The sequence below is a fragment of the Meriones unguiculatus genome, chromosome 10 (genome assembly GCF_030254825.1).
Source record: "Meriones unguiculatus strain TT.TT164.6M chromosome 10, Bangor_MerUng_6.1, whole genome shotgun sequence".
Classification (NCBI taxonomy): domain Eukaryota; kingdom Metazoa; phylum Chordata; class Mammalia; order Rodentia; family Muridae; genus Meriones; species Meriones unguiculatus.
In genome coordinates this window covers 108,896,548-109,112,555 of record NC_083358.1, presented here as the reverse complement: position 1 = coordinate 109,112,555, position 216,008 = coordinate 108,896,548, and the positions used below count along the sequence as shown (strand labels likewise).

The 216,008-nt window shown below is 47.1% G+C and overlaps 15 protein-coding genes, 3 long non-coding RNA genes, 1 other non-coding gene and 1 pseudogene across 26 annotated transcripts in view; 10 read left to right on the top strand and 10 right to left on the bottom strand.

Moving 5' to 3' along the window:
• Positions 1–35,701: 35,701 nt before the first annotated feature.
• On the bottom strand, positions 35,702–66,447 carry LOC132657121 (glutathione S-transferase alpha-4-like; annotated as a pseudogene).
• On the top strand, positions 35,967–95,622 carry Otud7b (OTU deubiquitinase 7B). Of its 2 annotated transcripts, XM_021650537.2 has the most exons (13): positions 35,967–36,308; positions 40,201–40,258; positions 69,306–69,456; positions 73,954–74,142; positions 75,039–75,266; positions 77,461–77,562; positions 78,163–78,290; positions 84,379–84,491; positions 85,559–85,686; positions 86,119–86,268; positions 86,747–86,861; positions 87,634–87,718; positions 89,374–95,622. In XM_021650537.2, exons 3-13 carry the CDS (start codon positions 69,372–69,374, stop codon positions 90,565–90,567), a joined length of 2,517 nt encoding a protein of 838 aa, XP_021506212.1. In that variant the 5' UTR covers positions 35,967–36,308; positions 40,201–40,258; positions 69,306–69,371; the 3' UTR covers positions 90,568–95,622. The 2 variants fall into 2 exon arrangements, with proteins under 2 accessions (XP_021506212.1, XP_021506213.1); XM_021650538.2 differs by lacking the exon at positions 40,201–40,258.
• A 758-nt stretch (positions 95,623–96,380) lies between these two features.
• Mtmr11 (myotubularin related protein 11) lies at positions 96,381–105,352 on the top strand. 5 transcript variants are annotated; one of them, XM_021650545.2, is made up of 17 exons: positions 96,382–96,684; positions 97,048–97,138; positions 97,488–97,609; positions 97,923–97,983; positions 98,118–98,260; positions 98,864–98,942; positions 99,154–99,289; positions 99,497–99,584; positions 99,707–99,795; positions 99,879–100,003; positions 101,178–101,244; positions 101,427–101,497; positions 101,959–102,125; positions 102,373–102,546; positions 103,125–103,307; positions 103,396–103,588; positions 103,674–103,870. In XM_021650545.2, the coding sequence occupies exons 1-17, from the start codon at positions 96,619–96,621 to the stop codon at positions 103,721–103,723; spliced, it is 1,905 nt and encodes a 634-aa protein (XP_021506220.1). In that variant the 5' UTR covers positions 96,382–96,618; the 3' UTR covers positions 103,724–103,870. The 5 variants fall into 5 exon arrangements, with proteins under 5 accessions (XP_021506219.1, XP_021506220.1, XP_021506217.1 ...); XM_021650542.2 differs by lacking the exon at positions 103,396–103,588 and adding an exon at positions 104,699–105,352 and having other exon boundaries at positions 96,395–96,684; positions 103,674–103,967; XM_060393071.1 differs by lacking the exons at positions 96,382–96,684; positions 103,396–103,588 and adding exons at positions 96,758–96,776; positions 104,699–105,352 and having other exon boundaries at positions 103,674–103,967.
• Positions 100,642–106,284, bottom strand: LOC132656982 (uncharacterized). The gene is made up of 2 exons (XR_009594824.1): positions 105,767–106,284; positions 100,642–105,040 (listed from the first exon to the last, which is right to left on the bottom strand). It is a non-coding gene; the product is annotated as an uncharacterized LOC132656982 (long non-coding RNA).
• Positions 106,285–106,323: 39 nt separating this feature from the next.
• Sf3b4 (splicing factor 3b subunit 4) lies at positions 106,324–111,012 on the top strand. The gene is made up of 6 exons (XM_021650555.2): positions 106,324–106,445; positions 106,829–106,957; positions 107,350–107,892; positions 108,083–108,289; positions 110,116–110,289; positions 110,599–111,012. The coding sequence occupies exons 1-6, from the start codon at positions 106,412–106,414 to the stop codon at positions 110,784–110,786; spliced, it is 1,275 nt and encodes a 424-aa protein (XP_021506230.1). The 5' UTR covers positions 106,324–106,411; the 3' UTR covers positions 110,787–111,012.
• LOC132646166 (small nucleolar RNA SNORA19) lies at positions 109,797–109,924 on the top strand. Its single transcript, XR_009584291.1, has one exon. It is a non-coding gene; the product is annotated as a small nucleolar RNA SNORA19 (small nucleolar RNA).
• A 3,827-nt stretch (positions 111,013–114,839) lies between the features above and the next one.
• Sv2a (synaptic vesicle glycoprotein 2A) lies at positions 114,840–128,777 on the top strand. Its single transcript, XM_021650554.2, has 13 exons — positions 114,840–114,989; positions 118,313–119,234; positions 120,553–120,733; positions 121,742–121,893; positions 121,978–122,111; positions 122,680–122,769; positions 122,988–123,098; positions 123,273–123,361; positions 123,914–124,078; positions 124,241–124,374; positions 125,817–126,023; positions 126,538–126,697; positions 127,160–128,777. The coding sequence occupies exons 2-13, from the start codon at positions 118,613–118,615 to the stop codon at positions 127,341–127,343; spliced, it is 2,229 nt and encodes a 742-aa protein (XP_021506229.1). The 5' UTR covers positions 114,840–114,989; positions 118,313–118,612; the 3' UTR covers positions 127,344–128,777.
• A 1,573-nt stretch (positions 128,778–130,350) lies between these two features.
• On the bottom strand, positions 130,351–131,247 carry Bola1 (bolA family member 1). Its single transcript, XM_021650553.2, has 2 exons — positions 131,098–131,247; positions 130,351–130,829 (listed from the first exon to the last, which is right to left on the bottom strand). The coding sequence occupies exon 2, from the start codon at positions 130,824–130,826 to the stop codon at positions 130,413–130,415; it is 414 nt and encodes a 137-aa protein (XP_021506228.1). The 5' UTR covers positions 130,827–130,829; positions 131,098–131,247; the 3' UTR covers positions 130,351–130,412.
• A 6,408-nt stretch (positions 131,248–137,655) lies between these two features.
• Positions 137,656–140,391, bottom strand: LOC132657076 (uncharacterized). Its single transcript, XR_009594921.1, has 3 exons — positions 140,152–140,391; positions 139,606–139,995; positions 137,656–138,902 (listed from the first exon to the last, which is right to left on the bottom strand). It is a non-coding gene; the product is annotated as an uncharacterized LOC132657076 (long non-coding RNA).
• Positions 140,392–145,426: 5,035 nt separating this feature from the next.
• LOC110556656 (histone H2A type 2-A) lies at positions 145,427–145,819 on the bottom strand. The gene has a single exon (XM_060393068.1). The coding sequence runs from the start codon at positions 145,817–145,819 to the stop codon at positions 145,427–145,429; it is 393 nt and encodes a 130-aa protein (XP_060249051.1).
• Positions 145,820–146,153: 334 nt separating this feature from the next.
• Positions 146,154–147,717, top strand: LOC110556657 (histone H2B type 1-K). Its single transcript, XM_021650530.2, has one exon. It carries the CDS (start codon positions 146,154–146,156, stop codon positions 146,532–146,534), a length of 381 nt encoding a protein of 126 aa, XP_021506205.1. The 3' UTR covers positions 146,535–147,717.
• Positions 147,718–161,429: 13,712 nt separating this feature from the next.
• LOC110556669 (histone H3) lies at positions 161,430–165,828 on the bottom strand. Its single transcript, XM_060393065.1, has one exon. It carries the CDS (start codon positions 165,674–165,676, stop codon positions 165,266–165,268), a length of 411 nt encoding a protein of 136 aa, XP_060249048.1. The 5' UTR covers positions 165,677–165,828; the 3' UTR covers positions 161,430–165,265.
• Positions 165,829–166,314: 486 nt separating this feature from the next.
• LOC132656981 (histone H2A type 2-A) lies at positions 166,315–166,857 on the bottom strand. The gene has a single exon (XM_060393067.1). The coding sequence runs from the start codon at positions 166,792–166,794 to the stop codon at positions 166,402–166,404; it is 393 nt and encodes a 130-aa protein (XP_060249050.1). The 5' UTR covers positions 166,795–166,857; the 3' UTR covers positions 166,315–166,401.
• A 6,403-nt stretch (positions 166,858–173,260) lies between these two features.
• LOC132656980 (histone H2A type 2-A) lies at positions 173,261–173,797 on the top strand. Its single transcript, XM_060393064.1, has one exon. It carries the CDS (start codon positions 173,318–173,320, stop codon positions 173,708–173,710), a length of 393 nt encoding a protein of 130 aa, XP_060249047.1. The 5' UTR covers positions 173,261–173,317; the 3' UTR covers positions 173,711–173,797.
• A 417-nt stretch (positions 173,798–174,214) lies between these two features.
• Positions 174,215–180,889, top strand: LOC110556668 (histone H3). Its single transcript, XM_060393063.1, has 2 exons — positions 174,215–175,132; positions 178,969–180,889. Exon 1 carries the CDS (start codon positions 174,331–174,333, stop codon positions 174,739–174,741), a length of 411 nt encoding a protein of 136 aa, XP_060249046.1. The 5' UTR covers positions 174,215–174,330; the 3' UTR covers positions 174,742–175,132; positions 178,969–180,889.
• Positions 180,890–180,929: 40 nt separating this feature from the next.
• On the bottom strand, positions 180,930–184,347 carry LOC110556672 (histone H4). Its single transcript, XM_021650552.2, has one exon. It carries the CDS (start codon positions 184,340–184,342, stop codon positions 184,031–184,033), a length of 312 nt encoding a protein of 103 aa, XP_021506227.1. The 5' UTR covers positions 184,343–184,347; the 3' UTR covers positions 180,930–184,030.
• Positions 184,348–188,614: 4,267 nt separating this feature from the next.
• Positions 188,615–189,495, top strand: LOC110543865 (histone H3). The gene has a single exon (XM_021630069.2). The coding sequence runs from the start codon at positions 188,783–188,785 to the stop codon at positions 189,191–189,193; it is 411 nt and encodes a 136-aa protein (XP_021485744.2). The 5' UTR covers positions 188,615–188,782; the 3' UTR covers positions 189,194–189,495.
• A 318-nt stretch (positions 189,496–189,813) lies between these two features.
• LOC110543866 (histone H2B type 2-F) lies at positions 189,814–197,858 on the top strand. 2 transcript variants are annotated; one of them, XM_060393061.1, is made up of 3 exons: positions 190,325–190,964; positions 191,105–191,318; positions 194,907–197,858. In XM_060393061.1, the coding sequence occupies exons 2-3, from the start codon at positions 191,248–191,250 to the stop codon at positions 195,496–195,498; spliced, it is 663 nt and encodes a 220-aa protein (XP_060249044.1). In that variant the 5' UTR covers positions 190,325–190,964; positions 191,105–191,247; the 3' UTR covers positions 195,499–197,858. The 2 variants fall into 2 exon arrangements, with proteins under 2 accessions (XP_060249045.1, XP_060249044.1); XM_060393062.1 differs by lacking the exon at positions 194,907–197,858 and having other exon boundaries at positions 189,814–190,337; positions 191,105–191,382.
• A 2,018-nt stretch (positions 197,859–199,876) lies between these two features.
• Positions 199,877–205,790, bottom strand: Fcgr1a (Fc gamma receptor Ia). The gene is made up of 6 exons (XM_060393059.1): positions 205,699–205,790; positions 205,326–205,346; positions 203,960–204,217; positions 202,584–202,832; positions 201,284–201,556; positions 199,877–200,278 (listed from the first exon to the last, which is right to left on the bottom strand). Exons 1-6 carry the CDS (start codon positions 205,727–205,729, stop codon positions 199,986–199,988), a joined length of 1,125 nt encoding a protein of 374 aa, XP_060249042.1. The 5' UTR covers positions 205,730–205,790; the 3' UTR covers positions 199,877–199,985.
• An 8,010-nt stretch (positions 205,791–213,800) lies between these two features.
• LOC132657075 (uncharacterized) overlaps positions 213,801–216,008 on the bottom strand; it is a 4,366-nt gene continuing 2,158 nt past the window's right edge. The window contains exons 2-4 of one of the 2 annotated variants that reach the window (XR_009594920.1): positions 215,972–216,008; positions 214,498–214,823; positions 213,801–214,308 (exon numbers count right to left, since the gene is read on the bottom strand). The exon at positions 215,972–216,008 is cut by the window's right edge and continues 70 nt beyond it. This is a non-coding gene — a long non-coding RNA (uncharacterized LOC132657075). Of the gene's footprint in view, positions 214,824–215,971 lie in introns of both variants that reach the window. The other variant, XR_009594919.1, reaches the window with a different exon arrangement.

Sequence of the window (216,008 nt, the reverse complement as noted above, 5' to 3'; positions counted from 1 at the left end):
ATTTTTGCTTCTCTCTGGTTGCAATGGCTGCCAGTGCATCTCTCAGTGTATACATATGCTAGATAGTTTTTTGTTATCCTGACACAAACTAGAGACCTCTGGGAAGAGGGGCTCTCCGTTTAGAAAATGTTTTCATCAGATTGGCTTCTGGGCAAGTCTGTGGGGTATTTTCTTGATTGATGGTTTCTACAGGAAGAGCTCATTTTACCGTGGGCAGGGCCATTCTCTCGCAGGTAGTCCTAGGTTATACAAGTAAGCAAAGGAGCAAGCCAGTAAGCAACTTTCCTCCATGGCATCTGTTTCAGTTCCTGCCTCCAGGTTCCTCACTAACTTTCCTTCGTGAGGGACTGGTAGCTGTAAGATGAAAAGAACTCTTCCCCTTGGTCACGGTGTGTCTCACGGTGATAGAGGCAAACAAGAAGAAACCTTTGTTTGGCTCTTTTCTGAGCATCTGGTCCTGGAACTCGATTTGTAGACCAGGCTGGCCTCAAACTCACATAGACTGCCTCTGCCTCCCAAGGGCTGGGACTAAAGGCATATGCTACCACCACCAGGCTTTACTTACTTTTAATTGACAAAATTGTATCTGTTTATTGCATACAGTATGTTGTTTTAAAATATAGAGTATTCTCTTTTTAAAAAATGAAAAAAAAAACCAGGAGAGGGGGAATGTGATCAAATTATACTATATGAAAATTTCAAGCAATTAATAAAAAGTTGTTATTAAAAATGAGAATAGATGCTAATATCAGTTAAGATTACTTCTACTAAGGGATAAAACTGGATTTTAAGCCTGGAGGTGAATAACACAATCCTTGGTAGTACCTGAGAAATCTGACCGTAAATGGCAGTTTCCTCTGTTACTGCAAATGGCACAAAATGCACAAATAATGAATTTGAGTTTCTTTCCTTTCAAACTTTCAGTTACTGTTGAAAGTTCAGAGCAGCTTAGGAATGCTGTTGAGGAATCAGAAATTCCCTGGCGATGCAAGCCTGGGTGTTGGGTGTAGAATGCCTCCAGCTCTGGTTGGGAGAACACTCACATTTATCATTGACAGAGTGAAAGGAACAATGAACTGGGAACAGGGAACCTGACGGATGGTACCGTCTGCTGCCAGTATCTGTATGCTCCTGAGGAGTAATTTATCTGATAGGCCTTTGTCATCGTTTGTTTTAAAGTTTGCGTGTGAGAGAGAGAGGTGTGTGTGCATGCATGGTGTGTGTTTGTGTGTGTGTGTCCCTGTGGATTCCAGAAGAAGCCAGAAGGCTTTAGGTTCCCTAATGAGCTGCAGTTAAAAGGGATTTTGAGCTGCTCAGGGTGGGTGCTGGGATCAAATGTCTGTCCGGAAGAGCAAGCAGTACTCTTAACCACCGAGCGACTCTCCAGACCCGGGAGTTACCTTTTAACTGAATGGGAGGGGAATGCCTTGATTTCTAAGATCTTCAAGTTATAGGGTTTTCGCATGGACTTTTTCCTAAGAAATGACAGCTTTCCCATCATAGTCAACTCCCGTACATTGCTCTCCATTTCTTGGAGCAGAGCATCGAGAAAGGTTTAACAATGTCACACACCTGCTTTAGTGAAATCCTCAAAGTGGTGTGAGGGACAGAGTTACTGTCTTTGGCATTTCTCAGGACGTTTCTTTCTTCTGTCTGTGCACAGTAGGTAGCTTATTTATTCCTTCTTTCATCTTTATTAAAACATTCCCTTAGATGGGAGATTAAGGGAACATTTTCCTTCTCTTTAAAAATATTGTTAATTTTTTTTATCTGTATAAATATTCAGCCTACATGTATGTCTGTATAATATGTGCATTGCCTGGTGTTCACGGAGGCCAGCAGACTCCCTAGAATTGGAGTTACAGGTGGCTGTGAGCTGCTACCATGTGGGTGCTGGGAATTGAACCCTGTCCTCTGCAAAAGCAACCAATGCTCTCAACCACCAAGCCATCCCATATTCCCGTCTCTAAATCCTAGTAGGATTCATTATCTTTGTGGGTTTTTTGGGGGGGCCTCATGCAGCCCAGGTTGGCCTCAGACTCACTAGCTGAGGAGGACCTTGAACTCAGGATATTCCTGCTTCTAGCTTTTGACTACCTGGCCTGTAAGCATGTGCCACCATGCCTGGTCTTTATGTGCTGCTGGGGATGGCACCTGGGCCCTTGTGCGTGGTAGGCTAGCATTGCCCCAGCTGCTCCCCAGCCCGGATGGGTGGATTGCACGGATGTAGGGCAGTCATCTCCATTTCTCCGCTCTCTTCCGTAGAGGTAGAGGCATGCGGGGGCAGAAGGCTTCAGAGAATAAGGAAGTAAAGAACATGGTTTGCTGATCCTTACATGAATGCTTAGTTTCATGCTGCTGCTTTCGTTGGAATGAAGATCCATAAATTGAATGTTTTTTTTCTCTTTAAGTGTTTGTGTTACCTGTATCTAGCTCTTGACGCTGGTTACCAGATTTGTAGAGAGTGTTCATTGATTCAGTAAGCATTGTTGAATGCTGGGTATGTGCTAGCAGCCATGGAAATACCACTGTGAGCAAAATATAGAAATGCCTAACCCCATACAGCTCAGTCTTGTGGGGGAAGCAGACTATAAATAAAATATATAGTAATTATATGGGGATAAATTCTACGGAGAAAAACAGGTTAATGGAGGGAGATGGGGAGTATTGGAGTACACAGTCCCCAGGTATAAACAGGACATTCGGGGCTCTCAGGGAGATGCAGCTGCAGACTCCTCTTAGGAACCTGAAGCAGGAAGATGGCTTGAAACCAAGAATTCCAGACTGGCTAGCAGCAACTTAAGGAGGCCCTGTCTTGAAAAAAAAAAAAAAAAAAGTGAATTAAGCAAGTATTCACAAAATCACTCAGACCTATATGGGCAAAATCCTGAAGGAAGTGCAAGACGCAGCCACGAGCTCAGTGGTTATGAGCCCCTGCTGCTCTTGAAGAAGACCCAGGTTGTTCCCCAGCACCTCCACAGTGGCTCACAACCATCCATAATGCCAGTTTCCGGGTGTCCTGTACCCTGACCAACAGGCAATGCATGCACATAAATGCAGGCAAAACAGTAATGCAGGAGAAGGAGGAGGAGGAGGAGGAGGAGGAGAAAGCGTTCTGGGTGATGGGATAGCCACTGAAAAATCCCCAAGGTGAGCATGTGGGGTTCACAGGCCAGGGAAGCAGTGAGGGCAGCAGGAAGAGGGGTTCACAGGCCAGGGAAGCAGTGAGGGCAGCAGGAAGAGGGGTTCACAGGCCAGGGAAGCAGTCAGGGCAGCAGGAAGAGGGGTTCACAGGCCAGGGAAGCAGTCAGGGCAGCTGGAAGAGAGACACGATGGGCTGGGTGAGGCTTTACTGTGAGTCTGTTAATGGTCAGAGAAATGACACCGGAAGCTGTAAAGTTTGTCCAGCGGCTGGGTGGAGCAGATCGCCAGGGAAAGGCAGTTGGTGTTCCAGCAGTCTGGGTGGGAGGTGGGAGGTTTTAGCAGGGCACCGAGAGGCCGAGGCCGGGGGCAGTCAGATTCCAGAGCCTGTGACAGCTGGCAGAAAGGCAAGTTTTCTGGGGGAGACTCCATTTCCACTTCAGCATTACTGTGCGCTATTAATAGATCACCCAGTTGCCACCTGGCTTCAGCTTTGAAAAGGCCAATTTTCTGATGAATGATTTTTATCTTATAAAATTAAAATATAATTACATCATTTCTTTCTTTCCTTTCTTCCCTCCAACGACTTTCATGTACCCTCCCTTGTTCTGTCTCAAATTCATGGCCTCTTCCTTTTATTGTTGTTTTACACACACACACACACACACACACACACACACACTTCTAATTCATAAGTACAATGTTACTTGCATGAATGTTTTCGGGGCTGACAACCTGATATTGGATGGGACATTTGGGAGCACTTCTGGAGGGAGATTGTTTCTCCTGCTCCTAGCATTCCCTAGCTGCCTGTAGTTCTTAGTCTAGGAACACAGCTCACGCACCTAAGGCTCAGAGAACATTGGGGTGCAGGTGTGCCCAGAAGAATGTAAGATCCAAAGGAACAGGAAGTGGCTGTGAGATTATGTCAGGCAAGCTACATCCTTGACGTCTCAACAACATGGCTGCCTAAATGAGACCTGAACAAGGTGAAGCCAACAGATTGCTGACTTTTAATTGGTTCCTTTTCTCACTGGTTCAGACCAGACTGTTTAGAGAGGGGTGGGGGAGGAGTGGAAAGCAGAGCAATCCAAATTGACTTGGACAATCTGCTTTTGTAGTTTATTGTTTGTGAGATAACACTCTCGTGTGGCCCAAACTGTCCTTGAACTCCTGACCCTCTTGCCTTTCTCTTCTAAGTGCCAGGATTCCAGGCTTGCGCCACCATTTAAAAAATTTATATGGTTTTTGAAGAGTTTTGGAGTGAAGGGATTGAGACAGAATCTCACTATGTAGCCCAGACGAGCCTTGAACCCCCGTTCCTCTTGCCTCAGCCTCCCCGACTATTAGGATTACAGGCATGTTCATTGGGCCCAGCTTAAAATTTTAGTTCAAGGACAAATAAATGTTATCTTTAAAAAAAAAGAATTTTGATATCTGAACCCAGTAATTATTGATTTTGTATTAATCAGTTTTCCATTTCTGTAACAAAAACCCCTGAGAGGATAAACTTTACAATAAGAAAGGTTGCCCACATGGCCGGAAGTCACCCTGGCGCCAGGTCAGTGGCCTGGGGTGGGCGAGAGCCAGGACAGTGGAGAGGTGGGTGAGCGAGAGAGAGAGAGAGAGGCGGAACTGACCTGCCGACGGTGACAAATGAGAGAGCGAGCTGAGGTCCCCCTGCTGCCATTGCCCAGTAGCTAGCTGGGAAGGTGTACAAGAGCCTGGAGTTTAAGCAGACTCAGATGGCCCCCGGCCCTCCCCCTCCCCGCTCTTCCCCTTACCCCCAACTTGGAGCCTGGCTCTAAGCAGCAGAGATAGGAAAGGTTCACGTTCTGGATTGGACCTCCTCGGAGGATCACCGGGGTCCTTCGCACCGGTGGAGACCACGTGGGTGTTGGTGGTCCATGCTGCTGCCACAGACCTCTATGGAACCTGAGGTCCCTGTGGATGAATGCAGTCTGAGCTGCTGCTAGACGCCTTGGGGATGGCTGCTGCCTGAGGGGCGGGGCCTGGCATGCTAAGGAGAGCAGCCTTTGCAGCCACCTGAGTCCTCCTGAGCCTGATGCTCCTGCTCCATGCAGGCACTGAGGGCCATGGGTGGGCCAACGGTCCTGAGACTGGAGAGGGCTATGCTGACATCTGTGGGCTTCCACAGAAGCCCATGTGGATGCCGGTGGTTAGGACCGCTGCCTGAAGTCACGTTCAAGTCCAGGGATGAGGGAGAGCTGGCCTCACCCCTTGCCCGCTGACAAGGGCTCTGGCAGGGCTGTTTGGGATAGATGCAGGCAGAGAAGGGCTCATCCTCCCTGGGGCTGGCCACTAGGAATCTGATCAGTGAGTGTAGGGGCAACCCAAAATGGACTTGGTGTTTTGGAGGGGAGGGAGGTGGCGACGGGGGCAGGAAGGCGGCCAATAAGAAGACTGGGAGGTGAGTGCGAGATTCCCATATAATCAATAGAAAGAAAGGAAGAAGGAAGGAAGAAGGAAGGAAGGGTGGGTTTATGTTGGCCCACAATTCTGTACAACTCAGTCAAGGTTGTGACCATATCAGCAATCTTCCTGCCTCTATTCCTCTCAAACGCGGGGGTTACAGGCCTGCCTTAGCAGCTGCCTTACCTCTGCTTTCTATTTTAAACTCATTTCTTACCTTGGTGAGACTGGGAGAAGTACATGAACTACAGTATGGAGGGCGTATGTTAGATGTCACTTTCTTTGCCCACGCGTTCTTGAGCTACGCATAAGCAGTAGATGGAGTTACTTTGCCACTGCACGCCTGGCTTTGGTAAGACTTCTGTGCTTTCAGCTCTTAGAAAGAGATTAAGCCGTCTAGATGCAGCCATGTTAGCTAAGCAAACCTTAGCAAAGCTTAAGCTTGAAAAAAAATAAGCGATTTACTCAGACCGATTTTTGTGTAGGTTCTCCTAAGTCATGAACTATGTCTGCATCCTTGGCAATCCTACTGTTAATATTCATAACTGTCTTTGGGCTCATGCGCCTAAAATGACAACATTCTAGGAGTCCTGAGGATGGAGGATACGATGGAGTCCATCTGGCCTCATGAGTGCATCCCTTCTCAACACATCTGGCAAAGGTCCCCCGGCGTTTGCTGGGCTGTGTCGTGATAGCGCCGACTTCAGTAAGCGACAGGAAGCACGCGTTGACGTGGAAGACCTCGAGTTGAAGGAAACTGATTTACTTCAGAGCCAAAGTTGACCTCTCATTCTGTTAACATTTTGACCACACCCTTTAGGAACTTTATGGAAAAAATTGGAGGAATGTTTCACAAGAGGAGTGCTCCCATGCTCTGGCCACCAAGTCCTGGTCTCTGCTTGTGCACGCGCTCACTAAGGATCGAATCCAGGAACTGAAGCATAAAGAGTACTGGAGAGATGGCTCAGGGGTCAGGAGCACCATTGGCCCTCACAGGGGACCTGGGTTTGATTACCAGCACCTATCGGCAGCTTACAGCAACCCATAACTTCAGTTCCAGGGGATCTGGCACGCTTTCCTGGCCTTTACAGGCACCTGGCTTACGTGCAGGCACATTAAATGAAAACAGGACACTCATACATACACATAAAACAACCAAAAAACCTTTAAAAGAAAAAAAAGTAAGTTTTATCATTGAGCTACACCTCTATCCTCAATACAGAATTCTTTTTTATCTTAAATTTTAAAAATATTAATTGAGGATTTTGTAGAATGTATTTTGGTCATAATAACCCCTCATCCATCCCCTCCTGGGACGACTCCTCTCTTTACCCAGTTTTGTGTCCTTTCTCTTTTGTTCTTTCTGTTCTTTCTTCTTTCTTTCTTTCTTTCTTTCTTTCTTTCTTTCTTTCTTTCTTTCTTTCTTTCTTCTCCTCCTCCTCCTCCTCCTCCTCCTCCTCTTTTTCTTTCTCTCTCACACACACCACACACATTCACTCAAGGAAACCATTAAGCGCAGTTCCTGCTGCCCACACACTCTTGGAGGCGTGGTCATAAGAGACGGTTGGAGGCTGAGCTCTAAGTGGGACATCTGACATGCTCCCACGGCTTAAGGCTCGAGGATCATGGCAGGAGGGGTGGCAAAGAACGGGAGGGCAGGAGTTGGTGGGTGACTAACAGGGAAGCCCAGGCAGACTCACGCTGGACCAAACCACACAGGGCTCATTGTTAGTATTTAGGCAGCCTGCTTCTGGGTTGCCTAGCAACCTATGCTGTCATCAGGTGTGATCCGACAGGTGTCGCACCTGGCAGGCGTGGTTAAATTGCTCCATAAAAGGACCAACTAGTCACTTTGTCTCTCTTGCTTTCTTGCTCTTTTGCTCTTCCCTTCTCTTGTTTTCTCTCCTCTCTCTCTGTCGGGGCACCCCCAGCATGTCTCCCTCTCTCCCTCTCTCTCTTTCCTTTTTTCTCTCCATCTCCATCCAATAAGCCTCATTGGATTTAAGGTTGGCTGTGTGCGTGGCATTTTTACCTAAATCCTAACACTCATTACATGAGTCCTACACCCTTTCCATGTAGCTGACTCGCTCTGAACTGAACCAAAGCTTATCAGCGTGTCATTTGGAGCACAGCTGTTATGTCATGGTTCTGTAATAGACTTATCTGGTGGGTGCTGGTTAAAAACAGATATCCCTGACCCCTGCAGCTAAACGTTCCAGCATGATAGGTTTTAGATGGCTCTCAGGAAGCATTATTTTAATTAATACCATTAAGGTCACTGACCCTCCCTTGGAGAGCTGCTGTTTCAAATGCCAGGATAACAGGCCTCAGAATTGTCTTCCAAGGTGTTCGCCGAGCAGGAAGGGCAAGTAGTAAAATGACCTTTACGAGGCCCAGCAGCGTGAAATGAGTATCCAGGGACCAGTAACTGGGGAGGGGATGCTGTTTCTTAGCACAGGGGATGGAGGCCGGCCTGAGAGTGTCTGCCCTAAAAGGAGTGGGAGGGCAGTGGGTGGGGATACGTACCACCAACCCATAGCTAGAGGTGCAAATGAAGCCACTGTGACGAGCAAGCAAACAAGCGTGTGGTGGAGAGGTGGGAGAGAACAGGACATCCTAGAGGAGACCCGATGAGGATCCAGTACTGATGTAACAGAAGCCAGAGGCCTCCAGCCAGACCAGACACTCATTGCAAGGAACGTTGGCAAGTAAAGATGTGTGGGCAAGAGGGTGGACTGTGACACACTACAGCTTCTGTGGCGAAACATTTTTTTTTTTTTTCTTTTAGGGGAGGTTGCACAGAGGGCAGAGGGGAGATGAGCGTGGAGCGCATGATGTTAAAATTACAAAGAATAAGAAGTGAGAGTGAGAACAAGCGAAACCAAGCTAAACAAGAGCGAGCGAGATGGTTCTGCCGGTAAAGGTGTTTGCCACCGAGCCTGGCCAGCTGGGTTCGGTCGCCGCCACCCCCGGTGGAGGGAGAGAGCCAGCTTCCAAAAGTTGCCCTCTGACTTCTCCAGGCTGGCGCTGTCCTGTATCTACCCCTTCACCATACAGTAAATAAGTGTAATAAAAAATAAATAAAAAGCCAAGTGAACCGGAAGCTCTGCAACTGTGGACATATACGTGGAAACGTGAAAGACTGAAAAAAAAAAAAAAACCAATAAAACAAACTTTAAGTCTAGTAAGCTAGGCAAGAACATACAAACCAGCCAACCAAACAGAAGACCCTACCAGTATTTTTGAAAAAGAAAGGGAGGTACAAGCCTTATAATTTCAGCACTTGGGGCTGAGGGCTGAGGCGGGAAGTTGTTGAGTTTGACGACAACCTTGGTTACAAGCCAGACTCAGTCTCAAAAATAAAATAAAACGAAATAAATCAAACAACAAAACAAAATAAATAGAAATCCCACTACCCAAACCCAGGAAGTGTGTGTGTGTTGGCGGGTGCGCGCACACATGCGCACTTTACTACTTAATGGTAATAAATTTAAAATCTAGGTGAAACAGGAATTTATAGAGAAGTATAAACCAAACTGAAAAAGTGGTAGGGACTGTAGCGATCCAATAATTACTGAAGCAGCTGGAAAGTTAGTACAAAATGTTTAGTTAAAGAGGAAGATTACCACTTGTGCGATAATGTTAGTAAGCTGTGCACCTAGGACTGATTAAGGGTCCGGGCGTGAAGCCTGCTGCATGGGATGCTCGGTGCGCAGCCGCGATGCGCAATTCAGTATCTCTGCCTGCAAAAATGGCAAATTTGATTTTTTTTTTCTTAAACCACTCTTATCTTTCTTAAACCACACTTATTTTATTTGATTGTCAGCTATATGTATATGTGTGTATGTGTGTGTGTGTGTGTCTGTGTATGGCTATGTGTGTGTGTGAGAGCAGGTGCCCACAGAGTCCAGAAGAGGGTGTTGATTTCCTTGGGGCCAGAGTTACAGGCGATTTTGAGCCTCAAACATGGGTGCTGAGAACTAAACCCAAGTCCTTCATGAGGACGGGAAGAAACTGCCAAGCTGTCTCTCCAGCCCCTATTTTAAAACTTCTTAAAGACAAGATTTTATACAGCCCAAGCTGGCCTCAAACTTACTATTTAGTTGTGGATGACCTTGAATCTGATTCTCCTGCCTTTACCTCCCAAGTGCTAAGATAACAGGAATGTGCCACAAAAGATAGCTAAACTTTTACTACTACTATTGATAACAATAATAGTATTATTTTAAAAATTTAAGTAAGGACAGGAAGGGTTCCAGGGTCTAAGCAACTTTATGGATGCAGTACAGAAACTCTAAGGATAAATTTCTCTGTGGGTGTAGCTCAGTTTGTAGAGCACTGGCCCTATATGTGGAAGCCCTGGGTTTGATCCCTGGCATTGTATAAAATTGGTGTGGTGTCACATGTCTTCAATCCCAGCCCTTAGGAGGTGGAGGCACAAAGTTCAAGATTGTATTTGGCTATATCGTGTGTTTGTTGGAGGCTAGCCTGTGCTACATGACACCCTATCTCAAAAAAAGAAAAACAAAAAAGATAAACTCATTTGTTATGTATACATGTGTATAGCCCAGAAAGTAATTAAACAGTTGTGTTTATTTAAGGTTAAACTAACATTGAAAAGAAGGCAAGCAAGTACAGCACAAAAGAGGAAAAAAAAGTCAACCTCATTTATGAAGGTAAATATTCTGCAATGAATAAAAGAAGAATAGGCCAAAACTTATCTTCTGAACCACTGCCAGCTTCCTGGTACATGACAGTGCCCAGCAGATGTCAGCTACAAACATGTTTGTTGTTAGTCAAGCAGAGATAATCCCAGGCTGATGTCTGGTTGAAATTGGGGAATATGTTCAGCAAACAGAGGAAAAAAAAAAAAAAAAAAAAAAGGAAGGAAGAAACCAAGAATATATTGTAAGGCAATTTAAAAAAGATAAAATTTAGCTTCTATCCCAATGAAAACTATTGTAGCAGAATAAGAATCTTTCCTCAACTTAATGAATCCACTTACTAAAAACTTTTTTTTCTTTTCTTTTCTTTTGGGGGGGGGTCGGTTATTGAGACAGGGTTTCTCTGTGTAGCCTTGGCTGCCCTGGACTCACTTTGTAGACCAGGCTGGCCTTGAACTCAAAGAGATCCACCTGCTTCTGCCTCCCAAGTGTTGGGATCAAAGGTATGGGGTCACCACCAAAGCCCTAAAAACTTTTCTTGCCAGGTTTGGTGGCACATGCCTTTGATCCCAGTACTCAGAAGGCAGAGGCAGGCAAATCTTTATGAGTTTGAGGCCGCCCTGGTCTACATAGGAACTTCCAGGACAGTCAGGGATACAGAGTGAAATCCTTCTGTCACAAAACAACAAAAGAACAACAAAAAACCCCAAACCAACCAACCAACCAACCAACCAACCAAAAAAAAAAAAAAAAAAAATTAAAAAAGAGACAAAAAACAGTAACAAAACTTTCCTTAAATTTTTTTTTAATTGTGTCTGTTTGCACATGTGTGTGCATGAGTACGCACACAGGTATCCACAAAGGCTGGAAGAGGGCGTTGGATCTCCTAGAGCTGGGGTTACAGGCAGCTGTGCCCCATGTGAGGTGGGTACCGAGAACCAAACTCAGCTCCTCTGGAAGAGCAGCATGTACATTTAACCTCTGAGCCATCTCTCAGCCCTGTTTATTTAAAAATGTAAACTTCGTGTTTGATTTTCAAGCATCAGAAGGCCAGGCCATGACAGGAGTGCCTGCTGTTACTACTGTGGGCAATTCAAAGGAAGCAAAGCAGAGGCCATTCCAGCCATAGTAAGAGGAGGAATTATTACAACTGTCCTGTGTAGATGGCCATGACCATCCTGCTTTTTATAATTAGTAATTTCTGCAGTGTAATCTTTTGTGTCTTAATAATAATAATAATAATAAACCAGTATGATGAGGCCGGAATCTGCACGGTAAGGTATTCTGTATTCAGAAAGAGTTCGTGGGGGCTGGAGAGATAGCTCAGCAGCCAAGAGCACTGGCTGATCTTCTAGAGGATCCTGGTTGGGCTCCTAGCACACACCTGTAGCTCCAGGTCAAGGGGACCTGAGGCCCTCCACAGGCCTCTCTGGGCTCCAAACAATAGTTGCAGACAAAACACTCACACACACTCAAAATAAATAAATATAAAATAAATCTAAGAGAAAAAGAGCTTGATATGAAGGCTCAGGAGGCCATGGAGGCACACAATGAAGAATGAGGCACACACTCTCGGGATGGGGTATCATCCTGTCTTTCTCTCTTCTAGAGACTGGCGATTCTATGCTGGAGGGCATTAAGTGTGGTAAATGTCCTTGTGTTGCTGGGGGATTGATGGGCTCCCCCACCCCCATCCTGTGTTCACTCTCTGTTCTCTGGACTCATTTAGGCTGTCCACTCCCTCCTTATGCTCAGTTTACATTGCACATTAGAAAATTGTGAAGTCCCGGGAGGCCATCAAGAGTGTAATTGATGAAGAAAGCTGCTCAAATTAATTATGCAGTGAATTTTAGTGTTACAAAGTACACTGGCATTTTTAAAAAAATCCATTATTAATTATAAAATAAAACCCTGCAGTATCCAAATTACCTTATTTTGGACAAATCAAGGCCCACTGATATATTTATATTTTACTAGCACAACCACTCAAAAAAACTGAGTAAAAACCCAGGCACTTCTATTTTAGCACTGCAAAAAAAGAGATTTCTAGATTATTCTGACAGAGTCCTAGCTGCCAACAGCCAGAGAGGGATGAGCTTGCTTCAAATGGGTTTGCAGAAATGACTTCCTTTTTTAAAGTAGCTCTGTCAGCTGTGAGCAACGGCGGAAAAAGGACAGGCTTGCTGAGTGAGGCTGTGCTGGAGTCGGCCGGAGCGCCTGTCACAGCTCTGATTGGCATTCCTGCTGCAGCCAGAGAAAGCCTAAGCGAGCGGAAAATCTATAGTACTGTCATCCATATCTAGCTCAAAGTGCTTACGGGAGCAGTTCTGAGTGCCAGCGGGGTGCTGGTTCTGACCACGGCAGGGCACAGCGGGCCCCTGAGCTCTGTCTTGCCTCTATCTACATTGTGGGATGAGCATTGTTGTTGTGGCCTAACCTATGAACTGGTTACAGTACATCTTCATTATAGCCACACCCTTGTTGGTCTATACGGAAGCCTTTCTGAGAAACTAAAATGCTAAACAAGGGCTGGAGGGCCCTCAGCTGTTAAAAACTCCGGCTGCTCTTGCAGAAGGCCCAGGTTTGGTTCCCAGCACCCACATGGCAGCTCACAGCCATCTGCAACTCCATTTCTATGGCATCCAATGCCCTCTTCTGGGCTCCATGAGCACCAGGCACAGCTGTGATGCACATACACACACGCAGACAAAATACTTGCACACACATAAAATTTGTTTTAGAAATCTTGAAAAAAAAAAAAAAACCAAAACATTAAATTGCAGGGCTAATAGCCAGGCATGGTGGCGCACATCTTTAATCCCAGCACTCAGGAGGCAGAGGCAGGTGGATCTCTGTGAGTTCGAGGCCAGCCTGGTCTATTAATTGGGCCCAGGAAGCTAGGACTGCACAGAGAAACCCCGTCTCGGGAAACCAAAGGGCAGGGGGAGCGCTAAACAACAGCAAAAGGTAGTAGAGGTGTCTGGTTCTGTGCTTCTACGTCTAAATCAGCCTGGGCTTCGGTTTTGGCTCTTCTGCTTATCGTTGTGTATCTTCATGCAATGTTTTCCTCTTCCTCCCTCTTCTTTTTCTCTCCCTCCTCTTCCTCCTTCCCTTCCTTCTTTCCTTCCTATGGTGTGGCCTCACCATTTTTCCTGGGCCAGCCTCAAATTCACAAGCATCCTAACCCTGCCTCCTCACGTGCTGGGATTATGCGTGCACACTGTCATCCAGTTTCACACACGTTTCTGGGATCCCTCTGACCCTCAGGGTTGTTCAGTGTAATTCTGGGCAGTGCTGACCCTGTGAGGGCAGCTGAAGGTGCAGCAAGTGGCAGGCAGTACCCACCGTCACAACTACAAAAGCAATTGCCAGCTTTGTGTTTTAATGACAGAGGTTAGCAGAGACTGAAAACATTCCCTTTCTTACTCTTGTCATTCACCATCAACGGTCTCTTTGAAGCATGGAGAAACTTGGGTAATCCTGGATGTCACCGAAGAATAGGGTTAAGATTCTTGGCTGGAGAGATGACTCTTGCAGAAGACCTGGGTTCAATTTCAGGTACTCATATATCAACTCAGAACCATGTGTAACTCCAGTTCCAGGGGATCGGATCCCCTCTTCTTGACTCCCTGGGCGCCAGGCACGCAGCATGCGTTGTAATACATGCAGACAAAACACCATATACAGAAAGTAAAACTTTAAGAATGTTCTTCCATGCATGATAGTGGATTAGATCATTTAAATATCTAACAATAGAGCCTGGCTAAGAATAAGGGCTGAGGGAGAACTGGGGAGATGGCTCAGCAGTAATTCCGGTATTAATCTTTCAAAGGACAGTTTGGTTCCCAGCACCCACACTGGGTGACTCACAACTGCCAAAGACTCCAGCCCCAGAGGACCCAATGCTCTCTTCTGGTCTCTGAGGGCACCTGTGTTCACGTGCGCATACTCACATGTAGGTGCACGGGCATACGTACAGTTAAAAATAAAGATAAATCTTTAAAAAGAAGAGAAAAAGGACTAGGGATGTATTTATTAGTCAAGCGGTAGAAGGCTTGCTTCACACGGTTAAGTCTCTGGGTTGAATTCCTCATAACACACAAATATACAGGGGGAGGGAGAGAGGGAGAGAAAGAGAGAAAGAAGGGGAAGGAGAGAATGGTTATAGCATAAAGGAAGTAATACACAGTTACTGAAACTCACGATGGCGAAGAAAGGTACCTCAAATGCCTGCAGATGGTTATCAAGTAAACTAAGCGTGTGAGGGCATGAGGGAGTTGTGTGCACTGTTGTCAGCTGGAGAGCATTCAAATTCAAACTCTAAAATCACAAAAACAAACACAAAAACAAAAGCTAGGATGTTTCCCAAAGAAGTCATAGACTTTTGCCTACAACTGCACGGTTGAAGATTAAACTGTGGAGTGATTCTAGTGTTTTTGTGTTTTAAGTATTTTATGTGTGTTTGAGTGTTCTGCCTACATACTGTTTGTGCACCATGAGCCTGGGGTGTGTGGAGGCCAGCAGAGGGTACTGGACACCCTGGAACTGGACTTACAGGTAGTCATAAGCCAGCATGAGAGTGTCAGGAATCAAACCTGGGTCCTCTGGAAGAGCAGTCAGTGCTCTTAACTGTTGAGCCATCTCTCCAGCCTTCAAAAGGAGTCCTTTTTATACACAGAAAGTGAAATGTACATGGATGAAATAATAACCTTCTGACTAGTCTCGTTGGCAATATTTTTTAAAGGTATGTTTATAGGTAGACCCCTTCTCTGCCCACGTATAGATTTGTCTTAAGTATTTGGAAGACTACGGGTCAAAATAATAATAGAAAATACATAGGCCTTACCATGGTCAGGGGTTACTTTAAGCATGTATACTAACTAAATCTACGTAGAAAGAATGGCTGTTATCACTATCAGTGTTACAGCCGAGACATAGAGAGATTAAATACGTTTCCAAGGCCAAACCACTAGGCAGTGAAGAGGTGGGATCAGGCTTGGGCAGTGGGGCCTGGCTCTTGACTGCTACGCCACGTTAAAATAGAAATATTACAACTTACAGCTTATCTGGGGATTGCATGTGCTTTTTATTTTCCTTGTGAATTCTTGCGCTTCATTTTTTTTTTTTCTGTGATAAGTATGTAGCTTATAACCAGAAAAAGCACAATATTTTGTTTTTTTAAATCCTGGGCACGTGCTGCTTAGGGCTCCTCTAATTGATGCTCTCTGTTAATGAGAGTTAGTTTGTGTTGATTTGCTGGCTGAAAGCTTAGGCCCTGAAAGTGTGAAAAATAGGACAGGTGAATTTTACAGAGGTAGAGGGAGATGGACAGGGGTGACCAGGCCTGCAGGCCGGCACAATTTAGTTGATCTGGAATCAGCAAGCAGAAGTTAATGAGCATAGTGCGGGGCCTGTCACTGAGAAAAGCCTGGTGTAGGCCTGGCCCTGTTCACCGAAAATATGGTTGCTCTTTCAGGTCACTTGAAATTTTCTTTAGCTGATTTAATAACTATGCTTTCAATTCCTCCTGGCAAGGCACATTGAAGCATACAATAATTTAGTAATAGAGACAATAAAGAAATGTAATTACCAATAAAAAGCTTTAAAAGGCTGAAGACGAGAGAGCCCTATTTATGTAATTGATGATGAGAGATGTGGCAGAGGTGCGGTGAGGTAGAGTCTCGTTAGGCCTGGCCGCCCTGAACTTCTCAGTGTCTGTCCACACGGCATCTACCCGCCTTTGACTTCCGGGATTCCAGCATGGACACGGCCCCCGGGGACCCTACATTCTTTACTCCCTGCCAAGCCTTACAGGAGGAGAGCAAGTGATGGGTCAGGCACAGCTCCTAGAGTTCACACAGTTTATATTCAAGAACGGAGACAGGGAACTAATGACAACTTAGCCCAGAAAAGGAAAATAATGGTCCAGGTCAGTTTACAACCTGAGGAAGCCGGTATACTCAAACCACATAAAACAACACCCCAAAAGAATATTACAGGCCATTTTTTCTTGTGTATGCAATCACAGTGTCTTAAATATTACTAGTATGTACTCCTTCACAGCAATTCAGTGAAAGAATGACCCATTGAGAACAAATAGCATTTATTATGGGCTTGTAGAAATGGTTTAATACTAGTATTAGCAAGTCTATAAACAAAATTCACTGGATTCTTTAGCTAGTAGAGGAGTTAAGCTACACGAGCATTTCAACAGGCGATTTGCATCTGGTTGTGAGGGCCATGCCTGTAACCCGGAACTGAGGAGGTGAATATGGGGTCCCGACACGCACCATGGCTGGCAGGGAAACTTACCTGCATGAGGCAAGAAGGGTGCTCGGCTCAGTTCGAGTTAGCTAAATGCTGCTGGTTGAAACCTCTGGAGCCCAACACCGGGCAGTTTATTTTAGACTTATTTAAGTACAGTACAATTTTGGAAAGAAGTTTCCTGGTAACAATTATGTCAATCCTGTGTGCACAGTAAAGCTTGAGGTTTGACTACTCTTTTGCAAAGTATATGCGACCTCTACCATGTTGTTAATGACCTGGTGACCTTTGCTCTCTGAAGGGCCGGAGCTCACCCAAATCCCCAGAATGTTGTCTCAGACTCTCCTTCCGTAGACCTTTACTTTTAGTTTTGTTTCTCAGTCCTTTGGACCCATCCACAGGGGTGCTGTATGAGTTTATGTAGTTTAAGGGCCCAGGATTTGGTGTGGTCTCTGACCAAGTCAGAATAAAGGTCAGCAGGCTATAAAGCATCTATGACCTCTCCCCTGTGGATGGGTCCGGAGGACTGAGAAACAAAACTAAAAGTAAAGGTCTACGGAGGGGCATCTGAGCTAAACATTCTGGGGGATTGGGGTGAGCTCTGGCCCTACAGAGAGCAAAGGTCACCAGGTCAGTAACACCGTTTACTCCCGGCCTTCCCGTGGGGAACCAGGCGTGCATCCCTTCCACTGGGGAGACAGCCCTGCTTGTGCAAGGTTCCTGGCTTCTCCGGTGTCTGTCCACACGGCATCTAACCGCCTTTGACTTCTGGGATTCCAGCATGGACACGGCCCCATGCCCTGCGGCCATGCCCTCCACAGGTGAAGGGGACTCAGGAGCCAGAGTTCAGGGCCAGCATCCACTAAGTAGCAAGCTGGGCATGGTAGCACATGCTGAGGAGGCAATGTGACAACATGAGAGTGTACACACCGGAAACCAGAATGTCTCCTTGAAAACGGTATAATGATCTGTAGAAAAGGAACACGGATGAGCAAACAACTGAAGCCAGTCAGTCGACTGACACGCCAAAAATTTAAGGTTATTTTTCTTTAATATTCATGTATGTCTGGATCAAATCGACTCCCTGTTCCTGTCCCTTCCATTCCTCCCCATCTGCTACCACTTTCCCCTCCCACCTTCATGTTTTCTCCCTCTCCTCTCCCTCTCCCCGACTAAGTTCATTCAGTGTTGCCTGTATATGCATGAATATGGGAGAGAGGGGGAGAGAGAGAGAGAGAGAGAGAGAGAGAGAGAGAGAGAGAGCTTGCAGGAGCCAGTCCTCTTTCTCCACCACATGGGTCCCCTCAGGTTTGACCGATGAACATCTTGCTTTGCTATACAGCAACTACCATGAGCATGAACTCACTCTTTGCCTTAGGTGCCCCTCAGCCAGACTGAAGAACATCTGGAAACTTCGGGCCACATAAGCTACAGCTGGGGCAGCCTTGCTGAGTACTAGGTGCTCCCAGGAGGCTGCCTGTCATGCTGGTTGCATGCTCCACCCCAGGGTCAAGTTCAGCAAAAACATTGCCCAGGTTACGTTGGAAAAGGTGGTACCACCTAACTGCCAACCTGGATAAACTGAGGACACTGGACAGTGAGTAGACACTGGTAAGTGCTGCCCAAGAAGGGGGCCGAGGCACCAACAGTTTGCCAGTGGGATGTGATGCCAAATGACAGATGTGGAGAATGTGAGGGTCAAGATGGCAGCAGATGCAGGAGATTGTTACCGATTATAGATCTCAGGATTTTAGGATCTCAGAGATGACAAGGTGCTGAGACAAAACTTTGATTTCAGAGAGCACATTGCAGTTTCCCTGCAGCAGGATTCCAGGTGAGTTACCCAAATCTCTCTGTCTGGTGACCATGGAACCTTGAAGCAATGAATAATATCTAACAGAGGCAGCTGCAGATGGAGCTTAGATTTTGGTCGTCTACTGACTGTGTTAAGTTCGTTCTTGCTCCGTTGGTAGCGCACATCTAAAGCACTCTGAAGCAGCAGGGTCATAATTACAGTTCCTTACAAGAGTTACTTATCTGCTGAGCCTAAATCTTTCAAGTACCAAGATCAGACTTGAGACGCAATTCAAATAATAGATAAAATTCCTGCACAGAGCAAGCTGCTGGCGTCAGACTTCGAGCAGTGGGTTAAGTAGTTTTTGCTTGTATGCTTCTGTTGGAAATTCCCCCTCCCCTACTTCCTTCTTCTCTTCTTTCTCCTTCTCTTCTTCCTCCTCCTCTCCCTTATCTTCCTTTGTGGCGGTGGGGGTAGTTGCTGAGCGTGGAATCCAGAGACCTGTGCATGTAAGGCGAGTGCTCTGCCCTGTGATGCAACCCTTGCCCATTAAAAGCTTTTCATTAAACTCATGATAATGAGCTAATCATCTGCATAAGCAAATATAATTCTTTCTGGTGTGTGTGTGTGTGTGTGTGCAGGACAGAGGCCAACCTCAATGTGTTCCTAAGAATGGCTGTCTAGCTTGTTTTGTGACTTTTGTTTGTTTGTGTGCAGTGTGTGGGGGTTGCTCTTATTTTTAAAAGTCTTTCTTAAATTTTTTTTAAATTTTATATGTGCCGTGTGTTTGCCTGCATGTATGTATGTGCACCACATGCATGCCTGGGGCCTGCGACAGTCAGAAGAGGGCATCAGATCCCCTGGAATTGGAGTTACAGAGAATTGTAAGCTGTTCCATGCGTTCTAGGACTCAAACCTGGGTCCTCTGCATGAGCAGCAAACACTCTTAACTGTGGAGCCATGGTGGATCCAGCCATGCTTTTGAGACAGGATGGCTCACTGGTTTGGAGTTTGATGGTTCATCTGTGCTGACTGAGCATGAGCCCTAGAGATCTTCCTATCTCGCCGCCTCCCCGGCGCTAGGATTCAGGTGACAACAGCAGGTCCAACCTTTTTAGGTGGAAGCAAACTTGGGTCCTCATACTTACCCAGCAAACAGCTTACAGACTGAACTTCCTTCATGAGACTTAGAACGACGACCATCAGTGCAGCCATTTATCCAGTGTCATCACAGAAACAGCTGATGCTAGAGGCTAAAATATGCAATTTACGTCATAGGATAGTACAGTCCCCTGAGTGTGCCTGGGCAGACGAATGGATAAACACAGACAGTACCTACATGCCACCTATTATTGCTGTCATTCAGCCTTAAAGAGGGAGGATACGTGTCACTGGCTGACATATGCCACTGGTTGTGTTGGCGTGCTTTAAAAAAACAAGAACCCAAACCCCCCTCTTTTATTTACATTTCTGATATCTCTTTCTCCCTTCTCTACCCCAATCCCTTTCAACACCCCAACACCAGGTAGAAGAGAGAAAGGGTTAGTGGGAGAGGGGCACAGTTCTCTTATCTGCTTCCTGCTGGTTAGGGTCATCGGGTTCCTTGGAGCCAGTCCAGTCCTTGTTTCAGGAGACCCTCAACTTCTTGTCTCACAACAGCAACCAGAGGCAGCAATGGGGAAGCAGGAGCAGCACTGTTCTTTCTCATATCTCCACACTCTCTGTGCTCTGGCATTTATTCTCTCTCCAGAGGCCTCAGACTTAAACTATTTGCAGCTGGCAAAAAGCGGCCATGTGAGGCACATTGTCCACTCCTGTGGACCATATGAATCAGTCCCACATCCCACACCTGGGACCAAAACAAAAACATGCTTATATCCACAACATGTTGAACACCTGAGGGCATTCTGCTACGTGACATAGTATAGTCACAAAAAAGGCAAATACTGTATGGCTTTATTCATGTGAGGAGCTCAAGCTGTAAAGACCGAAAAGACAAAAAGAGAATGAATGAAAACTGCAGAGAATCCTGAGAATATGTGAGTCATTGGTTGCATCCTTTTCTGAGATCCTTCCTGAGTTTTGCCTTTTTTTAATTCACCAAAGACCAGGTTGTGGGGTTTATAAAACTCCACTAAAGACTAAAAGAAGAACTGCTGAAGCTTTTCAAGTGAAAGAAAATCTATCCACCCTTCTTTTCGTATAGCCTGTAGCATATCCTGTTATAACACAACTTGTAGCTGTTGGCTTTTATTTGTATTTAATTTTTTGTTTTACATGTATGTGTGAGTGTCTGCATGTATGTTAGGTCACCAACCACAAGCATGCAATGTCTACATAGGCCAGAAGAGGGCACTGAACTCTTGGAACTGGGGTTACAGACCGTTTTAAGTTGCCATGTAGGAGCTGGGAATTGAACTCCAGTCCTCTGGAAGAGCAACAAGTGTTCTTGGCCAGCTTCTATTCCTATGTGATTGTTTCTGTGCTCTCAAATGTCTATATTTACATTCATTATTCCTGTCACATGTCTTAGGCTCAGCTAAAGAAATAAAATAAAATAAAATAAAATAAAACAAAACAAAAAACAAGACTATTTCAGTAATTTCTGTAGTCTTTGAGAACGCTGACGGCTGAGGCCTGAGTAACAGTGTTCAGCCTTGCTTAGCATTCTCCTTTGAGCCATCTGTTCCCAGTCTTTATCACCTCATCTCTAAACCCTTTATCCTCTTTACTGTCCTCTTCCTATTTACGATAATGTTGCCTCGTAAGCCTGTGGGATCTCTTATTCCCTAGAATGCAGAGGCAGTAAACAGGGTCACACTCCTGCCAGGAATAAATGGTTGCTGTGGATTTTTCTTCTTGCTCTTTGTTTTGCTCTGGCCTCAGAAAAAAGTAAAAATAGCTCTACTGGAGAAGATCCGGAGTTTGTAATGTGTAATGAACGCAGATTCTCAGAAAAGTGAGGCAGGGAATAGGTTTAACGCACTCCATTCTAACCCAGAATGTGTAGCAAAGTACTTGCAATCCAGCGAGAAATACTGTCTATTCATTCTTAGCATCACCACGAGCTGGTATGTCACAGCGAGGGAGGAAATAAAGCTGTGCTCTGCTGAGGTAGTTAAATCCTGTCATCATTCATTAACATGTATGAGAGGAAACAAGAAATGTTGCTGTCACTATTAGACCCCTACACCTTTAAAAAATTTTTAGTTGACAGATAGTAATTGTATGTATGTATGGGAACCATGTGATATTTTGACATATGTGTGCACTGTATAGAAAGATTGAATCAAACTGTTACCACATAGGTAGGTCATCTCGTGTGTTTGCCACAGCTTTGTGGCAAGAACGTCCAACATCGGTCTTAGTGCAGGAGCAGCAAACATGGCTGCCGTGCTGTGTAGCTCTCTGAAACCAGTCCCTCTCATGTAAACGTGCCTTTCACCAAGAGTTGCCAATCTTCCCTTAGTTTCTATGGACTCAGCTTTTCCAGACTTCAGTGAGTGGGGTCCTACATCTTTCTGTCTGACTTATTTCACTTAGCACAACATGAGGCAACTTCATCCATGCTATTCCAAGTGAAAGAATTCCCTCCTTTGAAAGCGTATATAAAGATAAGCTTTATATAAAGAGCAGGGTCTGTGTTATTAAAAATAATTGAAGAATTTTAAACGCTGTCTAGAGCAGATGGCCAGCAATCCCAGCACTCAGGAATCTAAGGTAGGGGAATTGTGAGTTAGAGGTCAGCCTGCCTATATCCTGAGATTCTGCCTCAAAACAAAAACAAGCAAATGGTCGGGAGAGCTGGCTCAGGTTGAGAGCAAACTTAACAAAAAAAACCAAACAAACCAAAAAAAAGGATTTCCCCTAACTTTCTAGTGCCCTGTTCTCCACTGCCAGCCATCATCTCATTGTGATCAATTTCTTGCCACAATGTTGGCATGTTAGCATGGTGGATGCTAATTCTGTTTGGTGCTGCTGGGCAGAGACTCTCTAGACTCTTGAAGATTGCTTGAGCCAGGAATTCAAGTCTAATCTGGATAACGTAGTGAGACTCCCAGCTCAAAAACAAGCAGAGGCTGGAGTCCCCTGAACTCTTCATCAACACTGTACTTTGAGACTTTTCTCTTTTTTCCTCTCTCAATTTCTTAAATATATATGCACCACTGGACAGGAAATAAGACGAAAGTTGGTGGGCTTTTTTTTGGGGGGGGGGGCGGGTGTTGTTGGTTTGTTTTTCTACGAAGGTTTTCTCTGCGTAGCCCTGGCTGGGCTGGAACTTGCTCTGTAGACCAGCTTGGCCTCAAACTCGGACGTCCACGTGCCTCCACCTCCGGGGTGCTGGGAATAAAGATGTGCACACCGCTGCTGCCAGCCTATAGGCTTCTTTAGCTTAATGAAGTCAAGGTGGATGGAGAATGACTCCAGAGCAATTTGCCCAGAGAGCAAACTCCCATCCGCAGCCATCAGTTTGCCGAATACTGTTCAGAGACACTGAGCTGTGTTTCTGGGCCTCGTGTCTGTGCCCGCACACCTGCTGTCTGTTGCTCCAGTGGATTTCCGGTGCTGTGTGGCTGAAATCCATGAAGTGTGAGCTCTGAGCATTTGGTTACTTCTGCGTGTTCCCTCAACCAGATCAGAGACTCTGGCCCCTGAGGCAAGAGACGGATAGTATTTGTCACAGGTGAGGACTGAGGACCGTGACTCATTACTTCTATTATGAGTTTCATATTCAGGGAGAAAGAGACAGAGACAGACAGAGAGACACAGAGATAGACACAGACACAGAGACACAGAGACAACAGAGAGCAAGAGAGAGTGACAGAGACAAAGAGCAACAGAGACAAGGAGACAGATGTAGAAAGAAACAGATGCAGGGAGAGACACACAGAGAGGCAGAAAGAGTGAATGAGTGGACAGCCTAGATTTTTCTTTTGAATGAAAGACTATTTGTGTTTCTAAATGACTGGGTTGGATATAGTATTTTGTGGCTTGAGAAAGTCTACAGTAACCTAACCTAACCACGGTGTCTGTAATTTTAGTAGATTTTAAATGTCCGCCTTCACACCTTTTACTCCCTCTCTTTAGAAAAGCTGCCGAAGAGGCTGGTCATATGCACCTTTTAGGAAATCTTTAATGGTCTCCATAAATCCTGCCGATTAAAGAATTAAACACATCTTATCACGGAGCACCTGGGCTCTCCTGAGCTGCTGCTGCCTGGTCCTCCACGTTACGTCTTTTCTTGGTAACTCGGCTGGGTTTCCTACCACTGCTCACCCAGAACACGAGCCGTGAGACTCTGCCCACTGCACAGGGCAGCTCAGATCTCTTTCACCTCGTACCTGCCTTAACCACTGCACTGAAATGACTTGAGTTCCTGATCTGTGATGTCATCTCCTATTTCGGGCTCTGGACTTGACCCTTAGACTTGCTTTTCTAGATTAATTCTTAACCCCTGCCATACCTCCCCAGACAGAGCTTCAACTCCTCCCAGATCAAGGACCAGAACCAGCACTTGCCTTCCTCTTCACCCAACTATGAAAAAAAAAAATCAGACATTTAAAGCCTTAACAATGTAGTATTTGATACAGCCAACAGATCACGTTCCTACAGAGAGGATATGACCTCCACAAGGGAGAAATGAGTCATTAAAATCCTTTGTTTTTATTTATTTTGAGAGAAAGGGGAAAAACTTTGCTATTAAACTTAATACCCAATAATAGAGAAATCTTGTAAAACTGTGTACTTGAAAAACACATTGCTTTTGGGGACTGGGGAGATGGCTTGCTTGGAAAGTGTTTGCTGTGTAAGCCTGAAGACATGAGTTCAGATTCCCAGCACTCTTATAAAAGCTGGGGCACTGGACCTCCATCCGTGCTTGGAGGGCAGACACCAAAAGCTGCTGGGGGCCTGACAGCCAGGTAGTCTAGCCACTGGACCTCCATCCGTGCTTGGAGGGCACACCGGAAGCTGCTGGGGGCCTCCAGCCAGGTAGTCTAGTCATACGTGTGCTCCCCCAACTCAAGAAATAAAGTAATCGGGCCAGCCACACGGCAAGGATGCTTGCGACTGCGCGTGATGACAGACACGGGCTTGATCCCTGAGAGCCACTTAGTGGAAGGAGATTGCCTCTGATTTCCACACTCATGTTGCGGTACATGCATACACACACTGCAAGTCAATGTAAAAGAAACAATGTGGAGAGAAAGATACAAGGTGGACGTCTGGCATCCACACATCCACACACACACACACACGTGAACATGTAGACACACACACGCACACACACGCACGCACACACGTTTTGTCTTAGTCTGGCTAATGTAAGTGGTGGGGAGGGAGAGAGAAGCCACGCGGAGAAGAGGCTGAGGTTGCCTCAGCACCGGTCAGAACGGGCTAGAGAGCATACTGTGGAGGGGTAGGGGAGTTTGCTTACTTCAAGAAAAATTTCAAGATAAATCAACAACTTTAAATAAATATTTAAGTTTTGACAAGCCTTTAATAAATTATAGGGAAATGCTTTACTGTTAAATATGTATTTAAGCACCTTTCTTTTGGTTTTAAATAAGCCTACCCCAACCTTTGTGAGGCCTGGGACAAGACTAGAGGCCCGTATATTTTATATCTAAATATTTGAAAGTTATAGATGAAGTTAGTTTTGTCAAATAAAGTAAGTCCTATCCTCTTACCTTCACAACAATGTGTGAAGTCAGATTCAAATGTAGAATTACTGGAGCCTCCAGATGTGACAGTGCAGAGCGCACTATTTTATCAGTGGTGTGTTCATCCCCGGCAGTTTGGGCCTAGAGACAAGGCTTGAACAGCCTCTCCGAGTAGGCTCAGGCCTTTCAGGATGGGTTCTCCAGACTCCCGGGAACTTATGGGGTGGTCTTGGGCTTCTGCATCAACGAGGAAGTATGTAGCCAGGGAAAACTAGAGTGAGGCCTTTCAAATTTAGGGCTCAGGGCAGGGAGGACCATTACCTAGGGCCTCAGGGGCACCAGTTTGTCCCTTTCAGTATCCTAAGTCTATCAATAATCTGCCCTTATTCTTGGCCTTTTTTCTGCTTTCCCTCAGACCTCAGGAAGGCCACCCATTGTTCTCCTCAGATACTGGTTTTAAGAAATAGGACATCATGATCGTGTCTTCCATTATTTCTCTCTCTCTTTGGATCCAATTACTTCCACTAATTATGTGGAATCTTATTAACAAAGTTTTCTCGTGGGAGGCCTGTCAGTGAGGCACTAGAGGCAGGAAGTGTGGGAACTGAAAGGTGTTTTTCTTCAGTGAGAAAGAAGCTGTTCAAAGGTTCATCCTAATGCCACTCTGTGGACAGACTTCAAGGAGCGTTTATGCTGGGAATGAAGAAACACTGGTAACTGGTCACATTTGGAGAGGGGCAGAAAGCCCAATGGCCTCTGGCAGGACCACTGAAATGGAAAATGAATGGCACTCCCTCTAGGTAAGCATTTGCCTTCTTGGGAAATGGACACAACACAGGGCTCCCATGGTGTGCCTAGGACAAGTTAGTAAAGTAAATACCCCCCCCCCACTCCTCACCTAGCTGGAACCCGTTCCTGAGAAGGTACTCAATACTCAACTCAAATGAAGTTGCCTCAAGCCTGCTACCTTGCCTGAGGTAGGACTGTGCCAGGGTCCCCAGGGATGGAGGGACTCAGGAAGAGCTGGGCACGTTGCCTGGTTGCCAATGCACTGTACTGCGGTGAGATGTGATGCCGCTTTGCAGAAGATAATTGTGTGTACGTGTTCGCTCTGCTCAGGGTTCGGAGGGCAATGATGACACCTCACGCCGCTATTTTGTTTGGCCCAATCTCTTCCTTTAAAGCCTCCTTATCTTCCCATGTGGCTATTTAAAAAAAATAATTGATTTCATTTTATTTTATGTGCATTAGTGTGAAGGTATCAGATCCCTCGGAACTGGCATTCTATAGAGACAGTTGTGAGCTGTCATGTGAGTGCTGGGAATTGAACCCAGGTCCTTTGGAAGAGCAGACAGTGCTCTTAACCACTGATCCATCTTTCCAGCCCCCATTACTCCCATTTTTTAAAAAAATGTGCTTTGTTATAATAGTCAGGGATTCTTTTTTGCTTTGTTTTCTCAAGACATGGTTTCTCCTTGTGGCCTTGGCTGTCCTGGAACTCACTCTGTAGACCAGACTGGCTTCAAACTCAGAGATCCACCTGCCTCTGCCCGCTGAGTGCTGGGCCTAAAGGTACATGCCACTGCCCCTGGCCAAGTCAGGGAATCTTTCATGTGTCCTGCTTGGTAATGAGAAGCAGCAGTAGAAGCCGGCCAGTGGCCCCCTTTCCTTCCAGTTCTGTTAGCTAACAGGAAGTGTGGAGAATCATTTTATTGTTGAAGTGGGTCACATACTGTCTCCCTCATGGGTCAGTATCGATGCTGCTTTTCTTCGTTCTACCACATTGTAGCTTATGCTGGTCTCCAGCTGGAATCCTTCTGTCTCAGCCTTCTGAAGATTTAGACAGCAGATCTAAGATGCCATGCCTGGTGGCTTTGGTTTTAAACATCTTCTTTTCCAGTTACGCAGTGATTCAAAAACAGTCTATCAGTCCTCTGAATTCTTTTCACCCCCTGAGACTGACAATGTCAGTCACAATAACTGTAACATGGTATTATTAGTATTATTGTTACTACTGGCCATAGACAAATGACTCTTAAGCACAACTGAAGACTTTTGAACAGAGGAAATATGACCAAATCAGAGTTCCCATCTGAGCAGATGAGAAAAGACCATATCAGAGCAAGAGACTACTGGAAGAGGAAGGTGGGGTTGTGAGCTAGGACTGTGACAGTGAGAACCGAGAGAAAGGAACTGACGAGAGGGCTCGGTGCAGAGGTACTGAAAATAAACAGAGCTAAAGCAGGAACACAGGTGCCAACTGTGTGCGGTGTTACCTAGCTGTAGGTGTGCACAGTGCTGGGGACCCTGCCGGAGTGGTAGGCCATAGCAAAATCAACCTGTCTGGCTGTTTATCACTTAAAATTTACCACCATACTCCCTTGGTTTAAGTATTAGAAGCTGTGTGAGGGTATGAGGGCAGACAATAGCTGTCGTTCTCTGTTCCTCGGGGGGCCTACACCTCTGCTGGGGTCCTGGAACTCTGGATGGAGAAAGGGGGCGTTCCGTTTCTCTCAGGGTCAGCTAGAGCACCTTAGAGCGAGGCCCACATGCTAGGCCAGGGTGTGAAAAAGGTTTTCCAGAGTGTTTCAGTTTGGCTCTTTCAGCATGAGATCCCTGCTGGCAAGGGAAGGTTGGGCATTCCAAAGCCCATGGTGATACCAAAGTGGTACAGCTCTTGCTCAAGCTTCTGTGCTGAGCACAGCAGAGGTGCGGGCAGAAGCCCATGCCTGGTTGGCTGGCAGCTGAGACACAGGCCTGGTGAAGGCAAGGGCCATTGAAGTCCAGGCCCAACAGGCCGGAGGGCAGGCCTGGTGTGAGGCCTGGTGACTTGGCCGGTAGGAGGCTGATGGCACCACAAATCCAGGCAGCATGGTTATTTGAAATCAGGGATTTATAAACCTTTGGGCAGTGGGAGGGATTTCCAGGGTGAATGTGTTTGATTTGCCAGGTTCAGGGAGTCAGGGATACTTGATTTGCATGTAGTGGTGCAGTGCCTCATTTTCCATGCAGTAGCATGGTCCTATCACAAGAAGGAGAACACAGTACTTAATTATCCTAAGTACAATTGAAGGTCACTGCTTAAAACTACGACCCTTAGCAGGGTGGGGCATTTCTAGGAATAGGTAGCAAGCTGAACTAGTTTCCTTATCAGGAAACAGTCTGGCCTGAGGGCTATTCGACCCTCCTAGTAAGACCTGGAGTCACCCAGGTCAGGGGAGACTTTTAGCACCCCACTGAGAAAAGGGAGTCTGTTATCATAGCGCAATAAATGGCTATCGGGAGGCATCAGACTTTATTCAACCTTATCCAGGAGAGCCCCACAAACAGGTACCAGCTGTCTAAATAAAGAGAAGAAGAGTTTTAAGACCAAATGGACAGTCTCTTGGGCAGCAGAAAGTCAAGTACAAAGGAGTGGGTGGGCAGCAAAGGCAGTACCTTCTGTGTCTTTCATGAACAAACATCTACAGTCAAAGGCTGCATTTTCCTTGTACAGTCCACTTCCTCTGACAATTCACTCCCCTGCACGCAGATGTGAAGAAGCATGTACGTCAAGCAGAAAAGAATTTGGACTTCCAACTCCTGGTTTGCTCATGACAGCTCCTTAAGAGCAGTAACCAAGTCTTTGCCTGGCAGACACATGGCAGGCACGAGAAATGGCAGTAAGATTCACATATTTGTTGAGTAATTTTTGTTCACGGAGAAGGCCAAGGGGTAAACAGACCGATGCTTGATTCAGCATCTTTTATTGGCAGTAAAAGTGACACTGCCACTCTTGTATGACCTGTGGCTCAGGGAAGATGGGGAAGGGCCCTTTTTAGGGACACCAAGCCTACAGGTGTAGGGCTGGCACTCCTGATTAGCACTCCGGTCCTTCTGCCAGTTACCACTGTTCAGCTGAGTTTTCCTTCTTCTCATTCATGATAGTACTTTCTCGCCAAATGGTCCTTAGACCTTATACTCGCTCCCCCGTGTCCTCCTATTTGTGGAACTTTTGAGAGGACCATTCCTGACCTCCCTCCCCCCAAAAGAGTCATCAGTCTCAGGAACTAGGACATAGGTCACCAGTAATTCCAGGAATAAGAAAACCGTAAAATTCCCTACCCAAGGAATAGCCTGGAGGTAACCACAAGAATGGGAAGGTGCCTCATCTCAGGGTAGGGCATCTGTGCTGGGCAGCCCACTGACCTACCATTCCTGAGGTCTATGGGTAGCTCATTCAATGTTAACTATGTTAGTCAGCCAATCACTCTGTAACAAGCTTGCCCTTGCTGAATGTCATCCAATCGCGTAACTGCTAAACTGGGAATTCCCCGGTGCTTGCTCAAACTCCAATAAAAACCCTGCTGTGCAGCTGCTCAGGGCTCTCTCTGAGCTGCTGCGCTGCTGACAGCGCAGAGACCAAGCTTAAGCCCGAATAAAGCTCTTTGCTCTTGCATACATAGTCTGGCTTCTGGTGGTCTTTGGGGACCCTAAGATCTGGACATAACACCTTCTCTAGCTTTTGGTTTTATTCCATCAGTTTCTTCCAACTTCAGGGTTTTATTTTTTCTTAAACTAAACAATTACATATTATCATATATATTACCTAAATAATAATACTTTCCATGTTCAGATGCATATCTTTTTTTTTCCAGCTAAGAAGCAACTTCCATTTATTACTGCTGAGTATTGGTAATGATCTACAGTCATCTCCACCAACCATCAGCAGCATGGGAACAGCCATGATGCTTCATTACATCAGCCTGGAAAGCAACCATCAACAACGCGTCACTGAAAAAGCCTAGTGAATGCCAACTAGATATAGTTCCTGTGCAGAAAATAAGCACACATTTATAATGTGGGAAAGCATTCTTAGCATACAGTACTTTAACATCAGCCATTAATCACATTTTTGAAAATAGGAGCATTAATAAGGGGGTCAGAGCCTGATGCAGTCACTTCTCTTTATACCCCTGAATGGGCTTGAGTTTGGCTTGCTTCCCAGTGCTGACCTAGTCGGGGGCAGTGACTTAGTCCTTGCATTCCTGGGCCTCTCCTCATTGTCTTGGCTATTGTGTTGGCAGACTTAATCATTTGTTTCCTTCAGGCCTGGGGGCGTGTCATCTGCAAAGTGGAGACCCACCTGGTAGGCCTTCCAGTCAGGTAAGGGAGCACTCATTCTCCTCACAGCCCAAGGAGCTGGCTTCTCTCTACCATCCTGTTGGCCTCTTCTGGCCTTAAGGAGCCATTCTAATGTCCTCAGGGGATTTGTCAGGACCTGGCTAAGAACATACCCAACCTGCCAAAGGCTCTTCAGTTAATGTCCTATCACATCTCACCCAGGGATTGTGCTTTCAGTGATTGGCAGCTGATAAGTCTTACTTGCAATAAAGCACCTCCGTTGATCTCAGGCCCTCCAAGGGCAGAGATACTCTTCTTAAGGTTTCCTCTAATGCCTAATCCCGAGGAAGCTGCACAAAGGTAGTCTAGTACCACTCACTGACTCACTGGCAAACTCTCCTTTTGGTATATTCATTACTCCTCATTTAAAAAAAAAATCAATTAAGTAGTCAACTATGAACAAACACTTGTGGAAACAAACAACTCAAGGCAATCGCCAAATAGCAATTGATTGGTGAAGACCTTCATATTTTGAAGCTTTGCATACAGCCCTTTTAAGGGAGTGATAGAGTTTACTTCTTCAGCTCCACTTAGAACACTCACCGGTAGAGGAGGAAGTTGCTAGTTTCACAGTGGTGTGCTGAGGTCACATCAAACTGTCTCTTTCCCCAACTCCTTATTCAGTTAATCGCACTACGGTAGGAAATTGTCAGTGTGTTCAGGCACCATGGAAACTGGCAAGCGTCACCAACCACAGCTTTTTCCCTTCTGGAGAGCTAATTGTTAATACTCAATAGCACACCATGGGTGGTGAAGGAAGTAGAACACAGAGGTAGAGGTGGAGATTAATAAGCTTCTGTATAAAGAAGCTAGAACCAGAGCGAGGTCAGCTGCATAGGAGCTTATAATGGAGACTAAATAATTTTGCATTTCTTTGTAATACCAAGGATCTAATGTCATCTTATCAGTTGAGATGCTTTGGGTTATAAGTCATAGAACATTTCAAATGGCTTAGACAATAAGTAAGATGTATTAGCTTATGTAACAAGGACTTCCAGTAGGGCCACACCAGTGTTGGTTAAATCAGTCATTTACCAAAGGCCCAGATTCTTTTGTTTTTCCTCTTCTACTTCTGAGTATCTAGCTAGTCTTCCAACCAGCACAACAGTTCAAAAGACAACATTCAAATAGCAGGGGAAAAAAAAAACCCAAACACCTTCTTCTTTCTTATCTCTTTGTAAGAACAAACACTCCCACACACAATACTCCCCATAAGCCTCCAGGGATTTTCTTTGCATTTCATATTGGTCAAAATTCTACTACCTGTCTAAACAAAGCCAAATGAAGGGTGAGATAGGATGTCATGATCATCAGTGTTTCACCTGTATCCCCCCCCCCCCCACTTCTTTGGAACCAGCCCTCTCTGAAGTTCAGAGCTCTACAGAGAAGCATTGCTATTGAATGCAAACAATGCTCTACAAGCAAAGAGGAAGGAGATGGACGTCGGTCAAGAGTCCTAGTTTGTTCCTAGTTTCTTTGTGTTGCCATGATAAACACTATGACCAAAAGCAACTTGGAAGGAAAGAGTTTGTTTTATCCTCCAGGCTACAGTCTACCATCAAGAGAAGTCAGGGCAGGAACTCAAGCAGGAACCAAGAGGCAGGAACTGAAACAGAGACTATGGACAACTGCTGCTTCGTGGCTTGCTCCTTGTCTCTGCTCAGCTAGCTTCCTTACGCAATCCAGGCCCATCTGCAGGAAGATGGCTTACCTACCGTGGGCTAGCCCTTCCTCTATCAACCAGCAGTAACAGATGGACATAACATCCATCCGACAGACATGCTCATAGCCCAATCTGATGGAGACAAACACCCATTCGAGGTTCCCATTTCCCCAGGTGTGTCCAGTGGACAACCAAAAATAGCTATCTGGACATATGTGGGTACCACTTTGGTGAAGAGAGATCACTGGAGTACATCAGGAGCTATGATCTAAGCAGACAGAGAGTCTGTGAGTAAAGAGAACAATTTTATGTTATTAATAATTATTTTTATGACAGGGGCTTACTTTGTAGTTCAGGCTAGCTTGAAGTTGAAATCATTCCACCGTGCCTCCTGAGTACCGGGATTTCACTATGAGCCACGATACTTGGCTCCACTTACATATTTATAATGACAAACTACCAAAGCCATGGCTCTAAATGTCAATTAGCTACTAAATCCAAATAATACTGAGTGAATGCCTACCATAAGCCAAATAACATAGCAGTTATTATACATAAAAATGATGAGTTTACCTTATGGAGATTTAGAATCTAATGGGTAAAGCAAATATCAATCAGATGATTTACAAGTAAATATAAAGTTATAACCAGTTTAAGTGTTATGAAGAAATAAATGCTGGATTTTCTCTTCTTTTTTTTTTCTTTTTGAATAGTAACAATATACATCTACAGCAATCTCGCGTATACAATGTGACATCCACGGAGCTGGATTGATGGCTCAGCACTTAAGGGCACTGGCTGCTCTTCCAGAGGACCCGGGGTCAGCTCCCAGCACCCACAATGTCTCACAACCATTTGTAACTCCAGTTCCAGAGGATCTAACGCCCTCTTCTAGCCTCCATGGACACCAGGCACATGGTGCACAGATACACACACAGGAAATACAGCCATATACGTAAAATATGAAACAACTTAAAATTAAGATAAAATCCCCAATATGAAATACACGTGTAACAACTACTTTTATTAAGATACACTACATCTCATCATTAAAAAAAAATCTCTCCTGTCCCTTTGTACTGAAGTTTTCTTCTTCCTTAATAGGTGGTCATGGCTGATACCTGGTATTGTGTTATGTTTTCCTGTTCTGGAATTTGAGTTTCATAAAAATGCTTTTTTTTTTCTTAATGAATATGTGTGTGTGTGTTAGTGTGGGGTATCAAACCCAGGGCCTTATGTCTCCTAGATAAGGGTTCTAGAGTTGAAAATCAATAGTTAAGTTTTTGAAGGGCGACAGAGATGGCTCAGTGGTTAACAGCACTAGCTGCTCCTGCAGGAGACCCGGTCCCGTTCCTGGCGCTAGGTGACTCAGCCATCGGTAGCTCCACTTGCAGGGGACCTGACACCCTCTATCTGGTGTCTGTGAGCACTGTACAAACACAGTATACATATATGTAGCAAAAATACTCGGATGCACAAAATAACTCTAAAAAAGATGATGTTGAGATTAACTGATAATGCTGTGCTTAATGGTAGCTTATCTGTGTTTCTAATAAAAATTCAGTGGTAGAGACAACATATATGTCTTTTTATTGTGGTCATGTGAAAGGTTTCCATTGACTGGATATTACAAATAAAGTTGTTATTGCAACTATCTATAAGCTTTCTGTAGACATATTTTCTTTTCTGTTGGGTAAATACCTCGGAGTAGAATTTCCGGGTCACAGGGCAGGAATGGATTTAACTTAGAAAAAGACCTGGATTTTTCTTTTTTTAAACTATATGGATTTATGATCGTCAGCCCCAAGATTTCTGAGTTAGCCGACATTCCTGAGCATGTACAGTACAGTTTTAAAAGAACCCTAGAACCACTGGCCTAAATTATAGCCATAGTGGCAGAAAGGAAGTTATTTTGATTTGGTTTTCTTTTCTACCACAAAAACATATAAATGCAAATAATTTCTCCTTTTTCCTTCCTGAGTAGTTGCACAACAGCTTTCTCTGAATCTTTCTCCTGAGCTGTACCCGTCAGCCTAGAGTCTCTTTGGAGGAGCTTTGGCGAAATGCAAGCTAAAGCTCAGAGAGCTCCTTGAAGCTTAGAAACACACAGATAAGGAAACAAAAAACAGTTGTTAGGGTGGAAAAGAACACTGAGCTGAGTGGCAGATGAGGGTGTGACCTTGTGTACACTGGTGGGGTTTTCTTTGATGCCTTTCCATCCTCTCTTTACTAGTAGCAAAAAAAAAAAAAAAAAAAAGTGTGCAGGCCACTGTGACTGCCCACTCTTATTAGATGGTCGATTTCTGAGCATTGGACACGGTGACAGCAGAGACAAAGAAACTGAGGGCTTAGGAATGGGAAGGGAGTCACTTAATGGATCAGGGACTGGCTGAGCCGGGACCAGAACCCAGGTGGTCTGGCTCCCAGCCCAGCTGACCACACTGCTACCCACACAGACAGAGCTGGCCAAAGACAAGCCGCCCATTGAGCAACTGCACAAACAACAAAGACTGACGGATGCTCAGAGTAAGAAACAAGCACAAAGCAACTGCAACCCCATCACTTCCTGATCCCCAAATTTCCAGACAGGCCAACAACATGTGGCCACCTAAATGGCTCTGAACAGCAAGTTGGTTCAGCTTTTGAATCTGGACCACTTTTTGTGGTCACCGCCAAAAGAAAAAGTCTGCCTTGTGCTCAAGGTGGAGAGAGCCTTTGAGCTCCACACCTGGTCCGAAAGAGTCATCTGTGAGAGTGTGTAAGCATTACAGACACAGTGAACTGATGAGCATGAATTGGTCTGGGAGGCCTTGGTGAAAACAGCTTTCAGTTTTGGATAGCTCTGCCTTCCCACCTCAGACTTAGCTAGCAAGGTCTAGTATGATTATGGAATCCAATTAGAATCAACAGAAGTGACCAAATCTCACCCTCTTCTCCTCCTCAAATTTGTCACTAAACAGTGGCCACAATTGGCTCTGCTTGTTAAATTGCATTTAAGTTCTGGTATGTTCCAGGCAAGGTACATTGCTCTGCTTGGCTGAGGTATGTATACATGGCCCTAAGTTCAGCCCTAAACCTTCACTTCTAAAGAGTAACCTTCAAGAGATAAAGCTGTCCAGCAGGTTTCCTGTTTCAGGTGTCAGTTTCCTAGTTTGGATAATTCTTGTATTCTATCCTTCCCTTTTAGAAACCAAAAGCCCCAGAGAATAGTGAGGAAAATAAAAAACTGACTGCGTTATGTATTTTTACATAAACCCAGTGAACATGATTTCGAGAATAAACACTGTCTTGAATTATATGGTCTGGGCACCACAATGTTTGGTGTCTGAATTAAAATTTAGGATTCCTTTGGTTAGAGTATAGCTGAGGCTGGCCCCGTTTTGTATTTAAAGTGGTTCTTCTAGAAGCAGTCCATGGTCTTTTACAAATATGGAAGGTGGAGATGGCTTGTTGCTGCTCTCCTGGGCACAGGTCATTGTAACCTACACGACCCGTGTTTTCCCTCATATAAAGTACTTTAATGCATTTTATAAACACTAAATTCTAAGCTCGCGGATGCTTGCGATTTATGTCTTGTTGACTTTTCTATTTCCAGTATTACGGAGAGCAGTGCCTTTCCACAGTAGGGCTCCAATAAATATGGGCGTTGAATTATGCTGTAATGTTGCAAAAACACCTCAACAATCAAAAGTGCTTAAAAACCTTTTACTTGTGGTGATCTTGTCATTAGGGAGTCATTGTTATGCAAGTAAATGCTGTACAGAAAAGGGCAGGTTCACGTCAAGAGTGAAGGAACAAGAGACATGCATAACTGGGTGGGGCTGGTCCGTGCAGTTTCCTCGGTCCAGGACTGCGTGGAGTAACTAGAATTTCAACCTTCTTCTCAAGTATTTTCATCCTTCTCACCTTTCGAGAACTACTCCGCCCGTCTCCAATTCTTCTCGAAGTGCTGGCGCCAACTGATGCGACCCCAAAGTCTTAACAGTCCACGCCGAGCTTCCAGCCCGGGGGTTCGAGGACGCGAGCCAAGAACGCGCGGGGTCACGCGCCGGGCAAGCGCCAAACTGGCCGCGGCCCCGGAGCGGCCCTGAGGGCGGGGCCGCTGCGGGGCGGGGCTGCTGCGGGGCGGGGCGGGGCGGGGCCGGCAGCGCCGGCGGGCGGGAGGAGGCCTGAGGGCGGCTAGGGTGTCACCGCCAACCCGCTCCGGCCGGAAACGGGCGCTTGTTTCCGGCCGGACGTTCGAAAGCCACCGATCCGGAGCCAGCCGCTGGAGTCGGAGTGGCGACCTGGTGTGGAGCCGGCGGAAAGCCACTGGGGAGAGGCCAGCTCCGGTCAGTCCCGGCTTGGCTCCGGATACAGATCCTGTGGAGAGCAACAGCCGCGGTCGCAGTGTCCGCCTCCGCCTCCCATCGTCGTCGGGGGAGGGGCCGCTCGGACCCCGGGGTCACTGCCGAGGAATGAGGAGAGGCGGCCGGGCCCCGCGCTCCGCCCCGGCCTAGAGCCTTGCCCCGAGAGTCGCGAGGGTAACGGAGCCCCCAGCCCCGACACCTTCCCCATCTCCCCCCCGCCTCTCCAGGGCCTCAAACTGTCTCTCCGAGCTCCACTGCTCCCTCTCTCTGACCAGACCTCACCTGAAGCCATCTCCCCAGAGCACCCGCTCCTCGCCTCGCCGCTCCCTGCTTGGTCCCCACCTTCCCCCTTCACGCCAATCTTTCACCTGCGTCCCACGCTCCCAGCCCTGCCCGGCGGTTCTGGTCCTCTCCGGAGCTGGGCTGGGCAGTTGGGATGGTCCCCTCTTGTCAGGCTTTGGGGGAGGGATGGCAGAGTTTTAGGGTGGTCTAGATGCAGCCGCCGGCCCCCTCCTCCCAGTAGGATAAAGTTCTTTTAAAGTCACTATAAAAGTAAAGAGACAAGTTTGTTCCTATCGATAGCCAAACCGAAGTCCGTCCAGTAATGGAGGGTGGGGGCTGGGGGAGAGAGAGAGAGAAGAGGGGAGAGAGACACAGAGAAAGAGAGAGAGAAAGACTGTGCGACTGTAGGTGTAGAAATTCTAGGGAAGGCTTATGGACTTTAGAAGAAAAGTTGCTCTGAGCCGATGGAAACTTTAGAAGCTGATGATGAGTAAGCCGGGGGCTGCGTGATCTCACTCTTCTCATAATTACTAGGTTAACGGTGTGGCTCCTGTCGAGATGGAATAGGATTTGTTTACTGGGCCGGCGTATTTTTAGCCTGTCGGCTCACAAGGACCAGCCCTCAGAGTCCGTCCCTCTGGTGATAGAATGTCTATCTAACCCAGGTGTCTTTTTCTGGGCACAAGAAACATGTAAAACTGGGGAAGTTGAAAGAAGCGGACTGGTGAAATTTGATCTAAGAGGTTACCCACCCACAAACAAACAAACAAACAAAAACTTAGTAGTGAATTTTCATGACTGCAAAGCCAAGAGCTAACTCGACTTTGGCTTTTGCTGACCTTATTTTTATTTTTTATTTTTTGTGAGTACTACATAAGATGTTTTATTTAGGAAACTAGAAGCTGGTAATTTGTCGGTCTTTGGCTTTTCCTACTGTATACTTAGGAGGTCTTTCAGGAGGCTGGATCTTTTTGTCTCTCAAAACCTGTTTAAGGTGGAAAAGCAAAGGAGAAGTAGTGGTTAGATGAATCCAAAAGAGGAGCTAATTTCTATTTTAATTTTTTTTCTATATTGCATAACTAAAAAGCCATTTAGAAAATGTGTTTCTTAGTAAATGAGATTCTGTTCCTGAAGGGATGGAGAAGTCTGCCAGGGAGAATCAGCCTTGTAGTTAAATGTTGGCTGCATATAGCTTACAAATGAACACATTCTAGGTAAACAATGAGGAATCAATTATGTGCTTTGCTCTCATTGTTTTTCAACCAGGTCCTTTAAGTTTACTAACCTACTGCGCTTAGTCTATTGATATTTTGAAGGCTGAACAGAAAGAACGTGAAGTAAAAGAAATGGCTGTTCCTCCCGTCCCGAGCTGAATTGCAGTCTGTTAATTTGAGTAGTGAACTGGCACCCTCAGTGCGCCTCCCCAACTCAGGCCAGTGTCTGTGTCCTTAGAGATTATACATGAACACAAATATCAGCTCATGCTAGGAATAATTGAGAAGGTAAATATGCTGAAAACATGTATTCCAAAACCAAAGTAGATTGTTTTCGATTTTCTGTCTCATTTTGGATTATCAGCACCTTTCTGCCAAATCACTATCCATTAACGTGAGTAATTTAATTGGATACATGCCTCCTTTGGACATTATACATTTAAACCACAAGTAAAGATGGAAGGTAGTTTCCAAACTACTACTAAATTTTATTTATTTTTGGTGGTCTGATTTGTCTTATCCTTTTTATTTAGTATCAGGGACTTCCTCTCTGGAGGAAAAAAGTAAAATGTTGCCAAAGAAAAGAGGCTGGTGTGTTGTATAATGGAGTGGTGGAGCGGTGGATCTAATGGATTGTGAAGGCAAGGTGACCAGCAATTGATGCTCATTGTTAGATGTGCTGTCGTGAAGTTCTGTCTAACTTAGAAATGTTCTTGAAGTAATAATTGCTTTATCTCTCTTTTCCTCCCCACTCTCCTTCTACCTATTAGTGGGAAAAAAATATCTCAGTTGGAGCTTAAAATTGGATTTAAAAACACAGATATCCCCTTGGAGTCTTATTGTTAGTAGTTGCTTTAATCTGTGTGAATTGATTGGTGCCGATAGTAGTTAGGACACGGGTAATTTTTATTTATACCTGACTTCCTTTTGCTGAAGTGTATATCTTATTCCCCTGGGTGTGGATTGAAGAGTTTGAGTAAACCTAGGAATGAGTGTGTACCGAGCAGCCCAGCCGTGGTTCTCAGTTCGTAGAAAGCTTTTTAGAGAGCTGAGGAACATTGTATGCAGCCAAACCAGTCATGATGGAACAGTTTAGTGTCAAAATAAAGCTTCACTTTGTTATGGGAGAATTATACTGCTGTTAAGTTTCTGAGCTCCCAAACGCCTCAAGGATTGTAACAGTACTGGCTGAGACTGTTAGAAAGGGGAGGGAAGGGGAGAGAATGTTTAAGGAAGAGTCCTTCTCACCACAAACACAAATCAATCTTTGGAAATGTGATTTCAGGAACATGTTTTCTATGGAAACTAAGGACTATGGAATAACAGACCTGAATCTTATCACTTGATAAATTCAGAAAATTAAAATTTTGTGCAGGGCAGTTTAATCATGAATTTCTGGATTTAATTGACTTTTTAATATAATAGAAGAGAGGACGTAAAAAATGTTCTTCCTGAATAGTGATTGAATGGTCCTATTGATAAAGCAACCCCCAAGCTCCAGTGGCAGCCCCTGGGGAAATAGAAAGATGTGAAAGGTGCCTTCTCCCTTGGAGTGGGGTAAAGGATAGGGGCTAACACATGCAGCATGGGTCAGGGCAAGGCATGACGGCGACACAAAGATGGGAAGAGACCTGAGCGTTTACACTGCAAAATACAGGAGACGAAACAGAACCAAGCCTAATGTACACTGCTGGAGTGGACATGGTTACTTCAAGAAGACTTGAAGTAACAAGCAATTAATGAGATCAAGCAAAAGAAGGTTTCTGAATCAGTATGTTGTGAACCGGACTTGAGAGGTTATAGATTAGTCATATAAAGGTACAGGCTGTGAAATCAGATGGACTTCAGTTCTTTTTACACTGTGACCTTGTCTGGGTCACTTCTTTGTCATTACCTATAAGTAGGTACATTAAAGTCAATAAAAAAAAATGTTCTCAGTGTTAGAAATAAAAGAAAAAGATTTTCTGAGCAACTGCAGTGCTTGCTTAAAATACATTCTGTTTCCAGCACTTTACAGATAGGGTGTGGTGATGCGTCTATGTAATCCCTGCACTTGGGAGAAAGGCAGGAAGAGCAGAAGTTTAAGGGCACCCTTCCTTGGCTGTGTTGTGAATTCAAAGCCAGCCTGGGCTATGTGAAACTCAGTCTCAAAAACCCAAGCGAAAGCATTTTCCAAATAAAGTATAGAATGTACAGTGTGCGCTGATGGTATGGATGAATGACTAAGTTATGTGTGAGAGTGACTGGAGAGAATGTGGGCTGGTCAAGTCATGGGGAGTAAGAGGGTGGAAGGAACTCAGAGGCCAGACTGTTGGATGTGGATGGAAGGGTCAATAGAATCATTGTAGGTCCTCGAACAAAGGATGGATTTAATGAGAAAGATTGAGCCCTTTGGTCCAGGAACTCAGGGACAAGGAGTCAGGCAGAAACCAGTACATTGTGACTGTTCTGCTTTTTTTTCTGTACCATCCCGGCCCAAAGAGATGCAGCCAGTAGACGTAAGATTCTGCACAGGGGCTTTTGTGTTTGCATACCTTGCTGTCTGAGCTCTGCTTGTCCCTGTCTCATAGTGCACCAGCCTGTGGAGAAATCGCAAGACTATGGCGGGGTTCTGCTCAACAGCTTGTGGTAAGGATGACATTATGTTTCAAGGGCATTCAGCCCTGCTAATGTAACACAGTACCTAAGAATTCAACACTTTTTGAAGAAATTTATTAGTTTAAAATGTGTTATTTTTAAAGCGAGACTTACTATATTAGGGGATTATACTGATGTTGCATTTAAGTCTATATTACCTGGCAGTGAAGAGAACTATAGGAATGATGAAATACAGTTAATTTTGGCTTAAATATTTGGCTTTAGAAATCCACAAAATTAATGGTCCATTTATGTTTGATTAAAAGTAAACTATACTAAGAATCTTAAAAAAAAATCTGTGAAGGTCGAATATGGCCTCTCAGGCTGTTTCCCTCGTGAATAAGAACAATTGGTAGATAATGTCTGTGTTCTACCTCAAGTGAATCTTCTGTCACAGTATCTGTGGGAATCTCACTGCATTGTACTGTGTTGTTAAAGACTAAGGAAGCTTTCTTAAAGGTGTTGGGTACTGAAAAGTCTTCTGCAGATATCCTGAAGAAAAATTACTTGATAATGACTAATTATAAAAAGGGAAGGCTATGAGAAGTCTCCATGTAAACAGTAAACAGAAGCACACGGCTGTTCTTTAGCGTACTGTTCTTTAGTGTACTTGCCACTCTCATCTCTGCCAGCCCCGCCCTCTTGTCATTACAAAACTATGCGTTGGTGATGTCATTGAGCACTGGTCATTACTTACCTCAAGTCAGGTGATTATATTTCTGAGTTGGAAACCAGAGGCAGAAAAGACAGAAATTTTATCATATGCAGCTAGACTGAGATTATTTTCAACTGTATTATTTAGTTATGTCTTATCCCTTAGTTTCTTCTGAGAAATAGTTTGGGGTAAAAGGAATTAAACTTGGTTTTAGGGACCTGTACTATGCTCAGAGGGTGGAAACAACAGTTTTGTGTCCTGTATGAGTTGTGAGTTCAGTTCAAGTAATAGGAATGGAGTGGATATCTGTTGAGCTTCTATTTACATGGCAGACACATTTTAAAAATTGAAAGTATGTTATTAATCGCATTGTTCAGGCCTTATAACATAGATGCTTTAGGAAAAGAGTACTTTGATAATTATGAAAGGTACCACAGAGGAATTGTAGCATTTTAGGTGCTTTTTGAAAAGTGCATTAGGCCAGGAATAATCACACACACCTGTAATCCCAAATCCTAATACAGGAGAGGCTGAAGATCAAAGATTGTGGGTTTCAGATCAGCTTTAGCAAGCATAGTGCGCGCGCACACACACACACACACACACACACACACACACACAAAGTAGATACCAGTAATGAAAAAGCAAGCAAGCAAACAGAACCCCCAAGAAATCAGAGGGACCAAGCAAAATCCTGGAAACAGGACAGTATTCAAAACGTTCTAGGGACATTGATTAGATTGACCTGCATAGTGGTGAAATGAGACTTGTTTTGGGGCTGTATTTATGGGAAAAAGCTAGGCTAATAAGTTTATGACATAAAAGAAGGAAAATAGAGCTTATGGAGCCCATGGAGATGTTTTATTAGAATAGTAATATGACAGTAAGACACAGCTGGCTTACCTTAAAGAGAAGAGAGATTGATTTCTGGACTCTGTGATGTGATGATGCCTGAGAAGGGTTTTGAGGGTAGAATACAGAGAAGAGTGGACATGAGAAGGTTGAAACTAGTGAGGACTGGGAGACACAGGACGACAAGTCAGATAGAACTGCCTCAAGCCTGGGCTGTATGAGGCATTGCCTGAGATAAAAACATTATGAAGATTTCCTCATTTTTACATTTGTAAAAATTTTATATGTATGTGAAAGTGCCTGCATGTATGGTTATGCACCGTGTGCATGCCTCTCTTGGCCAGGTTAGGGTATCAGAGTCCCGAAAACTAACTAAAGGTGGTTGTGAGCCATCTGATGTGGGTGCTGGGTCCTGAACTCTGGTCCTCTGAAAGAGCATCAAATGCTCTTAAATGCTTAGCCATCTCTGCAGCCTCAGATGTCCTTATTTTTAAGGAAATCATGATGAGTTCATTTGGGATATATTGGATTTCAGGTGGCACATGTCCACCAGCTGTTTGGTTGTCAGAGTTAGGAGCCTAAAATTGGATAGATCAAGTCAGTGAATAGCCGATTATCAGCAAAGATGTAATAGCTATAATGTGTGAAGACTGGAGTTTAGAAAAAGCAGCATGGTAAAGACCAGTAGTAAACGTGAGAGGTAGCTTTTCTCCCCTCTAGGCCGTTCCAGTTGGTTCTTCTTTCTCTTTAACTATTTATTTGGTTTGATTTTATGTTCTTCTGCTCCATCCAGTGTCTATTGATGTCTCCTATCTTACAGACTCAGCCCTAGGCACCAAATAGATGGAAATGGGTTAGAAAAATCTACCTACAAGGAGTATAAGGCTATAATTCAGCAGTTCTCAGCCTGTGGGTTGCGACCCCTTTGGGACTTGCATGTCAGATATTTACAGTACCATTCATAACAGTAGCAGAATTACAGTAATGAAATAGCAACGGAATAATTTTATGGTTGGGGGTCAGCACAATGTGAGAAACTGTATTAAAGGGTCGCAGCATCAGCAACATTGAGAACTACTGGTTTAACTGAAAGATAGTGGACATATAGACATATAGATGAAGTGAAGTGATAAATGCTGTAATAAAGTTGTGGGGTAGAAAGGGTAGGCCCACAGTTCTGCCTTGAGTGCGGTAGGAAGAGCCTTCCAGGGGAGAGGACTGGCCCAGGAATGATGAGTGAAGCATATAGCTGTAGAAGACAGAGAGTAGCACACGCTAGACAGAGAATATAGCGTGAATAGAAAAACTCAAAGGAATGGAACAGAATTTCATGTAGTATCTAAGAAATATGACTGACAAATCAGCCAAGGCTGGAGCATGTGGAGCTTTATCTCCTGGCAATGTGTTTGTCCATTGTCTGTCCGCCCATCCATCCAACCATCCATCCATCCATCTGTCCATCCATCCATCCTTCCATCCATCCACTTATTTATTGAGATGGCATTTCACAGTATAACTCAGGAAGGCCTGGGATTTAACTCCGCAGCTCAGGCTGGTCTTGAACTTTGGTCTGTTCTGCCAGCCTCCCATGTGTGAACGCTCCTGCCTGATACTTATTTTGTGGCACTGAGAATCGAGCAGTGTTGCATGCACGTTAGGCATGTGCTGCGCCACTAGAGTGCTTTATTTGGTGGCACAGTAAATGATGCGGTAAGAAAGGGTTATAAACACGTGGGGTAAGTTTCACATCCAAGAAAGGTTATTGCAGTGCTTCAGAAAGTGTACCTAGGTGAACAAGACAAAGGGTCAGTTAGTAATTTCTTGTTTAACCAGAACACATTTGTTGATGGAATTTATGGAGTCAGAGGATTGGAAGAATTGTGGTGCTTATTTTTTTTAAAGATTTATTTATTATGTATACAATGTTCTGTCTGCATGTGTGCCTGCACACCAGAAGAGGGCACCAGATCTCATTTTAGATGGTTGTGAGCCACCATGTGGTTTCTGGGAATTGAACTCAGGACCTCTGGAAGAACAGACAGTGCTCTTAACCTCTGTGCCATTCCTCCAGCCCTCTGGTACTTTCTTATTAATTTTCAGATAGAATACCCTAGGATTTAATCAGAACCATAGAATAGTTTTAGTAATGCAGGCTAGAATGCATTCTTGAGTGGCTGTCCTTTGGCAGGTGATTAATGAACGTGAGATGCCCACACTGCTCTCTCTCCTGTCCTATTTCAGTGCTTGTTCCCTTCTCACTTTGTATTGCACTGGACAACAGAAGGGCTTGTCACCCCTGTTTTACTGTCCCTTTTAACCAGAGTGAACTGGTATTTCCCAAGGTTTAATTGAGAAAATCCTGCTTTGAAAGTACCACTAAGGAGGGACTTTTGACCTGGTCAGTTAGGTGTCGAGGAGGGAGAGGAACAGTATATTAGGCTTCATGAGCTGTAATCATTGGCTGGAGAAGGAAGTCAAGGTTTTACTACGTGTCTAGATCTGTTTTTCTTTCCCACTAAATTCCCTTCAAGTTGTTTTCTATTTAAACTTAGTTTTCAGTGGGCCAGCAAAACTTGTTGTTATTAGGAATAGGCTCTGGCTGAGTGTGCTGGCCCTCTGTTGTGATGACAGCACTAAGGGGGCTGGTGTGTTTGAGGTTAGCCTGTGTACAGTAGTGAGACCCTGTCTTTGCCACCTCCTCCCTCCTGTACTTAGAGCCAGCTTGGTGGCTCATGCCTGTATGCCTAGTACTTAGAAGGTTGAAGTAGGACTGCAGTGAGTTTGAGCCTAGCCTGGGTTACACAGTGAGTTGTAGGACTGTCTGGATCATGGAATGAGACTGTCTCAAAGCAAAACAAAACAAAAAACAAAACTCAAACCAAAACAAATAGCAGTAAATCAGACACTCTGTCCAGATTCGAACTCTTCCTTTCAGTTATGGAAGGAAGTTGGCTTTAATGTGAGAGTGTGTGTTTGTCTTTGCAGGGGAAGAACAGGATCAGATAGAGAACATTTTCAATTTCCTGATTCCCCTGGGGAAGCTAAGACTCTGGGGAGTGTAGAAGGATGGATGGATGGGTACCTTCTGATGGCCTTCCTCAGGTCTTGTCGACTAGTGAGTTCCTTCTGTTTTCTGAGTTCTGTCAAGTCTTCCCCAGAGAAAGACTTTGGTTTGGAAGCTGTCCACTTGAGCATGCTGCCAATTCTTGATTCTTTCTCAAGTGGGCAAGGGTACATTTTGTTTTTGTTTGTGAGTGTTGGGGGAGGGGAGAAAGGAGGTACAGAAGAGCGACTCACAGCCAGTCCTTGTCTGGATTCCTCTGTAGCTGGAAGTTTCCTCTGCTTTGTTTTGGAGAGATGATTTGGCTCCACCGGCATTTAAGTTATTTGGGAAGGTGGTTCTCACTCCCCTCAGCTATCTGATTTGGGATGGCAATAAAAACTTCATTCTTATCCAGAATTGTCAGCCACTACTCCACCCTGTTCTAGACACTTCTTGTGTATACTGCATGAAGTATTTGAGGCTCTGCCTTCTAAAATGAAACCAGTCACATGTTCCCATAAAACAGTGCTTCTGAACCTATGGGTAACAACCCCTTTTTTGCCGGGAGGTGTTGAACAAACCTTTCATATGTGTGGCATATCAGATACTTACATTACAATTCATATCAGTAGCAGAATTACACTTATGAAGGAGCAACAAAATGCTTTTATGGTTGGGGATCTCCACAGTATGAGGAACTGTATTAAAGGGTCGCAGCATTAGGATGGATGAGAACTGCTGCCCTAAAAAGTTGGGAAAGAAAAAAAAAGAAAAGTTAGGAGAACTATCCTGCTTCTGGGTATTGTTATTGCCTTAATGGTTATTTCCGGTTTTCCTCCTGTGCTGGGCATGAACCCCAGGCCACCTTTGCATACCAGGCCAAGTGCTGTCCCGCTGTTACCCCAGCCCATGGTTCTGTCAGTCTCTCAGCTACCTAGCCCTTCATTTTCAGTTTGTTGTTTTGTTTTTTGAGACAGGGTTTCTCTATGTAGTCCTGGCTGTCCTGGAACTTGCTCTGTAGACCAGGCTGACCTTGAACTCAGAGGGATCCACCTGCCTTTTGCCTCCTGAGTGCTGGGATTAAAGGTGTGTGCCACCACCGCCTGTTAGCTTTTCAGTTTTACCTGATGAACTATTTTAAACATTTACAAAATCTTAGGGAAGAAGCCCCAACAGGTAATTTGAGCTCACAACCAAAATTTAAAGAATATTAATATTTTATCATACTTATTTTAGATGTCTTGAACTCTTTAAAGTACTTTGCAAATAGCAGCTGTCACTTAATCTTTGAACTTCTTTCCTCTTTCCACCTTTAAGCTTTAGTGTGTGCTCTTTCCCAGAAATCATTCTCATTCGTCCTGCAGTAGTATATAACCAACCGTCCCACTGCTGATCTCTGTACCATTGTGTTGGTGCTTTTCATGTGGTGTTTGTATCACACTTCGGTTTATTTGTGCTGTTGGTATTCCTCTTCTAAGCACTGAGTGCCTTAAAAACAGATAAGTAGTCTCTTATTTTTGTTTTTCATGTGTGTCTTACCACAGTATTTAACATTAGGTTAGGCATTCTGTTAGTTAGGGTTAGTGATTAAGTGGTCAGATTAACAAATTAAAAAAATACTCTTAATTTTAAATTTTGAAATGGCCCTTAAAAATAAAATTTACATTGAAACATTTTGCAATAAAAGTATGTGTGTGTGTGTATATATATATACACATATATACTATATATATATACACATATATACCTATATATAGGTATATATATATATATATATATATATATATAGTACATGCAGGACTAATTTCCTGCAGGGAAATAAAGCACACATTCCTTGGAAGTTGAAGCAGGAATCGATAGGTGATATCATCCCATTGGGAAACTCCTGGGATTGATCCTGGTGGCTTTTGATCCTGTGTTCCTGTGGTCGGATTCACTTTACTAGCTATCAAATTCTGCTTTTGTCATCAAGGTCTTGACATCCTCACTAGACTTGGATATCAAATCTCTCTCTCTCTCTCTCTCTCTCTCTCTCTCTCAGACACACAGACAGAAAACAAAACAAAACAAAAAAAACAAAGTGGTTGGTCCTCTCTCACTAATACTGCTAAGGACCAGGAAATTTGGCCCCTAAAGAAAAAAACTTGATGTGTACATTCTTACATATGTGTGTACATGTACTTTTAATCATGTCACCTGCCTCCAGCTTCTCACATTTCTTGAGAAAGCGTCTCCTTATGTAGCTCACACTGGCCTGGCCTAGAATCCACAGTCCTCTTGTCTCAGCCTGTGCACTGTGGGATTTTACCAGGTTAGCACACCTGACTCCATTTCCTTTTCCTTTTTTTTTTTTTCTTCATTTAGTTTTTTGAGACAAGGTGTCTTTGTGTATCCCTGGCTGTCCTAGAACTCAGAGATCCCACTGCCTCTGCCTCCTGAGTGGCAGGATTAAAGGTGTGAGCTACCACTGCTGGGATCCCCCCCCTTTTTTTTTATTCAGGAGGGCAGGATGTTTCAAAAGCTACAGGTGATTGTTTTAAAAGCTTCAGAAGCATATTAGTTCTGCAGGATAGTCTTAATATAACATTGTCTAGCCCTCAGTGATTTGCTCTACCCCCAAGTAAGAGTTAAATATTAAGGTAAACTGTATGAAATTGTCAAGATGTAGATTAAAAATAGTCAAATATTGCTAATTTTATATCCTAAAATTTGTATGTTTAACATGAAGTTTTATTTCCTCTTGGAGTTTTGAAACACAATATCATGAAGTTTTTGAAGTAGACATCCTAAATCCAGTTATTTCTCTGAAATGCACTTTTGAATTCTACCTCAACTACTTTTCTTTACAGTTATCATTAGGTCAAATTTTGATGGCGTGTCTGTTTTGGATCACATGTATGGTGTATTGAGAAGCTTGTAAGGGTTTGTGTAGAGTCACAGTGGCTTTAATTAACATCTTCAGGACATAAAAAATTAGGGCTGGGGAGATAGTGCAATTGGTAATGTGCTTAGCTCTGGCCAAGAAGCCTTTGATGAAAACCTTTGCTGTGACTGTGTACATGTAATTAATTGTGTTACGTTTGATAAACACCACCACTACCACTTTTGTCTATCTCCAATGTCCCCTCTCTCGTCTCCCTAAGGGGGATCTGGAATTGGAGAAAATTGCCTGTGGTCTCATACAACGGTGGTCTTTGACTTTGTTTGGGGACTTGGGGAAGGAAGAGGGAAGGAGCTCTATCCCCAGACTCTTCTATTACTTTGTGGTTCCCAGAATATTCTTAGGTGGGGAAGGAGATGCTGAAGTCAGGGAAAGAGCAAAGAAGCAGAGATTGGCATGTATTGCAGAATAGGACTGAGGACAGGAACATTTTTCTCTTTAACTCTTCAAAACCTACTGTAGGGCTCTGTATAAGCTTTGTAATTTAACTGTCTGTAGGCTATATACTAACAGTTAATTGGGTAGCATATGGAAAATATAGCTGAAAAGGTCAATTTTGTGTTCTACAGTAGGTTTTTTTTTTTTAAATCAAAGCTGTTTTAAGTGAGTTGATCCTTTGTGCTTTCTGAATCATTCCCAGCTAGCATCAAAGGAAAAGGGCTTTCTTCTCTAAAATGTTGGTAAGCTTGATGTATGTGGCATTGTTCTGCTTAGAGGAACTGAGGTACAGACGCTGGGGAAGTGTGATGCTGACAGCCACACTTTTTAGGTAGTGAATTTTTGTTTGCTGCTAAGTCCTCTGAGCATTTGCTTCTATTTCCTTTGAACTGGAAGTAGCTCACTTTTCTGTTAAGCTCTTCACTTTCTTTGAATTTCCTTCACTTACGAGGGGACAGGTCTCCGATGTCCCCTGATACTCGCTCGCTGCTGATGGCCGACCTGAGGTAGAGTCTCCTCAGAACGCTGAAGATAAGATTTGAGGGTTAGGCTGAACAGTTGCTTTGTGCTGCTTCTTTTGTCCCACAGTAAATTTCTATTTGCTTGGCATGAAGCAGCCTCTCATTCTAACAACCTACGATTTCTTCTTTCTCACATCATCTTTATACTTTTTCCTCTTTATACTGTTTTAAAATACACTTGTTTATCATGAAAATTAAAGTTGTATACACTTCCTTTGGTGTACGCTAACTGGAGAAGATGATACATTTCTGTGTCCTGAGCATTGTCTGTATACTAGGCTCTGGGCAGGTGAAGCTAAGAAGATGTTAGCCAATAAATGAGAGTAGGAGGCTAGGTCCTGTGGGAATCCACATTCTGGGTTAAAAAGGACTTGGTTAGAAACACACACACACACACACACACACACACACACACAAGAAATGTGAGAATCAAATTGCAGACTATGTAGCATCTATAGCATCACAGAGCATTTTAGAGCTAAAGTCATTTTCTAGTTGAGGAAAACAAGGACCAGAAAATTTGAATTACTTGTCCAAGATGATAGTTAACAATAAACGCTATTTGTATAGTTGCTTTCTGAAAAGTTAAGCCTCTGCATACACACCAAGAAATTAGGGATTAAAGCTTGGGAAATAGCTCAGTTTTTTTTTAAAGATTTATTTATTTATTATGTATGCAATTGTCTGCCTACATGTAGTCATGAATGCCAGAAGAGGACACCAGCTCTCATTATAGACAGTTGTGAGCCACAGTGGTTGCTGGGAATTGAACTCAGGACCTCTGGAAGAGCAGCTAATGCTCTAAACCTCTGTGCCATCTCTCCAGCCCAATAGCTCAGTTCTTAAAGTGTGTGTCAGTCACTAGTGTGAGGACCTGAGTTTGATACCCAGAAGCTGGCTGGCTGTGAGGGTGGTAATGCTTGTAGTCCCTGAACTGGGGACCAGGAGACAGGGAACGGCCTGTCTGACTAGCCAGCCAGACTTAACATACAAGTGAGTTCCAGGCCAGTAAGAGACTGTGCCTCAAATAAGCAAACAAACTGTAAGTGGACAAATAATGAAATAAAAGTGAGATGATACCTCATGTATTTCTGTGGCCTCTGCATACATCATCACATGTGTATCCACATTTGTGTCTGTACCTGCATTTACACACTGAACAGAGAAGTTAAAAAGTAGTTGTGAGTACTAAATATATGCAGAAGAGATAAATATTAATGCAACATGAACACTAAATACCAAGTGAGAAATCAATTCATGCTTCATTCTATGCAAGTATGGAAGGTACGGTAAAAATGTCCCCTAATGGGAGATTTGAGTGGTTTGAAGAGAAATACAGTTTAGTACTTGTTACTGTGGGAAAGGAGTAGAAAGTAATGTGCACCCTTTCAAGTGGGTTGGAGCAATGGCAGAGCTCAGTTGGGTTGCTTTGAGATCTTTCCTTGGGAAGGTTGCCCTGGTGGGAACATTTGGAAGACCCTGATTCTAGCCAAGGGTTTTCAGCTAGTACTGAACTGAGAGTTGGAGGAGTCACTAGTTTGTTTGCCTCGTAAGAATAGAGCTCAGCCTGGAGCTCTCCTGACCTCCTTCAGTGCTCTTTTACCGTATCATATTGCTTAGGAGGAGGCAGGTCCTGGTTAAAAATGCAGATCGGAGGCCTGGGAAATGGAATGGGAAGTTAAAGACCACATTCTGATGAGGTCTAACCACAGCTGTTTTAGTTTTAGATAGGTTTCCCGTGCACCTAAACACAAACTATACTTACAGCTGTCATGCTCAGAGTGCATTAGAGCACCTAATTAGTGCTGTCTTCTTTTGAGATTCTGTTCCTTGTGTTCAAAGGGAAAGATTCCTTTGGGTTTTGAATTTAAATGCATATTCTTTCTGACTCTCAGTTTTAAAGATGAAATAGTTTTCCCCTTGAAAGTGGGATAGCTGCTTGGGTTAGCAAGCTGTAGGTAGGTAATGTGGTTTTGGAGTAAAGGGAGGAGTACTCTTCTCAATTTAAGAAGAGTAGCTCTTAAATTGAACTCTCTGGCTTATATTGTCAGCAGTGAAGAACAAATTCCATAGGTGCTCTTCCCTAAAAAGGGAATTGAGTACTGTGATGAGTTGAATACTTTCACTAACAGATTAGAAGCTCATACTTGGTTTTAAAAGAAGTAACCAGGAACATCAAGATAGTGTTCTTTCTTACCCGCTTCTTTTTTCTCTCCCTGGCCCCCTCGAGACAGGGTTTCTCTGTGTAGCCCTGGCTGTCCTGGACTCATTTGTAGGCCAGGCTGGCCTCAAACCCATAGAGATCCACCTGCCTCTGCCTCCTTGAGTGCTGGGATTACAGGTGTGACCCTTCCCTCTTTTCTGTTTGGTCATGATTTTACCTATGTGTTGACAGATGCTCAAGGATTCAGAATAACATTTTCTGAATTGTCATTTGTTAGATTTCTACTGTAAGGACCTGGCACTGTTCCTAATTTCATCTAACAGGATTGCATTTGCTGGGTTTTGTGACACCTCATCCAGTGCTTGGCTTATAGGACCCATATCCCATTTTGTTCTTTGCCAGGATCTCTGTCATAATTTCTGACCTGGCTGAAGGAAGATTGTGTTACTGTTTGGTAGTAGAGCCTATCCTGACTTACACCTGGTGCTTTATAGCTCATTTAGTACAGCAATCCCCTAAGGTAGATCCTCTGAGTCACACTTACAGATGAATTTATTCAAAGTAGTCATTGCTGTTTGTTGAGGCAATGTGAAGGGTTCCAAGAATACTCTAGCGACTGTCACATAAGGTCCCTGCCAGAGTTATAAAGAGGCTAAGGGAACTTACCCAAGGTTACAAGCTGGGGTTTAGATACAGTTTTGGTAGATTCCAGAGGTAATGTACATTAGGCTGTCATTTATATACATTGTACAATCTTTAAATACATAACTAAGATGAACCACACCTGAATTTCTTTGTTCTAAAGGCTCTTGTTGAATACAAGAGAGAAATGTGTCTTTGTGCTGACAGGCCACCTGCCCAGTAGTGCCTTTTCTCTTCTCCTCCCTGCTCGCTCATACCTGCCCATGAACTGGACAGTGGGGCCTGCTTTAGGCAGTGTGTTTTGAAGACTGGGAAGATTTTGTTTCCTTGACTTCCCGAAAGTTCCTTTCCTTCTCTCGTGTTCCTTCTTGTGACTCAGTGGCGAGTAGTACATTGGTGAGTGGGTCATGTAGTCATTGCAACTGAGATATTTTCTTCCCCGGCTCTCCCCGACGAGTGTGAACAGGAACACGTTGCTTGGACTTCCTTCTGCAGTTTATCAATTAGAAAGTACTTTCTGAGAACAGTTCTAGGGAAGAGTTTTGAGAATGGGAAGAACATAAAAAATAGGGTGTCTTCTGCTTTCCTAAGAGCAGTTTTATTTGTATTCTAAGTTTATTTCTTAGTTTATATTATTAGAGTACTCATTCAATTAAGTTATTAATTATTAATTATTAATTAAGTTATTTATTATTAATTATAATAATAATTATAATAATAATTATAATTAAGTTATTATTCAAGACAGGGTTTCTCTGTGTAATTGCAGCTGGCTCTCCTGGAACTCATTCTGTAGGACAGGCTAGCCTTGAACACAGAGATTGGTCTGCCTTTGCCCCCCGAACGCTGTGGGGAAAGGCGTGTGCCACCACACTCATCTTGAGAGTACTCATTGTGAATTATGGCCATTGTTATATGACGATGCCTGGGTAAGTAATACTCAACAATTTCAAAAGAGGCGCAATGATTTGTTGTTGTCGTTTAGAAATTACTAGAAAGCATTACACATGCTTAGACTCAGACTCTGGATTCCATTTGTGTGTGTTCTAGAGTTCAGGTAGGATCAAAGTTCTAAGTATTAGAACTGTTGGTGTTGATGTAGTCAGTTTCGTACTGGATGTTGTGTCCACAGCTTCCTCCTCTTCCCGTGAATGAGACCAAAATCCAGTTCAAACTGTTTGCTCAGGTTGCTTTTGTCATAGCCACTAGCTGTAGCTTTCTGGAAGGGACACTGGGTTAGTAGGGCACACAGCCGTTTAGCCTGTCCTACAGGGATCTTAGCCTGCTCAAAAGCCTCTTGAACCTCTCTGTCCTAGTCCCATATAACACTCTTTATCAAGTTATACAGAGGACAGACAGCTTAGGGCATGAAAATCCACCAGTATTCCAGGAGTCCCAGAAATCCTGTAGCTTCTTTACATTTTCAAGTACAGGCTGTTATAGAAATTTGTCAGTAATATTGTCAGATAGTATATACATCTTACCAGACTGTAATACCATAAGAATTTGAAAGCTGTGCCTGGCTCATGCACTCTGTGCAGATTGACCTCTCCTCCTCTTTCCTTTAGATGCACCCATGTGTCTCTAATGGTTTCCAAATCTGCAAAACATTCTGAGGTTAGCATTATGTCATCTGTATAACAAAACCTTTGCCAGAGGATGGGCAAGGCAGGGCAACATCCTGAACCAACTAAAGATAATAGTCAAACATAAGCATGAAAAGGTTCCATATGCTTCTATCAGTTGCTTCCTCTGTAGATCAGGGTTGGCTATGAAGCATGCATGGGAGGTGCTAACTTAATTAGCTCCCTAGAACCCTCTTTCTGAGCCCTTATATTTCCATATCCCGAGCTCTTCCATGGCACCTCCCTACATTTCTCCACACCTGATGAACTCAGTGGGCCTGACCTGATCTGCTCAGACCTACTACCCAGGACCAACGAGTAGCATGCTCTTGCTCTCCCCTGCTGTAGCGCTGGCTTCCTGGGTCAGACAGGCCCTGTGTTGATACTGTAGGATTGTCTCCTTGTTCACTGTACCTGGCTGTTGGGGGAGTCCCTGGTTGGTCAAACCATCTCCAACCGTAGCATAATCTTTTGTTGGAGGAAAACATACTCTCCTTAGTCTAGGGGATAATTACCCATCTGTGGGACAGGCTTGATCATTTTTGCCTGTGTTGTATCACGAACGTTTTCTGTGAAATGCTTCCTCCTCAGGCTTTACAGCCTTCCCGAAGCTCCTCAGCACCCAGTCTGGCTTCTGTGAAGTTTTTACTTAGGAACTCTGGCTCGACATAAATTTTGCCGCGTTTGTCTTTGAGTAACCCAGACAGGCCTCTTTTTCTGCTTCTCCTATTTTGTTTAATTTTAAAATGTATTTATTTTTAATTTATATGTATAGGTGTTTTGCTTGTATATATGTCTATGTGAGGATGTCATATCCCTTGGAATTAGAGTTACAGACATTTGTGAGCTGCCATGTGGGTGCTGGGAGTTGAACCTGGATCCTCTGGAAGCGCAGCCAGTGCTCTAAACTGCACATGACCAAAAGCTTCTAAAGGAAGTTTAGCAGGACTTGCCATTGTTTGGGGGGTGAAGGGAGGGAAACAGGAAGGTTTTCATCTAGCCTAGCTCCCCCTGGGAAGCTGGAATTTCTTTACCATCTGCCTTCACCTCCCTAATGCTGGATTACAGGCATATCCCATCACACCTGACCTTGGACAGTTTTAGTACATTCTGGAAGCATCTGTCAATATTGGAAACAGTCATCTTGAGGTGGGGATAAGATCAGCCGTGTTCTTCTAATACATATCCTATAGAATAGATAGCAAACATGTTGGTCCAGAGCAGTGTTTGTCCGGCTCCCAGAGTAGTGAGATTGAGTGAACAGTGTCTTTGACTAAAGTATTTGATTAGCTCTTTTATCCTCCGACTTCATAGATAACTTTCAGTGATTGGCATTCTTGGAGAGAAACATGACTATAATTGTCCAAAAGAAGCAACTTGTTCAGTGGATTTTGAAGATCTCTCTCCCCTTTATGGTTTCTTTTGCTTTTTAAAAATTGTCTCTGACTTCTGATACTTGCTAAATGTTTGTTCAATAAAGGAAGCTAGCTGATATCTGCCCTCTCCTACTCTGTGATCAGCCCATTATGAACAGGTAGAAGGCAGCAGTTGCTTATACACCCCTCGCCTCGCAGTCTAACTGGCATTGAGTCAGGAGGTTATGTTTCCATCAGTGGAGACTTTGTACCTGGATACCTCATGCTGATGGTGACTCTTCGTAAGGAGGAGGAAAAAAAAATTTTTTTTAAAGTACGCTAGCTTTAAAAAAAAAGAGGAGACTAGCTTTAAATCAAGAGGAGACTTGATGTTTTGATGCTGTAGGCTTCCCGCTTGTGTCAAACAGAAGGAATATGTTAAAAGTTGGTTTTTTTTTTTTCTCTTGGTTTTAGGTTAAGTTTTGTCCTGTTCAAAACTCAGAAGTGATTTTTAATTAGTGTAAGAGAAGTGTGTTCAATTAAAAGTAGGTTTATTCTGAAAAAGTGTATACTAGCTTCAAAGTATCAGTATAAAAATAAAATGGTATATCTATGATGCGTAGTTTTATCCTCCTCTCTTGCTTTAGGACTTAGGGATATGATATTGCAGAATATCCTACTTGCAAGTATTCGTGTTGATTGGCATACAAAAGTACTTTGTTTTGCTATGACTTTCTGATTGTCTTTATAGGGTGACTTCTTTTCCTGAATCTGGGTTGCTTCAGAGATTGACTTTTCAAGTGCACATCTTTTTCTTTGGTACACATCTGTTGAAGTCAAGAGGTTTATCTGGGTATCAGTGGGTGAAATCAGAAGCTGGTGATAGGTGACATCTGGTCACAGTTGCTGGAATCACGAGATTTACGGCTTTGGGACTGATTTTATCATAGTTAGTGCTGTGGCCTTGGAGAAGTGATCAAACGTCACTCACTCGCTCTAAGTTCTCGTCATCTATAACTTATGTATGGAATAAACTGGTCTCTGGTAAGATATTTCTAAAAGTTCATGATTGTAAAGGAAGATGCTGACTTTCGAGCCCCTAACCTTTGTCCACATAGAATGGTAATTATATAAGTGATAAAAGCTTGCAGTACACTGTCCTGGGCAGTCTGAAACCGTCAGATTGTGTTATATACTCAAACTAATTTTATGTACGTAGAAAAGCCTTGTTTATTTACTAAGATTTATTAATGCATATATATATATGTGTGTGTAGAACATGTATATGGTGGGTGCCTTGTGGAGATCAGAAGAGGGCATCAGATACCCTGGAATTGAAGTAACAGATGATTGTGAACCAACATGTACGTTTGGAGATCAGAGCTAGTTTCTGTGCAAGAGTAGCAAGGACTCTTTAATTGCTGAGCTATCTCTCCAGCTCCCCATTTTAAAAATTATTTTTATTTTATGTGTGTAGTTGCTTTGTCTACATGTATTACTACGTATTGTATACTTTCCTGGTACCAGGGAAGCCAGAAAAGGGGATTGGATTCCCTGAAACTGGAGTAGCCAAGGGTTGTAGGTTCAATGTGGGTGCTGGGAATCAAATCCAGGTCTTCTAGAAGAGCAACCAGTGCTCTTAACTAACCACTGAGCCATTTCTCCACCCCAAGTTGTTTCTAAAAGAAAACTAAAATGCTACAAAAGGAGTAACCTGCACAAGTGAAAGAGGCCCAAGTATGCTGGAGATCAGCCCAGATTAGAGTGCTTATTTGACTTCAGTGTGGAGAGGCGTGCATTTGTTGGATGGGGGGGGAGGTCACTGTTAGGAAGGATAGCAACAGCTAAGAGACAGCACCAATGATCACGTGGAGTTCTTGTGACTAAACAGATGTAATTTTCCCATAGATCTTTGGACAGCTGGTATGGACCCTGCAGCAGAATGAGAATTCCTAGGTCCAGCCGCCTTGCCATTTGGGTTCATAAACATAACCGCCTCTGTATGTATGTATCAGCTATCAGAAAACACAGAATTCAAGACCTTAAAGACTATTCAAAAATAGTGGGGGGGATCCAGGGACTGTGGTGCAGACCCATAACCGCAGCTCTTGAGGAAGCAGCTCTGTGAGTTCAAGGACAGCCTGGTCTACAGAGCAAGTCTAGGACAGCCAAGGCTGCACAGGGAAACCCTGTCTCGAAAAAAACCAAAACCAAACAACAATAACAAAATTTGGAGATTGAGTTCCAGGCCTGCTTTTGAACTTGGGAATTTTCCTGCATCAGTCTTTTGAATGTTGAGATTACAAATATGTGCTACTATAACTTGAAACTTATTTTTTAGGATCTGTCAAAGTGTTTCACAAACAAAACAACAAGAGCAATTTAGTGGATTCATAGCTATACACATAAATTATATTTGTTCATATACATCTTTATCATGTCAGTGGGACATATCAGAAAATGGTACATATTTAAAACCAATAAATAATTCATAAGCCTACTTTAAGTATAGATACATAGGTTAGCATGGATGTTTTAGAACTATACCTGTGGGGTGTGTGTGTTAAGCAATGTGCTAGGTCTGCTCCTAAGGTTTAAAGTATGGCATAAAGAATGCTAGCATCAAGCATCTCCACTGAAATGTAATCTTGTCCTCCAGATTCTGCTGTCCTGAAAGAGTCCACTTCCCTAACTCAGCTGGGTAAAGTAATTGTTCTTGTTAGACTTCTGTGCTAGTGCAGATTTACACTCCTCAAAAGTAGGGCTGTGGCTCCTCTTTGTTCGTATCCCAGACTTAAGTCTGTGTCTAGAAGACCAGGTTGGCAAATTTTGAATAAATGACTAATAGTCATGTAGGTGTTTAGGATGAAAGTGTCTACAACACCAACTAAAAACAGTGGCAATGCTTTCCATAGAGCCTGCAGGAGTTAAGGGAGGTTTAAAGATGTCCACAAAAGAATTGCAGACTAAAAAGAAAGGGGTGAACCTCTTTGAGCTGAAGTATATATATAATTTATTGTTTTGTTTGTTTGAATTAGGGTCTTAATATATAGCCTTGGCTAAGCTGGTACTCTATAAAAAAGCTTGAGCTTTTCGAGTGCTAAGATTACTGGTACATACTACTATGCCTTGGCTTTTAAGTATCTAATTTTATAAAAGGAAATTTGCCTAATGGAGGCTAAAAATTATTAACTGTATGTGGAAGAAAATTAACTTACCAAAAGAGATTCGTGAAATAGATTAATTTTGTATGCCTAACTAACACAGATAGTACAGTAGTTTGGTTTTTTTTTCCCTTTTTGGTTTCTCCATTTACCAGATATTTTATATTGACAGATGACCAATAATTGGGGGTCAAGGAGTTGGCAGAGGGCTGGTAGTTACTAAAGGTTATTAGAGATAGTGTTTTGTAATTAGTATCCTGTTGATTTGTTATTGTTGCTGTTAGTAGTGGTATGTGTATAAGAAATTCAACAATCAGTTTTTAAAGGGCTCAAGTAAAACTTTTGTTTCTGTAAGCTTTTTGTTTTTGTTTTTTGAAGTTTTAAAATTTAGTTACTCGTACTTCATGTGCATTGGTGTTTTGCCTGCATGTTGTGTCTGTGTGAGGGTGTCTGATTCCTTGGAACTGGAGTTGCAGACAGCTGTGACATGCCATGTGGGTGCTGGGAGTTGAATCCAGGTCTCTTGGAAGGGCTCTTAAACTGCTAAGCCATCTCTCCAGCCCTTTGTAGGCTATTTTAAGGGTTGACTTTAGGGGGCTGGAGAGATGGCTCAGTGGTTAAGAGCGCCGACTGCTCTTCCAAAGGACCCAGATTCAATTCCCAGCACCCACATGGCAGCTCACAACTGTCTGTAATGGATCTGACACCTTTACCTTAATGCACATAAAATAAAAATTAAATAAATTTTTTAAAAAGTTGACTTCCTTAGACTGGGCGTGGTCTAATAAAGGATATGTTATATATCAGGAAAACCCAACCTTGGGTTAGTTTTTAGCCCTAGCTGAAAGGAAAAGAAAAAAAAGTATGTAAAATATACATACTGTGTATAAAGTATGCATTAAAGTAGACACGCCTTTAATCCCAGAGGCAGGGGGATCTCTGTGAGTTCAAGACCAGCCAGGTCTACAAAGTGAGTCCAGGACAGCCAGGGCTGTTACACAGAGAAGCCCTGTCTCAAGAAACAGCAACAACAACAACAGAATTGACTTTGTTGAAAGCCCAGTGTTTTCACTCAAGTGTTGGCTCAGTGTGCTGGCACACGCTTTTAACCCAGCACTCGGGAGGCAGAGGCCGGCAGAGCTCTGTGAGTTTGAGGCCAGCCTGGTCTACGGAGTGAGTCCCAGGACAGCCAGGCTACACAGAGAAACCCTGACTCAAAAGACAAAACATAACAACAAAAACCCAAGAAAGGAAAACCTAACCAATGGTTATTTTTTTAGCTCTAACTGAAAGGAAAAAGAAAGAAAAGTATGTAAAATGTACATATTTTTGTATAAAGTATGCTGAAACAACAAAAACCGTTGCTTTAGGCATAGTAGTATAGATCCATAATCCCGGCTACTTGGGAAGTGATATAGGAGGATTGCAAGTTCAGTGACATTTTGGTTACAGAATGAATTCAAGTTTAGCTTGAGCTGTACAGTGAGGCCTGTCTTATAGATAAACAAACAATGGGGCTGGAGAGATGGCTCAGTGGTTAAGAACACTGTCTGTTCTTCCAGAGGACCTGAGTGCAGATTCCCAGCAACCACATTGTGGCTCCCAGCCTTCTGTAATGAGATCTGGTGTTCTCTTCTGGTATGCAGGTGTACATGCAGATAGAGCACTCATCTACATAAAATAAATATAAAAACAAAAACAAACAACAACAATGACTTCCCAAACAAAATGAGCTGGGCTAGAAATGTGTCTTACCTAATGTCTTGTCTGGCATGCATGAAGACCTGTGTTACATTCCCAGCCCTGCATAAACCAGATGTGGTGGCAGGTCTCTATTTTCAGTACTAGTGACATAGAAGCAGGAAGACCAGTAGTTTAGGGTCATTGGCAACACTGAGAGTTCAAGACCATCCTGGGCTACATGCAACTTTTTTCCAAACACAAAACAATTTCCTCACTCCAAAGCAAGCAAACAAACAAACAACTTGAAAAAAACAAGAAAAGGATTATAGATCTGGAGGGGTTGGTATGGGAGGAGTGAACTCTGGAAGAAACGATATAGGTAACTGTGTTGAGTACCAGCGGAGTTATTTAAGAGTCTCGTGACAAGGGCTGGGACACAAAGTAGGCAGCTGACATTTCTCAAGGATGTATTATGTGTCAGGTATTATCCTAAAGATTATAATGCAAACGAGATCTGAACTGTGTATCTTTTCTATTTTATGTGTGAAGAAAGTGTGACACAAAATATCTGTAGCCCCAGAATTCCAGTCTTTGAAGTGGTAGGTTAGGGAAAGTGTCAGATCCTTTCTTGAGTGTAGGGTTGGCATGGCTCATGCAGTGAGGGTACAGTTGTGTATGGATGGATTGCCTGTGCTCTTCTGTCCTCTGCAGACAAAGTGTGGTTCTAGGGGGAGCACTGGCCTGGAGTCAGGTGGAAGCTTGTGTAATGTTGAGGGTCACCTAGTCTCTGTGATGGCTTGTCATTTTCAGGGGTAGCACGAGGCTAGTGCTACAGCCCTCTTAGAGTTGTTTGGACATTTAAGTAAAATAATGTCTAAAGCTGTAACACATGCTTTTTTTTTTTTTTTTTAACTTAGTTTTCATTTACTGTTACATGGGTCCCTTGAGGGTGAAATCTGGCCATAGTCTTTTTTTTTTTTTCAAGGTTATAGTTTTGTATGTTGGAAGGACCTGTATTATCCAAAAACAGCCTGTCAAAACAGTCATTCATCTCTCCCTCCCACCTTACCAAGAATCGTGTGCCTCTGCCCTCCTCTCTCTCCCTGTCTGGATTCCTTGGAATTGACATCATAAGCATGAAAGAGTCTCTGACCTTTAAAAATTCTTGAGTCTTAAATGTTTTTTCAATGAGTTTTGAGAGGAATTGGAGCTGTTGAAGAGGCAGTGCTAACGAATTGGTAGAATCAAGAGAGTGCATATAGAGAGAGTGTGGACGCTTTGGGGGATGCTGTCCGGGAGAGAACATGGGGTCATAGCATTTTAACAGATCTATTCTCTTCCACCAGTATTTAACTGTAGGTTCTTTTCTCTGTTACTAAGTTGGGGACTCCATATATACAGATGGGCTTTATTTAATACAGTGTTAGTCTGAGTTAAGCAATCTTTAGGAAAGAAGCTATTCCAAATAAAACCATTTAACAGTCTTCAGCAAATGTCTTTGAGAGAAGCCACTGTAAATTTACCTATGTGGAATACTGAGGTGTGTGTGTGTGTTGTGTATCGGTTTGTATGTCTGTAGTTGGGTACTATACAAATACGAAAATATATTTCAGTTTATTGGAGTGAAAATTGAGTACCTGGTAACGAGTGGGACACAGGAGAAATAAGATAGGTTTTTGCCCTTATATTGCTTCTGTTTCGTGGGGACACAGTAAACAAGCAAAATCTGTGCACTATGATAAAACGGTGATAGATGTGGAGGGCAAAGTTCTGTGAGAACGCCAAGGAGAAGGTGGACTCCAGAGAACCCTTTGCAAATGAGATGGTGCTCAGGTGGATCTCTGAGAAGAGGAACGTGCTCACCTGTTGGACTAGCAGTCCTCAGGCAGGGTCACAGTCTGCAGAGTGACTGAGCTCGGGAGCAGGCAGTGTACTTGACGGAAATGATGGAGGCACAGCCAGGCTCTCGGGAGCCTGTGTGATATACAGAATTCAGATGTTAAACTTTGCTCATTGGAGCCATTGGGGAATTTTGAGCCCTGGGATATGATATTGTCATATTTGTTAAATAATTCTTATAGTAGGTGCTTATAGACATTGATCATTGTTTGCGAAAAGAAAAAGGAAGTCCTTTTCTGGGTCACAGTTATCACAGGGGATATAATAAGAGCTTGTTAAAGGTGTTGGATGGATTTGAGAGACTTTAAAGGTAAAAATTGGGAAACTGTGTCAGGTAATAAGTGTAAGGCAGAAGAGGAGAGTACAGTGCGCCTTCCTGGCTGTGGTTCCAGTGTGTCGGGTGATGCTCCCTTTGCCAGACTAGAAAATACTGATAGTTGGGTGGAGGACAGAGATAATGAGAGAAGAGTTTTTGTTTTTGTTTTGTTTTGAATATGCCTAGTTGAAATGTCTGGAACTTCTTGGGTGAGACAGAAAGAATTTGAGACTCCGGATGCCTTTAAAGTCATCAGCAGTTGGGTGGCCAGGAACATGAGTGAAGTTGCTCGAGAAGATGCTACAGAGTAAGAAATGGAGGGCTTAGGGCCAGAACTATGTGTTTCACCTTGGTGCAGGAACACATGGAGAGTCCACAAGGTGCCCTAGGAGGCTTCAAGGAGAACAGCCATGAGGACTGTGATGGTACCTGTGAGTGCTGGCTGGGATGCTGGTGCCCTCTTGTAATTTGAATAGGATGAGAACTAAGCATAAATTATGAAAGGAACGTCAGGGGATTAGTATATTTAGGAGTTTTGCAGGAAGAGGATAGTAACATCTTATTCACTGTTCTATTCCTATAAAGGGACACCACAGCCAAGGCAACCCTTATAAAAGAAAGCATTTAATTGGGGCTGGCTTACAGTGTCAGAGGGTCAATCTGTTATCACCATGGTGGGAGCATGGTGCATGCAGTCAAGTGCAAGAGCAGTAGCTGAAGAGCTTCATACTGCTCCGTAGGCAGAGACAGACAGACAAGACACAGACAGACAGAAACTCTGGATTTGGCATGGGCCTTTGAAACTTTAGAACCCATTGTCAGTGACACACTTCCTCCAGTAGGACCAAACCTCCTAATCTTCTAATCCTTTCAAATAGTACCTCTCACTGTTGATTAAGCATTCAAAGATATGAGCCTACTGGGGGTCATTCTCATTCAGACCTCCACAAATGTGCAAGAAGGGCAGAGGACAAAGCCTCAAGGAGGTCCCTTTGCTTTGTAGTTTTGTTTGTTTTTTGTGCAGTGAGAATAAGAATAAGTTTTCTAAGAGTAAGTGAGAGGGCTTCTTGGCTCGGAGGCACAGGGAAGATGGTGAAAATGTGAGATGGTCCTGAGACAATTGCCTGGTGTAACAAAGGCAAGTAGAAGACAGTGCTGTTTTGATGAAAAAGAGGAAACTAAGTGCACTGTATTTGTCAGTGTATTGATCTACCAAGTTATTTGATCTTATTTTGCTCAGCAACCATCTGGTGGTAGGGAAATTGAGTGGAGGAGCCATCCAAGAAGGATAAAGAAACTAGGTTTTGAGTAGGAGAGATGGCATAGTGGTTAGGAGCTCTTGTTCTTGCAGAAGACCTGTCGCAGCACCCACAGTCTATAATTCCAGTTTCCAGGGATCCAATGTCCTTTTCTGGCCTCTGTGAACACCAGACATGCCTATAGTACACGTACATACAAGGAGATAAAACACTCATATGCATAAAATAAAAAAAGTAAATCTTTAAAAATTAAACTAGTTTTTTTTGCAGTGAGGTAAATAATTTAAGTGTCAATCATTGATTTCACTTTGAGTTCTACAAGAAGGGACTCTAGGGATCTGTTGTGCTTTCTTATTCTCTGCTGTCATACTGATCCAGTTCATTTGTTTAGCAATAATTCTTTTAAGTCAACAATGCTCCTTCACATTCTTCCCTCCATAATCAATATGATTGTAACAACAACAATAGCAAAAAGTCTTTAAGACCTTTTCATTCTTGTATTTTAATAATTCGTTTCTGATTATTTTCTACCCCTGCTCACAACCCGCCAGTGTTTGTCATTACTTTTAGGATAAAAATCTCATTACTTTTAGGATAAAACTGCACTAGGGTCTACTGGGTCCTGTCTGTACTTTCTGCTGCTTGCACCTTGTTCAGAACTTTGATGTGTGCTTTATTGGCTTAGAGCATTCTTCCATCCCAGTTTGCACTCCAGTTGCTCACTGTTTAGTTCTAGGTTAAACACTTCCCTAGAGCTTTTTCTCCCTCCTTACAGGGGATGACATTCCTGACTCCAATATTTATTATTGTGAGATTTTATAATTTTTTCCGTTTCACCGTGGACATTTTATGGGCATTAGAATTGTGTCTGGTTTACTGTTCATGTTTAATCTTGAGCATAGCGCTCAGTGTTCAGTTGGTAGTTCATGGGCTCTTTTTTATCCCATGCATAGTGTGGCTGAGGGAGTAGATGTCTCAGTGAGCCAGAAAGTAGGTTTCGAATGGAGAAGAGCTGGAAGCTGGGTATGCTGGTTGCACATGCAATCCCAGCACCAGGAGGCAAAGGGAGGAAGGCAGTGACCTTCTTACCTTTGGGTAGGGGAAGGCCAGCGTGGGGTACAGATGGCTGTTCTGGGGCATTATCTTAAGAAAAGAAAATAAGATAGAATTGTACAGTAAGATACTGGATTTTAAGACTGCCAGGGGAAATGGTCTTAGGAAATGGCAGGGTCCACATCTGAATTGTTGCAATACAGATGAAAGATTTTAGACATTATGAAACTAAGGCAGATGGATTATAGATGAGCACTGAAATTTCTTAAGAAAATGGTAGGACTTGAAGTGAGAAAAACACAAGCCTGTAACCGACTGGTGCTCCCTTTCTGGCAGTAATGAAATAAAGTGGCAGGGATCCACAGATGTCTTAGTCCCTTGGGGTCCAGTGGGCTCTAGCAGAAAGACTCAGGGTTAGACCTTCTAGATGGTCTAAAGGGCCAGAAGGGCTCAGACCTAGATTTAGATGAGCTGTTCACTGGCTTTTTGTTTTCGTTGCTGAGCAAGTAAGGCATGATGTGGCATTTGGTGGGAAGCGCCTTTTGTATGCTGGTTACGTTGTCTCTTAAAGACTGAAGGAGTGTTAACTTGTGCCTTTTAGTTCTTATTTTCTGTCTCCACTTCGCTGGACCAAGGGCGTGGAAGGAGGGACAAGAGGCAGAATTGAATTTTGATCAAGGTACTCTTGTTTCTGCAGCTTGTTGAGTTTATAGTTATGGTCAGCACCAACATTTATAAATGAATACAGGTACAAGTAAATACAGGAAAAAGTTTATAAAATAAATGCCACTGACTGGCTCGTGATAACATCGTGGTGTTGGACTGCAACAAATATTTCTGTAAAGTAATGATTTAATATTTTCCATTGAAAGTCCATCATTCTCAGGAGTCAGTTCTGTTGCTCTGTAGAACATAATAAGAACTATTATGTAAACATTATTAGGGGGAGGAGTCTGGGATAGGCTTGGCTTTTATTTGGAAAAAAAAAAAACAATTTATAACAGTTGGATCTGAAAGTAATGAGCTCCCTGTGAGCCTGTGTTCATGTGGAAACTGGGTGATGTGCGTGAGCTGGAACAGCAGCGTTCTTTTGTGGAGGCAGGCACTGGGTCGGCTATGTGCTGACAGCCCTTATCCTAGTAAAATGTTTGACGCTGTCTATAAACTGCAGTCAACAAATATTTGAATGCTGCTTCTCTTTGATTTGAAAAGTTGAAAATTAGTGTTTTGGTTTTTGTTTGGACTTTTCCTTCCTGCGTGCTGAGACCGAGCTACATAGTCTTCGTCCCTGGCTTCAATATCTTCATTTGGAATTTGAGAAGCGTTAGGCAGGTGTTGTGGTGATGTAACCAGAGCTGTTGTCCTTACCTGTGGGGCGAAGGGCACAGTCCACACCGTGTACCTGGAGAATCCAATACAAGAATGTGCTGCCAAGAAGTTTGCTTTAGTGTTTCACAGTTTTGCTGAAGAGCCAGTCTTTCCAGATATGAGTTATTTGTTTATTTTAGATGTTTGGAATTGAATGACCTGCCTTCTGTTACTATGTAAGATCCCAGATGCCATAACACCAATGGTTTTCATTTGTTTCCCTCTGTATCTGACTAGAAAACCTGTATCCGACTAGAAATTGTCTACATGCCTGTGGCTTAGTCATGTCCCCTGCTTTCCACAGAGTGCTGTTTCTGTGCTTTTGCATCTTTACCACATTCTTTCAGAAAGCTGTTAAAGTGCCTTACTGTGTTTTGTTTGTTTATTGTTTGTTTGAGACAGGGTCTCATAGCTCTAGCTGTCCTAGAACTCACTATATAGACCAAGCTGTCCTCAAACTCACAGAGAACTACCTGCCTCTGCTTCTGGAATTCTAGAATTAAAGTCTTGAACCACCACACTGGTTAACCTTGTTTTATTTTTATTTATTTTTCCTGTCTTATAAATTTTAATGTTCTGAAAGGGAGGGGGGGAGCAGCTCCTCTCTGTCTGTCCACTACTGTTTGCTGTGGCCATTGAAGGCAGCAAGGTTGGGGAGGACAGAAGGCCTGGATCTTGGGCTGGGCACTGAGATGTGCCACATAGGCAAAGGGCCGGGGGAAGTTGTCCAGGCAGCCAGGGGCCAGGGCCTGGTGGATTAGCAGCAGGTCAGCAAGTTGTAATCAGCAAAGGAGATCTGGTCAGCCACAATGAAGACTTTGCCTCCCTGGTTCTGGGACAGCAGGGTCTCATAAGGCTTCAGGTGCCCAGGCAGGGCCTTCTCACAGTCATCCTTACCATCCTCATTTTTGGTGTAGATGAAGGTGGCATATTTGCAGCAAAGGTCCTCCACCCCATCATTCACCATCTCCACTAGGACAGCCTCCCTTTTGTCCTTCCCATAAATCCTAAAGCGCCTCAAGATGGCATTAGATTGGTACAGGGTGAGGTCTCTGTCCTCAAACTTGGGGAGCTACCCACACAGAAAGGGTAGGCTTGAGCAAGCCTTGCATCCAGGAATCTTTGGTAACCACCTCCTCCTTTCAGCTCCGGCCCTGGCCAGCCAGCAGCATGCGCATGGCCTCAGCAGCTTGAGCTGGGAAGTAGACAGTACAAGTAGGAAGTACAGTGGCACGGCTGCGAGGTAGAGTCAGTGCTGGGTGGACGAGGGCGCCATCTTGGGTGTGGGCGCAAGCCTTGTTTTATTTCTTAAGAGCAAAGATTGAAGTTTATTTTGGAGTTAGGCTTTTAATTTTGGACTATTTATGTGTTTGTTATTTGGGCATTGCCTATGTTCTGTGACCAGAGTGGTGAGTACAATGAGCTTGAATTCTCACCTGCATTACAGACGAAAGCCTCTAATTTACCCGTTAGTTCTGAAAGCATTTATTTATTTGTTATTATTTTTACTTTGAGACAGCCTTTCTCAGGGTCTTGAATTCTCAAACCTCCCGTCTCTGCTTTTTAGTTGCTTATATTACAGACGTGTACCACTTGCTTGCCTTGAAGATTAATTTTTTTTTTTTTTTTTTTTAGTTTTTTTGAGACAGGGTTTTTCTGTGTGTAGTTCTGGTTATCCAGGACTCACTTAGTAGATCAGGCTGGCCTACTCACTCTACTTGCCTACCTCTCCCTCTCAGAGTGCTGGGATTATAGGCGTGTGCCACCATGCTCGGTGAAGATTAATTCTTAAGCACGAACTGCAAGGGGGCCGCGACACTTTATAGAATGCTTGGTCAGAAGTTCTTCATGTCATTCTGGGTTCTTATGAGGCTAACAGCAGGGAGTATTCACGACATCAGGGGAATGCTGATGTGGTGTTTAAGATGTTAAAACAGATGAGAATTAGACATTTGTTTATAATGAATTTATTCACCAGGTCTTTATTGGCTGCCTACTATATTATAGATACCTTGCTAAATGCTAGGCTAGGGATATGACTAAATCATGCCCTGTACCCATTGATCTCATGTTATTAGGAACAATGATTGCTCCTTTTCAAAAAACAAAATCCAGAGAACTACCACCAACAAAACAATCCAGTTATCAGGTTGGAGACTTAGAATCTTCATAACCCACAAATATTTACTATTTGCCTTACTACCTCCAAGGAATGTAGAAAATTGAGATCAGATCATTCCATTAAACAAGTTGTATCCAGGGGTAGAAGAGGAGGAAACAATGCCTGGGAGTCATTCTTAGACTTTAGGTTTTAGGAGGAATGTTTTGTCAGACTCATCTATTTTCAACAATTCTGGTTTTGGCTTTTCCAAAAAGATGAGATTAGTGGGTGTAACAGGGCAGTTGGGTATCTGGGCACTTTATGAATGCCACCACCCCCCCCTACAGAACACTATAAGGCTGGTAGATTTGCTCAGAGGTTGTTCTCCACCCTATCTTTGCTTTCTCAGCTGGAACTGTTAACCTCAGAGGAATGTTGGCTTGGTGCCAGGCTGCCAGGTCAGGGACATAGTTTCCCCTAATGTCAAGTCTGAAAGAAGGGATCTTTTCTCAGGTAAACTTTACCTGCCACTAGTTTATCCTGGGAGGGGAAAAACTTTTTTTTTTTTATTCTGTTTCCTGAGTTCCTGAAGTTAGTGACTTTTTATGAGCCTCTGGACACTCCACTCAGAGTGCAGGATAGCTTGTTATCTTACTTTGAGTAGTTGCAGCATTCAGTTCACTCTTCCTGTTTTCTCAACTAGCATGAGACTATTAGCCCCGAAATCATCTGCTGTATAGTATTCATTTGTTTACTAACTATCTGCTAAGGGCCAGTGTGCCATGGAATGATGTCTTTTGCACTGTGTCCGGCAGAGATCTGATTATAAGCTGGACTCTGCTGTTGCCATTTTTATGAAGCAATAGCTGGGCTGGAGAGTTAAGGTGGGATGTCTGATCCTAGTGAGGGGACCATAGAGAGGGGCAGAGTCACCATTGGAACAGGGACGAAGGAGCAGCCAGGTAATAGGGCATGTGTCTGGGAAGTAGGCCAGGCCAGAATTATCAGGTAGAATAGCTGAGTATCTGCCCAGCTGTAGTGTCTAAAGCTTTCAATAAAGATAAAGGTCTCCATGTCTGTTTAGAGCTAGGGCAGACATAGAAAAACCCTTGCATTTTACAATGTACTGTGTCAAATGATTCATTCTGGTGATACATTAGTAAAGAAGACATACACCTTCCTGCTTCTTCAGAAAAAAGCCAGGACATGGTGGCACATGCTTTTAATATCAGCATTCAAGAGTCTCAGCACTAAGGGAGACAGAGGCTGGCAGATCTCTGATTTCCAGGCCAACCTAGTCTACAAAGTGAGTCCAGGACAGCCAAAGCTACACAGAGAAACCTTGTCTCAAAAAATAAAACAAACAAAAACAAAACAAAAAAGTCTGAGACAGGAGGATTGCTACAAGCTTGAGGTTATCCTGAGCTACATAATGAGGCATTGTCTGTAAAACCAAAAATCCTTAAGAATAAATATGTTTCAGGAAGGAAATGAGTGTGGTGCCATACTAGGGAACATTGCAGGCTGGAGGGATTTTAGGGCAGCAATCTGCTGCCTCCTTCCTTTAGACTGCAGAGGCAAACGACTAAGTGAGGAGCGAGCACTGGCCTAGTGTGTGCAAGCCCTAAGCTTACTCCTGAGGGCCTCCCTCCTCTAAAAGAAGAAGAGGAAGAAGAAGGAGAAGGAGAAGGAGAAGGAGAAGGAGAAGGAGAAGAAGAAGAAGAAGAAGAAGAAGAAGAAGAAGAAGAAGAAGAAGAAGAAGGAAGAAGAAAAGCTTTGTTCAGAGTGGTTTGTGGTTATTGTAGGCACTAAGGTATTGTTAGCGAGGAAATGAAATACGTTCATATTGTTAGAATAAAGAACCAAAATGGTTTACCACTTGGTTAAGAAACTGTTGAAATTGGTCCATGGTGATGCTGTTGTAGTTACTGGAGCCTTGTGCACCTATCTCCTTTTCAGGTCAGAGCCTGGATTGTGATCAATGTTCTGCTCACATTCTGCTGCCGGAGAGCACCTGATGATCCCATGACCCTGGACATGGATGCTGTCCTGTCGGATTTTGTTCGTTCCACAGGTGCAGAGCCAGGGCTGGCTCGAGATCTTCTGGAAGGTGAGGAGGGAGTGAGAAAAGACAAAGCAAAAGTTTGTATTTATTATTAGGGTGGTTTGGAACACTTAAGGTGATCAGAAAAATATTTGTGTACTAAAGCCCCTCCATTTAAGTTGCTTTTAATGATCTACTTTGTGTGATCCATCATAGCTTTAAAATCCAAAATTCCCCCTTCACCTTGTATGTATTGGATGGCTTTCTTCACCATGAGTTTATGTTCAGGTATTTCAAGGAAAGTTAGATTAGCCCACTAAAGCCATAGTCATAAGGAAAACCACCTGATCTTGACCTCTCGCCTTTATGCACACTGTATACACACACTGTACATATATACCACACACGTGCGTTAGCCTCTGTATGTACTAGGATGCACACACCACACACATATACCATACATGTGCCCAGTAACACACTGAAAATTAAGAAACAAAAATAAAATCATCCTCTTATAATGTGTTTCAGTGTATGTGCATTATGCCCAGTATATGCAAGGAACTTAAGATGTCTCATTCTCTCAACTGCTGTGTTTTAACTGGCAGTAAAGTTACATAGGATTTGAGCCTTGACTGGTTTTTAGAGTGTGGCTCTTAATGATGATTTTACAAATTACTTCTTGCATGTTATAGACACTCAATGTTATTAAAACAAAACAAAACAAAAAAAAGCTGAGAATGCTGTGAGAGTGAGAGGTAAATCCAATTTAGTTCTAAGGTACAGGAAGTCCTTTCAGAAAGGAATACCCAGGAGAAATAGTTTACAAGATGATCCCGAGAGGAGAGATTGATTTCATGGAAAAACCGATAATGAGTGAGTGGGAAGAGGAGTAGAGTGATGGGCAGCTGGTTAGGTGGACAAGAAGCAGAACATGGGGGCTTTGTTGCCATAGTAAGGAACTTATACCTTGCATTCACTTGAAGTGAAGTTTTTAATAATATAAAAATAGGTTTCAGAGTTTCAGTGTTTAATCTATTCCAATAGGATTATAATGGAAGGTGGCCATTTGTAAAACCAGGTTAGCGTATTGCCATAGTTCAGGTGAGAGATAATGGTAACTTAGACCATAGTTGGTGAGAGGGAAGGAAGTTGTTGATGGATTTAGATGTTAATTAGTGGCTGGAGAGATGGGTCAGCAGTAAGAGCATTTGCTGCTCTTACAGAGAACCTGAGTTCAGTTCCCAGTACATACATAGTGGCTCACAACTATCTGCAATTCCAGTTGGCATCCTTGGACACCAGACAGTCATGTGAGGCACATACATACATGCAGGTAAAACATCCACACAAATAAAATACATTTTTCAGAAAGTACAATTTAAAAAGGGAACCAAAGAACTCTTTGTGCTGTCTCTCTCTTTATAATGTTATTTTTCTTTAAAAGTTAACTTTTTCCGAGGCATGGTGTCACCTAATTCCAGCACTCAGGAGGCAGGGGCAGGTAGAACTCTGTAAGTTCAAGACCAGCCTGGTCTACACAGTGAAACCCTGTCTCAAAAACCAAACAATAAGAAAAAAATAACTTCGGTTGTAGCACAAAGAATAAATTAGAGAAAAAAAGAGATTAAGAACAGAGTCGCATAAGAAAGTCTTATCAGGGGCTGGAGAGATGGCTCAGTGATTAAGAGTACTCAATGCTCTTCCCAAGGTCCTGACTTCAACTCCCCAGCACCCCACAAGGCAGCTCAAAACTGTCTGATGCCATCTTCTGGTGTGCAGATATACATGCAGACAAAGTTCATATTATGTAAAAATTCTAAAAATCTTGAGTTAAAAAAAAAAAAAGTGATGCCAGATAATCTCCCTCTTAGAAGAACAAAGACCAGGTAAGCATTGTGAAGACTTGAGTTATGGCAGAGGCACGTAAAACAGATAAGAAGGAATGGATTAGAGAGATACTTAAACAACCTTATGAGTAACTGGTTGGTGAGGGAGAAACAAGGGTAGGGTCTGAGCAGCAGTGAGGAGCCAAAGCTGAAGGCTTGGGACCTGGAGAGATTGTGATGCTATTACTGATTTAGGAGTCACATGAGGAAGAGAGGAAACGTGTTTTGGAGACAAGATGATTAACATTCCATGTTGGACATGCTTAGTGTTGAGAGGGCCTGATGATTTTAAGGAGCTTTCTTTACAGTTGGAAATCCATATCCATTTCTCAAGACAGGCTGTTTATTAATAAATGAGTTGATTTAGGGGAAATATTCTCCATTTTTTTTTCGGCAGATGTTTACTGAGTTTCTGCTAGATGCTAAGTTTTGTTCTGGATGCTTGCACTAAACAAAAGCTCTTCCCTAATGCTGTAGAAGAAAAGAAGTCAGTGAACAAGAAGTATGGTAGCTCTGTGAATTATAAATATGTCTATTGTGTACATAAATTATGTTCTAGAGTATGGAGTGTTATGAGAAATGATGACCAGAGTGAGGAGGTACATGTGATTTTAAACCAGGCAGTCAGAGTAGGACTTAGTAAGAACATGATAATTCAGCAGATACCTGAAGTTTACAAAAATTCATCTATGTAGATATGCTGGAGAAAATTATCTATGCAGTAAGAACCGTCAGTGGAGAGGCCCAGATGGAGAATCTTGACGTGGTCCAGGAGCAGCAAGGAGGCCAGTGGAGGCTCGAACAGAGAGTGCAGAGGGTTGGACAGTGTTAGAGCTGAGGGGCAGCAAGCATGAGTAGTTAGTGTAGCGTACTGGAGGGTTAGACAGAGGCCATGATAGAGTAGCGAGCGCACATACGTGCTGCACACAAAGCACCGTTGATGTGCTTCAGCTCATTTAACCTTCGGGGCAGCGCGTGGTGCTGCACAGCATTGCACAACTTTCCCTGGGAAGGTCTATCTCTAGCCATCTGATAGAGGGAGCAGATCGGAGAAGCCACCTCATCCAGGTCTAGCCTGCTCAGCCAGAGCTTGTTGAGGTTACTGGAGGAGCTTGTAGCATGCCAAGCAGATGGATAACTAGGGGCAGTATACCACCAAAAAGTCTGTCTTCTTAGCAGTGGTTAAATGCTTATATACCCTTGGGCAGCGGAGGGACTTGATGAACGTCATTAACCGAACATGAATATATGTATGTATATACTGTGTACGTGTCTAGTTCCCAGGGTGGCCAGAGGAGGGCGTCAGATGGCAATGATCCCAACCAGCCTGGAGGAAACAGACACAGCCTACTAGTATTATTATCTATGGTTTTCACAAATAAGTTGCAGTACAGAGAAAAAGGTAGAAAATAGAAGAGACCATAGAAAGCCTTAAATATTGGGCTAATGAGTCTTCTGTAGTAGTGATAAGCCATTATTTAAAGATTTTGAACACAGAATTAAATGATAAGAACTGTGCTTTAGAAAAATGAATCTCATGGGATTCCTTGAGTAGATTGGAGGTGTTTACGTACTAGGTGATACATTAAACCAAGGCTGTAGCAAGCTAGAGTAACAGAAATGCAAACAGTTAATCAACATGTATTAAGTAATTTAAATAGGGCTGGAGGGATGGCTCAGAGGTTAAGAGCACTGGCTGCTCTTCCGGAGGTCCCCAGTTCAATTCCTGTCAACCACACGGTAGCTCATAACCATCTATAGTGAGATCTGGTGCTCTCTTCTGGAGTACAGCATACATGCAGGCAGAACGCTATATAAACAAATAAACAATAATAAATAAACAATTAAATAAAATCTTTTTTTAAAAAGAGAATGACAGAAAAAACTCCATGCAAACCCATCACATAGAGTCGTTGGGATTGAGAACTGTTTTAAAGTGGGAGCGGTGCAGCTCCTTTTGTCTCTGTGGCGGGTGGCAGATCTTGGTCAGAGGCTGGCTCTTTGTATATACTTTTAGGTGACTCGACATCCTGGAGTCTACTGACCCTGTTGCAAACCAGCTGTGACTTTGAACAAGTCCTGGTTTGTTTCCTTTGTCTGTAAAAGGCGTTCATTTTATGTGACTAGATCTCTGAAGTTTAGAGACATTATGTTTCTGCCATTATGTCGCTTACATAGGAAATAGACAATAAAGAAAATTGGTATTTCAGGGGGCTGGAGAGATGGCTCAGAGGTTAAGAACACTCACTGTTCTTCCAAAGGTCCTGAGTTCAATTCCCAGCAACCACATGGTGGCTCACAACCATCTATAGTAAGATCTAGTGTGCAGGCAGGATGTTGTATAAATAATAAATAAATCTTTAAAAAAAAAAAAAAAAGAAAGAAAATTGGTATTTCAGATTGAAGAAAATTAAAGTAGTAGTAAAAGAGAGTTAAAAAAAATTGTAGTGTGCATTAGTATGTTCTTACTCAGATAGCCCAGACTGACTTCAAACTCTGATCCTCCTGCCTCAGCCTCCTGAGTTCTAGCATAAGCTTGTGCTGCCATACCTGGCTTGCTTAGTTGTGCCAGGATGGTTAGAATGTCTTCCTATGTCTTCCCCAGTTTCTTAACACTCTAGGTCTATAATTTTGTTTTGTTTTGTTTTTTGTTTGTTTGTTTTTTTTCTCCTGTTAGGAAAGAACTGGGATGTGACTGCTGCCCTAAGTGATTTTGAACAGCTACGCCAAGTCCATGCTGGGAACCTGTCCCCACCCTTTAGTGGAGGGAGTAGTTGCCCTAAGACCCCTGAAAAAGGGTGTTTGGATAGAGAGCTCACTCGCCCCTCTCGACCGGTCCTGCAGAGACAGGATGACATCATTCAAGGTATTGCTTCAACTGAGGACTGAGGTTTGTGTGTGGAGTGAGTCTATGCTCCTTTAGGGATACTTTCATTTCTCACTCTCTCCCAGCCAAGCCCAGCTGCTACTTTGTAGCTGTCTATACAATGACCTGAGGCAGCTCTTGCTTGCTTTAAATCTTCTCTGGCCAGTACTGACCAAAGACAGCTGCCTAGCATTAGAGCTCCTGTTCCCTATGATAATATAATCACTCAAGTACTTGAAGCTGTGCTCATGTGTTATGTGGGCTGTGCATTGCAGGTGCCATGTGCTTAAATGAAGTGATGGGAGGGCCACAGTTTGCATTAGTGTTTTGCTCTCTGGCATATTAAAATTTGACTGTCTAAATTTCTGATAAATATGAATATCCATAAAAGTTATAGTAAATAGTATAGATGTTGTTATGACACTCTTATCATTTTCTTTTCTATAATGGAGATCCTTTCTACATCCTCTAAACCCTAAGGATTACCAGAGTGATTATTTGGCTACATCCAGCCTAATAAAAGCCCATGTCTCTTACTTATTCTTTTTCCTGCTAAAAAAAAAAAAAAAAAAAATTACCAAGTTGCTAAGTGAATGGTGCTCGCATTCATCTTGAAAAATGGGAGTCCCAAATAAAGTCACAGGAAAAGGGAAGTTAGGAAAACCCCAGACATGGATAGAAAGATGATAAGTACTGTAAGTGTCTGCAAAATACCATTTTGTATTTCACCATTTATATTTGGCTTAAGAAAAAAAAATATTATGAAGTTCAGAAGTAGCTGGTTCCATTCAGTTTTTCCTTGAGTGGAAACTGTCATGCAGTAACTAGCCTACATCTGTGGAGAGTTCTCAGAGTGAGTTACATATATTCTAAGGTGACTCCATTTCTCATTGCAGAAAAACGCCTGTCTAGGGGCATCTCCCACGCGAGTTCCAGCATTGTTTCCCTGGCCCGATCCCATGTCTCCTCCAATGGTGGGGGTGGGGGGAGCAGTGAGCACCCCCTGGAAATGCCCATCTGTGCCTTCCAGCTTCCAGATCTCACTGTGTACAAGGAAGACTTCCGCAGCTTCATAGAGAGAGACCTCATTGAGCAGTCCATGCTGGTTGCCTTGGAACAGGCAGGTCAGTGGTGTTTCCTCCTCAGTGATATCTTCTCTAGTCTTGTCCAGCAGCCACACAAGGGGCCAGCCTTCATCAGTAGCTATTTCTTTAAGTGCACAATTGTGATCTGATTGCTCTTAGATAGGGGTTAGTCAGATATGTGTACTGAGATAAAGAATGAAAATTATCTAGGCATGGTGGGAATGGGCAGGAATGAAAATTAGACACTTTGGGAAGTTCCTGTCTAATAGAAGGGAAACCAGATATGTATGTAAAGGGCTTAACAGTTGGTCTCAGTATATGAACAGATACGGTTGATTACAATAAGCCGTGGAGCAGTTTTGCAAACACAGAGGACCAAGACTGTAGATGATGCCCGAAAAGTCACATCTGTTCATATGAATCTTTTCCCTAGATTTAGTTACCTCTCAATTGAGTCCATTTTAAATTAGCATTAATTTAATTTGGGTCAGCAAAACAGCTCAGCGGGTAAAGGCATTTGCCATCAAGGCTTGACAACTTGAGTTTGAGCCTTGGGATCCACATAGTGGAAGGAAAGAGCTGACTGTATGCATGTGCTGTGACATGCACAAACGGTTAGACACTTACACACTGAATAAATGTAATTAAGAACATTTAGCTGCCCTTCACGTCTTTAATCCCAGCACTCCAGAAGCAGAGGCAGGTGGATCTCCGTGATTTCAAGGCCAGCCTGGTCTACAAAGTGAGTCCAGGACAGCCAAGGCTACACAGAGAAACCCTGTCTTGAAAACCCAAAAAATTAAAATAAAATAAAAAATCCTCATGAGAGCAGTGGGGATTGAAAAAGGCCAGGCTTGGTAGTGTGTGCTTTATTTAATCTCAGCATTCTGGAGGCAGAAGCAGACAGATCTCTTAGGAGTTTGAGGCCAGGCTAGTTTACCTGGTCTGCGGATCAGAGCTCCAGGCCAGCCATGGCTACACAGTGAAATGTCTCAAGAAAGAAAAAGAAGTATTGAGCTTCTGGAGGACTTAGCTTTTGTTTCCCATATTCACGTGGCAGCTCACAAGTGCCCACAACTCTAGTTCCAGGAGATCCAGTTCCCTCATCTGACCTCTGAGGGTACCAGGCATTCCTGTGGGACATAGACATACATATAGAGAACATTCATACATGTAACATAAATAAACGTACAGTTTTTTAAGTTCCCATGGAAGAAAGGCTGGAGATTGGAGGTAGGGGCATGAACAGAAGCTTTTCCATTCTATATCTGTCAGTGGTAACTGTAACTCTTAGTAAGTTGTCTGGGCTAGTGGAAATTATAAACCTTTTTTTTTTTTTTTTCCTTTTGTAGACTTTGTAATTGCTCAAGAAAACTTTCAGGTGTCATTTGTAAAATAGTTCCCTCCTGCAAATAATGGATTTGTGAGATTGCTATTCACAATTGAGTGTAATTTACTTGGGTGTTTTTTGTACTTTGTCTTTTGGGTATAACTCTAAAGTAATACCACACACCTGCTGAGTGACATATGTAAATATACAAGGTATAAACCTTGCATAATTTTTCTCTTGCTGATTCAGTTAGGCTGAGCTTTGCTGCTATTGTATTCACTGGTCTCTTGTCCAGAGCGAAGGAATGAGCCAAACCAATCAGCTAATAGTTCAGCCTGGGCACTGTTGACTTGGTGCCGCCGTGGGCATTGTGCTTAGAAGCATTGCTGCTTTGTTTATACTAGATGCCGGGAGCACAACCTTCCCACCAACTGCGGAGAACAGACATGTCTGTATGATCCCATGGGACAAAATTTGTCTTTACTAAGACCCACTGATTTAGCTACTCATGTTCGACAGACTCTTAACTGTAAGGAAAGACACTATGAAGAGTCGTGGAGGCTGGGCTTCATGCTGTGTTCCTATAATCTCAGCACTTAGACTATGGAAGCACATGTACCAGGAGTTTAAGCCCAACCTCAGCTACATAGTAAGTTCAGAGGTCAGCCTCAGCTCCGAGACCATGTTTCAAGATGATGATGATGATGATGATGATGATGATGATGATGATAATGATATAGAGCATACAGTATCTTTTTTGGGAGGATGAGACAGAAGAATCATAAATTCAAAGCCAACCTGGTCTATGTAGCAAGACCCCGTCTCAAGAAAAACACTAGCACTTTTATTCTGGGCAGTCTTCCTAATGTGCTTCTTTCCTTTCTCCCACTGTCATGTCTGCAGGGCGGTTGAATTGGTGGGTCAGTGTGGACTCCACCTGCCAGAGGCTGCTGCCTTTAGCAACTACTGGAGATGGGAACTGCCTCCTGCATGCAGCCTCTCTTGGTGAGTCCTTCCCTGTGGAGAGAAAGAGTCAAGTGTCATTGTAGGATTTCATGTTCCCACACTTCCTCTCAGGTAGATATGGTGGTTCGCAGCAAGACTTGGAGAGATGGGAGACCTTTACCTTAGCATCCTGTCTTTGGTGGTGGGAGAGCACAGGCTTAGTTTACGCTCTACTCAATGAGCTGAGCTCTAGAAGGAATGAGCATAGTAAGCAAGCTTTATGTGGCTATATTGTGTGTGGTGGCAAAATTACACTTATTCTTTCAGTGTATAGAAGTGTCTTGTGACATTTGGAATTGTTAAGCCTACTCACAACTGCATGTGTTTGTCCTTAGCTTTGGAAGAGTCCCCACGAGCTATTTTATAAGTTGTGATGCTGAGGGCTGTGTGGTGTCAAACCAGTATTACTCGCTGTTGTATTTTTCTCTGTTAGGTTTGCTGAGGAATGAGGGCTTTCTTTCAGGAGTTTGGGGAATATATTATATTTTCCTCCTTTTCTGAGACCCTGAGTTTGATGCCTGTCTCCACAAAACAGTGGCTGGATTAGTAAGTGGAGCCGAATCAAGACAAAGTGTCCTATGCCTTGCTTTCTCCCTACAGGGATGTGGGGTTTCCATGATAGAGACTTGGTGCTGAGGAAAGCTTTGTATGCACTAATGGAGAAGGGTGTCGAGAAGGAAGCATTGAAAAGGCGCTGGAGGTGGCAGCAAACACAGCAGAATAAAGAGGTGGGTGAGCTTGGGTGGGCACCTTGTTTCCAAAAGCCCCCACCGCCAACCAGAGAGAAGTGTCTCCAGGTGCTAAGGATGAGCCTTGCTGTGTACTCCTGAAGGTCGCAGAGAATGCAGGTAATGCCATAGGACAAGTGCCTTCCAACCAGCCGCGAGGGCTGGAACCAGCAAGTCAGGCTTCTGCCCCGAATGGGGATTTCCAAAATCAAGCCTTTTACAGGTACGCAGTAGGTCTTAGTGGAGGTTGGTTGGTTTGTTTTTGCTTTTTAATGGGCTAAGATAACTTCATAGGATTTTTTTTTTTAAGATTTTATTTATTATTTACACAATATTCTGCCTGCATACCAGATCTTACTTTAGATGGTTGTGAGCCACTATGTGGTTGCTGGGAATTTAACTCAGGACCTTTGGAAGAACAGGGAGTGTTTTTAACCTTTGAGCCATCTCTCTAGCCCCCTTCATAGGATTTTTTGTAGCTTGTTTTTATTAAAGGCTAGGTTCTTTATTCATTTTGTGGGGTTGGGGTGCATACATTACTGCAGTGTGTGTGTGTGTGTGTGTGTGTGTGTGTGAGAGAGAGAGAGAGAGAGAGAGAGAGAGAGAGAGAGGGTCATGACAGCTTGTGGGAGTTAGTTCTCTCCTGGAGATCAAAATTCTCCCCTGCCCTCTTCTCCTCCTTTTTCCCCCTTCTCTCTTCACCCCTTTTCTCTTTAGACAGGCCAGCGTGGAACTCGCTACATAGTCCAGGCTGGCACTGAATGTTCAACAGTTCTGCCTCAGTTTCCCAGATAGTGGTATTATATGGATAAATGACATTTCCAGCTTATTTTTAATTCTCTAAGAAGAAATTGCATTTATTTATTTGTTTGTTTATTTAGCATAGTACATGTGCATGTATTCATGCCATGCCACACGTGTGGAGGTCAGAAGATAATGTGTAGGAATCAGTTTGCTTTTGCTGTGTGGGATCTGGAATGGAACGATTTCCAGGCTTGGTGGCCGCCATCCTTTACTCCTTGCCACCCATGGTTGTCATTCTTATGTAAATGCTTGAACGTTTTTATATTCTGCAACTTTGCTTTTCATATTCTTAGCTTTAACTTGATTAAAAAATATGAAAGGGTACTTGTCAAATTGAATTTAAACATTACTGCGCAGGGATTTGGCAGGTATTGTGATCACTTATATAAGAAAGTAGGCATGGAGTTTGATGTTCCATCTCTGCACCAAGAACTGGGGAAACTACAACTGTTTTCTTAGTTTTGATTTTAAAAGTTTCACTGAAAGGCAGCCTTGCCAGTTTCGTGTGTGAATGTAGCTGCTTTCTTTGTTCAAGCACAAGAGTATAGGGTGACATATGGCCCATAGAGCCTGATGTGTTTACTGATGTTCTCTATAAAAGCTGACCAGGTCCTGTAATAATGACAATATACATTTACGTATTTCCTCAGTTCTCCCTCTCCTTTCCCTCTCCCTTTCTCCTCTCCTATCTCCCCCTCTTCCCACCTCTTCTCCACCCCCATATCTTCCATATCAATATGCCTTGTTTTCATGTGTGGACAGGTATTTTGGTTTGTTATGTATATATGTGTTTGCACATATGCACAAAAATGCCTTTGGATGACAGAAGGTGTCAGGCCTTATGGAACTAGAGTTGCAGGCAGTTGTGCACTGCCCAGTGGGATGCTGAGCACTGAACCCTCATCCTCTCCAAGAACAGCAAGTACTCTTAACTGTCCCTGACTTTGGTTTTGTTTTTCTTTTTGTTTGTTTTTTGCCATGCTTTGATTAGTTATTTGTGGCATTAGAAATGGGAATATCTTTTCAGAGGTTTTGTTGTTTTCCAGTGTCTTCCCCCATCCTCAACTTCCATTGTTCCTTTATAACTGGCAATAATACAGAACTAAAGTCTTTTTTTTTTTTTTTAAGTCATTTGGAATTTCATATCCAAGGATGTAATATAAAGTTTTATGTCATTTTGGGGCTCAGGAGGTACAGTGTTTCCTGATAAAGCTCTTGCCGCATGAGCATGTGGACCAAAGTTCAGATTCCCCGGAACCTGTATTAAGATGGCACAGGTGATCTCAGGGCTCAGGAGACAAGAGATGGAACCCCAGAGCATGGGAGCAGGCAGCTAGATTTGCAGGCCTTGGCAAGAGTTCTTTAGGAGAGTCTGTTTCCATAGTAAAGAGATCAATCAAGGAAGATGCTTGACATCAGCTTCAGGCCTCCATACACACATGTGCACATCCACACAAGTGTGCTCACACATACAAATGGGCACACACATACACACAATGCATTGTGTTTCTTTAAAACAAAAAGTTCATTGTTATGAGTTGTTTCAAGCAGCATGATGTAAGAATGGTGTGTCTGAGGGTTAGAGAGATGCTCGGCAGTCCTGAACACTTGCTCCTCCGGGAGAGTTTGGTTCCCAGCACCCACATCAGGTGGTTCACAACCACTTATAACTCTAGCTCCGGGGGATCTGATGCCCTTTTCTGGCCTCTGTTCATTCACATTTTTATGACTGATGGAGACAAATAATTAAAAATAAATATTTGGGGCTGGAGAGATGGCACAGAGGTTAAGAGAACTGGCTGCTCTTTCAAAGGTCCTGAGTTCAGTTCCCAGCAACCACATGGTGGCTCACAACCATCTATAATGAAATCTGGTGCCCTTCTCTGGCCTGCAGGTATACATACGTTGTATACGTAATAAATAAATATTTTTAAAAAGAAATATTTAAAAAAAATCATTGACATATCCTCGATCATACATTTTTTGCTCCAGAGATAGAACCCACAGGGCACTCCCAGAGCTGGGGTGGATGTTGTAGAAAGCTGCTCTTCCTGAGCAAGCTGCTCTAGAGTTTGGAATTCAAACAAACCAGTGATCAGCTTTGCCTTCTTGCTAAGTGTAGGTCGTAACTGATCCTCAGCTTTGGCCGCACAGGACGGAAACCTCATGAGGCCATGGCGTGTGCTAGGCGGGGATAACAGCAACAAAGTCAGTGCTTTTAAGCCTACTGCAGCCACTTTAAAGACGGCCTTAGCTGGTGGGAGTGTTGTCCAGGGCCAGAGACATCCAAGTTCTTCCTGTGTTTTCTGCCCTTCTTTCTGGAGGCATATGTGCACCAAATAGTGGCCAGTGAAAGAGCAAATTGTTTATTCCTTTTGGTTGGCATAATGAAAATTTCACACTGGAAATGTGTCGGGCATGATTGTCTTGCTTGAACTTTGAGAGCAGGAAGGAGACAAGATGATGATAACTTGAGATGCTTCGTTCATCTTTCTCCTTGTTTCGTGTTGAAATCAATAAAACTTGTTAGGAGTGTCTGCCACCTAGTGGCTCTGTGTGTTAAAACAGGTAGCAGAGGGGCTAGAGAGGTGAGAAGCTTGCTTGGCAGTTAACTGCACTTGTTCTTGTAGAGGAGCTCTGACAGCTCACAGCCGTCTGTAAGTCCAGTTCCAGGGGAACCAACACCTTCTTCTGACCTCATGTGGTACACATACATACGTGCAGGCAAAATACTCATGCATAAAATAAAATTAATCTGAGGGGTGACACTCTTTTAATCCCAGTAGGCCGATCTCTGAGATAGAGGCTAGACTGCTCTACAGAGCAAGTTCCAAGATAGCCAGGACTACACAGAAAAATGCTATCTTGAAAAACCAAACCAAAATAAAACAAACAGCAACAACAATTACCAGAAATAGGCGACAGAGAGAGCAGGAGTGAGAGGCAGGTCCTCCTGGATATGTGTATCAAGGAGCATTTCACATATAACCTTTGCATTGTCCTTTTTATTTTTACTTGAAACCTGTGATAGCATTTTACAAATTGCAAGTTTCTTTGCCTTTTTATTAAGGTAGAAATATGCTCACAGTAGTGCTAATTGCCTTTGTACTTGTTCTGGTGCTGCTCATATGCCCAGTGTGATTGCGTATGTTCTGTCAGGGTGCACCTGAGCAATGTAACCCAGTGTTATCTAAGCAAAAAAAAAAAAAATCAAATAAGCGTATCTCTCAAATCCTCACATTTCCTAAGGCCTTGTCTCCTCTTTTTTTTTTTTGTTTGTTTTTATTTCCTCAATAGAGGGTTTCAGTTAGCCCAGTCTGGCCTCCAGCTTACTGTGTAGCTGAGGATGAGCATAAACTTCTCATCTTCCTGCCTTTACCTGAGTGCTAGGATTATCCATGATCATTGGACTCTACCACCAGTTTATCTGATGCTACAGGTCAAATCAGGGCTTCCTGCAGCCTAGGCAAGTACTCAACCACCTAAGCTGCATCCCCAACTCTAAGGACAAGATATTTTAAAGTTATTTGGCTGGCTATGGAGGCACATCTGTCAGGAGGATTACTGTTAGTTTAAGGCCAGACTGGTTTGAGACCTTGACTAAAAAAGTAAGAAGACAAAGAAAATTATTTGTATTGGTATACACTATCCCTTAAAAATTTATTGATTATTGATCACATAATAGGCACGGGGCCATGTTGCTCTTCTTGTAGAGCAGTAGGATAAAATTGGCCTCCAAAGACATAGAGCAAAATAGATGTGTGGTTTCTTGGGAGGCCTGGATCTCACAGGGGTCTGCCTGTTCTGCCTCTTGCATGCCAAGGTGTGTGCCATTATACCTGACTCAGATATGGTTTCTGTAAGAGAGTTCTGTAGAGCAGGTTCAAAGAGAGATTCAGAGGAGGGGAGGGCGAGTGAAGACTCCTCAGAGGAGAGCGTTTTGGTATTAAAGATGTGGAATTGTTTACTAGGAGCATAGACAGTGGTCATTGCAGGCAGTAGAAATAATTTATGGTAAAAGAGCAGAGTGTGAGGTAGTGCCAGTCAGGAACAACTGCTGATTGGGGGAGGAAGTGGGGAAGAGGTGGGGGAGGACGTGGGTTGTATACCGTGGGCAGCGAAGAGTCTTAAAATGACTGTTACCAGGAAACAAACCATCAGATTTTGATTGCTGAGGGAAAAATACAGTAGCCCAATAAGAGTTCAGTAAAACCAGAGAGAGCTGCATTGCACTTCATGCTCAGTAATTGTTGACAAAGGCATCCAGGTTTGGAGAGAGCAAGCGAAAAGACGTCTCAGACAATTCTCTGGTGTTTAGTGTAGGTGTTTGGGTGGGAGTCGATGTTGCTCACTAACTGAGGTAGGGATATAGGAAGAAGAACGAGTGTGTGAAGAGACAGTTTAATTTTAAATTCTAAAACAAGAATTTAGAGTCACTGTGGGTAGGTGGCAGTTTTTAGTAAACAGCTGGATATGTGAAGTTAAAAGGGATTTGGGGCCTGAGTAGGTCAGTTCTAGAGTCGTGACCACATAGATGGAGTAGATACGATTGCAGCCTGTTAAAGACATCACCCAAGGACAACAAAGTGTTCCCAAGCCCCAGCTCTGTGGAGGAGAGTCCAGAGAGTAGGAGAAAGCAGTGGTGTGGGTGTGAGATCAGTGTTTTAAAGAGGAGAATAGATGACAGAGGGCCACAAGAGGAGAGCCAGACTCCTGAGTCAGTCAGTTCAGCCAGGCAGGGGAAGTGCCTGTGTGGACAGGGCAACAGCATAAAGAGCCCATATTGCACTAAGTCCAAGAGGAACAGAAGACTAAGAAACGTGAGTTTGCTAGACATGAAGGCATGTGCCTTTAATCTCAGAACTTGGGAGATAGGTGCAGGAGGATCAGAATTATAGAACCAGCTTCTCTCCATAGCTAATTCAGTGGCAGTCTGCTGTGCATCACATTCTGTCTCAGAAACAAGGTGGGGTATGGTGTCACATGTCTTAATCCCAGCACTTGAGAGGCAGAGGAGGCCAGTCTCTGAGAGTTCTAGGCCAGCCTGGTCTCTAGGACACTAGGGCTGCAAAGTGAGACCCTATCTCACAACCAACCAACCAACCTATTTTATGGATCTTGACTCTGAAAAAAGAGAAAAAAAAATTGATTTAGTGCAAGTATGAACCAAATGCTAAGAGAATAGACAGTGGGTGTGGGGGCAGAGTTTGGATGGGCTTTGTCTTTTAGAACTTAGCCTCTGGTTACCCACTGTGTCTTCATGACTACCTGGTATCTTTCACAGTCAGGACTGGTGTATACTGAAGATGAGTGGCAGAAGGAATGGAACGAATTGATCAAGCTTGCCTCGAGTGAACCCAGAATGCATCTAGGTACCAATGGAGCCAGTGGTGGTGGGTAAGTGTGCCTCAGTGGAGTAGCAGGGATCATCTTTGTGGAGTCCTCACTCCGGGATCTTCAGTCCCAAATCTAGAGCTCTGTGCTGAGCAGGTATTGGAGAGAGAAAAGCCATGGCAAGGGTGCAGAGGTGAGTGGCACACAGTGTGTCTCTGGAGAAGGCTGTGCAGAGCCATGGTTTCGGGAGGCAAGCCCTTGCTTGTGTGCCATGCTAAGCTTCTCTTGGTTCTAGTGAAGGGACCAAGCTTGGGTCCTTAATAGACTTTGGGAAACTTCCAGCATCTTCAGTAAATACATTACAAGGGAACTGAAAAGGAGCAGGAGATTTACATAACAAGCACACTGAAGAGAATTGTGGGCATTGATAAAAAGACTGGGAAAATGAACAGTCTCTACATATTTTCACTTTTAGGTGTGATTCTAATGGTGTTGTGGTTGGTTGGTTGGTTGTCTTTAAAGGAGCCCTTTTAGAATTTATTTAGGTGTGTGTGTGTACACATGCGCATGCACCGCTCTCTGTGTACTACCATGTGTGCATTGTCAGCAAAGTCCAAAAGCGGATGTCAGATTCCCTGGAACTAGACTTATAGATGGAAGCTGCTGTGTGGATGCTGGGAATTAAACTCTGGTCCTTTGGAAGAATAGTCTGTGCTCTTCATTACTGTGCTATTTCTCCAGCTTCCAAAAGGAGTTCTTTTTGTACATAGGAACTGAAAGATAGGTAGATAGATAGATAGATAGATAGATAGAATAATAGAGTTTACTTCAAAATAATCAACAGTAGAAGTGGAAAGAAATAGGAATTAGATTGAGATATAGGTAAAATGTAATTGGTCATGTATTTGTAACTGTTGAAGATGGGTGATTGGTTCCATGGATTTAGTGTAATTTAGTATAATATTTAGTGTAATAATACCCTGTAGTACAGAGTGACCTATTGTCATGGAGGTCTTGGGTTAGAGAACCTGGGGGGCCATCTTTTCCCTCGCTTTGGATCTGCTCTCAGGACTCCTGTTATGTTTTTTCCTTCTCCCTTCCTCCTCCACTCTCTTCTCTGACAACTGTAGAGTGGAGAGTTCAGAGGAGCCGGTCTATGAGAGCCTGGAGGAATTCCATGTCTTCGTCCTTGCTCATGTGCTCAAGAGGCCCATAGTAGTCGTGGCAGACACCATGCTGAGGGACTCTGGAGGGGAAGGTGAGTCAGCTGATCAGTCCTGTCATTTTCCCTAAAGAACTTCCTGTATGCAGAGCCTTGGGGTGGGGCTATACATGAAAACAGTGAAACTCTCCAGAGATTCAAGTGAAAGCTGTTGGGATTAATTGGGATGGGATGCTCAATCAAAAAGTGGATTAAGGGGCTAGAGAGGTGTCTCAGCAGTTAGGAGCTTGAACTGCTCTTGCAGGGACCCAGGTTTAATTCCTAGCCCACATTGGACAGCTCACAGCTGTCTGTAACTATCTGCAGGGGACCTGTCATTCATGCACCCATGTGCATGCCCCACACAAACACCCATGAATACCCATGACTTAAAATAATAAAAATAAATCTTAAAGAAATTTAAGGTAGAGAGACTGAACTCAGCAAGGACCTAGCCTTAGTAATAATAACCTTCGTGGTTTCCTACAGCATTTGCCCCTATTCCGTTTGGAGGGATCTATCTCCCATTGGAGGTTCCGGCCAGCCAGTGTCACCGTTCTCCTCTGGTGCTCGCCTATGATCAGGCCCACTTTTCTGCGCTTGTGTCAATGGAGCAGAAGGACAGTGCCAAGGAACAAGGTGCTGGGTCCAGTGTCTATGTCTGGTTTTGCTCTGCATTGTTTTCATCCAAAAGTGGAGATGATAGCTTAGAAGGAGAAAGAAACTGGGGAACATAAAAGTCCAGACAGTGCCAGTTTTTTGTTTTTTTTTTTTAAACCAAGCTATACAATATTACCAAGAGTTTTTAACTTTAAAGAGAGAGGGTGGTTTGGTGAAAAAAGTGTCTCCATCACTGTTGTAAATCTGCATTTGTCTTTGTGGAGAGCAGGTTTTTGTGCACTGGCAGGGAGTCCGAGAGATTAATAGGTAAATTGTGTCCTGGCTGGTAAGGAGAAGCAGCCTATTGGCAGCTAATATAATTCACTCCCAAGTGCAGGCATGGATGGGCTGCATTTAGTCGCACACCCGCATGCGAGTTCAGTGAAGTCAATGTGCACGCATTTGCCTTCTTTCCTTCTCAAGAAGACTTCCTGACTGTGTCTTTTTCCCTCCCCAGCTGTGATCCCGCTCACAGACTCAGAGCAGAAGCTGTTGCCCCTGCACTTTGCTGTGGACCCAGGAAAGGGCTGGGAGTGGGGCAAAGATGACAGTGACAATGTGCGATTGGCCAGGTGAGCCCAGCTGAGCCTTCTCTATATACAAGAGCTGATACCTCTTCCCTGTGTAGTGCTGTGTACCCACACGTTTTCTTGGCTCTGTGCTAGAACAGCCACATCCTTGATGTAGGCTGGGGAAGTGGAGGCGGAAGGCAGACCAGGCATCTAGACACTGGGGTCTTGCAGGTGTTTTGGCTTCTTTTTGTAGAGCAGGGTGGATGTTCCTGCCTGATACATCCCAGAATCCCCAAACAGTGATTAGAAAAGCAAGACAACCAAATCCTATTTGATTCTAAGCTGAAGTCAGAGGAGTTTTAAATAAGTGACCAAAAATACTCTGCCTTTAAATTTCACCTTTCGAGCATTTAGATAGCAGTGCATTTTTTTTTTCTCACCACTCAAACATGGTCTGTTTAGTAACCCCTCCCCCCTCCCTCCACACCTGAGAGACAGTGGATGTAAGCACCTGGCCCTTACCTTTTACCCATTGCTTCCTCTTTGGGCCTCTGCAACTTTGGGAGCTGGCTGAGAGGGTTTGGTTTCAAAGTCTAGTACTTAGTGGGATCACTGCAAGTTCAGGGCCATACCAGAGTCCCTTTCTTCAAAAAAAAAAAAAAGAAGAAGACTAAAAGCTATAGTCCTCACCTAATGTCAGGAAGTGCTAAATGATGTCACAGCAGTAATAATGGCTGCTGTTTGATATCTGGTCTCTGGACACTGTTGAGTTCTTTCCAGAGGACTGCTTGCCTTTGAAGTAACAGCTGTTTGTTTTTTTCTCCTTTCACAGCATAATCCTGTCCCTGGAGGTGAAGTTACATCTGCTGCACAGCTATATGAGTGTGAAGTGGATCCCACTGTCTTCTGACGCACAGGTGAAGGCCGCTCCCACGTGGAGTCCTTGTGTGTTCTCGCTGTCGGTGACAGCCTGAGCAAGGAGAATGTGCTCCAGTCAGCTTATGATGATGTCAGATGCACCCTGACTTTCCCGACTGTCCCCTATGCCCACCCTTCTCCACTCACACTCTGTGTTTACTTTGTTTAATGTTTTTATTTGGCTCTCATGGAGATTGAACCCAGAACCTCCATGTTAGGCAAGTGCTCCACCACTGAGCAACTTTCCTAGACCCAGGCTCTGCTTTCTAAAACCAAACTACGTTGCTTAAGAAACTTTTTTTTTTTTTTTAACTTAAGATTGTCATTTCTGTGTCTTTGCCCCTCACTGTCTGGATAGATCTGTTTTGGGCACCAGAAAGAATACCAGAGTTTCTGGTCATGAGTTCAGGAGCAAAGATGAAGGACTCTGGAGTATAAAATGTGTAAAAGCAGTGCTAAGGTTTGGGTGCTTGTGGCTAGCATTTCTTTGAGATTAATTCTGAATAAAATTTGACATAGACAGATTTGTACAGAAAGAACATTCTGGTATCTGCAAAAATACTTTTCCAGCCAGGCAAATTAGCAGACACCTGTAGTCTTAGTATTTTAGGAAACTAAAGCAGGAGGATTATAAGTTTTAGGCTGCCCTGGATTATTATGTACCAAAACCCTGCCTCAGACAGATAGATGGATAGATGGATAGATACCCAGAGGCCGTGTATTGTGCTTCATTGCTGTGAGGCGCTCAGGCTCCCTTTCTCTCTCTCTCTTTTCTTTCTCTCTTTCTTTTCTTTTAAGGTTTATTTTTTATACAGTAAGCCAGGAGGTCAGAAGAGGGCACCAGATCTCATTGATGGTTATGAGCCACCATGTGGTTGCTGGGAATTGAACTTAGGACCTTTAAAAGAACAGCCGGTGCTCTTAACCTCTGAGCCATCTCTCCAGCCCTCAGGCTCCCTTTTGGATCTCCTTAGTACTCCTTTGGACTGCAGTGAGTGAGGGAAAGTTAGATGTCTTTCCTTGGCCCATGACACAGCTGGCTGAAGCCACAGAGGGACAGTGGCCTATTGAGTGATTGGTAGCCCTTCTCTGGTGCTAGATAGTCACTCCACAGATGGAGTTCATGTGCACTTGCCCCTTGTCCTAGTCTGCTTCCTATTGCTGTGCTAAGACCAGGACCGAAAGCAACCTGGAGAGGAAAGGGTTTATTTGGTGTACATGTTCTGATACCACTCCATCACTGAGTGAAGAAGCCAAGGCAAGAAGTCAGAGGCAGGAACTGAAGCAGAGACCATGGAGGAAGGCTGCTTACTAGCCTGCTCTCCTTTCTTACAAAACCCAGGACCATTCATCCAGAAGTAGCACCGCCCACAATGGGCTGGGCCCTCCCACATCAATCTCTAATCAAGAAAATGTTCCACAGACTTGCCTACTTGCCAGCATGATGAAGGCAGCTGTTGCGCTCCTTCCCAGATGACCCTAACTTATGTCAAGGTGACAAAAACATTGACTAGGATACCACCTTTTTCTGTGTGACAAACCCCTATGGCAGGGCTATAGGGAGCTCTGTAAGCTGTTAGATAGGTTCCATGTCTGTGGGAGCTTCCCCATACTAGCCCAGTGAGGTAACTGTCAATTCTGTTCTTTCTCATAGGCTCCTTTGGCCCAGCCTGAGTCCCCCACCGCCTCAGCAGGAGATGAGCCCAGGTCCACTCCTGAGTCTGGGGAATCAGACAAGGAGTCAGTTGGCAGCAGTTCTACTGGCAATGAGGGCAGCAGGCGGAAGGAAAAGTCAAAGCGTGACCGGGAGAAGGACAAGAAGAGAGCAGATTCTGTGGCTAACAAACTGGGCAGCTTTGGCAAAACCTTGGGCAGCAAGCTTAAGAAGAACATGGGGGGCCTGATGCATAGCAAGGGCCCCAAGCCTGGGGGGCTGGGAAGTGGGTCTGCGATTAGTGGTACGGAGACACTAGAGAAGAAGAAGAAGAACTCACTGAAGAGCTGGAAGGGTGGCAAAGAGGAGGCAGCTGGGGATGGGCCTGCATCTGAGAAGCCCTCATCTGAGTCTCTTGGCAATGGAGGGAGCAAGTATAGCCAGGAGGTGATGCAAAGCCTGAGCATTATGAGGATCGCAATGCAAGGGGAGGGCAAATTTATTTTTGTTGGAACTCTGAAGATGGGCCACCGACACCAATATCAGGAGGAGATGATCCAGCGCTACCTTGCAGATGCGGAGGAGAGATTCCTGGCGGAGCAGAAGCAGAAGGAGGCTGAGAGGAAGATCATGAATGGAGGGTTAGTTAGTGGTCCTCCTCCAGCCAAAAAGCCAGAGCCAGATGGTGGGGAGGACCAATCCAGTGACTCCCCAGCAGAGTCCAAGGCAATGGCCTTTTCTGCTGGTTACCCTGGGGGCTTTACTATCCCTCGACCTTCTGGGGGTGGAGTCCACTGCCAGGAGCCCCGGAGGCAGTTGGCAGGGGGTCCGTGTGTAGGGGGCCTTCCACCATATGCCACCATCCCCAGACAGTACCCTCCTGGGCGACCCTACTCCCACCAGGACAGTGTCCCATCTCTGGAGCCAGGCAAAGATGGAATTCACAGGGGGTCCTTGTTACCACCCCAGTTTCGTGTGGCTGATTCCTATAGTAATGGCTACAGAGAGCCCCCGGAGCCAGATGGATGGGCTGGAGCTCCGCGGGAACTTCCAACCCAGACCAAATGCAAACAGCCGAACTGCAGCTTCTATGGACACCCTGAGACAAACAACTTCTGCTCTTGCTGTTACAGGGAAGAACTGAGGAGGCGGGAACGGGAGCCCGGTGGGGAGCTGCTAGCCCACAGGTTCTGAATGGGCAGAGCCTTAGCGGGGAGAGGGGCTAAACAAACAAAGTGAAGCCCAACTCTGGCTCATCAAGACCCAGCCCCTGTGTTGATGGGGCAAGTGCAGACATGTTTGTAGGAGCTGGAGTGCTGGCAGGCTGGCAAGAGCAGGCCAGGGCTAGCACTACCTCGAGGGCAGTGCTGCTCCTCTGCAGGCTTGACCTGAGACTGCAAGGGAGAAGGGGGAGACTCTATCTCAGCCTCGTGTATCCCAATCCCAGGGCCCAAGGGAAAGTAGGGGAATACTTGGGGTATGTGGGTGGGAGGTGGGTGGACATCGAGGGGGAGGAACCTGGAAAGAAGGTTCTCAGTCAGTTAAGGAAAAAACAGACCAAAGTTCATTGCCGATAGAGAAAAGCACATGGTTTTGTAGCTGCGAGTCTAGAGTGATGCTGAGGCACTAAACACATTGATTTTGGTTTGAATTAGGTAGATATTAGGGTTGGATAAGTTCTTTTTCCTTAAAGATCAAGGCAGTAATGTGTGTGTTTGGCCTGATTAGACAAAAAGGGGAGTTTAAATCCCAGTGAATGGAAATAGCAAAGGAGGAATTTAAGGGGGATTCTTTCCCAGTGAGTTTATGTTCTTATAGATAGTCACCTGTCATCCATTCTAGTTCAGGGGAGACTGCCTGCTGCCTCATCTTCTCCTCAACATTTTTGAGGACTAAGCTCAGCTAAGTTAAGAAGTTGTGATTTAAAAAAAAAAAAAAAGTATTTTTTTTTATTTTAAAAGCAAATTCCCTTTGGGAAAGAGAAGAGTGATAAGAGCAGCCTTGTATGTGGAATTTTCTTCAGATGAATGGTTGCAGAGTGATCTATTTTTTAACTACTTAGCAATAACTACACGTGGGTTTGAGTGCACCTGAGAATGGGTGGAGGAAGGCCAGATGTTCGGCCAGACTGTTTGAAACAATACCAAAAACCTATCTAGAGCACTCTATCCTTAGCTGCTGCGTTTCCATAGAAAGCAACTTATTTTATTGACTAATTTTTTTAAAGAAAAAGAAACATGACCCTGACAAAAAAAAATTAAAAATTAATTATTCCCCATCCCCATCTAAGTGATTTTTTTTCTTCCTGTCTGCTTCTGGAGAATGAACTTAATTAACATCCTGGCTTCTTTTGTTAAGCCATAGCTGACCTTAAATCTGTGGTTAGTTTATTAAAATAATAAAAATACTTTGTAAGAAGAATTATTTTTTATATTAGGACTGGTGTTGAAGCATGGGAAGGGGGCTAGGGGCCATTTATAAAGGTAGCTAGAGAAATATATTTTAGTGAACTATAGCCACAGGCCACAGGTTCGTCCCTGCCTTTGGATTTCTCCCTTTTCCTGAGCCAGCCCTATTCTCCAGAGGGGTGGGCAAGGACCCGGCAGTGAGAGCTCCCTTGCAATTTGCACAAAGCACAAGTCTGGACCAGAGCCATTTCTAAGAGCTTTAAACCAGAAGACTATTCCTGCACCAGTTGTCCTTTCTCCTTATTTTTTTTTTTTCTGGTGAAAAAATCATCTATGCAATTCTGTACACTTGTGGATGCATATGAAGACGAGTGTGAGTGTGCTTACATGTCCAGAGTGTTAGCTGGGGCTGTTTCTGTGCTTTGATTTATCTCCTGAGGTATGTCATTACCCACTAATGGAATATAATCCCTGCATTTGATCTAAGTAACAAATGGCTCTGTGTGTGCGTGTGTGTGTGTGTGTGTGTGTGTGTTTGTGTTTGTGTTGGGACTCCTGTCTGCATGTTTCTTTTGCCTAGTCAGGTAAGTGGTCACACTCCTCCTTGGTATCGAAGCTTGTCAAAACTTCTTTATGGAATTACTTGAGGAAGTTTTTTCTCCCTTCATAAATTTGAAAGTCACTTCCAAATCTGCCAATCTGTTGATTTAATAATTTTCAGTCATTTTTAGACTTTTTTTTTGTCTGTTTCTTTTTTGTGTAGCCCTCGCTGGACAGCCTGGTACTTGCTATATAGGCCAGGCTAGGCTCCAACTCATAGCAACCCTCCTGCCTCAGTCTTCTGAGTGTTGGGATCTTGAGCTTTCTTGAGGTTGGAACCTCTGTAAGACAAGCATTTCTGGCAGGTGCATAATGTAACACTCCACTCAGAAATTGAGAGTGTTGTGGTTTTAGATAGGATTCTATTCTGTAGCCCAGGCTGGCCTCAATTGTATGACCCTCTGGCTTCAAGTGTTCCAAGTGCTGGGATTACAACAAACTATACTTTAAAGAAAAAAAATTCAGTATATAAACATGATATAAAACCCAAATTGAACAAAACACCAAAATCTTAGGCCGTAACAGGAATGGCATCAAGGTGGAAGAAGAGCCCTTAGTTGAGCAACTGCGGGGACAAAGCCTGTCTATTTAAATTTTGATGTGTTAACTTTCCCACAGTTTTAATTTTTTAAAAATATCCCATCAAGATAGTGTTTATCTTGATTTGTGGGGTTTAAGCACTCTCAGTTTTTCTCCCAGTGCTGTGGTGAATGAATGCCTTGTGCCTTTTTCTCATCACCTTAAACTTGTCCCAGTTTTTGAAGTTTGAAAGACACGGGTGAGTCCTTCGCCAGCCGAGCCCCTGCCTCCCTGACACTGCAGACACCGGTGTGCACTACTCATCCTCCTCCCACGTCCGGGGATGCCTGCCTAGGGGGTAGGAATGGAAACAGCCTGGCAGGGGTTCCCTCGAGAGAAAAACCAGGGAAGTTGCTCTCCACTGGGCTGCTGTGTGTGAACTTGCTCTGTTACTAGATTGTATTTAACACTCCTGTTTTTAAAAACTGGGGACAAATGAAGAGAAACAGAAACCTTGTATCATGTTTGTTTTTATTTATATGGTACAAAAATCTTAATTCTGTTTGTTTTTTCAAAGAAAAAAAATAAAAAGTTCCAGGGAAAGGGAAGAGCGTTCTAAGATCATGTGGAAAATGGGTCTTAGGCCTTTTAAATTAGTTCTAATTGACAGAGTGACTGTTAAGGCAACAACAACAACAGCAAAAGTCTCCATTAGGAGGATGAGGGACTTGCACAGAACAGATTTTTTTTTTTTTTTTTTTTAAATAAGGGAGAGTGAATTTTTTTCTTGTATTTTTTGGGGTCAAAGAGGGGTTGAATAGGATAGAGGTAAGGAATAATGTCTGGGAAACAAAACAGACTAAGATTGTCTTGGGTTTTGTTTGTTTGTTTGTTGTTTTGGAATAGGCAAGCCCATTGAATTACTGTGGTGGGGAGCATTCAAGTGAGTAAAGCCTCCCTTAAGGAGAGCCATTGGGGGGGTCGGCGACCCCTGTGTCCCTAGATGAGGTATGCCTCATCTCTCAGTCTTACATTTAAGTGCAATTACTCTTGTTAATCCAGGGTATCTTGGACCCTACTGAAGTTTTAATAGAGAGGGGGTCTTCAGGGTTCTTATTTTTCTCCTTTCCACTTAACATGGTTGCGCTCTCCCTCCTACATTCTCTGTACATGCTCAACTCCTAGCAAACGCCACAGAGTGAACACCAGCCTCCCGTCCCTTAACTCATGCTGGCTCAATTGAGAATCGGAAGATTTTTCCCATACTTCCTTTTTTAAGTGGTATAAATTATATCTTCAGTTTTTAAGACGCGATCTCTTAACACTGAGGGATGGTGTTAACACTCCATGCTGTGCCTTAAAATAGAAGTACCTTCCCTCGCCATAGATTTTCAAAGTTCACAGACCAATAAAGCAAAAATTACTGTGACTTCATATTGTACACTTGGGAAATTATCCTGAGCCCAGAGAATGGAGCCAGCTCTCTGAGACCTGGCTCTTGGCATTCTTCCTTTCAGTCGCACGTTCAAGGTTCCAGACACTTTTTCTTTCAATAAAGGAGCATTTGGGAAATGATTGTCTATGAGTTTACTCAGACACCTGACTGGACTCTGTCCTCTTTTTCCCAAGGAAGCAGTACACAGCCATAGAGCCATTGGTGAAAGGACAGAATTAAAAGCCATTTTCTGGCCTGGAAACATGTACCCCAAATTCTTACAATTTTCTTCTTTCCCTCCATCTCAACTGCAGTTTCAATAAGTCATACAGGCACTCGGTCTCATTTTAAATATGTTGCAGTTACCAGGGTTAGGGTATGTTGCCTCCTGGGCTTAAACTGATTAACAAAATACTTTCATGCTTCCATGTAGAATTCATACACCCCCTCCCTCTGTTGGCTACGTGGGTGGGGGGCAGCAGAAATGATGGAAGCTGCCTAAGGAGTGGGGTGGGAAGGACCTTGGCCTCTTTCTGTGTTTATAACTGGATCTGTGATTCATCCTGTGAGTCACTCCACCTTCCTCCTCCAGCTACCCCTCCCAGCAGGCCATGCTCCTGCCACAAACCTGTAACCAGAGCAGGGATCCGAAAGTGGAAAAATGGGATATAGCTCCTTGCCTCTCTGTACCCTTTGCATCCAGTGGATACCTGCTTTTGTGCTGCAGGTGGTGAGAGTCTTCCTGTTACCCAGCCAGCACCTGCTACCCCTTTCCATTTCTGTTAGGGGGTCCAGATCACCTGACTTCTCTCTCCCCATTTTGACCATTCCCCTCTACATTCTGCTGTTCCCATACCTCGAGACATTAAAGAACAAAATGAGGCTCTTCAGGGAAGAGTGGGGTGAAAAGCAGCTCGTGGGATGTTAAACTGTTGGAGGCACAGCTCTTCCTAGACTGCTTCCTCAGTACAGTACATGCTTCATTCCACACGACACTGAGGTGCGGGGTGGGGTGGTAGGTCAGGGGTGGGGGGTGGGTCACAGCCGCTGGGCCTTCTACAGTTAGCAGTCCCCTTGTTAGCAAGTCCATAGCTGTCTGCTCCAGGCTGACTGCTCATGCTAGCTTCACTATTTCCACAGTTGCAGCCAACAGAAGGCAATTTGGAAGCTGAGGCTGGAAGGATGTGTGCTGTGGGGAAGGGAGTATTGAATGTCACGGTCCCCACCTAAGGACTGCTGCCTCTGTACAGACTCAAAAACAATAAAACAGCAGCTCATTAACACCCATTTTGTATTTCATTTCCTGTCTTTTCCATGCCGAGACCTGTTGTTCTCCCCAGCATCCCTGTTCCACGCGCCCATCTTTGCTTCTTGAGTTTAGCGGAGGAGGGGTTAGATGTGATCCTGGAGCTGAAAGGTTTTCAAGCCTCAGCTTTCAAAGTCCAGAACATGAATCATTCATTAGCAGATCTGGTGACTGGGTTGGAGGGGCGGAGTCATGTACCTGGGGCAGGGCTTTCCAGGGGACTAGGTAAGGACCGGAATGGGGAGGTGCGGTTGCCGGGCGCATAGGCTGGTTTAGATACCACCATCTTTTCCTGGGCTTTCTAGCCCCCGCTCCACTGCCGAGATTCGCACGCCAAAATACCTGTACTGTATCTGCATCTCAGACACACCAACTTCCGCCCACTTCACTCTGCCTCTCGGCCTGTCATACTCTCCGGAAAAGGACACGAGGTCCAGTTCCCATTTACATCCTCTTCCCAGCCCCTGTTGTCAGGTTGTCAGAGGAGGTGGATAATTAAAACAAAATCCACAAACAAAAATAGTGTTTCATTTCTCATTGAAACAGTACAGAGAGCTAGCCCAAAATGTTTGCATTTTGTAATTGCACTATCCCTCCCTACAGCCTGTAATATTCTTAGGATTGGCCTAAGGGAATTTGGGGATTCTCCAGTTCCTCCATTTCTCTCTTGTTTCTTAAGCTTCTCCATTTCCTTTCTACTTTCCCAAAAATTGTGCGAGTTCTCCTTTAAGGGGCTGGGCATCTCGCCTGTCCTTTAGAGTCACCGAAGTTTCCAAAGAGCCTCCCCTGTCTGGGCAGGACACACCTTTCAATAAGACCCCTGGAACTGTGCTTCTGGTATCCCAAACGCCGCCGTTTCCCCTGTGTCCTCCCTGGCCTCTTTCTCCCCTCCTCTAGGATTTAGCCTCTCCCCAGGGAGCGTGAGCATCTGAGGACTCCCACCCTTAGCTGCTCCGCTCCCGGATGGAGTCAGGGAGATGTGGTGGGGGGGCCGGGGCCAGAGTTTCAACGTTGCCCCCCACAAGGAGGAGCCAGAGATGGGGGTAAGGAGAAGAAACGGGAGGGTAGCCGGCTGGAGGGTGTGAAGGGGATGCCGTGGAAATGAAGCGGGAAGGAGAGGAGCCCGAGGAGCAGGGTGTGTTTTCATCAACTGTCACCGAGCCTGCTCTCTGCCTTTTTCAGTCTCCAGTTGTCTCATTACCCATTAACTAGCCCCTCCCTGTCCTGTCTGCCTGCCGCAGGCCTGAGCTCCTGGCAGTCATTGGTCTCAGTTTCCCTGAGAGAGAGGAGGAAGAGGTGGGGGAGGAGGAGGAGACTGACTCAATGTGGGCCCCCAAACGCAGCTGCTGAAGAAATCTCAGATCCTGAGGTTGGGAGGTCCCAGATTAACTCTCTCCCCTTCTCAGCTCTCTGGACCAAAGTCTGACCCAGGGAACAGGATGCCGGAGCCCAGCAGCCCTCAGCTTGGCAGTTGCCTGGCCTCTGGTTGCCTCCCAGGTAATAATCTGACCTCCCTAGACTCCTTTAAAAGTCCTCCTACCGCAGACTTTTTTATGTCCTCACCAAAGATTCTTTCCTCAAAGTGTTCTGCTTGAGGCTCGCACTCCTGCCTCCTAGGCATTGATGTCCTTTCTGCTTTCTTGCCCTCGTTTAGCCATTTTCTTATTAACTATTCAAAGACTACTGTCTACCACCAGTTCCATGCACTGTTAAGAGTTGTAGAGGCTTAAAATACGCCAGTTCTTTTCCTCCCATTCTGCATTCTAGAAGGATGAACCAGCAGCCATGTAGCAGCGTAGGCAGCTCTGGGAATGGTCATCACTTTGCTTCCCTTTTTCCTTTTTAGGGGAGCAGATCCTAGCATGGGCACCAGGGTGGAGGAAAGGCCAAGGCCTGGAACTGCCTGGAGCTCTGATCTGCACTAACTTTAGGGTCACCTTCCAGCCTTGCGGATGGCAGCGAAATCAGGTGAGGTGGTTAGTGTAATAGAAAAGCTGGGAGCATGGTGGCACTGACCTGGGATCCCAGCAGCTGGGATAGTTGGAGACCATGAGAGTTCCAGGCTAGCCTGGGCTACATAGCAATACTCTTTCAAAAACAGGAAAGGACAGCCAGAATGAAGGGAGAAAGGGACTTGACTTGGGCAAACACGGATTATGGTTTGCCTTTTGAATGTGTCAGATATGGGAGGAACTGTTTCTAGGGAAGCTGCCTTCTGCCGGGAAGGGAGGAGGCACCAAGGAAGGACGGAGGTGGAGCTTCAGTCTTGTGCTTCCTTTAGGACACACACCTGAACAGTGACTATGATTTTGCCCTGATCAACATTGGGCGATTAGAGGCTGGTAAGTCTGATGTTGAGTAAAAGGGGCTCTAGAGCCCCCACTTTCTGTTCTCAGAAGACTGCAAGGGGTGGGCAGGATGGGCTAGCAGACATGCCCCAGAGTGACCCCAGGTTATGCTGCTCTTTACTCTTCAGTGAGCGGCTTGTCGAAAGTGCAGCTCTTGCGTCCGGGATCCCAGCTGAAGTTCATCCCAGAGGAGATTCTCCTTCATGGCCGAGACTTCCGGCTGCTTCGAGTCCGTTTCGAGGCTGGAGGGCTGGCCCCACAGGCCTTCCAGGTGAGAGCTCTCAGAGGGCTCCTTCTCTCCTCAGAAGCCCAGGGCCTTCTCCGCTCTCCAGTCTCACCGTTTCTCTCCACTCAAGGACACACTAACAGGCTGTAGTGATAGTCTCACGTGGGGAAGGGGCCTGCATTCCAGCCTGGCTCTGTCAGTTACCAACGGCGGTAACTACAGCTAAGTTTTTACCTCTGAAAAATATGGAGTTGGGTAATATTTCTAATTAATTCCCAAATTTATATTCTATGAGTCTGTGGTTCTAGATTTGTTTCTGACCATAGAGCCTAACCACTTACGGAGGTCTCTCTAGGACCTGTTTTTTAATTTTTATTTATTTTGTTTTTTTCTTCGAGACAGGGTTTATCTGTGTAACAACCCTGATGTTCTAGAACTCTTTGTAGACCAGGCTTGTCTCAAACTCACAGAGATCTGCCTGCCTCTGCCTCCAGAGTTCTGGATTGAAGGCATAGGCTACTGGAGGCAGTGACCTGGCTCTCTAGGGCCTGTTTTAGCTGCTCTTCTCTATTTGTGGTAAAGATGGTATTTCATTCCTTTTACATCTTCAGTCTGAGGCTAAAGGACGGGATATGCTCTCCTCCCCAGGTAACCATGGCCATTGTTCAAGCCAAAGCTCAGAGTAGTCAAGCCCAACAGTATAGAGGGATAAACCTGAGCAAAGTTGGTAAGTGAAGATGGGTTAGGTTATGGAAACGGGAAGAGTCTAAAACAGAAGGGCTAGTTAGACAAAATATTTCTTCTTCTTCTTCTTCTTCTTCTTCTTCTTCTTCTTCTTCTTCTTCTTCTTCTTCTTCTTCCTCCTCCTCTTCCTCCTCCTCCTCCTCCTCCTCCTCCTCCTCCTCCTCCTCTTCTTCTGTTTCTCACTCTTGTTCCAGGTAAGGTTCCTGCCTCCCGAAAACCACCTATTCCTCTCCTGGAGACTTTAGAAGACTGGGAAACTGAGCGGAAGAAGCAAGGGGCCAAAGGCTGGAGGGTTAGCACGGTCAATGAGAGGTTCGACGTAGCTACCAGGTGAAGCCCCAGGCTACCCTGACTCCCACTGCCTTCCAGTCTTCCCAGAGTTCCTTGATCCTCTAAGCCAATATTCCCCATAAACTCCAGACTCTCTTACTGCTGTTTTCAAAACCTAAGGTACCTTGGAATGGTCTTTCCTATTGTCATAATGGCTTCCTCAGCATAGGTCACTGAACAGCTGTGGCACTGCTCTTCATTTTGCAGCCTCTCAGGTTACTTCTGGGTCCCTAGTCGGATTCTGGACAGTGAAGTCAGAAGAGCATTTGCCCACTTCCATCAGGGCCGTGGACCGGTCAGTTGGAAATGAGAGGGTCAGGGGACAAGGGATGGGAGGGCTTCCTGTGAGGTTGTGGTGGGACAAGGGCATCTTAAGTGTGGTTCCTTCACGATGACCCTCCTCTCACCCATCTGAAGCGCCTGTCCTGGCATCACCCTGGAGGCAGTGACCTTCTCCGGTGTGGAGGCTTCTATGTAGCCAGTGACCCCAATAAAGAGGAGATCAGGTGAGGGGTCCTGATGAGGCTCAAGGGCTTGGTATTCTGAGAAGATCCCTTGCCTTGATTCCCAACTCCCTTTCTTCCTTCAGCGCAGTGGAGTCAATGCTACAAGCTGGGCATTCCGATGTTGTCTTGGTAGATACCACGGATGAGATGCCTAGTCTTGCGGATATCCATCTTGCCCACTTAAGGCTGAGGACGCTTTGCCTGCCTGGTGAGAATAACCTTTGAACCCTCAAACCCAACCTGGTTTACTATTTTATATAGTATAGATGAATAATCCTTTAGCCCAATTTTTTTTTTTTACCCTCATTGCCTACAGACTTACCAAATAGCCTGTTTTTCCCCAAATATTTTTTGGTTTTATTTTATTTTTTAAAGGATTTTATAAAGGATTTATTCATATGTTTAATGTATATGAGCATGATGTCTTCATCCACAGAAGAGGGCATTGGATTGTATTATAGATGGTTGTGAGCTACCATGTAGTTGCTGGGAATAGAACTCAGGACCTCTGGAAGAGCAGCCACTGCTCTTAACTGCTGAGCTATCTCTCCAGCCCCTTATTCTTTGAGATAGAATCTCTGTCTTCCTGGCTGCCCTGGAGCTCACTGTGTAGACCTGCCTGCCTCCCTCTTGCCTGCTGGGACTAAAGGTCCCAGCCTGCTCCCACCTTTAAAAAGAAAAAACTTTGTTGGCTGAATATGGGTGTGGTGGTACGTACCCGTATCACAGCATTTAGGTAATAAAATCAAGAGAATTACTATCATGAATTTAAGGACAGTCTAGGCTGTCCCTGAAAAAAAAAAAAAAAAAGCAGCTTTATGAAATTCACTCTAACCATCTTAAGTGTACGATGAATTGATTAATTTTATTTACAATATTGTATACCCATAAAAAACTTTAAATGTTCAAGATCAAACCTAAGGGCTTCATTCATAATTCTTAACCAGTCTTAAGAAACCACTACTAGACTTTCTTTTTTTTTTAAGTTATTAAGTAGGGTGGATTTTGTTTGTGTTTTTCTGAGACAATTTCTCTGTGTAGCCTTGGTTGTCCTGGACTCACTTTGTAGAGCAGGCTGGCCTCAAACTCAGATATCTGACTGCCTCTGCCTCCTTGAGTGCTGGGAAACAGCCACCATGCCTGGCTATTCTATTTTTTTGAGACAGGGTTTCTCCGTGTAGCCCTGGCAGTCCTGAAATGAAACTTACTATGTCAATTAGGCTGGCCTGGAACTCAGAGGTCTGGCTGCCTCTGAGTGCTGAGATTAAAGGTGTGTATCACACACATGGCTCTCAACCAGACTTCTTACCCCCTCTGGGTATAGACCTAGATCCTGAGTCCTGGGTTCTGATCTCCTTGTCCTTCTTGATCCCCCCTGCTAGATTCATCTGTAGCTGAAGATAAGTGGCTCTCAGCCTTGGAAGGAACCCGATGGTTGGACTATGTCAGGTATTCCCAGTCTTCTAAGCATGGGTAATAATTCCACTTCTCTTTTCCTGGCTTTCCGGTGGCCTTCCATAAATGCATCCCTTCAGTTTCCCAAGAAGACTTAGTGTTTTTCAGAGGCAGAAGCAGGTGTTTGGAAAACTGCTCTCTTCCAATCCGTTCCCCTTCCTCACATGCCCTCCCAGGTCTTGTCTTCGAAAGGCCAGTGACATCTCGGTATTAGTGACATCCCGGGTCCGTTCTGTCATACTTCAAGGTGAGTTCCTTGGGTCAGCTCCTTCCATTCCTTACCTTTTTCCTCCAAGTGAGTCATAGTGTGGAAGGGGGAGCTTCCTTGTGCCTCTTTAATACCAGCATCTTCCTGTTAGTAGGAAGCACTCGTGCCAATTCAGCTGTCAGAGCTACTCAGTCCCTGACTGTTAACCGTTGTCCCTAATTCTAAGATGTTCTTAGTCCCTCTCACCCCTTCATCAGTGGACAGGGGCAGGGTGAGAAGGACACCGGGGTGCTGCTTTGGGAGGTGTGACTTGCTTCCTCTGTGACACTGGGTGTTTCTAGAGAATGTAAAATCTACAAAGTGAATCATTTGCGCTTTGTTTTCTCTTTACTTTTCTGTGCCCTCTCAATCCTGCCTTCTCCCCCTTTCCCATGTTTCCTCGTCTCCTTCCCTCCTGCCCTAGTTTCTTGGACTCCCTTCTTTGTTCCTTCTTCACCCAGAGCACGGTGATCGTGATTTCAATGGCCTCCTCTCTTCACTCGTCCAGCTGCTTTTGGCCCCTGAAGCTCGGACATTGTTTGGTTTCCAGTCACTAGTGCAACGGGAGTGGGTGGCAGCTGGTCACCCCTTCCTGACCAGGCTTGGGGAAACTGGGGCCAGTGAGGAGGTGAGAACACTTTTTTCAAGGGGGGTCATTATTAAAGAAATGAGGGTTAAGAATATAGCCTAAACTGGTCTAAATGGGCCGAGTTAAGCTGAGTGGACACTCAGGTGAGCCAGCCTCACGGCCCTCCGGCTCTCAATTCCTGTTTTAACCCCTGACCTTCTTAGTGTCCTGTCTCTGGGGCCCCGTTCTCATATTTTGCTAGCCCTTCTTGAGATCCTCACAGACTCTTAGCTTTTTCTCTTCTCAGGCCCCAGTGTTTCCGCTCTTCCTCGACTGTGCCTGGCAGCTCCTCCAGCAGTTCCCAGCTCAATTCCAATTCTCGGAGTTCTTCCTCCTTGCTCTGCATGACAGCATCCGGGTTCCCGACACCCTTACCTTTCTGAGAAATACTCCCTGGGAGCGTGGGAAGAAGAGTGGACAGGTGCCTCTATTTCCTATTTTCTTCTGTTGACTATTCAAACTTTGAGATTCATTCTAGATTTATGAAAATTGAAGTTTGTGAAAGGGGTTTGGGGAGCTCACTCTTGGAATTAGACTTTTGTTTTGTATTTGATGGCTGAAACAGGAGGTAAGAGGTTCATAATTTGTTTCCAGATGTGGGAAACAAAACTCTGTACTCTCTGTGTCTCTGTCTCGCTCTCATTTAACCATCCCTGTTAAAAAAATGTCTGTGCACATTCACGTGTGTGAGCGTGAATGTGTGCATGTCACCAGAAGCCAGCGGCCAGCCTCAGGCCTCAGCCCTCCCCTCCCCCCATCTCGGCAGTCTCTGTTGCTAGTTGGCTGGGTACTTCAGGCCAGCTGCCCCCCAGCTTCCAGGATTCTCCTCTCTGCCTCCACCGTCCTGCAGTAGCACTGACAATCAGACCCTGAGCTGTGTGTCTGGCTTTGTGTGGGTTCTGAGAATTCAAACTCAGGTCTTCACCTCACATGGCAGGTGCTTTTATCCGAGCTACTTCCTGAGTTCTAAACACCCCTTTTCTTGTTTCCTCTGTCCAGTTCAACTCCTACACACAAGTTTACACCCCCGAGGACTCCCAGGCCCTAGCTGGGAGCTCTGGTAATTTACATCTGTCTGTCTGGGACTGGGATTTACGCTACAGCAAGGAACAGATATCGCAGTTCCTTAATCCTGGCTACAATCCAGAGCATTGCCCAGATTCCTGGTTCCCTGGACAGCAGGTACGATGCCTACACTTCAATTCCCTGACTTTCCCAGGTTCTCACCACGAGATGTGATGTAGAATAAGATATCTGAGTTCCTTTACAGCTGTCGCTTATAGCCTGCGGTCAGCAGGACAGATGTCCCAGAAGAGCAGACAGCACTCTTTTTGTCTTCATTTGTTTGTTAGCCTTCTTTCATGTCCATATAGTACAAATCAACCTACTAAGCTCAAAGCGCTTGAGCCTGATGAGAAGAAGGGAGGCCGGAAGAAGGAGGTTGGAGTTCAGCCACTGGTCCAGTGAGTGGGTGGCAGCTGGGTACCCTTTCTACTTCAGAGAGTGGGTGTTTTCTCACTTGCCTGTTGACTTCTCTTTCTCTTTTAGACAAGCTTCATGGCTCCTGGTCCCCCCAGTTCTGTGTTGCTGTTCTCTAGAGGGGCCCTGACCCCCATGAATCAGCTCTGTCCTTGGCAAGACAGCCCCTCCTTGCTGGCAGTCTCCTCTCATTGGCTTCCTCGAGCTGCTAGGTCCTCTGAAAGCCTAGCTGACCAGGAATGGGGGCTCCCGTCACATTGGGGGGCTTGCCCTTTACCTCCTGGGCTACTGCTGCCTGGATATCTGGGACCTCAGATCAGGTTCTGGAAACGCTGTTACCTGAGGGGAAGGCCTGAGGTCCAGGTGAGAAGGGAAGAGAGACTGGATGGGAGAGGAAGAGCTAGAGAGGCAAAGGGCTGGAGGAATTGGGGCATAGCATTCCATTTATCAAATTGGGTCCACTTATAATAATGGGCAGTGGGAAAACCGCCTGTGGCTTTGATCATGGAGAGTCAGGGCACAGAAGGGGAAAGAACATTTAAGACTCTAGAAGAAGCAAGGACCTTAAGAATAGAAAACTAAGCAGCCTTACCAGGCCACAGAAGACAATGCAGCCACTCCTGATGAGATCTGATAGACTAGGATCAGAAGGAAGGAGAGGAAGACCTCCCCTATCAGTGGACTTGGGGAGGGGCATGCATGGAGAAGGGGGAGAGAAGGTGGTATTGGGAGGGGAGGAGGGAGGGGTTATGGGGGGGATACAAAGTGAATAAAGTGTAATTAATAAAAATTTAAAAAAAAAGAATAGAAAACTAGCTGGGTAGTTTAATCCCAGCACTCAGGAGGCAGAGGGAGGTGGATCTCCGAGTTCGAGGAGAGCCTGATTTACAAAGTGAGTTCTAGGACAGCCAGGGCTACACAGAAAAATCTGCCTTGAAAAAAACAAAAACAAAACAAGAATTCCAGGCTAGCCTGGTCTAAACAGAGACCCAGTCTCTCTTCCTCTCTCACACACACAAAGAAAAAGAAAAAAGAAAGACAGAAAGCTAGACCTGCAACAATATTCCTCTGTGCCCTTCCTTGCCTCCCTCTAGATGGGCTCCTCAGCTCTTACAATCTCTGGCCTTCAGGATGAGCTGTCTCTTCTTCAGGAACTATTAAGAAAATGGGCACCAAGAATATCTCCTGAGGACCACTGCAAGAAAAGAGATCCAAATAGCATCCTCTCTCAGACCCGTTGAAACTGTAGCAGAGGGTAGGGAGGGGCAGAGGCGCAGGTGCAGGGGCCTCTTCGGCCCTTTCTGTCGGACCTGGGTGCTTCTTCCGCATTCCAGCCATAAAGACGCTCACTTGGTGGGCGAGATCCCGCAGCGGACGATGGTGCTTCCAACCTCCAGCTCTCCAGTCTTGTTTGACTCGTGGAGCTTTTTTCGTTTCTTGTGGTTTGCAGAATAAGAAACAAAACCAATTCAGAATGTGGTTGCCTCCCCCCCCCCCCACTTCCTCACCCACCTCCCCCGCAATTCCATACATCTTGTGTGACTGTCAGAACCGTGAGATCAGAGACCCTTTTCATCGGTCCCAACAAGGTGTCCCAGAGACCTCATTCTCAACTCCCGGACGCTGCTTTGAAATCCATTTCTGTGGGAATGAGGTGAACAAGGGAGACACTCTCTCCTCCCACTGTATATTTTTGTAGCTGCATTTCTATTTAAGGAAGCTCATTAAAGCACAGTATTTCTACACATTACCAGTATTGTTTCTTGTGTTGAATGAAGATCGCAGCAAAGCGGTGGGGGGAGGGTGTGAACTGAGAGAAAAGCACCCATATTAATAATAAGGAAATAAAGGTTCAAGTCAGTTGGGACTCGGCAGAATTCACATGCGATTTGGGGAAACAAGTGTGTTTAAATTATTTTTTCATTTTTGTTTTTTGAGACAGGCTTTTTCTGTGTAGCCTGGGCTGTTCTGGACTCACTTTGTAGACCTGGCTGGTCTCAAACTCAAAGATCCACCTTCCTCTGCCTCCCAGTGTGCTGGATTACAGGGGTGAGCTACAGAGCCCTGCATTCCCCCCCACACCCCCACCCCGAGACTGGGTTTCCCTGTGTAGCCCTGGCTGTTCTGGAACTTACTCTGTAGACCAGGCTGGCCTAACTCACCTGCCCGTGACTCCCGAGTACTGGGATTAAAAGCGGGCGCCATCACTACCACTACGCCCAGTAGAAAGGTTCTCTTTTGGTCTCGTATTTAGGAGATGGGACAAGAATGTAGGATGCTGCCGAGGCCGGAGTGTGTTCTGCAGGCTGAGCTGAGGCATCTTCAAGTTCATGTGAACACACCCGGTTTTATGTCTCAGATTCCCAAACATGAGCGGAGCTCTGACACTTCAGTATCTTCCCTTAAGGGAAAACAAAATGCCTCGAGCTCAAGCCTGGGCCAAGGGCGAGTCTCTGCAGGCGGGTTACGGAACGAGGTAAACGGGTGCTTCCCTAGCACGTCTCTGCGTCACAGAACACACACAGCCCGGCCCAGCATTTGAATTTGCACTTGGGGAGCAGTGGGACCCCCGGATAGGCTAGAACTGCACCCAGAGGGGCTGAGCGCTTCCGTCCTGGCCGAGCACAGCTCCTGAGCGCCCGTCCAGGTCCACCAGGGTCCGATCCAACCCTAAGATGGCCGCGGCCGCTTCCGGCTCCTCCCCTGCCTCCGGCCCCGCCCAACGCGAGCCTTGGCCCGGAAGTGGAAGTAGAAGCTGAGGTCAGAAGGCGGTGCCGCTGCTTAGAGACGGCGGGAGCGTTTTCGCCATGGCTGCCGGGCCGATTTCCGAACGGAATCAGGGTAATTGGGAGAGAAAAGCCTAAGATGGGCCCGGGGGAGGCGGAGGGGAGATTAGCGACAGAAGCGCTTCCGCCGAGGCGGGGAGACTCGGTTTCCCCGGCGTGAGACCGATCTCAGGGCGCCGGCCTGGAGGCCGGGTGCAGGCCGAGGCCTGCGAGGGTCGATGCCTTCGGTTCAGGCCCCTGTGCACGCCCACTCCCAAACAGACAAATGCAGCTCTCCCGGAAATACAGAATCAGCAAGAATGCCGAAATTTTAGCGAATTTTCCAGAGTAGGCAGAAGGGGGGGGGGGGGTGTGTTTCACGGCTTTAGTTAACGTTTTTGGTTTTTGGTTTCTTTTTCACTGCTGACGTTGACCTTACCTCCTGCTTCCTCCCTTTAGATGCCACGGTGTACGTGGGGGGTCTAGACGAGAAAGTAAGCGAACCACTGCTGTGGGAGCTCTTTCTCCAGGCAGGGCCAGTGGTCAACACCCACATGCCAAAGGACAGAGTCACTGGCCAGCACCAAGGTGAGTACGTGGTTAACGGCCCCAGCAGACTAGTCACAACTGTTTTGGAATGAGCGGCCTAAAGCTTTCTTTCCCTTAAGCTTTAGTTCAGTTTGTTTATGGAATAGTCTCTAGCATTAGTTACTAGAACCATCCTCAGTAGAAGTGAGATTATTCTATCATTTTGTTGTTTTGTTCTGGAGACAGGTCTTCTCTGTGTAGCCCTGGCTATACTAGAACTCGCACTGTCTTCAAACTCATGGGTCAGCCTGCCTCTGCCACCCGAGTGCTGGGACTAAAGGCATGCACCAACAGCACCCCTAGCTATTCTATGACGGTTCTTTGTGTTTGGAGGCTGGTGAGTTAATGTTTCATTTTGAATCTCTTCACCTGAGTGATTCCCCCCCCCCCAGGTTATGGCTTTGTTGAATTTTTGAGTGAGGAAGATGCTGACTATGCCATTAAGATTATGAACATGATCAAACTCTATGGGAAGCCAATACGGGTGAACAAGGCCTCGGCTCACAACAAAAACCTGGATGTAGGAGCCAACATCTTCATTGGGAACCTGGACCCAGAAATTGATGAAAAGCTGCTTTATGATACTTTCAGCGCCTTTGGAGTCATCTTACAGACCCCTAAGATTATGCGGGACCCCGACACAGGCAACTCCAAGGGTTATGCCTTCATTAATTTTGCTTCATTTGATGCTTCGGATGCAGCAATTGAGGCCATGAATGGGCAGTACCTGTGTAACCGCCCAATCACTGTGTCTTACGCCTTCAAGAAGGACTCTAAGGGCGAGCGTCATGGCTCAGCAGCTGAACGACTTCTGGCGGCCCAGAATCCACTGTCCCAGGCTGACCGCCCTCATCAGCTGTTTGCAGATGCGCCCCCTCCGCCTTCTGCCCCCAATCCTGTGGTTTCATCCCTGGGTTCTGGGCTTCCTCCACCAGGTAAAGCTTCTAGCTCAGACTAAACTAGTGCAGCCCTTGGGAGGAAGGGGTAGGGGCAGAGAAAACCCTGAAAGAGTGAGCCATTAAACCAGTGTGCAGTGGGAAAGGAGCGAGGCGCGGTGGCGGCGGCTGGACTTCTGTAAGACATTGTTGTTTCGTGGCCGTTAAGTTAACTCTCTTTTGTACACAGGCATGCCTCCTCCTGGCTCCTTCCCACCGCCAGTGCCGCCTCCTGGAGCCCTGCCTCCTGGGATACCTCCAGCCATGCCCCCACCACCTATGCCACCTGGGGCTGGAGGACATGGCCCCCCAGCAGCAGGAACTCCAGGGGCTGGACATCCCGGTCACGGACATTCGCACCCTCATCCGTTCCCACCGGGTGGAATGCCCCATCCAGGTGAGTGCTCTGCGCTGGGGTAGGAGCTGAGCTTGTGAGAGGTCTCTGTCACTGCTGCTCTTTGTCTTGGGTGGAAATAGTCCAGAGTCCTTTCCTTCAGAAAACAAACAGTACTTTGTACACTTTGGTGCTCCCATTTTATCTGTTTCTTACATTTTCTGAAGAATAGCCTGTACTTCAAAACTCTCATCTTCTGCTCTGACTGCAGCATAGTAACCCAGTTGCCAAATCTAGGAGACTTTCCTACTTTTTTTCTTTTTTGTGGAGTGGGTGGTGGGGTGAACAGGGTTTCTCAGTGTAGCCCTGGCCGTCCTGGAACTCACTCTGTAGAGCAGGCTGGCCTCTGGCTGGGAGATCCGCCCGCCCCTCCTCAGTGCTGGGAGTAGAGGTGAGCACCTGCAGGCCACAGGGCCATTGTTGTTCTTAACCACCGTTAAACTTGTAAGCAGCTCTGTCTTGTTTGAAATTGTTGCCTTTTTGTTTTTCTGGATTCTCTGTGTGACTTGTCAACCTTAGCAGCCAACATCCACTCCTTTGTATGAATTTTGTGCTTGGTTCTCTTCTGTTCATCTGCAACATTAGATGTACAGGTTCTGATTCTCTGGTCCTTGGTTCTTGGCTGGCTAGAACAGGCTCAGCCCCACAGGTCCCGGTTCTCTCCTCACGTCATCTCAGGCAGCTCTTGTTGGAGCTGAGTTCACAACTCGGGGCGTTAGTCGGCTCTGTCACCCGCTTTGCAGAGCAGGTCTGTCGCCACAGGCCAGCGCCCACTGTACGAGCGTCCTGTCGCTGTGACTCACGCTGTCTTTGATCTTCTTTCACTGAGTAACTCTTCTAGGGTACTCATAGGCATTTCCTTACATTTTCTGTCCCTTTTACTTAATGAAACATAAACTCGCTGTCCTAGCGATCGGGATTCAGGGTCTCCCGATGGCAGGTTGGCATCATGTTGAGTGCCTGTGTTTGCACGTGTTCAACTTCCTGCCTGGAGCAGTTGACAGCCACTCTCTGGTCCCCTTGAGGACTCCTCTTTTGGGTGGGTGGCTGGATATGGTTCATAATGGAGCCCTGGCTGACCTGGATGCTCTCTAGACCAGGCTACCTTACCACACGCACACGTATGCACTTGCTTCTGCCTCCCCAGTGCTGGGGTTAAAAGTGTGCACCATGAGGTGGGCTAAAATTTTATGGGCTTTTTTTTGTTTGTTTGTTTTTGTTTTGTTTCTGTTTTGAGCCAGACTCTTATATGTGCCTCAGACTGGTCTCGACTTTGCTAGGTAGCTAAGGCTGGTTTTCAACTACTGCTGATCCCTCTGCCTCAGCCTTTAGTATGCTGGGGATACAGCCCCCAGGCCTGGTCCTCCTAAGGAGCTCTTACTGGCCTTAGAGCCCAGCCTTTGCCCTGCCATCACCTGCCGCCTTCCCGAGCCCTGCGCAGAACGAGAGTTCTGCCTGCTCTGGGCTTTGCTGTCGCCATCCCCATACTTGAGTCAGAGAAGGAAAGTAAGTGCACATTTCATTGTCTTTTTTTCTTCACATCAAGAGAAAAGATATTTCTGATGTGCTAAATAAACTTGGAGGTAAATTAGCAGCATGACTACTTTAGCCACTGCTGTCAGTCACCTTCAGACAAGTGTTGATTTAAAAAAAAAAATCATAGAAAATGAAGTGCCTGTGCATTTGGTTGGATTTTATTGCAGAAAGGGGTGAAGGACAGCACCAACCTTGTTTTAATCTCTTGTCACTTTTGTTATTTTCTTCTCTTCTGTTTTGTTGGCCTTGTTTTCCATGTCTCTCTTCTCTTTGTGTTTGTTTTATTTTCATAGGGATGTCCCAGATGCAGCTGGCCCACCATGGCCCCCATGGCCTAGGACACCCGCATGCTGGACCTCCAGGCTCCGGGGGCCAGCCACCGCCTCGACCACCGCCTGGAATGCCTCATCCTGGACCTCCTCCGATGGGCATGCCCCCACGAGGGCCTCCTTTTGGATCTCCCATGGGTGAGTGGTCGCTAGCCCCTTTCTTATTCTTGCATATCTGTGTGTGTGAGAGAGACAAGAGACGTGCAGATACTCTGTACCTTAGGAAGCTTTGGCTCCTGCTCCTCCTGCCTCAGCTTCCCAAGCGCTGGGGGTGGAGCATCTGTCATTGAGTTGTTGGTTTTGCTTCTTACAGCTTTTTCTCATTGCCCTGCCCCATGCCCTTTCTCTGGCTTCTCACATTTCTTCTGTTCTCTATCTTAGCCCCTACTGATCTCAATGTTAACGGCTTCCTACTTTCACTTATTAACTGATTTTTTCTTCCTGCAGGTCACCCAGGCCCCATGCCTCCACACGGTATGCGTGGGCCTCCTCCGTTGATGCCCCCTCATGGATACACTGGTCCTCCGAGACCCCCTCCCTATGGCTACCAGCGGGGGCCCCTCCCTCCACCCAGACCCACCCCACGGCCCCCAGTTCCACCTCGTGGTCCACTTCGAGGCCCACTTCCTCAGTAAATTGCCGTCCTTTGTCTCCCTCTTATATCCTCCCAGGATCTTCATTTCTTGGACCAATCAGAGTTGCTGTAGCTTGTCAGGGCTAATGTGCTGACCCCTCGCAGCAGCTCTGTCCCCATTTCAGTGTCATTTTTTTCCACAGGGGATTTTTACTCATTTCTGTTTAAAATGTTGGTCCTAATTGTTTTACATGTGTATAGAGAAATAAAACTATACTTCTTGCTTATTCTTTGGTGAAGTAACTTAAGTCAGGGTATTGCGGGAGGAGAAGTATAAGAGACAGCCGTAGTGGGTACGTTGCAAAGGTTGATTCTGAAGTCACTGTACTGCAGGGGCCTGCCCCAGCACATCTAGAGCAGTTGTTTCTCGGAATAGAGCCTGTCTTCTGGTTTATAACATGGGGCCGTTAACAACAGAGACAAAATGGCTGGTGATATGTTGGCAAAGAGTAAATGCAGAAAAGTCTCCACTGTGGCACCATCTGGAGTTCAGCTGGAAGGTGTGGCGGTGAGGGCTGGATGAAAGGTAAAGCCTCACGCTAGAGCACTGTGCAGCTTTGAAACGACCAGGAAGGAGCTGGGAGTGCACCTCAGTGGTGCAGTGCATCCTTTGCTTTGGAGAGGTCCTGTCCTTGGCACCAGAGGGAAGAAGATTCTCTCTGTATTTGTAAAAGATGTGAGATGCGTAAGTCCTAGTAAGCACACACACACACATAACCACATACACGATTCATTACCTTGTCTAAGTGGTAGCAGATATGTATATGTGTTTGCCTATATTTAAAAATGTATCGACCAACCAGTGGGACTTACACTAAAATATGGAGGGAAGGTTGATTGGTTGAATTTTATGTATTGGGGCCAGACTTTGGAACCCAGCTCCCTAGCTGTCCCAGAACTCACTATGCACCCAAGACTGGCTGTGAGCTCGAGAGATTCACCTGCCTCAGCTGGGATTAAAGGTGTGTACCACCATGCCCAACTGAAGCTTAATTTCTTTTTCTTTTTTTGAGACGGTTTCTCAGTGTAGTCCTGGCTGACCGGGACTCACTTGTAGCGCAGACTGGACTTGAACTCACATGGATCCACCTGCCTCTGCCTCCCAGAGTGCTGGGATTACAGGCGTGGGACACCGCACCTGGCTGCAGCTTAATTTCTTGACTGCTAATAAGGCTTTCATTTTGAGTTATGTAAATGTCTTAAGTAATTGCTAGGCAAAGCGAGTAAGGACAACGATAAATGTTCATTTCCAGTATTATTTTATTCCTCATTTTGCCCACTCTCTTGGTCCTTCCAAACAAGTTCCACTCTTAGCATTTTTATGGTTTCTATAGTGGCCCTGCTAGTGGCAAGCATTGCTGTCAGAACCAATACAAGACAGTTATTGAAACAAGATGTTTTGGGAGCAGGATAAAAGATAACCTGACTTGGTCTGGAAACTTCAGGAAGACTTTCTCAGGAAAAAGGTGATATCCAAATAGTCTTTTTGCCATTAAGATGGTCTTCCTCGCCAGGCATTGTGCACTAGCACAATAACCCTAGCAGAGGCAGGTGGATCTCTGAGTTCAAGGCCAGCCTGGCCTACTTAGTTCTACCACAACCAGGGCTGTAAAGAGACCCTGTCTCAAGCAAAAAGATGGTTTAGCCTAAGGAAAGCTGGCCTCAAACTGTCTTCCTGCCTCTGCCAGTAGAATGCTGGAATGACGGCATTGCCGCCAATCCTGCCCTGCCATCAGAGCATCAGGATACTGCACTGAAGGGGGTGGTTGATGCTCGGCTGAAGTCAGAGCCACGTGGGGGGCTCTGGAGGCTTTAGTGCTTCTCAACTCTTGTTCATTGGTGACCATGGAAACCCTGCAGTGCAACCCTGAGTGAAAGGGAGCATGCTATTTCAGCTGTGGGCTCTTGTGAGCTCTTGTCCCAGGAGTTCTAGCTGCCCTGGTTGATAATCAGACATTGAGGTGGTAATGTAGACTAGGCAGGTGGAAACAGGCGTGGCCTGGAGACGGAAATGTGTGAATCACCTAGCGGACACAGTAGCAAAATTGTGGGGCTGCCCGATGTGAACAAGGGAAATGCTCAGGTAGAAGCTGGAAAGGCCCAGAATGTTAGTCCTGTTCAGGGGACTGGGGAGGTGGTGAAGTACATGACTTAAGCCTTTCCTCAGAACTTAAACTGTATGTTTCCCCTTTTCAGAATGCTTGCAGTCCTGGGGGTTGAATCAGCCCTGGGTCATATCTCTGGCCCTCTCTGCCTTTTATTTTGCTACAGGGCCTCACTAAGATGGCCTTAAACTCATCCTGTAGCCCAGATGGCCATCGGACTTGGGATCCTCCTGCATCAGCTTTCTGACTAGATGGGACAAAAAGGCTTGTGCTACCATCCTTGGCTGATGAGTACAATGTTTGTTCTGAGAAACTAAATCAGTGCAGAATCACCTGAAAGAGAAGGAGCAGCTTCCTGTCAGCAAGGCTCGGCTATCACTTAAAATGGGGAGCTATTATTTAAGTTAAAAGATACGTTAACCTTAAGAAGGGTCATGAATGAAAGCCTACTAAAGGGCCAGTCCCCAAGGCCCGCGTGGGCGGGGCTGTTCGAGCACTGTCCTGGATAGAGTACTTCAGCCAGCAGATTCAGAGTAGTTGTAGAGCACTGGCAAGGCTTCCCGGGCCCTAGAGGTGGGGCAGAGAGTTGTTGCCAGGAGAGTTTTTGGATTCATTGGCATTCTACTGGGGATGGCCAGGTGCCATTAAAGATACAAACCTCCCCTTCCGTTGTCACTGTGACCATACATTGACCTGGTCCTCATCTGGCTTTCAGAGGAGAATGTCCTGGACACGGAAAATGTTCAGTGTAGCTGAGAGCTGAGTGTTTAAGGTAAATTATTATCTATTATGCCTTTAAGTAAACTGTGAATTTTATTGACCCAAACATTCCCCAAGTCCAGCTTTGGCTCGTACAAAACTTAGGCCAGAATCCCTGGCCTAGTAAGTGTGTCAAAGGTCCTCTGGGAACTCTCAGCACACAGGCTGCCCAGCACAGAGGTTTAACACAGCCCAGCATCCGAGACCCACCTAATGAGCAGAGGCAGACCCACTCCCAAACATGCCATGTTCTAGAGAAGCAACCTGCCATTCACAGAGGCAGAGGACTTGGCCAAAAGCCAGAAGTGGAAACCTGGGCTAAGCCTTTGTCAGCGCTCTGTCCAGACAATTCCAGGGTCTTCCCTGGAGTGGACTTGTTCAGGGTGTGCATCTTCAGACTGTCTCTGACTTCTGGAGCAAAGATGCTCACCAAGTGATAGCTCTTGGGTAGTCAGGCCAGGTTATCTGAAACTGACACAGGGAAGACAGATAAAAAAGGAGCCCAGTGAGTGCTGAGCACGCCCTCCTCTGGAGGAAGGGGGTGTTAATGGGATTATTATTTTTTTTTATGAGTTACTGGGGAGAGTAGATGAAAAGGGAAATGTCCAGTTAAGCAGATGTGTAAACAAACTCCTTCCCCAGCCTCTGCTCCCAGCAGCTGAATTAAGGGGAGGAGGAAGTTGGCCTTGTACAACAATCTGGGCTAGTTTTGGGGAAACAGATGACAGGGACCCAGGAGTCACTGACTCCAGCTGTACAGAAACCACATCTTGATATCTCTGCATCCTCTCCCATAGCCAGGTGAACCTGGGCTCTGAGCTGTGGGTTTGGGGGAAGGTTCTTAATTCCAGGGAGCCGTGTAGATGGGGAGGAAGCTGTCTTTAAGCAGCGAGAACGGCTGGGACTCCTGGGTTCTGTCATCCTGGCTTTGGGTGCTAAGGAAGGGGCTACCGCACCCTCTGTCTCCCCACTTGCTCTCCTAACCACTATTAATGTCTTCCTTTAGTTTCTGTCATCTTTTGGTAGGGAGGAAAGGGCTGAGAAAAACTGTCATTTCCAGCCGTCGCCCTGACATCCCCTCCAGTCCCTTCATCATCTTCCTGTGTCCTAAGTCCCCTCTTCATCCTTTTCTTTCGCCACCCTCCCTCCCCACAATGGTCTCTCCCGATGCTCACTGGCGCGGAGGAGGGGGGGGCGGAGGCGGGGCCGGAGCGCGTGCTGGGGGCAGGTCTGCAGTGCTGCTTCCCCTGGTACGAGGAGCAGTCGCCGCTGCCGCCTCAGCCCCGCGGCTGGACCCCCTCCCTTACCCGGGGACTCCCTGACCGGGGAAGCCAGCTCAGGTGAGACCCCTCTCCTCTCACCTCCACCCCGCCCCAGGCAGAAGCATCCTTGCCCAGCCTTGCAGCCATTTTACCTCTGATGCTTGACTCACGGGGAGGGTGACTGTCCCCGCCGTAGGGGTGAGGGGTGGTGGTGATGGTGATGGTGGCGGTTTGGGGAATGGGCCATTTATTCCAGTTGCTCTGAGAATGTACTTGAATAAATACATATATATGTGCACATACACATATGTATATGTATGTATCCACACATACATGCATAGATACATATATAGATGAGGATTTTTTTTTTCTACCTTAGTCTAAGTCTCCATTACAGTCTTTGGATGTAAACGTGGTGAGGGGTTGTTAGGTAAGCTGAGGCTCCCTCAAACTCCCTCCCCTTCTCACCTTAATGTATGTGCCCCCCCCCCCATGATAAATGACCTTGGCTGGGGCCAGAGAATGAGTGCTGCCTCTCTTGCCTGGACTTGGGTGGGTTAGGGGCAGAGAGGTCGGGTTTCTAGAGGATAGAAGGAATGAAACACCCGAAAGACCGAGACGAGAAGAAGCGCCCGGGGGCTGGGGCCCGGGACCCGGGGCTGGAGGCAGTTTGGTGGGGAGGAGAGGGGCGCAGAATGATGGCGCGCACCTGCCCAGCAGCAGGACCAGAGGTGGGGCCGCAGTGGAATCTGTCCCAGGGCCTCATGCCTCTTACCAGAGCCTAGGCTAGGTGGGGGTGGGGGTCTCCGTCATCCTGGCAGGGGCAGTCCCTAAGCCTGTGCGAGGGGAGCATTCGCTCTGCCTCTCTCTGCCCTCTCCGTGAGCATCGTGTGCATTCTCAGCTGACACCTCCCCCCCCACGACGAAACCGGATGCTCCCATCTTCTGAACCCAGGGGTAGATTGTGGGGGTGAGGGGCAGCCCTGTTGGTCCTGGGGAGGGGTAGGAGGCTCAGGTATCAAGCTGTGGGTGCAGGAGGGGAGCTTTGGAACCCTCCCCCCCACATTCTATCTTCTCTGTCCCTTGTCCTTTTCCATGAGAGCCTTTTGACAAATGACTGCTTCTTAATGACCTTGTCACTTCTTAATGACTTGGGAGAGGATGGGCTGAAAACCTGGGTGTCTCCTAAGGCAGGGGCTTTGATTAGGGAGGTAGTCTGGACCTGAGCAGTTGCCCTGAAAGGGAAGGCATGACTAGGAGGCCCTTTCCACCTCCTGCAGAAAATCTGGACGCATTTCTTCTGGTCAGGTGAAGCCAGTCAGCCTTAGAGGACTTGGTAAATCCCAGCCTGGTCTCCTTTAACCCCACCTCTCCCAGGGCCGTCTGTGTTTCTCAGGCTCAGCCACCCTGTGCGCTTCGTGGGCTAAATATAGCACCACTTCCTCAACAGCTCAAAGAATTTGTCTTCTCTCTCTCCCTCCTGGGCTTGTTGGCCCTGGGGGAGCTGGCTGTTGAGCCACCATCTCCTGTGATGGATGTGGGAGCCTTCCCTGCCCACACTCACCTCTGAGGAGTAAGGAGTGTCAACAGGCGCTGGAAGCAGACCCTGGCGGGCCAGATGCTGCCCTCGGGGTTTGAGGGGAGATCAAGGTTGGGAAAGAAAGGGGAGGAGCACAAATTGCATTGCACTGAGGGTGGCTGGTCCCTGGAGCATGGAGAAAAGGTGACACAGGGGCCATTGCTTCTGGTCACTGTTGTCCAGTGCTTACATCTGTGCCAGCGCTTCTTTCTGAATGACATAGCAGTATTTACCGTTTCCCACCAGCGTTGTGCGTGTGTGTGTGTGTGTGTGTGTGTGTGTGTGACATTAGTCAAGGCTGGGTGGGAGCAGAGGATAGTTTTAAGGGGGAAGGATCTTGCTCTGAATCTAGGCCCGCGTCCTCTGTTGCCACAAAGGAGGCGATCCTCTACCTCCCTTTGGGGGATGTCTTTCTTCTTTTTCTTTTTAGGGGGCGGCCCTAGGTCCCCTTCATTCTCCATCAGCTGCCTACGCAATGCGGTATTTGTGGACTCCTTTTTCACAGACTCCTGAAGAAGCAGGGGGATTAAGGGGGATTAGGAAGGGAGACCCTGGAGGAAGGAGGCTCAACCATAGACCTTAGACTCCCATTAGAAACATGACTTCAGGCAGTTGCTTCTGCTCCCACGGGTGAAAGGGGGCCTATATGTGACATTCTGAAAGAAGGGGATCCCGCCAGTGTGTCCCCTCTGGATCTTCCTTCTTGTCCCTTCTACCCAGGTTCCAAGTCTCCGTTTTGGAGTCTTTATCCTGTTGGTCTACAAATATAACTAATTCCAGGGGTTAGTTTAAACACTGAGTTCTTGGGAGGATTCTGGGCATCAGTGGTCCAAGATGAACTTCTGCTGGGGTCTGCTGCTTCTTTCACACTTTTCAAATCCAGCAGGGAAGGAAGGAAGGAAGCTAACACTCATAGAATAATAGTGTGAGGTTAAGTTTCACAACCGTGAGAAATGAATTTTCCTAATTTAATTATCATCAAGTTGGAGAGAAGGACACTGAGGCTCAGGCAAATTGGGACAACCCGCCCATCAGCAGTCAGCAAGGAGGGGGTTGGGGACTTCAAATGTCACGTGCTTTGCATCCAACCAGCATTCTCCTTGATGGTGTCTCCTTGTGCCATTCACCCTTAGGAACAGGCAGAGGGGGCTTGGCTGTATGTCGTCAGCACCATGCTAGAGATAGTGTCTCACTACCTTTTCTGTGCTGGGTGTATGCACACTGTATCACTAAGCCCTCGCCTTTTCCTTCTAAGTAAGAGGGAACCGTGCCGTACCCATGCATCGCCAAACCCAAGTCTGCATGACTCGGGAGGCATGGCTTTACTTCCCAGGCTAAGCCGGGAGAAGTCCCTCCTTGGGAGACATTGGAGGAGGCACGGTGGAGGCCCCTAGGTCCCCACCATCAGATTCACCAGTGGACTGAAGGACCTGATTGGAAAGCTTGTCCTGTCATACGTCACCCTCAAGTTCTGTCTCAACCAGAGCTTTGGCCCAGACCAGAGCAGGAAACCCTTGCTTCTCCTGTTGCCTGGGTCTTCTGTGCAATGGGTCTTAACTGGATGCCGGCAGCGGTTAGGGAAGGGCAGATGGCTCACTGATCCTGCAGCGCATCCCGTGGCTCTCCCTCCAAGGTCACAGAAAAGCGACTCGCACTTGGAGTCCCACAGCCAGCCCAGATAACCATCCCTCTTTAACGGCTGGTACCTGGGGTGCAGCTGCCAGCCGGAGCCCGTGGTCTCAGCGTGTGTCTGGGTGGAGAGGGGTTCCACACTGTCCCTGCCTCCCTAGCCCAGTGAACTCCCTTTTCTCTCTCCTCCTAGGTCTGCAGAGGCTCCCAGAAGGGAAGTAGAAAGTCCTCCCTGAAATACCTTGGCTCCTCAGTTGAGCCTCTCCAACCTGGCTTCCCCTTCCCATCCCATTCCCCTTCTCCCCCTCTCCCTCTCCCACTCACCCTCCTAAACCCGGTGCAGAACAGAGCTCTGTTCTCCCTTTTCCCTCCTGGACCTCACTGGCCAGGCCCTAGTTCCTCTCCTCTTGACCCCACACGCCACTGAGCAAAAGGCTGAAAACCAAGCGGAGAGAGTGAGGTGGACCCAGCGAAGCGCGCCCCAAGCCCCATCATGGAAGAAGGCTTCCGAGACCGGACGGCGTTCATCCGTGGGGCCAAAGACATTGCCAAGGAGGTTAAGAAGCACGCGGCCAAGAAGGTGGTGAAGGGCCTGGACAGGGTCCAGGATGAGTATTCCCGCAGGTCCTACTCCCGCTTCGAGGAGGAGGACGACGATGATGACTTCCCGGCCCCTGCTGATGGCTATTACCGCGGAGAAGGGGCCCAGGATGAGGAGGAAGGTGGCGCCTCCAGCGACGCCACCGAAGGCCACGACGAGGAGGATGAGATCTACGAGGGCGAATATCAGGGCATCCCTCGGGCAGAATCTGGGGGCAAAAGCGAACGGCTGGCAGACGGGGCGGCCCTGGCCGGCGTGCGAGGGGGCCTGAGCGATGGGGAGGGTCCCCCTGGGGGCCGGGGGGAGGCGCAGCGGCGGAAAGATCGCGAAGAGCTGGCTCAGCAGTACGAGGCCATCCTCCGGGAGTGCGGCCATGGCCGCTTCCAGTGGACTCTCTACTTCGTCCTGGGCCTGGCGCTGATGGCCGACGGGGTGGAGATCTTTGTCGTGGGCTTCGTGCTGCCCAGCGCTGAGAAGGACATGTGCCTGTCCGACTCCAACAAAGGCATGCTAGGTAAGGAGAGCCCCGCTCTTCCCCTTAGCGTGCTGTGCCCCGGACGCCCGCTGGTCCCCGCGCACTACCCACCCGTAGACACCCTCCTCTGGAGGCTGGGTGGATAAGATTGGGCGTGGAAGAGAGGGAGCGTAGCTGGAGGGTCTGGCTGGGTGGTGGTTTGCCCAACTGCCACGGTGGGTCGGGCTGCTGTTGAGTGGGCCTCGAAGCCTTCCACCCCGTTGCCGGGTGCCTTTCCCTGACTGCAGAAAAAGGCAACTTTGAAATGCCTTGTTATAGACAGGGAGGGTCTGTTTGGAGGGATGTGGAGTGTCTGGGGACCAGGAATGTCTCTGATGGACAGCGGTCTAGAATAAGAAATCCTAGCAGCTCGCGGAGAAACTGAGGGCTGGCTTTACCGTGGACAGGTCTCTGCCTCTCTGTCTCTCTCTTTCTGTCTTTCTCTTTCTCTGGGCTTGTTTGTTTTGGACACTGATAAAATGCAAAGTTTGGAGATGATTTTAGGAAAGAAACAATAAACTAGGGGATTTTAGGACCAAGTATTAGGGAGAGAAGGATAAAGGATAAACTTTGTATTGGAGACTCTTCCCCAAGGAACAAAAGATCTTCCTCTTTGAGAGCATCAAAAGCGGAAGAGAAGGGCTGGGTGAGGTGGAATTAGTCCCAGCTCTCGGGAGGCAGAGGCTGGTGGATATGTGAGTTTGAGTCCAACCTAGTCTACATAGCTGGTTCTAGGCCAGCCAAGGTTACACAGTGAGACACCATCTAACCCCCTCTGTCCCCCCCAAGCCCCAAACAATATACTGGGAGGGTCCAGAGGGTGGGGGTGGGGTGGGCATCTAGGAATCTGGGCAGATCCATTTTACTTCCAGGTGAGCTGAGAGGGGAAGAGGACAGACAGGAAGAGGGGTGGGGGTGAGGGAGGGTTTCTCTAAAATCATTGCCTCCTTGCCATTGAGCGCCTGGTCTCCCATCCACCGCTGCGCACACACCACCCTCACTCACTCTCTTTTTATTTATTTTTGGTCTTTTTGAAACAGGGTTTCCCTGTGTAGCCTTGGCTGTCTTGGACTGTAGACCAGGCTGGCCTTGAACTCACAGAGCTCCACCTGCCTCTGCCTCCCTGCGTGCTGAGATTTCAGGTGCGCCACGGCGCCCGACTGGCTCGTTCTTTGTTAGACTTAACCAGCTCCTAGAAGTTCTTCAGATCCATTCTACTTCAGAAGCTGCAGCCCCCACTGTTGGGGCTCCAGGAGAGAGTGGAAGGGAGAATAGCAGCATACCAGGTCACACCTCTCTGGATTCTGTCCCTCTGCAGGCCTCATTGTGTACCTGGGCATGATGGTGGGAGCCTTCCTCTGGGGAGGCCTGGCTGATCGGCTGGGCCGGAGACAGTGTCTGCTCATCTCGCTCTCCGTCAACAGCGTCTTCGCCTTCTTCTCGTCTTTCGTCCAGGGTTACGGCACTTTCCTCTTCTGCCGCCTCCTGTCTGGGGTTGGGTGAGTGTCCACATCCTAAACCCTTAAAGACAGCGCAGGGCCCTGGTCACTGCTGTAACATACGCTCGGCACAGGGTTAGGAGTGTTGCATATACCCAAGCGCACATGGATGGAGTGAATGAGCATCTTTCCCATCCCCCCTCCTGTCCAGTGCCTGCCTGCCTGCATCCAGGATCCTAGGCCTGGCCCGTCCCTGAGCTCCCCAGCTTCCTTCCATCTCTTTCTGAGGCTATTCACACAGAGGTCCAGGGGCCTCGGCCTGGGCCTGGAGCTATCCCCTCCCAAAATGTACATTTTTCCTGAATTTGTCAAAAAACCTTGCTGGCACCCACCCTCTTTGGCAGAATATGAAGTCTTTCCCCTCCTGCAAGTACCGCCAGGCCCTCATTGTCTGTCTCCATGTTTTGTTGTTGTTGTTTGTTTTCTGGTTGTTCCTATACCTGCCCCAAGACTCGACTTTGCCTACCCTTTTCCTGTGGAGGTTTAAAATTTTATTTTTATTTGGACATAGTCATAGCTGTTCCAAAACACACTCTGTATCAATAGACCAGGCTGGAGAGTTATCTGCCTCTGCCTCCTACGTGCTGGAATTAAGGGTATGAACACCCACCGCAAAGGCTTGTCTGTTGTGTTTTGCTTTTGGATTTTTATTTGGATGGAGTCTCGCCAGGTAGCCTTGGCTGGCCTGGAACTTGAAGTCATCCTCTTGCCTCTGCCCCAGCTGCTGGGAGCACAGGCACGCCACTCCACTCTCCTGCAGTGAGCTTGCCTCCCGCCCCACAATTAGCCACCTTCAAGGTTTAATTTAATGCTTGCTCTTTCTTTGACCCGAGACCTGCTTGCCTGTTTCCTGCCATCCCAGGAATGGTGACTTGGTGGCTGGTGGCTGAGAAGAGCTTGTAGGACATAATGTATGAGATGGAGATGGGGGGGCTGAGGACCCAGAACACTGGGGCAGAGGATTGGGATGATGGCGGTTGTCTAACGCTTAACTTTCGAAATGTCCAGGATTGGCGGTTCCATCCCCATCGTCTTCTCCTACTTTTCGGAGTTTCTGGCCCAGGAGAAACGTGGGGAGCACTTGAGCTGGCTCTGTATGTTCTGGATGATTGGCGGGGTGTATGCAGCCGCAATGGCCTGGGCCATCATTCCCCACTATGGTAAGCAGGAGTCCCCCCGACTCTGCGTCCCCCCAGCTCTGCCGAGCCCCCTGCTTCTCTGCTGATTCTGTGACTGTCTGCCAGGGTGGAGCTTCCAGATGGGCTCAGCTTACCAGTTCCACAGCTGGAGGGTCTTTGTCCTCGTCTGTGCCTTTCCCTCTGTTTTCGCCATCGGGGCTCTGACCACGCAGCCAGAGAGTCCCCGATTCTTCCTAGAGGTGAATGACTTGTTCCCGTGGGACGGGGAGGGATGAAAATGCATGCGATGAGGTTTGGCACTCTTGTGACTGCTCCCCCCTGCACGTGCCCATAACTCTGGGAGGACTTTGTTTTGCTTCTCTCGTCTTAAAATATGTCTCCAGAGCGGTTTAGAGGGTAGGAACCATGCTCGGCTGTGGTGTAGCTGAAGCTTCTGCAGGCTCGTGTGGATCCACCCTCACCCCCCCCCACCATACCAGGCTTCAGCACATTTGGGTGTGGCTTCTTCTGTGACCATCATTTTCCTCAGCTTAGGCTTTTCCTTTTTGTTCTTCTGGAGAAACCCCTAGGATCTGTGCCGCCATCTGTTCCCTTTCGAGCCACCCCCCCTCAATTCTTGCCCAAGTCTGGTCACGCCTTGCTGTACCGCAGCCTGGGCTGATGTATATCCCCGTAGATTAGGCTTGGGAGGGAGCTGGGAGTCTTTTGGTGTCTTGGGACCCCGGAAGTCAGAGGGAAGGGACAGGTTCTGTAATACTGGCTCTGGGAGCCCCAGACTGAATGTTGGGATTGTATTTGTGGTTCTAGAATGGGAAGCACGATGAGGCCTGGATGGTGCTGAAGCAGGTTCATGACACCAACATGCGAGCCAAGGGCCACCCCGAGCGGGTCTTCTCAGTAAGCCCCAGCCCTTCCCACCCGACCCTCCAAATCCCTCTTTGGACCCTTTCTGGATGTCACCCATTTTCCTAGATGGTCTTGGACCAAGCTGCAGTTCACCAACCTTCCCAGGGAACTGTGTCGCTCCCTGCCTCTTATTTTGCTACTGGGAGAAAGAGGCGCTTGGCTCGGGTTGGGAGACAGTGTGTGTCAGCGCACCCCTTTTCTTGTGCCAGGTAACCCACATTAAAACGATTCATCAGGAGGATGAACTGATTGAGATCCAGTCTGACACCGGGACCTGGTACCAGCGCTGGGGAGTCCGGGCTTTGAGCCTGGGGGGTCAGGTAAGGGTGGATTGAATGGTGGAGCAAGAGAAGGAGGGAGTGGGAGAAATGGAGAAGGGAGGGCTTGAACCCGTGTGACGGTGAAGATGAACGGAGGGAGGCAGAAAAGCAAAAAGTGGAGGTCTGCAGGGAGAGCTAGCCCGGACGCCTTTGGCCTTCACTGTGTCCCTGTAGGTCTGGGGGAATTTCCTCTCCTGCTTCAGTCCAGAGTATCGGCGTATCACTCTGATGATGATGGGTGTGTGGTTCACCATGTCGTTCAGGTGAGAGGGACCAGTGGAAACATTCAGGGGAGGGAGCGAAGTGTCGTGGCTGAGTGTGGCTAAAGGAAAGCGATGAGACTGGGGACGGAGGGAAGGTGCTGTCTTCTCCCCTCCTCTTGACGCTTTATCCAGGTTCCCTACTTAACCCACCAAACTTGTAATTCAAGATGACAGATATTCAACAGACAATGTGCTGGGGTCAGTAGACATGTCCTCGTCCTTAGTGTATGTTCTGTCAGGAGCAGACAAAACTAGCTGCTTAGTTAGTGCAGTGGTACCAGAGTGCGGTGAGGACATGGGGACAAACGGGGCTGGGTGGGTGGGGATCTCAATCCTCAGGGTAATGAGACAGGCCGAGGGGTGGGAGAGGAAATGTCCGGCAGGAAGAGCCTAGGATGGGTGGCAGAGAACACCTCACTGGCCCCAGAAGCGCAGGAGCTCGGAGGAGTATGTGTGGGCGAGGCTGGCGGGAAGCACGTGGCCCACACAGGCGACTGCTGGGCTCCCCCTGTCTCGCCCACCCTCTCTGATTCCTCGCCTTCCGCTCTCCAGCTACTACGGCCTGACCGTCTGGTTTCCCGACATGATCCGCCACCTCCAGGCTGTGGACTATGCAGCCCGAACCAAAGTGTTCCCGGGGGAGCGTGTGGAGCACGTGACGTTTAACTTCACGCTGGAGAACCAGATCCACCGAGGGGGCCAGTACTTCAATGACAAGTACGTGGCGCCTTTCCGCTGGCTCTCTCCCCCGTCCCTTCTACTGCTCAGCTCTGAGTTCAGGACCAGGTGTTGGGGGCGGAGTGAGTCAGTGAAGGGGCTGGGCGGGGGGAGGGGGCAAGGCGGGGCCTCGGGGGCGTGTCTCATCACCCCGGCCTGCAGGTTCATCGGGCTGCGGCTCAAGTCCGTGTCCTTTGAGGATTCCCTCTTCGAAGAGTGTTACTTCGAAGATGTCACATCCAGCAACACGTTCTTCCGAAACTGCACCTTCATCAACACCGTGTTCTACAATACTGGTAAGGCGGCCACGGGGCCAGGACCGGGGCCTTGAGGAAGGGGGGGGGAGGCTCTCTCACGCCCGAGATTGCACTTCTCAAGCTCAGAGTCCCCTGGAGCCCTGGCTCGCTTACCGGCCATCACCGGGAAATCTCCTGGGTGTTCTCCTGTGATTTGAAGGAAGCTTCACGTTTCTTTACCTTTAGCTGTAATTAGAGAGTGAGGTAATGCTAATGTAGTTTTGAAGAGGGTAAACGGGGTTATTGGGAAAAAGAAAGGCAATAAAAAGGGATATTTAATAAGAAGAAGGTTGGGAATCCTGGCATCAGCCCATTTCTTAGCTTGGCCTAGTGACACAGCCTGTAATCCCTGTCCTCAGAAGGATGAGGTAGGAGGACTGAGAATTGTCTGGCAACGTTGTAAACTCCTGTCTCAAATGAAAACACACTTGGAAGGGCTGAGAGCAGCTAGTGGTGGAGAGTGCCCGGCCCATGCGATGCTCTTTAGGTTCAATCCCTAATATTTAAATTTTTTTTAATTGAGTATGGTGGTGCACTCTGGAGCTCTAGTTCACTAGAAAGCAAGTTTGAGGCCAGGTTAGACTTCGCGAGACCGTTTGGTTGTGGTTGTTTGGTTGGTTTGTTGGTTTTTACTTTTATATCATTAAAAATGGTGCCCGAGAGATGGCTCCTCAGTTACGAGAAGGCTAGGTGGTTACTGCTCTTGCAGAGCACTTGGGTTCAGTTCCTGGCACCCACAGCAGGCAGCTCTCACCTGCCTGTAACTCTTGCTCTAGAGGATCCCACATTGCCTGCTGGCCTCTGAGAGCTCATGGTACACACACACACACACACACACACACACACACACACACCCCTAAGATAAATCTTTTAAAAATATGTAAAAAAGATCTTTTAAAAATTTAAAACCTCCTGAATCTTCTTTTTCTCTTTCTTTGTTTTATTTTTGAGAAAGGGTTTCTCTGTGTAGCCCTGGCTGTCCTGGAACTCACTCTGTAGACCAGGCTGGCCTCGAACTCAGAGATCCACCTGCCTCTGCCTCCAGCGGGCTGGGTTAAAAGCGTGCACACCACCGCCCAGCCTGCTAACATGGAGTACTGTGTAAGCTTTCCCCACCTTGCAGATGCCAGAGAGAGCTTAGATTTAATTTTTAATGTTTTCTTCAGAAGCAGTCCCTAGGCCAGCAGCAGGCCTCCTATTTACAGCCAGATCAGGTGGACAAAAGGGACGAACAAGAAGCAAAGGCTAGTAAAGCCTCACATACACCGAGCTTCTTGAGTACCGTCGTCAGCTACTAAAAAGCTTGCTGCTTCCCATGGTGCTTTGCGATGAGTGCGGAGGACAACGCTGAGAGCCCCTGACTGCTAACTTCCGCAAATGCTGCAGAAGCGGTGAGCGGGAGCCCCCTCCGTCTCATGCTCCTCTGTGTCCTGCCCCTCTAGACCTGTTTGAGTACAAGTTTGTGAACAGCCGCCTGGTGAACAGCACGTTCCTGCACAATAAGGAAGGCTGCCCGCTGGATGTGACAGGCACAGGCGAAGGCGCCTACATGGTGTACTTCGTCAGCTTCCTGGGGACACTGGCTGTGCTTCCGGGAAACATCGTGTCTGCCCTGCTCATGGACAAGATCGGCAGGCTCAGGATGCTTGGTACGGGGATGAGGGCTGGCGCTGGGCCAGGCTGTCCGTAGGCCTCTCACCTCCGGCTGTGGAGGGCATCATCCAGAGAGCTTCTCCCTCTGTGCTGTTTGGGGGTGCTGCGGTTTGGGGTGGAGCTGGCGCAGTTACTCTCGGGGGTTAAAGAGGTAGGGAGAATAACAGGCAAAAAGGGTACAGACTTTGAGGTTCTAGATTTGGGGTTCGGCTCCACCTGGGGCAGGTTACACCCTGTGAGCGACACAGGAATGGAAATAACACGTCTCTCAGAGGGCAGGTGTCTCGGAGAGGCACACTGAAAACACCCTGCTAGTAAGCTCATAGCTGGTGTCGAATCAATGGCTGCCACTGTTACCGGCATTAACAAACACCAGGGGATGAGGACAGTGAAAAGCCTTCCTTTGGGCCACTTTGGGAAATGATTATCTGGGGTCGTCTCAAAGCTAGCTAGCTGGTGACACGCTGGGCCATGGCTGGGTTTCATTGCTGTCCCCTCTCCTGGCTCCAGCTGGGTCCAGCGTGATGTCCTGCGTTTCCTGCTTCTTCCTGTCTTTCGGGAACAGCGAGTCAGCCATGATCGCTCTGCTCTGCCTTTTTGGGGGGGTCAGCATTGCATCCTGGAACGCGCTGGACGTGCTGACTGTTGAACTCTACCCTTCGGACAAGAGGTAGTTTGGAGTGTGGCGGGGTGGGGGTGGGGCAGAGGCGGGGGGTGGCGGGTGGGTGGGTGGGTGTGTCAGGACTGGGGAGAAGTGAGCTGCAGTGGAGGGCTGAAGGAATACTATTAGGGATAAGAATTCTGTTAGGGCTATGACTGTTGTCAGGGATAGGACACACATCTCTGCTGAGTTTTTCCTTAACACTTGGAAGCTTTTGTATTCGCTCTTTACTCTGCTAGTTAACTAACCTCATGCTTCTGTTTCCTTTCTCTCTCATCTCCCGATTAATCCATATACCCACCCTCCCTTCCCACTTCTTCATCCCTTCATCCCCCCCCATCATGCACACCACTTGCCTTCTCTCCCCCACCCCCTGCCCTCCACGCCCTGCTTCACTTTCCCACCTGCCTGTCTTCCTTCTTCTGGGTGTCCTGATTGCCTTGTGTCTTGGCTCTGGGGATGGCTGAGCAGGACTACCGCCTTCGGCTTCCTGAATGCCCTGTGTAAGCTGGCAGCAGTGCTGGGGATCAGCATCTTCACGTCCTTTGTGGGCATCACTAAGGCTGCCCCCATCCTCTTTGCCTCAGCTGCCCTTGCCCTTGGTAGCTCTCTGGCCCTGAAGCTGCCTGAGACCCGGGGGCAGGTGCTGCAGTGAGGGGCCGGGTCTCAGGGGCTTTAGGGATGGCAGGCACACTGTGAGACCAATAATTCCTTTTATCCCTCCCCTGCCCTGCTGTCCTGGTCCTCACTCCCCCGTGTTTGGTGTCTTAGCTGTGTGTGCCTGTGTGCATGTGTGTGACCCTGATGGGCAGGGACTACGGGAAGGTCCCTTCACCCCGGTTTCGGGAGGAGGCTCTCCCCAAATGCTGCCACCCTCGACTTTGCACAGGAGAAGGCCCAGCTGCCCCCTTCTCTCCCGCAGCATTAATGGGGGCCCTGTCTTCCTGCCCCAGGGATTCCAGAACTTCCGCCTTCCCCGTCATTCCCTCTGCCTAGGCCCAGCTGAATCACAGGTACAGAGTTACATTGGGGCTGAGGCTTGGACCAAAAGAACTTGAGTGGGAAGGGTCTTGGGTGCCCTCTAACCGCCCAAGGATGCTGGGGAGCAGCAATAAACCCCAGCCCTCTGGTCTCCATTTTCACCTCAATGCAGGCTACAAATGTGAAGCCTGGATTTTATGGAATTAGTTTTCTGATTCTTGTTTCTGTGTACGTTCTGAGGCAGCTTAGGGGGACCGTGTGTGGATGTATGCATACACTCACGCGTGTGTGTGTGTGTGTGTGTGTGTGTGTATGTGTGTGCACCACGGGGCAGGGGTACCACTATACTGTTTGAATATAAGCCAAGGGTAGTGGTCTCGGTAAACACACATACACAACACTGTTTTTCTATAGTACCTCCCAGGACCTTGTATCTGTGTCAGGGCTGGGAGGGAGGAGCCCTAGGCCAGGCTGGGCTAAGAGTCCAGCCAGCTAGGGGGACCTGAGACACAGGACAAGGCCTCACTCTTTCCTGCCTCTAGAGAGGTTCCACCCACTAGCCACATCCTCCCACCTGACCTGTCCGCACAGGCAGCGGGCCAGAGGAAAGTATGGGGGAATAACCAGCAGATTCGAAAGCACAAGGAGCTGGGGCAGGGTCGGGCACAGGAAGCAGGGGCCCTCCCACAACCCTTCTCAAAGAGGTTGGGCAGAGGGGACCTAATGCAGGGACCAGAAGCCTCAGTTTCCCCAACTTGCCCTTCCACGGAACAGCCTCTGTAGGTAGAGCTGCCCCCGTCCTACCCTACTCTGTGTGGCTGCTCTCTTTGGTACTCTCTTCCCACTCCCATTGTAGCTGTGATGTGTTGTAGTTTTTAGCTGTTTGTAAAAATGTTAAAAAGTTAAAAGGAAGTTAAAATAACCACAAAAAAAAAAAAAAAAAGAAAAAAAAAATCCAGATTCCCCCCCCTCATGCTGCGTCTGGTGCCCTCAGCCCTGAGGCCATTCCCGATTTTGTAACACTGAACCGGGTGGTGGCTGTTTTCACTCTGGTGTTTGTGCTCAACGGACTGCCTTCTCCTCCAGTGCCCAGTGTGCGTGTGTCCCCTCTCTCCAATCCGTGGCTGGACGTGGCCCTCTCCCTTCCATCCCCAGGGGAGACACATCCACCTTCTTGTCTCCTGGGAAACCCTAAACCTGATTCCATTGACGTGAAAAGTGAAATGAAAAAATACTGCTGAAAAATAAAGGGAACAAAACCCTTCAAACCCAAATCTGCTGTGTGCTTCCTGGCATCTCCATCCACTTACCTCCATCCTGACCGTCTGGGGGAGCTACAACAGTGTTGCCATCACGAATTCCCTAAGGCTGAAATAAGCAAACCTCCTCTATTAGTCTTGACTTGTGGAATGGGGGGTACATTTGTTTATGGCAGCTGGAGAGGTGGCTCTGGGGGCCAGGAGCCCTTGTTACTCTTGCGAAAAGCAACACAAACATATATGTTCATGAGCATTTTGCCTGCGTGTGTATATACGCACGTGTGCCTGGTACCCATCAAGGCCGCAGGAGGCCATTAGATGCCTTGGAACTCATTACAGTTGGCTGTGAGTCACCACGTGTGTTTTGGGAATCATACCTGGCTCTTTGAAGAGCAGAAAGTGCTCCTAAGTGCCCTGCCCCCAGTTTTAAGCAATGTCTTCTGGGAATTCCTACTGCCTGCAGCTAGCCCTTGACTCCCCTTTACTGAAGTCCATCCCTGCTTTCATCAAGCCATGTTACTTTTTTTATTCTTTCCTTTTGGAGAAGGTCTCACTGTTTAGCCCTGGGTGGCCTTGAATTCAGTGAGTTCTGCCTGCCTCTGCTCCCAGTGCTGGGGTTAAGGCTCCGAAGTCTTTAATAACCCTCTGCCCAAGAGGTCCAATTTTAGAAACTGCTTATAGTCAGAAATGGACAAGAGTACATACACATACATATCTGCATGGCTGGGATTGAACCAGGGCCTCATACAAGCTAGTCAAGCGCTCTGGCACTGAGGTCTGGCCTCAGCCTAGCATGCGTTCCACAACGCTCTTCTAAGCCTCCACACAGAGGGCTCTGGGAAGCTGCTCTCCAGCACTATCCGAGCTTCCCCCCAAAAACGAGGCAGTGTTTGCTTTGGTTCTTCTGCTCCAAACGCGGGAATTTCCTTCTTTCCGGGTTAATTTTGCTATCCTTGCAAAACCCCAATAGTTCACTCCCCCACGAATCCCTTCCCTAGTCTACAGGTGATTTCCTTCTCGCCAAAAACGCCTATAGGAGCCTAACAGCTGCGTAAACCTGATGACCTGAGTCGAATTCCCGGAACCGTGTGACAGTGGCAGGCGTGACCCCCAGGCGTCCTCCTCTTGACACGCAAACGTGCCGTGGCATCACATGCCACCCCTCCCATCACATACACAGTAACTTGTGGCTCCAATTTAACAGGTATTAGGGCTTTGACCTCATGCAGCCGTTTCTCCTTTATTGGCCCTTTCCGATTTAGGAGCAGGGCGCCTCTCTCTAGTCTAACCCAAGCAAGGGCAGTTGCAAATGGTGGCCCTTTCCCTTAGCTTAGCTTCCACCTGCCAGTCGCTTCTTTGCCTTCGCGTGGTGTTTATTAGAAAGGGAGGGGTCCTGGCCGGTACAATCAAGGCAGGAGGCAGTAGTGATGTAGTAGTTTATTCTCAGTAGACCCTTCTGGGTCCTTGTTCTCCCAGTCTGGGTACTAGGAGGTCCCTCGAGTTTTCTTGCTCCCACCTAGGCAGGGGGGGCTAATGTCCAACTGTGGGTTCTCCCTCCACTGGGCGGGGGTCTTCGCCTGGATGGCCAGCGCGTGTACCGGCCCAGCCAGTTCCTCCGACAGTGCCTGGTGGACCAACCGGTGCCGTTGCAAGGGGCTCATCCCCTTGAACCGAGAGCTCACCACCGCCACACGGAAATGCGTCTCGCTGCCCGCAGGGACGGCGTGGCCGCCGCTCTCGTTGCGCAGCTCCAGTACCTCGGGGCTCAGGGCTTGCTCCAGCTTGGCACGGATAGCGGCCTCCACTGGCCCACCAGCCGCCGACCCCGCGCCGTCCCGAGACAAACACGCGCGCGTGGCCATGGAGACCATGCACCGGGACAGACGCGCACTCAGCATCCGCTGCGGAGGAAGGAAGGACACGGGGATGAGCGCTGGCTCCGCACACCCTCCCCACGCACCCCAGACAGGCCCACCCAGGGACCCTTCTGCTCCGCGGTGCGCGTTAACGCGGCCGCTATGCCGGCAACGGAGAGACGAGGGGCGATTGAACGGTCCTAGCTGGGCACCGGGGAGGCATGGCTGGGAGCTGTAAAAATGGATTATGTGCAACGTGGGCCTTTCGGCCGAGTCGGAGCCCTAACGTCCCCTCCGAGCACTAGGGTGGTACCTTTGTACTGGCTTTACCGCGGCTTGATCTAACAACTGAATCTCCGGGCGCACAGGGTCGACGCAACCGCTAGGAAATGCGTTTCTGGTCTGGCAGGCGCTACGTAATAACCAGAGGGTTCATGGGAATTGTAGTCCTTGTTCCTCTCGCCCTGTGAAGGCCTGCAAGGTTGGGAGTTGGAACAACGCAATGCAATCAAAAAGTTTTCTTGCAAATTTGAGATTGTTGTTTCTTGATCTTGTAACTCAAATCGTTTTAGTCCTTAAAATAAATTATTAAAAACAAACGACGTCTCATGTAGCCCAGGCTGGCCTCTACTGTTCTAGAATGCCTGTTCTTTCTTGATCCTCCTGCCTCTACCTCCTACGTCCTGTGTCGCTGGTAGCGTGTCTCCATAGTAAGATCGGGATTCCTATGAGATTATAACGGACCTTGCTCAATAGGTGAGCCACATCCAGAAGGGCGTGTCTGCGGGGACAGCCTCTCTCCCAAGATAATCTGTCCTGCCTGAAGCAGATAATTCCAGGGAGAAGAAAATGAAGCCCCTCACGAAGCCCCGGAACAGCTGCATCAACTTCCTCATAGGGTCCCACGCAGCTTTTTTCCTCTTGCAGATCAGTTCATTCCTGAGAGAAAGGCCGTCCCTCTCTCCGTGTGGGCTAATGAACAGTTCCACCTGTTGAGATTAGACTCTGGTCTCCTTCTGCCTTCTGTCTCCATACTAACAGTCACCACCCCTGGATCTCAATTACACTGTTTTACATACAAGAACATGGAAGCCCATTCTATATGCTAAACACACTATTGTGGTATGTCAGACCAGCGCTGGTGGCTTGAGGATAAAGACAGGCCCTGCTCACAGAGTCTACAGAACACTGGAGACATAGTGGAGCAGTACTGTGGCACTGTGCAGGCACACGACGAGACCACACACCATATCACCCAGACTTGGGGACCAAAGAAACTTGTCGCCTTAGAGAGGGCAGTCTAGAAGAAACAGCAAGAAGACTACTTTCTTTCTTTTCTTTTTTTAAGGATTTATTTATTATGTATACATGCCAGAAGAGGAAATCAGATTCCATTACAGATGGTTGTGAGCCACCATGTGGTTGCCTGGAATTGAACTCAGGACCTCTGGAAGAGCAGCCAGGGCTCTTAACCTCTGAGCCATCTCTCCAGCCCAAGACTACTTTCTTACATCATTTTGTCAGGACGTGGTAGCTGATTTGAATGAAAACATGGCTGCTTTAAGGAATGACCAAGGTTTTTATTGTTCTCATGAGAGAGAATACAGCCAGAGGCATCTGGAAGAGTCTAGAGCAGGAAGGAAAAATAGCAGACTAAACATGGCCAGCAGACTGAACTGGGCTATGAGAAGAGGGAGAGGAGGGGAGAGTGCGAGAGAAAGATTAAATATAGATATAGATATACATCAGACAGACAGAGCACTAAGAGAACCTAGAGAGCTCATGGCTGAATGGCAGGGTTATATTATATAGGAATCTGAAGATGGGAAAGGGAAGTGAAGTCCTCGGAGCAGTTTAGGCTAGGGGGTGGGGCGAGAAGAGCTGAGAGGAGCCACAGGTACTGAATGAGCCCTGACTATTAGTCCATGCACCTTGGTATAAAAAGAACCACAGTCAGCTACTTGTCTCATGTTTCCTTGGGACCTGACAGTAGCCTTGTCATTTGTCAGCTCTGTGCTGTTGCAGTTTGTGGCAGCCTGAGCTGTTCTTGTCAGAGACATCTCCTTAGGTCAGGCCAACTTCTTGACTTTGCTGCAGGGAAGAATTTCAGGACAGTCAGCACCACACAGGGCTAGACTTTACTTTGTTGATTTTATTATTACCTGTTTTTTTTTGAGGGGGGGCAGTTTTATTTTCTACATAGCCCTGGCTGTCATGAAACTCATGATGTATAACCAGGCTGGCCTCAGACTCATGGAGCTCTGCCGACCTGTGCCTCGAAAGCGTTGGCCTTAAAGGTGTGCATTACTGTGCTTGGCTAGAGTGGAGTTTGTTTATTTATGTGTTGGTTTGTTTATTTATTTTGGTTTTCCAAGACAGGGCTTCTCTGGGTAGCCCTGGCTGTCCTGGAACTCACTCTGGACCCCAGGGTGGCCTCAAATTCACAGAGATCCACCTGCCTCTGCCTCCCGAGTGCTGAGGTGGAGTTTATTAAGAAGAGATTTTAACAATAATTTAATGGTGGAGGTTAACTGACATGCAAAGGGAAAGGCTAGTGTGGACTGTGAGCTTCTTAAGAGAATTAAGTGCCTCTTTACATTTGCCTTTAGATAATTTGGTGGCTTCTAAAAGGTTCTCTAAGGGTTGCGAAGAGATTTAAATGTGATCACAGCATGGTCCCTGAGGTCCATCAGATAGTATCACAGCTGATAAGGTAAAACCCTGTCATGATGTTCGTACAGGTGAATTAAGATATGCTTTTACGGCAAATATTTTGTGTATGTGTGTGTGTGTGTTGCTTGTGAGATTTTCAGAAATCTATAGTTTTACATCATAGAGAGGCATGTAAGGGACATGTATGCTTAGGCTGTAAGCAAATGTTAATGGTATTGAAACTCTTCACAACAGATGGTGAGAAACTTCAGCTAGGTTCTGGGATGGGGCTTGCCTTTCCCTTCCGGGTTACCTCTATTTTTCTGCCTTTCTTCCCTTCCTGCCTCATGTGCAAAAGCCATGGAGAGAGAGTTTTGGAAGAATTAGGAGGTGGATATAGATAGGTCTGGTTAAGCTCTGGGGTCAGAGAGGACAATGATGGCACTAAGGCAGGAAAAAGTTCATTTTCTCTAATGACAGAAAGTTTCAAAAGTCATGCAAAGCCAAAGCTGGTTAGTTGGTTAGTTTATTGTTTTTTGAGACAGATTGTGTAGCCCTAACTGTCCTGGAACTCACTAGGTAGACTAGACTGCCCTCGAACCCAGAGATCTGCCTGCCTCTGCTTCCCAAGTGCTGGGATCAAAGGTGTGCGCCACCACGGCCCGGCTCCAAGTTTATTAAAAGAGGACAATGTTATTAGTGGTTTTGTTTTTAAAACAAAGCCAAAATATGAGGGTAGGCAGGTTGTAATTTCAACAGCTGCCTCATGGGGGAGAATGGATACAAGCAGGAAATGTTTGAGTCAAGCAGGCATGAAGGACACCTCACCCCCCAGACGGGAGCTTTAAGGAAGCCTAATTACCAGAAAAGGAAGACTTAGGATCTGGACAGCATCTGAAAGACAGAATAAAGGAAAAGCTGTACAGCTGGGTAGACCCAACTCTCAGGTCCCAAGGAAACTTTGCTTCCCCAAATTCCAAATGACAGCACAGGTTAGCTGCTCATTAGTATACCAAAGCCCATGCTGGCCTCTGGGCTCCCACAATCAGGTCCCTGTTACATATTTCACAGTCCAGCTAGCTCCTAGCCCTTCTCACCTCTTCTCTTACCCTAAACTCCCTGGAGGGCTATAAAAACCCTGTTATTTATTAGTCTCTCCTTTCCTGCTCTCTCTATGCCCCCCCCCTCACAGCCAGGTCTATATTCTTCTTTTTCTCTCTGCTCTGGACTCCTCCAGATGCCTCTGGCTGTTCTTTCTCGAATATCTACAATAAAAACCTTCCCCTAAACCACACCATGAATTGTTCATGTTTATACACCAACAGATCCTCAGGGCTGCTTGGGGGGACTGTCCTGGTGTGGTGGGGATTATGGGAAGAAGAATATGTATCATCTCACTAAAGAGATGCTATTCACCAACGTCCTCTAGGAAGGTTTAAGGTGAACCTGGATTCTTTCTTTCTTTCTTTCTTTCTTTCTTTCTTTCTTTCTTTCTTTCTTTCTTCTCTCTCTCTCTCTCTCTCTCTCTCTCTCTCTCTCTCTGACACAGGGTTTCTCTGTGTCGTCCTGTCCTGGAACTTGCTCTGTAGACTAGAATGGCCTCAAACTCAGAGCTCTGCTTGCCCTTCAGAGCTTAGATTAAAGGCATGAGCCATCACTGCCTGGCTGAGCTGACCTCTGATGGGTGATCCGTTGGCCAGGTGGTTGAATGGCTTAACTGGATTGATTAAGACATGTTTTGAGTAGCTTGGAACATTAGGGTTCCACCTCAAACAGAAATTTCATCTTCTTGACCAGAAGAAACCAGTTTTCTCTTGCCTGGGCCTTTCCTGCTTCTATGCCTGTTCAGTGAGTGGCAGCAGTGGAGAGAAAAGGCAGGGCCAGGTCCTGCTAGACTATGGATGGCTTTCTTAGGTGACTTCCTCCAGTCCCTAGGCAGCAGCTGAAATCTAGTGGTTTTAGTTAGAGATGAAACAAGGTGAAACTTTTCCAAAATGTTATATAATTTAAAGTTATACATAATTTATTTGTTTATATAATTTACATATTTATTTATAACTTTTATATATATTCTACAGGATGTATAAGAATATATATACACACTCTTCCCAAATTTCCATTTTGAAAAATTTCAATCCTGAGCTTGGAAAAGTGGCTCAGTGGTTGATAGCATTTTCTGCTCACTCAGGGGAGCTGAGTTCTGTACCCAGCCCACATTAGGCAGCTCACAGACACACTGCTTCTGGCCTTTGCAAGCACCTTCATTCATAAGCACATACCCACACACAGACACATAATTTAAAAAAATAAAAGAAATGTGTGTGTGTGAGGGAGAGAGAGAAAAAGAGAAGAGAGAGAGGCTGGACTAGCAGGTCAGCTTCGGTGACAGGGTCCTACCCGGGAGGGCTGGAAGATGAAGATAAAGAGCACAGAAAGCTGGGGTCAGGTGATCTTGCACAAGCTATGTCTTTTGCCAAGCCAGTTGTACGAAGTACAACATCGTATATACTATTCGTAGAGGAAAATGGCCAAGGACAGCAGAAAGCTAATTCAGACAGCGTTGGCAAAAGAACACAGGATACCACAGACATATCTGCCTTAGGACTGATAACCACAGCCCTTGGTGGGGTGGGGACGGGGCAGCCATTTCCCTAGGATCTAAAACCGTACGTCCTTTGAAGGCCTGGCTCTAGCCTAGATCAGACCTTACCCAGTCTGCTCCCAGGCAAGGACACAGAACCTCATTCCCTTTGTCCTTTCATCAGGGCCTCTGAGAAGGCTGGCTTCCAACAAAATGCCAGACTCAAGAGGCAATGCCTTCTACTTTTCACTGCACTTCCTTTTTGCACGTGTGTGTGTGTGTGTGTGTGTGTGTGTGTGTGTGTGTATTTCTGTGTAGTCTGGGTTGGATGTGCTGGAGTGTGGGGCCTGGTACTGATAATGTAGGCCCGGGCTGGTTGGCTTCAAACTCACTATCTTCCTTCCTTTGTTGGTATAATGTTCTTGTGAAATGTATACATTTTACCCTTGTTCATTCAAATGCTGATTTCTCCTCCCCACTCTCCGGTTTCTATCAGGACATTGCATTGTGAAACTTATTCTAAGCATCACCTGTCTCAAGTTTGTGTAAACATGTCACCATTTGTTCTCATTTGTCAATTAAAACAACCAGCCACAATGCTGAGCAATGGGAAGGATAGGGTGGGACATCCTGGTTTAGAGTGGGAGGAAGAGGAAGGAGGCAAAAACAGAACAGATAATCTGCAGGAGAGGACTTGGAACCACGTGGAGAAATGAACCAGACCTAAGATATCACTAAAAGCAAGTATAATGGGTGAATCTGAATGGTAGGAAACTATGTGGGCTTGGAGGTTTAGGATGGAGTAACTATTGCCCAGCATTGTGCTCTAGGTTAATTAAATAAATCCTAGTCTCTGTGTGGTGATTTGGGTGTACAGCTGTTTAGGATGAACCGCTGTTTAGCCAAAAGATATATCAACAGTAAATATTAATAGTCTGCAACATTCCTTCTCTTCCTAGTGCTGGGTTGGCAGGCCGGAGCCGCCATGCGCAGAGCCACCATGCCCAGCTCAGACTCACCGTTTCACATACTCTATGCACACTTAAGACATGTCTGTATACATTTGTTTTGTTAACCACCTGAAAATCAATTTTACATACCACGATGCTTCCCCCCTAAGTGGCCTAGCCTGGAGGTTTTGAGAACACAGATGTTCTGCTATACAATCATAACACTTACTGTCATACTCCAGATAGTTAACATGAAATGACACTGTCTTTAGCCTCTGAGACATTTGAAACTTTCAGAAGCCAGGCTTGGTGGTGCACACCTGTAATCCCAACCCTCAGGGAGGCAGGAGGCAGGAGGCAGGAGGCAGGAGGCAGGAGGCAGGAGGCAGGAGGCAGGAGGCAGGAGGCAGGAGGCAGGAGGCAGGAGGCAGGAGGCAGGAGGCAGGAGGCAGGAGGCAGGAGGCAGGAGGCAGGAGGCAGGAGGCAGGAGGCAGGAGGACCTCTGTGAGTTCAAGGCCAGCCTGTGTACAAAGTGAGTCCAGTACAGCCATGACTATGCAGAGGAACCCTGTCTTTTTTTTAATTTTTATTTTTTAAATATTAGTTATAGTTTGTTAACTTTGAATCCCTGCTGTTTCCCACTCCCTCTTTCCCTCCCAATCCCACCCTCCCTCCCTCATCTCCTCCCTGCCCCTTTCCAAGTCCACTAATAAGGGAGAACCTGCTCCCCTTACATCTGATACTGGTTTATCAGGTGTCTTCAGGACTGGCTGCAAAGTCCTCCTCTGTGGTCTAGCAAGGCTGCTTCTCCCTGGGGGGCAGGGGAAGGTCAAAGAGCCCGACATTGAGTTCATGTCAGAAACAATCCCTGTTCCCCTTATTAGGGTACCCACTTGGATACTGAGCTACCAAGGGCTACATCTGAGCAGGGGCTCTAGGTTGCATCCATACATGGTCCTTGTTTGGAGAAACAGTCTCGTAAAAAACCCCTGTGCCCAGATATATTTGGTCCTTGTGGAACTCCTGTCCTCTCCAGGTAGTATTAACTCCCCCCCCCTCTTTTTTTATTGGTTCCCTGCATTCTGCCAGAGGTTTAGTTATGAGTCTTAATATCTATTTTGATACACTGCTAGGTAGAGTCTTTCAGAGGCCCTCTGTGGTAGGCTTCTGTCCTGTTACTTGTTTGCTCCTACATCCAATGTCCATCCCATTTGTCTTTCTAAGTGAGGATTGATCATTGTACCCTGGGTCCTCTTTTTTTTTTTTAATAATTTATTTAATTTTATTTTATGTGCATTAGTGTGAAGGTGTCAGATCCCTCGAATTGGAGTTACAGACAGTTGTGAGCTGCCATGTGGGTGCTGGGAATTGAACCTAGGTCCTTTGGAAGAGCAAACAGTGCTCTTAACCACGGAGCCCTCCAGCCCCTCCTCTTTCTTGTTTATCTTGTTTAGGTAGATAGATTTCAGTATATTTATCCTATCTTATAGGTCTATATAAGTGAGTATATACCATGTGTGTCTTTCTGCTTTTGGGATACCTCACTCAGGATGATCATTTCTAGGTCCCACCATTTGCCTGCAAATTTCATGATTTCCTCGTTTTTAATTGCTGAGTAGTGTTCCATTGTGTAAAAGTACCACTATTTCTGTATCCATTCCTCAACTGAGGGACATCTGGGTTGTTTCCAGGTTCTGGCTATTATGAACAAAGCTGCTACAAACATGGTTGAGCAAATGTCCTTGTTGTGTACTTGAGCCTCTTTTAGACATATGCCTAGGAGTGGCACAGCTGGGTCTTGAGGAAGCGCTATTCCTAATTGTCTGAGAAAGCGCCAGATCGATTTCCAAAGTGGTTGTACAAGTTTGCATTCCCACCAGCAATGGAGGAGGGTTCCCCTTTCTCCACAACCTCTCCAGCATGTGTTGGGAAACCCTGTCTCGGAGAGAGAAAGAGAAAAAAAAACTTTCAGAAAAAAATTTCAGTATTGGTGTAATAGCAGACAGTATATCTACCTTTTACCAAAATTCACTGACCTTTTATCTCTCACCTCCTTCCCTCTCCCCTATTTTTTGAGACAGTCTCACTGCACAGTCCTGACTGGCCTGGAACTCAGTATGAAGAGTAGGCTGGCCTTGAACTCACAGAATTCAACCTGGTTCTGTCTCCTGAGTGCTGGGATTATAGGTCACCACACCTTGCTCTTCCCTGGCAACATTTTCCTAGAATTGCTTTGCATCTCGTCGAATGTGTGTATAATAATGACAAAATAATTATGTTTGCTGAATCACTTCAGTCAATTGTACCTAAAGATATATGTGTCTGAGTGTCTGCCTGAATGTATGTAAGTGCACCGCCCGCATGCCTGGTGCCCGAGGAGGCTAGAAGAGGTTGGTGGAGCCAGCCCCTGAAACTGGAGCTGCGGACTCTGTGAGCTGCCGTGTGGGTGCTGGGAACTGAACCCAGGCCGGTTGCAAGAGCAACAGTTGCTCTTAACTACTGAGTCATCTCTCCAGCCTCTGGGTACAAAATGTTTTGGCCCACAACTGCTATGTATATGATGTATATGTATATGTATATGTATATCTGTATGTATATGTATATGTATATGTGTATATGTATATATATATATGCTCACCTATCCTGGAAGAACACGGACGTTGCTCTTCAATGCCGTTCTCACTCCTGACACAATGAAGGCTCACACAACCCACCCATCTAAGTATCCAGCTGACAATCCAGCTTATCCAATCTTTTCATCAGTGTTTGCTGTGCTTTGACTGTGTCCTCCAAACTCGTGTTGACGCTGGTCCTAACTGTAGTAGCATGAGAGGCGGGGGCTTTAGTTAGGAGCGATGAGGCCGAGACGCTGCTCTCAGGATGCATTAGGGCCTTAGAAATGGGCTTGGGAAAGCAAGGCCAATAGTCCTTCTGCAAAGTGAAGACATCTGGACAGTGTCAGCTGTGAACTGGCCTTCATCAGACACTAAGCTGTCAGCAATTTGGTCTTGGCTTTCTGTCTCTAGAACTGTAAACAAATAAAATAAAAAACAACAATAATAATTGTTCTTTGTAAGTTACCCAGCCAGTGATGTTTTGGTACAGCAGTACAAATAGACGAAGCGTCATCGCATCCGCTGCTGAATTCTTAGAAACACAGTCAGAGATCATATATTGCACTTACTTGGCTTCGGATTTCCATTTTGCAAGGAGCGATGTCTGCAGCGTGGAAAATGGATTATAGGAGAGGCAAGAAAGGAAGCTGGGAGATCAGCCGGAAAGCTAGCGCAGCTTTCTAGCTGAGAGGTGAGGACCTTGACAGGAGAGTAGGGCGTGGTCACTGCGGCCTCCTGCAGCAGCTTGCCTTCTCTGCAGAGCGCCCCCTTCAGACTCAGCCGAGCTTCATGTGACCACAGAAAAGGAATTTGAGGATGAACCAGCATGAAGGTGAGCTGGCGTTTTAAAGAAAGAGCTCTGACTGACGTAGATTTCTGAGGGGGAACCAAAACTCATGGGTGGACCGGAGCTCTAGAGCGCCTCGCTACGTGAGACTGTTCATATAAGGGACTTTGGTGTCTTCTGAGGTTAGACCTCACGTCTCTAAGAAGGGATAAATAGAATCACAGATTATAAAGTAGGATGCAGGGAAGTTAAGGTGTCTTTACGGTAAACAAAGTTTTAAAATCCTTTCTTCTTTCTTTCTTTTTCTTTTTTCTTTTTTGGTTTTTCAAAACAGGGTTTCTCTGTGTAGCCCTGGCTGTTCTGGAACTCACTTTGTAGACAAGGTTGGCCTCATAGTCACAGAGATCTGCCTGCCTCTGCCTCATGAGTGTTGGGATCAAAGGCATGCAACAAGGCTCCCAACTTGACGTTTTCTTACCTAAAACTCAGAATGAAAATGAACAGATACTGTTCCATGACCCTTTCCCTAAACTTGCCAGCTGCTGTGCTGTTGTCTTTTCATCTTCACTAATCTTCACTAATCCCCTTAGCTTAGCCTTTCAGAGCTCTGGGCTAGCCCCTTAGTTTAGTCTTTCAGAGCTCTGGGCTAGCCCCTCAGCTTAGCCTTTCAGAGCTGTGACTTTGCCACTTTGGAGATGGAGTTTTAGAATGCTGCTCAGGCCAGTATCAAACTCCTGAGCTCAGGACAATCCTGTTACAGCTCTCTGAGTATCTGGGATTGTCTGTCAGTGGGAGCTGGAGCCCCAGCCTTATTTGCTACCTGTAGTGGTCTGTGGAGTTCTCTTGCTCATGGCAAACTAGAACTAATTTATGCAGTGGAAAAGAATTTCAGGGCCAGGGCAGTGTGAAATACAAGTTTAAGTTTATTAAGGAAAGTTCTTTGTGTGTGTGTGTGTGTGTGTAGTGTGTTTTTTTGTTTGCTTGTTTTTTTTGGTATATGTGTGTGTGTGTGTGTGTGTGTGTATAAATCTGGGCATGGTGGTACACCTTCAATGCCAGTACTGGGTAGGTCTCTGTTAGTTTAGGGCCAGGAAGCCTGGTCTATGTTACAAGTACCAGGCTACCCAGGGCTATACAGTGAGAAACCCAGTTTTCTTCCTTTTTAACTTTTTGTTTTGTTTTGTTTTAAAGAGGGTTTCTCTCTTGTAGCCCTGGCTGTACTGAAACTATGTAGACCAGGCTGGCCACTTGAGCAGTACTGTGTTGGTTCCCGTTCTAGAACCAATCCCTTGAGGGATGGCCGGGTATGGAAGGTTTGCAGTATCTGAGGTTCTGGGTATCAGCTGAGCAACTTGGGATGATTCTCTCCAAGGATAGAAAGGACCACTGTATTCTGAGTATACGTAATTTTTTGTTTCTTATTAAGGTTTTGTCCATTAATTTTAATTTGGGAAGTATACTGGAGGTGCCTCTTAGTCAGGTGTTATTGAAGATAAAACACAATTACTGGGATAGGTAAGCCTGTGTGTGTGTGTGTGTGTGTGTGTGTCAGGGGTGTGTGGTTGAAACCACCCAAAGAGAAAACAAAGGGTCAAAAAAGAATGTGATGGCTAACTTTATGTTTAAAAGTTTAAAATCACTAGCTTGTGTGTGTGTGTGTGTGTATCTGGAATAAAGGTACAGCACTAAATAAATGTTTGCTTAATTAAACTTTTTTGGAAGGAACTCATCTGTTTTTGCCAAATAATCCCAGCGGTATCAAAGGGAATAGCAGCCAGCCTGTTAGTGATGGTACTCACTTTACAAATGGCCTGTTCTGCCTGTCCGAGGAAGGCTCTGGTTAAAATGCTGGGAAGGGAGCCCGACAATAATGGAGCCTGATACAACACTGGTCTATGTAGACTTAATCTAATATGGTTTTATATGGAATTTAAAGTCTCAAAATAATTCTCTTTTAAAGAGAGGAAAGTCATGGTGGACACTTTATTATGACCAACATCTGGCTGGTGAAGAATTATGAGGGAAGTCAGAAAGAGTATATTCTGAGTTTGAAAAACTTGGGATAGTGCGTGACTACATGACCCTCAACACATGCCTAAATCCTCCCGAGTCCTTTTTTCCTTATCTGCCAACAGGAAATTATATCCACTTTGCAGATGGCCTCTAGCACAGAGCTTATCACATCCTGGTTCAGCGGTCTCTTCCCCTTTAGCCTCCCTCATAACACAGGCGACTATTAAGAAAACCAGAGGTCCAAGGAAACGGGGTTCACTTGCCCCTCAAGCAGGGTGTTACAAGGAGGGCCCTCCCTACAAGGTGCCAGGGCTGTGTGTGTATGTGTGTGTATGTGTGTGTTCTCAGACATCTGGGTTTTGTTCTCTGCCCCAAATATCCCAAAAGTTAGTTGACACTTGCATAGTGGAATGGCATTTTATGCTAACAAAATACCCTGGCATTTTGGAATAAAATATAATTTCCAGAGTTAGAAACATTTCCTACGGTGAGCTCTCCGTTTTTGTTCTTAAGGTATATAAATCTGGGCATGTGGTACCCTTTAATGCCAACACTGGGTAGGTAGAGGCTTACCCTAGGCTTAAAGGCCTGTGCCACAACCTCAGTTTGTTTGATGTGTCTGAGTGTTTTGTCTGCCTGCGTGTATTTCTTGGTTGGGGTGCAGGGGTCCCCTGACCCTGGAGTTCTATGTGGTTGTGAGCCACCATGTGGGTGCCTGGGACTGAACCCTAACCTCTGCAAGAGCAGCAAGTGCTTTCTCTCTATACTATTAATGTTGGAGAAACACAACCCATTTCCACCCTAAATACCACCTGTGAACTCTTGGAATTACACTTTTTGTAAACTTATCCATCTTCCAAAATGAAATGAAATAATAAAAGAGGGTTAGATTATTTTCTGAATTATGTTACAGTTCACTTAGGAAATACCTTCATTGACTTAAGTTTTTTTTTTTTTTTTTTTAATGTAGCCCATGCTGGTCTGGAACTCTTGGCTGTCCTCACACCCCAGCCTTCTAGTGCTGGGGTTAGGCTTGCTCTATGACTGGGTTTGGGCATTCCCCAAGTGTAGAACAACATTTTTTTTCCAGTACTTATTTCTGCATATAGCTATTAACTTCGGGATGGTGGTGACACAAGCCTTTAATCCCAGATGTTGGGAAGCAGAGGCAGGTGACTCTCTTGAGTTCGAGGTTAGCCTGATCTACAAAGCAAATTTAAGGACAGCCAAGGCCACACAGAGAAACCCTGTTTCGAAGAAACAAACACAACAAATTAACTAATTTAATTCACTAGCCTTCTGCCATTTCTAGACATTTCATCATGGACTTCTTGGTGCTAGTCTTAATGACCTATCTATTCACTGGCCAGCAGCGCACATTCAGTAAGCGTTGGTTGAGGGGCTCAACAGTCTTTGAGCATCCAGGTTTGATTCTCCGAACCCACATGCTGGCTAACAGCTGTCTAGTTCCGGATTTGAGGCCCTGCTCACCGCCGGTACCAGGCACAGATAAAACACTCATACACACAATAAAAATAAACAAACCCCAAAAGAAATGACGATGAGAAAGAATATTAGAGGCTCCCTAAAAGGCTAGACTTGAACTCTATTGTTTATTTCTTTAATAAGTATACTGCCTTCATAGGATTGCCAAAGAAAGGGTAGCGTTTGGCCCGGTACGTCTGGGAAGGAAGAAACTGAGGGCTTCGAGATAGATTTTAAAGGGAAAGTGCAAGGGTAGAGGTGGGGCCGCTCCAGCCAGAGTTTGCAGACAAAACTATCCATTTGGAGCCGTCGCTGGAATCTCAGTGAGAATTCCTAAGTGGACAAGGACAGACTGACGTTAAGGAAGTAAATGACAGGATATGCTGTGACAAAGGCAAGATGAGATTCTGTCTTGGTACCTGAAAGTTTGTGGGCGCAATTCTTGGGAGAGGGCAAGCGGAGCTCAAGCTCAGATGCTTTAAGGAGCTTGTTGAGACAAACGAGCTAAACATCTGATAAGCGTCTGATACCGCCATCTGAGCCTCCGAAATGAATCTGGATTAGCTAGAAGCTTGTAAGCCTCTCCAGAGTGAAGAGCTGGGGACAGGATCGCTCGGCTGAACTCGTGGATTTAGACTTGGGGAGAGAGCAGGAGCAGGGTAAAGAAAACCCGAGAAATCAAAGGAGGACACATTGAAAGCTGGGAGAACAAGGTGGCGACACAAGCCTCCCAGAGGTCAAAGAGGAAGATGCCATGTCGCCTAGCCCTCGGGCAAACGCTTCAGAGAAGCAGGCGGGTGATGAGGCGACCCGCTGACCAGGCACGGAAGGGAGGCGCCCTCGTTCGTCCGTACGGAGCTTGCCCGTGAGACGGAAAGGCGGGACTCAGGGACTAGTCCCATACTCTAGGGCGGCTGTCGCCTTTCGTCTTCGTGTTAGTTTCCAGACCTAAGCTGGGCAGACAAAAAGAACCGCTGGAAGGTTCCCCACTACAGTAAACAAGCTGCGCGAAGTTCCTCTGCCTTTAAAAGTCCTGCGGTGTAAACAGGCGGCTTTAACGTGGCTTTCATCGATTGGTAAATTCTTTTTTTAAAAACTCGTCATTTCCGGTACTGCAGGATACTGTAAACCATTGAGTCCAGCATTTGCTCCCCCATTGGCTCTTGGCAACAGCTCCGCTTTCAGCCAATCCAACTCCTCCTCTCCCAACGGCTCTTATAAATGACACCAAATTGCTTCACCTTTTCCCAGCTTTTGCTTGGGGGAAAAAAAAAGCAGCAGCTATTGCATATTCCGCCGTCATGTCCACCTGCAGCTGGACGTGAGGAACGAGGAGGAGCTCAACAAGTTACTGGGAGGAGTCACCATCGCGCAGGGCGGCGTCCTGCCCAAGAAGACCGAGAGCCACAAGGCCAAGAGCAAATGAAGCTGACGCACATCCCAAACGGCTTTTAAGAGCCACCAAACCGTCAACCAGAAGGCTGTTCACAAGCCAGCGCTAGCTCCTTCTAGGAGGACTTGGTGGCTCTCAAAAGAGCCGTTTGGGATGTGCGCCAGCTTCATTTGCCCTTCGCCTTGTGGTGGCTCTCGGTCTTCTTGGGCAGCAGCACGGCCTGGATGTTGGGCAGGACGCCGCCCTGCGCGATCGTCACTTTGCCCAGCAGCTTGTTCAGCTCCTCGTCGTTGCGGATGGCCAGCTGCAGGTGGCGCGGGATGATGCGCGTCTTCTTGTTGTCGCGCGCCGCGTTGCCCGCCAGCTCCAGGATCTCGGCCGTCAGGTACTCCAGCACGGCCGCCATGTACACCGGCGCGCCCGCGCCCACGCGCTCCGCGTAGTTGCCCTTGCGCAGCAGCCGGTGCACGCGCCCCACCGGGAACTGCAGGCCGGCGCGCGACGACCGCGACTTGGCCTTGGCGCGGGCCTTGCCTCCTTGCTTGCCGCGCCCGGACATAGCTCAGTCTAAAGCAAAGCGAGCCCTAGTGCACACCCCTATAAAAGCAGGGTAGCGCCCCTTTAAGGCCTTTATAAGCGTCCCCAGGGGTGGGGTCAGGAGGGAGCTTTTCATTGGTCGTTATTTGGTTCTCCGAGAAGTCCAATGAAATCTGAGATTTGGAGTGTTTATTACGCAGGCTTGTACTGAAAACGCAAATTGCGCGTAGGAGCCAATGGAAATGAAAAGTGTTTTGAGGCCTAATTTGCATGCGGTGGTTATAAAGGACTCAGGTCCTCCCGGTCCCTATTTGTTTTTCTACTTAGTTTTGTTTTCCTGTACTTAACTTTCAATCATGCCTGAACCGGCCAAATCCGCCCCGGCTCCCAAGAAGGGCTCCAAGAAGGCCGTCACCAAAGTGCAGAAGAAGGACGGCAAGAAGCGCAAGCGCAGCCGCAAGGAGAGCTACTCGGTGTACGTGTACAAGGTGCTGAAGCAGGTGCACCCCGACACGGGCATCTCGTCCAAGGCCATGGGCATCATGAACTCGTTCGTCAACGACATCTTCGAGCGCATCGCGGGCGAGGCGTCGCGCTTGGCGCACTACAACAAGCGCTCGACCATCACGTCCCGGGAGATCCAGACGGCCGTGCGCCTGCTGCTGCCCGGGGAGCTGGCCAAGCACGCCGTGTCCGAGGGCACCAAGGCCGTCACCAAGTACACCAGCGCCAAGTGAGGCCCCCGCGTCAAGGCTCTCGCTGGCCCTTTTGCTTTCTCAACGCTGTTGCAGAGCCAGCCGCTCAAATCAGGAGAGAACTTTGTCCACCTGCGCTAGTTTCTAGTAATATTCCAAAGCCACTTTAAGAGTCCCGGGGAGGGCGCCTTTCTGAGGTTTTAAGCCGTTGTGGTTCTGAGTTTCCCCGTGGCTTAGCTGTAGAGCGCCCCGCACCCTCCTCAGTTTCTTGGAGTTACTTGTAAACTGGGTAACGGTGGGCCTCTGCGCCCGGTGTCTCCGGGCTCCAGGCTGTCCGGGCGCCTATTATCTATTCAAAGGGAGATGGGTGCATTACTTTGGCGGTTAGAGGACACCGCTAAGCCGCCCTGTCCCCTTACCTGGTGTCCTGGGTACCGGCGGTTGCGGGGCTTAGGGCGGTGTATCTTTTTCCGTTTCCGCTGCGGTGCCAGGTTACACAAAGATACCGCTTTTAGCTCCTGGCCCGTGAGGCGATCCTTCTAACGTACCCACTCAGGAATTAGCCTTTTCCTTCCTGCCGTGTATCCCCTGGAGCTGTTGCTGGTCAAGCTGGGCCTGATCTCTTCGCCCCCGGAGCCCGCCACTGCCTTACACAGCAGCAGGTGCTTAAACACTGCAGAGGCAGTTCATTTAGATATCACTGCTTTTGTAACTGCTTCCAAAAGCAGGGGTGGTGGGGGCCCGAACACCGTGGAACAACGTTTGGAGGATTCTTTCCCCAAATTTGTCCTTAGTTATGGTTACTGCGGCTGCTGTTCTTTCTTGGTTGTCAACCCTGACCAAAACCCCTGGGCACACCTGTGAGGGATTTTTTTTTTTCTTTAAATAATTTGAAGTGTGAAGAACCACCTTTAATCTGGATCTTCTGAGGTGAGAAGACTCACCTCTAGTCTGGGCCACAGCGTGTGGCTCTCACTAAGGACAGGGAGAAGGAAGTGCCCGCTTGCTCCGGCTGGCAGGTCTGTCTCTTCACTGGCATTGGGGCCTGTTCATTTGGGATTCTGGCATACACTGAAGACCAGCTGAGGCTGCCAGCCGTGTGGACCGAACTACTGGGTTCTTGGACCTTCCGTTGGTAGACAGCCATTGCTGGAACAGCTGAACCCCAGCATGTAAGACAGATGCTTATGAATATATATTCACATAAATATATATATTTCTATAAGTTCTGTTCCTTGAGAACTCTAATTGGCGTAGAGCTGGAGGTGTTAAGTGTGTGTGTGTGTGTGTGTGTGTGTTTACCCAGGAACTGGCCATAGTAGGTCCCTTAATTTTTCCAATTCAGAGTAAGCTCTTAGATTTTCATAAAATTGAGAGCATTGGCCTTTGGGGATAAAGAGCCTTTTAATGCCACCACCGCCCTCATTCCTAATTTTTCTATTTCTACTGACATGACCGTTCATTTTACAATTGTCCCTGTCATTTGCATTTTAGAGAGCTCGGCCAGGCGGGCCGTGGAGCTGATAGTTGAGTCAGTGGAAGCTTGCAGCTCGGCCGCTGGCCAGGCACCAAGCTTCTCTCTCTCTCTCTCTCTCTCTCTCTGAAGACAGCTGCCTCCGCTTTCTTTTGGGCAGTGTAACATACTGAAATTTTCCTTCTGAGTCTTGACTTTGTTGGTGGAGATACTTCCTGGTCAGATCGCTTTTTCGGTTCTGCTTTACGAGCGTCTGGAGTCGGTTCCAGGAGCTTTGAGATTCCAAAAAGAGCTCCGGACGTTATGATAGACTGAATGGATCCTGCTCACTGCGAGGGCGCTTCCAGGCGCTTAGGCGCCGTCATGAATAAAGTCACTGAGTAGCTTCAGATCTCTGCTGGGTTGTTTTATGTGCAATTTGTTTTCTCAAAAAAATAAAAGGAGCAGATCAACCATTTGCAGTTGGACCCGTGGAAAAGCTGGGCCCCTCGACTTGGAGGATAGTCATAAAGCCATTAGCCAGGGCTTAGGAGTGTGGCTTGGAAGGTTTGCCCAGAGAATACTGAGGTCCCAGGTTCAACCCCCAAGGCATTCACACACACACACACACACACACACACACACACACACACCTGACTCCAGCCAAACTTCCACTTCACAAGTGCATTGGGGTTGAAATAGCCTATGACAAGGCCATTGTTAAGGCCTAGTGACTGAAATAAAAAGAACTACAAACAAGACAGTGAAAAAACAAAAACCCTGGTAAAGGTTAGTCAACACCTGAAGAACGCGGCATGTGCTGGGGAGTGATTTAGCTTCACAGGGAGCTTCATGAAGCTGCCATTGTCAGCTCCCATTTTGTAGCTCCGGGGACAGGCGCGGACTGCCTTCCCTCATAAGTTGGTAGAGAGTAAGTTCCCTGAGAAAGGGGGGTTACTCCCCCAAAACCCAGACCCCGGTCTCTGCATTTGGTGAGAGGGGTTCACCTTCAACTCGGCCCCTCCCTTCAGAACCCGCCCTGTATGGAAACCCGGAAGGGCGGTGGCTAAGCTTAAAGCTGGAACTGGGGAGACTGACTTTCCCTCCCGAGGCCACAGCTCCAGCCAACTTAGCTTGTCCTGGCAGGAGGAAGGGGTTGTGGGGGCGCTTGGGGGAAGCATTTCATCAGCTCAGAACTGTTCTTCTGCACAAGAGGCTTGTTTGGCGAGCCCTCCTGTGCTTAGATGGTGGACTTGTGGCAGGCACAGGTGAGGAAGGAAATGGTGATAGTATTAAAATGGTATTTTAACCCTAGAAGAGAAATGATCCATGCAGGGGGATCAGTCTTGCATTAAACCTCTCTCTCTCCCATTCTTTTGCTTACCTGAGGTTAAGAATTGCTACAGAAACAGTAATTGCTTCTGCTTATTGAGCAGTTGACTGTTGCCTGGCCCTCTGCTTAAGCTGTTTACATATATTGCTTATTGACTCTCCCACCGTTTGAGGCGTGTTTCATTGTTGTCTTTATGTTACAGATAACGGAAACAACCTTAGCTTAGAAGGCTTGTCTGGGATCATTGAACTAGTGCTGGAACCGCAGCCCAATGCCTACCTTTTGGTTCTTTTGAGACAAAGTCTTGCTGTCTGATCCAGGCTGGCCTCAAGCCTGCAGAAATCCCTCCTTCCCAGACACCCGGGTGCTGGATGCAGGAGGGAACTATGCACCTGACTAGCATAATCGGAGATTTGTTCACCTTGTACATACGTCAGTACTTTTTCCTGACCACGGTTATTAATCTGTTTACATGTCAATGTACAGTCGGTCGCTCTAGTCCTTCCCCGATTCTTGTATTTTCTTTCTCCCTTTCCTTCTCTGCTTCTTTTTTCTTTTAAAGTAGTTCTTATTTTAATCTTATTTTGTGTGTATTGATGTGAGGATATCGGATTCTCTGGAACTGGAGTTATAGAGAGTTGTGAGCTGCCATGTGGGTGCTGAGAATTGAACCCTGGACCTCTGGAAGAGCAGCCAGTACTCATAACCACTGAGCCATCTCTCTAGCCCCCCCTTCTTGATTATACCCCAACTTTGAGCTGTGGAGAAGCAGAATAAGTTTCCTCCCTTAGTTGGAAAGGAACTCGGGGATGGATGAAACATACCCAGATATCTGTTCTTGCCAAGTGGGAGGAGGGCTACCTCCGCTCTCCTCCGACGTAACTACTGGGACCATGCTCATTCCACTGCTCATCTTCAACACAAACCGCTCCACTGTCCATGCACTGCCTCAGTTTTGTTGAGCGAAGCACAGAGTGACATATCAGTGTCACTCGGATCCGTCGGGTGCCTTTAAGGGGAAGGCCATTATGTCTCTGGGTCTTAGGAACCTGGAGGCACCCCATCCCTGTGGCTGAGAACTAGCCTGTAGGTCACAAGCTGGAGTGTGAGTGACAGGGTAGGTGAGTGGGAGACAGAATGAGAAAGACCTTGTCTGCTGGGTACGACTGTTGTTTGTGTTGGATTTTTCCAATAAAGTTGTCCTATGAAAAAAGCAAGCAAACAATCAAACAATAATAATGACAGAAAACAAAAGAGAGGGAGACTGTCTTAGCTCAAAATTTTGGACAAAAAGGCCTGAGGCCTAGCTTTATTTCTGTTTCAGGAACTGACATTTAGTCTTCATTTATCTTCAGAAATTGACCTTTAAGCCGGAGATTGTCGTTGTGAGTAGGGACACTGGGTTCAAGTCACTTTAATGTGTATTTTATAGATGTTTATTGATACGAACATTCATAGCCTCTAAGCCATTTCTTCCTCTTAGACTCAAAATTATTAGGTGGAGTATCATTAATTCACTTAAGAATTTTGGGAGTTGGGCCTGGTGGTGAAGCAAGCCTGCAGTTGACTTAATGAAGGGCTGAGGCAGGAGGATCACAAGTTCAAACCCTGTGTGGAAACTTTAGTGAGCCCTTGTCCCAAAAAAAGTAAGAAGAGGTCAGTATGGATCTTTGCGGCAGAATGTTTGCTTTCCTTGGGAGAGACCCTATATTTAATTATACTTTATTTCTTTTGTCCCTAGTGACAAAAGAAAACAATTCCAAGCCAGAGGCAGGAGGATCTCTGTGAGTTTGAGATGAGCCTGGTCTACAGTAGCTCTAGGACAATCAGGACTACAGAGTACCAGTATGAAAAAAAAAAAATTCCTGTGTTGGTTGGCAGGCAAACTCCTAGCCAGTGATGATACAGGTTAAACAGAACAGAATGTCTCCTGGCTCTTCTAGCATGAAGAAAGATGTTAAATCACAATTTAAATAATGATAAGCATAATAAACAATGGTCAGGGTTAAGATGGGGAGGTGCTGGTGTAGAAAGTGTGATGGAAGGTGCTTCGACTTGCCAGTGGAAGGAGGCTCTCTTCCTTTACTGTTGCTGTTGTGCTTTGAGTGGGAATCTGGAGGTAGACTCATGTATTTGAATGTGTGGTCCCTGGAGTGTCACCTTGTGTCTCTGGTGGGCTTTGAGGTTTCAAATGCGCAGGCCAGGCCTGGTGGTCATCTCCCTTCCTGCTGCCTGTGAGTCTGGGTGCTCAGCTACTGTCCAGTACCGTGTCTGCCCGTGCTCCCCACCACGTAGGTAATTATCGCCTGAAGTGCGAGCATTTGATTGCTCAAATGCTTTCTTTTTTAAGAGTTACTGTGGTCCTGGTGCCTCTTCGAAACAGTGGAACATTGATTAAGATAGCTGTGAAGAGACACCATGACCAGCGAAACTTACAAAAGAAAGTGGGTAATTAGGGGCTTTTGGCTTCAGAGGGTGTGACCATGTTACAGGGCATGGCTGGCACACTGCCCTTCCCAGCCCATGGTGGGGGCTTGCCTCTCTCTCCCCCTTCTTCCTTTCCCTTCTCTCTTCTCCTCTTACCCCCTTCTCTTCTCCCTTTCTCCCCCTCTCCCTCCCTCCCTGCATGGCGGCTTCCCTGACCCCTGTGCCTTGGGACCAGTGAGCCCAAGATCTGCTCTCAATCCTGCATTTAAACATGTCTTCGGTTAGTTCATCTCGCCGGTGAAAGAATGCTTCTCAATAAACTGAAATTAATAATAATAATACAAAAGAAAAAAAAAGAATGCTTCTCAGTGTCTTCTAGCTCCTTGGTACTGTACATCCTCTTTGAAGGGCCTCTGACTTGCTCGAGCTTTGTTAAGCATGGTTCTAGCCAGCCTTGTTCTGCTCTTCCATTCCCTCAGCCTTGCTAATAACCATTGGATTACATTCCTAAAGCTAGCTAAACTCTAATAATAAATTTGGCCACTTCCTCCTACCAAGGTTCAGCTATCAAAATATTGAAGTCCAGCAATCAAAAGTCCCCTACATCTCATCCTGACATGGGGTTTTCCCTTGCACCTTTATAAACTGCCATTTGCCTACGTGCCCTGTCTGTCTCCTCTCTATCCAGAGGCCCTTTGTCCTTCCGGGACAAATAGCCTTGTCCCCACTCCCTTCTCCTTTCTCCCTCGACCTCTCTCCTGTCTTTGTCTCTTATTGCCTGTACTCGGTCCCTCTGGGGCAAATCAATCTTCTTTGTGCTGAGAACTTGGTTTTGGGGGTTCTGAGTCCATTCTTTTCCTTTCACTCTTGGTGGTTTATTTATTTATCTATTTATTTTGGTTTTTCGAGACAAGGTTTCTCTGTGTAACCTTGGCTTTCCCAGACCAGGCTGGCCTCTAACTCACAGAGATCCCCCTGCCTCTGCCTCCCTGACTGCTGGGATTACCAGTGGCTTGTGCCACCATGACCAACTGTATTCCCTTTTATTATGTAAACACTGCTTTGGGATTTTACCTAAAATAATGGCTATTTGTAAGGATTTGGGGCAGGGGAAGGCTTTTCTTTATTCTCATCTTTTAGTGTTTGACTTCACTGGACATGTGGTCTTTAAATATTGTCAGCCATAGATGGAATCCCAGCACTATTGGGAGCTAGCACAAAGGTCCTTGAGCCCACACATCTCGCAGGAGAACAGGAATATTAAGCATGCATGGCTGTTTCCAGTGGGAAAAAGGAAAACATGCTCTTTCATACAGAACACTGGGAATTGGAAGTGATTAGAAGCCTGATCTGTTGGGCCAAGCCACATCAAGCTCCTGCAATCAGGACCACACATGGCTGGTAATCTAAACGTCCTTACAGTCAGGGGCCCCCCAAGCTCCCACAACCAGGTCTGGAGATCCTAATAGACCCATATAGCCAGAGCTTCCCCAGACAGGACCAGAGGTAACTAATAGCTCTGACCTATACACTATCGGTATGATCGAGACCAGAGCCTTCCCTAGGCCCCTAAGTTAGTACGGGCAGGCTATCTCTAGAATCCATCTTCTTGGAAGAAACGACACGTAGCCGAGTTTCAGTGTAATCACACTTCCTTATGCACTGGAGATTGAATCACACCAGGAAACTTATTTTCCAAATTATACTGAGCTTAAACATATTGGGAACCAACCGCCTGTCATCAGCTGCTTTAGAAATCTGGATCCGGTCGATGAGGTCGGTCTGAACTGAGTTTTCAGTCTCGTCTCTTCAAGGTTTGCTTCTCTTCCCGACACCTGCCTAGACCCCTCACAGCCCTGAGGAGGCTGAGGCGGGAGAACTGTTGCAAATCTGAGGCCATTTTGGACTACATAGTGACCAGCTTGTGATACAGCGTAAGGCTCTGTCTCAAACACACACAAAACAAAACAAAACCCCTAATCAAATGAAAACAAAAGCTAACAAAACAGAGGCGGACAAAACAGCAGCCAGGTGTGGTGGTACATCCCTGTAATCACATCCCGTGGGAAGATGGATGGGGTAAGAAGATTTGGAGTGTGAGGTCATCCTGGGATACAAAGTGAAACTTTCAAAAAACCATCCCCAACAACGACAAAACAAAACAAAAAAACCAACCAAACAAAACACTAAATCAGTCAATCAAACAACACAGTAAACTCAAACCTAAACAAACAAAACCCTATTGTGGGATTTTGTGGAAATAATGAATTTCAAAGCATCTCAGAACCTAGACTCTCAATGATTGGCAGTTAAATCTGAGGAACAGTTTAGAAAAAAAATCTCAGTAATGCAAACAACCAATTTAAATTAAGGGCAACAATAACAAGGATAACAAAAAGTCCAAAAGTCCCTGGGGGTGAAAGGGCTAACCTACTTCTCTGGGATAGGGACTTCAGTCTCCCCAGTCTCATTAAAATTACTTGTAACTGTGAATGCCAAACTGGGTCTGATGGTGCGCCCTGCAATCCCAGTACCCCAGGGGAGGCGTGAGGCCTCTTCCTTCCCTCACCCCAGCTCCATTCTTCACTTTTTATTTACTTGTTTGTTTATTAAGGCAAGATCTTGCTATATAGACCAAATTGGCTTCAAACTCTCAATAATCCCCCTGCCTCAGCGTGGTGGTTTGAATAGAAATGGCCTCCGTAAACTCGTATATTTGATTCTCAGGGCTTGGCATCATCAATTGGCCTTGGAGGACCTGTGCCAATGAGCATGAGCTTTAGGGTTTCAAATGCTCAAGTGAGACCCAGTGTCTCTGCCTGCTGCCTGCAGATCCAGAGGCAGAACTCAGCCTCTTTTCCAGCACCGTGATTGCCTGCACTCTGCCATGCTTCCCACCATGATGACAGTGGACCAAGCCTCTGAACTGTAAGCCCGTCCCAGTTAAATGTTTTCCTTTATAAGAGTTGCTGTGGTCATGGTGTCTCCTCACAGCAATAGAAACCCTGACTAAGACGCTCTGCTTCCTAAATCCGGAATCTGAGGGATACAGGAATGTTCCACCACAGCCAATTGACTTATATGAATAAAAGCACATATGTATGCATGCTTTTATTTTATAAGTATTAGTGTTTGCTGCATGTATGTGTATGTACCACATATGTGCCTGGTGTCTGTGAGGCCGGAAGATGCTGTCAGATCCCAAATTGCTGTTGACACTGTTTTAAGTTGCCATGAGGGTGCTGACAGCGGAACCTGGTCCTCTGCAAGAACAGTCAGTGCTCTTGACCTCTGAGCCATCTCCCCAGCCCCTGTCCTGTTTTACTCAACTACAAATAAGTTACAGCTTCTGCCTCTCTGTGAAGGAAGGGGATTGACTAAGGGATGGCAGAGACCAGCAGTCTCTGAGACCACTTTAGAATGCTTACCACAGAAGCAAAGGAAATCTTTTCCCTTCATCTCAGGCCAGTTGTTTTCTGCCAACCTTCTCAACCCCATTTCAACTCATGAGAATGAATCCCACAGAGTCAATGTTAAAATGATTCTTAATTTACAGAGGAGTAAGCTGAGCTTCAGACATGACAGATAATTGAGACCTCTCCTTCCAGCATGTTGCATGTTAAAATAACTTTTATTCTCCCGATGTGATTGTTGTCTTGGATGCTTACTGCCTCTGTCTGCTAACCTAGGCCTAGTCCTAGACCCCATTCAATCTAATATAGGCCTGGAATGTTTTCAGCCTCTGAGACTTGCTGCTGAATAAGCTCACCCTTTCTTGTTTTTACTGAGCTCTGGCTGGCTGGTTCAACTCAGCTCTTCTGGCTCAAATTCATCTCCAAGCTGACTGATTCAAATTGGATTCTCTCAGTTTCTCACTGAATTGCTCTGCTTGGCCTCACACTAAGTTTAGCAATCTGTTCTAATCTTCTGGCTCCTTCTCACTCTGGTTTATTCTGTCTTCACCTGTGACTAGCTCTCTCTCTCTCTCTCTGTAACCTCTGTACAACTTTCCTGCCTCTGAATACCACAAACTGAACTGCCACAAACTCAGTTCCATTGCACCGCCTCTTAGATCATTGACTGATCCAAACTGACTGAACAGAACTGAACTAGAACTCAGAGATCCGCAAGCCTCTGTCTCCTGAGTGCTGGGATTAAAGGCATGTACCACCATGCCTGGATTTAAGCTTTTCTTTACCTGAAACTTGCTCTATACCAGGCTGGCCTTGAACTCAGAGATGTACTTACCTCTCTCCTGGGATTAAAGGCATATTTGTACTTCAGCTGGATTACACAGACCTAGAAGGTCTTTGGATGTGGTCTATTGCTGGAGCTACCATGTTCTGAATTAAAATTTCTCTACATAGTATCTTGACATATATTTTCTCAGTTTATTCTAAGTGTGTGCACAAATTTGTGTTTTGTAAGTAAATAGGGCCACACAATAAGTTCAATATTTGTCTAAAATCTGTGTGTGATCTGTGGCTCTGTAACAGAGCACTTGCCTCACATACAGAAGGCCCTAGGTTCAATTCCTAGTACTATTTAAAAATTGTTCATCATTCCAGGTGTGATGGCCTGCAATCCTAACTCTTGGGAGGCAGAGGCTGGGGAGGGCCAGTAAGCCATGAGTTAGAGGCTAGCCTGAGCTATATAGAAAGGACCTGTCTCAAAAACACAAGGCCTTGACCTAGGGCCCCTACCCATTTGTAGCCGATGGGTAACTTAGTTTTCATGTGGGTTCCCTAATAAGGGAAGCAGGGACTGTTTCCAACATGGACTCTTCTGCCTGTTTCCCTATTATGATCCCCTGGGGGGGCTGCCTTGCCTGATGTGACTTGATGTGCTGGGGTGGGCCAGTAAGGGGGGGATCCCCTTTTCTGAGGAGTAGGGGATGGTGTGTTCGGGTCCAGAGGAAGCCACACAAACCACTCACACACCAATCTCAGTTAGATATGGTTGGCTTATTGAATGCACACCCCAAGATTAATCATGAATAGGGACACAGAGTATACTCGGGAACCAAACATTGTGTGCTTTTCAGTTAGCTTATGAAGACAAAAACCACAATTAGCTCATGGGGGGTAGGGGCGGATGTGGCACAGGGTGGTCAGCTCCCACTCAAGTTACTTTGCCAACCAGACAAGCGGCTCTAGCTAACCTTGAAAGTGTGCCTGGCAGCTGGGGCCAGCTGTACTTATGGGTGGGGAATTTCTAGGAACAAGGCCGTAGCGATTCTCATTGAACATAAACATAGTTTAGGGTCAGCCTGACCTTGTACACAGAGCATATTTCTATATCAACAACAGGCTGAGATGATGTTTTGGCTATTAGGCCTGAAACAAAAATGGCCATAGTTATGCCAAAAGGACCAGGCCTCAAACAGTGGGGATAAGGAGGAGGGTGGGTGGGGACTGGGAGGAGAGGAGTGAGGTGGATACAATTGGGGTATAAAGTAAATAAATAAAAATTAAATTACAAAAACGGAATAAAACCCCACAAGGCCTTGAGATGGCACAGTGGGTGAAGACACTTGTTCCCAAGCCTGACAACCTGAGTCAGATCCCCAGGACTCGCATGGCACGAGGAGGGAACTGCCTCCTGGAAGCTGTCCTCCGATCAGGACACACGCGCTATGCTCCCTGTGCTCCCCCACAAACACACGCAGCAGAAACAAATTTAAAATCCACGCGTCTGGTAGAGTATCTGTCTAACATGTGCGAGGCCCTAGATTCAGTGCAGTAGTGCCACAAATATATACAAGCCAGTAGATACAGAAACAGATACAAAATAGAAAGGAAAAGAGAGCTGCGCGCCGTAATCTGAAGATTTGCAAATACAGGTGCCTGGTCCCGGGCTCGGTGGTGGAAGCCCGACCCGGGAAACGTGGGAATGAAGCAATGGCGGACACACACCCATACAGAAGGCTGTGCCGGCGTGGACTGTGCTCTTTCATGAAGGGCACCTCCCACACAACCCAGCAACCTGTGGATTTAGTAAGTGAAGCACAAGGAGGCGGGGCTAGGTGGTGTCAGTCTCTGTGGGGGAGTGGCCTCTAGCTGTTACCTAGAGGAGAAAGAAGCTGTGATTGACAGCTTCTGCATACACTGATCCGCCATTCATAAACACTCATGTTTGGGCTGGAGGAAGGTTTCGCCGCGCCTCTGGGCCTCACCTGGCGAAGGCTTTGCCATCTCTGAGTCTTGGGAATCGGGGTCCTGGGTGTGGCCGGCCCATGTGCATTTACACAGTCGCTCAGGACTGCCTCCACTCCCCGCCACACTTACTTATTAAACTGTGATTTCATTACGTTTATTTTGTGTGTAAGGATGTGTACCTATCGTGGCCATGTCTGGAAGTCAAACGCGTAGAACATCAGTGCCGAGAACCACACACACACACAGCACGCTCTCGTTTTCCTCCTTGGTTTCAGCCTAACATCCTCAACCTTCCTCCGCTGCCTCCATCAGACCTGTAAGTGGTGCAGGTATCCCCCAGACAACTCTCCTGGGCATAAGCTTGCCCTAGGGACTCCCGGAGCCTGCCGTCTCCCCTGGGCAGCTGAGAGAGGCCAGCTGGGTCTCAGGCTAGCGTTCCAGACCCACAGTCCCAGCAGCCTGAAGGACAGTGTGAAGGCGCTGCGGGTTACTGCTGGGGTCTGGCACAGGCTTCCCTCCTCCCACGTAAGGTTTCCTGTTGGGAGCCAGGCTGAACGAAGACTTTCCCGGAGGCCCCGATGAAAGGACAGCGGGGACGCTAGTTCTCTGTACTTGTCCTTGGCAAGGTCCGGTCTCGGACTGGGGCCAGGGCTACCAAGGAGTTAAGGTTTTGGTTCTAGGCTTTTCCTCCTGAAGGGCTCTGGCTATCAGTCTGAGCAGCTGTTTCTGATGTATCCTGTGTTCTCTTTGCCAACTTTTTTTTTTTTTTTTTTTTTTTTTTTTTGGATTTAGCTTTCTGTTGACCTTGGCCCATTTTTCCCCTGCAAAAATTATATAAAATGCTGTACTTCTTAATAAAACTGCTTGTCATGAGCCATCAGCTCATGCAAGACCTCCAGGTCCCGAACGTTCAGTCTTCCTTATCTCTCTCTTCCTGGTCCTCTCTCTCGACAGTCTATGTTCTCGGATCCTGTGGGCTCTAGTCATTCTCCCACACTCTCTTCCGGGACACTCAGGTCGGGAGGTCCAGGGTCACCTTCAATTGCTTTTCTTCAGTTTCTTTTCTGCTCTTTTCCCCACCCAGATTCAGACAAGCTTCTGTGTGCGGGGGTGTGAGCGGTTTCTAGCCGACGCTATGGCCTCTGTCCCTGAGGCCTCTGACCTTCACTGCTCACCTTGAGTACAAGACGTTTTTTTTTTGCACTGATTACCAGAGGTCAGCTTTCTTCACATGGTGCTTAAATCCTTTGGCCAGATTAAAGTACGCTGCAGTGTGTCCATTGATATTTCAGTTTATATTTCAAAATAGGAATTTTTGTCTAATGTAACTAGGCATGGATTTTAAAATGAAATCACCCTTGACTTAGGCCTTAAATTAAAATATTGGTGTTACATAAGAGAGAGAAGAAAGAGATGTGTTTGGGTCCACAGCGATACAGGGAAGAAGTTGGTGTGAAAACTAAGGCAGAGCCTGGATTTCTGCCGCTCTAAGCCAAGGGACTCCGTTGGGAACAGAGAGAGGCCAGGAAGGACCTTGCCTAGAGCTCTTGGAGGTCACATGGCAACTTGATTGCAGCCTCGTCTCCAAACCTGTGTGTCTGTTGCTATGATGGAACACCATGACGAAAGTAACTTGGAGGAAAGGGTTTATTCAGCTTGTATTTCCACACCAGTGTTCTTCATCAAAGGAGGTCAGGACAGGGACTCACACAGGGCAGGAACCTGGAGGCAGGAGCTGATGCAGAGGCTGTGGAGGAGTGCTGCTTACTGGTTTGATCCTCACAGCTTGCTCAGCCTGCTTTCCTATAGAACCCAGGACCACCAGCCCAGGCCTGGCACCAGCTACAATGCGCTGGGCCCTCCCCATCAGTCACTAATTAAGAACTTGCCCTTTAGCTGGATCTTACTGAGGCAATTTTTCAGCTGAGGTTTCTGACTCTAGCTTGTGTCAAAGTTAACATAAAACTAGCCAGTACAGCGTGAAAAAGTAAATTGAGGTTATTTATAGTAATTTGTTTGGCAGACCTAGAGAAAATAGTCCACATCCTTCTGGCAAGTGGCGCCAGCTTTTCTCCTTGCACAAATGGCTGCCACTCTGCTTGCAAGCCCATGATAAAGTCAGCTGTTGGCCTTTCTGCATAGCGTGGACCACTGTGGAGGTCCACACATCCTCTAGAGTACCCTCAGCACCGCCTGCCGTGGTAAGTAACCCCTTAGGAAACTCTGGCTGAGCAAGTCAGGGAGGTGGGGAAAGCCCAAGAAGGAGCCAGTCTGGGGTCAGTCAAGGATCACTGAGTGCTTTTTCCCCCTCCTTGGCTGCCGCTTTTCTTCCTTTTTTGTCTGCCAAGTATACTTCATGGCTAATCATATTTCAGGTTCCCCTGCTCCAAAACAAAAAGAACAAGTGTCTTTTTGAGAGTGTCATGACGGCGCATTAATTCCTGCTGCCTTAATTACTGGCCACAAACTTCTTAATGGATTAAAGCAACACAGATTTATTCTCTTTTTAGAGGTCAAAAGCCCCAAATGAGTCTTGGAAAGTAAAGCATGTGCTTAAAGAACTGTTTCCTGGTGGAGGCTTTGGAAGAACCTGTCCCTTGGCTCCGCAGCTCAAACCTCTGGCAGGTTTTGACTTCTGGACACAATACTCCAGTCTCTGTGGCTGTTGCCTCACTACCTGCTCCTCTGCTGGTCCTCTTGCCTCCCTTTACTTCAACTCTTGTGATTACATTTGGGGCCCAGTCTGATTATCCAGGGTCCCCAAGGTCCTTCATTTATTCACACTTACAAGATCTCCCTGCAATAAAAGATGATGCCTGCATGTTCCAGGGACCGAGGTAGGGGTGAACCTGGATTTTGAGAAGGGGCTGATTTTCGGTTCACAACAAAGATGCACCCATTCCCAAAGAACTTCCTTCAGTCATGGATCCCATTGAGGTGGCTGCTGGTTAGAAACTTTGCCCTCACCCAAAGCCACAGTGTGTGCTGTTAGCCGTTTGTGGGTAAGGCACCACCCCAGGACAGCTACTGCTTTTCCTGATCTTGGGCCGCGTAAGAACCTGCTCTTCCTTACTGGGCCAAGGTTACTTGATAAGGCCACAAGGAATTAAGCCAGGCAGTTTGGAGGGGCCACAGCAAGACTTTTTCTTTCCTTCTCCTCCACCACCTCCTTCTTCTTTTTTTAAGGCAGAGTTTCTCTGCTCGGCCTTGGCTGCCCTGGACTTGCTCTGTAGACCAGGCTGGCCTAGAACTCACAGCAATCCGCCTGTCTCTGCCTCCCTGAGTGCTGGGATTACAGACGTGCGCCACTGTGCCCGGCGAGCATATAGACTTTTTATGCCTGTATCAGAAACAGAGGGGGCTTGAGAGATGGCTCAGCAGTTAGGAAAACTGGCTGCTCTTCCTCGGACCTGAGTTCAATCCCCAGCAACCACATGGTGACTCATAACCATCTATACTGGGATCCGATGCTCTCTTCTGGCATGCAGGTGTACATACAGATAGAGCACTCAATATATTAAATAGATTTATTTATAGATTTATAGATAGATAGATAGATAGATAGATAGATAGATAGATAACGGTTATTGCCAGGATCAGTACAATTGTGGTTGCCAGGATACAATGATGTTTGCAAGCCATACGAGGTACACAGGATTACTGTCTAAGACCAATTAATTGTCTTGTCAGGCTTCCATCCATGCTTCCTTGACTTGTAAGGGAGCCTACAGGAAACGCAGAGCCGTTCTGCATGCTTCCCTGCCCGAGGGACTGTGTAGGTCTCTCAGGAATGGGAAGGCACAGTCCCAGGAGCCAGGGGCTCTAACCTGAAAAACCTGTGGTGCACGCCTCTCAAGGCAGCTGGGCCAGGCCAACCAACTCCATGATTCCCCGCAGGGAATTCCTCCCTAGAAGAAATTCTCTCCTAGTCTTCCAACTCCTGAGGTCGAGGAGGTGCTTGCATTTTGTCCCCTCTCCTAGGTTAGGGTTTAGAAGCTGGTAGAACTGGCTCTTTGCCACACTATTTTCCTGAGCACCTGCTGTGTTCTAAGCAGGCTCCGGATGCAACTCTAACTGCAGAGACTAACGAAGGAAAACATTCACCCTGAAGGAATTAGGAATCTAGTAGGACAGTTAATACAGAAGAAAAATGATTAGACTTAGACCTAGCAGGGATATACTTTTTTTTTTCTTTTTTTGAATTTGAGAATGCTATCAGCTGTTTTCCCAGCATCGTGTAAGTGGTCGTGGGCCATTTGGGGTGAGCGTCTCAGGGATGTTTCTGAGTCAGCCTACAAGGAGAGAAAAATACCTGAACGTAAAAAAGGATTTTGCCAAGTCATGGGCCTAGTTGGAAATTGCAGACACTGGACAGGGCTAGGCCAAACCTGTGTCAGTAGATGTGTGAACAGGAACTCTTGAAAAGAAACTGGATCTGCAGAGACTGACTGAACAGAATTTTATTACTTCAGAGGGATTGGTATGTTACAAGTCCAGAGACTATTACCTTGTCTTCGGCTAGCGTTAGCCTCCAGGACAGCCATTCATTGTCCACCCCTGTGGCAGAACCAACATCCTGTGACTAATAGAAACCTTTGGAAGGGATCTATTGACTTGGTGGACGCACTGTCTTCTATCAACCCAAAAGGGAAGACTGTCACCAGATAGTATATTGGACCTACAGAAAAGCTTCCTCATTTTTCTATAACCACCTCTCAGACTCATTGACCAGTGTATTTTAAACTTGCTTTCACTCATGACTTCATTTGTTCTGTTAAACTATTAAAACTTCATGAATCTGATTTCACATCTGGGATATGGAGTTTGGGGTAACCTAATTCTGTGTTCCTAGGCCATAGTCACTCAAAATGACTTCAAAATAAACAAGAGATAACTGGTTCCCTTTAAGGTGAGAGATACGGGTTTTGCATTCATAGTTGAATGGCTTGTGAATTTATTTAGTCAAAGACCAGGGTAGAGAGTCAGGAGTGGAGGATAATTTAGGGGTGGAAATGAAGTATACCTTTGTAACTTTATTTTTTATTTTTTATATTTAACAACAGACACCGAGGTAAAGAAACACGACTCTCATTTCCGAGTGTCAGTGCACAAGGTGGCCCAGCTGAGACCACCTTTGCCTCCTTTGGCCATCTTCCGTCCTGCTGTTCATCTCTCTCCAGTCATCCTGCTTAGTCGAGGAATTCTCCCATTATTATTATTTTTTCTGTAGACTGAGTACTATCTTCTTTCTGTGTGTGTGTGACAGAACGAAGGGGCCTGCAGAGGCCAGAGAGACTGTCAGATTCCCTGAAGCTAGTTAAGGCAGTTGTGAGACGCCTGACAGGCATGCTGGGAGCCAACTCAGATCCTCTCCGAGGGCAGTAGGTGCTCCTAACTGCCAGGCCATCTCTCTAGCCCTTCTCTTGCCAACACCTGCATAGATTTCACCCGCTCCTCTGCCTTCTGTCACCTTTAACTATTGGCTGAGTTTCCCCACAAGTATGGCTGGCTGAGTCACCTCCGTGAATATGTTAAAACTCCAAACTCCCGGAAGACTTTTCTCCAAGACACAAAGAATGTCCGCTTTGGTATCAGGAGGGATTTGGTGCATCTTCTTGACTCTAGAATCCATTGCTTTTCCCAGCATCATTTTCCTTCTTACTGAAATCTACTGTTATCTTCTGGCTCAGTGGGTCTCAGCCTTCCTACCCTACAGCTCTTTAACATAGTTCCTCTTACAGTGCTGACCCCCCCCCCCCGACCATGAAATGACTTTCATTGCTACTTCATAACTGTAACTCTGCTACTGCTATGAATCCTAATCTGGATGCCTGTGTTTTCTGAGTCAGTTGACCCCCAAAGGGATTATGACCCACAGGTTGAGAACTGCTCCTCAGGCCCCAGGCGTTCTCCAAATGCCCAAGTCACCAAATCTGCCTAACTGACCTCTTGCTCCTTTCAGCCCTCACCACACCTGTGTCCACTTCTGCCTTTGCCCTAACTGAGGCTGTCATTAGCTGTATTAAAAAACAAGCAAACAAACAAAAAAACCACAGTCCATTTATAGTGCCAGTTCTGTGGCTGACTGTTCTGGAAACACCTGATATTATGAAAATATTCTTTCTCTTAAAAGTTTATTTATTCATGTGTGTGTGTGTGTGTGTGTGTGTGTGTGAGAGAGAGAGAGAGAGAGAGAGAGAGAGAGAGAGAGCGTGCACTGTTCCTAAGGTGGCTACTGGTTAGGCAGTGTCCTGGGGAGGCCTGGTTCTGGGCTGGGTGAGAGGAATTTGGTCAAATAATCTGTATTTCCTCAGAAAGTAAGCACACACTCCTTTGTACTGTCAGCTCTTTTCCTCCCCTATAAAAGACCAGGCTCAGAGCAGCTTAGTGGAGAACCTGACTAACTCACTCAGGGCCAAAGTCCACAGCTCCGTTTCGCAGCAGCCCTGGAACGGAGACTGTGAGGCAGGCAAGTCACTGGCGCCCGAGGCTCACCTTGGATAGGAAACCAGCAGATTAATGAGTACTTCCACATCCCACACCAGCCAAGAGTCCAGGTCCTGCACGACCCAGTGTAAACTGGCCCCTCCTCTTCCTTTTTCCATTCTCTCCCTCTTTCTGTAGTGCTGGAGTCTGGCGAGTGGGTACTCAGAAGGGAACAAAGTGGCCCTAAAACTGAGAAGGGCAAAGGCAGGCAGTAGCTATCCCTAGGGGATAGGGGCCCTTGACTGCCTTGGCACATGACACGCTCCGGCTACCTTCATCAGATTTCTGGTTCGGGTGAGGCAATCGTGGCTATCTTTGGTTGGCATTTTGCTCTTTAAATCTGCTGTACACAGTAAGCCCCCACACATTGGCTAGCAGGAGCAGGGTAGGGAGCCGTCCAGAAATTTAGTTAATTAGTAGCTGGAAGCCAGTCTCCCCAGCGTTCAGCTATTTAGACAGGCCTGACAGCTCAAGCCAAGTCAGCAAGGTTACATAGTTTCACATGGCAGTAACCCGGATGTGCTCAGCCACTCCTTAGCCTATTAGCTTCCCTGCAGGATCACTGCACATATCCCGAAGTGCTCAGAGGTGGGGGTCACTCTGTATATAGGGCTCTCTCCTCGGGATGGGTTGGAATATAGAATTTCAAGAAGGGGTAGAGAAAACTAAGCACTAAGTTTGCAAGTAGCGTTAAAAACAATCCCCAAGTCTCCTTAGAAGCCATAGCCACTTAATCACCCGGAGATACCAAACAGCCAGCACACTGCTCCAGCGATCATTCCCCGGGGACCCTCTTCCCGTACCCAGGGGAAGGTAAGCGGTAAACACACCAGAGCAAGGCAAGTGAACAGCTCCTTCCGGGCGCTGTGGTGGCTCTGAAAAGAGCCTTTGGGGGGACGGTGGCGAGACGGAGCGCTCAGGCCCGCTCCCCGCGGATGCGGCGGGCCAACTGGATGTCCTTGGGCATGATGGTGACGCGCTTGGCGTGGATGGCGCACAGGTTGGTGTCCTCGAAGAGGCCCACCAGGTAGGCCTCGCTCGCCTCCTGCAGCGCCATGACGGCCGAGCTCTGGAAGCGCAGGTCGGTCTTGAAGTCCTGCGCGATCTCGCGCACCAGGCGCTGGAACGGCAGCTTGCGGATCAGCAGCTCAGTGGACTTCTGGTAGCGCCGGATCTCGCGCAGCGCCACGGTGCCGGGCCGGTAGCGGTGCGGCTTCTTGACGCCGCCCGTGGCGGGCGCGCTCTTGCGGGCCGCCTTGGTGGCCAGCTGCTTGCGCGGGGCCTTGCCGCCGGTGGACTTGCGGGCCGTCTGCTTCGTGCGAGCCATGGCGCGGACGGACCTACACCACCGCGCGGGGAACGGCGAGCTGCTCGCCGCCGCGGACGCCCGTCTTTATAGGCGCCGCCTCCCCGCCCGCCGCGGGGCGGAGACGCCGCTTGAAAGGCCCGCGCTGCCCGGCCATTGGCCCGGGCCGGCCCGCCCCGCCGACTCCCCGCCGCTCGGGGGCGGGGACCCGCTTCTCGGGGGTCGTGGGCGGCTCCGCTCGGCCCGAGAGCCACGCGCGCCCCCGGCCGCCATCCACAGCCACGGGGCAGAGCCGAGCGATCATGTCGCACCGTGCCGGCCGCCCACGCCCGGGCGGGCCCCCGAGAGCCGGCCGCGCCGTCGCTACGGGCACATCCCCCCCCCTCCCGGCAGAGGGGGCGGTCAGGACGGGCACCGCGCTGCGACTCGCGTGGGCCTCGACGGGAGGCTCGAGTCCCGGTGCCGGTAAGGGCAGGCTGGAGGCGGGCGACCTGCGCGCGGCTACCGTGTTTGTGAAGGCGACAGCGGTGCCCGGTGCTTAGGACGGGACACGCCCGCTCAGAGGCGGGGACAGCGCGGGACACTACGGGGCCGAGTGCGCCGACGGGACGCCCAGCCTTCGGGGGGACGGGCCGCCAAAGGCCACACCAGACAGGCTCTACGGTGCCACAACTCTTTATTGGAAACAGTGGGTGGCTCTGAAAAGAGCCGTTTAGGTAGAGGACGCGGACGGGCCGAGCAGCCGCTCACTTGCCCTTCGCCTTGTGGTGGCTCTCGGTCTTCTTGGGCAGCAGCACGGCCTGGATGTTGGGCAGGACGCCGCCCTGCGCGATCGTCACTTTGCCCAGCAGCTTGTTCAGCTCCTCGTCGTTGCGGATGGCCAGCTGCAGGTGGCGCGGGATGATGCGCGTCTTCTTGTTGTCGCGCGCCGCGTTGCCCGCCAGCTCCAGGATCTCGGCCGTCAGGTACTCCAGCACGGCCGCCATGTACACCGGCGCGCCCGCGCCCACGCGCTCCGCGTAGTTGCCCTTGCGCAGCAGCCGGTGCACGCGCCCCACCGGGAACTGCAGGCCGGCGCGCGACGACCGCGACTTGGCCTTGGCGCGGGCCTTGCCTCCTTGCTTGCCGCGCCCGGACATCGCCAACACAACACTCGCACAGACGCTTCCGACCTGGAAACTGCGCGCTGCCGGCGACGCCTCACCCTTTTATAGGCAGAACCCCGATTGTCCTCCCGACCTTCCTATTGGCTCGCGCCAGCCTGACGTCGTGGCCAATGGGAGCGCGCGCACACAATCCGCTCATTTACATAAACCCGGCTCCCTGGCCTGAGCACCGCAGTCTGGTGCTGGCATCATGGCGGGCGTGGCTACAGGCCTCATTTGCGTGGGTCGGCTGGCGAACGCACAGGCCTGTGGCCAGCCTTGCTGGCGGAGCGCGCCCCTCGTGGGGAAGCGCAGCCGCAGGGAAAGGGGTACCAGCTCTAGGTGAGGCGGGTGAGCCCGGGCGCTGGCCCAGAGCTCCTTCGTCCACCGCATTTGTGAGCGTGAGAGACCAAAGAATTAAAGATATTTCTTGTGTTATTGGATTAACGTTTAAAACACAAGCTTGGCCACTATGGGGAGGATCCAGCCTTACTGCTTCTTTCCTGCCCACTAGAGATACAGTTGCCAGGAAACTGGCCCAAAGCCCCTCCCCTCTCTAGCAACAGCCAAACAAAGGAAGCCAGGCCCCTTCTCACAGTGAATCAGTTTAAAATCCCCTTTTGTGTTTCAACCAATAAACACTGGCCAGGCTGGAATCCCCTGCTTTGGGCCTGCTGAGTGACTGGACCTTATAAATCACTTTCCTCCCCCTGAGCTAGGTGCTCTGCTCTCAACCTCTGAGTGGGTGAGCCATAAAAAGACCCTACTGGGTCAGAATCGGCTCCTTGGTGGTCTTTGCGGTCCGTGAGACTTGGGCATAACAAGAGCATCCCCAGAGAGGAGTCTCCCGCTCTGTTCCCTGGGCAGCTGGCCAAGTCCTCCATCCAGCTGCGCCAAATAGAGCCCAGCCTTTGAACTCTTGAGAAGGCTCCTTGTGAAGACATCCACCTTCTCTGAAAGGCGTTTTTGTTTCTCTCTCTCTCTTCTTTCCCACTCTCCCACACACACCTTATTAGAAGTCATTTCATCTCCAGTGACTCATGTGCTCTTGGATGAGGAGTCTAAGTTTGGAGGAGTACCCTGAGTCCTGGCTTACACATTACAGTGTCCGGGGGTGGGAGGGAGTGCCACTAAATTCATCTGATCTATTGTCAGGGTGGAGGAAAGCATTAGCAGTCCTTTTATTGAAGTATCAGCTTTGGGGTCGTCCGAGAAGTCACTTGTCTTTAGGTTCAGAAATTGCTCTGAAAACATATAGACGCTGAACGCAGACCTTTGGTTGCTTTGGGTGTTTTTAGTTGCAGTGTTTACACACTGTGTTTCCTGTTTCGGGTCACAAGAACATGCTTAAGTGGGGTTTGATAAAGGCCAAAGGCTTTACTGTTTTTGTGCCGGTATTCTGGCCTCTTCCGGGATGAAGGGCAGCGGTTGGCAGGCTTTCCTAGTTTACACCAGGCTCTACCCTCAGCACCACACAAGGGAGTCAGGCAGGGTGACTTAGCACACAAACATTGTTCCTCCTGTTCTGTTTGCCTTAGTTTTGTTTTTTTTCCCACTGACAGCTTCCCCTCTTGGCTCTGCCGCTCTGCTGTGTGAGTCAGCTGCTCCCCAACCCAGACAGCTGCTCCACTGCTTCCTTGGCTCCTCTTGGTTGCTGCCTCCGCGGCGTCGCTGTTGCGGTTTCCCTCCCAGGGTCCCTGCAGAGTGGGCCCAGTTTGCTTCAGGTAACCACATGCTTCTAAAAATTCAACGGAAAGCGATGCACTTGAGGCAGATTCTTGTATAATTAACTCCCAGGGAACTTCTTGAACAAGTATCTGAGTACCCAGGGGCCTAGGGCAGTGCTCCACAGAGTGCTTTGCCTCCCCCTGAGCTACTTCAGGAACCTTGTCCCTAAGGAAGCTGGCACGTGAACTTTTGAAAAAAACAAAACTGCCCTGGTGGCCACAGAGTGACAGAAGGCCTATCATCTTTGCCTTGTGTCTGTCTCCCTTTCTTTGGCTGAAGGCACAAAGTTATTGTCCTGCCCTGCTCTTGCATCATAGCAGATGAGGGCAGTTATTCAGGAAGGCAAAGCTGCAACCTAGAGTAGACGGGATTATGTGAGTGAGAGTGATGTCCTCACGTGATGACTTGCCATTGTGCGGGATCGGAACGGTAGCAATGATCCAAGAGACCCTGTGTCCACTAGGCCTGCATATCAGTCAGTCTGTGCCGTGTCAGATGGACTTGGGGGTCTCTGGACCTGCATGTGAGCTCTACCTCTACTTTTTCTTTTAATTTGGAGGAGTGAGCCTAGCTTCTCAGGCTTTCTGGAGCCCTGGTCTTTACCCTCAGACCCTCAGTTACTATGATGAGGGGTCCTTCTCCTTACAGTAATCATATGATTTGTTTTGTTGCATATTCTGAGGACACTGGCATAGGTTTATGACTTTCGGCTTTGTGGATCGTGGCTGAAGTGAAAGGGTGTATTGAAGATACTAGTTATGTCGCCCTAAGTCGGGAAAGGAGCAAGCTTGGAACTGTGTTTAGGAAAATACCTTGCAATGGGAGGAGTGCCAAGATTGTGAAAAAACAGCCGTTGGCAGTGGCAGGATGTGGTGGCTCAGGTGGCCAGCTACACAGCAAAGTGTGACAAGCGTCTCGGATGAAACATGTAGCAAAAGAAAGTGCATGACGTGGTGACAAAACTGAAGAGATCTCTACAGATCGCCCAAATGCTAAGGTCATAGTGCAAAGCACAGCAGAGGATTGGCGATGGCAGCATGAAACATGGTGGACCTACATTGAAGGAGGTCAGTGCTCAGTTAACTGGGGCTAAATTTCATGTTTTAAGTGCTTGCCAACACACACAGTCACAGTCTGTGGACTCTGGTGTTCCGCTGAGCATGCTACACACTGGTGGGGCTTCACAGAGACCATGTTTCAGTGAAAAGCAAGTCAATCATGTTATCAATCCTCCACGGCCGTCTCCCCTGAATTCCCTGTTGTATAGCTATTTCCTCCAAATGAACACTCTCTCTCATGCAAAGCATAGAAGCTTAGAAGACCCTGGACATAAGATGTACAAGGCTCAGAAAACCGAAACAAACAAGTCACGAGAATGCTCATCCCCAGGGTTTTACAAGGAAAGATGGTTTGATCGGTGTGGGTAGGCTGAACTGCTGGCAAATGGAGAGAGCTTTCAAGAGTCCTGTCTCAGAGCTGAGTGGGCCTTCCAGGAATGCAGCAGACAATCCTGGAATCGTGCTGCCCAGCAAACGTCGTTTTGAAAGAGCTGCTCTGACGGCTGTTCTCGGTTGCCAGCTTGGCTACATCTGGGATTAGTTAAAACCCAAGTGGCTGGGTACAGCTGTGAGGCATTTTCTTAGTTAAAGCATTTGAAGTGGGAAGACCCAAATCTTCTGGGCTGGGAAGATCCATCTTAAACCTGGGGCACACCTCCTGGGGCCGGCCGAAAGGACAAGGAAGAAGGAAGTGCCTGCTCTCTGCTTGCTCTCACTAGCAAGTTCATTCCTTCACTGGCATTGGCCTCTCTCTTCAGGATTCTGGGGCAGTTCATGCCTTCGTACTATCATCTTAAACCTTCCTGACTATCTCTGACCAGCACTCTGACGATTAGACTTACGGCTTCTTCAGAAGTTGTGGTGGTTTGAATATGCTTGGCCCATAGGGAGTGGCCTTGCTGGAGGAAGTGTGTCACCGTGGGGGCGGGCTTTGAGTCTCCCGAGCGGGTCTCCTATGCTCAAGCTCTGCCCAATGTGGAAGTCCAGTCTCCTTCCGCTGCCTGTGGATCAAGATGCAGAGCGCTCCTCCAGCGCCACGTCTGCCTGCACACTGCCATGCTTCCCGCCTTGACGGTAATGGACTAAACTGCTGAACCTGTAAGCCAGCCCCAAGTCAATGTTTTCTTTATAAGAGTTGCTAAGGCCAGGCGCCTCTTCAGAGCAATAGGAACCCTAGGACAAAAGTTCATCCAGGATAATCTGACAGTTTTTTAATTTAATAGGTAAATCCTTTTCCTCACTTGAGAAATTACTGATAAACTGGGCAGGGTGGTGCATGCCTTCAATCCCAGCACTTGGGAGGCAGAGGCAGGGGGATCTCTGTGAGTTCCAGGACAGCTTGGGCTACACAGAGACCCTGTCTTGAAAACAAATATTGATGGGTTCTGAAAAATTATATTATGCAGAGTCTACTAGGACCACCAACAACTGATACAGCTTGAACTGTATCCACACAAATGATGTATTGAAGTCAAACCCGTATTTCACCTTATTTGAAAGCATTTGGGCAGATGTAATCAAGGACTCCATCCAGCGTGACTAGTGATTCATACGATAAACAAGGGGTTAAAAGGGATAATGGCAGGTGACTATGATCAAAACACAATACACACTGCATGAAATTGTCGATAGAATTTAAAGCATGCCAGGGGAGGAGGGCGAGGCAGGCTGGGATAAGACTGAGATAGATTGGAGTTATGCTCCCACAAGTCAGAAACATCCCGGCTTCTGGTACAGAAAGGTAAAGAGCACCCTTCAGCAAGGAAAGGAGCCCTGTCTCGCTGATTGCTGACTTCTGGCCTGTATACTAGGAGAAAACAATGTGGTTGCCTTACTATGGCAGTCTTTAAAAACTGCTAAAAAAAAAAAAAATCTATTGAAATTTAAAACAAAATTTTTGGTTAAAAGAATTTCAAATATAGCTGGGTGCGGTGGATTACGCCTGTAATCCCAGCACTCAGGGAGGCGGAGGCAGGTGCCTCTGCCTCACTCATCTCTGTGAGTTGGAGGCCAGCCTGGTCCAGAGACCCTGAGTCAGAAAACCAAAACATTCAAACCTTTCTAGAGTGGTAATAATCTTTGGCCCTAATCAAATGCTGAATTTGGCCCCAATGTGTACTCTGAAGTCTCTCTTTTTCCTCATCAACCCATTTGACCTGTGTAACACCAGTCACTACAAAAGTTCGGGGCTCTGAGAGGGCTGGGGGGACGGCACTTGCTGCTCTTGTAGAGGACCTGGGTTTGTTTAGTGCCCAGTGCTTTGTGGGGACTGACAACCACCTGTCACTCCAGCTCTTCTGGCCTCTGAAGGCACCGGTTTCGCTCTGATGGATGCGCGTGCAGGTTAGCACACACAAAGGTCCACACTTCCTTCATTCCAGGACATTATTCTCCACACTCTCAAGGCTCAAACTAAGCAAGAACATATCAGACAAGCCATCTTAATTGCATGTTTGGAGTTACAGGAGGACCCCAACATTGGCTGAACTGCGAGGGGATCAGTTCTGATTCGGTGTGTCTTCCGGCAACTGCTCGTCTCAGGTTGAGGGGACCGAGAATCACCTGAAGAGATGGGCCTCTAGCCAGGCACAAAGGGAACACTTAGATTTTGATCACTGACGTGGGAAGACTGCTGTGGACAGCACGGTTCCCTGAGAAGGGGACTTTGTAGAGAGTAGGGGAAATTGAGCTCCTGTGACTAGTCCAAGCTCCTGCTGCTGTGCCTTCCCTGCCACGGTAGACTGAAACCTGGGACTGTGAGCCAAATAAACTCAAGTTCCCCTCCTCAGAATGACTCAGCCACAGAAAAAGAAACCCCGGCCCCTCCTGCCTATTATCTGACTTCACAGCAGACGAAGTCACCTTTCTGATGCTTAAAAAAAAAAAAAAGTTGCTTTCCCCCAAATAACAGTCTACACGGTTCCTTTCATGTTTGTTTTATTTTGAAATGGTAAAAGTGATACAGATGTCTGTGTCAGGGGGCTGGGACAATTTTTAAACCAGTAAGGTCAACCGTAAGGGCTTAGTGGGAGGGGCTGCTTCCCGAGACATGCCGTACTAATAAGAAAAGGGAGAGAGAATTTAATCAACGCTGTCAAAAACATCCTTTAGAGGGACAGACCTCAAGAGAAATGCATACAGATTAATAAAATACTTTAAGGTGATACCATTCCCGTGAATAAGGCAGGGTTGTGTGGTGTTCGCTAAACCCTAGATTCATCCCTCAGATGTGTGACTCTGTATGTCCGTAAGAACGTCACCTTAAAAATTTTAATCAGAATGCTTGATACCCTCAGTTTCTCAAATTACAATACTTCTCCGCATCCCATCCTAATAACTGTCTACCCAGAAAACTGTTCAAGCCAAAATCCTGGGGCCCCCACTCTTGCCTACTTCTCCACAAGATTTACTCTCCTGCCCCCACGACCTTATCTCACTGTGTAACATGAGACACTCTGCCTATTATTACGACTGCGCTCCCATTCCAACCTCTAATCTATCGGTTCTCACTGACACACATTAGAATCTCCCACAAAGCTCAGGCCAGGGAGCCGGGTTTATGTAAATGAGCGGATTGTGTGCGCGCGCTCCCATTGGCCACGACGTCAGGCTGGCGCGAGCCAATAGGAAGGTCGGGAGGACAATCGGGGTTCTGCCTATAAAAGGGTGAGGCGTCGCCGGCAGCGCGCAGTTTCCAGGTCGGAAGCGTCTGTGCGAGTGTTGTGTTGGCGATGTCCGGGCGCGGCAAGCAAGGAGGCAAGGCCCGCGCCAAGGCCAAGTCGCGGTCGTCGCGCGCCGGCCTGCAGTTCCCGGTGGGGCGCGTGCACCGGCTGCTGCGCAAGGGCAACTACGCGGAGCGCGTGGGCGCGGGCGCGCCGGTGTACATGGCGGCCGTGCTGGAGTACCTGACGGCCGAGATCCTGGAGCTGGCGGGCAACGCGGCGCGCGACAACAAGAAGACGCGCATCATCCCGCGCCACCTGCAGCTGGCCATCCGCAACGACGAGGAGCTGAACAAGCTGCTGGGCAAAGTGACGATCGCGCAGGGCGGCGTCCTGCCCAACATCCAGGCCGTGCTGCTGCCCAAGAAGACCGAGAGCCACCACAAGGCGAAGGGCAAGTGAGCGGCTGCTCGGCCCGTCCGCGTCCTCTACCTAAACGGCTCTTTTCAGAGCCACCCACTGTTTCCAATAAAGAGTTGTGGCACCGTAGAGCCTGTCTGGTGTGGCCTTTGGCGGCCCGTCCCCTCGGCCCTGTAGTGTCCCGTAGGTCCCGCGTTGTCCCCGCCTCTGAGCGGGCGTGTCCCGTCCTAAGCACTGGTGTCGATTCCACACACACGGTAGCCGCGCGCATGTGTCCCCTCCTCCAGCCCGCCCTCCCCGGCACCGCCCCTCTGCCGGGAGGGGAGGGGACGTACCCACAGCGAAGGCGCGGCCGGCTCTCCGGGACCCGCCCGGGCGTGGGCGGCCGGTACGGTGCGACATGATCGCTCGGCTCTGCCCCGCGGCTGTGGACGGCGGCCGGGGGCGCGCGTGGCTCTCGGGCCGAGCGGAGCCGCCCACGACCCCCGAGCGGCGGGGAGTCGGCGGGGCGGGCCGGCCCGGGCCAATGGCCGGGCAGCGCGGGCCTTTCAAGCGGCGTCTCCGCCCCGCGGCGGGCGGGGAGGCGGCGCCTATAAAGACGGGCGTCCGCGGCGGCGAGCAGCTCGCCGTTCCCCGCGCGGTGGTGTAGGTCCGTCCGCGCCATGGCTCGCACGAAGCAGACGGCCCGCAAGTCCACCGGCGGCAAGGCCCCGCGCAAGCAGCTGGCCACCAAGGCGGCCCGCAAGAGCGCGCCCGCCACGGGCGGCGTCAAGAAGCCGCACCGCTACCGGCCCGGCACCGTGGCGCTGCGCGAGATCCGGCGCTACCAGAAGTCCACCGAGCTGCTGATCCGCAAGCTGCCGTTCCAGCGCCTGGTGCGCGAGATCGCGCAGGACTTCAAGACCGACCTGCGCTTCCAGAGCTCGGCCGTCATGGCGCTGCAGGAGGCGAGCGAGGCCTACCTGGTGGGCCTCTTCGAGGACACCAACCTGTGCGCCATCCACGCCAAGCGCGTCACCATCATGCCCAAGGACATCCAGTTGGCCCGCCGCATCCGCGGGGAGCGGGCCTGAGCGCTCCGCCTCGCCACCGTCCCCCCCAAAGGCTCTTTTCAGAGCCACCACAGCGCCCGGAAGGAGCTGTTCACCTGCCTTGCTCTGGGGCGGCCGATCGTCGCCCTTCAGTTAAGCGCCCTGTTCTTTTTTCTCAGGTTTTGGGTTGTGGCTATCGCCGCTCAGGAGATTAGCACCGGAATGCATGCAGTGTTTAATGCTCCTAGCTTTCCCTAAATCCCTCATGCGAGCTCCAGCACTCTATGTTTGGATAACGTCCAAGTCTCACGTTTCCCCTCCTTCCTTTGGTTTTTGCCTCCCAGTGGTCGACATCCGCATCTGGCTAGTGAAATGACTGGGCGGTCAGATCGCAGCCTGGTGGTAAGCAGACGACCTGGGCTTCCCTTTGCAGGTAAGTGTTCACGCTAACCTGCGCTATTCGTAGGACTAGAACCTCGGCTTGTGACACAGTTGGGCTTTAGCGGTCGTCTTGCAAGGTTTGTTTTTTGCTTTGGAGGTTATGTCTACCATCAAATTTAACAGGGCTTAAATGTCAGTATTTAATACCTTGTGCCTAAATCATCTATCAGGTGAAACCTATTGGGTTCAGATTTAATTACTGGGCTGATGGGACAGACTGTGCACGTGTAGAGGGAGACCACATGACCTGCATACGGCTGACCGCTACAGAGGTAACTCCCTTTAAGTTAACAGTCTAGGAGGAGCATCCTTTAAAAATCCAAAATTTAGATTTATATGTATGAATGTTTTGCATGTATGTATATGTACCATGTGTCTACCTGGTGCCTGAGGAGGCAAAGAGAGGCAGACTGATCCCCTGGAACTGGAGTTATAGATGCATGGAGTTATAGATGGGTGCTGGGAATTGAACCCGGGTACTCTGCAAGAGCGGCCAGTGCTTCTAACTGCTGAGCCATCCTTTGAGCCACAGCAAATATTTTTTAATCCCAACAAAAATTTAATACATATCTAGTTCCAAGCGTTTCTGTTGCTTCCTGGGTTTAGACCCTCTCACAGCCGGAGAAATCCGTTCTGCACCACACAGCACCTGCAGTTCCCAAATGTCTTCACACGTTTTCTGTCCAAAACACCCTCCCTTTCCAGAGACTCCCTCACTCTTCAAGATCTACCCCTACAGGTCTGTCCTTTCCCTCCCTGAGTCCTCCTCTCCTCCGCTCTCTAATCCCTCACTCATTCTCTACCATGCTGAGGCTAGGGAATATTCCAATCTTCCTCACAGCATTACCATCCAAGCTCAGAGCAGGCAGAAATGGTTTACTGGTTTGCCTGATCCATCTTTGCTTTATGCAGTGCTGTTGGGTTCAAGGAGCAGGATCTCTTGTAGGCTTTGCAGTTACAGAGCAAGGGCAGGTCACGGCTGGAATTCTGGAAGAATTTTTGAGGTCCTTGGGGCAGATCCCAAATCAGAAGAGCAGAAAACTGTTCATAAGCAAATGTCTGAGAAGCCTAAAGTGCCCTTTGCTCCACTTTTAGCTTTTAGTAAAAATAAATAAGAATTCAGCGGACTGTACCCCCACTAGCACCCCTGACCCCATAAGCACCCTCTGAGGGCCGATGGCCAATGGAAAGGCCTCTCTTTTTGTATCTCTAAGGAGTCAGCCCCAGTGAGAGGATTTCTTTGAGCTATGGGTGGAGCTCAGGATGGGACCTCCACAAAGTATCAGCCAAGAATTCGAAGACATCCAGAACAACATAGACTCCATCTCAAAAAAAAAAATAGAACCCAGAAGGGCTATGGTGACGGGGAATGGTAGGGAGAGTCGGGGGCAGTTGAGCGCATTACCATAGTCAAGAAACAGACCGTTGGTGCTCCGCTCACTTTTTACTGGTCTGATGCCCAGTCCGACGATGGCGCCGCCTACATTCAGAGGTGGGTCTTTCCTCAGTTAAGCTCGTCTAGAAACCCTCACAAACACCTTAGAAGCGTGTCTCCCAGGTTATTCCAAACCTCATCAGCCTGACAACGAAGACTCTTAGACCTGAGGGGGAAAAAAAAACTATTTCCATGACTGTCTGATTAAACACGCTTTATGCACAAGGGACTGGCCAGGCGGATGCCTCAGCCTAGGCTGGGTTTTCAGAGAGCGGCCGCTCACTGGCTTTTAGAGATCCTTTTATGTGGAAGGGTTATGGTTGATAGAAATGTTGGACAGAAGAAGGAGGGGCTCAGGGCTCTAGGCTGCCTGCCTGGTAGACATGTGCAGGGATACCTTAACTGGAAGGGGGGCCTTCAAGGTACTGGGGAAGACACATTTGTGTAGGCCAAAGGGCAATCGTGTCTCACAGGTGCAGGAGTTTATCAAGGCAGAAGGGGTGGGTATTCATCCTGGGGTTACAAGTTCAGCTGGAGTTGGAAAACACAGTTTGCTACATACATTAGGCTTGGGAAACAAACTTATTCTGGTAAGATATGGAGCAGTGTGTGACAATGTAGCTCCTGAACAGCAGGGTGGCTCCTGTTTCGGTTTCACATAACTAGCAAAAGTATTATTATAAGCCGGAATTACAGCTGTCATGGAAAAAGAACTGATACTAGAATAATTGGTGGATATTTTGAAGCAGATGACCAATTTCTAGACGCTGCTCTAAACCTGAGCGAGCCTGCCCTTCCTGAGCAATGCCCGGCTGGCCTTTCACTCCTTATTTGGTCTCACCTGGTCTGAGGGGGGAGGACTCTTTTATTGTCATTGAGCACGTACAGAAATTATGCCTATGCAGCCAATGAGGTTTTGTGTTTTGCTCTTTTGTATGGACTCACTGTTTCAGAGAGCAAGACATGAACTATCACATGACCTACGGAATCTTAGTGCAGCTTGGAATCAGCCATAACTGATTTCCGCTGACTTAAAACTACAGCAAAACATTCATATTCATATAGCTCTGAAGGGGAAACAAATGACACAAAGTGATATTTTCAATCCCAGTCTGTTTCATGAAATAAAAATTTCTGGATGATACTGCCCCCCGTTTCCTTAGGCTGCTACCACATGCTAGGAAGCTAGAGCCAGGCAAGAGTCACGATAATTACAGCTCACATTAAACACGAAAGACAGAGCTTCACATGTGGTAATAAACTGGGCTGCCCAGGGGGTGTGGTGGCAAAACACACTTTCCTCCACGCCTGCTGACCTGAGTCCCATCCCCCAGACCCACGTGGTGGGAAGAGAAGACCAGCTTTAGCAAGCTGAGCCCTTCATGGCACCACAGCATGAATAAACACACAGGATAAAAATGTACTTTTTAAAAAGGTTTTTTGGGTTATAGATGGCATCAGCATGAACAGAATGACAGACTACAGGCTGTGAGAAGAAATTCTCTCCTTCCCAAGCCGCTTGGTATTTTGTCCTCAGCAACAGAAAGCCTATGACACCTTGTAAATCCCTCCCCCTCTTCTTCATGCTATCACATTGGCTAATAAGTTTTAATATGCAAATTTCCCCAGGTATAGGGTGTAGGCAAGAGGCAGAGTGTACCTTAAAAACAGTCCCGCCTTTGTAATCCCAGCGCTCTGGAAGCTAAAGCAGGCCAGCTTGGACCACACAGAAACGCCTTATCTCAAAAAATAAAAGTAAAAAAATTGATAGAATGAGATTAACACTAAAAACAATCCTATTCACACATTTCATAATACACAGAGGAGACACAAAGGTCTCCTTCATGCAATTGCCTTGTACGAGGGCTGGAGATTAGAAAATGGCAGCAGAAAGCAGAGGAAAAATAGGAGGTAGTTGTTTTAAGCAAAAGGGGAGTCTGTGGTGTAAGTTCTGATTTCTTTGAATGTTATGAAAATACACTTTTAAGTGAGGGATTTTAGTTGAGCTGTACCCTGTCCACACCTGTTAATTGTCACATTCGGGGTGTGACCTTTGCCAGCTGGCCTTGCAGGTGCCTTGCAGAGACTGGTGCGGTCCAGGACTTAGTATAAATAGAAGGCCAAGAAAGAGACCGTGAGGTGTCCCGTGGAGTTTGTTGTTGGTGTGTGGCGTAGAGCAGTTTGCAGAGACTAGAGACGGTGTGGCCGTTTGGAGCAGACAGACGGAGAGAAACACTTCGGGACACAGCGGCGTGGAGGAGCCTACTAGCTGGGTCTGCGGCTGACAGAGAGGGGTATAAGAGCCCTAAAAGAACCCCTTGACCCTGAACAGCCAGGAGAAGTAAAGGGATCTGGGCCCCCTCTCCACTAACCTGTTCTCTCTCCTACTTAAGGTTGGGAGTTGGTGGAAGGGAGGTGAAGGCCTCAACACCCCCAATGAAGTAGAGTTTAAAAAGACCGCTCCAGGTGGCTTTCCCCTACAGGCATCAAACTGTCTACGAAGATGAAGTAGAAGAATGGGATGTGAAAGGAGCCTAAAGGAAGTCTGAGGCAAAAGTCTTCAGGGCAATAGCAGGTGAGGGGCTGAGGACAAGATCAGGAAAGCGGCGGAAGCCACTGCTGACTCTGAGGCATGCAGAAGCTTGCCTGAACCTGGACGAGGGAAAGGGAGAAAAAAGCTTTGTGGTAATTAGCGTTTCTATTGCTGTGATGAAACACCATGACCGAAAGCAAGTTGGGGAGGAAAGGGTCTGATTTAATCATTACTTCCGTATAACAGTTACTCAAGATAGGAACTCAAACAGGGCAGGAACCTGGAGGCAGGAGCTGATGCAGAGGCCACGGAGAAGTGCTGCTTACTGGCTTGCTCCCCCTGTCTTGCTCAGCCTGCTTCCTTTTAGAACCTTGGACCACCAGCCCAGGAATGGTTCCACCCACCACATCAGTCAGTAATTAAGAAAATGCCCTACAGCCCCATCTAATGGAGGCATTTTCTCAACTGACGGTCCTTCCTCTCCAGTGACTACAGGTTGTGTCAATTAAAATCAACCAGTCTAGCACGGTGCTGTTGCTGTAAAAACAGCGGTCTCAGGTTCTGAAAGAGGAGCTACAGATGAGAACCCTGCGGGGACAGAAATGCTGAGGACCCAAGGGAAAGCTCCAGGACAGGCCTTGGGGACATTTGTTCTACCTAAGCATCTGGTGACAGGAAACTAGAGAAGACATCCTGAAGCCCAAAGGGAAAATAAAATCGACAGTAAACATCACCTTTGGTTTCTGTGTCACTTCACAGCCTCAGCCTTGGCTTTGCCTAGATTTTATTTGATCTTTAAAGTATTCCTATTGGAAACGTAGGCACTTTCAGGAACACTAACAATGAGGAAGTTTAACTTTGACAAAAACTGGAATTTTCCATGGCTGCTCTCATCAGACTATCGGTCATATTATCTGGAGAGGAAATACACTCATGCATATTGTGAGGAATTCAGACAACTCGGAAACGTTTGAGGAAGATAACTAAACCAACACGTGCAAACCGTGGCTAAATTTTTGTGGCTGTTCCTAATGATTCTCTGTGTATCCATACAAATGTATGCTAGTCACAGTCTATAAATGTCAGCTCAGGGCTTTTGGCTCAAGCAAAGAAATATATTTATAGCTACAATAAAGTGAAGAGTTTCCAGGGAAAGGAAATATGACTCAAGAGTGGCTAGCCTGGGTGTTCATGAGGATGCTACAGCAAGTCACAGGAGAGAGCCTGGGGAGGAGAAGTCAGACCGCTGACTGGTGTTCAGGGCAACCCCATGAATTGGTGGGATTCTTATTTAAACACGGCTGCAATGGGGGTAGAGCCACAGAAACGCCTGCAAACCTCTGCACTATCTCTAGAGGATGCTCTGAGAGACGGAAATGAGAGAAGTTAGGGTCTGCTAGGGTTTCATGGCCCTTCCCATTACAGCTGGCTGAGACGGCAAAGAAGAAGAGAAATGTGTACAGAGTGATGCCTGAGGACCATTCTAGAATTTCATCTTCATAGACGGCACATAGCTAGCACAGTTCAGAAACTGACAAGCAGTGAGCAGAGGTCATCATCCAGACCACCTAAAAGAAGCCATAAAAAGACGTGCAATGCGGTCACTAGCTGGGCACGTGGTACACTGTCCTTAATCTCGACACTCCAGGGTCAGCGGCAGGCGGATCTCCGAGTTCAAGTCCAGACTGGGCTACATAGAATCCCAGGATAGCCGGGATTACAAAACCATATAATAATGACACAAAGACCATTGGGAAATGTTAGAGAAGAAAAAAAATGTACCCACTGTTTATAAATTCAACACTGTACTATTAAAATCACAAAGCAGTATGATTTAATAAAACAAACATTTACCCTTTCATTTCTACATCCTCTGTTTGCCTTAAATGCTTAAATAAAGTAACTGTGTCTCTTTCTACATTTTTTTTAACTTAAAAGCAGGTCCACAGTCCTAATGTTGCTTTTCATCAAATAAAGCAAAAATATAACATGGCATGCAGGGTGCAACTTTTAAAGAAAAGCCAGGGGTAAGGCTACCAGTCAGTGATGGGCAACTTGCCGAGGTATATATTGCCCTGGAATTGACTCCCAGCACCATCACCGTAACAACAGAAACTCCTGTCACCTGGGTCCATGGTAGTTAAGTGTGTGTCAGAACCACCTGAGCATTAAACCACAAACTGCTGGGCCGTACACCCAGGGTTTCCAAGTCAGCTGGTCTGTGGTGAGGCTCCAGTGAGCCATGCTGACGGATTGGAAATCTCACTCTCAGAACCGCTGGCTTCAACCTAGAAATGTTTTCTGCTTTGAAGACTGAATGAGCCAGAGAATGAGAAGGAGCCAGGAGATTAGAGCAGATTGATGGAGTTAGTTTGAGGCCAAGCAGAGCAAGTCAGAGGCCTAGAGAAAAGCCAGATTGAATCAGTCAGCTGGGAGAGGAGTTTGAGCCAGAACAGCTGAGTTGAACCAGCCAGCAAGAGTTAAGAAAGCTAGAAAGAGCGAGCTTATTAAGCAGTACGTCTCAGAGGCTGAAAACATTCTAGGTCCAGGTTAGGTTGGATGGAGGCTAGAGGCTTCACCATTCTGTGGTCAGCTTCTAGAGGTCCCGTCTTGATCCCTTCCTTTGATAGCACCTCTATTAAGCTGCTTCACACTCTAGTACTTGGTGCTGTTGAGAGCCTCAAAATATGAAGGCCAATAAAATAACAGTTTTTTTTGTTTTTTGTTCGGAAACAGGCATAATATGTCTCACCCACATATATTGCCAAATTCTGCAAAGGAAGACTAGAATGCAGAAATAAAAAGAAAATGAAACAAAAAGAATCACCATCAAATTAAATTGCAGAACTACTTAAGAGATAGCCTCACTCCTTTTCACCCCAAGCTCCCCATAGCTTCTCAATCAGGTCAGTTCGTGCCTTTCCAGCCCATAGGCCCACCCTCTGAGCCCTCATTTCCCAAGCTGCCGGGTAGGGCCTGCTCTTTCCTCCCCTCTAGGCCTGAGGGGGTCCTCCAGGATCTCCCTTCCTTAGGTTCCCAGGTAGGCCAAGCTCCTTTTTATCCCGAAGCCGTCCCTTTCCCCCACCCCCCGGAGAGGCTTTCTCTGCCTCTCTGAACCCCTCAGCCTCACCCCAAAGGCCTCACAGCCTCTCTAGGGATCTCATTTTCACTTGCCGGGCTCCCCTGCTACTCTGGAGTATTTCCCTCTCCAAACTCAGACAAGGCTAGCTCCTTCACACGCCGCCCACTCTACAGGGATCTGGCATTCCGTCCAGCCTCCCGACAGGCCACCTGTCTGGACACCCAGCCTCCCAGGATCTCCTGCCCCGAACCATTTGCTAACCAATCAGAGCTTATTCAAGCTCTGTGCTTCTCCCCCAAAGTAAAAAAGAAATGATTAAAGGATATAAACTTGGGAGGGAGACGAGATGGCCGGTGGGTGGTCGTAGGGGAACTGGGATGTGTGGATATGATCAAGATACATTGTATACGGGTATGAAATTATCAACGACTAAATTAAAAATTTAAAAATATGTCATCAAAACAATAAAAGAGCTCCTATATCCTATCCCCTCAGAGTCCCCTGATGTTATACATTGCTTTTAACAAAAACAAGTGAATGCTAGTACAACGTAAAAAACTCAACTGAGGGGGGTGCATTCCCCGCAATTTCCCCATCTGCTGCAAGAGCCAGTCAGGGACTACAGCGTCCTCCAATAGGCCACCTTTCCCTGGAGTGCTGGGTGAGGGCTCAGTGGTGAGGCCGCTTCTGAACCTGGATTGTTACCAGTGACAATTTCTGCTTGCCACATTGGGCCTTAGTTTTGTGAAATGTCACCGCTGGGCTGCATCACAGGGTCTCAGCCATGATCCTTACAACTGCAGCTACCTGAAGTGTATTTCCTTTAAAGATGGCAGTTACAGGTGGATCAGTACGAATACATTGCTCCAACGATCCTTACAGTGTACCTGAGGTGATTTACAGCAAAATCCAGCTTCTTGAGCTGGAGGTCAAATTTTCATGTGGGATCATGCAACTGAGTGCGGATATTAAACAGTATTTCACCCAAGGGGTTAATGTGCAATGGCTAAAATAAAAATAAAACCCACAACCTACGACACGTTCAACCTAAATCAGGGTGGTGGACAACCGTGGAGCATGGAAAGAGGCTTACTGTGTTCCTAGCCATGGTGAGGATTCACTTTTGCTTTATTAAGATTGAACAGCGCCTTCTGCACTGACGGGTGGTGTAGATAGTGTTGCAACTTAGTTAACTATTATATTATTACTTTCGGGTTTTTTTCTTCTCCTTCCTGAGACAGGCTTTTTCTGCGTGGCCTTCACGGTCCTGGTCTCGCTTTGACCGGGCTGGCCTTGAACCCGGAGATGCGCTTGCTCCTGCCTCCCCGATTGCTGGGATTACAGGCGTGCACCACACCCGGCTCCGCCAGCCTTCTCTACGCAGGCCCCAACACGCCACTTTCCCGAAAGGCGTCCCAGGACTGCGTCCACTGCTTACGGCTTCCATTGTGATGGGGCTTTGTGGCTCAGGCTTCCACCAGAACCCGGCAGAAGCGAGCGTGGACGCCTCCCTATTCTTCCCTGCGGCGCCGCCACCCCGGCCTGGCTCTGTTGCAGGGCATTGGGATGGCGCTGCAGCCGTGTTCTTGCAGAGCTGCAATCCCAGCCCACGGATCCCTGCACCCTTGCCTAAACTGCGGGGTCTCCCCACCGCCATCCCGGCCACCGGGGGACCAGCTCGCGCCGACCGCAGGCCCTGCCCCGGCGGCGCGGGCCTCCTCGGAGACTCGTGGAGGACGCGCCATCGCCCTCCCCGTCCAGACGCGCGGCTCCGCGGAGTGGAAGCGCCAGCTCTCCCGGGAGCCCGTGGTGGCCCTGAGAAGGGCCGTTGGCGGGGCCGTCAGCCGCCGAAGCCGTAGAGCGTGCGGCCCTGGCGCTTGAGCGCGTAGACCACGTCCATGGCGGTGACGGTCTTGCGCTTGGCGTGCTCCGTGTAGGTGACGGCGTCGCGGATCACGTTCTCCAGGAACACCTTCAGCACCCCGCGGGTCTCCTCGTAGATGAGCCCCGAGATGCGCTTGACGCCGCCGCGCCGGGCCAGGCGCCGGATCGCGGGCTTGGTGATGCCCTGGATGTTGTCGCGCAGCACCTTGCGGTGGCGCTTGGCGCCGCCCTTGCCCAGGCCCTTCCCGCCCTTCCCGCGGCCGGACATGGCGATGGGTGATGACGCCGGCCCGGCCCGGCGGCCGCCGCTCATATACCAGACCATCGGACCACGTTGAGAACTGAAAGCGCGCGCGCGCGCGGGAACCCGCCTTCATCGTCCTGGCTCGGCGCTGCGTCATTTTCCTGTTTTCCTTCTCCTCCGCCCCCTACCGGCCCCTTACAGTCTCTTGCCTTGCCTTTCCTTTTTATTTATTTTATTTTATTATTTATTTATTTTATTTTGTTTTATTTTATTTTATTATTTATTTTATTTATTTTCTATTATTTATTTTATTTTTTATTTTCCTAAATTGTGATGCCACAGTTCCTCGGAATATCCAGATCCTCAAAATGAAACTTAAATCTCTTCGGCTCTGTTTCTTCCCGCCTGTGGGCTCCGGGGAACGAGCGCGGAAAGGAAAGTTCGCCAGCGTTTCCGAGGATGGTCGCGGTTTCGTTGATGCACAGTCCGGCTCAAGCAGAAACCGGATCCCGGGAAAATTCGTCTGCGGGCGCTGCCGAGCTCCGTCACCGAGGCCAGCGGGTCCCCGCGCACCCACAGGCCCACGGCCCGGCAGAAGCCTGGGAGGGCGGCCACACGCCCGGGCAGCAAAATTCGCTCGTTCCAAGTGTGTGTTTGCCTCATCCAGGGACGCCCTGGGAAAGGAACCGGAGTCGCTAGCGGGTCCATGGTTGTCACACCTATATGTGCTGAATGAATCCCTGCCTCCTCCATCTCCTTGACTGTGTCCCTTGCGGGATGGGGTTCTGTTTACCTTCCTTTGTGCACCGAAGGGCCGTAGAAGCGCAACTGTCGCTTGTGGATGGGCCGTTTCTGCATCTGAGTCTTGACTTGCGAAATAAAACTATCCCACGCCAAGGCTGACGGGGCCTTGGTACTAGGGCCGGAGGCGGAATCAGAGCCCGTGTATACCATCGTCTCACTTGAAGGGGATCGTGAGAATCATTCTGAGCTCAAGGGTGGAGATTCTGACATCCCTTCTCGGTCTGAAAGTAAAACCTGCAAAAAGAAGTCAGCATTTTACTGCTTGCTGAACATCCCCCTCCGCTGGGGGAGTACCTCTAAAGTTCTCTTTTCAGAGATGAGACCGTAGACCAGTCCTAGACCTTGTCTCAGAACTGTCCTGTCCCCATCCAGTTTCCTAAGCACTACTTATTTTTCCAAAAAGCCGTTTTTTCCGTAAGTGTCCCCTCTTCCTCCTACTTTAGGTACACGGACCCCCAACTTCTAGCCACCCCCTTTGAATTACTCATCTTTTGAGAATTCCTATGTTTATGCTCAATACACATATTTAGAAAAAAAACATATTTAAAAGCAAACAAATTGTTTTGACCTATCTTTTCTTGTAGGATTCGGTTCCAACTAAGAAACTATGAAAGTTAAAGCAAAAACAAACAAACAAAAACTACTACGATTGAAAAAAAACCTTGAAATATATAACTGTTAACTTTTCTGTTGGTCTCATGAAAATTAAACAGAAGTTCATAAAACTCTGAACTATTGTGATGTGCTTCTAGAGTCTAGAACATTCCAGTGAAATATGTTACGTTATGTTATGTTATGTTACACTGTATTGTCATGTATAAGCAGTAACTGTGAATGACCAATAGGAAGGAGACATATTCTGATTTCTACCCAGTGGCAGAGGCACTGATCCATCTCAAAATGGAGTAAATTAAGAACCCCAAATTCTTGTGATTTCTTAACTTGGTCCTGGATGTCAGGCCAGCCAAAATAAAAGCAGATCAGGTATGTAGCCTGAGCAGCCCACAGACCAAAATCTTTCCTGGTCTCAGTTGGTGTTCCGATGTACCTCCGGGGTTACTAGAGCCCAAACACAGAACTTCATGCATACTTTTGAATTAAAAATAAACACACACATAAAATACTGCTTGACCAATAGGCCATTTATTTAAATTTTCTGTTTGCTTTGTATGGAAAATGTTAAGCTTCTTGTACCCACCCCACAATCAATAAAATTCCATTCTCAGTCTCTAAGCTTTAGGCCCTCGTAATTTTTGTTTCGAGACAGGGTCTCACCATGTAGCTCTGATTGTCTTGGAACACACTGTGTAGACCAGGCTGGCCTGTAACTCACCTGGATCTACTCGTCTCTGTACCATTTCACCCTGCACCCTACCCCTTTTTGGTAATTTTTAATGAAAAACTTCAGGACTTTTCTGAGAAATAGTTCCTCTGTCCCATAACTGCAATGAAACGGAGTTTCTTCTGTGTCCTAATCTCCCTTCTGGTGACAGTCTGGCTCCAGAACTCCACATGAACAGCACTCTGCCACCGTGAGGCTGAAGCACAGCAGAACCAATGTGATTCTGAGTTCCTATTCAAGGCAATGTGTGGAAGGAATACAAACTAAGCTTGCCTGGGACTATCTGTTTTGGAAGGGGCACGGATAACCTTAAAAGTTCTTCTTGAGTTCTAATTTATTGCTTTAGAATTCACACGTACAGTGGCATCCTTGAAAAATTACACAAGAGGAAGACTCGGAACTTTCTTATTGTCTGTTAAGTAAAATAAACCCTACAACTCTTGGATTCCATATTTGAATACAGCGGCTTTTTCTCACTCTCAGAGGACGCGATCCAAGATCGCCAGCCAGGGCCACTGGAGCAGGTAATGTTGTACATCGCAGCACACACATCCCTGTTTCCCTGTAGTACATGGTGGATTCTTATGGTAAAGTTTAAGTTACAAAATCGGCTCAGAAAAATGATCAAAAATAACAAGTACAACTATGAGCACATTCTTCCGTGAAGTTTGTTTCACTGTGGACAAGGTCAGGGTTACCTAGACACAAGCACTCAAAGCTTTGACAATGATCTGACAACGGAGGCTGCTACAAAGTGACGATTTCACCTGCAGCGGGATGTGCTGGACAAGGGGGTGATTGATGTCCTGGGTGAGAAGCCACGAGATTTCATGATTTCATCCTTGTGTCAGGAACAGACATGCACTGGGAAACAGAACTTTTCTGTTCCGGGATTTTTCACTTAATATTACCCAAACACTGCTGAAGGCAGAAATCAAAACCACAGGTAAGGGGATTATCGTTTTAGAATCCCTTTCTGATTTACATAAGCACACCCATAGATTGTGCTCCGGTGCGCACATTATAAAGATCTTACAGGGAGACCTGACAGTTGGGCAGGCACCATCTAGCCTCCTGGGGCAGCTTCCCTCTTCTGGTGGGAAAGTTCGGCTGAAAAGTCTGGGAAGCACTGGATTGTTTGATCTCCTGAAGGAAAATGTCTGCGGGCTTCGGACCTTCCCCATCCGGCTCATCTCACCGACCCTGCTCCTGCTTTGAAATAAAGTATTCTTGTCTGTGCTTGAAACATTGTTACAAAATGACCACTAGAAGGGTAACATTAGTTCACGCCAGTGATACTTTTGTGCACGTTTTAGAGGTCGCTTCTGCTCCTGGAGAATTCTTAAAGAAATTAATTAAATTACCAAAACTTCTACATGTGTTTAGTTTTATTTTTTAGAATCCCCTTAATCAATTTCATCTGACTTGGAATTCAGCGAGAAGATAATAAACCCTGGTACCATCAAGGCAAGTTTCAAATATCTTGGGCCTGTTTTTGCTTTTAGGGTTGACTTTTTAGAAGGAATGTATGTCGTGCTTTAAAAAAAAAAAAATTTTTTTTTTTTAGGCATGCTCTTAGTTCAGGAGGTAGTGGCCCTCACCTTTAATACCAACACTCGGGAGGCAGAGGCAGTCGAGTGCCTCGGAGTTCAAGGCCAGCCTGGTCTACAGAGCTGGTTCCAGGCCGGCCAAGGCTACACAGAGAAACCTGTCTTGAAAAATAATAAAGAAATGAAGGACTCACTGCCTTCAGGTTCTTTTAACTTGTGGCCTAGATGACAGGTTTGATTATGTGGTGACTGTTCTTCGCCGAAAAGGCGGTATTAGCACTTCTAGACTAACCCTTCCTTGACATACAAGCCTTTCATGGAGGGCCGAGGCGGAGGAGCCGCACTCCGGAGGGGAGGGAAGGCTGGGGTGCACCGGCTTTGGTCGGGCTCGGCAGCGGGTAAAATGTGAGTTTGATTTTAGTTCCGTTCCAAGCGCTGGGCACAGAGCCTGACGTTAAGGAAACGCTAATCGCGGGAGAAGAGTTTCAACAAGTGGCAGCTTGCTAGGAGCTGTCGCAGTACGTGGAAGGGGCAAGCTTGCTTCCTGTTACACTCGCCGCCTTCAGGAGACCACATCCGCGGGGAAGAGCGCTCAGATCCCTCCCTGGCTCACAAGTGCAGGAAGACGGGGAAAGCAGCTCGGCAAATGGGATCGAGATCTGCCCAATCAGATCCAAGCCCTGGAACTCTTGTTTTCTGGCCCAATCAAGACGAAGATAAGTCTATAAGTTTGGCCACTAGGCGCCCGCGGGCCGGAGTGGCGGAGACATGGCTCGCACGAAGCAGACGGCCCGCAAGTCCACCGGCGGCAAGGCCCCGCGCAAGCAGCTGGCCACCAAGGCGGCCCGCAAGAGCGCGCCCGCCACGGGCGGCGTCAAGAAGCCGCACCGCTACCGGCCCGGCACCGTGGCGCTGCGCGAGATCCGGCGCTACCAGAAGTCCACCGAGCTGCTGATCCGCAAGCTGCCGTTCCAGCGCCTGGTGCGCGAGATCGCGCAGGACTTCAAGACCGACCTGCGCTTCCAGAGCTCGGCCGTCATGGCGCTGCAGGAGGCGAGCGAGGCCTACCTGGTGGGCCTCTTCGAGGACACCAACCTGTGCGCCATCCACGCCAAGCGCGTCACCATCATGCCCAAGGACATCCAGCTGGCGCGCCGCATCCGCGGGGAGCGGGCTTAAAGTTGGGCTTCTAGACGGTCGACCCCAAAAGGCTCTTTTCAGAGCCACCTACGTTGTCATTAAGAGTAGCTGTGTTACTTTGCACGTTTCCAGTGTTCTGAGCACAGAAAGTTACAAGGAAATGACCCCTGGAGGCCGTGGACAGCATGTCCCCAGCTGTCACAACTTGCTAGTAGCCACAATCACTGCTCCCTGGTTCCAACTTAGGGCTGTTTTTTTGTTAACAATAGTGGGTCAGTTCGTGAAAGGAACTACAAGAAAATCCTCTAGCAGAGAAACACGAGCCTAGGGGGCCAGGTCAACCTCAAAGTGCTAAGCGAGTTGGCAAGAAAAGGAAAAGTTAATTTGTTTCAACCTGGTGCTTAACTGCGCTCGGTGAGCGAAAAAGATGAAGACCAGCTTCCCCAGAAACTGCAGCTCTCCTTTCCTGGCTGACGCGGAACGGAAGGCTGCGATTGGCTGGGAAGGCTTTCCTCTACCCACCGCCAAGGCGCGCCACCAGACTCGCCTTGCCTAGGCTCCGCCTCCCTGACGCCAACCACGGCGCGAACGAACCAATAGAAACGCGGCACTGTGGGAGCCTTCATTTGCATACGAGCTCTATAAGTACCGCCTAAGCAGCCGCACTGCCACAGTCCGTAGTTCCCTCGTCCATCTTGCGGTGCGTCTTCCAGCGCGGAGGAAAATGCCGGATCCAGCCAAGTCTGCTCCTGCGCCCAAGAAGGGCTCCAAGAAGGCCGTCACCAAAGTGCAGAAGAAGGACGGCAAGAAGCGCAAGCGCAGCCGCAAGGAGAGCTACTCGGTGTACGTGTACAAGGTGCTGAAGCAGGTGCACCCCGACACGGGCATCTCGTCCAAGGCCATGGGCATCATGAACTCGTTCGTCAACGACATCTTCGAGCGCATCGCGGGCGAGGCGTCGCGCCTGGCGCACTACAACAAGCGCTCGACCATCACGTCCCGGGAGATCCAGACGGCCGTGCGCCTGCTGCTGCCCGGGGAGCTGGCCAAGCACGCCGTGTCCGAGGGCACCAAGGCCGTCACCAAGTACACCAGCTCCAAGTGAGGCGCGGCGGAGACGTGATCGATCGACTTTACCCCAAAGGCTCTTTTCAGAGCCACTTTCAGTTCTCTGAGAAAGGCTGTAAGCACTGGGGGTGTGTTTGGACAAGGCGGTGACTCTTTCCTTGCGGGGCCCTGGAGTAGTGGGGCGGGCAGGGCGCGATCGAGGCGACCTCGCCTCGTATAGACGGGACAAATCGGTTTACAGCCGGGGAGTTCCTCTCCTGCCTGCCTCAAGTTTACCTCCTCACTTCCTGAGACCCGGGGCAGTGAGTCCCTCCGTGCCCCGGGGCATCCGGAAGCAGTTAGAGCTGCCTAGTGTGCAATAGGGCAGCCGGGGGCATCACGCAGGGATGTGGAGCAGGGTCGCCTTCCTGAACCCATTTCAAACTGGGTCCTCTCTTGTTATCCGCTTGGCAAGAGCTGAATATCCCTTTGGCCAGCTAATCGGCATGTGCGGAAGTGGCCGGGCGGGTTGGAGCGCCGCCCGGCCTGGGGGTGGAGCTCCCGGGTAGTGGGGACGGCTCGGCGGCGAGGCCGGCCTGCGGCGCCATTTCGCCGGGCTGCTCGCGTGCTTAAGCTCAGCGTCAGGTCTGAGCTGCAGTTTTAGTGACGGGCAGGGGATGGGACCCAACTTGGGAGTCCTGACTCCCCCGAGAGCTGAATGCTCTTGCAGGGTTTTCTCTGATTCTCTTCCCGTCAGAAAGAAGTAAGTCTAGCTCGTTCCAGGTTAGGGTTAGATGAGTTAAGTACTTAAGTGGCCCCAGGGAAGTAGTTAGCAGTGGGTTGTGGGGTAGGAAGCAATGCGGGCGCCGCTGCACCTCCAGGACCTTCCTTTCCCCACAATAGGCCAGACACGGTGAGACCCTGTCTATGTACGCTTTGGCAAGTGTTTGGTAATCGCTTGCAACCAAAATGATGGTGCAAACTGTGGTGGTGGCCCAGCCCTGGGGAGGCAGAGGCAGGCGGATCCGTGCGAGTTCAAGACCAGCATGACCTACTGGGCTATGTCTCAGTCAGGACAACACAGAGAATTCCTGTCTGAAAGGCAAAGCAAGAACGTGTGAGTATTTCGAATTGGTGACCCTCAGGGGGAAAGTGCTTCTATTAAACACTCCTTTCCCAGCTGTTCCTTGACAGCTCTCAGTTTTGATGACTTAACACCAACGGGAGCCAATCAAGAAGAAATTACCCACACCTCCTCTGCTCTTTTCTGCCTGATGCTGTGTTTCATCTGGCTTGGCTTGTTTACTCAGTCAAGACTCACACAGAGAATAATGAACAGGAAAAGGTATGCTAATTAACGAGCTGATCCGTAGGAGCCATGGGGTAAGCCATCCCCGGGCACAACCGTTTGTTTCTGAGGTGCCTACACTGAAAATCTGTAGGATTTGCTTACCAGTTCTGTTTTTGTTTTGTTTTGTTTCCTGAGTCATTTTAAGTATCTAAACAACATGTTTTCATGTTGGTTTACAGGCACTGGGTGATAGAACTTGTTCTAAATGACCATTCTCTACACCTATACATCCAAAACAAAAAAAATGTTAAGAATACAGTTTTTGGAAGGCTGGAGACATGGTTCAACAGTTAAGAGTGCTGTCTGCTCTTCCTAAAGGCCCTGAGTTCAATTCTCAGCAACCGCATGGTGGCTCACAACCATCTATAATGAGATCTGGCGCCCTCTTCTGGCGTGGAGGCGCACATACAGTACAGCACTCATATACATAAGATAAATAAATCTTTTAAAAATATATAAATTTTCATCTGGCAAGATGGCTTAGTATGTAAAGGTGTGTTTGCCCAATGGTCTGAGTTTGCTTCTGGGGACAAACACATAGAAACAATAAATAAGTGGATGTGATTTTTAGGATTCGTCGGAGAGTTCATCACAGTAAAATTTGAATTCCAATCGTTTGCCTACATGAAAAAGACAACTGTCCCCCGGCTTGTCTGTGAGGACTGGGGTGTGTATATAAAGAAAGGATCATAACTGAGCAGTTGTTTTGGCTCAGTTCTGACGAGAAAGTTAAGTTGTATAAATTATAAAGACAAAGCAAAACAAGGAAATTTTAACAATTTTTCCTGGCAGAAAGAAATAGTATTTGGCTGAGCTTGGTAGCACACACTTAGTCCCAGAACTCAGGGGGCAGAGGCAGGCAGATCTCTGCAAGTTAAGGCCAGCCTGGTTTTCATATGGAGATCTATCTAAGCCAAGCCAGGCTACCTGATGACACCCCTACCTCAAAAACAGAAAGGAAACAGAAATGGTATTTGGGAGTGTAAGTATTGACGGCGTAACTCGGATTGCTCTCGGGTTGCGTGCCCCATACACTTGCCGTAGAGATCAATGGAAGTACAGGGTCCACCCTGACACTGCAGAAAGATGTAGGTGTGGGCGGGGAATTCCTAATGCCTGTGGGTGTGCCCGTGTGCCATGCATGCACAGCTGCCAAAGCCAGCTGCTGTGTGACTTTCTCTGAGGTTCTAATTGAGTTTGTTTCTTATTATGCATTTCCTCATCTTAAAACTGAGAATAGTAATAGTTACACAATCTTCAGGAAGTGACCAAGTTAACTGAAGCCTCCATTGTTATAAGGATTTTGGAAAACATATCTCATAAGGCTAATAACTCATACCTATACAGTAAGCACATTCTCCACAATCTGTGGAGTAAAATGGATTGCAAAGCAAAAACTGCACATTCTTCAGAAATAACAATGAGCTCGCTGTGTGTGGGCATCTCCACAGGTGAGCAGAACTCAAGTCATAGGTTTGGAATGCACTGACTTAAAGACAGGTGTGGGGGTGCATGCCTTTAATATCATAATATCAGTACAGAGGCAGAAGCACAGGCAGAAGCAGGCAAAAAAAAAAAAGAATGGATTTAAGGGAAAGTGAGAATGAGTTAAGCTTTTAACAAAAAAGAAGAAACCATAAAAACCAACGGGAAGCAGAAAGGAAGAGCAGAATCAACACATTAGCAGACTTCCCCAGTCTACCAAAACTGGATTATCCAATAAAACCGAAGACTGCTCCCTGACAATCCTGTAAATTCAGTATTGAAAGAGAGAAAGCACCTAGCTAAGGAGGTTAGATGCAGAAGAAACTTTTAAATGGCATGTGCTTGCAGCTTGTTTTATTTATTTATGTATTTATTTATTTATTATGCGTATGAGTCTTCATCTGTCTGTATCCATGTGCACTACAGGCCTGCCGGGTCAGATCGCCTGGAACTGGAGTTCCAGATGGTTGTAAACCATCGTGTGTTTCTGAGGAACTGAACCCAGGTCCTCTGTAAGAGCAACAAGTGCTCCTAATCACTGAGCCATTTGTCCAGTCCATTGTTGTTTTGTTTTTGATAATTGTAACAGGGTCCCAGACTTTAGCACAACTGACTCCATGATAGAAGTCAGTTTCCGGGCTAGGAAACTCAGCACATAGTCAGCACCAAACCTAAAACAAAGGACCAATCCATCAAAGTCCATGCACATAATGTTAAAGAAGTCTTACAACATAAATATTGGAGATATATATTAGAGATCTGCTCTATCACAGTTTCAGGGAAGTAAGAGAACTAAGAAGTTGCAAGTGAAGGGACTATGAAATCTAGGGTTAAAATCTGAATTCTGTCTTATTTTGACCAAAACTTGGAAAATCTCAAGATGTGACTCATTAATTTTAACAGTTGGAAGTTATTATTTTTTAAATAAGCGTGGTACTTGTAGGCTATGAAAATGCTTATTCATTCACCTCTGTGTCTTTTTCCAGTGGGCTCCCAAAGTCACAAGCAAGCTGAGAGACTAGGCCATTGCTTCTTCAAAATTGTCTTGTCAGCAAACATTGCATTCTAAGATTTTATGTTTATTTCCCTAGAGTGCCTCAGTCAACTATTTCTGGTCTCCTTTAGAGATTTTTCCTTCCCTACTAGCCAGCCATACGCTCTCTCTCCACAGTTACTCTTTTTTACCTCTGTAAGTCTGAATGGGCAAGGAATATGCCTTGGTTTGGGCAAGATGAGGAAGAGAAAACGACTTTATTGGCTATGAATTTTTGGATCAACTGTGCACTAACCAGTCTATACTATACAACGCGACCTTTCTTTCCTTTTTTTTTAGTTAGGGTCTCATGCTACCCAGGCTGGCCTCAAACTCCGGAAGTATTGAGGGTGGCCTTGAATTTCTGGCCTTCCGACCTCCACCTCCCTGAACTCTGGAATTTCAGGCTTGTGTCTCTTTGCACGGTTTATGCCATGCAAAGGCATGCTGGGCAAGCCTTCCCGGGGCGGCTACATCTTCAGTACTCCCTAAACCCAAAAGGCCTTAAGCAGTGTGTGTGCCGATTTTCTACCTCCTAGCGTTTGGGGGAAGGATAGGGAGTGTGGTGGGGAGAGTAGAATCTTGCTTCTCAATGCCAGCCTTAGGGTACAGTTGTCCGAGGGTTGGTATTACGCTCTTACAGCTATGAGGCACTCCTCCCCTGAGGATTCGGCCACGCTGTGTCACATAAAGGGGTGGTGGAGTGGCTCTGACAATACTCCTAGGAGAGCTCCAGCACCACTTTAGTATACAAACACTGACAAGGTGGCAGAGACGCCTCATCATGTTTGGGAAAGTCGACATCACCATGCCTGCCCTTCTTTTGACCCCCACAGTCTAGGAATGAAGACTCCCCAGCACCACACCACTCCTACCCCAAAAGGCTGTCTGACCCACTCTCCTCCCCACCATCAGCACCAGATCCCTTCGGCATGCTGCCTGCCTGGCCGCTCCCTGGCTCGGCTGACCCACGTTTCCTTCCTAACCCCTCCAATGCTGGAACCAGCGGAGAGGCGGAGGTCGCAGCCACCTCCCGCTCGCTCTCTAACGTCTTCCCGCCGTAGTCTGGGGCGGGCGAACGAGGCGGGAGGAAGAGTCTTTTCTCCTGGGGACGGCGGCGGCGAGCACCAACGGCGGCCACCAGAGGGCGCTACGCGGAGTCCCGAGAGCGCTGATCGGACAGGCTCGCCGGGCTGGGTACTTCTGCGGCTGCGCAGTGGCGGCCACCGCCGGCCTCTCACGATGCTGCGCTGGCGCAGCGCGACGTCATCACCGTGCGCTGAGTCTGCTCTAGGGAGGCTGCTCTGCCCTGTAGCGGAGGGAAAAGGACACGCGCCAGCCTTCCCTCGCGCCTTCTGCTGCCGCCAGCCCAATCGAGATCCTTCCGCTCCTGCCAGCGAGGGGAAAGCAATTATTCGCAAGGCTTGAGGGAGACTGGAGAACTCCGCCGGGGAGGATTCGGGTCACGTGGGTGACCCAGCCGCGCTCTGCCTGCGCTGTACACAGATGACCAGGGGATGGCGCCAGCGGGTCGCGCCGCCCTCTGGGGTCCTTTTTGTGGTTTGGGTTGTTTTTTTTTTTTTTCTTTTTCTTCCTTACTAACTTGGGAGTCATGATGAGGCTTGTTTTCTCTCCCAGTTAAAGAATTAAAGGCAAGAAAAAAATGTGGGACAGGTTAGTCTCAGACACAGCAGACAGAATCAACCGGTGAAGAAAGGTATTTATTAGGGTGAGGAAAAACACGCACACAGTGTTAGGTTTGGGGTGGAAGCCGAGGAAACTCGCTTCAGATACAGAAGCTTAAAATGAAAGCTTTATTTTCTGAGCTCAGGAGGGCGGCCAGTTTGGGATCTGAACCGTGTTCCTGAGAGGAGACTGTATTGCATAGTTAAAGTGTGAAAACCGCAATTAGCTCACACGGGGATGGGGGCGGGGGGCGATAGCGGGAAAGGTAGTCATCTTTGACTGAAGTTATTTTTGCTAATTAGACAAAGCAGTTCTAGCTGACCTTTAATTAGTCAGGGCCAGCTGCACTTAGGCTTGGCGAATTTCTAGGAGTAGCCAGGCGAGAGTTCGCTGAACAGAAACATAGTTTTGGTCAACCCGACTTTGCACAGACAACTTGTCTCTATATCAGCAACAAGCTGAGATGATGTGGCTGTTAAGCCTGAAACAGAAATGGCTATAGTTATGCGCACGCCTGCGTGCAACAGAGAGATAGATGGAGTGATGGGTAAAGAAGGTAACTACCAGCTCTCCCTTTACTGAGAAATGCGACAAGTTGTTCTGTAAAGCGACTTGCCATTTGCCAGCATGCTTTTACATCTAATAACCAGAGAAATTCTAGGCCCTGACTTTAAGATGCAGTCTCTATGGAGGATGAGGAGTTAAGACAGATTCCTGATGGGCAGGAGGATAGGAGCCACACAGGTTGTTTGTTTGCGTGTTTGTTTTATGGGGAAAGTTCTGGCTTTTTCATCCTTCTGACGGAGATGAAGGCCTGGCAACCTGGACTTGAAACAAGGCTTTTTCTCACCCAGTAGCTTCTCTTACACCCATGCCTGTCAGGCAAGCTCGAAGCCTAATCTGGACTATTTATCCAACGCTCTAGCCCAGGGACCTCCTAGGCTCTACAAGTAGCCAAGTTGCCAGGGATAACCTTGAACTTCTGATCCTCCTACCTATACCTTTTAAGTCCAGTTTTATTTCTTTGTCTAAACTGAACAGAGTTTAGAACCAGTTTTTAGAAACAGGGTCTTTGAGACTCTTGTCTCAGAGAAGGCAGACAAGGACCTACAGCAAAGTTTGTCTTCTGACCTTCACATGGGCATGATAGTGCACACATCCACCTTACAGACACATCAAAGATACAGTCTGGGGAGATGGATCAATGGATAAATGATTGCTGTACTGAGTGCATGCTGCCTGTGGCCAGCTAAAAGGAAGGCAGGCTGGGGGGGCATGGCTTTAACCACGGTGGTGCAGGGAAGGGGGTTGCTAGCCAGCCCTAGGTTCAGAGGGAGACCCTGCCTCAAAAGGTAAGGTAGAAAGTGATACTGAAGAGCAACCATGTGTAGATGAGCACACCTACACACACATGTATGTACATACATACACCACACATGAATAGTCCCTAGAAATATGATTTGAGCAGAGGGGACTTGTGAAACTCCAAAGGCTTTATAGTCATTGTGCTATTGAATTGTCTCTGTTAGACTCTCCAGAAACAGGTTAAGAGTGTTTGGGATGCAAAGCTGCTTATCAGGATGAACACCTGATAAAGCAAGGACGCAGGCCTGGGCCGCAGGGGAATCCGACTGCGGGTCTACTGCAGATGCGATCCTTTGTCACCTGGAGTGCTTAGAAAAAGCCACACCCCTGCCAAGCAGTCTGCAAAGCTGGCTGACTGCGGAGAACTAGAATGTTAGGTGGGAGCCAAAATCATCTTGGATTCTCTTGGCCTTTTAGTCATTCATTACCCACCTGTGTGTGTGATCTAACACCCCAGTAAAGAATACACTGGTAAATTCTTTAGAAATAAACAAATGCCACCAACCCAAAGGCAAAGAGTGTCATCAAGCAACATCTGAAACCTAGAGATTCCTTCGCTTCGCTCTAATCTGTCTACTTCTTCATCAAACTGTCACCACCGTGTTGAACCATGGAATTTGGAGATTGTGTTCCCAGGCCCTGCTCACTCATATTGGCTCCACAATAAACCATCTCATCTCCCGTTTGAGACAAAAGCTGTGGTTTTGTAAGGCTATTTTGTTTTTAAAGTTTATTCTTATGTATGTGTGTACATGTGTGCTCAGAAAGCCAAAGAGCATCAGAGCCCCTGGAGCGCAGGTGCTGGCACCTGAATTCAGGTCCTCTGGAAGAGTGTGATGGTTTGAATGAGAATGTCCCCCACAGGCTCAGGTTTGCGTGTTTGCCTGCCAGTTAATGGACCATTTAGAAAGGGATAGGAGGTATGGGCTTGTTGGGGGAGGCCTGTCACTGGGGGCCTGTGGTTTCAAAAGCCCAGTGTGTGTCTGACCCTACCTCTGCCCAACCTCCTATGCCTGTAATTTTCCAGTAAGATGTGAGCTCTCACCCAGCCACTGCTCCAGTGCCATGCCTGCCTGCTGCCAGCTACCATGCCTTTGCCATGACGGTCACAGCCTCACCCTCCGAAGCCATAAGCAAGCCCCAACTAAGTGCTTTCTTTCGTAATTTACCTTCGTCTTGGTGTTTCTTCACAGCAGTAGAAAAATAAGTAAGACACACAGTGTGTTCTTGACAGCCAAGCCATTTCTAATTTTTTTAAAGATTTATTTGTGTTATTTTTATATATTCCCTTTGAAGTAAGAGCTGCGGTGGATTTTGTTTGATTTTTTTAAAATTGCTTTTGTTGGTATATCTGTGTCTGTATGCTATGCATGGACAGGTGCTTAGAAGAAGGCATAGAGACCCCTGGAGCCAGGTATAGGCATCACAAAAACTGAATTCAGGTCTTCTGGAAGAGCAGGAAGCGCTCTTAATCCCTGTGTAGCTTTTTTTTTTTTTTACTGCTTTGTGGGGTGCTCTTTCCCACCCTTTATCTCCCTGGCTTCATGCCATCACCAGATAGAGAAGGATTGGGGGAAAGAGAAAGAAATCCTTGAATCTCATTTCCAGTTTCTTCTTGGCGTGTAGCTGGTCTTTGCTACTTTGTGGGTTCTTCATTTACCACCCTTTGTCAACCCCCACCCCAGTTTCACCTCTATCACTGGACAGGAGAGAAGGGAGGATGGAGGGGAGAGAGAGATCCTTGAATCTAGTTTCTTGTTTTTCTTTCAGCACGACTACTAACAAACTAAACCCAATCTCCTGAATGACATAACCACTGCCCTCCACCTATTGTGGTCCTGGCATTTATATACCCTCTGAAAGATTCCTGACATTTCAAACATTTTTCTGTGGGGTTTTTTGGAGTTTGTTTGTTTGTTTGTTTGGACTCACTTTGTAGACCAGGCTGGCCTTGAACTCACAGAGACCCACCTACCCCTGCCTCCCAGAGTGCTGGGATCACAGGCGTGTGCCACCGTGCCCCACCATTTCTGTGCCTTCTAAGAGGTATCTATCTGTTCAGCCAGTGTTCCAGCCCTGTTTTAGGCTCCGGCTTACCGGCAGTACTGCTGGAGAAAATTTTCACCAACCCAGTGAGGGCGCTCGAGGGTAATGATTGTTAGCAATACATCTAAAAGCCTTTGTGCCATACCTCTGATAAGGTACCATGTGTAGGCTACTTGGAAAGGCCACTTGAGTGGGGCAGATATCTGGGGCTGAGAGGTTGGACAGATGGATCTGGCCTCTGAACACTCCTGACCTCACTCCCTAGCTGCTGCCACTATGTCCTATGGGGGATGTGGGCACCAGTCACATGAAGAGACAGTGGGAAGGAGAACGCAAATTCTGATGCTCCTGGTGACCAGTCTTCATCCAGCTTTAGCCTAGGTGATGGCCCTGTCTGTGTCTGTGTCTGCTCCCTAGCACACAGGCTGTCCCTGGAGAGGCCTTCCCAGAAACCATCCACCCTGTGAGGTGGGGATGTCACCCCTGCTCTTTCCTCAGACTGGAGTCTTGCAGAGCTGGGTCTTGTCAAGAAGGGCTGGTGGGGAGAATTTTTCCTGTGGGACTCACTTCCTGCTATTCCCACGTCCCTGATCTGGGATCAAACGTGGGATCAACAAAACCCCTGCTATGGCTTCTCCACATTTCACAAGACTGCTTTAGAGCAGGTTTCCCTTCGGATGCCTGCCTACCACATGTGTCTCAACTGAGGTCAACCTGCATATTTGCTTTATTTAAGAGTTGCACACCATGGTCCCACAGCTTCGGTGTCCATCAAGTCCCAGAAGTGTGTGCCCCAGCACTGCCAGAGAGGAAGGGATTCAGGCTGTTGAGGTCCACGGGTGTCCACTGACAGGCTCTTCTGGAGCTTCTTTTGGTGTGGTCCATTTTACATTGGCCCTTACTTCCTCAGAAATGTCATCGCCTCCAACTTGCGGAAAAAAAGTTACTTTCTTCCCCTGGTCAGAAACCAGAGGGACTTTTAAACTGCACTTTTTCTTTCCTTGCAGTTTCTTACGTATTTTCACATAGAGAACCGTGTTCACCAAAAACATTATTCCCACTGACAGACAGAAAAGGATGCGAAACAAGACAGGAGCTGATGACTGGCGACCTGAAACAGAGAAGAAATCCTTTAGAAATCAGAGATCCAGCCAAGGTATGTTTGGGAGAAAAGAATGATGAAGGTTGTCTGTCCCCAGAGGTGAGTTCAGGGGACAAGAAGAAGCTTCCAGCATTTCCACACGTGCTCTCCAGTGGAGCAGTCTCCTTGGGAATGTCACATTGACCCCGTCAGTGGGCTTGAACTTCAGAGACAATTGCTATTTCTATTCAATAGCTTGAAGCAGGTTTGAAGATTCTTTCCTTGGAGTCTTGGTTCTAGAACTCATGAACCCTTCACTTCAGTTAGATAGAGACAGGACACTATGTTGTCTGTGAGGGTAAATTGTAAAGCCATCATGTAAATCCATCAAATCAAAAGGTACACCCTTGGTCCTGGCTAGTTTTATGTCAGCTTGACATAAGCTAGAGTCATCTGAAAAGAAGGAGCCTCAGTTGAGAAAATAAAACCCAGCTATGGGGCATTTTCTTAATTAGTGGTTGATGAGTATGGCGGACTGGGGTCCTGGGGTCTGTAAGAAAGCAGGTTGAGCAAGTCATGATAAGCAAGCCGGTGAGCAGCACCCTCCATGGCCTCTGTGTTTCTCCCGCCTGCAGGTTCCCGCCCTGTGTGAGTCCCTGTCCTGGCTTCCTTCTGTGATGAACAGTGCTGCAGAAGTGTAAGCCAAACAGACCCTTTCCTCCTGGTCACGGGGTTTCATCACAGCAAGAGACACCCTAGCTAGGACGCTCCTGGAGGGGGTGGGGGTGGCAAAGGGGGGGGGGTGAGAGAGCTGCAGGGAGGAAAACAGAAAACGAAGGAGACAAAACAGGAGAAAGAATGAGACAGAGAAGGGGAAGGAAGGAAAAGGTGAGAGGCCTGGAAGGGAGGACAGAAGATGGGAGGAGGACAGTGGATGAGGCCGGAGCCCTGCACTCGCGGTGCTGCTCTGCGTGGGCTGCCCGGTCCTGCGCGACCTCGGCCCCGCGGGGGAAGGGCCCCACCCCGCGAGCTCACCGAGCCTCGGCAGCTCGGGGCTGCGCTTGCGGACGCTGCCGTCCTCCGTGGTGACCTCACACGAGTACAGCCGCGAGTCTCCTCTCTTGCTTCGTAGGTGGAGCCGCGAGGACGTGTTCCTGTCCTGCAGGACCTCGCTGCCCGCGTAGAAGGAGAAGTAAAGCCGTGGGCCGGGACTCGGCCCGAGCAGCTTGGTCTCGCAGCTCAGGGTGACCAGGCCCCTGTCCGGGGAGGGAGATGGCGACACCGTCAGCACCGGCGCCGAAAACAGCTCTAAAGAGAAGGGACAGCTTGTTCCGTCCGTGCCGGCGGGCTTCCGGACGACCCTCTCTCCCCTTCGAATCCTGCCCCAGGAGAACGAGCTCCCCGTTTCCAGCGGAGAAGCTTCGGGTAGACGTGACTGTGGCTCCGCTGTGGCGCTGTCACAGTGCTCGCCGCCTGCCCTGCATGGGTCTACTCGGGATGACACCATAGACCCCTGCGGCAGGGACCCCCAGAGGGACGCGCACCTGCCACCTGCGCCATTCACTCCTGCGCTGTTCAGAAGAGAACCTGGGACAGCAATGTCTTCCTCTCAGAAATAAAGGACAGGAGCACCTTGCCTGATGTCCTTCCGGCTTCTGTTTCTTTGGAAATGTCATGAGCTTTAACTGGATTGTTTTCTAGTAACTCTGGCTTCCCTGAATGAATCTCTGGTCTTAGCAGCCAAAATAAATTGGTGAAGGGGATACTATCCCCTGTGTTAGTGTGCAGGCCATTCCGCTGGCCCTCAGGAGCCTAGCAATGTCTTACCTCACCACCTGCCATACAAAAGGACCTCTGCCACCAGCTCTCTCTCTCTCTCTCTCTCTCTCTCTCTCTCTATCTATCTATCTCTGTGTGTGTGTTCTAGGCACCCCCTTCCTCTCCCTCCCTGCACCCTGTCTCTCTGCCCTTATGGCTCTATCCATGCCTTTACCCTCTTCTCACACCCCCTCTCCCTTCCCCAGTAACACCCCCCTTTACAGCAGATCTGTTGCATGGCGTAATTCCGTAGGGAGCACACCTTGGCATGGGCCTGCCATGCTGCCCCTGCTGCTGCGCCATTACAGATCTTAACGCCCTGACTTTGCATGCGCTCCTGTGATCACTGCGGATGCTGAAAAGAGCAGCAGGCTCTGGTTCTAGTCCAGCCAGTGGCCTTCCAGGAAGCCATTTGCCTCCCTAGAACTCCGTTTCCTCCTTTGAAAATTTAAGTGAGGACTTTATAGTGGTTCTTCTGGTCCTTACAACTGTGACCCTCGCTGTCCAGACCAGATACCTTTCACGGTGACAGCCATTCCTGCAGACTGGAAGCGTTTTCCCCGTATGCCTGAGCAGTGGTAGATGCCATTGTGGCTCAGGTTGGTTTTCTGAATGGTGACCTCAGAACCATGAGTAAACCAAAAGGATTTCCCATTCCGATAGAAAATCACGTTGTACACCAGCTTATTCTTCCATCCGTGACAGCGCAGGGCGAGGGGTTCTCCTTCAGTGAGGACTCTGCTAGAGGTCTGGAGCAGCAGCCAGTCTGCAAGGGAGGACCACAGCGTCTCCTGTGACAGCGGAAGTACGGGGGGGGGGGGGGCAAATCCTGGAGATTTTTATCTCACACGGCTGGAAACCTTCCAACCTCTGCTACATCCCACACCTGTGTCCCGCCCTCAACTCTCTCAGCTTCGGTGGGAGAAAAGAGACCACCGAAGCAGCTGGGCACACCAGCCCCCCTCTGTCAGCAGCTAGGCACACCAGCCGCCCTCTTTGTCCCTTCTCAGGGCTCAGAAACTGGTTGGGACGAGTTTACTTTGCATGGTGGAAAGAATTCCTACATGACCCCAGCGAGTCAGGCCTAGAGAGCTCCTTGAATGTGATGTGTCCTACGACTGGCTTCTGTAGACAAGAAAACATGAGAAAAGCCAGGCGCACACGGCTCTTTGTTATGTGGATGAAGGCACCTGTTGACCTTGAAGCAGTAAACTGCCTGACGTGGCATGGCAGCTGTGAGGATTACACGGCAAGGGCTTCTGGGAGAGTGCGCAGACTAACGGCCAGCGAGAAAATGAGGACATTGGTCCTAGAACCGCAGGGAACTTAATTCTGCCAATGACTTTGCAAATTTGAAAAGGGACCCACAGGAACACAGTCCAGTCAACACCCTGGCTACAGAGAACTGGTGGAGACTGAAGGGTAGTAATTCTGTGTGCCTGGCACTCCGGTCTGTTACACTGAAATAGGAAATGAATAGTGGTCAAGACACAGTCACCGAAGAAATATAAGTTAAAACCACAGCGTTTCTAACGCAATCAGAATGACACGATGAAAAATACAGAGAAGAAGTGCTGTTGATGAAGCGAGAGATGTGTTGGCATAAATGTGAACAAAGATAAAACGTTAGAGTCTGAGATTTTTCTTGAGACATTGTATCCCAAAGTGGTCTGGCTGGAGTGCTGTGGGCTCATAGGACCTTGATGTGATGTTTTAAAAATACTGCCTTGATTTGACCTGGTAGGTCCTTAGAGTTGATATATTCACTCAGATAAAGTCTCCCATACACTCTCAGAGAGAGAGAGAGAGAGAGAAAGACAGACAGGACTCTCTGGCACCCTCACAAAGGAAGGCCTTGGGCTCCCCATCCCTCCTGCCCCGTACCATGCTTACCTTTGTGGATCTCCAGCTGTATGGGGTCACTTTGCATTGAGAGACCTGTCTGGCACCTGTATTCACCACTGTCCTTGAAACTGGCCTCAGCGATGCTATAACTGGGCGTAGAGATCTGAACAGCTGTGCTGTTGATAAACCACTTTGTGAAACTGTCACCAGGCTGGTGGGGCCCCTTGCACCATAAAGTGACACTTTCCTTCAGGAAAATACTAACCCATGGAGGCTGTAAGGTGATCACAGCCTGTGTGACATTAACTGTGGGGAAAAGAGAAAACAAACAAACAAAAAACCAACAATAAGGAAAACCTTAAGTGGAGTTAAAGAATGAACTGTGAGTGATTTTTCTAACCACAGTTTTATTACAAGCACAAGGGGAAAATGGATACTTAGATTAGCTTGAAAAACTTAGCAGGTGAGAACCCAGGAAGCTAAGCAGATTTAAGTACCCAGACTCCGCTGTGGAAGCTTTCCTGGGTTATTTGATCCCGATGCAGGTTTTAGGGTTTGCTGGCAATGAAAGCACCTGCGTTAATATACTGGGTTTCAAACCAGAGTAAACTACCTTGATCCAGTTTGCCTATCCTCAGAGCTAGACTGCCTCGGGGAAATGAGGGCACCTCCAACCACTTCTTCAATAGAAACTGAGGCTCCAGCCCTTGAAGCCTCCTGTCTGAGGAGAAAAACCTGTCTCTACTCTCTTATAAAAGGGACAGGTTTGGGGGACACTGAAAATCCAGCCCAGCAGGGCTGCTTCTGGGTTTCTGCAATTCTGTACCTTTCTGATTTCACTAGGCCAGTGTTTCTCAACCTATGAGTCAAGACCCATTTGGGGGTCCAATGATTTTTCCACTTGGGTCACCAAAGACCATCGGAAAACACAGATATTTATTGTACAACTCACAACAGCAGTAAAATTACAGTTAGTAAGTAGCAATGGAAATAACTCTGCTCGGGGTCACTACAGCTGAGGAACTGTGCTGGCATTTAGGTCAGCAGCCAGCGTCCAGAAAACCTTGGACAGCAACCTTAAGAAACGGTTTTGTCAAAACCTCGCTCTAGACAGGGAGAGTGTAACTGAAAAATCTTCCTCTGGCCTCCCCTGGCCCTGGCCCTGTGAGCTTCCCTCCAGGCTGATGGAACCACCCTCGGAAAGCAGGGAAGGAGCAGCCGAGAAGCTGAGGGAGAGGGAGAGGGAGAGGGAGAGGGAGAGGGAGAGGGAGAGGGAGAGGGAGAGGGAGAGGGAGAGGGAGAGGGAGAGGGAGAGGGAGAGGGAGAGGGAGAGGGAGAGGGAGAGGGAGAGGCAGAGGGAGAGGGAGAGGCAGAGGGAGAGGGAGAGGGAGAGGGAGAGGGAGAGGCCACTCACCCTCCTGTGCACCAACAGGAACTGCAAGAGACCAGAGAAACAAAGTTGGTGAACAGAAGATGATAACGACAAAGATTGGGAAGAGATTCATGTCGACCTCGAGGACCAATGGAGTCTCTGTGTCCCTCTTTCCCAAAATCAAATGCCAGCAGGATGGACCCTTATTCATGACGCTTTCTTTATTCTGGGATCAATGCTACCGGGGGCTTCCTTCCCATCCTTTGGAAATCAGCACCGATAAACTATTGCATCGCTGATGCAGCAGTCTTTAGAGCTGAATTCCAGGCTAACGCACCAAACGATGACAAAAAGTCCTCACTCACCATGGCCAGAAGCCAGATCCCCGTAGTGAGCCTCCCTGAACCCAGCTTACCCCAGAGGAGCAGAGTAGTTAGAAGCCACATGTCACCGCCAAGCTGGTAAGAATCTGTAAGTGCAAGACATTGAAGGGCTCTGCTGCGGGGTGGGAACCGAGATTAGAAAGGAGGAAGGAAACCGCCTTCTCTGCCTACTTGCTTTGGGTTCCTTTGCTTTGTGTTCCTTTTTCTGGGAAATACATCCTTAGGGTTTTTTCCCCTCTGTTAACCGGTCTCCCGTAGCCCAGGTTATCCTCAAATTTACTGTGTAGCCAAGGATGACCTTGACTCCTGATCCTCCTGCCTTTACTTCTCACATGCTAGGAAGGGCCTAACTAGACATCCTTCCTTGATACCCTGACACTCATATGCAGATCAGGCTGGCCTTGAATTTACAGAGACCCTTGCCTCCCGAATGTTAAGAGGAGAAGGGTGCGCCGCTGTCCCCAACTCTCCATCCCTGATTCTTGGAGCATGCTTCCTCCACTCCCAGAGCCCTGAGTCCATCTCTCTCTCTCTTAAACACTGTCTGTAGTTTGTTTGCTTATTTTATTTTGAGTTGTGAATGCTCAGAATACTATGATATTTCTATTCTGGCTATTTTCTCTCTCTACCCATTTCTATTTCTGAGGGAAGGCAAAACCACATTTTTAAGATTGATTCAAGGAACAGATAATTTTTATCATTTGAATCTAGAAAATTCTTATGTCAGCCTCTCTGAGAGATATTAAAAGAGTCCCCCTCACACAAACAAGCCTCTGTTCCCCCAGCGTCACACAGGAAGAATTAACCATGTCGGTAAAAAGCGGAGTCTATAAAAAAACAAGCCATCTTCCAGAAAGATAACTGTGGAATTACAGCATGTAGGCTAAATCCAAGGAAATGCAATACTTAATGTAAATATCATTACAAAGAAAATTAACCTAGAGCAGAAGACAAGAATATCCCTGGGGAAGGGTTTCAAAGTTCAAGTTAGAAGCCCTGTGCCCTCCCTCAGTCAGGGTGGTATCTTTGGAGAGCTGTGAAGAGCTACGGGTTCTGGAGATTCTGTCTGCAGAGAAAGAGTTAAACAGAAAGTAGGGGAGTCCAATGAGTGCTGCTGGTTATTCAGGCCAACTCAAGCTGCAGCCTTTGGGCAGATCCTTCCTTTGTAAAGGAAACTTCCCTAACATCCTAAGGGCTGTTTTCTAATTCCAGCACAATCCCACCAATCCCAAACCACCCTGGAAAGCTCCTCCTCCTCCTCCCTCCCCCTCTAGAGAAACCCTGTATTGGGCCCAGTTTCCCAGCACAGGCAGCCACACTCCTGGGTTTTTTTCTTCTCAACAAATATCTTGTATGAGGTGCGTTGTGACTTTGTGGGATCCCTCGGCTCGGGACTGCCAGTATCTTTCCCAGCAGAGCGGCGCATCTAAAGACGCCATCTTGGTTCTTGACTGTGTCTCGGCCACTTGGTTTCCACGGCCCAAGGAAATGTGGACAGGAGCGTTCTATCAAGCCTGAACTTAGAACCAAAAGCATGAAGCTGTCTCTCTCACACTCTGCCGCCTCTGTGGTTATCAAGGCTAGAACACTCCCTAGCTAGCCAACTGTAGCACAACTGTAGCCAGCTGTCTGCACCAGTCATGTAGTCTGAAACTGAGCCAGTTCGTTGCCTACAAGCTTACGATGAGAAATAAATGCTCCCTGAGATTTAAAGGTTGCTACAGTGGGATAGCTGGCTGACAAGCAAGAAAGAAAGATCTAAAGAGCTCAGGGTATTCTGAGAGACAGGTTTTTTGTTGTTTTGAATTTTTTTGGATTTGGTTTGGTTTGGTTTTTCGAGACAATGTTTCTTTGTGTAACAGAGCCCTGCCTGGCTGTCCTGGACTCACTTGTAGACCAGGATGATTTTGAACTCACAGAGATCCACCTGCCTCTGCCTCCCGGAGTGCTGGCATGAAAGGTGTGTGTCACCAAGCCTGGCTGAAAGCCTCAATTTTGAACTGTTTAAATTAGCTAATATTTTTACCAATAAAGACATGGGAGGCGTAAGCTGGGGTAAAAACCTGCAAGCCCAGCAAGGTGACTTTATTTTCTGAACTATATACACAGAATCTATTTACAAGCCTGATTTTACAACTAAACTACCAGCTCTTTGGAAATCTTTCTATCTGTGTCATTCCACCGAGCTAGTCTGCCTTTTTCTTGATCTCCTCCAAACCCAAGAGGGTTCTTTAACTCTTTCCTAAAATTCTGTTTGACCTGTGTCCTGCCAGGTCATCCTCTGTTGTTCTTGTAACCCCAAAGAGAGGATCTCTACCTCTTACCAAGAGCTCCTTCCATACAGGCTCTTCCAAGTGTGTGTAGCGGGGGGAGTGGGGGTGAATCTAGGACCAGCTGAGGACATGGCCTAAAGCGGGTAGATGCAAGGGGGAAAGGGAGGAGGGGGTGGGCACGGGCATCGGGTGGAGTTTTGCATTCTGATTACTGGCAGTCAGAGTGCCTCATTTATACAGAACTTGGTCAGCAAGGATAGATGCTTGGTATTCCAAAACACAGATCATATCATTTTTGTCCTGGACATGTGTTTTAACTTCCTCTTGGTCATAAGTCTAGTAATCACTGATACATCATGACAGAAGTATCTTTTACAATCATTTTCCCCCATTAACCCTCACAACCCAACTCTTAACAGTCTTGTAGTTTCAAGGGCATATTTTGCCAAAGCAAGAGAGCCTGTTCTCAGACTGGTTAGTTCTAGTGGTTTCAAGGAGACGAAATAGAAGAAAAATCTCCAGGCCAGTCTGGGCAGATTGTCATGTCCCAAGCAGTACATTATCAATTTTAATAGTCAGGCTAAAGTTGTTGCAGTAATTATTCAATTTCTGCCATAATACAACATTTATATTTTATATATCTCTAGAATTTATTTACAATTCTAGAGATATACAAAATATATATAATTTTGGTTTTTTCTAATTTTTTTTGTTTGTTTCTTGGTCATAGGACATCACAGGGACACTGCACAAGCTAAGTTTTCTAGGAAAAAAGGGGTCTTCAAACTTTATTCTTTTATCACTTATTCACACCATTCCTGGTCCATCAGTAGTAGTCAGAGGCTTTTAATTTGATCTGCTTCCAACTAATCTACAGAATATCGTTTACCTTTTTCAGTTTACTTTGTGCTGATTATCTCGTTCCTGAGTAACTGCAGAGGTGGATTCATCAAGAGTATCTTTGAATCAAAGCTTCCTGAGAAGGTCTCTGGCATCTTTATTTGAGTCACAACCTCCTTCCAGGGCCTTGAAGGAAGGCCTTCAAGTAGGGCCAAGATAAGAGATCTCCTTAAAAGGGGGAGGGGTGGTATGCTCAGCACATTCCCGGGGAAGCTTAGAAACAGGGCTTCTAGGAGAAGAAATAAATGATTCCGAAGAAAATTTCTACCAATCCAATATCCCCAAATTGTAGAAATAATACCCCACCCCCAGCCATACAACACATGAAGATCAAGGCCAAAAGTGAAAGACTACACCACAGCAATTACATCACCAGGCTCAGCTCTGCTGGAGCTTTGTCAAACAGCTGTGCTGGCTTTATGACTTTTGCTGTTCCCATTACATATGGCTGTGCCAAGAGAGAGCTCTACCAAAGGTCCAATTCCAGCCAGGCTGGTGGTGCACACCTGTAATCCCAGTACTTAGGGAGGCAGAGGCAGGAAGATCTCTGTGAGTTCAAGGCCAGCCTGATCTACAAAGAGAGTCTAAGACAGCCAGGGCTACACAAAGAATCCCTTTCTTGAACTGCACCCCAAAAAAGAGGGAGGGCAATTCCTTTCCTCCCTCATGTCACCCTCATGGTTCCAAGCCAAGTCAGTAAGGGCAGAACCATTTCACCGTTACAGTGGAGGCAGCTCAAGGCCACCCTGCTGACTTTGCCTTGGACCATAGAGCAAAGACCACAAGACCACTCCCAAGGACCTTGCCTTAAACCAGGCAGGAACTTTCCGTTCTTCAGCATTCTTATCAATGGAGGCTTTTAGAGGCACCCCACACTGTCTCCTCAGGACATGCCTGACAAACACAGTATCTATTTAGACTTTTGTGTTTTGCTACCAGGTAGGTTTTGTATGGACAATAATCAAACATCCTGTAACATCAGTTCATTGAGAGTCCATCAAACACCATTTTTATAATTCTCACACTGTTTTCTTTCCATGGTTTTCTGCTGCATGGACGTTCCGCAATTCATTTCATCAGCTTCTCTTCAGGCACAGCCAAGTTACTTTCTAATTTTTAGCCGTTACGGCCAGAACTGCAACATCTTTAAATCTTGAGTTATTGTTCCCTTAGAACACATTCCCAGACTCAGATAAATGCTACCAGAGCTGAAAGTGGAGGTGCCCGCCTATAATCCCACACTTGGCAGTCAAGGCCAGAGGGTTATGAGTTTGAGACTAGCCTGGGCTACACAGCAAGACCCATCTCAGATGAGAAAAATCTGGGTGGGTATACAACACAGTACACATGCGTGCACGCGCGCACACACACACACACACCCCGACAGCTTATTTATCAGCTTCTCTCCGTGCCTTACGTAGGTACCAGGCGTATTCTCCATATGTATTTTCTCACTTAGTCCACACAACAACCTAGACATAGATGCTATCGTTGTCTCCATTTTGCAAATGAAAAAGAAAAAAAAGTCAATTCAACTACTTGTGGAGTGTGTGTGTGTGTGTGTGTGTGTGTGGAGAGAGAATGGGAAATAACATAAATCATATGATAAATATTACACACACACACACACACACACATACAATAAAGTAGAACTCAGATGCAGACCATTTGATTTTCACATCTCATGAGCAGAATGTAACACTGGCCCTTTCACCCCTGGAATCCTTAAAGTCTGGGTGTTGCGGGACAAGATAACAAGGGGATTAAGAACAGCTGTGGGGGGAGATGAGCTCACATGACCCGAGAGGATAAAATGCTTCTTTTTTCCTAATATCTGGAGCTTCCAAATAAAATGGCCACCGTCGTGAATTTGAACACATGAAAGAAAGAACTAAGAACATGGAACACACATCGTAATTAACCAGACACTAGCGTCTGCCATAGTGACCAATGAAAATCAGGACGCTCACAGCGGCATAAAAAAACCCACCCATGCGTAGGGCATGGACACACGTACAGAGGATCTGTCTCAGGGACTCACTCTCATGTGTTCACGGTTTTAATATCGCTTCAGGGACGCTCTCTCAAAAGTGAGTGCAGAGAGCTACTTAATCATGTCTTCTCTGATGTGGAAAATTATTTACGGTCAGTTTTTGGCACATCTCTAAATTAAGGTAATTTAAACCTCACAAAGAACTGACTAATACTGTTTTTACACATTTAGCTAAGAAAAAGTAGCCAATAATGCTTATTCAATCCTGTGAGTGTGTGTGTGAGTGTGTGTGAATGAGTGTGTGAGCGAGAGATAGTGTGTGTATGTGAGTGAGTGTGAATGAGTGTGAGTGTGTATGTGAGTGTGAGTGTGTGTGAGTTTTACAAGGTCTCAGGCATCACAGGCTGAAGATGGCCGTGAGCATCAAGCCTCCTGCCTCCACCTCAGTCGTACTCGGAGGGCGTTGCCCTGTGCCACCATGTCCAGGTTACACGGCGATAAAGACAGAACCCAGGGTCTCACATGCTCTAGGAATGAATGACATCCCCAGATTGCAATTTCTTCTCTAGATTCCACATATTTTGGGAACTAAAATGCTTTCATTAAACTTTATGTTGAAACTTGCACATAACCGGGCTGGAAGATGGATGGCTCTGCAGTTCCAGCACTGGCCAGGCCAGCTGGACACCTCAGACACCTACAGAAACTGTGGGTGGGCGTGGCTGCGGGTGGGTGTGGTGTACCCAGTGGGCACAGCCCCGTGCCTCCACAGGACACTGGCTAGCAAGATTGGAAGTATTGGCAAGCACTGACTTTGATTGAGAGACTATGACTTAAGGTGGTGAAAGAGTAATGGAAGATCAAACATGGGTCCGAATTCACATGCGAGTGCACCCCCAAACATGTGCAAAAAAAAATGCACCCACATGAAAACTGAAAAAGGGAAAAAGAATCGGACATACTTATTAAAATCACAAGTATGCCTAAAGTGTTGGAAACGTCATTTTTTTAACAGTGCTGAGAATTGATCCAAGTTCAGTGCTCGGCCACCACAGGGTACCCTCAGTCCCGTGGGTTTTTAACCAGGTGGTAACTGCTAAAGCTACTCTTATAAAATTGTGTTTGCTTCTCCGTTGGTCTTTTATCCCAGCTATCACCCAAATAGTTGAGGCTATCATATTATTTTTTAACAAGCCTTACAGCAAAATCCTGAGCAGTTTTAATCTGTTTTTGACTCCCTAAACTAGTCTGGTTTCCTTCCAGAATATATCCCAGAAATACTTGCACTTTGTGGCTTTGCCTGCTCGGCTAAATCTCTTCTGTGTCTCCTGGACCTTTCCTTGTGGATGAATTTCCCGTCGTCCCCCCCCCCCTTTTCCCGCTTCCTTCTCTAACTCCTCCCCTGGCTGGCAGGAAGTCCAGCCCTATTCTCAGCATGCTCAGCAATTGGCTGTAAGCTGCTTTATTAGCATATCAGGGAATAACTGGGGAGCAGTGTTTTTGCAACATTGAGGCAGGAGATTCTTAGAACAAGGATTGCAAATAGATATGGAGGTTCAGATATCGGCATTTGAATTGCACAATAACTTTATGCCTCCACCTACCTCTTTCAGTCTAATCATAGGCTCTTCCTCTTAAAATGAAAACCTGTCCTCTGTGTCAGGCTCCTGACTTGTTCCCTCTTTTCTCCTTCTTCTGATGTCCATCCCCTTTGCCTTTCTGGCTAGGGATTGAGCATTTTAGCAAGAGTCCTCCCTCTTGATTAGTTTCTTTAGGTGTACAGATTTTAGTAGGTTTATCCTATATTATATGTCTATATGAGTGAGTATATACCATGTGCATCTTTCTGCTTCTGGGATAGCTCACTCAGGATGATCCTTTCCAGATCCCACCATTTACCTGCAAAATTCATGATTTCCTTGTTTTTTATTGCAGAGTAATATTCCATTGTGTAGATGCACCACAATTTCTGTAGCCATTCCTCCACTGAGGGGCATCTGGGCTGTTTCCAGCTTCTGGCTATTACAAATAAAGCTGCTACAAACATGATTGAGCAAATGTCCTTATTGTGTACTTGAGCCTCTTTTTGGGTATATGCCTAGGAGTAGTATGGCTGGATCTTGGGGAAGCGCTATTCCTAGTTGTCTGAGAAAATGCCAGATTGATTTCCAGAGTGGTTGTACAAGTTTACATTCCCACCAGCAGTGGAGGAAGGTTCCCCTTTCTCCACAACCTCCCCAGCATGTGTTGTCACTTGAGTTTTTGATCTTAGCCATTCTGATGGGTGTAAGGTGAAATCTCAGAAGGAAGGAAAAGAAGACCTCCCCTATCAGTGGACTTGGGGAGGGGCATGCATGCAGAGGGTAGAGGAAGGGAGGAATTGGGATGGGAGGAGGAAGGGAACCACAGGGGGGATACAAAGTGAATAAAGTGTAATTAATAAAGAATTTTAAAAAAGGAAAAATAATAAAAATAAAAACCTACATGTTGCCGTTCTCCATTTGGCAGGGGCATGGATTTCGGCAGGTGCCTGGAACTCAGCTTCTGGATGGAGAACAGAGCAACCCCGGGATCGGGTTTCCTTTCTCTCAGGACCAGCTAGAACACTTTAGGGTGAGGCCGGCATGCTAGCTGGGATGTGGAAATGTTTTCCATGGAGTGTTACAATTTAGCTCTTTTAGGGTGAGCTTGCCAGCGGGCATTCCAAAGCCTATGGCGATACCAAAGTGTTACAGCTCTCCGGTTAAGTGCTGTGTTAAGCACCACAGAGCCCTGAAACCGACCAGAAGGCAGGCCTGACTGCGGAGACAGTGCCATGACTGGCAGAAGCTCCACGGGGCCTGTCAAGCCCCGGGAGGTCAGGTGGCAAATCTGCAAGGCGGAGGGAAGCCCTCCCTCCCCCAGAGTAAATGAGAAATCTCGGGCCACCATGTTGGAAGCTCATGATACCACACAGCACCAGGCAGGCTGCAAGCACGCTCAACGTGTTTATTTCAAAGCCGGGATTTATAAACCCTGCGCCGTGGGAGGGGTTCCGGGGATACATGGGTTTGATTCAGTGGGGTCAGAGGGCCAGGGAGACATGGCTTACATGTAGTGCTACAGCGCCTCGTTCACACGCAGTAGCACTGTCCCAGCATGAGGACACTAAAGTACTTAGTCATCCTATGGGTGGGAAAAATCTTTAGGTAAAGTCAAAGGTCATTTGGAAAGTCAAGACGCCAAGGCAACTATTAGCATCGGGTGGGCATCTCCAGGAATCCGCAGGTGCTAGCTGAACTCGGCCTCTCATCAGGAAAGGGCGGAGCCTGTGGTACTTCTCTGAGGGCTATGTGATGCTCTGTACAAGACCTGGGCTTACCCACATCAGGGGGGATTGGCACAGAACCCTGCTGAGAAGAGGGAGTCCATCTTAATGGGCTGAGATCAGTTTGGCTCTCCAGATGCACCAGACTTCAACCTTATCCAGCAGAGTTCTACAAGATGTAATAATAACAGTTATGAACATTATCAGGTAAGATTTACATCTGTGTATTTGGCACTCTTGGATAAAGTATCTTACCATCTATCAATTTCCATCATCCTAAACAATTTAAATTTAGCTGGGAGACTATCCCTATCTAGTCTTCAACCTCATCAGAGACTTAAGAAGGAGTAAATATTACCTAAATATGTAGGAAGTGCAGGCAAGCAGCTTCCAAACATACAGAAATGACGGAGATATTGGGCTGCCTGAAAGTTCTTCTATAACCTTGGAGCATCGTCTTCAGCCTTCTGGCTCAGAATATTTGACAGACCTTTTTGTAAGGCAGGAATTCTTCTTTGTCCTTGCAAAGCTCAGCAGTCAATTTTCCCACATGCCTTTTGTCCAGTTTGGACAGTATTCTGCCTGTAGTGGACCGAAGGACATTTTCTCACCCAGCGGCTAGCTTGCCACTATGAAGCCTTAGGTGCTCTTTGAAGTAGAAGAGGGGTGCTGCCAGGAGCAGGCCTGTCTCGTGGTCAAAAGAGGTCTTAAGTTAATAAAATCGTTAAATGCCATAGTCTGTAGATCTCTGAGGTTTTTGAAGATCATTTATCTTATCTGTCAATCTAGGAAACATGTTTTCGTAATTACCTAAACTAGTATCTAACATGACCATGAATTTTGCTGTCTGACTACTAACATGCACTTCATAATTACTCTAAACATTTTGTAATAGCAGCTTTCAAAAGGACTAGAATTTAACAATGCAATTTTTAAATTTACAAAGGTACACTACCTTAGCATGTTGTAACCAAATACAATCTTAAATATGTAACAAAATACAAAGATTTATGCCAATGTAAATTTTTTGGCTTATTAATGCTCTTTGGTCTAAAAGCAGATTCAATAATCTACCTTTTTACTTATCATTCTTACAACCAAACCCTTTTAAATCATAACAAACATCTATCACCCATAAAATGACCAAAAACCATCCCCCCACCTTGGGAATGTGGTGGTGTGTTTTGTTAAATTGCTTCCTGATGACTTGGGACATAGTTTTTCTTTGGGGGGGGCAAGAAAATTTGGGTATTGTCCAGTCTTAAGAAATCTAGCTGTAACTTTTGCTGTGCGGTCGCTGGGTTCTGAGAACGTTCAGAGCTTCACTGAAGTCCTGACTTAGAATAGTCTGAGATGCTGGATGATCTGGGTAGCCATTTTGAAATTGTCCCGGATACAGATTGTTTAGGAAACACTTATTGAGGCTGTTGGCGAAGTTGGATCATCTGGGCTACTTGTCTGTCTGTCTGTCTCTGTGTGTGTGTGTGTGTCCTATCCTCTGTAAAATATATAAACTTTTGAAGGTATTATATAATTTTATTACTATATGCATGAGCTATGTACTGAACACAGTTCAGTTAGAGATGAGTCTCTGCTCCCTGTTCAAATGGGTAAAGCATTTGTTTTTCTACATAAGTTAGTTTGAACTGTATAAGCAAACAGCAGGATAAATTTTTATCTATGCCATTTAAAAGAATGGCATGATAAGTTCTGAGGATTTTGCAGCCAAAGATTTCTTGGCCATGCATAGCTGAAGTCCTGGCTGGAGACATTTTCACATCTCGGTCCGTCTCAGAGATGTTCCATGTGGAGGGATCAGCAAATTGTGTTACCTGTCCTGTTTGGTCTTCTTGATTTCTTTCCTATGTC

Bases quoted from the DNA above. Each gene is read 5' to 3' on its own strand.
- Bola1 (XM_021650553.2), bottom strand. From the start codon at position 130,826: ATGCTGAGTGCGCGTCTGTCCCGGTGCATGGTCTCCATGGCCACGCGC.
- Otud7b (XM_021650538.2), top strand. From the start codon at position 69,372: ATGACCCTGGACATGGATGCTGTCCTGTCGGATTTTGTTCGTTCCACA. The intron at 77,563-78,162 runs GTGAGTCCTTCC...TTCTCCCTACAG, and splicing joins CCTGCATGCAGCCTCTCTTG to GGATGTGGGGTTTCCATGAT. The intron at 86,862-87,633 runs GTGAGCCCAGCT...CTCCTTTCACAG, and splicing joins GACAATGTGCGATTGGCCAG to CATAATCCTGTCCCTGGAGG.
- LOC110556672 (XM_021650552.2), bottom strand. From the start codon at position 184,342: ATGTCCGGCCGCGGGAAGGGCGGGAAGGGCCTGGGCAAGGGCGGCGCC.
- Sv2a (XM_021650554.2), top strand. From the start codon at position 118,613: ATGGAAGAAGGCTTCCGAGACCGGACGGCGTTCATCCGTGGGGCCAAA. The intron at 122,112-122,679 runs GTGAATGACTTG...TTGTGGTTCTAG, and splicing joins GTCCCCGATTCTTCCTAGAG to AATGGGAAGCACGATGAGGC. The intron at 123,362-123,913 runs GTGAGAGGGACC...TCCGCTCTCCAG, and splicing joins TGGTTCACCATGTCGTTCAG to CTACTACGGCCTGACCGTCT.
- Sf3b4 (XM_021650555.2), top strand. From the start codon at position 106,412: ATGGCTGCCGGGCCGATTTCCGAACGGAATCAGG. The intron at 106,958-107,349 runs GTGAGTACGTGG...CCCCCCCCCCAG, and splicing joins AGTCACTGGCCAGCACCAAG to GTTATGGCTTTGTTGAATTT. The intron at 110,290-110,598 runs GTGAGTGGTCGC...TTCTTCCTGCAG, and splicing joins TCCTTTTGGATCTCCCATGG to GTCACCCAGGCCCCATGCCT.
- LOC110556657 (XM_021650530.2), top strand. From the start codon at position 146,154: ATGCCTGAACCGGCCAAATCCGCCCCGGCTCCCAAGAAGGGCTCCAAG.
- LOC110556668 (XM_060393063.1), top strand. From the start codon at position 174,331: ATGGCTCGCACGAAGCAGACGGCCCGCAAGTCCACCGGCGGCAAGGCC.
- LOC110556656 (XM_060393068.1), bottom strand. From the start codon at position 145,819: ATGTCCGGGCGCGGCAAGCAAGGAGGCAAGGCCCGCGCCAAGGCCAAG.
- Fcgr1a (XM_060393059.1), bottom strand. From the start codon at position 205,729: ATGTGGCTTCTAACTACTCTGCTCCTCTGGG. The intron at 202,833-203,959 runs GTAAGCATGGTA...CCTCCCTTGCAG, and splicing joins ACAGCTGGAGATCCACAAAG to ACTGGCTGCTGCTCCAGACC. The intron at 201,557-202,583 runs GTATCTGGTCTG...CCTTCTCTTTAG, and splicing joins AATGGCTGTCACCGTGAAAG to AGCTGTTTTCGGCGCCGGTG.
- LOC132656981 (XM_060393067.1), bottom strand. From the start codon at position 166,794: ATGTCCGGGCGCGGCAAGCAAGGAGGCAAGGCCCGCGCCAAGGCCAAG.
- LOC110556669 (XM_060393065.1), bottom strand. From the start codon at position 165,676: ATGGCTCGCACGAAGCAGACGGCCCGCAAGTCCACCGGCGGCAAGGCC.
- LOC110543866 (XM_060393061.1), top strand. From the start codon at position 191,248: ATGACCTACTGGGCTATGTCTCAGTCAGGACAACACAGAGAATTCCTG. The intron at 191,319-194,906 runs GTGAGTATTTCG...TGACCCCCACAG, and splicing joins GAAAGGCAAAGCAAGAACGT to TCTAGGAATGAAGACTCCCC.
- LOC110543865 (XM_021630069.2), top strand. From the start codon at position 188,783: ATGGCTCGCACGAAGCAGACGGCCCGCAAGTCCACCGGCGGCAAGGCC.
- Mtmr11 (XM_021650542.2), top strand. From the start codon at position 96,619: ATGTGGTGGGGGGGCCGGGGCCAGAGTTTCAACGTTGCCCCCCACAAG. The intron at 96,685-97,047 runs GTAAGGAGAAGA...TCCCCTTCTCAG, and splicing joins AGGAGGAGCCAGAGATGGGG to CTCTCTGGACCAAAGTCTGA. The intron at 103,308-103,673 runs GTACGATGCCTA...TTTCTCTTTTAG, and splicing joins CCTGGTTCCCTGGACAGCAG to ACAAGCTTCATGGCTCCTGG.
- LOC132656980 (XM_060393064.1), top strand. From the start codon at position 173,318: ATGTCCGGGCGCGGCAAGCAAGGAGGCAAGGCCCGCGCCAAGGCCAAG.